At 43.7% G+C, this 288358-nt stretch overlaps 2 protein-coding genes across 3 annotated transcripts; one reads left to right on the top strand and one right to left on the bottom strand.

The window, feature by feature from the left end:
* Positions 1-58784: 58784 nt before the first annotated feature.
* LOC309556880 (solute carrier family 7 member 13-like) lies at positions 58785-97212 on the bottom strand (the record flags this gene model as incomplete). The annotated part of the gene is made up of 4 exons (XM_082259413.1): positions 96468-97212; positions 77488-77619; positions 76737-77101; positions 58785-59030 (listed from the first exon to the last, which is right to left on the bottom strand). The coding sequence occupies exons 1-4, from the start codon at positions 97189-97191 to the stop codon at positions 58785-58787; spliced, it is 1467 nt and encodes a 488-aa protein (XP_082115539.1). The 5' UTR covers positions 97192-97212.
* A 43719-nt stretch (positions 97213-140931) lies between these two features.
* LOC309556387 (b(0,+)-type amino acid transporter 1-like) lies at positions 140932-279601 on the top strand. Of its 2 annotated transcripts, none has more exons than XM_082258851.1 (4): positions 140932-141636; positions 263450-263581; positions 268531-268895; positions 279035-279601. In XM_082258851.1, the coding sequence occupies exons 1-4, from the start codon at positions 140943-140945 to the stop codon at positions 279278-279280; spliced, it is 1437 nt and encodes a 478-aa protein (XP_082114977.1). In that variant the 5' UTR covers positions 140932-140942; the 3' UTR covers positions 279281-279601. The 2 variants fall into 2 exon arrangements, with proteins under 2 accessions (XP_082114977.1, XP_082114976.1); XM_082258850.1 differs by lacking the exon at positions 140932-141636 and adding an exon at positions 235515-236262.
* The last annotated feature ends 8757 nt before the right edge of the window (positions 279602-288358 follow it).

The raw sequence follows: 288358 nt of genomic DNA, 5'->3' as shown, positions 1-288358 counted from the left end.
AAGTCCACATGCAGTCATGACTGAGCTTTGTTAAAATGCACCTTAAAGATTCCACATAAAAAAAAAGGCACTATGGTCAGATGAGACTAAAATTTAATTATTTGGCCTCAGCACCAAACAATGAGGGGGATTTACTAAGACTGTTACACACAGAATCTGGTGCAGCTGTGCATAGAATAGAATCAGCTTCTAACTTCAGCTTGTTTAATTAGGCTTTGACAATAAAACCTGGAAGCTGATTGGTTACCATGTCCAGTTGCACCACATTCTGTGTGCTCCAGCTTTAGTAAATCTCCCCCAATATGTCTGGTAGAAATCCAATACAGCTCACCATCCAAAAAACACAATTGCTACAGTAAAGCATGGAGGTGGTAATGTCCTGTTGTGGGGGTGTTCCTCTGCCACAGGGAGAGGAGCACTTGTCAGATAGAAGGAAAAATGGATGGGACAAAACTCTGTCAAATTATTGGGGAAAATCTGCTGCCCTCTGCCAGAAAGCTGCCAATGGGAAGAAGGTTTACCTTCCAACGTGACAATGACCCAAAGCACACAGCAAAAATGAACACACAGTGGTTGATGTAGAACATAGTGAATGTCCTTGCATGGCCTAGTCACAGCCCAGACTTAAACCCCATTGAAACTCTGTGGAATGACTTAAATACTGCAGCCCACCAGATGCACTTCTACAACAAAGAGTGGGCAAATAATGCAAAATCTAGATGTGCAAAGTTAGTGGGAGACACATCCCAACACACTACAGCCTGTAAGTAAAGCAAAAGGTGGTTCAACAAAATACTAACACAAGGGGGTGATCCTTTTTCCAACTCAGTGATTCTGATTTAGAATTAAAAAAAAAAAAAATTCTGACATGTTGTTGTTATATCTTTCAGTTGGATATTGCACAGTGTAAATACAGCTGGATAAAACAAAAACTGTGTCTGTCTTGTGATTATTTGTGATGATATTAAAGGGGGTGATTCTTTTCTATACCTACTGTAAGCACCAGAATAGGAATATTATGAAAGGTAAGTATTACAATACTTAATTTCCTGGTGTCTTTATAGCACCACACATATGGTAAATAATGTTGTACATGGAATGGATATAATGCAGAAAACATTCATCTATTAACCAAAAAGATTCCAAAAACTTCTTCCCGAAGTCACATAAAGTCAGCCTAGCCCCATTGATAATGAATGGGTCACAAAGGTTGAATAGGACAACCAGCTGGCTGCTTTGCATGATATTCCTGGGGAAACTCTTGCCAAAGATGCCTGAGAGGAGGAGGTACCTAGAAACATAAAAACATAGAAATGTGACGGCAAAAAAAAAGACAGAGTGATCCATTAGGTCTGCACGATTTTTGTTTTTTGTTTCTTGTTTTTGTTTGTTAACTTTTTTGTGTAGATCTACGTTTGTCCCAAGCATGTCTAAAGGCTTTACTGTTGACTGACTCACTACCTCTGCTGGAAGTCTATTCCAAGCATCAACTACCCTTTCAGTAAAATAATACTTTCTAAGATTAGTTTTAAACTTTCCTCCAGTTAGTTTGAGGTCATGTCCCCGTGTTCTTAATCTTGGTTGCATAGTGAAAATACTGCCCTCTTGAACCTTATTCACCCCTTTGATGTATTTAAAGGTTTCAACCTTGTTTCCCCTTTCCCTTTTTCCTGCAGACTGCACATATTAAGTTCCTGAAGTTGCTCTTGATATGTTTTACCCTCCCCATACCTTTCACCATTTTTATTACCCGTCTCTGGACCCGTTCTATCTTATCAATATCTATTTGTAAGGGAGGTCTCTAGAACACTCAACAACTGTTAGCCAGAAACTACACCAGGCCCACAGCTGCAAATTCTATTTTTACATTATAAAAGTTGCCACCACCCATGTTGGCTTAATAATATTCCAAAAAAGTCAATTTTGTAGGTTGAGACACAACTATACAAAAATTACAGATTACAAGGAGCAAGGTGAAATCCTGAAAAACAAGTTTCTGGATAAAGGTTACCCATTAGATCTTGTTGAGCAGACACACTCCCACTATATTATGTTACCCAACTCTGCACATAGAACCACCAGGGAGGATAATACAGACCTCAGATTCACCACACCATTTCACAATCGCTATCATCAAATGGAGCAAGTGGTATGTAAACATTGGCCCTTATTACTGCAGGATCCGCAACTCAAACCTTAGTTGCCCAGCAAACCTAGGTTTACATATAGGAGAGCGTTAAACATCAAAGCCAAAATTGCACCTAGTAAATTAAAAACTAAGAAACATCAGTCGCCTTCCCTGCAACATTTTAATATTACCAGCATGTACCAATGCCGGAAACCATTGTGTCTAACCTGCCAGTTTGTTACACATGGGCAAAATGACTTTACTGTTAAAGGAACTATGTATGGGATTAATGAATTCTACACCTGCTCCTCAGACTTTGTAGTCTATTTCTGGGAATGCCCATGTGGCCTACACTATGTGGGGAGAACCACACGTGCATTGCGGGCACATTTTGGCCAGCACAGGGTATACATCAAAGAGGGCAAATACATACACAGTGTCCTGAGACATTTTCTTCCTTATCATGCCAAATTAACCTGCGGCTTACGAGTATAGGTCATTGAGTCCATCCAGAGGGCTCTTCCTATGACGGAGAGGTTCAAACGACTCTGCCAGAGAGAGACATATTGGATTTATGCCCTGAATGTCCTCTCACCTGGAGGACTCAATGAGGAACTCAATATCAGTACCATCCTGTAAGGTCCATTCCCTATTTTCAGTTTTTTTGCTGCTTGATGTGTCATTTTTTAGAGTGTTGTCCTTTTTTTTTTTTTTTTTACGTCAGAAATGTTTTGTAATAATTCATGTTCCTTGTATTTTTTTTTATTTTATTGTGCAACTTTTGCATTTTTTTTCCAGATTTTATTTACCTTTGCTAATATTCTATCTGCCATTGTCACTATATTGTTATCATAATAGATTTGTTAAATAATTTGTAGAACTCACAAGTTTATTTGTGTCAGTAGTAGCCCTGGGGTTCCTTCCATTCCAGTGTCCCCGGTCCAGTGGTTCATGCCCGCAGGCTACTCATTCTTTCCTATTAGCTGACACTCCCGCCCAGTGCTTTTAAATGCCCCACGTCCTGTCATCTTCCTATTGGTCTGAAGAAGGAACACTTCTGCGCATGCTCCAAAATGCGTTACCGCCCCTTCATACCATCACGCTTGTGCAGTCCATCAGTGAGGCATGCATTTCACTGCTGCCTCGATCTGATCCAGTCCCCTTGATTGGTTCTTCCCACCGCGTCATCTCTCAGCTGCTTGCCAGCTTTGAGGACGAGAACTCCGCGGACCAGTAAGGGACCCCGAGCCATGAGGATATACGCTTGCCTTCATGTAAGTTTTTATGTGTGTCATTGAATAAAGTTACATCTGCTACACTGAGCGGCACCTTTCCTTCCTTTTTTGAGGTCTCCAGAACTGGTCACAGTATTCTAAATGAGGTCCTACTAAAGATCTATATAGGGGAATCAGAACTCCTTCTTCCTGCTGGTGAGCCCTCTAGAATTCTATTCGCTTTTCCCACTGCCTGGTCATATTGTTTGCTCATTTTGCAATCATCTGAAAAAAGTACGCCCAAATCTTTTTCCTCTGTAAGGCTGGCCAACACTGTACCCCAATGTTGTACTCTCTCAAGGGATTATTTTTCCTTAGGTGCATTGTTTTACATTTAGAAACATTGAACAATGCCAGATCATGTTTCATGTTACAGACACCTCCAGGGATTTCAACCCTATTACCTCTTGTAGAGTGTGTTGATACTATACACGAATAGTCCTATGAGATCTGTGAATGAATCAAATTTTCCACCTGATGTTAGTTCAAGAAAAGGCTTCCATGTCCTCTTTAATATTACTATTTTCTGTTTAACCGCTTGCCGACCTCCCACTGCAGATATACTGCGGCAGGCTGGCTCAGCTGCGTGAGGTACAGCGGTTTGCGGGAGCGCTCCTGGGGGTGCACACCCTCACCCATTAGGAAGCGGGGAAGCTGATCCACGGGACCGGTGGCAGCGATTGCCGCTGGGCACCCACGATCGCTCCCCGCTGAGAGAGAACGGTGGTCAGCTGTTGTAAACACAGCAGACCGTTGTTCTCTCTGAAATGAACACAGAGCGCCTGTTTAGGATCACAGGTCTCTGTGTTGATTCCAGAAGTACCTCCCCCATACTGTTAGAAAACAATCCCCTAGGCTCACACTTAAAGTGGAGTTCCACCCAAAAGTGGAACTTCCGCTTTAGGTATTCTAACCCCCTGACATGCCACATTTGGCATGTCATTTTTTTTTGGGGGGGGAGCGGGTACCTAGTTTTGACAGAAGTTCTCCACTCCCCCTCCCTCCCTGCAATCTTCTGGGACATGTCAGAGGTCCCAGAAGATTGCCGGCCAATCAAGACGCGCAGCACGACTCGCGCATGCGCAGTGGTACCCGGCTTTGAAGCCGCAAACTGTCACAGCCGGGTGCCCACAGCAGTGATGCCGGCGCCACCGAGACCAGAGGGAAGAGGATCGAGGCTTCGGGCGGCCGCATAGCTGGACCGTTGGACAGGTGAGTGAAAAGGCTGGAACTCCGCTTTAACTCTTTGATCACCCCTGGGTTGACCTCTTCCCTGCCACTGTTCGGCGCAATGTCACAGTTCCGCTAAAAATCACATTACTAGTAAAAAAATAAAATAAAAATGACATAAATCTTTCCCCTAGTTTCTAGACGCGATAACTTTTGAACAAACCAATCAAAATACGCTTATTGCAATTTTTTTTTACCAAAAATATGTAGCAGAATACAAATTGGCCTAAAAGGATGAAAACATTTGACTTTGAAATTTTTTTGGGGGGGGATGTTATATTGGAGAAAGTGAAAAATATTGTTTTTTTTCAAAATTGTCTTTTTTTGTTTATAGCGCAAAAAAAAAAAAAAAAGGCACAGGTGATCAAATACCACCAAAAGAAAGCTCTATTTGTGGGGAAAAAAAGGACATCAATTTTATTAGGGTACAGCGTCGCACAATTGTGCAATTGTCAGTTAAAGTAATGCAGTGCCAAATCACAAAAAATGGCCTGGTCATTAAGGGGGCAAAACCTTCCAGTCCAGAAGTGGTTGATAGTAGGGATAGGCCGATTATCGGCAAGGCCGATATATAGGGGGCCAATATGCACTTTCCCCGATATATTGGTATTGGCCCCGGAACTGGCCGTTATTGCAGATATTATTGTGACGTCATTCTGCCTTCTTAGGCCGCCTCCCTCACCTTGGACAGCCTCGTCTGGAGTTGGGACTAGACTCGCGGGAGTGTATCACAGCCATACACCCACCCACAGCAGCCCGATGCCTGCCAGCCAGCCACCTACATCCCCAGGCCCTGTACCAGCCAGCCACAGGCACTGTACCAGCCAGCCAGCCACCCACAGGCACTGTACCAGCCAGCCAGCCACCCACAGGCCCTGTGCCACCCACCCACCACAGGGTGCCAGCCAGTCACCCGCCACAGGGTGCCAGACAGTCAGCTACCCACCCACAGACAGGGAGCCAGACAGCCAGCCACCCACAGGCCCTGTACCAGCCAGCCACAGGCACTGTACCAGCCAGCCGCCCACAGGCCCTGCACCAGCCAGCCACAGGCACTGTACCAGCCAGCTGCCCACAGGCCCTGTGCTAGCCACCCACCTACCACAGGGTGCCAGCCAGCCAGCCATCCACCACAGGGTGCCAGCCAGCCATCCACCACAGGGTGCCAGCCAGCCATCCACCACAGGGTGCCAGCCAGCCAGCAAGCCAGCCATTAAGCATTAAACAAAAATTAACATGTTCAGTACCAGATTTGTGTCAAAAATTGTCTTTTTTTTCAAAACTTTAAATGTACAAAATATAGGCCCATATTGGCCTGATACGATGTGACCAAAACATTGGTATCTGCCCTGAAAAAAACATATCGGTCTATCCCTAGTTGACAGTCCTTTGGTTTATTTACTTGGTGTGTGTCTGCAATTACAAAAAAGTCACAATCAGCATTAGAGCTGCAAGACATGCAATGATTGTTATTCCATAAATTAAGTTATAAAACTTAGCCTTTCAGAGTTTTAAACTCCTTAATTATCCTTTAATTCACATACCCAGCATGTAACATCACCATTACAAAAACGAATTTGTGACAACCAAAGAAAGTAAAACTATACAAGAGCATCAACAAATTTAAAGCAAGGTATTTCCATGCTTTAAATTACAGGGCAGGTCATGCTGGGAAAAAATACAACGCATATTCATGGCAGTATCATCGTGAATAGAAAATGTAAATCGTTTACCCTGATAGCTCTTTGTTTAATGTATGAGAGCCAGAAGCTATAATTACTTCAATTTTTGATTCAGCTGTAGAGCACTTTTCATCTCTAATTTATGAATGGCAATTATTTATTTGGTACTGTTTAAACAAATGAGATTCCCCGGTGGAGAGGCTCTTTCATCTGCACATTTTCATATTAAGTGATAAATGTGTTTTGTGGTTAATTTATCAAAATATGTGTAAATATTGATACTCCAAACTCACATTAATCACTGGACTTAAGTACTGTACCCTGTTAATGGTTATTCTTGCAATCATATATAGCTAGTACTTTTGAGTGCATCATTATTATTTTCTGTATATTTTTAGATACAAATTGCATGCTAATTTGAATTCATTATTTACATTTTCACTTCAAAATTCTTGCATTTTCGTCCTTCCTCCACACTTCCTGTGTATAAGCATGGGCGGAATTGTTGGCATGCTTACACTGCTTGGCTGAAGTCCAGGTGCTGAAATATCATGGTGAGTTAATAATACCATTCAATAAGTTGTGTAAATATGCCCTTTAATTATCCAATCACCAATGACTAGTAGACTGCAGTGAGAAAAAGTGAGACTACTCTACTTTTCAAATATGGCCTAAGATGGTGTTCTAAGAATATTAGTAATAAGGGGTAGACGAGGGCTCTTCTCCATGTGCCACCAGGGATACTGAACAGCCCCATGTCTTATTCCTTGGACAACCTTGTTTTGTATCTTGTTTCTAGTGAACCTTGAACCCCTTTCTGCTCCCATGAACTTCTTGATTTAAGCCATGTCTCTGCATTTCCTGTTTGCCAGATTATTGTGCTTTCTCCAGCCAATATCTTTATTCTTGCATACCTGCTACTGTCAATATTTTTGCTACCACTCATTATCGACCCTTGGCATGTTAAAGTGATTGTAAACGATCACCTTGTAAAACAGCCAATTCAGTTTAACCACTTCCCGCAAACTGACCTACCTGTACATCGGCTTAAAGAAGTGGGTGTACTGGGGTGATGAGAAAGGAGTCGCGCTTAGTAGAACAGTCAATAAATCCCATAGAAGAAAAGCAGCAATGACTGGGAATCACATCACAGCCACATTCAGCCTTGATGGGTATACAGTTCATGAGAATGCAGGGTCATATCACCCAGGTGTATGTTGCAGACAGACGCTTGTGAAAACCTTCACCACATATAGCCTCTTACCAGAGAGAGACGGGGCATACACGGTAAGTAGTTAGAGGACTACTTCGCCTGTATCCAGCAAGTCAGCTCCGGTACGAATCCAATCATCCGGTGTTCATCAATGTAAAGGATGTGCTGGCACTTTAAGGACCCGCTCTCAGAGTGTAATGTGGAAAAAGACAAAAGCGGCCCATAGCGTGATACTGTCTAGATATTTTATTTGGTAGAAAAAGGTATTGCACTCACCCAAATACAATAGTGACCCTGCACCGTTCTACTGCCCATGATGTGGCTAGAGGCTTGATGCTATTGTATTTGGGTGAGTGCAATACCTTTTTCTACCAAATAAAATATCTAGACAGTATCACGCTATGGGCCGCTTTTGTCTTTTTCCACATTACACTCTGAGAGCGGGTCCTTAAAGTGCCAGCACATCCTTTACATTGATGAACACCGGATGATTGGATTCGTACCGGAGCTGACTTGCTGGATACAGGCGAAGTAGTCCTCTAACTACTTACCGTGTATGCCCCGTCTCTCTCTGGTAAGAGGCTATATGTGGTGAAGGTTTTCACAAGCGTCTGTCTGCAACATACACCTGGGTGATATGACCCTGCATTCTCATGAACTGTATACCCATCAAGGCTGAATGTGGCTGTGATGTGATTCCCAGTCATTGCTGCTTTTCTTCTATGGGATTTATTGACTGTTCTACTAAGCGCGACTCCTTTCTCATCAATTTTTATATACATCCAGCTGTATGAGTTCGCTGCTATAAGGGCGCGGGTTTTATATGTATATTTTATTTTGATTGGTGTACTGGGGTGATACCTGCAGTATCAATTTTTGGAGCTGGCTGTCATGGTATCAGTATCTCCCACAGCTGTTCCTAGTGAGGGAACTCCATAAAACATTACCATATTTATTACTATTATAAATATAATAGATGTGGGCTGAACTAAGTGGAGAAAATTAATAACCTCTTGAAGTACTTTAACACATAATTGCTCAGTTTATATAAGAAAATACTAACAGCTAAATCAGTTATAGCTAAACTAATTGGATGATTATAAAGCAGTGCTCAATGGTATTATTATTAATATCATGTAACAGAGGATCAAAGAAGAGGAGGAGAAGGGAAAAGAAGAAGTTGATTACCAGCAATGACACATGCCATTATGAAGACGTAAAGTGGTTGTAATTGTAAACCCTTGTACCAAGTAAAGGGGCTATCCTCAGGTGATACACAGAGTTTCCTCCTGCATAAGTTGTATCTGTTTATCAGCAGTTTTCTCTTCTGTACATCTGTTCAAAGTGCTGAATTTTTACACCTGTCTGAGATTTCAGAAAAAAAGGGAGAGGAGAGCTGAAGTTACACTCTGCAAAGCTCAGTGAGGAGAGCTCTGAGAGCTGATTGGAGGGAAGAGACATACCACCTTTCACACATACACAGAAACAGAGCCGAGGCTGTCAATCTGCTGGAGCTCCCTTTCCCGTCACCTTTTTCTCTTGGTGTCAGGAAAACTTGTCAAAAGTGATTCATCCTGATAGCAGAGGTACAATTCAGCAGACAGAAATTACACTTAGTGTTTTTATTTCAGACAAGTACTCACTATAGAGGGATATACTTTGTAAACCTCATACATGAAATGTGAACAAACACTTTAGAGGGTTAGTTCACCTTTACCAAAAACTGCCTATGCAAGAAAGGGGTGGCTAGAGACAAAAACAAAATGTGTAGATTTGCCTAAAGCTGGATAATGCCCTTATTATAGGTATAAGCCACATATATACTTTCCGAAGCCTGGCCAAAGAATTCCTAGAGTTGGCATTATCCCATCATGCCTTATTGCTAGAACATTGCTAAGAAACTCCCAGCCTTTATCGCTCACACCCATTATCACAGGAGCAAACCCCCACACATGTGTGGTCCACTACCTCCATCGCAGCATTGCTGAGCTTAGAGCTACTGTGACAAAGGAGAGAGAGCGCATGCGAGGGGTATGGAACTGGCTAGGAATGCCTTAGCAATGTCCTAGCAACAAAACAGGATAGGATGATGCCATCTCTGGGAGTTTTTAATTTAAGCTTCCATCAGTCTTTAGGAGTTATGTAAATGGACTACACCTATATCAAAGGCATTAATTGGCTTTAGTCAAAGCTGCACAGTTGGGCCCCTTTCACACGGGCTTTCTGATCGGGTCCATTTGTCAGTTTTTTAGGCAGACCCGAATGGACGCTTTATGCACCCCTATGGGGCAGCAGATGTCAGCGGTAACATGTCCGCTGACACCCCACCTGCTGCTATCCAAACCAATCCTGTCTGTGAAATTCAGACAGATGGTGACCCTATTTTCCATCCGTCTGGAGGATCAGATGAGATGAGATGAAATGAAAACAGACAGGTGGTTCCGTTTTCATCCAATCTCCCATAGAGCAGGGCTCTGACAGGTCTGTTTCTGCACAGCGAGTGAAGACGGACCTGTCATCCGCCTGGATCGGCGGATCGGCGGATCGATCCCTGCTAAGCAAAGCTGAGTCCTGCCAGGTGGAAAGCCTGTGTGAAAGGACCCTTGGTGTTTATCTACAGGTGCCCCTTACCCGCATAGGTAGTATTTTGGTAAAGGTAAACTAACCCTTCAAGATACAAATAGAAGACAGATCATACTGGAGAAACACTATTCATGTGGTTGCCAAGAGTCGACATCGACTTGGCAGCACTTTATAATAATAATATTTTTTATAACAATAACAATCCCACAATCCTGTAGTGCTAATGTGTCTTTCAACAAGTGCAAAACACAAAAATAATTATTTTGCTGGTGCAGAGTGAGACAGAAAAAGCATGTCTTCTGTATTCAGAATCATAGGCTTAGCAGCAGTTTTATTGCTGCATCACAAGGCTGCATCAATGTATCTGCCTGGTATGTCCTGCTCCATAATTAAATAAAGCTTTTGTCTGAAAACATTATCATTCAATATAGAAAATTGCTGATGGTTGGAAGCAGGTTCTATTGTAAAACAACAAAAAAAAAAAAAGTAATTCTGGTGGCATTGGTTTTTTAGGGTTTATTTATTCTTTATCTTTTTACTTTTCCACTTCTTCATAGTCTTTAATTCCTAATGCCATTGTATACTTGGGTATACAAGTGAATAAATGACAGCTATTGGTCACTCTTCCATATGTTTGGATTATATTTTAAAGTGGTTATAATGGTTTTCTTTGGTTTGTTTTTTTTAATCCCATGTTATGCTTACCTGCTCTATGCAGTGGCCCCCGAACATCTTCTTTTGGGGTCCACCACTGGTGATCTTGGCTCCTTCTCTTTGTGTCTGCTCCCCTAGAAATCCGCTTGCTAGGGGAGCAGACAAATGGGCTCAATCTTGAGCCAGACTGTGTGTGTCCACAGACTCACACAGCTTGACTTGACCCCACCCCTTGTTCCCTCCTCACATGATTTGACTGACAGCAGCAGAAGCCCAAAGCCAAGCTTGTGAAAACATGGATAGGAGAGATTGGCTATCACAGTGATCAGTCACTGTAAAAATTGCCCCCATGTTTTCTTTTTCTGTGAATGGAGGAGAGAGATACATTGTATCTCTCTCTCTCTCTCTCTCTCTCTCTCTCTCTCTGTCCATGCCCAGAAAAAATAGTGTGTGTAAAAAATAAATAAAATAATAATAATAAAAATTACATAAAACATCTAGATCAAGGTTTGATCTAGGTCAGTGCCAGAGTTAGTGTTTGTATCAAGGTCAGGGTCAAAGTTCAGGATCAATATTTTTTTTTTGGGGGGGGGGGGAGGCAGAATTATTATTCTTTTTTAATTAGTGTCAGTTAGTGTCAGTGTGTTTTAGGTAGGATTAAAAAAAAAAAGCAAATTGTTTTTGGGCTATACTACAGATACATACAACACCTAATATACACACATGTGGTATCACTGCGATTGTCAGGAGCAGGATAATTTATTTTTAATTGAGATATCCATTACCATTTACCACCAAATTAAACCCCAATTTGAGAAAAACAACATATAATCCACCTGGATGCACAAAGTAGTTGTGATGATATGTACAGTTTTACGAACACATGTCAATTTCACAAAATTGGGTTTGATTTGTTTTACCCTTAGGCGCGAAGGGGTTATTACAGAGAATATATATTTTAATGATATCTCTGTTGTCCAGTATATTTTGTCTACTTCATTTTTTCTTAAACTTTGGTTTAATTTCTCTCATTGTGGCTTTGACTTGGTAACAGTTGGTTAATTTTTGGATTTTCAAACCTTTTAAGTGCTACATAATGCAAAATATTAAGCAGTATATTATAGTAAACAATTTCCAAATTATCTAAAGAAAAACATATCTTTTAAAATATAATATAACAGCATAATATAACATAATGTTTTTCCCCTATTACATATGAGTTTACAATCTAATACAGCCTTTCTCAGCCAGGGTTCTGTGGAAGTTTCCCCAGCATTTGCTAGAGGTTCCTTGGACCATGAGCAATTTCTGCTTCTAAGAAAATTAACAACTGACTCCAATTATCTTTTTAGCTATATGTAGCACTGCCCCCTTGGGTTGCTGGTTAATGGGTGTTCTTTAGCACCACTGTGACCCTGTAAACCGTCCAGCCCACCTGACACTCTAGGTTCAGACATTGTGCGTACACCTTTAGGAACTACACTGACACAGTACCAATGAGTTTTGACTTTTACTCAACAAGTAAGCAAGTGAAATTATGTCAGTCAGCTGAAACCCTGCTTAAACCACCAGGGTTCAGCAAGACTGAAACTACTATTAAAGTACAGTAGTGAAACAACGTTCTATCTTCTAAGCATGTATAGCTACTTCCTGGAATGATGCAGCAATATCAGAATAATGGAAAACGTTAAGCTTAAATAAAAACTCTAGGCTAATTGATGCTCTCAGTATACTACTCATAGTATAACCATACTACTCACAGTATAACCATAAACTAGAACATGTCCCCTTTAAGAACTATGTGTATCAATGTCCCTCCTTTAGCAAGGCCTTGCTACATTCTTCACCGGCAGTTGGAGCTCCTAAACAGTTTCCACTGTGGTTTTGTATAGCAAAGAGAGAATTGATGTTTGCTGTAATGTCTGCAGTCAGAGTAATGATGAGATAGTATATTTGCGGTCTGAACCAGGCGAAGACACCTTCTCTCACTCTGAGATGTTAGTCCGTGAGTGGCCTGCAGGATAGGTGATACAATCTCCCACGCTCTGGTGTCTGGGAACAGGCTGTGCTCTGCCACCCCAGGATGTTCGACTGACCTCCACTCTGTCTCTTTCAGCAACACTGTGAAAGCATCCACAGTACAGAGACCAGCATCCGCTTCGCTGAGGCTGAGTTCCGTGAGCGGGTCAGGCCTCGTGCCCTAGGCGGCAGCTGCTGTCATTCACACACTCAGCAAGCTGATCTGCACTCAATGGGTCCCGGGAGCAAGAGAGTTTTCAAGCTGTAGCGCAGATGGTTATACATATTCTCCCAAGATGCTCCGCTCCCCCTTCAGCCTTCTGGGAAGATAGTTTCCTCGGGTCTCCAAACAATAATCAGCTCTCTGCCAGAAGCTACATTCCCCACAATCCCAATCTTCCACTTCCTGCCAGAGGACGATTCCATTGAAATGAACATTAAAGGGGCCCAATAACAGTTCACATAACAATGACAAATCCATGTGTTTATAATAGTAGTCCGATCCCAGCTACATCTATGTAGGGGATGGGGACATTTTCCCCACTGATCACCAGTGTAAGGAGCATTCTTGCTAGTGACCATCATGCTAATGTACCGTAAGCTGTGGATAAAGCAATTATTAGCAGGGGATCCCTGGGAGTTATTTCAGGAGTTCATCAATATTAAAAAGGTTCAGAAAGGCTGATCTAATATTTCTATTTACTATAGACTTTTCCAGATTTGATTCACTGCTTGTATCTATCTAGAAACTGAATTCAGAATTTCTCCCATCTCTGGCATGGACGGGACATTTCAACATCAGCTTTGCATTTGAACTTCTTGTCATATGCTGAAAAAAGGAAAACAGAATTTTTGTGCTTTGTGCCTTAGATTGAAATACCTCGGTTTTCGGTGCCAGATAAAGCTAGGTTCCCTCAGCTTCAATTTCATAACCACTACTTATCATCTCCAACTTTGTATCTCCCAGTGCATCTGACATGCTCACCTCATTTTCTTCTGTACCTAAAAAACGTAACCCTCATAAACCCATCCTTCACACCGAAACATCAAAACGTATTTAACCCCTTCCACCTTTTTAAACTTTTCCAAAAAGAGGTGCAGTTTATCTCCCCAGTTGCAGTGGTATTGATAGCAGATAAATCTTCTGGATTTGGCTGGGCCCCATGCTCCAAGAACTAAGACCTGGTTGTAATAGTAGTCTTCGTGACCCATATTCCAAAATCTCTGATGGTAAAATCTCTGATGGCAAAACTAAAACATATAATAAAACCTGGCTAGTCTGTCATATCCATATAAGAAATGGCATAAGGTTTTGGATTGCATCCACAGACTAATAGGTTTGCAAACTGTTCACCCTGCTAAGAGTGCACAAAACAATACCAGAGGTATATTAATACTCAGAAGAACATTTACTTCTAAACTTGGAGAAAATAATTCTGTCCATGGGAGTTCACCATATGTAATAAAAAAATATAGCTCCAAGTAATTCGGACATCCTTATTTAGGGAATGTAGTCTAATTTAAAAAGAAAAATGCTCACTCTAAGAAAGGATCCTTAAATATACCATAGTATGGCGTCCCTAGATATATATATCCCACCAGACTTTTTACTTCACTCCTATAGAACCCTGACCAACATCACAAACAAACTATAACCAGCCTCATCAGTATCCAATCAATACATTGTACCCCTGAGAACCACCCCCACCACATCCTACCTACCCCCACTTGCACCAAACTTGTTCTTTGTTCCTGCCCCCACCCTTCTTCTCTGGTATCCTCCTGTTAAAAATGTTGCAGGTACGAGCATGTGCATTAGAAAATTGTAAATCCTAAACACAGAATATACAGAATATGCAGAGATTATGTAAACAGTACACTTTACTTTGTGTACTGTTATTGCTGCATGTAATAAACTGTAACCTACCAGAGTTCCAAAATAAAAATATTAAATAAGAAAAAGGAAAATACTGCTCAGAACTGTGCTTTATTCGATGTACACCCCATTCATGCAATTTGACCTGGGCACAAACAGTATCTCATCAAAGGGAGTACACCCCTCACATTTTTGTAAATAGTTTATTATATCTTTTCATGTGACAACACTGAAGAAATTATACTGTGCTACAATGTAAAGTAGGGAGTGTAGAGCTTGTTAAACAGTGTAAATTTGTTGTCCCCTCAAAATAACTCAACACAGCCATTGATGTCTAAGCCGCTGGCAACAAAAGTGAGCACACCCCTAAGTGAAAATGTCCAAATTGGGCCCGATTAGCCATTTTTCCTCCCCGGTGTCATGTGACTCGTTAGTGTTACAAGGTCTCAGGTGTGAATTGGGAGCAGGTGTGTTAAATTTGATGTTATTGCTCTCACTCTCTCATACTGGTCACTGGAAGTTCAACATGGCACATCATGGCAAAGAACTCTCTGAGGATGTGAAAAAAAGAATTGTTGCTCTACATAAAGATGGCATAGGCTATAAGAAGTTTGCCAAGAATCTGAAACTGAGCTGCAGCACGGTGGCCAAAACCATACAGTGGTTTAACAGGATTAGGTTCCTCTCAGAACAGGCCTTGCCAATGGTTGACCAAAGAAGTTGAGTGCACGTGCTCAGCATTATATACAGAGGTTGTCTTTAGGAAATAGACGTATGAGTGCTGCCAGCATTGCTACAGAGGTTGAAAGGGTGGGGGGCCAGCCTGTCACTGCTCAGACCATATGCCGCACACAATGATGCACAAGAAAGCCACAAACAGTTTGCTGAAGACAAGTAGACTAAGGACATGGATTACTGGAACCATGTCCTGTGGTCTGATGAGACCAAGGTACATTTATTTGGTTCAGATGGTGTCAAGCGTGTGTGGCGGCAACCGGGTGAAGAGTACAAAGACAAGTGTGCCTTGCCTACAGTCAAGCATGGTGGTGGGAGTGTCATGGTCTGGGGCTGCATGAGTGCTGCCAGCACTGGGGAACTACAGTTCATTAAGGGAACCATGAATGCCAACATGCACTGTGACATGCTGAAGCAGAGCATGATTCTGTCCCTTCGAAGGCTGGGCCGCAGGCAGTATTCCAACAAGATAAAGACCCCAAACACACCTCCAAGATGACCACTGCCTTGCTAAAGCATGTCTCCAGACCTAAACCCTATTGAGCATTTGTAGGGTATCCTGAAACGGAAGGTGGAGGAAAGCAAGGTCTCTAACATCCATCAGCTCCGTGATGTCATCATGGAGGAGTGGAAAAGGACTCCAATGGCAACCTGTAAAGCTCTGGTGAACTCCATGCCCAAGAAGGTTAAGGCAGTGCTGGAAAATAATAGTGGCCACGCAAAATATTGAAACTTTGGGCCCAATTTGGATATTTTTTTGTTGCCAGCGGGTTAGACATTAATGGCTGTGTGTTGAGTTATTTTGAGGGGACAGCAAATTTACAATGTTATACACGCTGTACACTCACTACGTTACATTGTAGCCAAGTGTCATTTCTTCAGTGTTGTCACATGAAAATATATAAAATAATATTTACAAAAATGTGTGGGGTGTACTCACTTTTGTGAGATACTGTATATCTGTAGTGTTTACTTATCTCTTTCCAAAGCCCTAAGTCCCGTGTCTTTCTGCTGCTCCATTCCTCTGTTGTCAGCATGATAACTTCTGACAAGTTCTCCAACACAGGAGATAAAAGCAGCTGGAAATTTGTGTCGGGTGGGTGCATAGAGATAGATTAGCAAAGAGATGGTCTATTCACAGCACAGCTCTGCATGTTTCTTCCTTCCTATGCCTTAGATCACAATACCATTCAAAGGAGTTGATATTGGCAATAGTAGAGAATATAATGTAGTACTACAAAGATGACACATGGTTAAAATATAATCTAATGGTTGAATATTTTCCCTGGGAGCACTTCCTGTTTTTTTTTTTTTTTTTATAATGAAACATTGCTTTTCATATCCTTACAATCCAATGTAGAGAATTCTGCTCTGTAAAAACCACAGTGCAATGTCACAGGTATAACCTTGTGCAGCAGAGATCCAGGTTGGTAGAAATGTAAAAAAAAAAAGCTAACATTTTTTTGCCTGGATTAGAAACCTTGCTTAGAAAAGATCACAGTCTTATGAAGCATACAGTACATAATAAAGCTGGGGCCTTACATAAAAATAAAAGGTCTATTTTACTGACAGTCCCCCATTTCCAACATGCAAACAGCCTAAAACAACTTCTGAAAGATCGAACAACTTCAGAAGAAGAAATCTGATTGGATGAAGCGCGTCGGGAGGGACGCTGACACAAGTATGCTATGAGCCATTGCAACCCTTTTATTCGATTTATTTCTGTGAGTACCAGTTTAATAAACTTTGTGCTATTTTTACAGACCTTCACTATGTGCTGCTTTGTCATTTCTTCCTGGTATCATCACCCCTGTATGTGAGGTTACAAAACGACATATCCAGCGCAAAAGTGGGGTCTGTTTGATGGTTTTACTTGGATTGAGTCCTGCCCAGTTGAAGTGGTTGACGTGAGTCCGCACATCTGATTACTGATGCCGATCATGGTGCATTTCCTATATACCTATCATCCTCTTTGGCTCTGGTAAGGAAATATGGCTGGCACTGTGGTGTGATACATTTTCACACTGAAGCTGGTGTTGGGATCTCGTCTCTTCATTTTCTTCAATGATCATGGACTTTTATGTTTTGATCTAAAGTGCTGCATATGGACTTTTATATACTATTTGGACACCATAGTATCCCCATTCATCAGGTTAGGACCACTTTATTCTCCTGTCCACAGTTGCCTTTCTTAAGATCACTTTGCCGTGTTCTCACAGGAAGGTGGTGTGGCTCCTTTAAATTCACCTATTTATTCATATGGCCCTTCTGCAACTTTAGAAAATTCCCAAAATGTTTCACCTGTAGTAGATGGTCTACAGACCAAGGAGACCCCTGGGGGAGTGGAATCTCTTCTTATGCAGGTCATGGCTGGGAGGGATGTAGAGGAAACTTCCCCACTACAAGAGAAGGATGGGGAGAAAGGTTCCTCTAATGCCACGCATCATGACCTGGAAGTGTCAAAGGGTACATTTGCTGCCGTCCAAATTAGAGACTCCACATTAAAAAATAACAGAGAACAAGTTACATTGGTTAATGTGGTATCACAAGTACCTGAGGCAGTTTATCCCCAACTTTGCCACTATTGCTGTACTACTAATTGACTTACCAAGGGTAAGAAGTCAGTTATGGCCAAGTGGAGCAACAATGCTGAAAAATCTTTTCAGGAGCTTAAAGCAACTTTATGCCTGTATCCAGGGCTGGTTACTGTATACTTCTCTAAACAGTTTATTGTCCAAACAGATTCCTCCACTGAAGAATTAGGAGACTTTCTGTCTCAAGAGGTGAATTGGGTGGAACACACTATAGTCTTTCTTAGCCGTAGTGACAACTACCAGGAGAAATAATAATGTAGTGGAGCATGAGTGCCTCGCCATTAAGTTAACTTTGCACTCCCTAAGCTATATCTCTTTGGCAGGAAGTTTTGTCTGGTATTGGACCATGCCTCACTGACCCAGATGAGACAAAACAAACAGATGTGTTCTAGGGTAACCAGATGGTTCTTCACATTGAAAGAATTCAAATTTATGATGAAACACAGACTGGGAAAACAACGCCATAATGTTAATGACCTTTCTAGGGTATGCTGGAGGGTGTCACAGTGCCTCTGACATCCCCGTGTAAAGGCAGAGGGGGGATATATACTGGAAGATGGGGACGGGGCCTGGATGGCAGGTATGTTTCACGACCGCCCCTAATTGGTACTGTATGCCACTGGCTTAAGTGCCCCCCCTCTGCCTCAGCACCCACCCAACATCAGCCCTGCACCTAGCGCCGCCCCTGCCTGCCTGGGACAAAACTGGGGACAGACTTGCTCTGGGGACAATGTCCTCAGTCCGGGGACATCTGGTCACCCTAACCTAGAATTTGATGGCTCATAGAGTTTTTGTGTGGGAAAGAGTCTATAACCCTGATTACAGGGACTCTGGTCCTGAAACATCTAACCCACCTGCAAGGGAAGCCTGAAAAAGAGCAGGAAGGAGTCAACACCTGTCTGTGAAGTGGAGTGGAGTCATTTTCAGCTGTGAGAAAGTGTTGACTGTTTGGCGACTGAGACCGTTTGGGGATAGCCCCTTCATGTTCCAACATTGCCTTGCGCCAATGTACAAAGCAATGTCCATAAAGACATGGATGAGACAGAGTCCTGACCTCAACCGATAGAAAACCTTTGGGATGAATTATAGCAGAGACTGCGACTCAAGCCACACTCCTAAACAATGTGGACAGCCTTCCCAGAAGAGTTGAAGCTGTTATAGCTGCAAAGGATGGGCCAACTCAACACTGAACCCTACGGACTAAGACTGGGATGCAATTTAATTTCATATGCGTGTAAAGGCAGGCGTGCCAATACTTTTGACAATATAGTGTATTCCTATACACTAGTGTCCATGTGTCTCAAGTGTCTCCATAGTGTCTCAAGAAAAGGCAGGGAAAAACCTCATAGTGCAATAGTTTTTTTTTTTTTAAATCAGTAATAAACAATAAAAATGGAAGACTCACATTTAAGTGTGCCTCTAATGGCACGTGCAGACAGCAGTCAGATATAGCAAGCAGGAACCGCTGGTAGTGTTCCGCTTTGCGTTCCACAATCCGAGTTGCCGCAAACCGGAAGTGACATGTTGAATATGCTGGACCCTCAATTCATTTCGCTAGATAGCGTCATCAGGAAGTGTCCACACTTCCTGATGTCCACACCTCCACACTTCCTGATGACGCTATCAAGCAAAATGCATTGAGGGTCCAGCATATTCAACACGTCAATTCCGGTTTGCGGCAACTCGGATCGTGGAACGCAAAGCGGAACACTACCAGCGGTTTCTGCTTGCTATATCTGACTGCTGTCTGCACTTGCCATTAGAGGCACTCTTAAATGTGAGTCTTCCATTTTTATTGTTTATTACTGATTTAAAAAAAAAAAAACTATTGCACTATGAGGTTTTTCCCTGCCTTTTCTTGAGACACTATGGAGACACTTGAGACACATGGACACTAGTGTATAGGAATGGGAGCGTTTTCCCGTATACAGGTTGCCCAGATCACAGGCCGGAACTCCCCCATTTTAGATTTTCAGCCAGGCTAAGGGTAAGCAGCGACGGGCCTACAGCAAATCGTGGAGCAATAGTGGATTGTTTAGCAATAGTGGAGCTGAGTGGATCCCTCGGAATATACCTAGGCAGGAAGGCACACAGGGGACCATCCTAGGGTACATCCACACCAGGACCAGCCTGATCCTCGGCACACGCCCTCCACCCAGGGATAGGAGGATACCGCTAGGTCGCCAGACCCATAAATACACCCGCTCTATACCCCTGTGTGGGGTGGGTGTCTCTGGTTTAAATATCGGGAGTGGAGCTGAGTGGATCCCTCGGAATATACCTAGGCAGGAAGGCACACAGGGGACCATCCTAGGGTACATCCACACCAGGACCAGCCTGATCCTCGGCACACGCCCTCCACCCAGGGATAGGAGGATACCGCTAGGTCGCCAGACCCATAAATACACCCGCTCTATACCCCTGTGTGGGGTGGGTGTCTCTGGTAAGTGTGCAATTTTATCAAAGGAATCCCAGCACCTTACTACCCACCACGGGGTCACCTTTCCACCTGAGTGTCGGTTTGTTCCGAGTGTTGTCACTTTATTGCTTTTTGAAGTCACCGCACATGAAATAGACTTTTCTACTGGATCTTTCTTATTGGACATTGCAAGCTGTATTTTTTAAAATAATAACTTTTTTCTATTGTTGCTCTGTTGGCACTTTTCTATTCCCCATACCAACACGTGGTATTAGTGGAACAGCTCACTTTATATAGTATTATATTTTTTAGCACATTAATATTGCATGTTAAATATTATTTATTGCTCATACATCATTGCACCAGTCACTTTCCAATCTTTCTGCAGGCACTTTTATACCTTGCACTTGCACTTAATTGAAGTTTTTATGAAATATATTATTGTTTGAATATTACACATTATTGCTTTTAGTTTAAGGCACTTTGCATCACAGCTTTTTATTATATCTAAATTATATAGGCAGCGCCATCACCCCTATTCCTTTTATATCCAGTGCATAGTCTCCGGACTATCATCCAGGGAGGCTGCAGCCTATTTTTAGATATATCTATATATATATATATATTTTATATTTCATACACTTATTACATATTTTTTATTTATTTATTTATACACACATTTTTTTCACTTAATTATTCACTTATCTATCCACTTAATCCATAGCGCGGAAGTTCTTATTTTACTTAAAGGTACCCCTAAGGCTTCACCAAGGAGGAGGTGGTCGCCCCAAAGGAATTTGAGTTCTACAAGCACTGTAGGTGCTCAGAGGCCTGGGTGCTTCTGATAAGTGACCCTAACTCATTGGGTGGAAGACCACTTTATCCACGGTACCACAGAAAGAAGCACAAGTTCAAGCACAAAATTGCTATCACTCCATTTGTTTTTATGGACACTGGTTTATTATAATATTGTGTGGGTCATCATTTTCATAATATTTCTTGTTGGGCACCGTATCTGTATTAGTCCCACATTAGAATACCATACGGTCACTTTTATTGCACAAGCACTTTATTTTGAATATATATATTTTTTTGTAGTGCACAAGCCTCACTTTAACTCCATTTACATATATTGTTCGATATTTTTATGTAACACCAATTATTTGTGCACGTATTTATTAGTATTTTTTGTCATCATAACATGTGTTTATCAGCACTGTTATAATTGTATTTATTTATATTTGCACCTTTAGAGCCGGTTCACACTGGGGCGACTTGTCAGGCGACTTGGTCGCCTGTCAAGTCGCTGTGGGTCGCCTGCCATAGATTAGCAGAGGACCCGTTCTAATAGGAGCAACACAAGTCGCTCCGACTTAGAAAAAGGGTCCTGTACTACTTTGGGGTGACCTGGAGCAACCTGCATTGACTTCAATGATATGAAGTCCATGCATGTCGCTCCGAGGTCGCGGTGCGCGCTGTGCACCGCGACTTCACAGGTCGCCCCGGCAAGTCGGATCGCCTCAGTGTGAACCGGCTCTTACACTGCTCCACGTCACAGTTGGTGGAATTTATAACATTTATTGTGTTTATACTGGTTTATACTTTGAATAGTTTTTACTTATGTTTATGATATAGTAGTAGCGCCTCGCTTATTCACTGTATTTGCTCATTACAACCTAGGATTGTGCACAAAGTATTCATAAAATCTCCTTCCCAAATCTTTGAGCATGACCAAGCATTTCCATTTCTGTAGCATGCTTGCATTCTTCATACAACCGTAGCTAAGTTATTGACACTTGAAGAGGAATTGCCTTAGGCAGGCAGGAATAAGCAGAATGATGAAATTTGCACGCTATCTGTCTGTTTTTTATACCGGTGCATTTTTTTTTTTTTATTAACAACAATTTATTGAGAAAAAGGGTAAAGAGCATTACATGAAATGAACGCCATACAGAAACAGGAAGCGTACATCACAATCGAGAATAGCATATTTCAAAATAGAGTGAACAGTGTAAAGTAATACATAACAGCATAAAACAGTATGAGAGAAGAGAATCTCCTCGACCAGTGTAGGTAACCTGGGGTCCATAGGGAGGGGGGGAAACTACACACACACACTCAATGAATACATACCACAACACCAGGGTGGGGGGAGAGAAGAGTAATCCCAGGTAGGTCTAGTAAGATCAATACCATTAAAGGCCACCAAAAGGAAGGGCGAGTATACAATAGTCGTTCAGTCAACAGCTGAGTGCGGAAAATTCCGGGGTGCTAACAAAGTGAAGCCAGCAAGCCCATTTTTTATGGTATTTAGCGGGGGTGTCATGGGCGACATGAATGAGTTCCTCCATCTCCGCTACAGTTGACACCCTTCGGAGCCATTGTTTGACTGTCGGAGGTAGCGGCGACCGGTGCATTTTTTCCCTTCCTAACAAATATCATATTGTAATCCCGAAATATCAGGTTGTAGATCTGTTGAAACATTAAAGTGGAACTTCACTCTCCCAATCGACATTGATTATTATTATTCCTCATGCTGCCTGCATTAGTAAATAGGAAGGAAAGTATATCATATTTACTTGTTTTAAACTTTTTTTTTTTTTACATCTTATCAGTGCTTCCTGGTTTCATGCCTAGGCAAATTATGTCATACATCCCCAGGAGTCTTTAGGGGGGGAGGAGTGGTTTTTACAGCTCAGCATACTATCTTGCATGCATACTTGAGCTGAGGGCACAAAGTAAATGCTGAATGAATCATTTGCCCTTACTGAGATGGCCACGACCAGAAATGCTGGTTTTTTTTTTTTTCAAAGTAATTTTTCACCAAAATAAAGCATTTTGACAAAGATGGATGGGGGAGTCTGGTTTGTGGTGCTCAGATGCAGTGAAGATTCGCTTTAAGTAGATGCTATCATTGGTCAGCTTCATCTTCCAGGATTTCTGTGTTGGCCCACTAGTAATATAGAAAGGAGAAGGAAGCGGGCTAGATGAAACAAGGGAACGTCAATGTCATGGGGAAAAATTTAATGGGGGATCACAGGTGGAATTTAAAAGCCATACCCCCGCAATAAACTATATTATTCCTCAAGAAATACCTGAAGATTTAATTCTGTGTTCAGGCCAAGGGGAATTAAAGATTTAAGTTTGTAAATCCATCTTTTTTCTTTTCTCAGAAGGACCTTATCCAATTCACCTCTCCTAGGTGACAGCCTACAGCCATAGATACCTTTAACCGTCATGCCCTCAAACCTGTCACCATGAACTTTTTGTTGTTCATCGTATGGGTGATATAGGCATGGACTTCAGGTGCTGGTATGTGTGCATACTCTGTTTCCACAATATGACACCATGTTGATGTACATATATTTTTAATTTTCAATAGATTTGTGCACTTTTTTCATCCTTTACTGGTTAAACTTGCCTAGTTATTAACCTCTTTCTTATGCCACTGTGGGGCTTTACTCCCAGTGGTATAAACCCTTGTTTTTCACTAATTTGGTCCAAGGTTATTTGGCAAGAACCCCACAGGCAACACAGTTTATATATGATGGTAGGGTTTCCCCTTATTCAATTTTTGTCTGTTCTGAGTGGAACCTGTCTTGTTAAACCACTGTATGGTCTTGGCCACTGTGCTGCAGTTCAGTTTCAGGGTCTTGGCAATCTTCCTATAGCCTTGGCCTTCTTTATGTAGAGCAACAATTCTTTTTTTCAGATCCTCAGAGTTCTTTGTTATGAGGGGCCATGTTGAACCTCCAGTGACCAGTATGAGAGAGGGAGAGCGATAACACCAAATTTAACACACCTGTTCCCCATTCACATTTGAGACCTTGTAACACAGTTACAGCGGTCTCAACCAGTCACATGACACCGGGGAGGGAAAATGTCTAACTGGGCCCAATTTGGACATTTTCACTTAGGGGTGTACTCACCTTTGTTGCCAGAGCTTTAGACATTTTTGGTTGTGTGTTGAATTATTTTGAGGGGACAGCAAACAGCAAATTTACACTGTTATACAAGCTGCACTCTCACTACTTTAAATTGTTACAAAGTATAATTTCTTCAGTGTTGTCACATTAAAAGATATAATAAAATATTTACAAAACTGTGAGGGGTGTACTCATTTTTGTGAGATATTGTATGTTTATTGAACAATTTTTTAGATAAAAATTCAGTCATTAAATGATGGCAAAATAGTTTTCTCTCATGACAGTGTGTTTGTTTTTCGAAAAAACATTCAAAAGATTTTTTGACAGGTGTATGGCTAGCATAACTCTAACTTGCAGTTTACAAAACAGGTGCAAAGATAGAATCCATAATGCAAAAACAGTGTCAGGATATCACACACTGCAGAATATTACACAAAAGAGAATGCAAGCTGTACAATTATGGGTTCTTCATAGGAATGTCTCTGTGATTTAAGGGTAACATTTCAGGGTAACATGGTTGCATAGCATAGTCACTTTGAGACTCTACAACAAACAAGAGTCTTGCTGGGAATCACAGCTTTAGTAAAACTACTTGCAATTATATTAATAAACAGTATCCCTTACAGTAAAGTCCAGGGTTGCTCTGGTAACACAAGAGGAGGGATCCAAGACTTGAGAACAAAGTGCCACCACTTAGTATGTGCTCCCTACAGTAGCTTGGTCTTCAGGAGAAGCTGTGTGCTATTAGACTCTCACCTGATTCCTTCTATAGTGTACTGACAGTAGAGGGCTTCTCACCTGGCTACAGATTACTTGCCTAGATACTTCTGCCTTATCAAGTGTAGCCTCTCTGACCCGCTGAGGGAGGAACACTAAAGAATATATTTTCCCTTGGCATGTCCAGGAATCCAGGGAATTGTGGTAATTAGAGTTAAAGGGTTCTGTGCTAACATCTGAGAATGGTGAGTAATTGGGCACAGTGCTACAGTTCTAAGGGAATTGGTGCACACTGGGCATACTGTATTTCTCTGCACCTGTAACGCTCCGGCGTTTGTTTAGTGAACTGGATTTGCAGCTGCAGAATTTCCACTCAGTAGTCGTGCAGAGATGTGTTGAATCACCATATCCAACTCTCCAGACTCATCATTGTAGCCCAGCCTGCCTCAGCATGCAAATATACAGACACTCAGATAAGATGTTCCTGGAGTGATAGGTTGTATACGATAGTATAGAGGTGATGTGCTGAAAGGACAGGCGTGAGTAGTGATAGCAATGATAGGCACTCAATAGTAATGTTCAGGAGTGTTAGCAGATGGTGATAGATAGTATGCAGATAGGTTAGCAATCATGTACAAGTAACAGGTGGTAGGGGACAGCAGATGAAGTGTACAGGAATTGCTAACTTAGTGCAAGGATATAGATGGTAGTAGACTCAAGAGCTAGCAATCTATGTAACAGTGCAGATGATAGAAATAGTAATGCATAGATAGCAACAGTCCTTAGTATGCAAGAGTAGATAGTGTAAGTTGATAGGAAGGAATCCCCTGTGGGGTACTTATCACTAGTTGGTTTAGAGAGATGAGGGGTCCGGTAATGAGATAAAGATCAGGTAGCGAGATACAGGATCAGTAGCGAGATACAGGATCAAGTAGCGAGACTCCGGTCTATCCAGATACTGGGGAAATAGCTGGAGGCTTCGGCAGCGTCAGACAAGGCTGTATAACAAGCGGTTTGCACGAACACCTTGTGAGTGAAAGCCAGCGATTGAAATAGCCGCTCAGAGCGGCGCCTAGTGATGACGTCATGCGGCTTAAAGAGATAGGCAGGTATATGCGTTCCACCTAGCTGAAAAGGTGGGACGCAATGCGGAAGAAATGGGCTGGAAGGGTACCGAAGGTACCAGAATCTTACAGTACTCCCCCCTCAAGGCCGGCTCCGGAAGGCCTATAGCACTGGTCTCTCCGGGTATTTGGAGTGGAACCTTCGTATAAGCCTGGGAGCGTGAACGTCAGAAGTATCTAACCAGGTGTCGTCTTGGGGTCCATAGTTTTTCCATCTTATGAGATATTGGAGTTTCCCTCTGTGGATACGAGAATCCAAAATCTCCTTAATCTCAAATTCTTCTCCACCCTCAACTTGTACTGGAGGTGGAGGCGAGATGGTAGGTCTTATTCCTTGGTTGGGAACATGTGGTTTCAGTAGCGACACGTGAAAGATGGGGTGTATTTTAAGATCTGCCGGTAAGGTGAGTTGAACTGCAGCTCTCCCAATGAGCTTCTCAATTGGGAAAGGTCCTAGAAACAAAGGCCCAAGCTTTTTACTGGGGATCTTTAACCTTAAGTTTTTCGTAGATAGCCAAACGAGATCCCCAATAGAATATTGAGGAGAAGGTCTTCTACGGAGGTCGTAGTACCTTTTTTGTTGGCTATGAGCATGCGAGATGGTGGTGTTAAGTAAACCCAGAGAGTCTTTTTTTTGGGTAAGATAGTCAGAGGCTACTGGGTTACTTGATGGCAGTATGCGTGGTGGAAGAAGTGTGGGATGAAACCCATAGTTTAGGTAGAATGGACTTTGCTTAGTAGTACTGTGGGTCGCGTTATTGTAAGCAAATTCTGCCAGAGGGAGGAGGTCCACCCAATCATCCTGTAGGTATGAGGTGTAGCAACGCAAATATTGTTCAATGCACTGGTTGACTCTTTCAGTTTGTCCATTGGTCTGAGGGTGGTAGGGAGAAGTAAGTTTTCGCTCAATTCGTAGTATATGACATAGAGCTTGCCAAAACTTGGAGATGAACTGTGAACCTCGGTCAGATAAAAGAGTCTTTGGAATTCCATGTAGTTTGAACACATGTTTCACTAGTAATTCCGCTGTTTCCTTAGATCAAGGTAGTCTGCGAATAGAAATGAAATGTGCCATCTTTGTCAGATGGTCCACTGACACTAGAATGGTAGTAAATCCTTTGGAAGGTGGTAATTCTACTATAAAGTCTAAGGACACAACTTCCCATGGAACTTTGGGTATTGGTAGACTGCAAAGTAGACCAGATGGTTTTGTAGTGTAAATTTTGGACCTTGCACAGATGTCACATGAGGAAACAAATTTTTGTACGGACGTCTTCATATCAGGCCACCAAAATTGCCTGGTGAGCAAATTTAATGTTTTAGTCATACCCATATGTCCTGCCATAGGTACGTCATATGATAATTCCAAGATCTTGGTACGCATACCAGGAGGTATGTAGAGTTTGTCGTTAAAGTAGAGGAAGCCTTCTGCATCAGCACTTAGTTGTGGTGGTGGTGAATCCAGTCCTATACTGTGCAGAATCTCTTCCTTCAAGGAACGAACAACACCAATAATACGGTCATGGGGTATTATAGGAAGTGAAGGGATTTCGGCACAGTTATCTTCGGTTAGCCGTGACAGCGCATCCGCTTTTTTGTTTTTGTCTGCAGGCGTGTAGGTCACTAGGAAGTTGAATCTTAGGAAGAATAATGACCAACGTACCTGCCGGTGGGAAAGAGTCTTGTTGGTCTGAAGGTATTGGAGATTCTTATGATCTGTATATATGATTATTGGCAATCGAGTACCTTCAAGTAAATGTCGCCAATTTTCTAGTGCCAGTTTTATGGCAAGCAACTCTTTTTTACCCACTGGGTAATTCACCTCTGGGCTACTTAGTGATTTAGAGAAAAAAGCAACTGGGTGGAGTGGTGAAGTATTCCTTGGTCGTTGGGAAAGAACTGCTCCTACAGCCATATTTGACGCATCTACCTCCAGGATGTATTGGAGGGATGGGTCTGGATGGCGTAGTATGGGAGCAGAAGTGAAGCTTGATTTTAACAAGCGGAAAGCTTTATTTACTTCTTCAGACGATTTGAATGGTTTCTTTACACTTGTAAGTTGTGTGAGCGGTCTCACAATAGAAGAGAAGTTCTTGATGAACTTCCTATAGAAGTTTGAAAATCCAAGGAATCGTTGTAATGCCTTACGAGTTGTTGGTACAGGCCAATCCAGTATACACGATATCTTGCTCATATCCATCTTGATACCGTTCTTAGATATGATGTATCCTAGGAATAGTACTTCTTCCTTATGAAATAGGCATTTTTTCAATTTTACGTATAAATTGTGTGCAAGTAATCTGGACAGCACAAGTCTTACATGTCTTACATGTTCGGACAAGGACTGAGAATAAATGAGTATATCATCCAGATATACCACAACACAAACATCAAGTAAGTCTCTGAAGATGTCATTTATGAATCGCTGAAATGCTGCGGGAGCATTACACAACCCAAAAGGCATCACTAGATATTCGAATAATCCGTATCTGGTTCTGAATGCCGTCTTCCACTCATCCCCATTACGGATTCGGATGAGGTTGTATGCCCCTTTTAGGTCCAATTTTGAAAAATAGGTAGCTCCGCGCACTTGTTCAATGAGTTTGGGAATGAGAGGTAGAGGATAGCGATCCTTTATCGTAATGGTATTTAATTGCCTATAGTCAATAATAGGCCTGAGACTTAAATCCTTATTGCGGACAAAGAAAAGTCCTGCAGCTGTGGAAGAAGTAGAGGGTCTAATAAACCCTTTCGCTAAATTCTCATCCAAGTATTCCTTGAGATGAGAAAGTTCATCCTGAGAAAGAGGATAAACATGACCGAAAGGTAGTTTACTATTAGGGAGTAGATCAATAGAACAATCGTAGTCCCTATGGGGAGGCAATACTTGAGCATTTTTCTCAAGGAAGACTTCTGATAGATCCTGATAACATGGTGGTGGTGAAATTCCATCTGACACCATGGACAGGATTTTTTTATATGATTGGAGGTTACACGTGGTCTCGCAGTAGTGAGAGGGGAAGGTTAGAGTCCGTGTTTTCCAATCAATGGTTGGTTGATGTATGTGTAACCAGGGAAGTCCCAAAATAATGGGAAAATGTGGTGAAGGTAATACATCAAAAGTGGTGGTCTCAGCATGAGACTCGTTAGCAGTAGCAAGGAGTGCTTGTGTCTGATTGGTAATTGGACCAGAAGATAACGGAATACCGTTAATAAAACTAACAGAGACAGGTTTAGATTTTGAAATAATAGGTATTTTATTTAAAGCAACAAAACTAGTGTCAATGTAGTTCCCACAAGATCCTGTGTCGATCATAGCCTTGGTGGTGATCCTATATTGTGGTCCCACTGTAAGGTCAAATGAACAAAAAGATAGGGATTAGAAAAAGAAGTCGTTAATCCCCCCAGCAAGACATGTGAACACTCACCCTCTTTTTTGCGGACAAGGGGACAGACGCTTATCAAATGATCCGGGGAGGCGCAGTACATGCAGAGATTTTCAGATCTTCTCCTGGTTCGTTCAGTAGACGATAATGGTGGGCGTATGGTTCCTACCTCCATAGGAGTAGGGTCAACGGGCGAAACCCGAGAAGGATTGGATAATGGTACTCCCATTTTCTCAGCCTTTCTTTCTCGCAGTCGCCTGTCAATATTGATGCTGAGTTGTATTAAGGCATCCAAAGTGCCAGGTAAATCCGCTCGGGCGAGCTCATCTTTAACGGCTTCTGATAACCCGAGTCTGAACTGGGTTCGCAAAGATGCATCATTCCACCCTGAATCAAGGGTCCATCTTTTGAACTCTGCTACGAAGTCTTCAACAGGTCTCCTTCCTTGTTTTAAAGCCCTCAATTGGCTGTCAGCAGTACTCTGCCTATTTGGGTCTTCATATAAGCTAGCGAGTTCTGCTAAGAATAAAGGATAGGAGTTAAGAAGAGGGTCATTTTTCTCAAAGAGAGAGTCTGCCCAAGCCCGTGGATCACCCGACAAATATGAGATAGTGGTGCAGACTTTAATTTGGTCTGTAGTGTAAGTACGAGGTTTTAAATTAAAAAGCAATTGACATGCGTTTTTAAATTCACGAAATTTTTTCCGATCACCTGTAAACACTAGAGGAGGGTTTATTTTGGGCTCACGAGGTTGAGCAGCAGTGAGCTGTGAAACACGGGCTATCTGCTGTCTCAAAGTCTGATTTTCATTTTTCACTTCGGCAAGGGAAAGGATTAATGCATCTACCTTTTGTGTTAGTTGTATCACATGAGTGGCTAATTCTGCTGAATCCATTTTTTTTTTCTGGTTCGTGCAATCTGTAACGCTCCGGCGTTTGTTTAGTGAACTGGATTTGCAGCTGCAGAATTTCCACTCAGTAGTCGTGTAGAGATGTGTTGAATCACCATATCCAACTCTCCAGACTCATCATTGTAGCCCAGCCTGCCTCAGCATGCAAATATACAGACACTCAGATAAGATGTTCCTGGAGTGATAGGTTGTATACGATAGTATAGAGGTGATGTGCCGAAAGGACAGGCATGAGTAGTGATAGCAATGATAGGCACTCAATAGTAATGTTCAGGAGTGTTAGCAGATGGTGATAGATAGTATGCAGATAGGTTAGCAATCATGTACAAGTAACAGGTGGTAGGGGACAGCAGATGAAGTGTACAGGAATTGCTAACTTAGTGCAAGGATATAGATGGTAGTAGACTCAAGAGCTAGCAATCTATGTAACAGTGCAGATGATAGAAATAGTAATTCATAGATAGCAACAGTCCTTAGTATGCAAGAGTAGATAGTGTAAGTTGATAGGAAGGAATCCCCTGTGGGGTACTTATCACTAGTTGGTTTAGAGAGATGAGGGGTCCGGTAATGAGATAAAGATCAGGTAGCGAGATACAGGATCAGTAGCGAGATACAGGATCAAGTAGCGAGACTCCGGTCTATCCAGATACTGGGGAAATAGCTGGAGGCTTCGGCAGCTTCAGACAAGGCTGTATAACAAGCAGTTTGCACGAACACCTTGTGAGTGAAAGCCGGCGATTGAAATAGCCGCTCAGAGTGGCGCCTAGTGATGACGTCATGCGGCTTAAAGAGCTAGGCAGGTATATGCGTTCCACCTAGCTGAAAAGGTGGGACGCAATGCGGAAGAAATGGGCTGGAAGGGTACCGAAGGTACCAGAATCTTACAGCACCAAACTCAGAGAAAGGGGGGGGGGGGGCTCAATATAATATATGTATAAAAAAAATTGCAGTGCTCAAAAAGTGAATAATGAAAACAATATAGTGAACTACGTAATTCTAAAAGTCCAAAAATCAGTTAAATGTCTATACTGTAAGTGTTTCCAAAATAGTTGAATACTAAAACTTCCTAATGTGTAATACCCGGGTGAAGTTGCAACTCATCAGAAACAAGTGCTGTCTCAATCAAGAGTACAGTAAACAGGGTTTATGCAGTTGAATACTGGTGTGCTCATCAACATCTGGTATCAAATGGTGTCAACTCCTGGGGGTAAAGTGATGTTACATCAAATGATAACATTAAAATAAAAATGCTCTTATAGTGTGGTAGCTAGTTATCACTGTATAGAATAGTGACAGTAAACACCTGTGGTGAAAAGAGTAGTATACACTCGAGGCAGCCTTCCCTACATGCAGTGCACACTCACCAAAAAGCATGCACTGCCATACAAAATGCAGCTAACACACTTTGCGGGGATGGGTGGATGGATGTATGTATGGAAACGTATCACCACTTCCAAAAGTAAGGTATCATGGTGTAGTACGTATATTCATCTGAATGTAGCAGTTTACTAGCAATGATCAGACTCAGACAGTACTGCAGTAAAAAAATGTCCCTCTTACACTCACATCAAAAACACTGTCGCCTCGAACACTTGTGTGGTCTCATGATATCTCGTAGACAGCTCCGCCCTATGTGTTTCTCAACTAATGTGCGTCCTTCGTATATGTTGTGTTTAGGATTGTATATTTCTCCTATTACTAGCAGCTATTCCTATTTGTGTTTTATTCTGATTTGGGGAGTAGTGCTTATTTTTCTAACTTGAAAGTAAGGAATAGGAAGGGTTGGAAGGAAAAAAGAAAATTTGCTACTGCGTTTTGGGACTACCCTGCAGGGATGGTATCTTGGTGAATCCAATTGGCAAACAGATTCATTGCTACTATATTTATTACTGTTCATATATAATATCTGTAAAATATTTTAATAATTTAACCTAGAAACCTTTTCAGTATTACAGGCTGTGAAATCTTTACCACCACAGATTTGTTGTCTTCATAGAGGTACAGTGTAATGCAGTGTAGGCTAAAAAACCGTATGTTCTATTTAACTGTCTGCTTTGTAGCATCTTCTTACCTCCTTGGGGCCCGGGAACTAAACCAATAAGTCAGGATTTCAACCTCAAGACACAGAGCAGTTGCTACTTAAAATAGATTTAAGAGCCCCAGTGGGTGAAATCATGACAAATAAATACATTTTGCTCATTCAGGGAAGAAATATGATCCCTATGGCCTTTATTAGGTACACTAGCAGAAAATCCTGCGTTGTTAAGTCTAAGAATGGCTGTAAGTCTTTTTCCTTGTTTTTGAGATTGATTTATTATTCAATGCAGCTTCAACATCTCCTGAGCATGGTATGTAAGTGCAAATTATAACTGATTGGAGATGGACCTAATATCCACACATTCTGCAGACAAATATAAAGCATGAGGCTTAGATCACCATGACTATTCATTATATATACTGCATATATGTCTTTGTTTCAACAAAGAGCAACTCTAGGTCAGCATATTTTAAAGTAAAGGTTTTTTTTTTTTTGTGTCTGTCCTTAGTTCAAATTTAAGATAATTTTCTAGTTTTCCTTTATATGTCTATATATATATATATATATATATATATATATATATATATATATATATTGTAACGTTTCGGGGCGATTCAATTCAAGTGGTGCATGTGATTTGAAGAGAAGTAGTGTCAGTCCGGACTGCATTTTTAAGGGCACGGCAACCCACTTTTATTTAAAAGCATAAAGAAAGTTCACAAAACAGCAATTTTCCCTCGCAGGGGTTCCACTATTACTGTATATTTGTTAAATTCAGCCTCCTGGTCCTTTTGGGCCCTTCACAACTCTCACTCAACTGTACGGACCTTTCCTCCACAGGATCTCGAACCACGTCCACCTTGATCCAGCGTCTACTCGCACAAGGCACGTTTCCTACCCCCCCCCCATCCCCTGTTATTCCTTCTCCATTCCCCCCCCCCCTTTCACCACTATTCTGCACTTGGTACAGCATTACTTTACCTTCGCCAGGTTTTTGTTTTTTTAATGTTTGTATTGTTCTATTGTTCTTATTGTTTATATTGCTCATATGTTCTTATTCTATGGCAACATTGCCTCTGCTGAGTTTACTCAATTTATGTTCTTGCATGTTTGACTTAATTCCATGCCGTTTGTATTGCATTGTTTTTGAAACAGTTGCACCTGTCATGGTTGCTAAGGGCAATGGCACACATTTCTCAGTCCAGCTGCAGTGCTTGGCTCTGCACTGCAGCTGAAGTCTATACGTCACATCTGAGGACATACTTCCGGGTTACGGACGCGAATGTGGTGCGGCTACACAGCGGGAGCAGACCCCTACCCTGCGGAATAGGGGCCTTTCGGGAGCAGGCAGCCTGATTTACCTTGTTGAGCACTATCTGTATCTTTACCTGAGCTATAAATGGACATGAGTATGTGGAGTCGGTCGGACTCGTGGCGGCATTGAGGAGGAGAACTGGTAAGACGGTTCCTTTATTTTCCAGTTGGGAACGTTTCTATTGCTAATTAGCTATGATGAACCTACCAGTTAAATGATTGTCCTTGATATGGACAGCCCTCATTTATCAGCCTCTTTGTGAGCCCGGACTATGTGCCCTCAGGTATTCATACTACATCTAGCCTGCATGTGTTTTACCTCCCAGCCACCCACTCTTCATACCCGATGTTACAACACTCTGGATTATATGTGACATTCCAATTGGTCAGCTGCATTTCCACAAAACATTTTGGTATATGTATGAGACTGACCCATACAGGGAGTGGACTGTTGATCTCTATCCTTCTACAATAAGGGTGATTTTTATGATCCTTGATATGTGCTACCAGTTTTTATATAATTTTTTGAATGGGTGGGGGGTCAGCCTGTCAGTGCTCAGACCATACATCACACACTGCATCAAATTGGTCTGCATGGCTGTCGTCCCAGAAGAAAGCCTCTTCTAAAGATGGTGCACAAGAAAGCCAGCAAACAGTTTGCTGAAGACAAGCAGACTAAGTAGATTACTGGAACCATGTCCTGTAGTCTGAAGAGACCAAGATAAACTTATTTGGTTCAGATGGTGTCAAGCGTGTGTGGTGGCAACCAGGTGAGGAGTACAAACACAAGTGTGTCTTACCTACAGTTAAGCAAGCTGGTTTGAGTGTCATGGTCTGGGGCTGCATGAGTGCTGCCAGCACAGGGGAGCTACAGTTCATTGAGGGAACCATGAATGCCAACGTGTATTGTCACATACTGAAGCAGAGCATGATCCCCTCCCTGGGCCGCAGGGCAGTATTCCAACATGATAACGTGATAACGACCCCAAACACACCTCCATAATGACCACTGCCTTGCTAAAGAAGCTGAGGGTAAAGATGATGGACTGGCCAAGCATGTCTCCAGACCTAAACCCTATTGAGCATTTGTTGGGTATCCTCAGACAGAAGGTGGAGGAGTGCAGGGTCTCTAACATCCACCAGCTCCATGATGTCGTCATGGTGGAGTGGAAGAGGACTCCAGTGGCAACCTGTGAAGCTCTGGTGAACTCTATGCCCAAGAGGGTTAGTTCTAAAAGAACGAGAAAAAGTTTGGGACTATGTATGAGGCACTGCCTATCAACGACTAGATGTTCTCATACCTATTATTCAAAGAAAAAAAAGGGGGGGGGAGGGGTAAACATATATAGGACAATTGGCCCATAATATAATATTATATAATAGGTAAAATCACATGATGGGTGGACAACTCCGCAACATAGTAGCGATATTACAATGGCCAACTGCCTCTATCCCTAATATGGGAATACAGGGAAATGGGGAATAAAGGGGAAATTGTGAAATTCCCAACGGGGAATTTGGGGGGAATTTGTGCTGAGAAGGGGATTTGAGGTGTGAGGGGGGGGGGGAGAGGATGTGTACTAGGAGGGGTACATTTTGGTGGGGGGCATTTGAGCTGGGGGGGTTAAAGGGATGAGGGGGGGGGGCAAAGATTTGTGCTGAGAGGGGGGATTTCATCAGGGGGGCAGATTTGTACTGGGAGGAGGGGGAATGTATGCTTAGAGGGTAAGCATGTTTGCCCTGGCTCTAAATGACCTTGTCCTGGCACTGTCTATATTTTCACCAGCAACATGCATCCACAAAATCCACTATTACCACATAAACACTTCAAAACTGGGACTATAACAGAGTTTTAATCTTGCCCAAGCAATTGATGTTTAAGGGTTTGCAGGACCCCTTTTAAAGGTGCAGAAACATTGACCACCATGTTATTGCACCTTGATTAGGAGGAACTGCGAGTCCCCAAAAGATCAGTCTTGTTTTTTGTCACTACGTTCTTTTGAAAGCAAAGAACCTTCAAAGATTTGAGAGTAGTGGCTATTTGATTTGGTAAAGTTGGAAGATTGGTAATGTTGATTATGATTACAATTAAGACAATGATTTATTTTAGTTAATATTAAATCTTTTTAATATTGTAAATTTGAAATTACTTATCAAAATGTTGTTTATCTATAACAGTGGCCTTCTTGCAAATCATTTTAAATGGACATTAAAGCTAAACATTCTCTTAGGGCATACGAAAAACATATATATAATAAATATTAGTGGAGAAGTTCTAGTTTTAATTGTTCAGGAAATGTTGCCTTTTAACGGTTGTAGCATCAGAATTTCCCATTTAGGTGATCTATCAACCAAGCTAAATAGCTGGGTGTTGAGTATCTGGTCGTTTCAAGTGGGGGGAAACTCCTCATCTAAATTTTACATTTTCCCAAGGATGTTAATTATATTCAAATTATATGAAAATAGGACCCATCCTCTATAGCATACAGTACATTTTGCTCTAAATGTGTTGACTTAGCCTTTGGTCACTTAAAGGAATATTCAGTAACAGATAACTGTCTATTTTTGATAAAATAAGTTTCTAAGATCTCCCAAATATGTGCCTAATAAATGACATATTTATGTATAATATATATGAAGTATAATGAATAAACATGATTACATTATTGATATGGATTTTCTTTAAACCATATTTAAACTACACCATCACTGCTCCATTATCTGATATTGGCTGAAATCGTATGTGTTTTCCAAACAAAGCAAAAGTTTATTTGAGAAGAAGATTGGATTTTATTTTGGTCACTATTCGGGGAGTATTTAGCTCAACATCACTATCTTTATGCTAGATTCCATTCACCTCATATGATCAAGAACTTTTAGCTGTTGGAATTTTGTTGGTATCGAGTGTCATAATTGTAGCATATCATTATAGCCACTTAGGTCTGGAAAATATGTAAAATTCTGAAAATAATGCAATTGTCACTTGTTATTGTTTGTAGTTTTTTAATACCTTTTCAAACGAATCCCTGCGCTTCAAGATCCTAGTAAAATGCCTTTAATGCCTCATAACTTGTGGGGGAACTACGTAAACATCATAGCGGGTAGGTGTATTATTTTTGTTATTTGGCTTTAAGCTTATTTTAATGTGCAACAGTTTCCTTTTATTTTTAATGTAGTACAGCATTTTGTAAATTTTGGGTTGCAGATCCATTTGCCATGGGCCAGCACCCAACTTTACTGTCGTTGACAATGCAGCAAGAGCCAGACAGTTTATAGGCAACACAGTGGCACATACAGTCACATGTGCCTGGTATTAGGGAGACGGTTTCTGTAAACAGGAAAGATGTGACAGCTGGTAAAGCCTATTGCAGCTGAAAAGAAGATGACTATCCAAAGTACCATATTGATAAGGAATATTGTAAGCATGGAGTCAGCGATAGGATGCTGGTGGTGGCTAAAAATATCCAGTAGTCATATTGTAGTCCTTATGGTTCCAAAGGGCCAGTTTGTGTTCAAATTTTCTATTACCTTGTTCCATCTCCATTGCTTTGGTAAAGATTATAATGCTTTATAAAAGTTCAGAGCTGATCAGCATAAGTGATGATCAGTATAAGGAAGGTGCAGAGATAAGCAGTGTAGATGAGCAGCATAGGCAGGCAGAGGTGATGAGTGTTAAAGGAGTATGGAGGAAAAGGATGGGGCAGAAGCAAGCAGTGCAAGATAGGTTCAGAGGTGAGCAGTGTAAGAGGTTTGCTGAGATAATTGATGTAAGAGAGTTGGAGAGGTGCAGTGGTAATCAGGGTTAGAGAAGTGCAGGGGGAACAGAGGTGAGCAGTATAAGAGGGATGCCGAGATGATCAGCATAAGAGGGGTGCAGAGGTAGATATAATCAGTTTAAGAGGGGTGAGGAAGAAAGAAAGGGGTGCTGAGGTGAGTATGCAGAGGTAATTAGTGTTAGAGGGGTGCAGGGAAGTGCAGAGTTGAGCAGTGTAAGAGGGGTGCAGGGGGTTACAGAGGCGAGCAGTGTTGGAGGAATTTAGGCCTGCATCATTGTTCTCCTTGAATTGCCTCAGGTCTTTCACAACCCTTTTGGAAGGACACTCCAGAATCTATTTTTTATTTTTCATTATGTTTTATTAAATGTATGTTAGCTTTTCACCTTACTGCTTTACAAAAGAGATATACTTACATAGAAACAATTATGTTTTATTTGTTTGTCTTTACATTATTCTGGCATTGTTTTGTTAAATATAAGTTCATTATTGTTCATTACACTAACTGTCTATATCAGGCTCCGTTCACATATTGGCATCCCGGATTGCGTGCAGAATTGCTGCGATTGTGCCCATGACCTCGAATCACAGCAAATCATGGGATGCCCGCGTGATTCCTGTCACTTCCAATGGGACCCAAACGTGGCACCATTTTGCAGGGATTGTCGCCCAACAAATCACTGTATAATTGCGCAAACAGAATCGTGGGGCGCCTGTCACCCAAAAAAAGTACAAGAACTTCTTTTGGGCGACAGACATCTCACAATTCTGTTTGCATGATTTTACCGTGATTCGTTGGGAGACAATATCACCAAAATCGCGCCACGTTTGGGGTGCCATTGGAAGTGATGGGAATCACACGGGCATCCCGCGATCCGCCGAGATTAGGAATCATGGGCAAAATTCTGCGATTCTGCCTGCAATCTGGGACGCCAAGATGTGAACGGAGCCTTAAAAAAGGATAAGGTTAAATCTTTCTGTGGAACAAACCCATTGCTTTGGTGAAAAAAAAAAGTCAGTCAATCATGAAAACTTTGATTTGGAAATGAGTCAGTGATACATCCAATCTTTAGAATGATTCTAATTTTTTTTATTGTGAATCAGATTCATCTTTTGCAGCTGGCTGTTTCACTAGATGTATTCCTATAGTTGCTAGCAGTTTAACTTGGTCCCCACCAATTTTCACTGGTTTGATACTGTCTTTTCTTTAAGATGTTTGTTTTATTGCTCTACTCCCTAGCAGAAGCGAGGGGTTGAAGTCCTACTGTATGCAAGCTGTGAAGCACTTTACCTGCCACAACTTGACAGCATTGGCTCATTCACCAATCAACCAGTGTTGTCGCATAAAAGGAAGGGGAGTAAATCAAATGATCCTTCATACCCAGAAGTACCAGATATTCTCTTCGCTTGTGCCAACTGAATTTATGGTGGGGGAGTGAAGGAATGGCTTGAAAGTGCTGCTGGGGCCTATTTTTTTTTTTTAAAGCAAACCTGTTTCTTTTTCCTAAATGGGCAGGGAAAAGGTTGGCTTTAAGGATTAGGCAACCTGGGCATTTAAAAAAGAAAATTAACTGTGCTCAGGTTTAGAAAGTCTAGTAAGGAAATTTCGGCCAGCACTAGAAAGTTGGATACTAGAATTCGTGTGTAAGAAATAAAAAATAAAAGTGCAGCAATATAATATAATATAATATAATATAATATAATATAATATAATATAATATAATACATAACAATAAATTGCTAAATAACAATAATATGTAACATATGTGAAAAAAGTTCTCCAATCCAAAGTGTTATTAGGAGTCCACACATAAAGATGTGAAAGGATGAATGGAAAGAAGATCTTCACACTCTGTAGTGAAATGGCACCTTGTGAGAAATCTGTGTAAGCAATCTGGAAAGTGGTGGAAAGTGCAGCCCCAACTGTAAGTGCATTACAGCTCCTTACCAGAACTTGTTGACCTCTGTATTACAGATGAACAATTTAAGAACCATCTTAAAAAGAAACCTAGGAACACCATGTACAAAAACTATAACATTTAAAAAAAAAGACCAAATATACATTTTTTCAAACTGATAAGATATACTTTTAAGGGAAGTAGCTGACCTGTCACCAACCTGGTCGAGGCCAAGCTGGTGAGAGGGCTTCCCGTGACACCCCCTGTCCTGTTTCTCCTGGAGGTGATGACAGGATATAACAGGGCATGGAGTGGCACAGTTGTCTTGTAGGAGATCCTGACTAGAAGAACCTAGCAGCAGGTGCTGTGCAGCAGGCGGGCTGATGAGCTGGCTGATGCAAAGACACAGCAGCAGGTGCAAAACCACGGGCAGCAAGCACACTAGCCAAAATCTCTCAGCCAGGGTACCACCAGAGGGGGTGGGGTGGGTCAACAATCTCCCATTCCGACTATCCACCCCACAGCAGAAGGCGGAGGAGGGGCTGCAGAGGGGGGCGAAAAGAAAAGAAAGAGAGAAGTCTAACAGAGATTCAACCTCACTGAGATTTCTTTCACAAAGGAGGAACTTATTGTTCTCAATGAAGGTTTGAAATATGCACCTGACAAATTATTTAACAAGTTTGAGACTTCTATACAGTAGATCTGGAAAAATTTGCTAGGAAACTCAATGTAAAAAAGTTTTTTGAGGAATACCCAAGCAGGAAAAATCATGAAACTCAACCCACATATACCCATACTGGGTTATGAAATAAATCAGCCTTTACCCTAAAAGTTCCTCCCACCAATTTATAGAAGTATTTAAACACATGGTACAGGAAGACATTCCAATTAGTAGAAAGAGAAATGTTAAACAAGTCAGAGAGACTGTCAAAAAATTGGAACAAAACAAAAACATAGTGATCAGACCGGTGTATATGGGGGGGGGGGGGGCTGGTTATCCTCACACAGGGGGACTATACTGCCGAGATGCATAGAATACTACAAGACCCAGCCACCTATAAAAAGTTACCGGGGGATCCCACTTTGCAAGTTGAAATCCTCTCTAAACAAATTGATCCAAAAGGGATCTAGAATGGGAATATTGAACAAAAAAGTGGCCAGATACCTTTTACCTGAGGTTCCCACAATTCCAGTTATCTACCAGGTCCCCAAAATACATAAAAACAAGAGGGCACCCCCAGGAAGACCGATAGTGAGTGATATAGATTCCCTATACTCCAGACTAGGGGAATATGTTGACACTTTTTTACAGCCTGTATCCATGCAGGGTAAAGCTTATTTTAAAAATAGTAAACATTAAGGGCTTGGAAATACAGGATCATACGTTGCTGGCCATAGTAGGAGGTGAGCCGTGTAAGAGGGGTGGAGAAGGTTGCAGAGATGAGCCGTGTAAGAGGGGTGGAAAGGGATGCAGAGGTGAGCAGTAGCAAAAGTGTGGTTCAGAGGTAAGCACTTTTTGAAAAATGGTCCAGGTGCAGAGATGGTGGAGTCTCTAATTATTGAAGCTTCTGTTTAAGGTAGGATCCGAAAAAGTGTTGGCTTCCTGTCTATATTCCAAAAACGATTGTACCTTAAATGTGTCTCGTTTTTAATGTGCCTGTGAGACTTTAATTGTGCCACAGTAATTACAGTAAATTTTGTGGGTATTAAGGCTGTTGCATGTGTGTTGTGTATATTAGTAAGTAGGCTTTTGTTAAAGTTACTGAACCCATGACCCTACATTCACTATATCTGGTCTCCCACAGTACACAGAACATGGAAATGCAATTATTTTAGTCATATATAAACTGCTAAATACTCTTTCTCATTAGCAGTATATAGCAGTCTTGTAACTTCTTTGAGTGTTTGGTAAAGCCTGTAGGAGGAGTTTTCATTTTACACTTACTGTCATATGAGGCTGCATGACCCCTGACCCTCTGTCTGGACAGTGCTGATTGGCCCTGTGCTAATCACATGCACCCTCCCGAGAAAAAAAAGGAAAACTTTCTAGCAATACACACCCAACTGAGCATGTGCAGAGTGACTCCAAAGGCTCTGTCTTAGCATGAAATAGATTGGGGGCAGTAGAAGAAGAGAATCAGAGAAGACAGGATTTAAAAGCTTTTTAATACAATGCAGAGGATTAACCCCTTACGTTCCGCAGTGAGTATAACAAGCATGCTTTACTGCATATACAGACTGATTTTACTGTTGTGGGTTTAAGTAACACTTTAACTCCTTCTAATGTCAGCACAGTGGGGTTGATTTACTAAAACTGGGGAGTGCAAAATCTAGGGCAGCTGGGCGTGGTAGACAATTAGCTTCTAACCTCAGATTGTTCAAATAAGCTTTGATAAAAAAAAAAAAAAAATCTGGAAGCTGATTGCTTTCTATGCAGAACTGCTCCAGATTTTCACTCTCCAGTTTTAGTAAATCAAGCCCAATGTGATCATACAGGATGTTTGCATTCATGTTATGCACACAATTTCAACTGCAGGGCCTGTGGCAAAATCCCAGGCTGCCCAAATAACTAAGTTGCACAAGGGATGACCCAGGTCGAAAACCTATTGGCACAATCCTAATGGCATTGCACCCCTGCTGCTGGAAAACCACAGTGGGACAGTCTAAAATGGGCATATGTTTTAAAAAACATCTTTCTGATGTGTGGGAAGTCGAATTAGTGTAGAACTGTCCCCATAGGGCTTGCTGTGTGATGACTCCTTGGGCCTCCACTGATTACCTGTAGACAGTCGCTAAGGGACAGTTCACTCATCCATCCTTACTCCCAGTTACTCGTTACTCAATAAACAGTCCAGGGGTTTTGGTTTTTGGTATTTATTGTGGAACTTGGATGGGAGAAGGGAATAGTGGGATACTCCAACTTGAACTATTTACAGTAGGCAAAGACAACTCTCACTTGGCCTCACCAGATTATTTGTGGAAGCAGACATGCTGCTTTAACCATACTGCCACTTGTATGGAAGAATGAAGTCCTCTTACTCTCTCTAGCTGCCGACCTGATGCAACTACTTTAGCTTCAGGACACTCTCTAGCATCCCCTTGACTGACACCCGTCCACTGACTCTTCTAGCAGAAGGGATGGCCCTCTCAGGACAAGCCCCATGACATAGATCTGTACTGAGTGTTTCCCTTCCAGTCAGCTCTGCAGAGACATCTGGGTTCAGCTCCTCTCTGGTTCTCCGGCCCTCAGGTCGACCCCCTGAGGCCGCATGGCAGCTTCTACAGAGAGGGGCAGCTACTCCCTCCCTCTGGGACCCCGTTCTCCAGCTGAAAGACCCCGAGCACATGTGCCCTTGTCATTTATACAGTATACTGAGCTGCACCTAAGCACCATAAGCAGCCCTCACTTACAGATCCTGCTCACCTGGTAGGCAAAGAGAAATACAAATTTACCTGGCAATCTCTCTGGTAATGCCCTGTACACACGTGCAGATCGTCGGCCGAACGATCGGCCATCTTTTGTCCCCGGGCTGTCGTGTCTGTTGAAAAGTGCAAAAGACTGCACAAGAATTTTGTCCGCCGACTACAGCCGACTGCAGAAGTGATGTCATGTGATGGTTAACTTTCCCTGTGTTTTTTCTTTTCTGAGCATGCCCAGTCTTGCAAATCTGCTGTCTGTCGGCCGAATTCTGTATTGACTGGCAAACAATCGGCCGCTCTGGTGTCGGCATACAAAAATTTTAATGCTTGCACGACAGATTCTGTTCGGCCGAAAGTGCGCTGTCGGCTGTCGGAAGCATCATACTAACAAGCCTACAATCGGCCGATCGGTCGTCGGCCGAAGTTTTTCGGCCGACAATCTGCACGTGTGTACGGGCCTTAAGCAGAAAGTTCCAAAAAATATAATCTCTCTTTTAGCACCTACCTAGGAGGGAGCCACATTAGCCTACCCTGAAAAAAATTATATGGAAATCTCCAACCCCAATGTTATAATCTGATACTTTGAAGTTCAAGAACACCTTGCAAGAATTGGTATAAATAAAGCAGTTTATTGGAGAAAAAAACAATAATCGTACAGCAAGAGTGGAGAAGAGAGAGCAGGAACAAGCCAGAGTCAAGTCCAGGAGCCGGTAGTCATCCAATCCGGGGTTGGGTCCAGAAGTGGGTAGTATGCCGATGCCGGGTTGTCAGCCGATGCTGGGTCGAGAGCCAGGAGAGTCATCAGTCAAGCCAGGTTATACATGGGGGAACACAGAGAACAGAAGATTGCTAGCAGAGATGCACCTTGGAACACAAACACAAGGGGAAGGATTGCAACCCCAACACGTGATATATATAGTCAGGTGTACAGCATTATCAATGGGCGACGCGCAGGCAGCAGGAAGTGATGATGCAATTAGAGTCTAAAGGAGGTAGCAGTCTGCACATGTCCAAGAAGGCTGCCAACAGGAGGGAGAGGTACCCTTGACACTACCCTCCCCTGAACGGCCCCTCCTCCGCCGAGCAAAAAACGGTTTCTGAGGAAACCGAGCATGAAAGGCACGGAGAAGGGAGGGAGCATGAACATCAGCGGGGGGGAACCCAGGAGCGCTCCTAAGGACCATAACCCTTCCAGTGCACCGGGTATTGAAACTGACCTTCAAACAGACGAGAATCCAAGATGCTGCTAGCCTTATACTCCTCATGATTGCCCACAGGAATGGGATGAGGGTGGGGAAGTGAAGAAGTATAGCGACTGCAAACCAGTGGCTTCAAAAGTGACACGTGAAAGACATTGGAGATAGCCAGGGGGAAGATCAAGGACAAAGGCCATCGGGTTCACCTTATGGAGGATGTAAAAAAAAAACAACAAAACGGGGTGCCAGTTTTGGAGTGGGCACCCTGAGGTTGAGATTACTGGTTGACAACCACACCCTCTCCCCGACCTGGTACTAAGGAGCAGATAAACTTCTCTGGTCTGCCTGGGGCTTCTGCACCCAAGAGGAATGAAGGGCATGAAGATGATCCTCCACAGCCGGGATGTCCTGTGCTGAGAACTCAGGCAACACAGTGGGTTGGAACCCATAATTGTTTATGAATGGAGACATTCCAGAAGACGAGTTGATGGCAGAGATTCTGGCAAACTCCGCCCAGGTTAGCAGATCCACCCAATTGTGCTGATGGTCAGAGATATAGCAACAGAGAAATTGCTCCAGAGTTTGCTTGGAATGCTCAGCGGCACCATTGGACTGCAGATGGTAGGCCGAGGAGGAGAGTCAAATTCCCAAATGGAAGCAAAAGGCGCGCTAGAACCTGGAGACAAACTGGCTCCCACGGTCTGAGACAATCTCCTTAGGCAACCCGTGTAAAAGGAAGACCCCCCCTGGCAAACACCAAGGCAAGCTCCTGAACGGAAGGCAGCCGCCTTAATGGAACACAGTGGCACATTTTGGAGAACCGGTCAACAACCATGAGGATAACCGTGTAACCTTGAGATGCAGGAAGTTCCACAATAAAATCCATGGCCAGGGGAGACCAGGGATGCTCTCCATTGGGAGTGGGATGGAGTAGGCCCAAGGGAAGGTGCCGCGGAAATTTCTTCTGGGCACAGACCAAACAAGCAGCCACATATGCAGTAACATCAGTGCAGAGGGATGGCCACAAGAACTGATGGGAAATAGCCCAGGACATCTGGTTCTTACCAGGATGACCGGCAGTCTTGGAATTGTGGTATGTGTGCAACAGTCTGATGCACAACCCCTAAGGTACAAAACATTTGCCAGCAGGTCTCTCTGTGGGAGCATCAGGTTGGGCAGCCAAGATCTGTTCCCCAAGAAGAGAGGTTAAGTTGGTGCGATGGCATCCAGAATATGATCTGAAGGTATGATCGGTGTCGGCACGGAGTCCTCCCTGGACAACTCAGAAACATCAGCTTTAACATTTAACATCAGCTTTAACATTCTTGGAGCCAGGCAAATAGGAGACCACATAGTTAAAACGAGAAAAGAATAAGGCCCATCTGGCCTGACAGGGTGTCAGCCTCTTGGCCCCCGAGAGATATGTCAGATTCTTATGAATGGTGACAATGAGAACTAGAACCACAGAATCTTTGAGCAAGTGTCTCCATTCTTTGAGAGCCAGGATAATGGCCAAGAGCTCTCTGTCTCCAATCTCATAATTACATTCGGCTGGAGACAGCTTCTTGGAGTAGAACCCACAAGGAATTAGGGGCCATCAGGTGTCCAACACTGAGACAGGAGGGCGCCTACTGCCATCTCTGACATCTACCCCTAGGACAAAAGGGCAAACCAGGATCGGGATGGGACTGAATGGGAGCCAACGCAAAAGCAGACTTGAAGGCCTCGAAAGCTTGGATGGCAGCAGGCGTCCAATTGTGGGAATCGCTGCCCTTCTTGGTCATATCTGAGATAGGTTTGGCCAAAGAAGAAAAGTTCATGATAAATTTCCAATAGTAGTTGGCAAACCCTGAATGGAACGGAGACCACTGGGGCAAGGCCATTGTAGAACAGCCGAAAACTTCTGAGGGTCCATGGAGAACACCTCAGCTGAAATGATGTAGACCAAGAAAGCAACCTGAGACAGGTGGAATTCACATTCCAGCTTACAGAAAAGCCCATTCTCATGTAACCGTTGCAGCACCCGTCTGACATCCAGGTAGTGTGATTCAATGGAGGTCGAGTAAATCAAGATGTGGTCCAAATAGACTACCATGCATTGCTGCAACAAATCACAAAAGATATCATTGATGAACTCCTGGAAGACAGCAGGCGCATTGCACAAGCCAAAGGGCATCACCAGAGATTCGTAATGACCGGTTCTGGTATTAAACTTGGTCTTCCACTCGTCGCCCTCCTTGAACAGTCCCTTCCTTAAGGCGGTCGAACAATTCAGTAATCAACGTAATTGGGTATGCATTCTTAACCATGATGCGATTGAGGCCCTGATAATCAATGCAAGGTCTCAACTCAACCCCCTTTTTCTTTATGAAGACAAAACTGGCACCCCCTGGAGAAGTGAACTTGCAACTGTGACACCTGGCAAGCACATCTGCAACATACTCCTCCATGGACTTATTCTCCGCAACTGTGAGAGGATAAACCCTGCCACGAGGGGGAATGGCACCAGGTTGCAAGTCTATGGCACAATCGTACGGACGAGGAGGAGGAAGAGTACCAGCGTGCACCTTGTCAAAACCATCTTGATACTCACGATATTCAGTAGGCAACACAGAATCCGAGAAGGTACAAAGTACCTTAACAGGCCCATGGATACAAACAACCAAGAGAGGATCTTAACTGATTGCAAATCAAAGGTCGGATTGTGTTTCTGAAGCCAAGGGAAACCCAAAACAATGTGTAGTAGTGTGGGGACGATATAACCTGGAAACAGGTCGATTCCCTGTGATCAGCCCCTATTGCCACATAAACCGAAACAGTCTCCTGCGTAACCTGTGTCGGTTGCAGGGGTCTGCCATTCATCACCTCAATAACTAGTGGAGAAACACGAGGCTGCAAGGGTATGGAATTCGCAGCAGCAAACGTACAGTCAATAAAGTAACCACCAGCACCAGAGTCTACCAGCGCCTGAGTAACCACTGAATCCACTGCCCAGGAGAGGACAACTGGGATTAGTGGTTTATCTTTACGCGAAACCGGGGATGACAGGACCTTAGGTGCGAGTGTTTCCCAGACAGGTAGAACAAGATTTCAGGTAATTCCTGAGCAACGTCTGCAACGCCTGAGCAAACTGACCCAAAAAAAATCTTGTTGATCAAGCCTGGTAATCAGAAGTGAGCACCTGCATTGTTAGGATTCATGGCCTTGTTTACTGTCAGGGTGCCAGGAAACCAGACCACACGGGGTGCAGGTAAAATAAAGCAGTTTATTGGAGAAAACAACAATAATCACACAGCAAGAGTGAGGAAGAGAGAGCAGGAACAAGCCGGAGTCAAGTCCAGGAGTGGGTAGTCATCCAAGCTGGGCTCGGGTTCAGAAGTGGGTAGTCTGCTGATGCCGGGTCGTCAGCCGATGGCGGGTCGAGAGTCAGCAAAGTCATTAGCCAAGGCAGGTCATACACAGAGGAACAAAGAGGACAGAAGACTGCTATCAGAGATGCACCATGGAGCACAAACACAAGGGCAAGGATCGCAACCTAACAGGTGATGAATATAGTCAGGTGTGCAGCATCATCAATATGAAACGCCCAGGGAGCAGGAAGTGACGATGCAATTAGAGTCTAAAGTAGGTAGCAGTGGGCACATGTCCAAGATGGCTACCAACAGAAGGGCAAGTAAGACCTTGACAGTAACAGACTGGCGGCATCGGACATTTTGTTAAACCCAGCCAAGTGTTGAATTTTAGACTGATTATAGCAATAAAGTGAGCATATATGTGCGTGCGCGCACCCTACAGATTAACAGACATCTTGTTACACCCAGCCAAGTCTTGAATTTCAGACTCATTATAGCAATATAGCAATATTGTGAGCATATGTACTTATTTACAGTATTTTGAAACCCATGAGACTGTTTTGATGTTTAATTTTGAAAGCCAATACTTTTGGTGCTGAGCAGTGTGGGGTGTACCAAGATGGCCGTCGCCACCTTCTAACTGCATGCTTTCAAAGTTTAACATCAAAACAGTCTCACGGGTTTCAAAATACTGTAAATAAGTATATATGCTCACAATATTGCTATATTGCTATAATGAGTCTGAAATTCAAGACTTGGCTGGGTGTAACAAGATGTCTGGTAATCTGTAGGGTGCGAGCACGCACATGGGCAGTAGTGCCAACTTGTCAAAATCTGCTGCTGAAGAGTCACCCAAAGTGACATAGTTGTCCAATAGTCGGCTATTTGGACAACCCAGAAGCCATATGGACCCTGCACAGTGGGTGTGAACATAGTAGTGCACCCACCCAACAGGGGGAAGAGAGCCTCCCCCTCTAGCAAGGCACCAAAGTGTCCAACAAAATAGAACCCCACACTGGGGCAGACCTAGTATGACATTGTCTCAATTCCTTGACATGAAGAACTTAAAATATATAGTAAGGGGGCAAACAGGTATAAAAACACGCAAAGAATGTTGATTAACCCTTTACAAATGAGAGCTCCCACATAAGGCACTACATGAATATATAAGCATAACCATGATGTTGGATTATCATGCAAGCTATTTAGCATTTCTAATAACCCCATATAACTAGAGAGTTTAAATAAAGGTGGAATATTAAGACCAGAGGATTGGTGGCTTTTAAGTATATTCATCAAGCTTCCTGTCTAAGGATTTTATTATCAAAATTGTCACCTCTTGGATCCTGAAAGACCCTATCAAGAGCGAAGAATGAAATAACACCTGGATCATACCCATGCATCAAAGCCACATGTTTACTGATCGGTGTGTACAACAAGCCTGCATCAATATAATGTTCCTGTACCCATTGGCTAAAGGTTCTCTTTGTCTTTTACAACTAAAAAACACTGCAGGTACAGGTCATCAGATAGACTATACCAGTAGTCAGGCAATCAACATAGTGTCTGGATTTTCAAATACCCTGGGAAACTGTTCCTCTTAACAAATTCAGGGGCAATAGTCGCATCCTCCACATCTAAAAGTCCCAGCCTTGTGGAGGGGATGGTCCATAGTATCAGGAGATACAAAATGACTAGTGATCAAAATATCTCGGAGATTGACTTCTATGGAAAACCACCTCTGGGCGACTAAACAAATTTGAAGATGGTCTCATTCTCCGTAAGAAAATGCCAGTCATGTGTAAGAATTTGACAAAATTGGTCCTGATGGGCACTAAATCTAGTAATCACTTTAGTGGTGCTAGAGTTTGAGTGTGATATAAAGAAAAAATTAGGTCCTCTCTTTTCAGTTTTTTTGCCCTCTGATAGGATCTTTTGAGGAATTGTTTTTTGTATATCCATGGGCTAACAGCCTATCTCTAAGCATTTTCGCTTTCAATTTTTAAAATCCATTTCTTTAGCGCAATTCCTGCTAAGCCTTAGATATTGACTGCAGGGTAGGTTCCTTACAAGAGGAACAGGGTGGGCACTAGAGGTGTGTAATATTATATTGCCCATTGTATCATTACGATACAAAGTGGTGCACAATATACTGTCTGAATTAACCAAGAGGTGCACATCTAAGAATGCAATCTGCTGTTGGTTAGCCAGCATGGTGAATGTAAGATTAAACTCATTGTCTGAAAGAAAAGGCATAAAGCCTAGAAGTTCATCATAGAAGTCAGTCCATATAAGGACATCATCAATGTATCTGCTCCACAAGATAAAGTGGCGCAGGTACATCGACGAGGCCTCATCGGAAAATAAGGACCTTTCCTATTCCTCAGGAGTGTCCCCTACCTACCATATGTCAGGTGGCTTCTGTCCATGTGTCAGGTAAAACTCTATTATTTTCTCGTACTTTGGCTGTACCATGCATGGCTGTACTGTGGCCATACTGCTGCCTAAAATTGTATTAAACCCAAGACCAAAAATTTAACACATACACCCAATATTTAAAAACGGAAAAAAAAAAAAAGCTGGAAGGAGAGCCCAGTCACATGGCCTGTCAAAGTCACATGCCCAGCCCTCCTCCAACCACTAAGCTTTCTTTGCTGCATTACACAGAAAGAACTCTGAGGGGTTCTGTCAGATTTACATAAGGGCTGGCAATAATCCCTCCTCATTATAAATTGGCCGCTATATGTGCTCAGGCTATGTGTCCTCTTTCCATGTCTCAGGTTTTTCTGATTAGGTATCTGGTGCTCTCTTATCATCTGTCAGATGCTCTCTGTCTATGTGTCAGGTATCTACCTACCATGTTTCATATCTCCTCTGACTATGTCCTTTACTTACCACATGTCAGGTAGCCTTTGCCTATGTGTCAGATGTCACCCCCTGATTATGTTCTCCAATTTTGTGTCAGTCATCCTCTAACTATAGGGGACAAAAAAGCCGAGCTATGTACCGTGGCCATACCACTGCCTAAAGAAAAAAACTCAGCACATTTACAAAAGACAGTAATGTGCTTCACACATGTGCATGCTGGTTTCGAGAGCTGGTGGAGCAAAACAAAAAAAAAATGAAATAAATAAGCTGGAAGGTGATCATGATCTGTCCAAGTCACATAATCAACTCTCCTCCAATCAGTAATGCTGTGGAACACAGAGAGAAATCTGTGGGTTTCTGCCAGCTCTACACTGGGGGCCACATTTCATAAATAGTGATATTCCTCTTACCATGTCTCAGGTTTACTCTGATAATGCAGCTGGTGTCCTCTTACCATGTGTCAGGTGATCTATCTACAGTTGTGTTCAAAATTATTCAACCCCCCCAATGCTGTAAAGGGTTTTAGGGAATTTAGTGTACATTTGTAATTGTATTCAGAATGAAATCCTACAAGGACTTTTTAAAGAACCATATGCAACTAAAATGACATCAATTGGTTTTGTAATACAGTAGTAAATGTTTCTTTTGTGAATTCTTCATTGACACAATTATTCAACCCCTTAAAGACTACCACTCTGAAGAACAGAGGTTCATTGAAGTGTTTTCAATCAGGTATTGAAAACACCTGTGGATGTCAGGGAGCAGCAATAAAGCCTAATAAGCACCAATTAGGCAGCTTTAAAATGACTGTGATACTCAGCTCCTTCTAGACATTTACTGGTGTGGTTACAAACATGGTGAAGTCAAGAGAATGGTCCAGGAAGACAAGAGAAGAAGTGATTACTCTTCACAGGAAGGGCAATGGCTATAAGAAGATTGCAAAGATGTTAAACATACCAAGAGACACCATAGGAAGCATCATTCGCAAATTCAAGGCAAAGGGCACTGTTGAAACGCTACCTGGTCGTGGCAGAAAGAAGATGCTGACTTCGACTGCTGTGCACTACCTGAAGCGTAGAGTGGAGAAAAGTCCCCGTGTGATTGCTGAGGAACTGAGAAAAGATTTGTCAGATGTGGGTACTGAAGTTTCTGCTCAGACAATACAGCGCACACTGCGTAATGAAGGCCTCCATGCCAGAACTCCCAGGCACACCCCCTTGATGTCTCCAAAGAATAAGAAGAGTCAACTGCAGTATGCCAAAAGTCATGTGGACAAACCACAGAAGTTTTGGGATAGTGTTCTGTGGACTGATGAAACAAAATTAGAACTGTTTGGGCCTATGGATCAACTCTATGTTTGGAGGAGGAAGAACAAGGCCTATGAAGAAAAGAACACCTTGCCTACTGTGAAGCATGGCGGGGGGTCAATCATGCTTTGGGGCTGTTTTGCTTCTGCAGGTACAGGGAAGCTTCAGCGTGTGCAAGGTACCATGAATTCTCTTCAGTACCAGGAGATATTGGATGACAATGTGATGCAGTCCATCACAAACCTGAGGCTTGGGAGACATTAGACCTTTCAACAGGACAATGATCCCAAGCATACCTCCAAGTCCACTAGAGCATAATTGAAGATTAAAGGCTGGAACATTTTGGAGTGGCCATCACAGTCACCAGACTTAAATCCGATTGAGAACCTCTGGTGGGACTTAAAGAAAGCAGTTGCAGTGCACAAGCCTAAGAATGTGACTGAACTGGAGGCTTTTGCCCATGACGAATGGGTGAAGATACCCGTAGATCGCTGCAAAACACTTGTGTCAAGCTATGCTTCACGTTTAAAAGCTGTTATAACTGTAAAAGGATGTTGTACTAAGTACTAAGATTGAATGTCACTTGGGGGTTGAATAAAACTGATAATGATGTGAGCACAGAAAATACATTTGTGGTTATTTCATTATAAATGTTATGTTATATTTGTCTGACCTACATGTGCCTCTTTGATTTAATTGTAAGCAGGATGACTGAATGGTCAAAATCAATGTCAAACTGGCCAAAACAATCAATTTCAGTGGGGGTTGAATAATTTTGAATACAACTGTATGTTTTAGTAGTCCTCTGGCTAAACAGTATGTCAGGTGCCCTCTAACCATTTCTCAGCAGTTCTCTAACTATATGTCAGGTGTCTTCTGAATATAATTATGATTACCTGCCTTTCCTGCCGGCAGAACATAATGATCATTCAGGGGTACAGTGTTTGGCAAATTAAGCCATGTTACCTGGGGGAAGTCAGCATTCCCTAGTAAGGGTGTAAGTGGGTTGTGGAACATTAAAAAGGAGAAGGCGGTTTGAAGGGATCTTTATGAACAGTTTTCACTTAAATTGATTTTTATTCAATGTTTTATAAAGAACAATTTCAGTCAAAGAAAATATTTGCATAGGATAGAGACTCGGATCATTAATAATCCACTTGCAGGTACATTGTGCCTGTATGCAATACCTATACTTTCCCAAAATTGTTTCCTAAATCCATAAAATTGTGCTTTAGGAAACAACACGAAAGAGTGAATTCAAAAGTTGCCAGGAAATGAAAAATTAGGAGACAGGAAGAATGTGACAGGTAGAAAAAAATGGGAAAAGAAGAAGGGGGGGGGGGGGGGTTCCCACCGGTGTAGACAAAATAATACAATGGGTCCACTTGATGATCAGAAGGGACTGATAAAAGTCTGTAGGCACAGGCAGGGGTCGCACAGGCAGGGATTGCATTGGCAACTGCTATCTTGGATAAAGTATTAATATTGAATTAAGTATTACACTTCAGCTCAGCACTTCAGCGAATGCACAAAGCGAACATCCAAAGCATACAACTGCAAACCAACAAACAGACTACAGGTGACCAGAGTCTCTATACAACTTTTCCATCTCACATTCAGTCTACTTCTCAATCTCACCACCCTGTATTATGCAATCCCTAATTCTCCTTCTCATGTTTGTATCCTCTCTCCTAAAACTTTTTCTCCTTTACCCCTCTTCTCCGCCCCACAGCTTGTATATATCACCCTCACTCCTATCCTCACCTTTATACTGCACTCATCAACTCCTGCTGATTCTGAACCCACACACCAATAAAACCTCCAGGACACTGAGATGTGTCCCCTCTCATAAATAATACTCCCATATCACCTCTCTCACCCTTCTGCTTCTCCTAACCTCTGGAGATATTTCCCCAAATCCTGGACCCCCATCATTTTCCTTTGGCCAACATACCCGTCACCCCCTATCCTCTGACACCAGCCGAAATCCACACAATCTGGTTTCTATTCCTCCTCTGCCTAGAGCCAACCTTTCCTTCTCCTGCGCCCTCTGGAATGCCCGCTCTGTTTGCAACAAACTCACCTCTGTACATGATCTATTTATCACAAACTCTTTCAACCTGCTTGCAATTACTGAGACCTGGCTTCAAGAATCTAACTCTCCTTCTCCTGCTGCCCTCTCCCATTGTGGCCTCCTGTGGACTCACTCTCCCAGGCCTAGTGGACGGAAAGGAGGTGGGGTTGGAATTCTGCTTTCCCCTCAAAGCACTTTCAGGTTCTTCATCCACCCCCTTTCTGTTCCTCTCCTCATTTGAAGCTCACTGTATTCGTCTATTTTCTCCAGTTTCGTTGAGAATTGCTGTGATCTATCGGCCTCCTGGACCGGTATCAGGCTTCCTTGATGACTTCTCTGCCTGGCTACCCTACTTTCTCTCTTCTGAAATTCCAACAATCATTCTTGGAGACTTCAACATCCCTGCTACTTCTAAACTTTTGAGCTTAACCTCCTCTTTTGACCTAAAACAATGGACACATGCTTCCACTCACTCTAATGGCAACAGCCTTGACCTCATGTTCTCCTACCAATGCACTCCTCGCAACCTCTACAACATTCCAGTCCCTCTCTCGGATCACCACCTCATTAGTTTCAGTCTCTCCTTGTCCTCCTCCTTACCTTCCAACTACCGAACAATTACCCGTAGAAACCTTCGCCATCTTAACCCTTCACTTCTTTTTTCTGCTACAGATTGTCTCTTCAACACAATCTCATCCCTTTCCTGCCCCAACATGGCCACTTCTGTCTACAACAGTTCACTGTCATCTACCCTGGATGCCTTGGCCCCCCTCACTGCACACAGAATCAGGCCCCGACCGCTACAACCCTGGCAGACTGATAATACCAGAAGCCTCAAAAAATGTAGTCGCGCTCTTGAGCGTCTGTGGCGTAAGACTAAGTCACAGCAAGATTTCAGCCAATATAAATCTGCCCTTCAAAAAAACAGTTCCTGCCTCCACACTGCCAAACAGATAATTAACACCCTATCACACCCTATCACACAGTCCCCGTCAACTCTTTTCTACCTTCAGCACTCTACTTCGTCCTCCATTACTTCCACCCACTAACTTACTCACTGCTCAAGAGATTGCCAATCACTTCAAAAATAAGATTGATACAATTCGAGATCATTACACTACAGATATCTCCCTCACCTTACACACCTTGTCCTCCTGCACAATCAATACTTCCCTTGTTTAACCCAACTACTGTAGAGGAAGTCACTAAAATTTTTTCTAATGCTCACCTAACTTCCTGCCCCCTAGACCCTGTTCCTTCTCAAATACTACAGTCACCCTCTGGCTCTATCCTACACTCTTTAACTCATATCTCCAACCTCTCCCTCTCCACTGGCATCTTCCCTAACTCTCTAAAACATGCGCTAGTCACTCCCAGACCAAAGAAAGCCTCACTAGACCCCAACAATCTTAACAAATTAAGACCCATCTCCTTACTCCCTTTTGCCTCCAAACTCCTTGAACGTTTAGTCTACAACCGCCTGAGCAAGCACCTCTTTGAGAATAACCTTCTTGATCCCCTTCAGTCTGGATTTCGCCGGCAGCACTACACAGAATCTTCTCTCCTAAAACTTACAAATGACTTACTAACAGCTAAAACCAATGGTCACTACTCAGTACTCTTACTCAGTTTTCTCGGTCTCCGTGACTGTGCTCTTCACTGGTTTGAATCTTACCTATCTCACCGCACCTTCAGTGTCACTTACAATTCCACTTACTCACCTGCAACTCCTCTTACCGTTGGAGTCCCCCAAGGTTCTGTCCTAGGACCGCTACTATTCTCAATCTTTACCTCCTCCCTGGGTCACTTAATAGCCTCCCATGGCTTCCACTACCATTTCTATGCTGATGACACCCAAATCTACCTCTCTACCCCTCAGCGCACCCCATCAGTCTCTTACCGCATCACTGATCTACTAACAGACATATCAGCCTGGATGTCACACCACTTCCTCAAACTGAATCTATCTAAAACCGAGCAAATAATATTTACTCCTCCGCGTGCCTCTTCCCCTGAATTCTCTGTCAAGATTAATGGAACAACTATCAGTCCTTCCACACATGCCAGGGTGCTAGCCCTCACATCCAATCCCTGTCCAAATCATGCCGCCTTAACCTCCGCAACATCGCTAGAATACGGCCCTTTTTAACCAACGACACCACCAAGCTTTTAATTCACGCCCTGGTTATCTCTCGCCTGTAACGCTCCTGCGTTTTCTGAAACGAGATGGATTTGCAGCTGCAGAAAAACTCCACTCAGTAGTTATGTAGAGATACGTTGAAATACCAATTCCAACTCCCAAGACTCATCACTGTGGTCTGTCTGATTCAGCATACAAATATACACACTCAATAAGATGTTCCTGGAGTGATAGATGTATATAGCAGTATAGTGGTGATGAGCTGAAGAGACAGGTATGAACAGTGACAATAGGTGAACAGCACTTGAGAGAAATGTTCATGAGAGTATAGATGGTAACAGGTAGGATGCAGATAGGTTAGCAATCATGTATGGTAGTAGGTGGTAGGACAGCAGATGACATACAGGAGAGACTAACCCAGTGCAAGGATAGATGTTAGTAGGCTCAAGAGCTAGCAATCTAAACAACAGTGCAGATGATAGTAACAGTCCTTAATATGCAGAGCTAGATAGTGTAAGCTTAGTAGGAAGGTTATGGAGGATTCCCCTGCGGGGTACTTATCACTAATAGCAAGCAGTAGTAGAGAGGTTCGGTATGAGCGAGTGATCCGGTAGCGGGATACAGGGATCAGCAGCGAGGTTCCGACAGCGAGGTACGCTTGTAAGCATATGAGCTTCAAGGCAGGTTGAACGAACATGTGAGTGAGAACGCCGGCGGTTGAAATAGCCGCTCTGCGGCGCTCAGTGATGACAGCATCGGTCTTAAAGGTGTATGCGCACTCACCAGAAGAGAATGGTGGGACGCATACACTGAATTGGAAAGTGGTAGAGGTACCAGAACATTACATCGCCTTGACTAATGCAACTCCCTCCTCATTGGATTACCTTTACATAGATTATCCCCCCTTCAATCCATAATTAATGCTGCTGCAAGACTTATCCACCTTACAAGCCGTTCAGTGTCCTCCACCCCTCTCTGCCAATCCTTCACTGGCTTCCACTCACCCAACGAATACATTTCAAAGTGCTAACAATAGTTTACAATGCCATCCACAACTCTGCCCCCAGCTACATCACTAACCTGATCTCAAAATATCAACCAAGCCGCTCTCTTCGGTCCTCTCAAGACCTCCTGCTCTCTAGCTCCCTTGTCACCTCTTCCCATGCTCGCCTCCAGGATTTCTCCAGAGCTTCTCCCATTCTTTGGAACTCTCTACCCCAATCTGTCTGACTGTCCCCTAATCTATCCATCTTTATACGGTCCCTGAAAACCCTTCTCTTTAAAGGAGCCTATCCGGCTACTAACTAATACACTGTTTTCCTTTCTTCATCAGCTCATCCCCCACAGCTATTACCTTTTGTATCAATTGACCCTCCCTTTTAGATTGTAAGCTCTAACGAACAGGGCCCTCTGATTCCTCTTGTTCCAAATTGTATTGTAACTGTAATGTCTGCCTTCAATTTGTTAAGCGCTGCGCAAACTGTTGGCTATATAAATCCTGTATAATAATAATAATAGTAAATCCAAAGATTCCAGACTCATTCAAATTTTCTTTATTTTTTTGTCATTGAGAATTGCATTCAAAAAATAAACCACCTATCTCTAGCACTATAGTTTGGCAGACTTGGAAATTTCATAGAATATACAAGCGACCAGCTACACTACAATTTTTTGAGTACCCCATAGGGATGCAGTAACTCCTGGCTGAGGTCTACCGTCTATTTATTCAGATTCCACTTAGTGCACAGTTTTAGATTTTACCATGCTGTTGCCCTAGTCACCACATGCAATGCATGCCCACTGTGAGCCTGGAGATAAATCTCTATGTGACATTAGTTGGTTCTTCTCCTAAGCCCTTGTTCAGGCCCCGGAATGAGGTCAGAAGTTTCCATCTACCTGTACTGACCTGATGAAGCGAATAGATAATGTCCAGGAAATGTGTTGAGTCAAAGGTTGCCTATTAAATACTGTTTAAGTAACTGGACATTTATAATGTCTGGCTATGGCTCTGGCTTTAATTAAATTAAATTATTTAATGGGCAATAGATAAATAATCTGTTAAGGGGTCATTACAGTTTCTCCTTTTTTAAATACATTGTTTGTAAAGGTTTTTAATGTAAAAATAAAAGTTTATTTTTTTTTTTTCCTAAATCTTTGTGTGAAGTGCCTCAAAAGTCCAACTATTTTCTATTGTTATTAAGACTTGTTTTTCACCTGGGTGATGAGGGGGGTGGAAGACCACCATGCTTTGACTAAGACCTGTTTTGTAACCATAAAGAGAAAATTGAGGAGATGAAACTGGGTAATTGTACACTGTTTGGGCTTCAAGTTAAGGAGCGCTTCCTTAGGCAAAGTCCTGACGCCAAAGGGGTAAATTTTGCTAATCTCTGTCACACCATGTACCAACGAATGAGGAGCTTAAAATGAGATTCCATTGCTAAAACATTTGTGGAGCAGTGGGATGTAGTGTACAATATCTTTCTTCAATCCTCCAAATCAATACTTTCTGTTTCAACCACGGGGTGGAAGGAAAGGAAATAGCTTGATTCCTCCATCTTCACAGTCAGTGTTGATGGGGGATTCCTCCCGCAACGCTGTTGTGTTCTGCCGGCAGGGAACCATCCCTGCCGTTGGAACACAATGATTAGAACACAATGATTTCTTCTCGGGCCATGCAAAAGGTGAGAAGGATTAATGCTTTTTTGATGAAGTCTGTGAAAGTATATAAGAGAAAAAGGCACAGAAAGTTTATATCTAGGGTTCTATTTGTGGTATTTGTCCCAAACTGTTGTTTTCCTATCACTGGCAATATTCCTTCTGACCTGCATCAAGCAGTATAAAACATGTTCATCTGTCTACTGAATATTGATTTGACACGATGACCCGGCTCTTTAGTACCCTAGGAACTTGAAATGTCTTTATTCTCAGCAGTTTTATTCCGTTTTGGAATTTTCAAACATATCAGTCGGGGAAACCTCAAGCAATAACTGAAGATAACAAGTGACTTTATCGAAGTATGGGATTTTCAGTTTGAAATGGACAAAGGGAATGTAGATAATGATGCTGCTGAACATAAACAGCAAAACATAAAAATACTGCACTTTTGGATTTTGTATAATGGGAGCCAGGACCAGAAATGCCGACACTCCAACAACAATAAAGGCAAGAGGAAGGAAGACCTGAAAACAACACAAAAATATTGATTATTGTATATGTATACACTCTATTTAAAGACAAAGCCTTTATTTAATAAAAGTCAAATCAATTACAGCTCCAGTAACCATTTCTGCTCAAGACATTTTTTTTGTACCTGTGTTTTACATTAAATGTATCTGTTTGTTCTTGGCCTTTTGTTGTTGACAGAGCAGAATATGATTTTAATTGCTATTAGTAAGTGTCTTGTCCTTGTTATCAATCACAGCTTAGCATAACCAGAGTTGTGGACAGTTTAATAACAGGAAGAAACAAAATAAAATGTTTACCCTATTTTCCAAAACAACCCCTCCCTCACACTTTCCAAATTCACTTAAAGTGGACAGCGGGAGTATGAGAATTATTTAACATTTATAATGGGTATACATTTATAGAACATACATCAAAATAACTATAAATAAAAATAAAAATAAATAATTAATGTGTGCAACACAACTGATGAAAATATGAATGACTTAAGAAAATACCTAAAAAGAATACTGTATAACTAATTATAGAAAACATATAAACTGCAGAATTAAAGCATGCAGAGATTGATAATTTATAAATATGGTTATATATTGGTTTTAGCGTCTAGTTCCTCATTGAGCCCATTTGAAGCTTGGGTATTCAGTGTGAAAATCCAGAAGGTTTCACGCCTACAAAATTTCTGTAATCTCTCAGCAAAAGAAGAGGTATTGGGGATAGATTCAGTTACCCAAACCCTGAGCCTTTTGGGAGATTTGTTATGTTTAAGGGTAAAATGTCTTGAAATGCTATGGTCAAATGGTCTCCATTCTTAATTAGCTTTCTATGCTTACCCAATCTTGCTCTAACCGTACAAATAGTGCAGCCCACATAAAGGAGGCCGCATGGGCAAGATAGGCTACAGACTATGAAAGTGGTAGAACATGTCGAAAATGTTTTATTTGCGTACTCTATGCCATTTGAGTTGTTGAATGTTTTCTGGTGATGGTTAACAAATGGACACATTTACCATAATCTTTTTTTACACTGATACATGCCCTCCAAATTACAAAATGTGGCCAGGGGATAAGAGGAGGATTTTGTGATGTTCTGCAGTTCACTTGGAGCAATGATAGGTTTAATAATAGGGGCTTTCTTGTAAAGTAATTGTGGTCCCAATAGAATAACAGATCTTGGAGCAATATGTTCCAAGGAAGATTTTTTTCCATTTTTGTGAACCTGCAGTCAAAATTATTGATAAACTGAGATTCAAAATCTTAATTTTTGGTTGGCATGGAAACTGAAAGACACTCTTCATAGTTTCATAATAAGCAAAGTTGAATAAAGACAATAGTTCATCCAGTTCAACCTGTGTAAGTGTATGTGTGTCAATGTTGATAATCATTTCCCATATTCCCGTATGTTGTGATACATATCCAAGAGTTATTTAAAAATATCAATACTCCACCAATTGTGGAAGAGAGTTCCACATCCTCATCACCCTGACAGTGAAAAATCCCCTCCGCAGCTTAAGATTAAACCGCTTCTCCTCCAACCCCATTGTGTGGCCCTGTGTCTTCTTTTACTCCCTGAAACTGAAAAGTTTTCTTCCACCATTAGGTATTTGTATATCGCTATCATATCTCCTCTCAAGCATCTCTTCCTAAGGGAGAACAAATTCAGTGCTTGCAGTCGTTCCTTATAATTAAGGTCCTCCAATCTATCTACCAATTTAGTTGCCCTTCCCTGGACTCTCTCCAGCTCCACCACATCCCTCCTGAGGACTAGTAACCAAAACAGGACAAAACACTCCAGATGTGGCTGAACCAGAGATTTATAAAGTAAATTCCCTTTTTATACAACCTAATAGTCTGCTGGCTTTGTTTGCTGCAGCTTGACATTGCCTGCTATTGCTTAGTCTTTCTTCTACCAGGACTCCCAGATTCTTCTCCATCGTTGATTCCCCTAGAGGTTTTCCCCCTATTGAATAGTTTCAGTTTATATTCTTAGCCCTCAAGTTGATCACTTTACATTTTTCAACATTAAACCTCATTTGTCATGTAGTTGCCCACCCCATTGTTTTAGTTAGGTCTTAATTAGGTCTTTCTGTAAAGTTTCTGTATCTTGATGAGAAGTTATTGCCCTGCTTATTTTTGTGTTGTTTGCGAAAACTGAGATTGAGCTATCTATACTGACTTCTGTATCATTTATTAATAAAATAAACAGAATTTGTCCAAGGACAGAGCCTTGGGGTACCCCACTTACCACTCCAAACCAGTCTGAATACATGTTATTTATCACCACCATTTGGATACACCCCTGTAGCTAGTTTTCTAATCATGAAAAAACTCTATAGTCTATGCCTACAGACCTCAGTTTGTAGATTAAACCTTTATGGGGAACTGTATTGAATGCATTTGCAAAATCCAGATATTCCACATCCACAGGCCTTCCCCTATCTAGATGGCACCTCACTTCCATGCCAACAGATTGGTCTGGCAGGAATGACCCTTTATAAACCCAGGCTGATTTCTGCTGATGATACTTATTTCATCAGCAAATTCTTGGATATAGTTCCTTATCATCCCCTCCAACAGTTTATATACTATTGATGTTAGACTGACTGGCCTGTAGTTTCCCAGTATATGTCTCTGCCCTTTTTTGAATATTGGTACCACATGGACTTTTCTCCAATCAGCTGTTTCCATTCCTGTCAATATGCTGTCCATAAAGATTAGGTACAATGGTCTGGCTATAACCTGATTGAGTTCTTTGAGGACTCTCAGTTGTAAGCCATACGGTCTTGGTGATTTATTTGTGTTAGGATTTTCTATTCTTTTCAGGACAATGGCTTCTGTTAGCCACAAGGGTACATCCTGCAACGTTTCACTAACAATACATTCGTGGTCGGTATACCCCTCCTTTTCATGTGTAAAATACAGAGCAGAAGAAAGCATTTAGTACAGTTACCTTCTCTGTGTCATCTGTAATTATCCTCCCTTCATCGTCTTTATCGGGGGGCAATGTGCTCTGAACTTGCGTTTTTACTGTTAATATATCTAAAAAATGTTGATCTTAGTCTTTTTTTAGCTGCCCTGATTGCGTTCTTACACTTCATATTGCATTCCTTGTAGTGTTAAAATGTTGACGATGACCTATCCCCTTTATATTTTATAAAGGCCATTTTTTTCTGTTTAATAGGACTTTTTATGTTACGGTTTAGCCACCCAGGTTTAACCTGGCTCTTCTATATTTATTGCCCATTGGAATGCACTGTGTAATACCTTTGTTTAATACGTTCCTAAAGCATTCTCATTTTTCTTCCGTGTTCAATGCTTCTAGGATTTGGTTCCAATTATGTCTTGTAGTATTGAGCGCAGTTCAGAAAAGTTTAAACGTTTGAAATTTAATGTTTTTGTACTATCCTTGTGCCTCCTTTTCCTAGGGTTTACGCTACATGTGATCATCCTGTGGTCGCTAGATCCCAGCTTGTCTCATATTTCTACATCTGTGATCAGATTTGGATCATTCATAATTAATAGATCTAGTAATGCATTCTTTCTAGCTGGGGAATCCACCAACTGGGACATGAAGTTGGGACATCTTGTTGAGCTTTGTCAAAAAGTTCTGCATTATACCCCTTCTCAAGTGTGCAATTTCTCCTCAGGCTTCTGTAATGTAAATCCACCTGGGGTGGTGGCAGCAATTAAAAAGTAAATAAGAATTTCCTGATGAGGTCTTACAATGTTTTTTGGAGACTATTCTGCCATCAATATGACTAAGCTCAAAGTCCAAGAACACAAAGGAAGTAGAACTACAAATATAAGAAAAGAAAAGGCCCATGCTGTTGCTATTGCAATGTTGGACAATAAAAAATGAATAGTTGATGGAGAGTCATCCCATATAATTATTATAAAGTCTATATTCCGCTCATAGAAAATAATGTGGGCTCCAAAAACAGGACTCTACCACCAACCCATGTTAAGATTTGCGTAATTAGGCACAAAGGACAAGCACATAGTGGTGACCTGTATTTGGAGGTAATAATTCCCCAAAAAAGATGAAATGGTTATGTTCCAGACAGAACCACATGCTGCCTAGAATGAATTGAAATTGAGTATGATGTAGTTGGAAAATTGTAACAAAGTGAGTCAAAGCAGCTAAATAAACACCATGTGGTATGGAGGTATATAGGGACTGTAAATCCAGGAATAACCACACATAAGAATGTTCCCACCCAGGTGTAATTTCTCAAGTTGTCCTGTAGAAGTATGAAATAGGAGGGCAGGACTGCACTAAGGGTTGTAAGAAAAAGTCCAGATATGCAGACAGCCCATTGGCAAAGCTCTCCATTGAGGCTTTATAGAATGTGTCGGCAGATAAGAACCATTTGGCCCATCTAGTCTGCCCAATATATCTGAATCCTATGAATAGTCCCTGGCCCTATCTTATATGAAGGATAGCCTTATGCCTATCCCATGCATGCTTAAACTCCTTCACTGTATTTGCAGCTACCACTTCTGCAGGAAGGTTATTCCATGCATCCACTACTCTCTCAGTAAAGTAATACTTCCTCATATTACTTTTAAACCTTTGCCCCTCTAATTTAAAACTGTGTCCTCTTGTGGTAGTTTTTCTTCTTTTAAATATGCTCTCCTCCTTTACCGAGTTGATTCCCTTTATGTATTTAAAAGTTTCTATCATATCCCCTCTGTCTCTTCTTTCTTCCAAGCTATACATGTTAAGGTCCTTTAACCTTTCCTGGTAAGTTTTTTCCTGCAATCCATGTACTAGTTTAGTAGCTCTTCTCTGAACTCTCTCTAGAGTATCTATATCCTTCTGGAGATATGGCCTCCAGTACTGCGCACAATACTCCAAGTGAGGTCTCACCAGTGTTCTGTACAGCGGCATAAGCACTTCTCTCTTTCTACTGCTTATACCTCTCCCTATACATCCAAGCATTCTGCTGGCATTTCGTGCTGCTCTATTACATTGTCTTCCCACCTTTAAGTCTTCTGAAATAATTACTCCTAAATCCCTTTCCTCAGATACTGAGGTCAGGACTGTGTCAAATATTCTATATTCTGCCCTTGGGTTTTTACGTCCCAGGTGCATTATCTTGCACTTATCCACATTAAATTTCAGTTGCCAGAGTTCTGACCATTCTTCTAGTTTTCCTAAATCCTTTCCCATTTGGCGTTTCCCTCCAGGAACATCAACCCTGTTACATATCTTTGTGTCATCAGCAAAAAGACAAACCTTACCATCGAGGCCTTTTGCAATATCACTTATGAAGATATTAAACAAAATTGGTCCCAGTACAGATCCCTGAGGTACCCCACTGGTAACATGACCTTGTTCTGAATGTTCTCCATTGACCACAACCCTCTGTTGTCTGTCACTCAGCCACTGCCTAATCCACTCAACAATATGGGAGTCCATGCTCAATGACTGCAGTTTATTGATAAGTCTTCTATGTGGGACAGTGTCAAAAGCCTTACTAAAATCTAAATATGCTTTAATGGAGAGTTGATGAGATCTTTATGGATTTTGGGAATATATATAAATAGTTAGTTTTGTATAGTCCTCTGATCACAGGAAAGTCTGTGATGGTCTGTGATAGGTGACTGTAAGGAGTCTATGGGCCTTAGGAAAATAATAAGATCTGTTAAAGACTACCATCCCTCCCTCCCTATCATCTTGGTAATCACTAGCTCAGCATTTTCAGTCAGGCCCCCCAAAGCTTTTCTTTCAAGTGGACTAAGATTGTGATGTCTACTATTGGGGGAGGTGATGGAAGAGCATAGTTTAAGAATTTCGTCATATGTAAGTTGATAAAATGTATCAATAAAAGAACTCTTGACATGAATGGGATGAAAGAGAGATTTAGGTTTCAAGCCAGTGTGTACTATTTGGGGTTCACAGATGGAAAAGGTAGAGAGAGAACCTTCGTCTTCCCATTCACCAGACCAAAGATCTTTTAATGTAATAAGGGCGGCAAATTTAACAACATCCCAACAATCACCTGAATGATCTATGCAATGGGGATCCCGACACAGGTGCTGTTGTGAACATAAAGGATGCCCATGGCGTACTGAATGTTGTACCAGTGGCTCTGTGTTCCATTCACTGTGCATGACCATCTCCCTCTGCACAGCTGCACACCTCTGGTCCTTATGTAAGTGTGGATGATTTTTTTAATGCTACTGTCTATTAAACCTGCACCCTGGCAACTTTGTGTTTTCTCCCATGATTATAAAAGTAGCTGTATATATATATGTATATATATATATATATATATATATATATATATATATATACACACTATATTGTCAAAGGTATTGGGACACCTGCTAATACACGTACATAAACTTTAATGGCATCCCAATCTTAGTCTGTAGGGTTCAATACTGAGGTGGCCTACCCTTTGCAGCTATAACAGCTTCAACTCTTCTGGGAAGGCTGTCCACAAGGTTTAGGAGTGTGTCTATGGAAATGTTTAACCATTCTTCCAGAAGCGTATTTGTGTGGTCAGACACTGATGTTGGACAAGAAGGCCTGGCTCACAGTCTCCACTCTAATTCATCCCAAAGGTGTCCTATAAGGTTGAGGTCAGGTCTCTGTGCAGGCCAGTCAAATTCCTCCACCCCAAACTCCCTCATCCATGTCTTTATGCATCTTGCTTTGTGCACTGGTGCACAGTCATGTTGGAACAGTAAGGGGCCATCCCCAAATTGTTCCCACAAAGTTGGGAGCATGAAATCATCCAAAATATTTTGGTATGCTGACACCTTAAGAGTTCCCTTCACTGGAACTAAGGGGCCAAGCCCAACCCCTGAAAAACATCCCCACACCATAACCCCCCTCCATAAATTATTTGGAGCAGTGCAAACTAGCCTTTAAGTACACATTCTGATATCAAAGAGTATGGATATGATTTTCATTTTTGCAGAGACATTGTTGTCCTGAAGAAGCAGAAAAGTCCTGAAAAATATGTTGACTAGATGTCTAAACAAGTTTGTGTATTGTTGAGATCTTTGTGAGGTTGCGTAGGGTGGTTATTAGATCATATATGTTTGACTTAATGTCAAACTTCCAGGTAAGATTGCCGCGACGATCTCTGATTATGTCCCCTCCTCCTTCCCCTCGCTGCCTTCTGGTACCCACACAGGTCCCAGAAGAAGTCAAGGCCATTCAGAAAGCACAGCGTGATTCATGCATGCGCAGTAGTAAACTGGCTGTGGAGCTTGAAAACTTCACTGCCAGTTTCCCTTAGTGAAGATTTTAGCGCCTGCACACAAAGCCAATTGAAGAATCGACTCGGGGGGCTGACATCACAGGATCCCTGTACAGGTAAGTATCCCTTTATTTTTTATTTGTCCAGACTGGAGCACCTCTTTAAATATTTTAATGTGGGAGTGATAATTTTGAAAAAAAAATATTTTATTTTTGTAATAAATGTATGAGTTTATAAATATTTTTATTTCTATTCTGGTATATGTTTCTTTCACATGTATATCTAAAAAACAGAAAGGGATTAGCAATATTTAGCAAACCGCTAAATACACAGTCAAAATATGTAAACTTTAACACTTGCCAAACAATATGTACAGTAATTCTGTTTAGCCTATCTTGTGTTTCAGGTGTCTTTATGTTGGTTTTATGTGTCAGTGGCAATCTGTGGATCTCCTTCCATCTGTATGATGAACAAAGGTTCCTGGAGGGGATCGAGGATGATGGCACAGTTTTACTCTAATGTACGAGAAATGCACTTGTATTTATCTGGGTCCCTACTATATCCATATCCAAGCTGATGATTTCACTTTTCTCTATTGTAGTTAAGCAATGCAGGTTAGTCACTACAATGACAGATCACCATGTTAAGGTAATCATAACACTGCTTGCTGCTTCTACTAACAAGCTCCCAGTGTTTGATTGACAGCACTATACAACAGGGGAGAACTGGGTTGAGGAAGACTTTTAACCTCCAGGCTAGAGCTAATAAGATATGCTGAGCTGGTGACCCTGAATGGAAATACTCCACTAGTCAGACCTCAATTGGTGTAAAACCTACAGTCAGTGGTACGTCTTAAGAATTATACTGGGTATTCTATGGGTAGTATGTATATTATAATATTTTATATATCTACCTGCTCACTGTTAAGACCTGCAAATTACAGCCTTTGGCAAAGGGAAAGTCTGCCAGCACCAACTTCCTTTGCAGTTCGCTGATGCCATGTGACCAAGTGCCCAGCACTGCCTAAAGCGCTGGGCATTTGGTCACATGATGTGTTATAGCTACTGCTAATGCTGTAAGATATAAAAAAATTGTGTGTCACAATAAACCATATCCTTAACACCCCCACCAGTTATTAAGGCACCATGGCACTCTTTGTACGGATATCTGTCCCTAAAATATGTGGGCTAGTAACTAGTTTGTTGTTCTTGTGCCCTAGGTCAAAGTTTCCCAGCCCTCCCCTGCTGTGCAATGCTGTAGAGCATGGGTGTCCAAGCTTTTGGCTTCTCTGGGCCACATTGAGTGTAGAGAAATTTTCTCGGGCCGCATATAAAATATATACTATAGTTAAGGTATATAAGTAATAAAATGCTGCCGCACCCTTCCCGCACCGGCGCACCCCCCCCGCACTAATTTAACACAACTAGATGATCAAGTGAAATGGAATCCGTATACAGAGGTTTACTTCTTCTGGGAGATATTAAAGGAACATTTTAACCACCATGACCACTTCAGTGATTTAAAGTGGTCATGGTGGTAGGAGTCAGAAACACTGCACATGCTCGCCCCCCCCCCCCCTCCGAGGCAGCCTTTGCCTACCGTTAGTTGGAAGCCACTGTGGCCATGCCTCCGACCCAACTTCCTTCCTCCCAGCAAAAAAAAAAATTGTCAGAGGGCAGTGGGCTGCATTGACTGGGGTTCCGGGCCACATGTGGCCCCCGGGCCGCAGGTTGGACATGCCTGCTGTAGAGCCTGAACTGACTGCACCTACCGCACAGGCGACTGCAGAAAGCTAATATAAGGACAGAATAAGGTACTCATGCTAGGTGTGTAAAATACATTTAAAGTAATTCTGCATGCCACTACTGGCCTCTCCTTCTAAACATGCCATTCTGCCTTGCTGTTATGTTGATGCTATGAATTTGCAGGCATATAGGACATTTGAGCTATGCTGGTTGCGTATTTCAATGTTTCATAAGATATTTTTGAATGAATATGAAACTTGACTAAATGATAGTTTTGCGATTTATGCAAATGTGTGCCTCTGAACTGAGTGACTGGGTTAGAAGACCTGGCGTTTTGCCGATATCAGATATTGCAATTATAATTGGCTCCTAATTGAGTCTCAAGGATTTTTTTTACTTTATCATCATATATCATATACTCTACATATGCATTGCCGATATCAGATATTGCAATTATAATTGGCTTCTAATTGAGTCTCAAGGATTTTTTTTACTTTATCATATAACATACAGTGCCTTGCGAAAGTATTCGGCCCCCTTGAACTTTGCGACCTTTTGCCACATTTCAGACTTCAAGCATAAAGATATAAAACTGTAATTTTTTGTGAAGAATCAACAACAAGTGGGACACAATCATGAAGTGTAACGAAATTTATTGGATATTTCAAACTTTTCTAACAAACAAAAAACTGAATAATTGGGCGTGCAAAATTATTCAGCCCCCTTAAGTTAATACTTTGTAGCGCCACCTTTTGCTGCGATTACAGCTTCAAGTCGCTTGGGGTATGTCTCTATCAGTTTTGCACTTCGAGAGACTGACATTTTTGCCCATTCCTCCTTGCAAAATAGCTCGAGCTCAGTGAGGTTGAATGGAGAGTGTTTGTAAACAGCAGTTTTCAGTTCTTTCCACAGATTCTCGATTGGATTCAGGTCTGGGCTTTGACTTGGCCATTCTAAAACCTGGATAGTTTATTTGTGAACCATTCCATTGTAGATTTTGCTTTATGTTTTAGATCATTTTCTTGTTGGAAGACAAATCTCTGTCCCAGTCTCAGGTCTTTTGCAGACTCCATCAGGTTTTCTTCCAGAATGGTCCTGTATTTGGCTCCATCCATCTTCCCATCAATTTTAACCATCTTCCCTGTCCCTGCTGAAGAAAAGCAGGCCCAAACCATGATGCTGCCACCACCATGTTTGACAGTGGGGATGGTGTGTTCAGGGTGATGAGCTGTTGCTTTTACGCCAAACATAACGTTTTGCATTGTTGCCAAAAAGTTTGATTTTGGTTTCATCTGACAAGAGCACCTTCTTCCACATGTTTGGTGTGTCTTCCAGGTGGCTTGTGGCAAACTTTAAACTACACTTTTTATGGATATCTTTAAGAAATGGCTTTCTTCTTGCCACTCTTCCATAAAGGCCAGATTTGTGCAGTATACGACTGATTGTTGTCCTATGGACAGAGTCTCCCACCTCAGCTGTAGATCTCTGCAGTTCATCCAGAGTGATCATGGTCCTCTTGGCTGCATCTCTGATCAGTCTTCTCCTTGTATGAGCTGAAAGTTTAGAGGGACGGCCAGGTCTTCGTAGATTTGCAGTGGTCTGATACTCCTTCCATTTCAATATTATCGCTTGCACAGTGCTCCTTGGGATGTTTAAAGCTTGGGAAATCTTTTTGTATCCAAATCCGTCTTTAAACTTCTCCACAACCGTATCTGGGACCTGCCTGGTGTGTTCCTTGTTCTTCATGATGCTCTCTGTGCTTTAAACGGACCTTTGAGACTATCACAGTGCAGGTGCATTTATACGGAGACTTGATTATACACAGGTGGATTCTATTTATCATCATTAGTCATTTAGATCAACATTGGATCATTCAGAGATCCTCACTGAACTTCTGGAGAGAGTTTGCTGCACTGAAAGTAAAGGGGCTGAATAATTTTGCACGCCCAATTTTTCATTTTTTTATTTGTTAACAAAGTTTGAAATATCCAATAAATTTCGTTCCACTTCATGATTGTGTCCCACTTGTTGTTGATTCTTCACAAAAAATGACAGTTTTATATCTTTATGTTTGAAGCCTAAAATGTGGCAAAAGGTTGCAAAGTTCAAGGGGGCTGAATACTTTCGCAAGGCACTGTATACTCTACATAAGCATCCACGGCGGTAAAGGTTTCTCTACTGAGAGTGTGGTCATTGTCATAGACATCTCCTAGTCTCTGTTCATGATTGGCCAGTCATAGTGATATAGTGTGGGGAAGTCCATCCCATCTCCTGGCATTAAGACTAGTGATGGACGAACATCGGCCGGGGCGGTTCGCGAACGTCAGCCGTGAATTTTCTCAAAAGTCCACGAACTGCGGGTTCGCGGCGGGCCCCATTGACTTTAATGGGAGGCGAACTTTAAAAACCTTTAGGTCATATTTGCAGCCACAAAAGACTTACTAGCTGTGCACAAATAGCCTCAGCACATGGACAATTTCATAACAGAACTATTGCAATTGGAAAAGTTGCCCTAAATTATTATTTTTTTTTTACAGCAAAAAGGTTTTTTTTTTCCCATAAATCAGCCAGAACAGACAGCAGCCGGTAAATACATGTCAAATACATATAGGGTCCATTCACACATCTGTAAAATGGGTCCGCATCCATTCCACAATTTGGCGGAACGTTTACAGGCCCATTGATTTTCAATTCCAGTCTGAAAAATTTGTCATTCACAGGATAAAGAAGTAAGTGTCGGCCACTCCAGGCCCCAAAAATTAGCCCACATGCGTTTACCTGACAGCTAAGAACGTTGTATTCTGTGGCTGAAGGTACATTAGGCATTCACAGGATACAGAAGTAAGTGTCGGCCAGTATTGGCCCCAAAAATTAGCCCACATGGGTTTACCTGACAGCTAGGAATGTTGTACTCTGTGGCTGAAAGTACATTAGGCATTCACAGGATACAGAAGTAAGTGTCGACCAGTATTGGCCCCAATATTTAGACCACATGGGTTTACCTGACAGCTAAGAATGTAGTATTTGGTGGCTGGAGGGAGGTACATTAGGCATTCACAGGATACAGAAGTAAGTGTCGGCCAGTATAGGCCCCAAAAATTAGCCCACATGGGTTTACCTGACAGCTAAGAACGTAGTATTTGGTGGCTGGAGGTACATTAGGCATTCACAGGATAAAGAAGTGTTAGCCAGTATAGGCCCCAAAAATTAGCCCACATGGGTTTACCTGACAGCTAAGAACGTAGTATTTGGGGGCTGGAGGTACATTAGGCATTCACAGGATAAAGAAGTGTCGGCCAGTATAGGCCCCAATAATTAGACCACATGGGTTTACCTGACAGCTAAGAACGTAGTATTTGGTGGCTGGAGGGAGGTACATTAGGCATTCACAGGATACAGAAGTAAGTGTCGGCCAGTATAGGCCCCAAAAAGTAGCCCACATAGGTTTACCTGACAGCTAAGAACGTAGCATTTGGTGGCTGGAGGTATATTAGACATTCACAGGATAAAGAAGTATGTGTCAGCCAGTATAGGCCCCAATAATTAGACCACATGGGTTTACCTGACAGCTAAGAACGTAGTATTCTGTGGCTGAAGATTCATTAGGCATTCACAGGATACAGAAGTAAGTTTTGGCCAGTAAACGCCCCAAAAACTAGCCCACATTGGTTTACCTGACAGCTAAGAACGTAGTATTCTGTGGCTGAAGGTTCATTAGGCATTCACAGGATACAGAAGTAAGTGTCGGCCAGTATAAGCCCCAAAAATTAGACCACATGGGTTTACCTGACAGCTAAGAACATAGTATTTGGTGGCTGGAGGTACATTAGGCATTCAAAGGATACAGAAGTAATTGTCGGCCTGTATAGGCCCCAAAAAATAGCCCACATGGGTTTACCTGACAGCAAAGAAAGTTGTATTCTGTGGCTGGAGGTACATTAGGCATTCACAGAAAAAATAATTGACGGCCCTGAAAGACCGCAAAAATTTCACATTCAATGGACATGAAATGCCTTTTATGCTGCTGTATTACGCGAAGACAAGGACCAGGAATTGTTATGGGTGGATGTCGGTCTGGCGGATATTTGTGGCCTGGCTTGAGAAATTTCAATGAAACATGGTCTACTGGTCACATGTGTTGAATTCCTCAGAGATCCATGCCTCATTCATTTTTATAAATGTGAGGTAGTCTACGCTGTCATGAGCTAGGCAAGTGTGCTTAACAGTCCCGATCCCCCCTGCTAAGCTGAACGTCCTTTCGGACAGGACAATGGATGGGGGGCAAGCCAACAGTTCCATTGTAAATTGTGCAAGCTCTGGCCAGAGGTCAAGCCTGCCCACCCAGTAGTCCAGAGGTTCATCACTCCTCAGAGCATCCACATCGGCCATTAACCCGATGTAGTCAGAAATCTGTCAGTCTAGGCGTTCCCTGGTGCTGGATCCGGAGTACAGCTGTCGATGGGTCGGCTGAAAGAAGGATCTCATATCTGAAGTGACCAAGACATCTTCAAACCACCCTCTTCTTGCAGGCACTGTTGGATTGCTACCCGCAACTGTCTCGCTGTGACTGGAAATTCCTCTGCCAGCGCACGCAAAAGCAGAATGCAGCATTTCCCACAGCAAGGTCTGGAAGTGCTGCATTCTGACCACCCTCTGTGATTGTGGTAACATTTCCGTAATTTTTTGTTCGTACTGGGGGTCTAAGTACGTTGCCACCCAGTACTGGTCCTTGGCCTTTATGCAGGGGTCCCCCTTAAAACACTGGAGCATGAAGGCCCCCATTCACACTAAACTGGAAGCAGTGTAGTGGCCTGCTTCCAGCTCATCATCCAGGATAATGTCGTCCTCGTTTTCCTCCCCCCATCCACAGATAACACCAGGGATCCCAGAAAGGTTTAAAGCATTCTCCTCTTGCTCCTCCTCATCCCCCCCCCCCCGGCACCATCCTCCTCTGACTCCTCTTCAGACTCCTGTTGTTGACTTGTCTCAGATAGAGTAGCACCCACTGGGAATTCATCCAACATTGCGACATCCTCATCTTCCTGCTCCTCGACGGCTTGATCAATGACACAACACAATGCACGCTCCAGAAAGAAGGCGTAAGATACGATGTCACTGATGGCGCCCTGGCCGTGACTGCCCAGTTTGGTGATCTCATCGAATGGCCGCAGAAGTTTTCATGCGTCCCGCATTAGCAGCCACTGGCGAGGTGAAAAAAACCCAAGCTCCCCAGAACCTGTCCTGCCGCAGAGTTCATACAGGTAGTCGTTAGCTGCACGTTTCTGCTGGAGCAGCCTATCAAGCATATGCCATGTTGAGTTCCATTGCGTCAGACAGTCACAAATACGACGCCTGATGGGCAGGTTGTGTCGCCGCTGAATGTCAGCAAGGCGAGCCATGGCTGTGTAAGATCTTCTGAAATGGCCCGAGATTTTCCTGGCATGCCGCAAGACGTCCTGGACCCCAGGGTATTTGGCAACGAATCGCTGCACGACCAAGTTCAGGACGTGTGCCATGCATGGCACGTGTGTTATTTTGCCACTTTTACCAACTGTTAAATTCAGCGGTGTCAGCCACTGATCTGCCTGTGAACGCAAAGCTGAAAAGAGTGCAGGACCAGTGTGGCTCTTGGCTTCCAGGCACAACAGACACAGCACAGCATGGCAACGTCTCACTGTGGTCAGATGTATCTTGGCACCAACACTGTATGCCAGAGATATATTCACTTGCCGCTGAACATGGCCATACAGCTCTGGAATGCCCTCATGTGAGAAATATTTCCTCCCTGGGATCTTCCATTGTGGTGTTCCTATGGCCACAAATTTACGAAAGGCCTCCGAGTCCACCAGTTGATATGGCAGAAGTTGGCGGGCTATCAGTTCCGACAAGCCAGCAGTCAAACATTGGGCAAGAGGGTTATCCGGCGTCATCATTTTTTTCCGCTCCAACATTTGGGCCACAGAAGCCAGCCTTTTTCCAGAACAACGTGACAACGGCATGATGGAAGGTGGAGTGGAGGACAATTGTGAGGAGAAGGAGAAGGAGAAGAGGCTGGACGGTGAGAGCCTGGAGTGTGGCTTTGTGGGTTCTGACGGTGTTGCTCCCACTGGGCTCGGTGATGGGAGTTCAGGGGCCTTCTTAAGGCGGTTGTCCCTAGGTGAGTGTTGGGCTTACCGCGATACTTATGAGTTGACTGCAGAGGCTGCAGATGTCAGATGGCTGTTGTCAGCAACGGACACATTGAAAAAAGCCCACACTGCGGAGCCATGTGCCGGCATCCTGGGAGTGCCAGATGTGACTGTACATGGTTGATGGCTCGCTCTTGATACATTTGCAGTCTGCTTTGTATCTCTTGTGCAATGCAAGTTCTGCCTGCCTCTCCTCCCTATCTGCCGGTCCGTCTCTCCCTCTGAACTCCCCTCCTCTTCCTCTCTTGTGGCCACCCACGTGACGTCCATAGACAGTCATCATCCACGTCACCTTCCCCACCACTAACATTCGAGATCTCAGAGTAGGCAGCAACAGCGGGGACCAACCTCCTTGGGCTGATCTGGGTACTGTCGTCAGACTGCTGAGTGGCGGCTGTTGCTACCTCCTCTTCCTGATCCGATGCCAAGAATGGCTGTGCATCGCAAATGTCTTGTGATGGATCGGAAAATAATTCCAGTGACTCAAGCGGAGGGTATGTAGTGGTGGTGTTTGTGGTGGTGTCTTCTGGGGTGCACACAGCAGAGAGTGAAGAGGGTGCAGATAGAGAGGATGAGGAGGGTGCAGAAGAGGAAGGCTGAGTGAGCCACTTAACCAAGTCTGGTGCGTCCTTTCACGTAATCGAACGCACCTTCTGGAACTTCACACTTTGGCTCCGGCCTACTGCTCCTGCCCTACCCCTACCACCCCCGCGGAAGGGCCTGCCTCTTCCTCTGCCGGTCATTTTTTAAATTACCCTGCCACAAAAATCTCTAGAGAATCGCAGTATATCTGGAAAATTGTATATAACACCCCTCGTTTCAATCTGTGGTATTGGGGGGGCCACAGGTTTATCACACCAGTTCTACAAATAATTGGCCAGTAACTGTTGTCGCTGTGTGTAGCACAGTTAACACAGCAAAAGAGGCCAAATTTTTGCAGGACTAAAATCACGCTTAGAAAAGTATAATGTTAAATAACACCCCACTTCTATGTGTGGTATTGGGGGGCACTGGTTTATCACACCAGTTGTTTAAAAAATTGGCCAGTGAGTTTGGCACTGTGTGTATCAGAGTTAACACAACAAAAGAGGTAATATTGTTGCAGGACACAAATACACTTAAAAAAGTATACTCAGATAACACCCCACTTCAATATGTGGTATTGTGGGGCCACTGGTCTATCACATCAGTTGTTCAAAAAATTGGCCAGGGAGTTTGGCACTGTGTGTATCAGAGTTAACGCAGCAAAAGAGGCAATATTGTTGCAGGACACAAATACACTTAGGAAAGTATACTCAGATAACACCCCACTTCAATCTGTGGTATTGGAGGGCCACAGGTTTATTACACCAGTTCTACAAATAATTGGCCAGTAACTGTTGTCACTGTGTGTAGCAGAGTTAACACAGCAAAAGAGGCCAAATGTTTGCAGGACTAAAATACACTCTTAGAAAAGTATACTGTTAAATAACACCCCACTTCAATATGTGGTATTGGGGGGCACTGGTCTATCACAACAGTTGTTTAAAAAATTGGCCAGTGAGTTTGGCACTGTGTGTAGCAGAGTTAACACAGAAAAAGAGGCAATATTGTTGCAGGACACAAATACACTTGTAAAAGTATACTCAGATAACACCCCACTTCAATATGTGGTATTGGGGGGCCACTGGTCTATCACGCCAGTTATAATACATTAAAAATGCTTTTGTCACTGTTTGTAGTATTGCTGCAGCAACGCTCAGTCACCACACCAGTCACAATGCTGCACAGTGCACAATACAAATCCACTATAATATGCTTTCTATATTACAAAGTATATTATACCGTTGATTACACCCCTATATAGTGCACTGCACACCTATACCAAATAAATAGCAGCCCTTGAAATTACTTTTGTGGACATTAACAGAGCGATTTGTGTCACTGCTGATCTCTATCCCTGGAGCACACTGGATACCTGTCCCTAAACTGAACATAAATTGCAGCCCTTTAAATTACTTTTGTGGACATTAACAGAGCGATTTGTGTCACTGCCGATCTCTATCTGTCCCTGGAGCACAGACTGTCCCTAAACTGAAAAGAGACTGTAGTAGACCTATACCAAATACTATACCAGCCCTGAAAAGGACTTTTGTGGATCTTAACAGAGCTATTTGTGTCTGGCAATCTCTCCCTGATGAACACAGCAGACCTCTCCCTACGCTGACAAAAAGCAGAATGTGAAATGGCCGCCTGCTCTGGTCTATTTATAAGGTAGGGGGCATGTCCATGTGCTGAAATGTTTCAATTGGCTGTCCCGTTCCACCTAACGGCTGTGTCATGGGTTAAAGTTCTCCCCACTAATATGGCCGCCGTGAACAATGCCACGTGTTCGCAAAATTGGCAGGTAGCGAACAAGAAAAATTTGCCGCGAACCGACCGCCGGGCGAACCACAAGGCTATCCCTATTTAAGACCCAATTAAAGGGCAACCAGCTGGGAATGGGAAGAGAAATGTACTTTTTCCAAAGTGATAATATCATTATTACCATTATTCTTTATTGTGTTTTTGTCTCACCTTGTATGGGCGCTCCAGATCGGGCTCCTTGAAGCGAAGAACAATCAGACTAGTACAAGTTAGTCCAATTAGGAGCCTTGAACAAAAGCTGAAGTAATTAGTTAACGAGAGGAGGTCAGAAGGTATGACAAATATACATCCTATCAATGTGGAGATAATCATTGCTGGGGCTGGAGTCAGGTGGTGGACATGAAGCATGGAGATGAGTGATGGCAAATGTCCCTCTTTGCTGCCAGCATAATTTAACCTCCCCAGCATAAACATACCACCATTGAGAGAACCGAATATAGAGAGGGCCACTGAAATGGGTATAATCCAGGCCCATGATGGGATCATTCTATCAGCCCAGGTAACCGAGACGGCAGCTGCAATGACAGAATGGTACAATAACATTAGTTTAACCCAACTTATTCAGAATGTCAGTGTAAAACTTAACTGGTCCCAGAAATCAAAAAGCAAGTAATACGCTAATACATGTCTAGTTTATTTTTACTAAGGGAAAATACAGTGTTTTATGTAAATGGCCTAAATGCTCAGACCTGATCTTTTTACTGTTAATTTATCTGAATAATTTTTTTTCGGGGTTGTCCTACTCTCTTTGGCAACCTGACATTCGTTTTTCAATTTTTGTGGCCTTGATTAAGGTCACACATATCTAAGAAACATTAGATTCTATATCCTCTTACTTCTGAAAAGGTGACTAACTCTGTAACAGTAATTTTTCTTTATTATTAAATCAAAATTGATGTACCTGAGGATATAAGCTCTTTGGGTGTCAGAACAGTGAGGTATGAAATGTTCACCAGCAAGTAGAAGGCAATCACGGCACATAGGGCTACTATTACACTGCGAGGAATATTCTTGCTTGGGTTTTTTATTTCCTCTGGAAAATAGAAACGAAAAATAATCAATAAAACATAGTGCAATCTTTGTCATAGAAAATTGCTGGAAAAATTATTAATAGTAAAGATGAAAGAAACCATTCGAACATACAGGTTTTCCACGATATGCCCTTGCTGCTGTGAATGAAACTCTTCATAAACGTATTGGATAACAATACAACTTTTGAATGCACTATGAGAAGAAGAAGGCAAGCCAGCAGAGGCAGTGTGATGCTTTGGGCAATATTCTGCTGAGAAACCTTGGGCCCTGCCATATGCCTTGATGGGTCAGTGCTGTTTTAGCGGCAAAAGTAGGACATACTCAATATTAGGTGGGTGGTCATGAGAGTAATATTCTTTGCTTTCCTTACTTCCTACTCTCTAGCTCCCTAGTAACCTCCTCCTTTTGCCAACTCCAGGACTTCTCCAGAGCCTCTCTAATTCCCTGGAGCTCCCTACCCCAATCTGTTCAGCTATCTCCTACCCTAAAAACTCATGTTTTCAGGGTGGCCTATCCTGCCTCCACTGTAATTTTGCCTTCTCCATCAGCTCCTCCTTAACAGGTATTATCTTTTGTATCACTGGACCTTGCTTTTAGATTATAAGCTCTCATGTGCAGGGCCCTCTGAATCCTATTGTAACTGTACTGTCTCCCTTTATTTTGTAAAGGGATGCACAAATGGTTGGCACTAAATAAATTGTGTATAATAACTGTATATATAATAATTTTTGTGATAATGTTGTGCTATTTATATAAGTGGTTCACGCAGTGGACCTTTCAGTCTTATGTCCTTAAACAGCCTTAGTTACAATTCAAACTGAAGTGTGAGGATTTTTCAGGCAATTTTATAGCTTCTTTGTGTTTGTTTATGCATTTTTGGTTGTTTTCAGGTTGAACAATTTTGTTGTAGGCAATAGAAAGCTTAGGTTACTTTGAGAAGGAAAGGCGTTGTGTTTTCTTTTTAGGTGCTCGATGTTCCCATAGAAGACTATTGGAGCAAAAATACGTGACTGTGCAAAAGCATGTGACAGCGTCACAAAGAAGCTTACACACTCTTTTGACCTCTAAGAGAAGCTTCAAGTGACTCGACACTCATGTGTGAACTGTCATCATTGAATATGTTGGGAATCTTGATATTTAGCGCTAAAGCACTTCAGAAAATACTATTTAAATCAGTCATGTGAGAATGGAGTCTTAGAGACACACCAGGGCCAGGTTAGCAACAGTAAACATACAGTAGACAGACAAGGTCCAGGTTAAAGTTTTATCCGGAGCTCTATGTAGCATTGCTAACCATAGCAGCAATGAGCCGCTACAAAAGTATAATGATCTATTTCTTATGCACGAAGTATAGTGTATTTCTAGAAAGCACATTTTAAGTTATTTTTGCAGGTTTTACCTACTGTGCACCTAACATGTGTCTAAATTGTCAGCTAATTGGTAGACTTGCATTTGTGAGAAGTGGTACAAAGAAAAATCAGAGATTGCATGTATACATAATAAACAAAAATGGTTGCCTGCGTATACAGTAGATTGCATTTAGAGTGTACATAACCCAAACTTTTTCCAGTTTTGGATAAAGTAAAGGAAGAGATAAAGGTGCTAGTTGCACCCCTAGCACATATGACTTAGGCAGCCAGAAAATGTCATGTCCTTATTCATACATGTATGAACAAGGGCATGACATATTATGACAAAACACAACTAGGTATTAAAAAACATATTGCAACAATTTACACACTCTAATGCACATACCTTTTCTACTTTTTTTGCAGACTGCTGGTGCGGTTACTGCTGGTGCAGTTACTGCTAGTGCGGTTACTGCTTGTGGCTAATGCTTGACCCACAGGCCATGGCCAGCTCCCAGCAGGACCCCACAGGCCATGGCCAGCAGGACCCCACAGGCCATGGCCAGCTCCAACAGGACCCCATAGGCCATGGCCAGCAGGACCCCACAGGCCATGGCCAACAGGACCCACAGGCCATGGCCCACTCCCAGTAGGGCCCACAAACCATGGCCCGCTCCCACCAGGACCCACAGGCCATGGCCCTTTCCCAGCAGGACACAGAGGCCATGGCCTGCTCCTAGCATGACCCACAGGCCATGGCTCGCTCCCAGCAAGACCCACAGGCCATGGCCCGCTTCCAGCAGGACCCACAGGCCATGGCCCGCTTCCAGCAGGTCCCACAGGCCAATGTCCCACTTCCAGCAGGACCCACAGGCAATGGCCAGCAGCACCCACAGGCCATGCCCAGCAGGACCCACAGGCCATGGCCAACTCCCAGCAGGACCCACAGGCCATGGCCAGCAGGACTCACAGGCTATGGCCAGCTCCCAGCAGGACCCACAGGCCATGGCTAGCTCCCAGCAGGACCCACAGGCCGTGGCCAGCTCCCAGCAAGACCCACAGGCCATGGCCAGCAGGACCCACAGGTAACGGCCAAATCCCAGCAGTACCCACAGGCCATGGCCAGCTCCCAGCAGGACCCACAGGCCATGGCCAGCTCCCAGCAGGACCCACAGGTCATGGCCAGCTCCCAGCAGGACCCACAGGCCATGGCCAGCTCCCAGCAGGACCCACAGGCCATTGCCAGCTCCCAGCAGGACCCACAGGCAATGGCCAGCTCCCAGCAGGACCCACAGCCCATGGCCAGCAGGACCCACAGGCCATGGCCAGCTCCCAGCAGGACCCACAGCCCATGGCCAGCAGGACCCACAGGCCATGGCCAGCTCCCAGCAGGACCCACAGGCATGGCCAGCAAGACCCACAGACAATGGCCAGCAGGACCCACAGGCCATGGCCAGCACCAGAAAACCAAACAGTATGAACAAGGGCATTTCCTATTTTAAGGTTACTGTGGGGGGGGGGGGCAGGGCACTGGGGCAGGGTAAATGGGGTGTATGGGGGGGGGGAGATGGGATGTGGGGGTGTCAGGGTCTCTCACCTCAGTGATGTTGATTGCAGCTCCTTGCACGGCCTCCTAGGGGGTGATGACATCTTAAAGTTGCAGCCAGTGCCCCTTGCATCCCCTTGCAGGCTGGCAAGCCCTGCCTCTGCCTGTCTCCAGTCCAAAGACTTCTTGAGTTGTAAAAAAGTAAGCTGTTCTCATGGTTTCTTCAAGTTTCACTGCTGCAGCCATCCAGCGCCCAGCCCCAGCTGGTCACGTGCCATGCATGACCCGTCCCCTCTTGCCATGCACCCCGCCTCTGGCTGCCTCAAGACTCCATCTCCAGGAGTTGTAGTTTCCTGCTTCCTGCTGCTCAGTTCTCTCCACCACAGCCACCAGGAACTTGAGCACCGTCCGGACTACAACTCCCGGAATGCAGTGCAGTAGCAACTCCATTCGACTCCAAAAAAATTCAACAGACAGCGGACGTTAGAGCGGCCATTTTGAATATATGTTAGCGGGCGGGAGTCTGTCTGGAGTTCCGCGGCTGGTGGGCCGCATTGCCTGTGGTTCCAGGCCGCATACGGCCCGTGGGCCGCAGGTTGAACATGCCTGGCTTAAAGCATAACTTCCCCTTTTGGGTGGAACTCCACTTTAAGTAGTTAAAAAGGTACACTTTAAATTTTGGGATTGGCAGGGATTAGACACTTTGGTATAGGAACAGAAACAATGATTGTGGTCAGGAGCAGAGCTGCTGATAAGGCAGTACAGCCAGCCCTCCTGTAATGGGCCCAGGCCCCATCAGTTCAAAACAGGGGCCCAGGCACTTGCTGAGCAGGAGGGCCAGCTGTACTACCTTACTACAGACACTGATCCACTTCTGCCTTCCCCTGCAGCACTGCTAGTTTCTCTTCGGCTCCCTCCCAGGTGGATCAGTTCTAGCATCAGCGGCCCCATCCCTCTGCTTTCTGAGCCCCCCTTTGCAGTCCTTTTCCCCACAGCTTGGCCGGCTTCCCTCTTCTCCTGCCAGCAGCTGCTGTGGGTACACAAGGGGATATTTCAGAATGGAGAGTGGAGGAGGGGGGAGGGAGCAGGGCCCTGTCAGGTCAGCAGTATGGGGCCCCATGATTTCTAACAGCAGCCATGGACAGGGCCAAAGTTGATAATACTTAACAAGATGAGTAGCTGTTTAAAATCTCCTTTCTTGCTGATTTCTGATAGGCTACTGTAGAAAGTACAATCAAGCATCACACAGAATGCATAGAATGATTGCTGTAATGCTGCAGAGACGAGGGGATTGAACAGGAATCCCAATTAGAAATTTGATCATGGAAGTGCTAGTATTAGGGTGGCCATACAGTACATGTTCAATATTTTTGTACAATTTTCTGTTAGATTTACCAAAAACCATAAAATATGAGGTCAAAACTAAACAACGCTTTTAATTGTATCCAATTAGGAAGGGCTTTGTACTACATAGTTGAAGGTAAATTTAAAGAAAATTGTACAGAAAATTGAAGGAAAATTGTATAATGTATGTCCAGCCTTAGACTTAATTTCCATTAAACACACTGGTGTTAATAAAGAAGTTATCAGAGGTATCCTCCTGGGGATCTGGTGTATATTGCACTTGGACCTTTACAGATCAATGTGTGGGTGGGGCTTAACATGCCTAATGGGTACACTAGAAACCATGTTCGCTAATGTCTGTACTCACAGGCAAAGGCCGCTTTTGTGTGAAGTCAGTATTAAGGCGGCGCTCTAGATTAGAAGTGAGCATGTTCTCCTTTACACAGTTAAATCCTTGTGTACAATGTAGTGAATCACACTCTCCTAACTGTACGTAGATTTCATTCACCTGGTGCAGAACATTCGAGTGGATACCGCAGAGCCTTAATCCTGCTCCTCCAGCCTAGCTATCGGGACACCTCACTAACGGTGACCACTCGAGACTTCTCACTAGTGTTAGCAATTAACTGTCTCTACATGTCTCTGAGCTTCTGTCTTCCCAAGGATCCTCTTCTCTTCCTCTTCCCCGTGACATACAAGCTAGATCCATAGGGGCTCCATGCTGCAATGTCGGTCCCATGTATGTGGCACCGATCACTGGGGAGTGGATTAAGCACAGAAACCCCCTTACAACCAGATCTCTACGTTATCCTTGCCATTCCACCACTGGCTGGCAGCGATAGCACCCCACGCTCCTCCAGTTATTCTTGGAAACGGCAATGCCTTTTACTTTTCAGACTTCACCACTTACTAACCCTGGTAAGGGTTCTCCCCTGAAAGTCTCCTCATCCCCTGTTACAAGCCCTCTTCTTTTATACGCCTTACATGTACCCCTTTTCCCAGGAACTTCAGACCAGGTATTCTCTTGAATAAACGTGAAATTTACAGAAGTTGATGTAATTTACAGGCACATTGTCCTTTGGAACATAATCACAATTCCTGCTAGCTCAGTCTACCCAGCTCATACTTTAGTGCAAGTAGACTTCATAGAGCAAAGTGAATCCACTTCCCAGGGCCTCGTGCGAGGGGGATGCACTGTGAATCCTTTTTAAGTAGTAATGTATCCTGAGTGGACGTGACTTGATAAAGGATGCCACACCTCTGAAACGCATCAACATGGCAACTGTCTGACATCTTCTCTCCTCCTGCCTCCTCCTGTTATTGGTTTGCTGTGATGGAGTGCGGCGCCAGCTAGACCGTGCACATGCGCACTAGACTATGTATGTTGTGTTTGTGTCAAAGCTGAAGACTTTCTGTCCGTATCTGTGCAGCCAGTCCGTGAGTTTGCGGTTTTCCTCCCCATTGGGGTCTCACAGTGGTGACCCAGGAGTGCAGGCAGATAGTACATTTATGTACTGAACTTATCATCTGTTAACTGGGAATACAATAGTTGGAGTGTTTTTATTGAATTTAACATTAAAGCAGTATTACACTACAGATGTTTCCTCTCTTATATGAACAGTAAGTAAGCTATTCCAAGCTCTACTTAGACGAATAGTGCTTTGGGTATATAAAAGCAAGCTGTAAACAGCAGTCCTAAAAAGAAACATTTCTGTCTGACTTTTTGTTGAGTCATAGGTCAGGCAGGTAAAAAAAAAAGATTAGTCATAAAGCACAGTGAGATAATCAGTAATTGCAATCCTCTGAACAGATAAAACCAAAATACCTTGAGTGGTTGCTTTTTATTAAATTAAAAGCCCATGGAAAAAATAATATTTTTTACTGAACTGTCTGCTTTTATATTTCCTAGAAAATGATGGATACCATGAAACTTTACATGAATTCCTCTATGAGCAGGAGTCATTGCCTGCAGGCAGTGGTGGAACGAGCAGGGTCCCAAAGGTGGCACTTGCAACCGGGCCTTGGTGTCCTGTCACTGTGGGGGGACCCCAAGCCCCGCCATCTCCCCCTACACCTGTCAGTTCACTATGCAGGGGGGGGGGGGTTAGTGGCAGCTCTGTGGTGCCCATGGCATCTCCCTCCAGCTAGCAGTTCACTTTGCTCTATACAGTGGAGGGGGGGTTGGGCCTCTGACACAGGTAAGTATTGGCTTCAATGCACAAGCAGAGCGACTCACTTGTGTACTGGATCCCCCTCTACTCTCCACTGTATAGAGTGAAGTGAACTGCTAGCCAGAGGGAGATGCCACAGGCACCACAGAGCTGCTGATCCCCCCCCCCTCTCCCCCCCTCTACCCCCTCTACTGCATAGTGCACTGCCAGCCAGAGGTGCAGGGGGAGATGCCGCAGGCACCACAGAGAACAATGTGCAGGTTAGTGACTATGGGGTGACCTGACTGTACTGGAAGTACACTGTTGTGGGTCACCTGACTGTAAATTCCCCCCCCCTAATTAAGATACGCTCTCTGCCTACAATGGCTGGCTGAACACATTAAAAAAAAGGTATCCCTGACATTTTTGGAAAGGTTGGCAAATGCAGGAAGGGGTCAGGGGGGCCTTTATGGTTTCTGGCACTGGGGCCCTGAAGGTTCTAGTTATGCCTCTGCATGCAGGAGTTATTCAGACACTGCCACACTAGACTGGAGATTGAAATAGGGAACAGGGAGTAAAAAACAGGAATCAAGGAACAGACAAGGATCATAGCTAGGGATGACTGAACTGGGCAAAGTTCAGTTCAAAGGAGGGAGGTGGTAACCCCCTCCCCCTCATATGGGCTAACTGGTTTAGTGCGCATGGCAACTTTTAAGTACCATAGTTTGGTGCTGGTCCACGAGCGTGCACAATTTTAAAGTGTGACATGTTAGGTATCTATTTACTCAGTGTAACATCATCTTTAATATTTTACTAAACAATAGGGTATTATAACATATATACTGTATATATATATTAGGGATCGACCGATTTTGGGCTGATGTGGAGTATCGAGGGCTGATGTGGAGTTTCCCCGATATATCGGAATTGGCTTTTGATTTACCGATATTGCCGATATTTCGGGAAAGTGCATGTCTGGGGTGATACCTGCAGCTAGAGGAATCACCTCGGTACCGGTGTCCATAGCCGACGGTCGGCTGTCTTGTAATTACAACCGATGCAGCTGAGAAGCCGCTCCACTGTCATTCCAAGGAGTGGGAGGGGACGTCCCCCCTCCCGCTGCCTTCTGCGGCTCGCCCGGGTCTCCTGTCCCATCGGGAGACACATCCGGGTACTGGTGGCGGCGAATTAAAAATCTTTCAGCATTCAAAACAGCCATACTTGGCGTTTTGAATGCTTTAAGTGGAGAGGAGAGGTTTGGGGTCTTTTAGACCCCCAGATCCCTCCACCACAGTACCTGTAGACATTAAAAAAAAAAAATGTTTTAATGTCCGAAAATATCGGCAGATATCGGCCGATAGCCAAACTTGGTGATTTGAATGCTTTTCGGTGCCGAGGATGGGTTAGTGATCGACTGAAATAGTTTTTTTAATGCCGATACCAATATTTTGGTCATCGGATATCGGTATCGGCCAATATTGGCCGAAAATTTCAGACATTAAAAAAATGTTATTTTTTAATTTTTAGGTACTTCTTGTGGAAGGCCCCAAACCCCTCCTCGGCACCGAAAAGCATTCAAATCGCCAAGTTTGGCTGTTTTGAATGCTGTCAGTCTTTGAATTCATGACATCACTTCCGGGTTTTTTACATGGAGACCCGTGTCTTCTCTTCGGTGGCGGCGGTGAAGGTAGGATGCCCGGGTCTCCTACCTAGGCGAGCCACGGAAGGGGGGGACGTCTCCTCCAGCTCCTTGTAATGACAGCCGAGCGGCTTTTTAGCCGCATCGGTTGTCATTACAAGTCAGCCGATCGTCGGCTATGGACACCGGTACCGGGGTGATGCCTCTAGCTGCAGGCATCACCCCGGTACATGCACTTTCCCTAAATATCGGCAATATCGCTAACCTCAGGGGTCGATTCCGATATATCGCGGAAAGTGCATATCGACCCCCGATATATCGGTGTTGCCGATAATCGGTCGATCTCTAATATATACACACACACTGAACGAAATTATAAACGCAACACTTTTGTTTTTGCTCCTATTTTTCATGAGCTTAACTCAAAGATCTAAGACTTTTTCTATGTACACAAAAGGCCTATTTCTTTAAAATTTTGTTCGCAAATCTGCCTAAATCTGTGTTAGTGAGCACTTCTCCTTTGCCGAGATAATCCATCCACGTCACAGGTGTAGCATATCAAGATGCTGATTAGACAGCATGATTATTGCACAGGTTTGCCTTAGGCTGGCCGCAATATAGGCCATTCTAAAATGTGCAGTTTTACTCTATTGAGGGGGGGCCTGGTGTGACCACCATTTGCCTCACGCAGTACAACACATCTCCTTTGCATAGAGTTGATCACATTGGCGGATGGTGCTCCATCAGTCGGGGGGGGGGGGGGGGAGGCACACGGACCTGACCATGGTCCCTCCCCGTCACTCCAGCACGCACCATACCCACTCCCCCCGGTCGCCGGCTCATTAACCCTCTGCTGCCCCCAGGACTGACTTGTGGAGGCGGTGGCGGCTTTCCCCCTCAGTCTCCTCCATGTCCCCCATCTGTCGGTCAGACTTCACCTGCATTTCCTAGGCATTATGTTGGCTGTCTCCTCCTTCCTCCTTTCTTTGCCAATAGGATGGCTTCTTCTTTCAGCCAATCGGGAAACGGGTCTCAGAACTCACTCCATGATTGGCCAGGAGGAGAATCAGAGTGCCAATAGCCAATATTAATTCGCTATTGTTACACAACTAGGTGGGCTCAGGGTGCATTGTTGCAGCAGCTGTCTGGGTGGCTGGTCTCAGGTGACCTTGGAGGTGAAGATGCTGGATGTGGAGGTCCTGTGCTGGTGCGGTTACATGTGGTCTGCGGTTGTGAGGCTGGTTGGATGTACTGCCAAATTCTCTGAAACGGAGACAGCTTATGGTAGAGAAAGGAACATTCAACTCACAGGCAACAGCTTTGGTGGACCTTCCTGCAGTCAGCATGCCACTTCCACGCTCCTTTGTGACTTGCGACATCGTTGGCATTGTGCTGTACATTTTAGAGAAGTGCTCACTAACACAGATTTAGCCAGATATGTGAACAATATTTAAGAGAAATAGGCCTTTTGTCTTAGATCTTTGAGTTCAGCTCATGAAAAATGGGGGCAAAAACAAAAGTGTCGCGTTTATAATTTTGTTTAGTGTACTATATATATATATATATATATATACCTGTGTGTGTGTGTATGTGTGTGTGTGTGTGTGTGTGTGTGTGTGTGTGTGTGTGTATATATATATATATATATATATATATATATATATATATATATATACTATATATATATATATATATCTATATGCAGCAATGAGAGAAACATAAAAGGCAAAAACCAGAATGCATTTGGTAAACAAATATATATATATATAAATCCTGTATAATAATAATATATATATGGTATATTGTGAGGAATTAGCTCAGTAGTGGGTTGTGCGTGACTCCGTGGATGAGTCGCAGCAGGGAGAAAAAGGCACAACAACAAGACAGCAGGATCTTGGTGAAACACAAGTGTGGTTTATTTGCAAATCTTCTGTTCACAAAGTGCAGGTATCGAAAAGCAAAACTAAACAAAAACAGAATATACACCCTTGCCACATTGGGCGACTAACTACAAACACAGGAAGCTAACTACTTGTCCTGGAACAGCTTACTGCTGCCCAGACACTTGACTTTTATACAGAATTAATGAGAGCCCATAGTCACACAGACTTAATTACATCATACTAGCAAATGGCTGCTCCTCAGTCTGTCCTGCACAGAAATATGGTTCCAGGGTGGGGCTAGGGTTGCCATCCCATCCCTCTAAACTGAACACATATGAATTACAAAGGTTCTGAGGCTAATTTAATGAAGATAAGGCACCAAGTGAGTTTAATTACCATCTTAACCACTTCCATACCGCGCCATAGTAAAATGACGGCGGCAGGAATCCTTTCTCGATCCGGGCGGACGTCACATGACGGCGCCCAGATCTCCCCGCTACTGCGCGCCCCCGGCGATCGGGGGTGAGGCTCGTCCCTTGGACTGAGCCCAACCCCGATCACGGTAAACAGCCAATGAAATTGGCTGTTTACCACGTGATCGACTGTGTCAATCACAGCCGATCACATGAGCGGCTCCAGCACGAGCCGCTAGTTCCCTTCTCAATGCACGCCCCCCGGGGGCGCGCAGCGCGCCAATCGGGGACGAGGCTCGTCCCTCGGACAGAGCCCATCCCCGATCTAGGTAAAGAGCCAATCACAGCTGGTCACAAATGTCAACAGAGAACACGGTAACTAGCTGTCACTGTGTTTTCCTCCTTACACACTGATCCTGTGTGAGGAGGAGATTGTGGTAACAGCTAGTTACCAAGTACAGTGCACCCCAAACACACTGATTGCCCCCCCCCAATAAAGAGCACCTGTCACTAGCCCATCAAAGCACCTGTCACTAGCCCATCAAAGTACCCGAGTACCTGTCACTAGCCCATCAAAGTACCCGAGTACCTGTCACAGGCCCATCAGGTACTCTGATGACAGGTACTTGGGTACTCTGATGGGTAGGTGACAGGTACTCGGGTACTCTGATGGGTAGGTGACAGGTACTTGGGTACTCTGATGGGATACAGAAAGGTACTCGGGTACTCTGATGGGCTGGTGACAGGTATTCGGGTACTCTGATGACGGGTACTCGAGTACTCTGATGATGGGTATTCGGGTACTCTGATGATGGGTATTCGGGTACTCTGATGACGGGTATTCGGGTACTCTGATGATAGGTATTCGGGTACTCTGATGACGGGTATTCAGGTACTCTGATGACGGGTACTCGGGTACTTTGATGAAGGGTACTTGGGTACTCTGATGACAGGTACTCGGGTACTCTGATGACAGGTACTCGGGTACTTTGAGTACCTGTCACCGGAGTACCCGAGTACCCGTCATCGGAGTACCCGAGTACCCGTCATCGGAGTACCCGAGTACCTGTCACTTACCCAACAGAGTACCCGACTATCTGTCACCTACCCATCAGAGTACCCGAGTACCTTCCACCTGCTCATCAGAGTACCTCACACCTGAAGTACCTGAGTACTTGCCACCTGCTCATCAGTACCCATCACTACTCATCAGTACTCATCAGTACCTATCACCTATCAGTATCAGTACTGATCATCCGTACCCATCAGTACAGTATCAGTATCACCTGTCAGTATCAGTACTACTCATCAGTACCTATCACCTGCCTGTCACCTGCCCATAAGAGTACCCGAGTACCTGTCACCTGCCTATCGGAGTACTCGAGTACCTGCCACTTGCTCATCAGTACCAGAGTACCTGTCACCTGCCCAGCAAAGTACCCGAGTACTGTCACCCTTCATACAGCCACCATGTCTAAGTCCAAAAAGGTTTATATAAGTCCTCCGTTTAAACCTAAATACCGGTGTTATGGCAGATAGCTGCCATAACCCTGGTATTTTTTTAAACGGTGGATGGTTGGCTTTCCGATAAGGGTGGTCCCAGCGGCGGATTCGCCGCGGGATCACCCTTCCGGGGTGGCGGAAGAGGTGCCCCCCCCTCCCGCCGCATTCGGGTCCTATCCGGTCCCGGATCCTCACAGACAGGATGTCGAGTGAGGGCAAGCTTGCCCTCACTCGACTCTATGGTCTTATAGGACCGGAGCTACGGCAAACGTCGTTGCCTAGCAACCAGTTTAAAGGTCCCTTTTTTTTTTTTCATTTTATTAAATTTTTTTTTATTTTTTTTTTTTTATTTTTTCTATCTTTTAGTGTACTTGTGAGATCTGAGGACTTTTTGACCCCAGATCTCACAAAAAAGAGGTCCTGTCGTGCCTTTTTCTATTACAAGTAATGTTTACATTTCTTGTAATAGAAATAAAAATGATCAATTTTTTTTTTTTAAAAAACAGTGTAAAAATAAAAAATAATAAATAAAATAAATAGTAAAAAAAAAAAAAAAAAAATTAACGCGCCCTGTCCCCGTGAGCTCGCGCGCAGAAGCGAACGCATATGGAAACCCCGCCCACATATGTAAACAGTGTTCAAACTACACATGTGAGGTATCATCGCGATCGTTAGAGCAAGAGCAATAACTTGAGCCCTAGACCTCCTCTGTAACTCTAAGATAGCAACCTGTAGACATTTTTAAAGTGTTGCCTATGGGGATTTTTAAGTACCAAAGTTTGTCACCATTCTGTGAGTGTGCGCAATTTTGAAGCATGACATGTTGGGTATCTTTTTACTCGGCGTAACATTATCTTTCACATTATGGAAAACAATTGGGCTAACTTTACTGGTTTCTTATTTTTTAATTCAAAAAAGTTAATTTTTTCCAAAAAAATTGCGTTTGGAAGACCGCTGCACAAATACGGTGTGATAAAAAATATTGCAATAATCTCCATTTTATTCTCTAGGGTCTCTGCTAAAAAAAAATATATAATGTTTTGGGGTTCTAAGTAGTTTTCTTGCAAAAACAACTGATTTTAGCTTGTAAACACCAAATGTCAAAAATAGGCCTAGGCAAGTGGCTAGGATGCATGATGGTTCTCCTTGTATGTTAGGCCCCTCTATATGGCTAGGCGGTGAAAAAGTCTCACACATGTGGTATTGCCATACTCAGGAGGAGTGGCAGAATGTATTTTGGGGTGTCATTTTTGCTATGTACATGCTATGTGTTAGGAATATCCTATACATTGACAACTTTGTGTAAAAAAAAAAAAGTTTTTATTTTTTTCCCACATTTTCCAAAAACTTGTGGAAAAAAATGACATGTTCAAAGGACCCATAATGCCTCATAGAATATACGTTGGAGTGTTTGCTTTCCAAAATGGGGTCATTTTGTGGACTTTTCCATTGTATTGGTGCTCTAGGGCCTTGAAAAGTGTGATAGGTAGTAAGAAAGTTTTATGTGTATTTATGCTCCTAAAATGCCTTATGGTGCTACTTGGACGTGGAGTCTCTTTTTGTGGCCAGGCTGTGTAAAGGTCTCACACATGTGGTATCACCATACTCAGAAGGAGTAGAAGAATTAATTTTGGGGTGTCATTTTTGCTGTGTACATGCTATGTATTAGAAATAGCTTATAAATTGACAACGTTTTGGGAAAAAAAAAGAAAAAAAATGTTTTCTTCATTTTCCCAAGAATTGTGGGAAAAAATTATAACTTCAAAAAATTCACCATGCCTCTTACTAAATACATTGGACTGTCTACTTTACAAAAATTGGTCATTTGGGGGGTATTTGTACTGTCCTGACATTTCAGGGCCTCAAGAAAGGAGATAGGCCATCAGTACATCTGGTGTGATCAATTTTCAGTAATTGGTACTATAGCTTCTAGACTCAATAACTTTCACACAGACTAAATAATATACACTAATTTGGGTTAATGTTACCAGAGATATGTAGCATTATAAATTTTGGCCCAAATGTATGAAGAAAAATTAATTTTTTGCAAAATTTTATAATAGAAACTAAAAAAAAGCGTTTGTTTTTCCAAATTTTTGCTCTTTTTTTGCTTATATCACGAAAAAAAAACCTCCCAGTTGTGATCAAATACCACCAAAAGAAAGCTCTATTTGTGTGAAAAAAATGATAAAAATGTTGTTTGGTTACAGTGTAGCATGACTGAGCAATTGTCATTCAAAGTGTGAGAGTGCTGAAAGCTGAAAATTGGTCTGGACAGGAAGGGGGTTTAACTGCTCTGTATGGAAGCCGTTAATCAGCCACAGAACCTGTGTAATTAAAGAGGAAGTAAAGTCTGGGGATATCTGCTACTCCAACACTGCAGCTAACTGACTTGAAAGCAGCCTCTTACACCATGTGTGTCTTCCACCATGTCTTCTCAGTGACTACCCCTAGCCCAAGATAGTCCTTCCTTTTTCTTTCACAAGAGCCCTTGTAATGCTGAGGTCTGCAGTTCCAAGACCAATCAATAGTACAACTGCAGGCTCCCTGTGAACTACATTCCTCGCAAGTCATAGTTCCTCTCAGCAGGCTCTGTCCTTCCCACAATCCACAACAGCTTAGGTTCCTCTTTCCCTGAGAAATGGATGGGATTTCCTCAAGCTCACTCACTGGCTGCATATAGTTTTGCATACATATCAGCTCACTCAAAACGACTGGCCACTATTTTGAAAACACTCCATAGCCAAAGATTGTTCGAGCCGGTCCACACTAGCGCGACTTGTCAGCCTGACAAGTCACGCTCCCTCGCGGTCCATTGACCGCTACAGGACCCGTTCTAATAGGAGCGACACAAGTCGCTACGACTTAGAAAAAGGGTCCTGTAGGGGCGACCTCGGAGCGACTTGCATAGACTTCCATTATGTGAAGTCCATGCAAGTCGCTCCGAAGTTGTGGTGCATGGGAATACACAAGTCGCCCCCGAAGTAGTACAGAGTCGTGTCGCCCCAGTGTGAACCGACTCTAACGTCACAGGTAAGTAGCAAAGCTTCCAAACAGTGAAAACATTTGTAACTGTTTGCCAACCTAGCTACACAAATTCACAGTTTCTATAATTTACTATGGGTTTGATGAATGGCCCACAAATCGAACCCAGTCTCATTCACTCATCATTACTCAGGAAATACACATGCAATTATGTTATATTAATAGGACAAATCACAGAATAAAATCTACACTCTTTATCAACAATACCTTGAGTTAAAGCCAAAATTGATCAAACTTTTTCTCTTTTGTCTTGCTACATTTATCTTTTTGGTTTGCACAGAAAGCAAAATATTACTAGTAAAGAAAAGGTATTGTGAATCAATAGGCCTACAGCGGAAATATACTGATCCATACAGGGGGTAAAGGTGCAAAGGGATATGGTTTAGCCCCACTGGTACTGATCATATTGTTTATAAATAATTTAATTAATAAAACAATCCATAAATAAAACATAAGTCCATATGCAGGCTCCTTTAAGATGGCAGCTCAGTGTGCAAGCGAGAAGAAACTTGTGGGTAGCTGGGAAGGAAACACAAGCTCCATACTAAGTGCAGCACATGAAGTTTAATAAAATCTCTGTGCAAATGTACTCAATGTCAAGCCAAAAAGCGGGCATTGGAACAGCGCTGCAAGATGTCCCTGTCAGCAGAGCGATGTCAGGATGGCCTCAGCGGTTAAGCCTAGGGGGGATGCAGCCATTGAAGAAGAAGCGAATGCTCTGTAAACGCATCCCCTAGGAGTGACGTCAGGACCAGCCGTGTGAGTGCCCCGCAGTTCCAGGAAGTGCCAGCATCCACTGACTGCATCCCCCCGAGGCTTAGCCACTGAGGCCATCCCGACATCGCTCTGCTGACAAGGACATCTTGCAGCGCTGTTCCACTTTACATTGACATTGTGAGTACATTTTCACAGAGATTTTATTAAACTTTATCCCCCCCTGAGCAGTACAGTATCACTATGAGTGAAGCTAAACCTAGCTATATTCCCTGACCACAAGTACAGAGGTGACCATAGTAGTACATTGTACAAAATACAATATCCGGTACATACTCATGTATGTGGTATCACTATACTCGAGAGGAGTAGCGGAATGTGTTTTGGGGTGTAATTCTAAGTATGCCCTTACTGTGTGTGAGAAATATCTTATCAAAGTGACAAATTTGTGTAAAATAAATAAATAAACAATTAATTTTAATTTTCTTTCTGCATTTTACAAAAAATTGTGGCAAAAAATGAAATGCTCAAAAGACTTATCGTGCCTCTTGGAAAATACCTTGGGGCGTTTGCTTTACATAATGTGGTCATTTGGTGTTTGCACTGTTCTGGTGCTCCAGGGCCTCCAAAAAACGTAATAGGTAGTCAGGAAATTAGATGTGTTATTTATGTCTTTAAAACGTCTAAAGGTGCTCTATGGATTTTGGGCCCCTTTATGGGTCTAGGCTGTGAAAAAATCTCATATAAGTGGTATAGCCTTATTTGGGAAGCGTAGCAGAATGTGTTTTGGGGTGTAATGCCTGTGCTGCGTGTTAGAAATGTATTAATTGACAACTTTGTAAAAATTACATTTTAATTTTCTTTCCTGCATTTTCCAAAATCTTGTGCCAAATAATGATGTTTTTCAAAGACTCTATGCTTTTCAAAAAATATCTTGGGGTGTTTGCTTTCCCAATTGTGGTCATTTTGTGGGTTTCTCCTGTTCTGGCACTTTAGGAACTCAAGAAATATGATATGTACTGTAGTTAGGAAATTAGACACATAATTTATGCTCCTTGAATATGAAAAGGTGCTTCTTGGATTTTGGGCATCTCTATGTAGCTAGGCTGTGAAAAAGTCATGTAGTATCCCTTTACTTGGGAGGAGAAGCAGAATGTGTTTTGGGGTGTAACTGAAAGTATATCTACTGTATGCTGTGTGTGAGAAACAACTTGACAACAACAAAAAACATTTTATTTAATTTCTACTAAATATTCTAGACTTTCTACTTTTCAAAATGGGGTGATTTTGGGAGTATATGTACTGTCCTGCTATTTTTGTCAGAAGGACTGATTAATTTTCAAACACATATACCATCGTTTGTAGACTCTATAGCTTTCACACAGACTAAATATTATACACAGATTTGTTTTTTGTTTTTTTGTTTTTTTTCACCAAAGAAATCTAGCACATTACATTTTGGCTCAAATGTATGAAGAAAGATTATTTATTTGTAAAATTTTATAACAAAAACTAAGAAAAACATTTTATTTCAAAATGTTTTCCTTTATATATAGCAAAGAAAAAAAAGATCAGTGGTGATTAACCACTTCAGTTCCGGAAGGTTTACCCCCCTTCATGACCAGGCCATTTTTTGTGATACGGCACTGCATTAATTTATCTGACAGTACCCAAATTAAATTGATGTACTTTTTCCCCACAAATAGAGCTTTCTTTTGGTGGTATTTGATCACCTCTGTGGTTTTTATTTTTTTTTGCGCTATAAACAAAAAATGGCTTGACAAAACAATATTTTTTACTTCCTGCTATAAAACATATCCAAAAACAATGTGAAATAAAACAGCGGACAAATCGGACACTAAGTAACACTTTTTTTGATACTTTTGTGGGGACCAGTGACACTAATATAGTGATCAGTGCTAAATAATATGCACTGTCACTGTACTAATGACACTGGCTGGGAAGGTGTTAACATCAGGGGCGATCAAAGGGTTAAATGTGTGCCTAAAATGTGCTTGGTTATTTTGGGGGAGGTGCTTGTACTCAGGGCTGCTGTTAGAAATCACAGGGCCCCGTACAGGCTACCTGGCAGCCCCCCCCCCCCCAAAAAAAATTTATCAAGACAATATTGTCACTAAAAATACACTAAAATCATTATTGGCGGATGAAAACATAACAGAGAACCTGTGTGAATTAGCCCTTTTTAATTGTTTTTTACATTTTTTTTTAAGGAAAAAGGATAAAATGTATACTTTTTTTTCTCAAATGTTTAACATTTTTACCATTGTTTTATATTACAGTTTTTAAAAATTATTTATTACAATGTTTAATTATTTTTTTTACAATTCGTTATTTTTTAACAGTTTTTAAAACTCAATGTCAATTAGATGAGTTAGAAATCAGTTAAAGTGATTGTAGGGGATCAAATACATTTTTTTTAAATAACAAACATATTATACTTACCTGCATCCCCAATTCTCCTCTTTTCAGGTCCCCTGTGGATGATTCTGGCTCCCCCCCATGAGTGCCCACCATAGCAGGATGCTTGCTATGGGGGCCCTCGAGCGGACTCCTCCCTGAGCCGCTCTGTGTGTCCATAGCGTGTGTGTCTGAGTGTGGCTCTGCCCCATCCCCCGCTCCCTCCTCAGTGGCTGTGATTTACATCAACTGGAGACCATAACTCCCAGTGCTGTCTCTTAGCCAATGAGGAGAGAGAGAGAGAGCAGAGAGAGCCTACCTTTATCTTAAAGTGTTACTAAAGCCACAGCAAGTTTTTTTTTTTTTTTGGGAGGGTGCATGTGATCAGCACAGGGCCAATCAGCACTGTCCAGACAGAGTGTCTAGCAGCCTCATAGGACAGTCAGAGGAGAATGAAAACTTATCCTACATGCTTTAGCCAGACACTGATAGAAGTCACAAGACTGCTATATACTGCTGATGAGAAAAGGTATTTAGCAGTTTACAGTATATTTACTAAACTAATTGCATTTCCATGTTATTTGTACTGCGTGAGACCAGATATAGTAAATGCAGGGTCCTAGGTTTAGTAATCTTTAACTCCTAGCTGTGTACATTCATGTCTTGTGCTGGGCTGAGAGCACCAGGATCCCTAACAAACTTTCCCAGCAGAACTGAAAAGAAAAAAAAAGTCTAATGATCCAACAGCCCCAAACATTGATTGTTGGACCCAGCTAGTTCCAACCCACGTCTACCATTCTTACATAACAAATATTCAAAAAAAATATTACAGAAACAGTACATACCTGCCATGTAGTTTAGGTAGTCCCATCCCCCATAGGCAAACAGTCCTTGATAAAAGGCCTCTGCAATTTGTGCTGCATTTGGAACTTCTTGGTTAAAAGCATCTTGAAAGGGCCTTGAAGCTACTGGATTTGTCGCAAACTCATTGAAGCCATAGGCAACGATAAGTGCCAAGGCCATCGTTTTGAGGATTGTGAATATATTTTGAACCCATGTGGCCAACTTGATACTCTTACAATTTATGACTCCCAAAGCCATGAGAATTGCAATAGCTAAAGATTTCTTGAGAAGATCAGGAGCAGGACATCCTCCATAAAATGGACGACTTACATACTCTGCAAAGGTCAGGGCTCTGGCAGCATTGGATGATGGCCTTATAAACAATGTTAAAGTCCAGATGGTGACAAAAGCTGGTAACGGTCCTAATCCTCGCCTGACATGGTAATATTCTCCACCAGTGAATGGTAAAGATGAACCCAGCTCTGCGTAACAAAGAGCGCACAATATGCAGAACACCCCACAAGCTGCCCAAATGCATAGTGCCACCCCAATGTTGAGCTGTGAATATTCCAGAACAGCTTTTGGAGAGACAAATATTCCAGAGCCTATTATGCTGCCCACCAAAAAGCTCACGCTATCAAAAAAGTCAAGACGTCTTTTCAAACAAACTTTTCCATCTTTTTCATTGGTAACTTGATCTTGTGATAGTCGTTCTGGCTTCAGCATCTTGCTATTAGCCTTGCTAATGATGACAGAGGTGGGAGACCAGTGACTGTTTAGCTACACACAGGTTTTAAAGAGCAAGTCTGCTTGTTCATTAAACAGACTTCACAAAATGTATCACTCATTAAACATTCTTAAATCTTTTTAATGAACCCAGGGATACAAAGAGCAAAGTTATAGGTCAATGTATATATGAATGGCTGTTTATGAGTGAACCTATGCCAAACCAATAAGATAAATTGCTGGACTTCTGTATAGCATAATTTATAATAAAATGTAATTACCTGTAATTCTACATATGACTTATTGGGTGTCAATTCCCTCATAGTTTCTTGCAATAAAATAACTCATATTGTAATTATCTCAGAAGCCGGCAATTCACTAAATACCATGCATTAATTGTTTTTAATGCATTTTTACACCTCATTTTACCACAGACCGAAACCTCGGCTGCAGTAGGAAGTGAAACATTTAGCAGTGTTATTCCTACCACTGCTAAATGTGACAGTTCAAGCTCAGGAATGCTGGTTGTCAGGGAGCAGGCACGTGTCGGCATTCTAGCAACCAGTTCGATTCTAACTACATCCCTGTCCTGCTTATTCAGCTGTCAGCCCAATTACCCCACACATTCATTTTTTATTATGATAATTATTATTATTATTAACCCTAACCTTATTTTACCACAAAACAGAATCACAAGGGTTATGTCATTTGGTACAATGAAAGCGGCGAGATTGAACATGTTTTGTCAGGCATTAGATTGTTTTCTTGTGGATGGGTCGGCAGCTGTCATTTATCATCATTGACGTAGACCTGTATCACTGAATGATGTGATTGATGATGGATCTACATTATGGGACTTAGGACTTTTCAAACATTTTGGTGTTTTTTTTTTTCATGGTGTACACTTTTTTTGTGAATGAGTAGGGGTATTACTCATTCACGTGAAGAGTGCTGGTATCTGGTGGACCCCTTATTGTTAACCACCTCAATACTGTGCATTTTGACCCCCTTCCTTTCCAGGCCAATTTTCAGCTTTCAGCGATCTAACAATTTGAATGACAAAGCGGTCATGCAACACTGTACCCAAATTAAATTTTTATAATTTTTTTCACACAAATAGAGCTTTCTTTTGGTGGTTTTTAATCACCACTGTGGTTTTTATTTTTTTGCGCTACAAATGAAAAAAGACAGAAAACTTTGAAAAAAAAAATGCCCTTTCCTTTGTTTCTGCTATAAAATTTTGCAAAAAAGCAATTTCTCTTCATAAATTTTGACTAAAATTTATACTGCTACATTTCTTTGGGAAAAATAACCCAAATAAGGGTCTGTGTGAAAGTTATAGAGTCTAGAACCTATGGTACTAATCACTGAAAATTAATCACACCTGATGTGTTGACGACCTATCTCATTTCTTGAGGCCCTAACATGTCAAGACAGCACAAATACCCCCCTAATGAACTCTTTTGGAAAGTAGACAGCCCAGGGTATTTAGTAAGAGGTATGGCGAGTTTTTTGAAGTTGTCATTTTTTTACACATTTCTTTGGAAAATTAAAATATTATTATAGTTTTGTTTTTTTTTTTACAAAAATGTCATATTAACAAGTTATTTCTCACACACATCATTGGCATACTTGCGACTACATCCCAAAACACAGTCTGCTACTCCTCCAGAGTATAGCAATACCACATGTGTAAGACTTTTTTTTTTTTACAGCCTGGCGACATAGATAAATGCAACATCCAAATAGCACCTTCAGCCATAATCCACTTTAAGACCAGACCTTCTTCTGACCCTTTTTGTTTACACGTAAAAATCAGTAAAAATCTGTATTTTTGCTAGAAAATTACTTAGAACCCCCATATAGATAGATTAGATATTTTTGTAGCAGAGGTCCTGGAGAATAAAATGGTGGGTTTTCCAAATTTTTATGTCACACTGTGTTTTTCTAACGCAATTTTACACACTAATGCATAATTACATTTCAATAAATTGTCTCTGTGCATTGAAACCTAATACCCACATTTTTGGTAAAATATAAAATATGGTGTTGCGCCGGGTAAATAGATACCATACATATCACGTTTTAAAATTGCACACGCTTGTGAAATGGCGCCAAACTTCGGTATTTGAAAATGTCCATAGGCGATGCTTTATTAGCTTTTATTGGTTACTACTAGTTTATAGTTACACAGAAGGTCTGGTGCTAGAATTATTGCTCTCGCTCTGAAGTTAGTGGCGATACCTCACATGTGTGGTGCTATCACTCTTTATGTATGCGTATAGGACCAACGTGTGTGTTCACCTTTACACGCGAGCATAAGGCGCTTTGAATTATTTACTTTTTGGTGGGACACTGGTACACTGACAGATGTTGATCGGCCACTGGCAGATACTGACAGATGTTAATTTCACTATGGTACACTATTGCACTATTGCAGATGTTTTGTGCACTGGTACACATGTGATGGGGGACTGACAAATGTTTTGTACACTAGTGCAGATGTGATGGGGGGGACTGACAGATGTTTTGTGCATTGGTACAGATGTTATTGGGACAGGGGTGACAGTGGTGCTTGGTGTACTGTTTGTGGGGATCTGTGACAGTTCTGTGTGTAAAATCATCCTTACGCATAAAGCTGTCACAGATCTTGCAGATTCTCTGCTCCCCCCCCGCACTGAGCTCAGCGGGGAGAACTGTAACAGAGAAAGGGGTCTCTGTTTACATTGTGAAGGCTGTGATTGTACACTGCCGTCACGTGATCAGGAGGGCCAATCACAACGCCCATATCCCAATCTCGTCTTGGCTGTGTCCTTTGATCACAACCTTCATGGGATCGGGCCGCGAGCAGGCGCTCATTCTGAGGGATGTACGGGTACGTCCACTCAGAATGACGGAGCTCCCACCCACGCCATTTATATACAGTGGGAGGAGGTTAAAGGGGGGCTCCCAGATTATGATAAGCCCCCCTCCCACAGACCCCCAAATCCACCAGACTGGGTTGTGGGGAAGACGTCCTTGTCTTCCCCATATTAAAGGCAGGTGGCCTGGTATGCCCTTGTTTCTAGTCTGCCAGGCTGCATACTCAAGAGGAGTATGTCCGTCGTATAAGCTTCCCTTTCCCAGGACCAGCACGATCCAAGATTCCTTAGCTAACCCATTCACTTGTCAAGACATAGTCTAGGGCAGTGATGGTGAACCTTGGCACCCCAGATGTTTTGGAACTACATTTACCATCATGCTTATGCACTCTGCAGTGTAGTTGATCATCATGGTAAATGCAGTTCCAAAACATCTGGGGTTCCAAGGTTTGCCATCACTGGTTTAAGGTGGTGCAAAAGCATCAGCTGTTTATTAAAACTCAGGTACAAAGAGATATACACTCAGGGGACAATCCCCCCTTCTTTGCATAATGACGCAGGGCGGGGCAAACTGTACATCCCGTAACATGACACACAGGTATATTAAAACTTCTCAACAAATAATTAAATCAGTAACTGAGCACGTAGACAGCACCTAGGAAGGGCTGTTGGAGAAATCTCCCTCCCCTCTAGCAACTAATAGCTGACAGTGATTTTATTAACCCAAAAGTTAATCCACATAAACAGATACATCCCATAATAGTTTGCTCCCAAGGCACAGAAACAATGGGATACAGCCACTTAACAATAAACACTTAACAAACCCCACCCCACCTGACTATACAGCAATGGTCTATGAGACACTCCTACAATATTCCAGCAGTCTGAAAGGTGGAATTATATATCTTCATATATTTCCCGAGGGATATCGTTCATAAATATTACTGCTCCAAGTGAATAAGTCTCTCCATTCTTTCAGCATCCATTAAGTAGTTGTCTATCATTTTCTTGGTCACTCTGTGCCCCTAATAGACACAGGGTGACTTATGCATAGGAGGGGACTGGGGAGCTGAGAATGGACTTTCCCATCCTCTCTGAGGTAAACTGGATTACACGAGCCCCCCCCCCCCCCCCCCCGCCCAATGTGTCTCCCGTCACAGTTTCTAATGACATTAGCTATATGTCTGGGGCTATTTTTCTGCTGCAGAATAAATTTGGGGCCAGTCGCAGGCCTCCCTGATGGTATAGCATAATGGATAAGTATTTCTCAGCATTTAGGACACCGTTGATCCTGACCAAATCTTCAACTCCATTTGCAGAAATGCAGCCCCAAACTTGCAAGGATCCTCCACCACACTTCACTGTTGCCTGCAGACACTCATTATTGCGCCGCTTTCCAGGCCTTCCAAGAACAAACTGCCTCCTGTTACAGGAAAATATTTCAAATTTTGAATCATCAGTCCAGAGCACTTGCTGCCATTTTTGTTAGTACCCCAGTTCCTATGTTTTCATGCATTGTTGAGTTGCTTAGCCATGTTTCAACATTAGAGGTGTGGCTTTTTGGCTGCAACTCTTCTATGAAGACCACTGCTGGTCAGACTTCCCCAGGCAGTAGATGGATGTACCTGGGTCCCACTGGTTTCCTCCAGTTCTGTGCTGATTGACATCTTGTGTTATCGAAAGGAAGTAAACATGCTGTGTCTTTCATCTGCTATATTAAGTTTCCTTGGGTGACCACTGCATCTACTGTCCTCAGCGTTGCCCATTTCTTTGTACTTCTTTAAAAGAGCTCGAACAGCACATCTTGAAACTCCATTCTGCTTTGAAATCTTTGCCTGGGAGAGACCTTGCTGATGTTGTGTAAGCTATCTTTTTTCTTGTTGCTGTACTCTTGCCATGGTGTATGGACCTGTGACCTAAAACTGCCTTCCACAACCTCCTCTTAGTAACAGAGTTTGGCTATTCCTCAACCAGTTTAAAGCCTCCTACACAGCTGTTTCTGCTTCAGTTAATGACTGTGTTTCAACCTCCATATGAAATTGATGATCATTAGCACCTGCTTGTTATAATTGATTATTAATACACCTGACTACAAAATCCCAGACCTTTTGCAAGTGTAAGAATCATGTTCCATTTTTGTAATATATATATAGTTACATAGTTAGTGAGGTTGAAAAAAACACCAGTCCATCCAGTTCAACCTGTGGTGTGTGTGCATGTGTCTGTGTCAGCAGCACATTGTATATCCCTGTATGTGATACCTGCACTGCTTGTGGAAGTGAGGAAGAGAACTCCACACCACATCCTCACTGCTCTGTCAGTAAAGAACCCTCTACGTAGTTTAGGGTTAATAAAAAAAAATATAGATAGATAGATAGATAGATAGATAGATAGATAGATAGATAGATAGATAGATAGATAGATAGATAGATAGATAGATAGATAGATAGATAGATAGATAGATAGATAGATAGATAGATAGATAGATAGATAGATAGATAGATAGATCTGTTTGTAGCTAGGGTTGCCCAGTACAGGGCTCAGGAGGGGGTTGTGTGTTATTGTTTCTGCAGCATATTACTACTACCTACTGCTTAATTGTTGCAGTATAATTATCTTACTGTTTATCTGTTGGGTCTCTTTCACACTTGTGCAACTTGTCCTGCGACTTTGACCTGCAAGTCGCATGACAAGTCGTACCCCATGATTTCCAATGAGTACCATTCATATTGGTGCGACTTCAGGTATCAGCGACTTTAAAGTAGTCCCTGCACTACTTTGGTCTGACTTTGATGAGACTTTGATGAGACTTGAGGTCCATAAACCTCTAGATTACGCAGGTATTTCTTCAAGTCGCATGACTTTCAGGTTGTACAAGTATGAAAGGGGTCTTACAGTATTTTTCTTCTCTGTTTACGATATTGCAATATGATTCTTCCTATTATCTAATCAGTTGCTGTGTCGATCCTGGTGTCTATGCACCTTGAGTATTTGTGGTGTATTTACAGGTACCTGCAATAAACCTTCCCAAACCAGCTAAGTGTGTTAAAGTGTGAGATGCTGTTCATAGAGTCGTGGCCACAGGAACAGGGGCCCAATACATCAAGTGGCTCTTTTGGAGGTAAGTGCTTTTTTCTTTTTTTTGTATCTCGTCTTTTAACAGGTGGCATCAAGTGTGTAGCTAGTTCAGTACTAAGAAGTTATACGTTTCAAAAAGGAAATTTATATAAAAGAATGCATTGATTAGATTAGAATACACAACATGGTTACGTCCATAACTTTTCTTTCCTTTCAAACCTGCGCGAGACCTTTGGCCTACACCAATCTGAAGTATTTAGATATCTGCAAATTAAAAACTTTTATGTACCCAGTATCAACATAAATGCCCCACTTAATCAATACTCAGGCTTTGAGCACAAATGCAAGAGCAACCCACACACCAGAGGACTAATCTCAGAGGACCTAGGGCACACCTTCGATATTGCTGACTGGTCTAAAATCTGGTCAGCGACTAAGGCGTCTTCGCCCAATATACAAGCAGTGGAAGCTAATTACAAGGTGCTGACTTGCTGGTACCTAGTTACATCCAGAATAGCCAAATATGTCTCAAATTATTCGGCTCTTTGCTTTAGGGGCTGTTTGGAACCAGGCAAACATATGCATATATGGTAGACTTGCCCAGTAGTCCAAACTTTTTGGTGAGATATTTTTGCTGTTGCTTCTGGAATGTTTGACGTATTGATGCAGCCTGAACCGTCACCATATCTTGACTAGTAAACAATTCAAACTTTTCATTCAGCTCCTTACGGCCCTGAAGCAAACAATTGCCAAGGCATGGAAACCTCCTTCTTTAGCTGTGGTTGAGACAAAATATAGAGTAAACTGCACAATGATACACGCCAAAATGGAAGCCATTGACAGGAACCAGATTTCCAAATTTGACAAATCTGGCAACCCTTGATCCAACATTGCTTACCATCGAACTTTGACAAAATGGTCCTCCTGCCCTGGTAACTATAAACACCAACTGTACTACGCATCTCATTGGCAATTTGGTCTTCCCTGGGGATCCCCTCTCCTCCTCTTCTTCTTTCTCCCTTTCCCTTCCTGCTTTCTGTCGGACATTAACAGCCTTATTATTCAATGTCACAAAACGTACCTAAGTCGAACATGGACAGATAGCTTTGCCAAGCCCATGTCACTTTTACCCCTACTAGTCTGGTACAGTATAACTGTTTAATAGTCTCTAACGGGTCAATATCAGTAACAACAGTAAGCTTTTGGTACATAGGCGTGCGCACAGGGTGTGCCTGGTGTGCCTGGGCACACCCTAATCACCCATAGTTGCCAACTGTCTTGAATTATATGCACATTAGCGGGACAAATTTCATCCCTCTACCTCCTACCCCAGCAGTTTCAGGCAATCCCAGCTCTCAGGAGGACTGCAAAACATCACCAGGATGGACCCTGCCTCCTCCTTGCTTTCTTCTAGTATTGCAATTAGGTTTGAGTGGGTGGGTTGGGTATGTGCACGGCCCAGAGAACATATATTTATACACACACACACGTGTTTGAGCTTTGGGGTGCACACCCTAATGCAAAAGGCTGCGCACACCTATGTTTTGGTATCAAGTTTTTCAAACTAACCCTGATTGTAAAATAGATCTGTCACAGGCTCTACAGTGCCCTGATCTGTCACTATTGTTCACCTTACTTTTATGAGATCACAGCGCTACTGCTACTAGGCCTAACCCGCTTGTAATCTGATGGTCTAGTTCTTTTCATGGATATTATGTATTTTTTTTACTATGTGTATTACCAATATCTGATGTTACAGAGTCTACTGTTTGTACATGTTGCTATCTTGTTAATGTTCTCATGTATACTCTCAGTATTGTTTCTTGAAACTTCAATAAAACCATTTGAATGAGAAGAATGCATTGATGCTTATGGACTGTCATAATAACAAAATCATGACTACTAATTAAAACAGATAATGAATATAATAAAAGTTATTTGTTACAATTAGGTAAACCATTATTGTAGTGTTTCCAAAATGCTTTGGTTCTCCACAATCCGCAGCACAGGTTATAATGCCTAATAAGTCAGCCAATAGGGTCAGCACAGGTCGATTTTTTAAAGGTGTGAAAACATTGACAGCCATGCTTAACATTTAAGGCAATTATTACTTTTAGCTAATTTTAACCCTTTTTAATATCTTAATTTTGAAATTAATGATCAAAATGTTGTTTTACAGCTATAACAGTACAGCATTCTTGCAAATTATTTTAAATGAACATTAAAGCTTCGCTTTGGGCATATAAAAACAAAATAAAGTTCCTCATTGTTAGTGTTGGGGCAATTCTTCACGCAACCACCTGCTCATTTTAGTTATAATTGATCAGGAAATCCTGCCTTCTGACTGTTGCAGCATTAGAATTTCCTATTAAGGAGAATGGTCACCCAAGCTAATTATCTGTGTGCTGAGTAACCCAAGCTCTGCATGTAACACCTCCTACTGAAAGTTGAGGATTTGGGTACTGAGACGGATGTCATCTGGACTTTAGAAAGAATTTTCTACAGACAGAAATTAGGTAAGTAAAATTATTCCGAAAAAATGGAGGGATGCACTGGAGTAGGAAAGGAAATGAGACAGGTGACCGAAATGCGTTGGTTTAAACATTAGTCGTTTAAAAGAATAACTAGTAATAGCTATCTGCAACTGATAAAATATGTTTCTGGACATACTGAAATATGTGCTTAACCACTTCAACCCCGAAAGATTTTACCCCCTTCCTGACCAGGCCCTATTTTGCAATTCGCCACTGTGTTATTTTAACTGACAATTGCGCGGTCGTGCGACACTGTACCCAAATGAAATTTACGTCCTTTTTTTTCCCACAAATAGAGCTTTCTTTTGGTGGTATTTGATCACCTGTGCGATTTTTATTTTTTGCGCTATAAACAAAAAAAAAAAAAAGCAACAATTAAAAAAATAAAAAAAAACAATATTTTTCACATTCTGCTATATGACATTCCCAAAAAAAAATTTCAAAATCAACATTTTTTGACATTTTAGGCCAATTTTTTTTCTGCTACATATTTTTGGTAAAACAAATTGCAATTAGCATATTTTGATTGGTTTGCGCAAAAGTAATCACGTCTACTAACTATGGAAAAGATTTATGTCATTTTTATTATTATTTTTTTTTACTAGTAATGGCAGCGATCTGCGTTTTTTTGCGGAACTGCAGCATTGTGGCAGACAGATCAGGCCCCTAACTGGCATTTTTGACACTTTTAGGGGGACCAGTGACATTACTACAGTAATCAGTGATAAAAATATGCACTGTTACTGTAATAATGCCATTGGCAGGGAAGGGGTTAACCCTGTGGGTGATCAAGGGGTTCAATGTGACACTAGGGGAGTGATTCTAACTGTGGGGGCGTGGCGTCTGAGATGACCATAGAGACATGTGATCCTTTATAGCAGATGGGCTCTGTGATCATCCCAGTGAGAAGGACGGTCAGCTGTGTTTACAACAGCCGACCGTCCTTCTCTCTCAGCTCCGATTGCCACCTGACACACGCATCAGCTTCCCCTAGACTCCCGAGAGCGAGTGCCATACATGTACGTCGATTTGCCTGGGAGCGGCTGCCTGCCACAGTACATCTGTGGCGGGCGGTCGGAAAGGAGTTAATAAGTGACACATTTATATACAAAATATCTATGCAGTTTAATTAATAATCATGGTTACACCTTTAAATGTGATACAGCATACAGTACATTTTGCTCTAATTGTGTTGGTTAACACTTTGGTCACTTAAAAAACCTCCAATAATAAATACCTATCTGTGACAGATAAAAAATATGTTTCTGGACCTACTGAAATATTTGCTAAATAAGTGACACATTTATATACAATATATATGCAGTATGATAAATAAACATGGTAACACTTAAATGGGATATGCCTGCTCTATTTGTGTCCCCAGGACCTATGGATTCCTGTAGGAGCCTCCTCTATGTGTGCATTACCACTTTCTACTACAACTGTACAACTCTCGCTGCCTGTTTTTGCAGCACTCAGAATGCTGCATGTAATGTTGTAGTACAAAGTGGGAGTGTGCATGTTGAGGAGACTCATACAGGGCTCCATAGGTCCTGGTGGCACAGTGGGCACAAATAGAATAAGGAGTGTATCAGCATGGCTGGGGCAACAGTTTCAAAAGAAAATTTATAGAAAAGCAGCAAATTAATGTAAGTTATATTATTAAAGTAGTCTTAAAAGCTCAAGGTTTTTTACCTCCATGCATTCTATGCATGAAGGTAAAAACCTTCTGTGTGCACCGGCCCTCCTATTATTTACCCAAGCCATCTTGATCCAGCGATGTGCAGGAGAGCCTCGGCTCTCCATGGACTCTCCCTCCTTATTGGCTGAGAGTGCAATGGGCACCATTGGTGTTCACTGCTGTAAATCACAGCCAGTTAGCCAATGAGGAGAGAGAGCGGGCGGGGCTGAGCCACAGCTCTGTGTGTGAATAGACACACATGGCAGCGGCTTGGGAGCGAGCCTGCTCAGGTACCCCCATAGTAAGCTGCTTGCTTAACAGGAGGGAGGGGCCGGGAGCACCAGCGGGGAACAGAGAAGAGGATTTGGGCTGCTCTGTGCAAAACTGCTGCACAGAGAAGGTAAGTATAACATGTTTGTTAGTCAAAAAGAAAAATTCTAGCTTTAATATTGCTTTAATATCTCTTTTAAAAAAAGACTTTAATGTCACTTAAAGAACTCCTGCTGTAAAGAAAAAGTGATCAGCCTGTATGGAACTACAATTTGTAAAACTTATAGTTTCACAAATTCAATAACTTTATCCCTCTCTGTCTCCTATATTAACATGCCTTTTTGTGATGTATGAGTATGATGTTTGCTTTGGGCTCATGTGTCTTTAACCACTTCCCGACCACCCGCCGCCTATTTACTGCGGCAGGGTGGCTCTCCTGCGCAAACCGATGTAGCCCTACATAGGTCTCGCGCGGGGAAGCCTATGCATGGGTCAGGGGGTCACATGAGTCTATGGTCATTTCACAAGCCACCCCCCCCCCCACAGTTAGAATCACTCCCCTAGGCTCACATTTAACCCATTGATCACCCATAGGGTTAACCCCTTCCCTGCCAGTGTCATTATTACAGTAACAGTGCATATTTTTAGCACTGATTACTGTAGTAATGTCACTGGTACCCCCAAAAAGGTAAAAAATGTCAGTTAGGGGTCCGATCTGTCCGCCGCAATGTTGCAGTACCGCAAAAAATCGCAGATCGCCGCCATTACTAGTAAAAAAAACAAAAAAACAATAAAAATGGCATAAATCTTTCCTGTAGTTAGTAGACGCAATAACTTTTGCGCAAACCAATCAAAATATGCTTATTGCAATTTGTTTTTACCAAAAATATGTAGCAGAAAACAAATTGGCCTAAAATGTTAAAAAATTTTGATTTAAAAATTTTTTTTTTGAGAATGTCATATAGCAGAATGTGAAAAATATTGTTTTTTTTTTTGTCGTTCTTTTTTTTTTTTTTATAGCGCAAAAAATATAAATTGCACAGGTGATCACATACCATCAAAAGAAAGCTCTATTTGTGGGAAAAAAAGGAAATCAATTTTATTTGGGTACAGCATCGCACGACCGCGCAATTGTCTGTTAAAATAACGCAGTGCTGAATAGCAAAATAGGGCCTGGTCATTAAGGGGGCAAATCCTTCCGGTCTTAAAGTGGTTAAACAGCCCGATTGCAATTGCTCCCACCTTTAATGAAGCACTTTTTTGCTTAAATGTCAGGGGCCAAAATTGCAGGTGATTCCCTCTGCTCAGGAAGCTCATTGGCTGGGAGTGATATAAATCCAGTTCAGGTTTTATACTCCTGCTGCTGTTTTTCTTGAATTATGATGCCAAAAGAGTAACTTTAGCATTCACGTATTTGGTAGTATTACTTATAATTGTGATATCAATAATTTATTGTAAATATTATATTTTTAAATAACATCTCTCTATTGTGTGAGAAGTCTAGTTAGGATACCTTGGAAAGAAAATTATATTGAAGTCTCCAAACCTACTGTTATAATCTGATACTTTGACATTGAAGAGCACCACACTAATTAAAGGTCAGTTAAGTTATAGCCACTTTCTACATCTTACCAAAAGTACACCGAAACAGCAATATTTCTAAATAGTAAACTAATATTTTTGAAAAGGATTAATTGTGCAAATAGCTAAACACAGTGATTTCAAATTAAAGAAGTATTTAGAAAAATTACAATTCAATATAAAAGGGGGTTTATTGAAAAGAAAAAAAAATAAGTAATAATGTTCAACACTCTTATAGCCCATAAAATGATATTCAAAACGTTTTTCAGAAAAAATGCTGATAAAACCATGAGGGCAAATATTTTCCTCTGTCAATGGCAACAGGTTTGCCTTAACACATGGGGTATTGGGACACCTGCCTTTACACTCACATGAACTTTAATGGCATCTCAGTCTTATTCCGTAGGGTACAATATTGAGTTGGCCCATCCTTTGCAGCTAAAACAGCTTCAACTCTTCTGGGAAAGCTGCCCACAAGGTTTAGGAGTGTGTCTATGGGAATGTTTGACCATTCTTCCAGAAGCGCATTTGTCAGGTCAGGCGCTGATATTGGACGTCCTGACTCACAGTCTCGACTCAAATTCATCCCAAAGGTTCTAACAGCTTGATTTCCGAGAAATTTTGGGAAATCTCATGCTTCCAACTTTGTGGGAATAGTTTGGGGATGGTTCCTTCCTGTTCCATAATAACTGAGCACCAGTGCACTAAGCAAACTCCTTAAAGACATGGTTGAGCGAGTCTGGGTGGAGGAACTTGACTGGCCTGCACAGAGTCCTGACCTCAAGCTGTTAGAACCTTTGGGATGAATTTGAGTCGAGACTGTGAGTCAGGACGTCCAATATCAGCGCCTGACCTGACAAATGCGCTTCTGGAAGAATGGTCAAACATTCCCATAGACACACTCCTAAACCTTGTGGGCAGCTTTCCCAGAAGAGTTGAAGCTGTTTTAGCTGCAAAGGATGGGCCAACTCAATATTAAACCCTAGGGACTAAAACTCGGATGCCATTAAAGTTCATGCACATGTAAAGGCAGGTGTCCCAATACTTTTGACAATATAGTGTATTTTTGTAATGTAACAAATAATTTTACTTGAAAATCTATGAAGCTGTGATGGGCATGACCTGTATGTCATAGAAAGCATCACACATAGCGTACTTTCACTATGTCCTACTACTTCTCCAGCTATCTGTTATTTATACTTTAAGGCCCCTTTCACACTTATGCGACTCAATTTTACCATGATTTTTCGGCGCGATTTTGACGTGACTTTGCCGCGGTTTTGCCGCGATTTTGAAAGCAATGGCTATGGCTCAAAACGCAATAAAATCATCAGTAGTGCAGGAACTACTTTGAAGTCGGTGCGACTTCAAAACGCACTGATATGAATGGGGCTCATTGAAAATAATGGAAAACGACTTGTCATGCGATTTTGCGGTCCAAAATCGCGGGACAAGTCGCACTAGTGTGAAAGGGGCCTAAACAAAACATCCATGCATTATTTGGGACAGAGGTTCAGAGAAAACATTGAAAGTATTTAGGCTCCATTCACACCTGGGCATTTTTGAGCTCAAAAAAACGTTCCAAAACGCCCAACAAGTAAAACCCCATTCATTTAAATGGCCCCTGTTCACATCTGAGTGTTTTAACGCCTGAAGCAAAACGCCTGTAGCTGAAAAAAGTACATGAGCTTCTTTTTGGGCTGATTACCAGCGTTTTTGATAGATGTCAATGCCTGCCTCCAAAAATGCCTGAAAGAAACGCCTGAAAAAAACGCGCAAAAACGCTACGCTCAAGCCTTAAGGATTGATTTATTTATTATGACTAATTTGATTCTCTTGTCTCAAGAGAATCAATAGCTCAAAAGTAGATAGCTATCGCTGGGCTGTCTTATTACAAATTTCATACTGCTCTGTGAACACAATGTCATGAAGCTTCCTATAGTAAATGTTTATTTCTAAAATGACAACTTCATACACATAACAAAATCGGTATTTAAAGTCTACAGAATTGTAAAAATATATTGGTCAAACCCTGTTAGGCCTCATTTACACCTAGCCTTTTGTAAAGGCGTGATTTTGTGTGCATTTTATTTTATGTGGAATATGCATAGGGCAGCCTATTTTCAATGCGCTTCCCTACATGCGCAAATGTGCCTAATGTTTTGGAAGTTGAGCTTTGCATGTTGTTTTGACACATTTGTCAAGCATTTCTACGGGCATAAAAACAAGCATCTGCTTGCTAGGTTTGGGGTGCCTTTTACAATGAATGGCACCACATGCGTGAAATGCATTTTTTGTATGGGTTCACAAAATGCCCAAGTGTGAATAGGACCTTATAGTTTTCCTTGAAGTAGCATTTTTTTTTTTTGTTTCCTATAGAGCTGTACCTCTCTATTGCATTTTCTTTGTCTATCTAGCATTGCTTAGAGATTCAGCTCAGTAGAAACACTTTTTCCTTACAAATGCTGCCTACAGTAACAAGGCATATGCTGTAACAAACTAAAAAGCCATTGTTGATGAAGAAAAGTGACTGCAAAACAATGTCTTTTTGTAATCTTAAAAAAAAAAAAAAAAAATTATAATAGGCACTGTGTTTGAATCGTATCACTAGCACAACACAATAAACGGTTTCAAAATGTTCGCAGTCATATAACAAAGATCACTTTGTTTCAGAAACATTGGAAAAAATGGATAGTAGCGATAATGATTTGAAGGACAAGTGTTTTTCCTTTTTTCCTCTGCTTCAAAGCTTTCATGCTGAGCTCTTCTTTCATTGGCCACATAAACCAAAGCTTCTAAGAATGAATGGTTCCTTTATATTTCTTACTAAATTAATCCTAAATATGGCCTCTAAAATATATTTTGTGGTCAGTACAAATGGGTGCTAATCAAAACAGAAATAAAGCTGCACTGGCATTGCATTGCATTGTTTTCCCCCACAACTAACAATGCTAATCAGGCTTCCTGGGTGATCCAACCCTCTATCTGTATGTAAGGATCCCTTAACACAGGGCGATCAGCTGTATGCCCTGGGCAAGGCCATCTTTTAACGACATGGGAATGAACAGGTGTGCATGCATTCCCATGCCAGCAGTCCTCTAGAGGCGGCGTCATCACGTCATGACTGGGAAGTGATGTTGGAGAGTGACCCTGCGTTCCAGCTACCAGGAAGCGCTGACATCCATCGGCTGTTACCGAGCATCTGAGACCGCCGGAGCCATCCTGAATCACTGCTCCCATGGACAGACCATGGACACTACTATATGATGCTCCCTGTACATACTCGTTTGTGAGTACATTGGTGTTTGATTGCCATTTTATATTAAAGCCTTCCTACTGCACTTAGATTGGCCTTTACAGTCTCCCTCAAGTTTTCTTCTTACTTGCATCAAAGCAGCCTTCAGTGCTAAGGAATATTGCATACATATGGACTTGTGTATGGACTATTTTTCATATGTATTTTACATATGTATTTGATACCTATATCCTTTATTTAACTCTTCAGGGTGGAAACTGTTGGCCTCTTCCTGTTTTCTTGCGCCAGTATACATACATGTTGTTTGTTCCAATAGACATCTATCGGACTGCCGACACCGGGATACATGCACACCTGTGCATCCCCATGCCGGTCAAAGACAGCCGTGTATGAGGCACACAGATAATTTCCCTGTGTGAATGGGGCTTAAAGCGGAATTCCAGGCACAGAAACATTTTTTCAGTGAACATACCCCCGGGACAGTCAGGGCTAGTACATTCCACAATGGCTAGCCTCTGATCTGTCCCGGTTCGCACTTACCTGCAAGAAGAAATACTCACTTATAAAATTTCTTCCACAGCGTTGCCATCTCTGTTGTGGGCAGCTGAAGCCAGCGCAATCCTCTTCTGCGTCCTCTTCCGCGTCTTCTTCTCCCAGAATGCGCCTTCACCGGCCCCTCTCGTCACTTCTGGCGCGGCGCCGCATTCCTACACAGCTTCTGGGCATGCCCAGAAGCTGTTTATCAGGGAATGCGGCGTCGCACCGGAAGTGACGAGCGGGGCCGGTGCAGGCGCATTGATTCCTGGGAGTGATGGCGTTCAGCTCCCAGGAATCATTGCAAGCTGGAAGAGACGGCGAGGCCTGAGGCCGCAGAGGGAGGAAGTGACGAAAGCTGAGTATTTCTTTCTACAATTACAAGGTAAGTAAAAAAAAAAATCATCCTATAAAGTAATAAAAACTATCCAATTCCTTTTCAGGTGAAGCAAAGCAAGCGGATGGGCACAAAATCGATTAGGTCGATTTTGTGCCCGGAACTCCGCTTTAATACATAGTTCCACTGTACCTTACTTATTTGGAAGCAAATTCCTCTGTACTTCTTTCCTCCTCAATTTTCTTATTTTTGTTTTTCTGTAGGGATGAGCTGAACTTATCTGGGATTGGTTTGAGGTGGGTTTCAGTGAGTATTACTAAAGTTTGGGTTAAAAATTCAAATTCTATTGAAGTCAATGGTAGCTGAATGTTAAAAAACAGTAATGGGATTTTCTAGGCTGATAAACAAGGTATTGACAAATGACCGCTTCCAGCCACCTACTTCTGTTTGAAAAAATAGTGGCTGGGGATTCTGTTCATCTATACCAGAACCTAATCCTAGATGAGGGTTTGGCATTGATATTGATGGAGGGCCTCATAAAAAAACAGTGTAGGTTTCCCCCTAAAAATACATACCAGACCCTTTTCCTTTACGAGGGTGTGGGATTGATGTCAAGGGGGACCTATGCAAAAAAAAAAAAAATCATGGTGTGTCCCCCAAAATTCTGGTATGTATATCTTATGGATTTTAAGGGGAACCCCACACACAAATCATGAAAAAAAAAGTGTGGGTTCGTCTCCAAAAATTCACTCCAGACCTTTTCTGAGCATGCAACCTGGCAGGCCAGAAAAGTAGTGGGGTAAGTGTGCAATTGTTTTTCTTTTTTAAATAACAAACATGTCTATACTTACGTGCTCTGTGCAATAAAATGCATGTGATCATTGACACAGACAGTGGGACTTGGCCCCACCCCCCTCCCTCATCCCTGGAGTTGATTGATAGGAGCTGGAGCCAATGGCCCCCACTACTATCAATCTGCCCAATGAGGAGGGAGACCGCAGCGAGAGCTTATGCTCTTGTGCACATTACTGGATCAGTACAGGCAAGAATAAACGGGGGGGGGGGGTTCCTGCAGGGGTACCTTAATGCATAGAACACATTAAAAGAACCTGGAAGCTTTAGAACCACTTTAAGTATTCTTACTATATTTTCTAATATTATTACATGTGTTATCTGTATCTGTCATTGCCTAAATAAATGTTATACTTGTAAGTATTTGTGTGATCTCTTTTTGCACATTTTGAATACAATCCCAAAAATGTAAACTATCACTGAACAGTAATAAAATACATGTAACCAATACAAAATTGACAGTACAAATGTGTTTAGCTGCAATAAAGAGGTTTGTGTTATGCTCATAAAAGATTTAAAGAGTGTCTGTCACAGGACTATACACATAATTGCTGCAATTATAAAGTGCCAGAGCCTAAAGGCATTGGCGTAGCATGGGGGGGGTTGCAGCCGGTACAGTCGCCCTGGGTGGAGAAATGAATCCCACTGTCCACACCTTCCCCAGTGTGCTGGATCCGATGCAGACCAACCAATCAATTCTACTTCACAAACTCTTGAGAGGAGTGCATCTCCAGGTGTCACACACAGAGCAGACAACAGTCCCATCCTCACCGGGTGGCTGGAAGATGTGAGGCTGGGGGTGGGGAGGGGCAGGGCTGTGAGGGGGGTTAAAGGAGGAGAGCTGCAGGACTTTGTTTTTGGCAGGTTAGGAGAGATAGAGGGCTGTGAGAAGTAGGAGAGGTGGGTCAGGGGAGGAGTAAAGCTGACAAGGGTGGAGCAGAGCCCCTGGCAGAAAGTGTTCCCTGTACGACTCTCAGTGACACCATGGCAGTGTGGACTCAAATCTCCCAGTTCAGGCTCCTGGAGCTCCTCCCGCAGGATCACTGGGTGCTGGGAAACTGTAAGAGAACGTTTGCTGTACAAAGACATGTTCCTGTCAGAAACCGGACAATGGCCAATGCGTATGCGCGAACTCGCGCAACCGCGCATGCACGTTCGCGGGTACACGAACGTACGTTAGACATTGGCGCCAAAGGGACTATTTAAACCCAGCCATTGCACTGCTCCAGTGCTGCTTTGTCTTCAGCCTTGGATACCTGTTACCTGTTTACCTGCATCTTGTTCCTTAGTTCCAGACCCGGCTTGTCCTGACGATTCTCTGATCTCCCCCTGCACTGACCTTGGCTTGTCCTGTGACCTCTCTTCCTGTCTGCTCCTACTGGCTTCTACGTTACCGATTGGCTCCTGACCCGGCTTGTCTTACTACGCTTCTGTCATTTCCAGACCCATCCATCCTGCATAGGAAGCTCCTCCTGTTACCCAGGAACCCCTGCTTCCAGCACCTGCTGCCTGCTCAACACCCTGCTCATCGGACTTCTCTGGCAACCTTCACCAGTAGCCATTGTCCGCTCCAAGCAAGTCTCCAGGCGCTCGTGCTACTCTACACTCAGGTGTCCCCTGTCTGCACTATCAGGGGTCCCGAGTCGGAGGCGCAAGGGAGGCCTTCCTCACAGTGTCAGGCTCATCTCCAGGTACGTGATAGAAACTCACTGCTTCTGCCTTCAGACTGCGAGGTCTCCCTCATATACCAGCCTGAAGGAGAAGATGACACTGTCCCACTGCTAATTGGAAGGGTTGCCATGCAGCCTAGATGGATTAATAAAAAAAAAGGCTCCCTCTTTATCAATGAGAATATTTTGGGATCAAATGGGGGATTATACCAGTGCATTACTCTACACTATCATTGTCATTCAACAAGTTCAGGCTTATAGCAAAGAGTTTGCTGCAAAATACAAGTGACCCTTTCTAACCGAACAACAATTATCTTTGAAGTAATCCTTTCCTGAGAGAAATATGGGGGCTGTCACGGCTGACCTCCTTCAGAAAATGTTAATTGCCTGGCTGTCAACTTGACCCTCTAGCTTCAAGATTTTCAGATTTTCTGTCTTGCACCATGCATGCATATGAGAAAAGCCAGTGCATAGTCAGGTTATCTGAATATGTGTAGTGGTGAGGTAGTGACTCAAAGTATTGATGCAAGAGAGACAGCATGACAGCTGTGCAAATAGCATTTGCAGGAAGCCTCCATGTTTCTCTCAGGCAAAGTTACATTTCAATATGTGTTTATAAGGTTTGCATGCTCTGAAAACAAGCAGAGCCAGACTTCGAGTCCTGCTTGTTCAAAAGGCCTCCTGGTGTTCTGGCTGCTTAGGTCTATACAACTGTAATGTATATTTGTTTTTCAGATTCATCCCAGAATTTTCTGGGTCTTTGCAGCAGCAGTAGGTTAGGTTGTATTGATGTTTGTTACCTGACTTTGTGTAGAATTTACAGCTTTCCCAAGGCACATTGTGAAAGAACACTCTACCCACTTAGCAATGAGTCATTTCCATAGTACCCTTACCCAATTACCGAAAAATTATTTTAATAAGGCCTTTATTTAGAAAACAAAAATAAAAACAAATATCCCCCGCTGTAGATCCATCGTCAATCACGATGCCCGAACCACTGCCAACCCGACCCGAAAAAAGGAAATTATGTCATTGGGCGACCCCGCCTCACTGTGACATCATCAACCCAGCATACCCCTGGCCGTTGATGTTACTTAGTTATTTTATTAACTGTCAGATGGCAAAGCTGTCAAATGGAAGACTTTTTTTTTTCTTTTTTCAGGTCGGCTGTGGCGGTGGCAACACCTGTCGTAATTGACAATGGATCTACACCTGGGGACATTTTTCTTTTTTTTTTAAAGGACTTGCCAAAAACTGCCTACTGTATTTTTTTACACTAAAGTTTTTTTTTTGGTGAATGGGTAGGGTTACTATGTACCCCATATTTATTCACATGGGAGGCAGGATCTGGGGGCCCCCTTGTTAACCTTCTTAGCCGTATTCCTGAGCGTGGCTCGGGGTTAAATTTCAGAGCCAAAAGCGGTAACCCCGAGCCACACTCGGGGTACCGCCAGAAGCATCGCTGGATCCTGTAAGCAGGGTTACTTACCTTGTCACCGGGATCCAGCGATGTGTCTCTGCGGTGTCTAGCGGCGGTTCTTCCTCCCGATCGTCTCCGTGCCCCGGCTCCCGTCTCCTGCGACGTGACGTTCGCAGGGGGGGTGGAACCGGCGGCAAATTAAAATGTAAAACACACCAAACACACTGATACTATTCAAAATAAAATAAAAAATCACATTAGATTGCCCCCCAGTGCCCTTTCCTGCAGTTTTACTGTACTTTTTATGTATATATATATATATATATATATACACATACATACATACATACATACATACATACGTATATATATACATATATATATATATATATATATATATATATATATATATACAGTGGGTACGGAAAGTATTCAGACCCCCTTAAATTTTTCACTCTTTGTTATATTGCAGCCATTTGCTAAAATCATTTAAGTTCATTCTTCTTCCTCATGAATGTACACATAGCACCCCATACTGACAGAAAAACACAGAATTGTTGACATTGTTGCAGATTTATTAAAAAAGAAAAACTGAAATATCACATGGTCCTAAGTATTCAGACCCTTTGCTCAGTATTTAGTAGAAGCCCCCTTTTGATCTAATACAGCCAGGAGTCTTTTTGGGAAAGATGCAACAAGTCTTTCACACCTGGATTTGGGGATCCTCTGCCATTCCTCCTTGCAGATCCTCTCCAGTTCTGTCAGGTTGGATGGTAAACGTTGGTGGACAGCCATTTTTAGGTCTCTCCAGAGATGCTCATTTGGGTTTAAGTCAGGGCTCTGGCCGGGCCATTGAAGAACAGTCACGGAGTTGTTGTGAAGCCACTCCTTCGTTATTTTAGCTGTGTGCTTAGGGTCATTGTCTTGTTGGAAGGTAAACCTTCAGCCCAGTCTGAGGTCCAGAGCACTCTGGAGAAGGTTTTTTTCCAGGATATCCCTGTACTTGGCCGCATTCATCTTTCCCTCGATTGCAACCAGTCGTCCTGTCCCTGCAGCTGAAAAACACCCCCACAGCATGATGCTGCCACCACCATGCTTCACTGTTGGGACTGTATTGGACAGGTGATGAGCAGTGCCTGGTTTTCTCCACACATACCGCTTAGAATTAAGGCCAAAAAGTTCTATTTTGGTCTCATCAGACCAGAGAATCTTATTTCTCACCATCTTGGAGTCCTTCAGGTGTTTTTTAGCAAACTCCATGCGGGCTTTCATGTGTCTTACACTGAGGAGAGGCTTCCGTCGGGCCACTCTGCCATAAAGCCCCGACTGATGGAGGGCTGCAGTGATGGTTGACTTTCTACAACTTTCTCCCATCTCCTGACTGCATCTCTGGAGCTCAGCCACAGTGATCTTTGGGTTCTTCTTTACCTCTCTCACCAAGGCTCTTCTCCCCCGATAGCTCAGTTTGGCCGGACAGCCAGCTCTAGGAAGGGTTCTGGTCGTCCCAAACGTTTTCCATTTAAGGATTATGGAGGTCACTGTGCTCTTAGGAACCTTAAGTGCAGCAGAAATCTTTTTGTAACCTTGGCCAGATCTGTGCCTTGCCACAATTCTGTCTCTGAGCTCTTCAGGCAGTTCCTTTGACCTCATGATTCTCATTTGCTCTGACATGCATTGTGATCTGGAAGGTCTTATATAGACAGGTGTGTGGCTTTCCTAATCAAGTCCAATCAGTATAATCAAACACAGCTGGACTCAAATGAAGGTGTAGAACCATCTCAAGGATGATCAGAAGAAATGGAAAGCACCTGAGTTAAATATATGAGTGTCACAGCAAAGGGTCTGAATACTTAGGACCATGGGATATTTCAGTTTTTCTTTTTTAATAAATCTGCAACAATGTCAACAATTCTGTGTTTTTCTGTCAGTATGGGGTGCTATGTGTACATTCATGAGGAAGAAGAATGAACTTAAATGATTTTAGCAAATGGCTGCAATATAACAAAGAGTGAAACATTTAAGGGGGTCTGAATACTTTCCGTACCCACTGTATATATATATATATATATATATATATATATATATATACGTATATATGCTCCCTCACTATACTGTATCTATGGAGGATAAATGCTGTCACCCTAGGATAGGAAGTTTGTTAGGACTACAGAACACCCCTTCCTATGTAACACAGAGGGAAAGTGTTCTGAGCTCCTAACATATATAATAAAATATTTTCAAAAATATATTTAATACACCAAAATAGAGCCAATAATAGAAGATCATTTTTATGTTTTACATATACTTTCGTACAGAGGATCTCCATCTTAGATATGCCAATAGTCTTTCCAATGTTTTGCTGGTGCCCTGGCTTTCTCATAGTAACTCTTTCAAATCTGAGCATTGCCATCCTCAGCGGGATCATCTGAATTTACAATATCCTGCATCTTTGTTTTTCTTTCAGGTCTTGCTTCCAATATTGTCTTTGTAGTTGTTGGAATTTCATCCTTCCTGATTCTGATGTTACAGCCTCTGAAAACTCACATCTGTGCCTTGCTGTTTATGCTAAGCAGTGTCATTGCTTATATACCTTCTGTACAAAGCATGCTGAAAGTCCCTCGCTTCAATAAAACCACCTGCAGTCTGCAGTTATTGGTTGATATTTCCCCAAATGACATCTCTGAGAATCCCAAAACTGAATAACAAGGTCTTGCACAACTTTCAAAATAAGTAAAATAAGTATTAATGAAGAAAAGCTGAGAAAGAGACTAGAAAGAGAAAAACTCATGAAAGCTCCTAACAATACATTTTCCTTTTTTGTGACATTATTATTAGTGTACCAACCAATAATCACGTAACCACTGCTACTATGCAATGGACAATCATATAATCAAACGTTAAAATAATACAAATATTTAAAAATCTCAAAATCATACAAATAAGTCCATACAACTGTCAAAATAACTGTGTATAAATCAAAAATAAATCTTCAAAGTGATTCAATTCAGGAAAGTTTGTGATTAACAGTCAACTCTCCCTGTGAGTGAAGCCAGGAATAATACTCATTGTATCCACCACCAGTGCGAATAAATAGAGCCGTCTTCCCTACGGAAATACATTCACCAGATTGAATTGCCTTTCACTCTCATGAAAAGGCAAATAAGCTTTTAGGTCAATGTCCAGCTGGTAGTATCACTCCACAATCAGCAGGACTCATCTCATCGCATGTGTGTGAGAGAAAACAAAAAGCCTCCGATAATGCATTAATTCCATAAAAATTGTATTAAAACCCCAAAGCACCCCTCTCATGTTGGCCTGAGCTCCACATCTAAGTCCCAATGTTCGAACTTATTTTTGGTTATTCAGGGATGTATCCGAATCTCCGAGAGAAATAGTAATGAAAAGTAATGAATGTCATTGAAATCCATTAAAATTTGTTTTGTTTATTATTAATGATGGATCTACATCGGGGGGGGGGGGGGGGGGCATTCTTTTTTATCTTTTAATAAAGGAATTGTCAAAAACTTGTGTACTGTCATTATTCACTTTTTACACTTTTTTGGTGAATGGGTAGGGGTACCTCATACCTGTTCACATTCGGAGGGGGGTCCTTGTTAAAGGGGGCTTACAGATTTTAAAGCAGACCCCCCACAACCACAGCCCAGGGTTGCGGGGAAGAGGCCCTTGTCCCCATCAACATGGGGACAAGGTGCTTTGCAGTAGGGGGAGAGCCCCCCTGCCCCAAATCACCCCTCTCATGTTGGCCTGATATGCTAACTTACCCCCCCCCCCCATTTCCTGGCCTGCCAGGCTGCATGCTCAGATAAGTGTCTGGTATGGATTTGGGAGGACGGGACCCTGTGCTGTTTTTTGTTTAAATTTTGCCATGTCACTCCACACTGTTTTTTTCCTCGAAATTTTCTATTGCGGGCATTGTTTTTTTTTCATTTTAGCTGTCAGACAGCTGATGAGTCATCAGTTGTTAAGGACTCACGGCCGTGTTCCCGCCCGCTGCTTAACAACCAGCTATTCTTCACACAGAATTCAAATAGGTCGATAATTTTCCAACCATTCCGAATTTGGACCAATGCAACCATGTAAAAATATCTATATCTGGAACTCTACTTTAAGCTTCTGTCAGTAAAACCCATCCTTATCTCAGTTTCTATACATAGGTTTTACAGTATTTTATTCAAATGCATGTTAAAAACTATTTCTGCCTCCATGGGTCCCTGTGTAGCCAGCAAGAATTCGGTCTTTTCTGTTTCTAGGTATCATTGGTGTTGCATGGATAGCTATGGCTAATGTTATTCCCTTTATATAGTATTGGGTGAGCTGCCCATTGAAATACAGAATAGAAAAAGTAAGTAACACAAATGATTGCAACATAAATATCTTCTGCTCTGGTGTTTTTTTTCCAGGACAAATTCTTTAAATGAAAGTAGTAGAAGTGCTGAGCACTGATGATTGACATGTTGGTTTAAGACAGTGCTTGGATTTGTGACAAAATGGCTATTATCAGCTTGCAAACCATTTCAACAACGTCATAAATTGCTTCTGTCTCCCCAGATGAAAAAACATTGCCTTCAGCAGCAGCGGATTGTTTGATTAATTTAAAAGTGACAACTCATTTTATATGATTGATCTGTTATTTCAGGAGTTTATACCGTAACCATTTGCTGAAGACTAGGGAACAATGGATGGAGAGACAGAGATAGTATCTGTAATATAACTGTATATATTGTTTTATAGAGCCCACAGTCATAGGGCGTATAAGTTACTTCAATCAAAGTCATAGTGGTTGTCTTCAAGCAGCCATCTCCAGTAATGACTAAATGATGATTTATTGTGAAGGTGTACTTTCCGAAAGGGTACAATGGGGATTTACAGCCAAAGGCTATGATAGAATCTCTTGTTAAGTGTTTGGGCTCTGTGTTGATTATTAATTATAGATCTACTTTTATGGAGGTCAGTGCATACTAAATGTGCCAAATTAATTTATTCATCCCTTAATTTAATTATTAACCACTTAAGCCCCGGAGGATTTGGCTGCTAAAAGACCAGGGGGCATTTTGCGATTCGGCACTGCGTGACTTTAACGGACAATTGCGCGGTCGTGCGACGCTGTACCTAAATGAATTTGACGTCCTTTTTTTCCCACAAACAGAGCTTTTTTTTGGTGGTATTTGATCACCTGTGCGATTTTTTGATCATGCGCTATAAACAAAAAAAGAGCGTCAATTTTGCAAAAATAACAATATTTTCACATTTTTTTATATGAAATTCCCCAAAAAAAATGTAAAAATCAAAATTTTTTAACATTTTCGGCCAATTTGTTTTATGCTACATATGTTTGGTAAAAAAAATCGCAAAAAGCGTATTTTTATTGGTTTGCGCAAAAGTTATCGCATTTACTAACAAAGGGAAAGATTTTTGTCATCTTTGTTGTTTTTTTTTAACGCGTAATGGCGGCGATCTGCGATTTTTTTTGCGGTATTGCGACATTGCGGCGGACAGATCGGACCCTTGACTGACATTTTTGACACTTTTGGGGTTACCAGTGACATTTCTACAGTAATCAGTGCTATACATATGCACTGTTACTGTAAAAATACACTGGTAGTGAAGGGGTTAACTTTATTTGAGAGGAAGGGGCTGTGTGTGTCCCTAGGGGCATGATTCTTACTGTGATTGGCTGTGGCTTGAGCTGTAGGAACACTGATCAATGGTCCTACATAGTAGAACCGTGTGATCAGTGTTTCTACACCGGGGAGAATGACAGGTGGCTTGTTTACATAAGCCGCCTGACTTTCTCCCTCTCCCCCGACGATCGCCGAGTTACACGCACGGGGGGGGGGGGTCCGTGACCACGCGGGAGCGGGAGCGTGCCTCCAGGGGCGCGCGCTCGCTCCCCAGAGCCTCACAGGCTAGCGACGTAGACCTACGTCGCTCTGCCTGTGAGGGGCTGACTGCCGCAGTAAATATACTGTGAGCAGTCGGCAAGCGGTTAAAGCAATAGGTATGTTATGATAGTAAAACGCCAACAATAATGTATGTCAGCACTAATAGCCTTATTCAAACCTTATTCAAAAAGCAGTACAAAGCAAACAATGATGTGCAAAGTGCAGCAAATAAGGTGTCAGAATATTGATGTCAGATTTGTGGAGGGTGACTTGTGATTGTTTGGTATAGGTTACCAAAAGTACAACACGTTGCTTTTTTTTTAAAGCTTGTAAAACTGTTACAGACACATTGACTCTGATTTACACAAGGGATAGAGTATTTTCACTTTTGCAAATGAATGAAGTGAAAACTCACTTTGCAAAAAATACCATATCACATGGAAAGAATATTTCAAATAATGAATAAATTATTAGATGCTTGAAGTCAGCACAACTTCATTTACTTACCTAAGTGAAAAATGACCTTGCAAAATTAAAATTCACTTTGCTTGATAAATTCAGAAAAGTTATGCTGACTCCATTCAATCAAACATCTGCAAGCAAAAATGTTTGTATTCTTTATTTTTTTGCACAAGTTTGGAAATTCTTGAAAAAAAAAACAAAAACAAACCTTAACTTCTGTTTTACCCCATTCACTAAAAGAAGTGAAAATTCTTTTTAACCACTTAAGCCCCAGCCCTATTTCGGACACTTTTTGTTTACAAGTTAAAACCAGTATTTTTTCCTAGAAAACTACTTAGAACTCCCAAACATTATATATATTTTTTTTAGCAAAGACTCTGGAGAATAAAATGTTGGTCATTGAAATATTTTTTGTCACGCGGTATTTGCGCAGCGGTCTTTAAAACGCCATTTTTTTGGAAAAATTTTGAAAAATCACATTTCACTGCATTTAAAAAATACTAAGTAAAGTTAGCCCATTTTTTTTGTATATTATGAAAGATGATGTCACGCCAAGTAAATAGATACCCAACATGTTACGGTTTAAAATTGGGCCCCCCCCCCCCCCGTGGGATGGCGACAAACTACGGTCAATAGAGATCTCAATAGGCGACGCTTTAAATTTATTTAACGGTTACCAGTTTAGAGTTAGAGTGTAGCTCTTTTTTTAAAAATTATTGCCCACGCTCTGGCGATTGTGGCGATACCTCACATGTGTAGTGAGATGTATGTGACAGGTACTCTTTATGGAGGGATCGAGAGTCTAAAAGACCCTAGACCCCTCCACTACACTTCCATGTATGCAAAACGCCGAACACTGTGTTTTTGCATACAGCCATTTTTTAAATTTGCCGCCTTTTGCAGCACAGTAACCCGGAAGTGACGTCATGGATGCCGCCTCCGTGTTACGTCATCGGAGACCCGATCAAAGCCGTTTCCAGCTTTGATCGGGACTCCATCCAGCCGGCGGACATGCCGGCTGGGTGATCGAGGCTCCCGGTGGGACGGGAGCCCCGAGCAAAGTCACAGAAGGCGGCGGGAGGGGGACGTCCCCTCCCGCTCACCCAGGTAACGATCGAGTGGCTCTGCCGACGTAGATCTACGTTAGTATGCGGTAAGTGGTTAAAAGCATTCCACTGGTAAATCAATACCAGATTGCACCTAATATCTAAACTAACAAACAGACAAGAGACAGAAAAAAACAGTTTCAGATGTGACCTGAACAATGAACATGATACCATTGTGGTTATCTTTCATACTGTTAAGAGGTAAGTACAAAAAAACACAACTTTTGTGCAATATGTGATGACAACTATACTTTTAGAGATGAGCAGGTCTGGAAAACAAACGGAAAAATTGGGAAAAAAAAATGTCCCCATTCTTTTCAAAAAAATGCTTTTAGTTTTTTTTCTAGAAAAATTGGAAAAAAAAAGAAGTGTGGAATATGTTTTTATAATGATAAATAATATATCTATAGCATGGTATTTGAACTATATAACATGAAGACCTTAAATAAAGATTTCTGGGTCTTTTTGTAAAGTCTTAAATTATTGCAAGTTCTCTCAATTGAAGATAAGCAAATCCTAGAATACAATTCACGCAACACTGTACTCCTCAATGTAGTTCTCAAACAAGAGAAATATGCTCACTGCGTGGAAAAGGCTTAAATTTGTTTGTTTGTGGACTCCATCTTGTACCTCCTCCAGCTGGGTGATTGTTGGAATACTGCAGATAAGGGATCTCCAAACTACGGCCCTCCAGCTGTTGCGGAACTACATGCCCTATGATCCATTGAAGAACTCTGACATTCACAGACATGACTAGGCATGATGGGAAGTTTAGTTCCTGAAGAACTGGAGGGCCATAGTTTGGACACCCCTGCTGTAGATTATAGTTTTTGTCCTCCTAGGGCTTAATTGACAGGTAAGTGGGTACATTTATCTGACAAATTAGTTCATCTTATTTAACCTTTAAATGATTCATATTAATGTTCTCCACCATCACATCATAATATTTCCCTATACTCTGCTCAGTAAATAGCTTTTTCTTGTCCTCCTCTCAGTAAAATCATGAGACCAACATCTAGAGTTTGGAAACATTTCCACAGTGCAGTTTCTGCTGAGAGCAAAGCTACAATTTGCAAATATTGTGAGAAGAAATATTCTTTTCCAAATGCTACAAGGATGACAAAACACACCCCTGCATGTCAGAGTTGCCTAAAGACATTAAAAAAACACTTTACGGAATAAAATGATGAGGCCCATAATAAAGTGCGAGCAGCTATTCAGAAACACTATTTTTGCTGCTTCTGGATCATCACAAAGTGTTTCTTCACCAGCAGCATCTTCAAGTAAGGAAATGTTACAAACCACAGCCTCCCAAAAATACACAATCTCTTAATTTATAGATAAAATGACACATGGAAATCGGGAGAGTATTGATCAAGCTCTTCATATAACAATATATGCTTATGGATCAGCATTGTCAATAACTGAAAATGCATTTTGGCAGGAAGATTTTACATAATTACAAGGTAAAAGGGAGGTTATCTGTTCTCATGTATATATATATACGGTCCTTGTTCCATTTGTGATAAAAAACAACATTTTTAAATGCAAGTTTAGTTTATTTACTGAATTTTCTGTAAATAACAGGGAAACCTTTTTTTTTTCTCACGGCGTTTAAATTTTCTGAAAATTCTACATCTATATACACTTCCTAATGTAACCTAACCACAATATATGGTCAAATACACAATGCCCCCCCAACATGACCTAATCAATTATTTATTTTATTAGAGGTTCTTATATAGCGCTGTCAATTTATGCAGCAAATTACACCTTGCTTTGTGCACTTGTGCACAGTCATGTTGACTCCGGAAGGGGCCACCCCCAAACTGTTCCCACAAAGTTGGGAGCATAAAATTGTACAAAATAATTTGGTATGTTGAAGCCTTAAGAGTTCCCTTCACTGGAACTAGGGGGCCAAGCTCACACAATAATCCCCCCTCCACCAAATGATTTGGACCTGTGCATAAGGCAAGGTTCATAAAGACATGGATTAAGATTCTTACTTATTACGACTCTACCACTCTGAAAGAAAGAACTGAATAAATATAAAAATATAGTGTAATACAAAATATTCCTGCATGCTCTGTCAAAACTAAAATGTCAGTCTTAAGCTGAAAACTTTCAGGAAAGTTCCATAAACTTAGAAAATCTGGCTTTACAAATGTAAACTGAAAAGCCCTATGCCCCACTATCTACTAATTGTATTGTGTAATTATTTGATCATTACACGCACTTTGCTGAATGCTGACTTCGGCACAGTTTTCAGTTTATGTGTTCAGCAATAAACTCATAACACCTCGGACACTAAATCAGATTTATCAGGGCACACAGCCACTGCTGGCCAGTTTGTTTCATATATAGCCTGAATTAAATTTTTTTATAGACTGAACGCCATCAACAGTTGTTGTCTGCTAGACCATTGAAACCTCATTACCCTGAGTAGAAGCTTTTTATATTAAATTAAAAGCGAAACTTGATTGCATTGCTCTGTCATTTTAATTGAACTGTCTGCTTTCATTTTTCTGGGTTATTAATAGTTACTTAAACTTTCAGTGGCTAATGGCAGTGGCTTTTAATTTCCCTAGGTGAATGTAAATATAGATACAGCATCAGTTGATGCCATGCAGCTGGCTCATACACCGTTAAAAGTAGGAATGCAAATGACAAAACACATAAGTACAAAATGAAGATAAAGATTTAGCATACATCAAAATTAATATGTGCACATTCAGAATGACTATTCGAGTAACTCTACACTTACAGTCCTTTTTGTTACCATTGCTTTTTTTTCCCAGGTAGCGCAGATTTCATAGGTTTTATATTATTTAACCGCTTGCCTACTGGGCACATATACCCCCTTCCTACGCAGTCCAATTTTCAGCTTTCAGTGCTCTCACACTTTGAATGACAATTACTCAGTCATGCAACACTGTACCCAGATGACATTTTTGTCCTTTCTTCACAGAAATAGAGCTTTTTTTTGGTGGTATTTAATTACCACTGTTTTTTTTTTTTGTGTTCGTTTTTTTGCGCTATAAATGAAACAAGACCGAACATTTTGAAAAAAAAAGGTTTTTCTTTGTTTCTGTTATAAAACTTTCCTTCGTAAATTTTTGCTACAGGTTTTTACTGTTACATTGCTTTGGTAAAAATAACCAAAATCATATTATTTGGTCTGTGTGAAAGCTATAGAATCTACAAGCTATGGTTCCAATCACTGATAATTGAACACACCTGATGTAATGACAGACTTATTTCTTGGGACACTAAAATGCTAGGACAGTGCAAATGCCCACCAAATGACCCCTTTTTGGAAAGTAGACATTCCAAGGTATTTAATAAGAGTCATGGTAAGTTTTTTGAAGCTGTATTTATTTTCTCACAATTCTTTGGAAAATGAAGATTTTGTTTTCCACAAAATTGTCATATTAACAGATTATTTCTCTCACATGGCATATGCATACTTGCAACTACATCCCAAAACACATTGTGCTACTCCTCCTGAGTATGGCAATACCACATGTTTGAAACTTTTTCACAGCATGGCCACATAGAGAGGCTCAACACACTGGGAGTGCCGTTAGGTGTTCCAGGGACACAAAATACACTTATAATATCTTAACTACCTATTACACTTTTGAAAGCTCTGCAGCACCAGAACAATGGAATTACCCACAAAATGACCCCATTTTGAGAAGAAAACTCCCCAATGTATATTCTATGAGGCATAGTGAGTCTTTTGAGCATATCATTTTTTCCCACAAGTTTTCGGAAAATGTGGAAAGAAGATGAAAACGTATTTGTTTTCCACAACATTGTCCATTTTTAAGATATTTCTAACACATAGCATATACATACCAAAAATTACACCCCAAAATACATTCTGCTACTCCTTCTGAGTAGGGCCATACCACATGTGTGAGACTTTTCCACAGCCTGGCTAGGTAGATAGGCCCAAAATGCAGGGAGCACCGTCAGGTGTTCTAGGGACATAAATTGCACATCTAATTTCTTGACTACCTATAACATTTTTGAAGGCTCTGAAGCACCGGGACAATTTTGGGTTTAATACTGCTTTACAGTGTCTGTTACCCCAACATTTCATATTCCTGATATGTGACTGCTGTACCATGTACTTTTATGAAAAAGTATCTATTCTCTTTGTATTGCTTCGAGAATAGATACTAGATAGCCGATCTATCGGCTATTGCTTCGAGAATAGAGAATAGATAGCCGATTAACCACTTGCCTGCCTCCTCCCCCTACTTTGCCACATTTGGCAGCTTTTGGGGGGAGCGGGTACCTGGTTTTGACTGGTACCCCCTCACACTTCCAGATGAGTTCGCTGAGACCCCCCTCCTACTTCCCCCACATCCAGCCCAATCAGAGAGCGCAGCTTGCTTTGCGCAGTAGGGAATTGGCTGTAAAGTCACAAGGGTTCCATTTTCCATTAGTGGAGATGGTGGTGGCAGCACCCAATAGCCGATTAACCACTTTACCGCTGCTCACTAGATCTCTACTGCGGCAAAGTGGTTCGATAACGTCTGGCGACGTAGACCTACGTCGCCAGACACTCCCCTCTCTTGGCGGCGCGCGCGCCGCCGGAGGCTCGCTCCCACTATATTTAGTCACAGCGGGAGTCGGGCCAGGGGAGGAGCAGCGGCGATCGCCGCTGCTCTTCCCTGATCGTCGGGGAATCGAGTCTGGAGATCCGCCCGCTTGTGTAAACCTCCTAAGTGACAGGCAGTGTCAGATTGCAGGGTTCAGCATAGCTGAACCTGCGATCTGTCCCTGTGTCACTCAGTCACCTCCCCCCACACATGTCAGTAAGCACCAGGCATACATTAACCCCTCCCTCTCCAATAAAATTAACCCCTTCCCTGCCAGTGTCATTTTTACAGTAACAGTGCATATTTATAGCACTGATTACTGTAGTAATGTCACTGGTACCCCCAAAAGTGTCAAAAATGTCAGTCAAGGGTCCGATCTGTCCGCCGCAATGTCGCAGTCCCGCAAAAAAAATCGCAGATCGTCGCCATTACTCGTTAAAAGAAAAACACCAAAAACTACAGAAATCTTTCCCATAGTTAATAAACGCAATAACTTTTGCGCAAACCAATCAAAATACGCTTATTGCGATTTTTTTTACCAAAAATTTGTAGCAGAAAACAAATTGGCCTAAAATGATAAAAAATTTAGATTTTTACATTTTTTTTGGTGGAATTTCTTATAAAAAAATGTGGAAAATATTGTTATTTTTTCAAAATTGTCGATATTTTTTTGTTTATAGCGCAAAAAGTAAAAAACGCACAGGTTATCAAATACCACCAAAAGAAATCTCTATTTGTGGGAAAAAAAGGACGTAAATTTTGTTTGGATACGACGTTGCTTGACCGCGCAATTGTCAGTTAAATTCGCACAGTGCCGAATCGCAAAAAGTGGCCCAGACGTAAGACAGCAAAATCCTCCGGTGGTAAAGTGGTTAAGGAATCGGCTTGGGTGAAGACAGGTAACTGTGCTAATATTAAAAGGCAGCAGCTACAGTATTTGTTAACCTAGGTTTTCACTGCAGGAGCCTGGAGCTCCTCTTTAAGGTTGTGCTAGTTTCAATTTAGAAACTGTAATTTTCAAAGTCTACAGTACAAACTCCACTGTTTCTGCACTTTACAAGCAGTGAAATCGATTCTGTTAATGGGTTATTGCCACAAGTATCTTTCATCACCTGCAGGAGAGGTAAATACCAAAAATGTTATTGAAGGGTTAGGATTAGAGAGAGCATCAGTGTGAGGGGGCCTAGGGTGGGGGATCGCAAAGCTGGGTGGTTTCCAGCAAAAACTACCAATGACAATTTCCTAACCTTTAGGCCCCTTTCACACATACGGACCGCTCAGATCCACCTGTCATTTTTTTCAGGCAGATCTGAACGGATGCCCCATGCATCTCTATGGGGCATCGGATGTCAGCGGAGACCAGGGGCGGATCCAGAGTCTAGTCTCGGGAGGGGCACTGCCAGAAAAAAAGGTGTTTCTTACAGAACTGTTTTTAACTTATTATACGGTCCTAACCTAACCTTGTTTAAAACAGTGACACATTTATAATTCCAGATTAGAATATTACATTACAAACAGACAATACTGTATTATTCTTGTTGAAAATGTGAAACCAGGGTTCTTAATTCTCTCCTCAGCTCGCGCCTCACTCTTCAAATTTTTGGCAAAAAAGAATACAGTATTGTCCTGGAAGGAGTGTGTTAAAGTTTGATTGGACACAGTTACCAAAAGAAGACCCCAGGACGTCACTGGTGCCGTTTCTTCAGAGCTCCGTGCCGTGACCGTCGGCTCCCGCGTGCGTGCGCGGGAGTGACGTCACCGCGGCTCCGGCCCATCAGATGGCCGGATGCCGCGATCCCGAAAGACGGGCGACTGGACATGTCGTCCGTCATACAGGTGAGCGGGCGGCACGGCGGGGGCTTCGTTCTTAGGTAAGTATTTCATAATGAGCTAGTATGCGATGCATACTAGCTCATTATGTGTTTCTCTTTCAGGTTACAGAAAAAAAAAAAAAACGTTCATGGGTTTACAACCTCTTTAATGTTAAAGCGGAGTTCCACCCATATGAGATGAACTGACTGACTGAATCCCCTTTAAAAATGTTTTTACCAATGCAAACTATTTTTTTTTGTAAGGAAATACTGTTTTTCTTCTTTATTCGTCCGCACTTCCAGCCAGGTCCTGCTGCCTATAGGTGATTACGTCACTCGGCGATTCGCAAGGGCTCCTGGGATAGCGACTTCATGTATCCCAGCAGCCCTTGCGAATCGCCTAGTGACGAAATCTCGTGTTATTTCCAGACCGGCACCAGCTGTACTCAGGGATGTATTGCATTCAGTCCGCACTCCACCCCGCCTCCTCTCAGTGAGCGCAGACTGAAAGCATTACATCCCGTAGAGCTCACTGAGAGGAGGCGGGGTGGAGTGCGGACTGAATGCAATACATCCCTGAGTACAGCTGGTGCCGGTCTGGAAATAACACGAGATTTCGTCACTAGGCGATTCGCAAGGGCTGCTGGGATACATGAAGCCGCTATCCCAGGAGCCCTTGCGAATCGCCGAGTGACATAATCACCTATAGGCAGCAGGACCTGGCCGGAAGTGCGGATGAATAAACAAGAAAAACAGTATTTCCTTACAAAAAAAAAATAGTTTGCATTGGTAAAAACATTTTTAAAGGGGATTCAGTCAGTTCATCTCATATGGGTGGAACTCTGCTATAACATTAATGGCAAAGGGCAGCCTGGGGCTGGGCAGGGCACTTTTTTTTTTTTCTTTAATACATCTATTAAATTGTACTTACTTTTGTACTACTAGTAGTCACGTCACTCTCTGTCACAGATCACAGTCACACACTGTCACTGACTGCTCACTGCTCCTCAGATTCTTCTCCTTCGGTGCTGGCTGCCTGGCTGCTTGTAGTGAAGCTGCTGGAGCCTGGAGGGAGGAGGTGGGTGGAGCCAGCACTAAGCGCGCGAGGATTCGAGGAAGGCTCCGCTGTGGATGCTGGGGCATCGCTCGCTCTCCTCCACTCCTAAGGACCGCCGGTGAGGTGATGACGTCACTGGTTGCTTAGCTGCTAGACACCAATCGGCATCGGCGATTGGCATAGCAACCAGTCAGTGCACTCACTGCGGGCGGGCCGCGGCTGCTGTATAGGCCAGCGGCGCGGCGGCGGGACTACACTACAAGAGAAACTTTCAGCTCCGCCGCGCTGCTGGCCTGCTCGCTCCTGTGGACAGTGGAGAGTTACAGTAAGTGTGCCGTGGGTGATATTTTTTTCTCGGGGGGGGCAATTGACCCGAGACATGTCCGCTGACATCCGATCCGATCCTGTCCGTCAAATCCGGATGGATGGAAACCCTATTTTCCATCCATCTGGCGGATCGGATGGGATCGGATGAGAACGGACAGGTGGTCCGTTCTCATCCGATTCCCCCGTAGAGGAAAGCGGGGACCTGACAGCTCCGTCTCCGCACACAGAGTGGAGACGAAGCTGCCATCCGCCTGCTCAGCGTGGGATCGGCAGATCGATCCCCCATTGAGAAAAACGGAAAAAAGGGAAAAAAAGGGCCCTAAAACCAAGGCATTTACAAGAAATGTCACAATTGATGAACACGCTGTAGCAAATAAAGTCTAATGAAAAACAACCCATTGTGCAATTAATTCACTCTGCAAGGCATCCAGGATTAGAGTATTACAAAGCTGTAACAAATGAACATAATCCCAAGCCTGTTAATGCTTTTCCCACAATCAACTGGCAAAATCAAGAATATGAGATAACAATTCTCACTTCATTACATTCCCAGCTCCAACCTTTAAAATTGTCCCTTCCAGGCTGATAGCCACAAGAGCATACTCATCTTCCCCACATGATAGAAGTTGTGCCCCACACAGCTAAGATCAGCAGAAAATACATATACGTACATATACTGCGGCAGGGCAGGCCCTTTAGAGCAAAATCACGTACCTGTACGTGATTTTTTCTATGGGGTCTGGGGCACACACGCACCGTGGGCAATCCGTTATCGCTGTGATTGTACACAGAGGGAGCCAATCAGTGGATCTTTGTCTTCCTATAGTACATGCACCCCCATACAGTTAGAAAGCACCCCCTAGGGACACATTTACCCTTTGATTCCCTGCCAGTGTCATTAGTACAAAGACAGTGCATATTTTTTAGCACTGATCACTGTATTGGTGTCAAAAGCATCAAAAGTGTCACTTAGTGTCCTATTTGTCCACAGTCACACTATAAGACACAGATGGCCACGATTATTAGTAAAAAAAAAAAAAAAAAAATCAGTAAAATTCCATAAAAATATCCCATAGTTTGTAGAAGCTAAAACTTTTGAGGAAACCAATCAATATACACGTATTGGGATTTTTTTTTTACTAAAAATATGTAGCAGAATACATATTGGCCTAAATTGATGAAGAAATTAGATTTTTTACATTTTTTTGGAAATGTTTTTTAGCAGAAAGTAAAAAATATTGTTTTTTTTTTTTATTAAATTGTCTGTCTTTTTTGTTTATTGAAAAAAAAAAGCAGAGGTGTTTGAATACCATTAAAAGAAAGCTCTATTTGTGGGGAAAAAAGGACATATAAATGTTATTTTGGTACAGCATTGCACTACCACGCAATTATCAGTTGAAGTAACGCTGTGCCGTTTCGCAAAAAATGACCTGGTCATGAAGGGGGTAAAACCTTTCCGGGGCTGAAGTAATTAAACCCACATCATTAAAAAGATTGTCAAACCTCAGCACTCACTCTGTTAGGTTGGTATAGTTAACGATGCTGCTCTACTTGAAGGGGGAAAATCCAAATCACTAGAAACAGAAGAAAAGGAGGGCATAAATGTCTAGTGCATTACCTTAGACACCATAGAACCTTTTTTTTATAAAACACCAAAAGCATACTCACAAACATACGTTTTATCCTTGTATGTCACATACAACTCTAGTATTGAGAATGATACATCTCTGCGGTTGGACAGCTGACACATTTCGGGAGACAAGCTCCCTTCCTCAAAGCTAGTCCACTTTACTGAAGGCACCATATTTATACTAATCGCAAAACTGGGTCCCTCCCCTCCACAGCCTGCACGGGGCAGGACCAGATCATGACGAGGTCAAGGGAGATATGTGTCCAACAACAACAACAAAGGAAAGCAGATGTAAGTCTTAAGTCCTATTGCTGTAAGCAATGCTACAGGGATCATATAGCTCTATGATGTCATTGGATATATGCCTTGAAATAGTTACTTTCCACAGTGGTAATAATGCAAAAATGATAATTTACCTTCAGCCATTCAAGCCTTTCTTTACCTGTCCTGTTAAATGGAAGGCATTGCTGCTCACTCCTGTATTGAAGCATGCGTTTAGTATTTGGAATGCACCCTGATTACACCCTCTGTGTTCTTAGGCTGTGTGTCTGGTATTTGGAACGCACGCCAACAGTCCTAACTCACGGGGGTTGGCTGCTGGGAGCACTTCTGTCCTACCGCACTTTACATCAGGGTGTGGGGCTATGTGCCCAAATCACTCCTCAGTTGCCACGGACGCTGACGATAATCCTGCCCTGCTGAACACCCCACTAGGGAGGGACGATCGAAGGACGCCTCTCAGCAGTCACTCGTCAACCACAAAAACATACTTATCCTCTCCACATCATAGAAGTTTTGCCCCACATAGCTAAGATCATCAGAAAATATTTACACGCCAACAGATTATTGAAGTGTCATTAAACCCACATCATTAAAACTCTCAATGAATGGTGTATTATATGCTGTTCATACTCAGTCACTATGAAATTTGCTTTCTGTATTCTGCAAAAAACCTGGCTGATCCTGCTTTCTCTGTCTCCCCTTCCTGTCCATGTCCCCACTGCAGCTGTGGAGTTTTCAGCGCAGTGTTTACAGCTAATGCATATGCTCACATTTCAGTTTATTTATATGCTGAGCATTTCCTCCCTTTCACATCTGAGCAGCCTATGTGACTATAGAGTCCCACATGTGGTAAATGACAGCCCACTCCCACCTTCCTCCTCCATGTCCACTAAAGCTAAACACAAAAAGCTAAGCAAAACCTTCTTCCGGGTTTGCGGCATCCGGCCTTCTTATTGGCTGGAGCCACAATGACGTCACTCCCACGCATGCGCGCGGGAGCTGGCGGTAACGGCACGGGGTTCTGAAGGAACGGCACGAGCGGCCGTTCCATGAGAGCGCATGCACCAGTGATGTCACTGGCTGCATGCAAAGTAAATATCTCCTAAACAGTATGCTTAGGAGATATTTACAGTACCTATAGGTAAGCCTTAATATAGGCTTACCTATAGGTACAAGTTGCAGAGGAGGGTTTACTTCCTCTTTAAAAAGTGTTTCCCAGTGCTAAACCTTTTATCCAATGTCTAAGTTGCTGCATTTGTAAATGTCAAAAACCAATATAAAGGGATAGTAGTGGTAATAAAAAAGCACTTGTGGGTTTAACTAATATTTGTTTGTATTTTTTAATATAAAATAGGGGGGTGTGGCTGGGGGATGTCCTATGTCTACAACCGTCTGCTATTAGGTGTCCCTTGTTCCCATCTCAAAAAGTTGGGTGGTATTGTTGCTGCTTTTCAATGCTTTTTACAAACTTTTTTCTTTTTTTATTTTTTTTACAAATCAGTTTGATTCTCATTCATTTGCAAATGAGCAAGCTTTCTATGTAAATAATGAACTGGGTGTTGAGTGATGTGCTGATTTTTCTTCAGTAAATGGGTTCTGTAACTCACACTGTATTCTGCATTTTTGTGGGGTTTGTAGCTACGCTCTTTGTTTATCCAAGAGTAAAATCCAACAGCGTGTACTGCATTTACATCCAACATGAAAAGCTTGCTGCTTTTTGATCCACAAAATTGCTTCATCTATATACAAAACTCCAGGCTAAAATCATTGAAGTCACAGAATGACTTGTATATTATTAGTCTGGATTGAGTGGTTTGGTTTGCTGTTTAGGTAGATTGACGTTGGATGCTTTGGAGTTACATTGATCTGCACACACAGAGGTGAAAAACAATATAAAGCTTAATGAAAAATCACTAGCAGAGAAAAAAAATAGAAACTTCTTGGTGTGAGTTCTTGTATGGTAAATAATAATGGCTTTCTATAGATCTACCTATAGCCGATGATGATCATCAAAAAACGGGATTGGCAGCTTGAAGAATCTCCAAGCACTTGAGCTGTATGAATTCCAGTATGCTTTTTTTATCTGGTTGCACCTCTTTTACAAAAATGTGACACAGGCCCGTCAGATTTGGAATTAAACCCATCCATTGTGCCTCTATGGCATGTCTCTATATTATATGCAGCGCTTGAAGGAGAAGTATAGCCAAAGCTTATTTTGCTATGTTTCTCCTATGGATCACAAGATTGCAATTCCCTCTTATTGCTCAGTTCTCACTATAGAGGAAGCGGTGGACAGATGAAGCATCAGATCGATTCTGCATCCACCTAAATGAGTATAATGTTCAAGAAAAATTCCTCTATTTGGTGGGATTGTGAAGGGCAACTAAGTATACTACAAAGGCAAAAATGATAATTTATTGCTTAAAAAGTTCATATTTTTTATAAGCTATAGAGTCTAAAAAGCCCCCCAGTATGGGGTGTACATAAAAAAAAACATATAAAAGCAAAATCATAGTGAAAAAAACAAAGACTAAAAAAAACATTCATAACATGTGTCAATGCACGTATGACAACAGGCCCATTGTGGTAGTTCCAGCTATTTGTTGTTGACCTTCATCATAATTGCTCATCCAGGTACAATAGATGTTATTGAAAGCTGGAGATTCTAACACGTTTCAAACATTCAATTTTTCCTTCGTCTGGGAATATTTACCACTCTGTAAACATAAATGGCCATTACTAATATGTATGCATTGACTGTTATTTTAAATGCTTTGCAATCATATCACACAAAACTAACATCATAAGAGTAGTTTGGTCACACCCCTAACCCACAACTACCATCTAAGCAAGTGCATCAATTCTCCTCTTAGTACACAAGGACCCTCTGGGCACTATTCAATCACCAAGTTTAGAAATCTATTTTTTGCGTGTATGGAACTAAAAGCCCTTATAAAGGGGAGCACTGCAAATAAGCAAAAAGCACAGATATTTATAGATATATCATGTCATGCCAGGGGAAAGAAAAAAAAAAACAGTGTAAAAATAGCCAGTGTATAGGTATACAAAGTGGTCCCAGTTTAGGAGAAAGTGTCCCAAATAAGCTCCCTGGGGGGAAAGGGGGGGGTGACGAAGCCCTTCCTTGGGTGGCAAATCCTTCCTCTTTCTCTGTCTGAGCAGGGCAGAGAAGGAGGGCGTCTTCTTGAGGTTTCCCGAGCGTTCTCCTCAAGCACGGCACATGCGTCAATTGGCGCAAAGCGCGTTTGCATCACAGCTGGTCCTCCGGGTCCACCCCCAACTGATCGCGCATGCACGGGCAGCGCACATCGCGATCACCTAGATCCTACTTTGGAGCCGCCTCCTGAGGACCAGGCTGCATCAAAATGGAGGGGCTGCCGCTGAAACAGGAAAAGGCACATATTCGATATATGATCCAAATAGATAGGTAGGATAAGAATGTTAAAACCTTCCTCTATTGCCTAATAGAGGCCCGCAGTATCTAGACCGGGGCCTTCCTGTGCCGGGTGTAGCTATATGGTGGAGTATATTGATGGCCTACATAGACTGTCTGTGGAGTTATTTTGTCGACCACTACAAAGTATTACTGAATATAGAAAATTATGTCATACAATTTCACAAAACTATGTACTTGGGCTACAAATGGAATAAATGTGCAAAAAGTACAACAAAATATACAAACAGATAAAGATAAATGGGAAAAATTGCAAAAGATGCAAAATTTTAAATTACAACTCAGCAAGTACTATCTACCTTTTTATACCCCTAGGGGCAGATTTCTCTCAGGAGAAATTGCAGAAAGAAAGGACTATGTACAAATTAACCAGTCAGTAAGACCCAAGACTGTAGAGAGGAAATCTCACTTCATGCTCACTATACAATTATCTTATTCTCAATTTCCCATTCTTTCTAGTCATTCTTCCCAGAGGAAAAACCCTCTAGGAAGGGTCTGAAACTTTTGGCCTCATTAGGTCCTGCGGGGGATGTTGCATTTAAGCATCTGATCCAGCACATTTCACGCTGGTGCAGGGTCTTGTTCCAGTCTCCACCCCTCAAAGGAATGTAAAGTCTGTCTAGTGCCATAAAAGTAACCCCTGGCATCCTATACTTATGTGTTTTCGCTATGTGTCTTCCCAATGGTAAATACAAATTGCCTATTTTCATACTCTGCATATGTTTGCCTACACGTTTCCCAAACTCTTGTCACGTTTTGCCCACATAAAAAGAGCCGCATTCACAACGCAACAAGGGAATAGAACCATATGTAGTGAGAACAATGGGGAAGGGGGATTGACCATGATTAATCTCTCCTCCCAACAATTTACAGAGGATGAAAGACAGGTGTTATCATTGGGATTATCTCTTTGCCCAAGCAAAGGTATAGATAAATTTGAGACAGTAAAAGATATAAATCTCTTTACTTTAAACAAACTAAGGAGGAGGATGAAATTGAACTGAACCTGACACGGCGGAATTTTGAGCAATTTGGGATTTAAATTTGCTGCTGCAGGAAAACGGTATCAATGACTCCACCGACACTTGGGATGTAGAAAATTTAGAGGAAGATAGCGAAGAGGAAACACAGAAATTTCCAGTACAGTACATTTCCAGTTTCACAAGAAATCTCACAGATTTCCACCACTTAGTCAAAGTCCAACCATAGCATTATTTGTTAAACAAATAACAAGAGAAATAGAGTCACTACAAAGTAAATCTAGGGCCGATAATTGAAATCCAAAACAGTGGTTAGCCCTCAAATCCCTTAAGAACGACACAAAAACAACCATCAAACTTTCCGATAAGGTAAGGGGGGGGGGGGGGCGACATTGTCCTAATGGACAATGAAATGTATGTCAATATGTGTCAAAAATTCTAAAAAACGATAAGTGCCATTGAAAAATATCGGCAGCCCTGATTGACATGTACAATCAGGAATACTATGAACTGGTAGAAACTGCAGTAAAGGAGGGGATCATTTCCAGAAAATTGTGGGAATACATATACACCAAACATACATCCTCATACACCCACATTCTACACATTCCCAAAGGTCCACAAAGACATGGCCAACCCCCCAGGAGGCCATTGTCTCCAGAAAGGGCTGTATTTCTGAGGGGATGAGTCAAGTTGATGATGCACACGTAAAGCCTCGTACACACGCACCGATTGTTGGCCGACCGATCGGCCGTCTTTTGTCCAGTGTTGTTGTGTTGGTTGAAATGTGCTCTAGACTGCACACGAATTTTCTCGGCCAACAACAACCAACTTCAGAAGTGATGTCATGTGCTGGTTAACTTTCCGTGTGTTTTTTATTCTCTGAGCATGCCCAGTCTTGCTCATCTGACTTTTGTCGGCCGAAATCTGTACTGACTGACGAACAATCGGCCGTTCTGGTGACGGCCAACAAAAATTTTATAGCATGCACACCAGATTTTGTTCGGCCGAAAAGTCGCAGTCGGTTGTCGGAATCATCATACTAACAAGCCGACAATCGGCCGATCGGACGTTGGACGAAAATTCACGGCCAACAATCGTTGCGTGTGTATGAGGCTTAAGACCACATGTTAAAAGCCTGGCGTCTTATACTGAGGACTCTTTACACCTCTTACAGATATGCTTCTCTTCTCTTTATATCCTGCTAATCGGAAAGGATTATATTACCATACAACATTTCAAATTACCCATAGAAAGAATACGAACATGTGGAAATAGAATAATAATAGAGGTGTTTTCTGACCAGACTAATAGGATTAGGCACACGGAGTAACCAATTGGCAACCTTTCACTAGTTTGATTGCCTGAAGCAATGAAAGAACTGAAATCTGGATGCTTGCTATGAATTACTGCACTTTATTTTCTTTCTTTGTAATAATTTATTAAATATGTCCAGCAGTTGTACAAATTCCTGAGTTAAAAATAGTAAGGCTCGAACACAGGAGTAAAAAACATCAAGTTTTTTTACTGATCTGGATATAGATGCATTGTAGTCAATGGAACCATACACACAGCTGCATAAAGATGAGTAATAAAGCAATTAGTACAGAGCTATAAAACAAGTAATTTAGGTGCGTACGCACGTTTATGAGCCTCTATGCATGTTTATGCACGTATATACATGTAAACTGCAATACTGGCAATGAAGAAAAAATTTACTCTTACGCACATTTACGCTACTCACACACGTTTACGCAGGGTCTTTATGAAACATTTTACTCAGGATCTTTTTGTCAACGGGTATAAACATCAGTAAATTCTTATATTCTTGTGCAACTGGATTAATACAGTAAATGACACAAGACTAGTATGTTACATTGATAAAATATTCATACCTGATCACAGTATGCGATGTGCAAAGTACAGGGTAAATGTTATTGTTTAAACACTTGCATTGCAAAACTAGATGTGCCGTGCCAATATAAACACAGCGGACGCTGTTATATTGAGAGTGACAGAAGGATGTAATGGACAATGGAGGAGCAGCTGAACACCATGGAGGAGAAGGTTGTCCTGAAAAGAACTATTGGATTCTTCAGTGCCGTTAATTTCATCTTTGCGGTCATCTTGGGCACTGGAATTTTCGTCTCACCGGGGGCCGTCTTGCTCCTCTCACAGCTAAATGTTGGGGTTTCACTGGTGATATGGACAGCATGTGGGATAATATCAATGATTGGAGCACTGTGCTATGCTGAATTGGGAACTACCTTTCCATCATCTGGTGGGGAATATTATTATATAAAAAGAAGCCTGGGCCCCATTCCTGCATACATTTTCCTATGGACCGCCGTTATTTTCCTCAGGCCAGCAGTAATAACTGTCCAAGCATTGATGTTCGCGGAATACACTACGCAACCATTTTTCCCAGGATGCTCTTCACCAGAAGCCATAAAAAAAGTCACAGCTATCGCAGTGATTTTAATTGTAGGGATCATTAACTGTATGAGCACAAAATGGATTATTGTAGCGCAGAATGTTTTCACAGTGCTGAAGATGGTCGCTCTCAGTGCCATTGCCTTATGTGGAATTGTCCAGTTGGGAATGGGCAAGACACAAAACTTTCACAGGGCATTTGAGGGAAATGTCCCTAACATATCACAAATTGGAGAAGCCTTTTACCAGGGCATGTTTGCATTTGGAGGCTGGAATGTTCTTAATTATGTTGTGGGTACGTATTTGCTGTATAACATCATTTACTTACACCATCATTTGTCTGGGTCATTTGAGTTTAATCTGTTCTGAGAGAAAAACAGAAGTTCATTGTTGGCTGACTGGCTCTGGTCTCAATAATTGCTGAATCACTGACCTAGAACAAGAGTGCAACAAATAAAACCAAAGGAAAATCAGAACTCTTCATCTACATACTTGTTCCAATTCAGTGACTCAAAATAGAGAGGCTTCTGCATCAATGTAACTATCAGGAAACTAGTATTTCTAAAAGCCGAGCTCAGCAATGGCATCCTATTTTTTTCCCTTAACCACTTCAGCCCTGGAAGTTTTTACCCCCTTAATTGACCAGGCCATTTTTTCAGATTCGGCATTGCGTTACTTTAATTAACAATTGCACGCTGTACCCAAATAAAATTCATGTCCTTTTCCCCACAAATAAGGCTTTCTTTTGGTGATATTTGATCACCTGTACGATTTTTATTTATTGCGCTATAAACAAAATAATATCGACAATTCAGAAATAAAAATATATATATTTTTCACATTCAGCTATATAACATTACCAAAAAAAAAAATATTAAAAATCTAATTTAGGTTTAGGCCAATTTGTATTCTGCTACATATGTTTTGTAAAAAAAATCCCAAAAAGCATATTTTGATTGGATTGTGCAAAAGTTATCACATCTACAACTTACAGTAGGTGAAATATTTGTCTTTTTTTTTTTTTAACTAGTAATGGCAGCGATCTGCGATTTTTAGCGGGACTGCGACATTGTGGCGGACAGATAGGACCCCTAACTGACATTTCTGACTCTTCTGGGGGGACCGGTGACATTACTGCAGTAATCAGTGCTAAAAATATGCACTGTTACTGTAATAATGACACTGGCAGGAAAGGGGTTAATTTAGGGGCGATCAAAGGGTTAAGTGTGAGCCTAGGGGGAGTTTTCTAACTGTATTTGGGAGGGACTTGTGGAATCAACACAGAGACATGAGATACTAAATAGGAGGATCACAGGCACTCTGTGTTCATTCCAGAGAGAACAACGGTCTGCTGTGTTTACAACAGCAGACCGTTGTTCTCTCTCCACGGGGAGCAATCACGGGTGCCCAGCGGCAATCGTGGATCGGTTTCCCTGTTGCCTAATGGGGGCGGGCGCATGCCTCTAGAGGCGCGCATGTGTGCTCCCAGGAGTGCTCCCGCAAACCGCCATACAGGTACGGCAGTTCGGGCAGCCGAGCCAGTCAGCCGCAGTATATCTGCGGCGAGCGGTCGACAAGTGGTTAATACAGGGTGCCTTTAAAGGGTAACTCCACTTTTTAAGGGAAAAAAAACATCAGAAAAAGAAAAAATAAGTTAGCGTTTATAATTGTGACACAAGTCATATTGTAATTGAATGTTAATAAAAATTACCTTTCCTTTTCAATCTGCAGCTGTTGGAATTTTCTGAAAATGCAATGCAATATGGCTACCTGGAGCTGTTCTGCACACAGAATGCGTACTGACCACACCCCAGAAACCTTTCCTGCTTGTGTGATTGGCTCACCAATTTTCCCAGAAGTCTGCCTAAGATATAAGTCAGATTTCAGGCGTCCCCTGCAACAAGAATGTCATTTTTAGTGAGATACTCCCTACAGGAACATGTCTAAAGGGATGCAGGCCCAGCAGACAGGGCCGGACTTGCCTGCCGGGATAGCGGGAAATTTCCCGGCAGGCTGGCTGCCTTGGGGCTGCTGTCGGCTATGAGCTGCTCTGGGATGTTTTTTTTTTTTTTACAAGAGCAGCGGACGGGTGCCTCCCACTCCATTAAAACTGGTGCCTGGTGGAGTGATATGCATGGAGTGCAGCCACGCCTCTTTTTGTCAGCTGGCTGAGTCGGGGCTTTCACAGTAATGGGCCATACACACTATAAGATTTTCTGAAGACTTTTTCCTTTAGATTTACCAAAACCATATAATATGAGGTCAAACCTAAAGACTTTCAATTTGTATGCAATCTGGCAGGCCCTTGCACTACATAGAAAAGGTAAATCTGAAGGAAAAAGTCTTCAGAAAATCTTATAGTGTGTATGGCCCTTAACCACTTGCCGACCAGTCACGTTGACTGTACTGCGGCATAGTGGTTTGTTATCGTCTGGCGACGTAGACCTACGTCACCAGACATTCCCCTCTCTCATGCGGCACGCGCGCGCCGCCGGAGGCTCGCTCCCGCTGTATTCAGTTACAGCGGGAGTCGGGCCAGGAGAGGAGCGGTGGTGATCGTCGGGGAATCGAGTGTGGAGATCTGCCCTTTTGTGTTAACAAAGCGGGTGGATCTCCTAAGTGACAGACAGGGTCAGATTGCAGGGTTCAGCATAGCTGAACCTGCGATCTGTCCCTGTGTCACTCAGTCACCTCCCCCCACACACGTTAGTAAGCACCATATTAACCCCTTGATCAGCAATAAAAGTTAACCCCTTCCCTGCCAGAGTCATTTTTACAGTAACAGTGCATATGTATAGCACTGATTACTGTAGTAATGTCACTGGTACCCCCAAAAGTGTCAAAAATGTCAGTCAAGGGTCCGATCTGTCTGCCGCAATGTCGCAGTCCTGCAAAAAAAAAATCGCAGATCGCCGCCATTACTCGTTAAAAAAAACACACCAAAAATGACAGAAATCTTTCCCTTAGTTAGTAAACGCAATAACTTTTGCGCAAACCAATCAAAATACGCTTATTGCGATTTTTTTTACCAAAAATTTATAGCAGAAAACAAATTGGCCTAAAATGATAAAAAATTTTGATTTTTACATTTTTTTGGGGGGAATTTCATATAAAAAAAAATGTGAAAAATATTGTTATTTTTTCAAAATTGTCGCTCTTTTTTTGTTTATAGCGCAAAAAGTAAAAATCGCACAGGTGATCAAATACCACCAAAAGAAAGCTCTGTTTGTGGGGAAAAAAAAGTAAATTTTGTTTGGGTACGGCGTTGCATGACCCCGCAATTGTCAGTTAAAGTCGCACAGTGCCGAATTCGCAAAAAGTGGCCTGGACGTAAGACAGCAAAATCCTCCAGTGGTAAAGTGGTTAAGGCCCCTTTCACACATACAGTCCGTTCAGTTCATCAGTTCAGTCACGTCAAATGTATCAGTTTTTCATCCGTTTTTCATCAGTTTTTCATCCGTTTTTCGTCAGTTGTCATCAGTTTTTCATCCGTTTTTCGTCAGTTGTTATCCGTTTTTCATCCGTTTTTCATCAGTTGTTATCAGTTTTTCATCCGTTGTCGTCCGTTTTTCATCCGTTGACATCAGTTTTTCATCCGTTGTCATCAGTTGATATCCGTTTTTCATCCGTTGTCATCCGTTTTTCGTCCGATCCGTTTTTTTGACGGATGAAAAATAGGGCATTCATCCGTTCAAAAAAACGGACATTGACGGAAGTGGATGAAAACGGATGTTAACTGATGATCATCAGTTGTCATCCGTTTTTACATAGAGATGCATTGATGTCCGTTTTTCATCCGTCAACGGATGGATGAAAAACGGACAAACGGACAGCATGTGTGAAAGAGGCCTAAGAGCTGCAGTACAGGTGGGCGGAGCTAGAAGAGGTTACACAGCAGCCCCAATTACTGCAGATTTCCTCTTTAGTGCTCTCCAGGTGCACACCTGACTGATAATTATGAATCCACTCCCATTAGATCCACTCAGCACAGAGGAACAAACAATGATTTCTTCAGAATAACAAAAGGTAGGAATCTGCAACAAAGGTTGGTATAACCCTTGCAATGTACACAGATCACCCAGAGGGGAATGTTTTTTTCTAAACAAAAGTGAAGTTATGCTTTAAATAAATGTTTTTTTTTAAGGCTATGATTTTATCTACACAATATAATGATAGCGTTGGTGTGCTCTTGTAAGTTTATAATATCTTTTATGACAGTGTTTTTCACAGATATTTATATTACATTGCTATTGCCAGGTTATATTTATATCCTAAGTATATTGTGTTGGGATCAGGGGAAAAACAAACCTGCGCAGCACAGTTCTAAAAACTTAAAATCTGCTTTATTTTTTTAGCAAACACAAAAACAGTTGAGTAATATCAAGGAAAACCAACATGCTTCTATTCTGTGATTGTGCTAAATAAAAATTCCAATACTAATTTCATTTACTGCTGAAAACTGCTATGTGTTCCCACACCACCAGTAGTAATATAAACAAATAAAGTGCGGAACAACACAATATAAGTGAACATTGCATATACCCTAAGCAGTGTTGGGGGTAAAGAGTTACAAAGTAACGGATTACAGTAACTACATTACTTTTTTGGGTAACGATGTAATGTAACGCATTACAATAATAATATTGGTAACTACACTACTTTACTAGGCTATAGGAACGCACTTTCCTGCATTACCCAAGCCGTGCGTTGCGTGCATGGGTGCGTGTATCGCCACCCGTTGCCATAGAGATCGACATCTCCTCTGAGCGTGGGGGATCGGGTAGGCGGCGCCACCGCACATCGTCGCCACGCGCTGCACAGGCGTTTGACGTCATTTTGGCGCCAACACTCCGTCTAGCCGCATTTCCACCCAGTGCATTTGAGGCTGGCTTGAGGATGGTCTTTCCCAGATGACAACTGGCATGCCTGGTGCTATTGTACAGGTAAATACATATTGAATATTTATGAGGCTGTAAAAGCTGTTAATTGAACTGTATATGTTTGTCTAATAAAGCCTACTATTTCATATCACAGGCAATCAAAGACAGATTTGCATCTGTCTTGGACAGAAAGGATGCTCTGATGGCTGCTGCCACAATGCCCAAATTAAAGGTCCGCTGGCTCAAAGATGAGAAGAGATGCTGTTAAAACCATGCTAATTGCTGAGTGTCATGCCCGGATTCCTGAAGAGCCACTGATGAAACCAGCAGTTCAGAGGCCTGCCACCTCCAGTCACAATAACTTTTTTGAATTTGAAGAGGCGTTTTTCTACACCGCAGAGACTGAAGTCATGGAGTACTTAAAAATGCCTGGATCTGTCTGGGAGGTTCTCTCCAGGTTCCCCAGGATTAAGGAAATTGCAAAGCAGTACAACACTCCAATACCTTCAAGTGCACCGGTGGAAAGGCTTTTCAGCCTGGGCAGTATTGTTCTGACCCCAAGGAGGAACAGGCTGTCGGATGAAAGATTTCAAAGGCTTTTACTTATGCGATACAATCGTTATTTCGAAGAATAGAGAGGGATGAAGTTTATGACTTTTTGTTGCACTTTATGTTTTATTCTGTTTTTTCATGTTTTGTTTTCATGTTTCCCAAAGCCTGTGTTTTGAAATGTGTGTGTTGACGTCATTTGAACCTTCTTTATCCTGTTGTTACTGGATTTTACAGTGAGGCATATTTCTTTTTGCAGAAGGGGATATTGTTCTTTCATATGGTTCAATATTTATACAATATTTATGCAATAAACTCTATGCAGAAAGAGTAAATGTTTGTCCATGTATCTTCTTCTACACGGTCAATTAAGAAAGAGGAAAGTAAAGTAATAAGTAGTGAAGTTACTTTTCAAATGCAGTAACTAGTAAAGTAATCTCCTTACAATTTACAGAAGTAACTAGTAACTAATTACATTTTTTGAGTAACTACCCCAACACTGGATGTATGTTTGGTGTATATGTATTCCCACAATTTTCTGGAAATGATCCCCTCCTTTACTGCAGTTTCTACCAGTTCATAGTATTCCTGATTAGGGTTGAGCGGACACCTAGATGTCCGTGTTCGACGGGTTCGGCCGAACTTTAAAAAAAAGTCCGGGTCCGTGTCCCGGACTTTTACCGAACTTTTCCCGGACACCGAACCCCATTGAAGTCAATGGGGACCCGAACTTTAAGGCACTAAAATGGCTCTAAAACACCAAAGGAAAGGGCTAGAGTGCTGCAAATGGCAGCAAAACGTAATTAAGAGCATGGCAAGTGCTCTACAAACAAATGTGGATAGGGAAATAACTTAAAACAAAAAAAAAAACAGAAAAATAAAACAATGTTCTTCTTCATCTCTGAAGGACGAGGCCCATATGGAGTAGTAGGGAGGTTGAGGTGGTGGTGGATGTGGCGGTGACATAGGCATGCGCACAGGGTGTGCCGGGTGTGCCTGGGCACACCCTAATCACCTAGGGCACATAGCATTGCCAGTGAGGAGATGGGAAAGATCTCCCTCGGACCTGCTCTGCTCTATTTCTCTTTGCCTACAGGTACATGGCCCCGATACATTACTCTCCCTGCTGGCAAACACATGCATGTGTATTTCAACTTTGGGGTGCACACCTTAATGCAATAGGCTGCCCACACCTATGGGTGGTGTAGGTGGAAGCGGCTGTGGAGGAGGACCAGGGCCGGATTAAGAGCATCATGGGCTTGGTGCTGAGGATTTTGAAGGGCCTTAAGGGCCGTGCCTTGCCATGCACCCAGAGGAGGAAGGGTGCAGCCATGCATGCCTAAAGGCCCGTACACACGTACCGATCGTCGGCATACAAACGTCGGTGGACGAAGGATCTGCCGATTGTACGCGTGTTAGTATGGTGCCTCCGACAGATGTCTGCGCACAATCCGCGGACAAAAGTCTTTCGTGCAAACATGAAAATATTTGTATGCCAACACCAGAACGGACGATTGTTCGCCTGTCAGTACACAATTCGGCCGACAGACCGCAGATTTGCAAGACTGGGCATGCTCAGAAAATAGAAAACACAGGGAAAGTTAACCATTACATGACATCACTTCTGCAGTCGGCGGACAAAATTCTTGTGCTGTCCTTGTGCTGTCTTTGCACTTTTCAGCAGACACCGACATCCCGGGGAGAAAAGAGGAACATTTGTAAGCCGACCATCGGTACGTGTGTACGGGGCTTTATTCAACATGGAATGCTGTCTCTGAAGCCCATAAACACATCCATGCATCGGCAACTGTCCCTCCTTGTCCGGCCTTCGCGCTGTGTGGGGAGGTTCTGAGGGTGCTGCCTGGGGAAGCGAGCATAGAAGCCAGACTTCTGTGTTTACAAGTGACAGAAGAGCGGTAACAGTGAATATGGCCAACCCGGGGCCTATATAAAAGGTAGGGGCCTGGAGCTGCAGCTCCAATAGCCCCTACGTTAATCTGGCCCTGAGGAGGAGGACGAGGTAGCCAACACTGCTTCTTTTCACAAATTTTAAATGAGGGTACACCCCAAAAGAGTGAGAAAGAGCAAAAATGGAACAATGGGTGGGTAAGGTCGGTATCCATTGCTATTCTGCACAAGGTACGGAAAAGTCCCGTGGGATCCATGCCTGGTTCATTTTAATGAACGTGAGCTTGTCCACATTGTCTCTGGACAGGCGGCTGCGCTTGTCTGTTATAACGCCCCCAGCCGTGCTAAATACCCGTTCAGATAATACACTGGCTGCAGGGCACGCCAGCACCTCCAAGGCGTAAAGGGCAAGCTCAGGCCATGTGCCCAATTTGGAGACCCAGAAGTTGAAGGGGGCAGACCCCTCATTCACTACATGTAGGCGTGTGCACACATACTGCTCCACCATGTTGGTAAAATGCTGCCTCCTGCTAAGACGTTCCATCTGAGCTGCTGGTGCTGCTGTTTGTTGTGGCGTGCTGACAAAGCTTTTCCACATTTCGGCCATGCTAACCCTGCCTTCTGAGGTGCTGGCGGTGCCCTGGTTGCGTTGGCGACCTCCTCCTCCTCCTCCTCCTCTGCCTTGTGCTTCCACTGCGGCCCCGCTGTCAGATGGGAATGCCAGCAGCATGGCGTCTACCAGCGTGCGCTTGTACTCGCGCATCTTGCGATCGCGCTCCAGTGAGTGAATTAAGGACGGTACGTTGTCCTTGTAACGGGGATCCAGCAGCGTGGCCACCCAGTAATCAGCACAAGTTAGAATGTGGGCAACTCGGCGGTCGTTGTGGAGACACTGCAGCATGTAATCGCTCATGTGTGCCAGGCTGCCCAGAGGCAACGAAAGGCTGTCCTCTGTGGGAGGTGTATCGTCCGTGTCCTCTGTATCCCCCCCAGCCACGCACCAGTGATGGCCATGAGCTGGCCTGGGTGCCACCCTGCTGTGAACATGGTTCCATCTCCTCCTCCAGCTCCTCCTCCTCCTCCTCCTCCTCCTCCTCCTCCTCATCCTCCAGAACTGTGCCCCTGCTGGACAATTGTGTCCCTGGGGTTTGTGTGTGCAGGAACCCACCCTCGGAGCCCCTTGCGAATGACTGCCCTGAAAGCCTTGGAAATGTTACCTCCTTATCCTCCTCCTCCTCCTCCTCATCCTGTGCCACATCCTCTTCCATCATCGCCCGAATTGTTTTTTCAAGGAGGCATAGAAGTGGGATAGTTAAGCTGAGAACGGCGTCATTGCCACTGGCCATGTTGGTGGAGTACTCAAAACAGCGCAACAAGGCACACAGGTCTCGCATGGAGGCCCAGTTATTGGTGGTGAAGTGGTGCTGTTCCGCAGAGCGACTCACGCGTGCGTGCTGCAGCTGAAACTCCACTATGGCCTGCTGCTGCTCGCACAGTCTTTCCAGCATGTGCAAGGTGGAGTTCCACCTTGTGGGCACGTCACATATGAGGCGGTGAGCGGGAAGGCCGAAGTTACGCTGCAGCGCTGCCAGGCGAGCAGCAGCAGGGTGAGAACGCCGAAAGTGCGCACAAACGGCCCGCACTTTCTGCAGCAGCTCTGACATATCGGGGTAGTTTTTAAGGAACCTCTGCACCACCAAATTCAGCACATGCGCCAGGCAAGGGATGTGCGTCAAACCGGCTAGGCCCAGAGCTGCTATGAGATTTCTCCCGTTATCGCACACCACCAGGCCGGGCTTGAGGCTCGCTGGCAGCAACCACTCATTTGTCTGCTGTTCCATGCTCCTCCACAACTCCTGCGCGGTGTGTGGTTTGTCCCCCAAACAGGCAAGTTGTAAAACTGCCTGCTGTCGTTTACCCCTGGCCGTGCTGAAGTTGGTGGTGAAGGTGTTACGCTGTCCGGATGAGGAGGCGGTAGAGGATGAGGAAGCGGAGTAGGAGGAGTTAGGAACAGGAGGCAAACTGAAGCGCCCTGCAATCCTCGGTGGTGGAAGGACATGCGCCAAATTGCTATCCGCCTCAGGCCCATCCGCCACTGCATTTACCCAGTGTGCCGTTAGGGAGATATAACGCCCCTGACCGTGCTTACTGGTCCACGTATCGGTAGTTAGGTGGACCTTGGCACAGATGGCGTTGCGCAGTGCACACCTGATTTTTTCCCCCACTTGGTTGTGCAGGGAAGGGATGGCTTGCCTGGAAAAGTAGTGGCGGCTGGGCACGACGTACTGTGGGACAGCCACGGACATAAGGTTTTTAAAACTGTGCGTCTCCACCAGACGGAATGACAGCATTTCAAAGGCCAATAATTTTGAAATGCTGGCATTCAGGGCCAGGGATCGCGGGTGGGTAGGGGGGTACTTCCTCTTCCTCTCAAGTGTTTGGGAGATGGAAAGCTGAACGCTTCCACGGGACATTGTGGAGATGGTTGTTGGTGACCCAGGTGGTGGTGTTGCTGACAGATCGTCTGTTTGCGGGGTGGCAGGTGCCGGTATCACTACAGATGTGGCTGGAGCGGCCGAGACTGCAGCAGAAGAGGAAGCAGGATGAGCCAGAGACGTTTCTTGGTTTTGAAGGTGTGTACTCCACTGCAGCTCGTGCTTTGCACTTAGATGCCTGATCATGCAGGTTGTGCTCAGGTTGAGAAGGTTTATGCCTCGCTTCAAGCTCTGATTGCACAGGGTGCAAACCACTCGTGTCCTGTCATCAGCACATTTTCTAAAGAACTTCCACGCTAGAGAACTCCTTTGAGCTGACTTTGGTGTGCTCGTTCCCTTGCTGCGATGGGCAGTAGCGGGCGTAGTGTCTAGGGCACGGCTGCTCTGCTTCTGCACCCTGCTCCCTCTTCTGCTGTGCTGGTGGCTCTGTGCGACCACCGCCTCTTCCTCCAAACTACTCAGGTCACCTGCATGACGTTCATTCCATGTGGGGTCGAGGACCTCATCGTCCTCCACATCATCTTCCACCCAGTCTTCACCCCTGCCCTCCTTGTCGGTCTCCACAATGCTGAACGCCGCAGCAGTTGGCACCTGCGTTTCGTCATCATCGGAGACGTGCTGCGATGATCCTTGCATGTACTCATCTTGAGAAATAAGTGGTTGGGCATCGCTGCACTCAATCTCTTCCACTTCTGGGGCAGGGCTAGGTGGATGGCCCTGGGAAACCCTGCTGACAGAGTCATCAAAAAGAAGAAGAGACTGCTGTATGGCTTGGGGCTCAGACTGCTTGCCTGATTTGCAAGGGGGTGAGGTGAAAGACGGTTGGACATCGGCTGCAGGTGCCAACTGTGACCTTTCTGCAGTAGACTGGGTGGGAGACAATGTGAAGGAACTGGAGGCACTGTCAGCAGCAAACCAATCTACTATCGCCTCAACTTGTTCTGGCCTCATCACTTCTAGGGGCGTATGATGCCCTACCAAATACTGATGCAGGTTCTGTCGCCTACTCACACTTGAGGAAGGTGTTTAACTTGTGCGTGTAGCTGGCACAGATCGACCACGTCCTCTCCTTGCAACAGGAGCTCTACCAGCAGCACCACGACCCAGGCCACGGCCCTTATTTGACGGTCTCCTCATATTTCTGTAATTTAAGATCTTGCCCTAGAAAGGTTTTTATTGAATAGCGGAATAGGAAATATGATCCAAAAAAGTGTATGTATCTCGCACGTACAAAACCACACTAGGCCCCAATTACTATTGTTTCTACCCCTAAAAGGATGGATGAGGAGTAGGAGGAGGAGTATGGAACAGGCAGCACCCTCAAATCTTCAGAAGTATGAGATGAACCCCAAAAACTTGGAAAGGTGGATCTCACACATACCGACACAGACTATCACACAATTTAATTGATCCCCAAAGGTTTTAATTGAATAGCGGAATAGAAAATATGATCAAAAAGAAAGTGTATGTATCTCACACGTACACCACCACACTAGGCCCCAATTACTATTGTTTGTACCCCTAAAAGGATGGTTGAGCAGTAGGAGGAGGAGTATGGAACAGGCAGCACCCTCAAATCTTCAGAAGTATGAGATTGTGTTCACTGTACCCCACAAAGATTGTGTTCACTGTACCCCACAAAGATTGTGTTCACTGCACCCCACAAAGATTGTGTTCACTGCACCTCAAAAAGGATTTTGTTCACTGCACCCCACAAAGATTGTGTTCACTGCACCCTAAAAGGATTGTGTTCACTGCACCCCAAAAAGATTGTGTTCACTGTACCCCCCAAAGATTGTGTTCACTGCACCCCACAAAGATTCTGTTCCCTGTACCCCACAAAGATTCTGTTCACTGCACCCCACAAAGGATTTTGTTCACTGCACCCCAAAAAGATTGTGTTCACTGCACTCCAAAAAGGATGTTGTTCACTGCACCCCAAAAAGGATTTTGTGGGGTGCAGTGAACAAAAAGATTGTGTTCACCGCACCCCACAAAGATTGTGTTCACTGCACCCCACAAAGGATTTTGTTCACTGCACCCCAAAAAGATTGTGTTCACTGTACCCCCCAAAGATTGTGTTCACTGCACCCCACAAAGATTGTGTTTACTGCACCCCACAAAGATTGTGTTCACTGCACCCCAAAAAGATTGTGTTCACTGCACCCCAAAAAGGACGTTCACTGCACCCCAAAAAGATTGTGTTCACTGCAGCCCAAAAAGATTGTGTTCACTGCAGCTCACACACAGAAAAATGGATGTGGATCACTGACACCTGCCTATCTCCTATCCCACACCACACAACAATATCGATTGTAGTTTGTAGAACACAGTTTCCCTAAAATTCAGCAGCAGCCTCTCCCTAACAGGATTGAGAAGAGATCGTAGATCGGGACTAAGTGCAGACCCCACACAGCAATATCGATTGTAGTTTGTAGAACACTCTGACCCTAAAATTCAGCAGCAGCCTCTCCCTAACAGGATTGAAAAGAGATCGTAGATCAGGATTGAGTGCAGACCCCACCCCCCACACAGCAATATCGATTGTAGTTTGTAGAAGACACTGACCCTATAATTCAGCAGACTCTATCCCTAAAATGCCTACAACTCGCCCTGCCTAAACACTCCGACCTGTCCCTCAATTCTATCCGGACACAAATGTTTTTTTCCTGCCTGTCTTTCCCTAATCAGCAGCCAGCACGTTGATGTGTGCTCTGTCCCTGATCTAAGCAGCAGAATGAAGACGCTGCGGCTGCCTGGAACTTATAAAGACTTGGTCACATGCTTCAGACGGCCAATCACAGCTACTGAGACATTTGCAGGCATGGCTGGGATGGCTTAAGGCACACCAGTTAAACGATTGTTGATTGGCTGTTGAAAGCCCGCCATGAAAAGAGCGCCAAAGCATGCAAAACCCGGAAATAAAACGACCGAACACGGATTTTTACCCGAACATACAGTAAAGTGTCCGTGTTCGGGTACAAAAAATCCAATTATTCGGTACGAACACGAATAATACAGTCCGTGTTCGCTCAACACTATTCCTGATTGTACAGGTCAATCAGGGCTACAGGGATTTTTCAATAGCACTTATAGTTTTTTAGATCCTCAAACTACGGCCCTCCAGCTGTTGCGGAACTACACATCCCATCAGGCTTTGTAAAATTCTGACATTAACAGACATGATGGGAATTGTAGTTCCTGAACAACTGGAGGGCCATAGTTTCAAGACTCCTGCCCTACGTGGATAAAATGAATAACTAACAAATGCATTATTAAACCATCTCAAAGTTTATGAGTGATGGTGGAGCCCTCCAGCTACAACCTCTATACCTTTGTGAGAAATAAACAGCTGCAAAGAATAAACAATATGGTAAATAATGTAGGTAAAACCTCATTTAAAAAGCTTAAGTGAATAGTGGTGAAAACTTCCAACCAAAAATGGATAATTATATTTTATCAATATGTGAACCAAAAAAGTTGTATAGTGTAATGTATTAACAGATCAATATAAGTGCAGTCCGTGCTCCTCTTCAATCCAGTGACACCACCTGGACTCCGCCACCTGTCATGCTAAATGCTAGTGATCAACCGATATCGGTTTTTCGTTGCCGATACCGATATTTTGGCCATTGAACATCGGTATATTTTCGTACGTTTAAAAAAAAATATTTTTTATTTTTAGCACTTGACAGGTACTGTTGTGGAGGAATTTGGGGGTCTAAAAGACCCCAAACCCCTCCTCTGCACTAAAGCATTTAAAACGCCAAGTTTGGCTGTTTTGAATGCTGTCATTTTCTTTGAATCTAGCGTCGAGTACCCGGAAGTGATGTCATGATCACTTCCAGGTTTTTACATGGAGACCCAATCAGAGTCGAATGCGGCTTTGATCGGGTCTTCAGGACGTCCCCTCCTGCTCCTTGTAATGACAGCCGAGCGGCTTTTCAGCCGCATCAGTTGTCATTACAAGACAGCCGACCATTGGCTATGGACGCCGGTACCGTTAGCTATGGACGGGGAAAGTGCATATTGGCCCCCGATATATCGGCTTTGCCGATAATCGGTCGATCCCTACTAAATGCTCACCTTACAGTATCGACCAATAGGTCCCAACATGCCTTCCCCATGAGGTTTCTAATCCTCAGATTCACCAGATTTACCAACAGCTTTTGATCCAATCACCATTATCCACAGACAGAATATCTGTCTTTGCTTACCAAAGCACCCTCAAAATAAACCATACAGGCCATCATTGTACTTATATCTTAAGAACCATTCAATTTTATCTAAAAATATAAAAAAATACACCAACATTTAAAAGTGCACTTAATATGCTGAACATCAATACATAGTAGAAGAATTAAGTGCACTGTCCCCTTAAGGAGCTTCAGAAAATTCAATACAAGGCAAAAAATTCACCTCAATACAAGGCAAACCGCTTTACTTCCGGTCCTGGTGCGATGACATCACTGTGCTGTATTCACCTTATTATTTAAAGCGATAGTAAACCGCTAAAAAAAAAACAAAAAAACCTGCAAGACCATAGCACATTATGAAATACTAACCTTAGAATGAAGCCCTCACAGCGGTGCCCGGTCTCCGCTGAGGGAGCTGGCATGTTCCCCCAGCGTTTCTTCTGGGTTTGCAGGCTCCAGGGCTGTGAGTGGCCAGAGCAGCGATGAAATCACTCCTGCCGCGCATGCGCGCGGGAGCCCTTTGTTCCGGCAAGGAGCTCCGGCACGATACGCCGGACCTTCAGAGCCCATGCGCCGCTGATGTCAGCGGCTGCATGCAGAGTGACTATCTCCTAAACCATGCAGGTTTAGGAGATATTCATTTTACCTACAGGTATGCATCATTATAGGCTTACCTGTGGGTAAAAAAATCACCAAGTGGGGCATACAACCACTTTAACCACTGTACCTCCGCCCACAGTAATATTACTGCAGCAGAGTGGCTCGTTATCGTCTGACGACGTAGTACTACGTCGTCAGACACTCCCCCCTTCTGGGCAGCGCTTGCGCGCCCCCGGAGGCTCGCTCCCGCTGTTTTCGGTCACAGCGGGAGTCGGGCCAGGGGAAGAGCAGCGGCGATCGCCGCCGCTCATCCCCGATCGTCGGGGATCTAGTGTGGAGATCCGCCCGCCTGTGTAAACACAAGCGGGCGGATCTCCCAAGTGACAGGGAGTGACAGATCGGAGTGCTCAGCATAGCTGGACATCCGATCTGTCCTTCTGTCACATAGTCACCTCCCCCCCCCCACACGTCCGTAAGCACCAGGCATACATAAACCCCTCCCTCTCCAATAAAATTAACCCCTTCCCTGCCAGTGTCATTTTTACAGTAACAGTGCATATTTATAGCACTGATTACTGCAGTAATGTCACTGGTACCCCCAAAAGTGTCAAAAATGTCAGTCAAGGGTCCGATCTGTCCGCCGCAATGTCGCAGTACCGCAAAAAAATTCGCAGATCGCCGCCATTACGCGTTAAAAAAAAAACGAAAATGACAAATCTTTCCCTTTGTTAGTAAACTCAATAACTTTTGCGCAAACCAATCAAAATACGCTTATTGTGATTTTTTTTTTTTACCAAACATGAGTAGCAGAAAACAAATTAGCCAAAAATGTAAAAAAAATTGGTTTTTACATCTTTTTTGGGGGGAATTTCATATAAAAAAATGTTAAAAATATTGTTATTTTTTCAAAATAAACGCTCTTTTTTTGTTTATAGCGCAAAAAGTAAAAATCGCACAGGTGATCAAATACCACCAAAAGAAAGCTCTGTTTGTGAGAAAAAAAGGACGTAAATTTTGTTTGGGTACGGCGTCGCACGACCGCGCAATTGTCAGTTAAATTCGCACAGCGCCGAATCGCAAAAAGTGGCCTGGACGTAAGACAGCAAAATCCTCCGGTGGTAAAGAGGTTAAAGAGTGAGTTCACCTTTACAGAAAAAATGTAAGGGTGTGTAAAGGTAAACCAACTTCGGACACCCCCCGATTGCTGCTATATTTACCTCTGATGTTGTGGACCAAAGTCACTCCAGGGATTTGAAATCCCAGCTTTTCTCCCTCCTCTCTTGTCAGCGCTTTCAGATCAGACTTTGTTTTTCCATGAATGGACAAAAGAAAGGGTTACATTAAGTCATACCGACATGTGAAAGAAACAGGATTCATCTAAAAAATTCAACCCTTGATTTTCAAATGCTTTAATACGTACAGAACATAGGCATTTATTGCTTTACTATGTGTAATTGTATACAATAAGTTAATAAATAACATAATTCTTGGCATTGTAAGTTCTTAAAGCCCTTTAATAATTTAATGTATGCATCATTTAAATCAATATACCAACTGTGCAAAAAAATCATAAAATAGGATAAAAAAGGGGGGGGGGGTGTCCTGGACTTGGCGGAGTGAGGTCGTGCTTTGCCTGAACTTCGGCTATCTCCCCTGGATAATATCTCTCAAATTCAAATAGTTAAAGTGAAGGCGCCTGGCTTTTGGGTTAACACTATGAGATGATCTGCTGCCCCTTTTTAAAGGAGTATAACACAAATAATCTAAATAAAAATGAATAAAGTAGGCGCTGATGCTAGTGTTATATAATAGTTCAACAACAATAACATTTTAGTAATAGTGCTCAGATGAAAACCAGTGTTAGGAAACATATCATTGGGTGCACCAAAAAATGAATAGGATTCGTGATAAATGGTGTGCTGGTGTTAATCCTTAAATTATATATAATGTGATATAAATACCCAAATACATAGAAAGAATAAGGATAAAATAGTATAATAATGATGCAATAAGAACAAGTGCTGTCAAAAGTGAGTTATTGACTCAAAAAAAGTGCAGCTGCTTACTGCATATATGGTGAATATAGAAGAGTCCATAAACTTGAGTTGTATACTCAAAAAAGTGCAAAAGTACAGCTGTTCACTGCAGCAGAGTGGATAAACAAAGAGTCTGTGCTGTATATCCAGAAGGAAGTGTTCAAATCCAGGTGTTCCACCTTGTGAGCTTGTGAACAGATGAGATATATATATATATATATATATATATATATATATATATATATATATATATATATATATATATATATATATATATATATATATATATATATATATATATATATATTTTTTTTTTTTTTAAACAAGATTTTTATTAGAGTTCACCAAACATAACAAAGATATAACTTGATCGTGAAAACAAAGCATGACATCAAATGATAAGCAGCTTACACGATGAGTCACGGAACATATCAAATAAAACAGGTGAATACTCATATATAGCAGGGGGGGGGGGGGGGTGAGAAAGTGAGAGGCGAAGAAGAGGTAAGGACGTGGAAAGAGCAGGGGAGGGACGAGAGAGCGGAGGAAAAGGAAAGGTGAAAGAGGGGGGGGGGGAGAAGGGGGGAGGACAAGGTGCAGGAGTAACATCCTAAGAGAGAGTGTCATAAAATCAACAAACAGGTATACTTGCTGAGTCAAAATGGACAAGACTTATGCATAGTTGTAGGATACTTATCGTAGTAACTTATTAGGAGGAACACTAAGGGAAGGAGACGTGAAAAGGTCAAATAAAAGGAAAGTGTATAGTGAGTAGAAAACTCACGTCGGTAGCGCAAGGTTGTAATCCATTAAAGCAGCGGGGTTCTTCCATTTGAGATGAAAGGACTTGGGATTCGAGTGAGGAGACACTGCCGGGCCCAGGAGTTCTGTGTTGCGCAGAGCAAGAAGATCAGATAGCAATTCCGCAGTTGAGGGGGGGTGTATCCACCCAGTGTCTGAGTATCGCTCTACGGGCGACCATGAAGCATGTGACCAGCCATCATTGGTTTTGGGTGAAAAGAAGACACTGCTCTCATGATAGCGAGGATTTTAGGGAGTCCAAATGTCCAAAAAGCTGGCCAAAGACATTTTTATGGGGAGCATGAGGCCCAGCGTACGTGAGATGTGGCGAAGAAGACGGTCCCAGAAGGTAGAGATGGATGGGCACAGCCACATCTTGTGGAGAAGAGAAGGATGAGAAGCCTTGCAGAGAGTACAAAGGTGGTGCTGTGCATCCTGGGACCACCTGAGATGAGGAATGTATGCCCTATGAAGAATCTTAAATTGCTGTTCTCTCCAGAATGCGTTGGCTATATGACGACAGGTGGTCCGGTAGCCTGACAGGATAAGACTGTTTGCTAGGTCCGAGTTGAGAATTTTATTCCAAGGTCTAGCTACAGACTGTGAGACACTGGCATGAAGGTCCTCTAGCAGCGGTTTGTATAGATGCGAGATTTGTGCCTGCCTTGTAATATCCAAGTGTCCAAAGTGGATCCCCTGAAGCGTTGAGTTGGAGAGTTGCAGAGGGAGTCCACAAAACCCACACATTGACTAAGGTACAGGTGATGAGCTGAAGGAATACCATATCTGTGAGAAATATCAGCGATAGGAAGGGGTTTCCCGGTAACATTATCAAATAGTTGGTAGAACAGTGTGACTCCCAGCCCCGACCATGTCTGGAAGGCCGCGAATTGCTGTGCCTGTGGAAACAGAGGATGACATCAGATGGGCATGTAGCGAGAGAGGTTCTGGGGGACCCCCATCCATTTCCTCACCTCCCTCCAAGCAAGAACCGTGTCCCTGATAAGAATATTGTGCTTCAGAGAGGGAGGGAGGTCCCTGTGTCCACAGTGCTGCAAGGCGACCAAGTTATGAGGGGAGGCCATTTGGGCCTCTAAAGCAAGGTTGGTATATCTCGATTTGGCGTCAATCCAGTCCAAACACCCACGCAGGAGACAAGCAGTGTTATATAATCTAGTATTTGGTTGGCCTTTCCACAGAAAAGTATTCAAGGATTTATCAAGCCTTTTGACATCCGTGTGTTTGAGGAAGAGGGGGATGGTCTGCAATGGGTAGAGTAATTTCAGGAAGCTAGACATCTTATACAAGTGGCACCTACCAAATAGTGATAAGGGGAGATTAGCCCAATTGTGTAGTTCTGCTACAATTTTATCTATCACTGGGGTGAAGTTGAGGCGATACAAGGAAGAGGGGTGGTGATCCCCAGGTAGGTAATATGTGTATCCGTGACTTTTAAAGGAGAGGAGTTGGCCCAGGAGGGCATACGCGTAGTGTTGAGTGGCAAGATTTCACTTTTTGAAAAATGTATGCAGAGTCGGAGTTTGTAAAAAAAATAGATTGGATAATTGGGAGGTCGTGTCGGGGGTCAGAGGGGAAGATTAGTATGTCGTCGGCAAATAAAGCTAGACGCAGTTCTTGCGACCCCACCTGAATGCCCCTGAGGTCAAGGTGGTGTAGCAAGTACCGAGAGCGGCTCAACCACCAAATTAAATAAAAGGGGGGGAGAGGGGGCAGCCTTGCCTCGTCCCTTTGTATAAATAAAGGGCGAGAGATGTTGCCCGCCGCCACTACCTGTGCAGAAGAGGAAGTGTACATGGCACGGATCAAATGCAGGAAGGGACCCGTAAACCTAATTTTGTTAAGAACCAGATCAATCCACTGAAAGCTGACGTTATCGAATGCCTTTTCGGCGTCAAGCGTGATAATTGCAGCGTCAGAGGTGGGATCTGATTTGGAGAATTCCATCGCAACGAGAACCTTTCTTATATTGGAGGTGGCAGATCTGCCCTGGGTAAAACCGGCTTGGGCTGGGTGTATAAGTGAAGGTAGGATAGAGGCTAGCCTATTCGCCATGATTTTGGACAACATCTTGGAATCAACGTTAAGTAGCGAGATGGGGCGGTATGAGCCTGGATCAGTAGGGTCTTTGCCCTTTTTTGGTATGAGTTTCATATGTGCTTGGAAACCCCTGGGCAAGTAGGGATGTCCAGACAGAATGTGATTAAAGACCTCAAGCTGTGTAGGGGTCACCGACTCCGAGGCCAATTTATAAAATTCGGGGGTGAACCCATCCAGTCCAGGTGATTTCCCTGATGCTAGCATTTTAATAGTACTGGACACTTCCTCCAGGGAGATAGGGGCATTGAGAAGGGATATATGGTCTGCAGAAATCGTAGGAAGCGGGACAGAGGATAAAAGCGATGCTACCGCCGTTGTGTCAATCTGATCAGGGCTATACAGGGACTGGTAGAATTGCTCAAAAAGGTCAACAATAAGCTTAGGTTCTTCAACTAGCTTCCCTTGGGGGTCTTTGAGTGCCGTGATGTGTGTTGGAGGATTGGAAGTTTTGCTCAGGGAAGCCAGTAGCTTACCAAGTTTATTGCCATAAGTGTGAAACTGCCAAACTTGGTGGGATCTGTACAAGGATTCTCTGGCCTCTGCCCACTCGTCAAAGCTGGCCTTAGCCAGGTGCCATTGCTCCCTATTGGCGGGAGTATTAGTGTGGTTCAAGGCAGCCTGTGCAGCCCGCAGGGCTAGCTACCTTATTCTTGTAGGCCGAAGCGTAAAAAATAAGTCGGCCTCTCAGGACTGCTTTCCCCGCCTCCCAAAGTAGCGTAGGGGAGCAGTCCGGAGAGGTGTTATAAGCGAGAAAATCGGCCCATGTGTCCTTGACGAGTGTGCGTACTCCAGGGTCCTTAGCAAGAAAGGATGGGAAACGCCAGGTCCCCTTCGAGGGGGAAGCGGACAGGTAGGTGATGTCTATGGAAACAGGAGCGTGGTCGGATATAGCGATGTCATGTATTGTGGGGTGAGCTGTGTAGGGGAGCATCTTGTCATTAGAAAATATGTAGTCTATCCTTGTGAGGGTATTGTGAGGGTGCGAGAAAAAAAGAGTATTCCCGTGCATCAGGGTGCGTCTGACGCCACACATCAGTGAGACGAGCACCCTCAGTAAAGGTAGGAAGGAGTTGGGAATTGTGAACCATGTGATCAGCAGGATGGACTCTGCCTGAAGATCTGTCTTCCTTTGGGTGCATAAGCTGATTAAAATCGTCCGCCATCAACAGAGGAAGATGGATATAGTCGGCCAGTCGAGTCGTAAGTTGTTGGAAAAATGTTTTTGAAGGCAAGTTGGGTGCATAGACACCTGCTATCACTCAGTCTCGATTCAGAGTTTTAAGATGAAAAACGGATATGCGTCCCTCCTCATCGAGACTCGAGGACAGCAGGTCGCTGGGCAACCGTTTATGGATTAAAACCATATCACCCACCTTACCTTTAACAGCGGAAGTGCCGAAAATTTGTCCCACCCACAACTTTTGCATGCGGAAAAAGTCCCGCTCAACCAAGTGGGTCTCCTGGAGGTTGGCAATGTCTGCCTTCAGCCGCTTCAAGTGTTTGAGGAGAGCCATGCGCTTGTTAGGAGACCTTAGGCCTCTCACATTCCACATAACGATTTTCATGTGGGTAGAAGGATCTGGAGGGGACGCAAAAGCAGATATATATCAACCATAGTAGTATCCTAATAGTAGTCTGAAGACACAGCAAGAAGTAAGCAAGCATTACAAAACATAGTATCAGTGTAAGGGCACCCAGGGAAAGACTGAGGGGGCAGCAAGGGTAACAGGGCCCAACCGGGGTCCAGGAAGGGGAAAGAGAGGTATATAACAGTTAAAGCCTCGACTTCACTTTTTTCCTCATGTAACCCATACATACGTAGGGAACAGCGTTACCGTTAGTTGGAGTATGTCGTCCACAAAGCAGATCATAGAGCATGCTGATCCGCCCAGCAGAGCAGGACATATCTGCTAGGAGAGAGGGAGGGAGAAGCAGGAATCCATGCAGGGTAAGGCTGCGAACTGAGGAAAAGCAGTAAATCTCAAGTAAAAGTAAAAACATAAACAGCAAACATGCATGCATGGGTATCACAGCAGAGGAGGCCGGTGAAGGCAACCAGTAACATACATATCACAGGGTAATAGTAAAATAAAAAGGCAAAAATAAAGCACCCTTGCTCAATAGGACGGGAACTGGCCGAAACACTAGCCTGGTAGGTTGCGGCAAGGAAGCAGGAGCACAGATAAAGCTCTCTTCGTAGCGGCAGCCACTAAATTGACAAACCATACAGAGGAAAGTTAAGAAATTTCAACGGTGTCTGGAACGAAATGCAGGGCCTGACACTCGCTGCTTTTTGGCCGGGTCTTTCCTGGGGCTCCTTTGCTCACTCGCACCTTGAGGACGAGTAGGCGATGGGTTAGGCAAGGTATCCAGAGAGATATTATAGTGGGTTTGGAGAAAATGGTAGGCATCATCCGGGTGTGAAAAGGACTTTTGGTCTCCTGATGTGTCTGTAAGGCGAATAGAGTGGCCGGGTAGGCGAGAGTAAATTTTATGGCCTTGTGGTATACAGTAGGGCCTGGCAAATGGGCTGAAACGCCTTTCTACGTCTCAACACTTCCTGGGAGTAATCTGCGAAAACAAGCAGTTTGTGGCCGTCAATCTGCAGGGATTTGGAATTACGAAAGGATTTGAGAATGTTTTGTCTGTCCATGTAGTTCAGGTACCGGACTATTACTGGGCGAGGAGAGCGTCTTTCATTAGACGGTGCCCCCAGGCGGTGCGCACGTTCTACAGTGCATATCGATGTAATCCCCAGGGCTGAGGGGAGACGAGACATCGTAAATTCAGTCAGAGTGTCCGCCCCATAGGTTTCTGGTAATCCTATAATCCGAAGATTATTTCTCCTGGAGCGGTTTTCTAGCAAATATCTCTGGGTTTGTCTGGCCTGTTGGTCCATATAGAAAGAGCTCTGCAGCTCATCCTGCAGGTCAGACGTCCTATGCTCCAGCTCTGACAGTCTGTGGGAGTGTTCCCCCAGCTCCTTTCTCAGCTGCACTATGGCCTGTGCGATGGCTTTATCCACCCCCCACACCCCTGAGGCCTGTTATTCCTCTGGTGGGTGTCTTGCTTTTCCCCTGTGCTTAGACTTCCTATCACCCTCTTTCCTCCCTGACACTGTCTTCCCTACCTCTTCCTCCCCTTTTTAGGTTCGCAGATAGTCAGTGGAGGCCTTTTAATCCCTGTCCCTCACCCCCCTATCTCCCCCTTTTCTCTCCTCCTCCTCCTCTCTCGCCCTCTCCTCTCTTCCCCCCCCCCCCCATCACCCCTTTTGTACAGTGGCGGCTGTTGAAGTTTTAAGATGGGGGGGCGCAAGACCCGCCCTTCCATTTTGACCCCCTCCCATTTCTCAGAAGCCCCATCCCTTATAGACTCCACCCATTTTGTCCCCTGTATTTTGCTTGCGTGAACAAATTCTTCCAATATATCACATATTAAGGGGTCCATCAGTACTAGTATATCCCATAATAGGGAGCAGGGGCCCTATTATGGGATATACTGTGAGAGACACCCTATTATGGGATACACTGACTGGGAGTGGCACAAACCCCACAGTACAGACCCCCCCAGCACAAACCCCTCAAGCACAAACCCCACAGTACAGGCCCCCTAGCACAAACCCCACAGTACAGGCCCCCTAGCACAAACCCCACAGTACAGACCCCCTAGCACTCATCCAACAGTACAGGCCCCCTAGCACAAACTCCACAGTACAGGCCCCCTAGCACAAACTCCACAGTACAGGCCCCCTAGCACAAACTCCACAGTACAGGCCCCCTAGCACAAACCCCACAGTACAGGCCCCCTAGCACAAACCCCACAGTACAGACCCTTAGCACAAACCCCACAGTACAGGCCCCCTAGCACAAACCCCACAGTACAGGCCCCCTAGCACAAACCCCACAGTACAGGCCCCCTAGCACAAACCCCACAGTACAGGCCCCCTAGCACAAACCCCACAGTACAGGCCCCCTAGCACAAACCCCACAGTACAGGCCCCCTAGCACAAACCCCACAGTACAGGCCCCCTAGCACAAACCCCACAGTACAGACCTCCTAGCACAAACCCCACAGTACAGGCCACCTAACACAAACCCCACAGTACAGACCCCCTAGCACAAACCCCACAGTACAGACCCCCTAGCACTAATCCAACAGTACAGACCCCCTAGCACTAATCCCACAGTACAGACCTCCTAGCACTAATCCCACAGTACAGACCCCCTAGCACTAATCCAACAGTACAGGCCCCCTAGCACTAATCCAGCAGTACAGACCCCCTAGCACAAACTCCACAGTACAGGCCCCCTAGCACAAACCCCACAGTACAGGCCCCCTAACACAAACCCCACAGTACAGGCCCCCTAGCACAAACCCCACAGTACAGGCCCCCATAACACAAACCCCACAGTACAGGCCCCCATAACACAAACCCCACAGTACAGGCCCCCTAGCACAAACCCCACAGTACAGGCCCCCTAGCACAAACCCCACAGTACAGGCCCCCTAGCACAAACCCCACAGTACAGGCCCCCTAGCACAAACCCCACAGTACAGGCCCCCTAGCACAAACCCCACAGTAGAGGCCCCCTAGCACAAACCCCACAGTAGAGGCCCCCTAGCACAAACCCCACAGTACAGGCCCCCTAGCACAAACCCCACATTACAGGCCCCCTAGCACAAACCCCACATTACAGGCCCCCTAGCACAAACCCCACAGTAGAGGCCCCCTAGCACAAACCCCACATTACAGGCCCCCTAGCACAAACCCCACATTACAGGCCCCCTAGCACAAACCCCACAGTAGAGGCCCCCTAGCACAAACCCCACAGTACAGACCCCTAGCACTAATCCCACAGTACAGGCCCCCTAGCACAAACCCCACAGTACAGACCCCCTTTCAATGCAGTGACCAGCGTACATGGTGCCCCCAATGCAGAGATCAGCGTGCGTGCGTGCCCCCAATGTTTTGACCAGCTCATTGCCCCCAATGCAGAGATCAGCATGCGTGCGTGCCCCTATTGTTTTGACCAGCTCATTGCCCTCAATGCAGAGATCAGCATGTGTGCGTGCCCCCAATGTAGTGACCAGCATACATGATGCCCCCAATGCAGAGATCAGCGTGCATGCGTGCCCCCAATGTTTTGACCAGATCATTGCCCCCAATGCAGAGATCAGCGTGCGTGCCCCCTTCAAAGCTGCCTGTCAGTGACTTGTGTTGGCCGGGCGGGCCCCCCCTGAGGCATCACGAACTTACCTCGAGTCACTCACTGACACAGACGGACCGAACGGACGGCTGCAGCGCTTCTTCTCTCCTGTTCTTCCGAGTCCCGACGGCGACCACACTCTCTGACTCCTCGCACGGGCGGGCGCGGCGGCTCTCCTCTCTCAGGCGGGCGGGAAGGTGATCACGTGATGCCGGGGCGGTGCACCGCCCCCAGGCGTCACGTCACCAGGTCCCGGGGATGTCCTCCTGTGATTGGTCCAGACTCCAGCCTGGACCAATCACAGCCAGGAGTCCAGTAAAGTGGGGAGTGTCGGGTCACAATGCTCTGCGCCCCGACACTCCCCCAGAAGGCCGCCAATCGGCACCGCACGCGGGGTCGAAAACCCCCCCCCCCCATACCCACCACTAGGTCCGGCGCCCCTAGGGGGCTGAAAATTAACCATTTTTTTTTTAATCTTTCTTCCTTCCTATCGGCCGGCCGCCACTGCTTTTGTACCCCATTTTTTTAAATCGTGGACCCAGTGAGGGTGACCTCCCTCAACGCCAAGGGGCTTAATGTCCCTGAGAAGAGGCAGATGCTCCTAGCTCACCTCAAAGGCTCTCATACGGACATTGCCTTTGTCAAAGTAACCCATTTTAAGTCTGGGGGACTTCCACTTGTTCAAAACATATTCTTCCCCTGTGTTTACCACGCTACCAACCCTGGCGCAAAATCTTGGGGAGTATCCATCCTGCTCTCGAATAATGTACCATGTAATCTCCTTGATAAACATGTTGATCCGAACGTCCGGTTTCTATTACTCAAGGGCTGCATTGGCAGTGTTAGGGTTACATTGGCTACCCTGTACGTGCTCAATGTTCACCAAGAAGCCTTCCTACAGAAAACCCTTACATCTCTTGTGGAGTTTTTCTAAGGGCCGTCTCCTCCTCGGGGGAGACTGTAACCTTGCCTTGGACCCGGCTTTGGATACTTCTACGGGCCACTCTTCTGTCCCTAGAGGCACGCGGAAACAGATCCTTAATCTCCTCCACGAGCTGCAACTGGTAGATGCATGGCGCACATTGCATGCTAACGAGCACGACTTCACCTTTTTCTCCCATCCTCACCAGGCCTACTCTCACATCGACCTGTTCCTGGTCCCCCATTTGCTCCTTTCCTCAATAGTAGACATTTCAATTGGGACCATAACATGGTCAGACCACGCTCCAGTCACTATGATGGTACGGTTAGGGGGGCCCGACCGGGCAGCGTACTGGAGATGGTGGCTTAACGAGAGCCTTTTGCAGGGCCCGAAGATCATGGCAGGTGTCTCCCGGAACATTCAGATGTATTTTCAGCTGAATGACGTCCTGGGGGTTGTCTGGGAGGCGCACAAAGCGGTGATTCGGGGGGTCCTGATTCAGCACGATGCGCGGATTAAACGAGACAGGGAGAAACTGCTTTCCAAGCTCCTATCCGACATTGCAGACCTGGAAAGGCATCATAAGTGCTCCATGGACCCCATAGTCGGGACTGAGCTTACCCGACTCTGAAAACAGGTTTCGGATCTCTTGCGATACCGAGCTAAAGCGTCTCTTCAACGCTGCAGGAAGCTTACTTATGAGTCGGGGGACAAATGTGGGAGGTTGCTGGACAGGGCCCTTAGAGACCAGCGGGCGGCCTCTTACATCCCTCACATCATAGGGAAGGGAGGCCGTAAACTCTCCCTCCCTAAGGAGATCTCCCAACATTTTGGAGACTTTTATTCCCGCCTCTACCGTCTTCCCCCAGGAGCCGTCCCATGCGGCTGCAGTCTCAGACTATCTTACCTCTGTCCCCTTATCGAGGCTCCCTTCACCGGCACGAGAAGCTCTGGAGGCGCCCTTCACATCTGACGAACTCCTGTCTGCCCTTAAATCGGTAAAGAAGGGCAAGGCCCCGCGCCCTGACGGCTTTGCCGTCCTGTACTATCAAACTATGCAGACTTGACTATTGCCCTTCATGCTGAAGCTGTTCAATGGCCTTGGTCACTCCTCGTCTTTTCATAAGGATTCCCTCCTGGCCCACATCTCTGTCATCCCTAAAGAGGGGGAAGGACCCCTTGGCGTGCGGCAACTACCGCCAGATATCACTACTGAATGTGGACCTAAAGCTCCTAACCAAGCTTATCGCGTCCAGACTGCAGCCTCTTCTCCCTGATTTGGTCCACTTAGACTAGGTGGGCTTTATCTCCACCAAGGAAGCCATGGACAACACCGCCAAGACCCTTAACCCACACCTGGCTAAGTGTGCCAATAAGCCGAGGATCTTACTGAGCACCGATGCTGAAAAGGCGTTTGATCGGGTGAGTTGGGAATACATGTTTGCAAGGGGGAGTTTATGTACCACCTTCCTGCAAATAGTTGGCTGCCCCTTATCTTTCAGCAGTCCTTTGGACCCAAAACGACTTTGCTGTGTGGGTGGGTATACAGTTGTGCTCATAAGTTTACACACCCTGGCAGAATTTAGGATTTCTTGGCCATTTTGTAGTGCATATGAATGATAACACAAAAACTTTTCTTTCGCTTATGGTTAGTGTTTGGCTTAAGCCATTTATTATCAATCAACTGTGTTTACTCTTTTTAAATCATAATGACAACAAAAACTACCGAAATATCCCTGATGAAAAGTTTACATACCCTGGTGATTTTGGCCTGATAACATGCTCACAAGTTGACACAAAGGGGTTTGAATGGCTATTAACCACTTCAATACAGGGCACTTTCACCCCCTTCCTGCCCAGATCAATTTTCAGGTTTCAGAGCTGTCACACTTTGAGTGACAATTGAGCAGTCATGCAGCGCTATGCCCAAATTACATTTTTAACATTTTTTTCCCCCACAAATAGAGCTTTCTTTTGGTGGAATTTAATCACCACTGGGTTTTTTATTTTTTTGCTAAACAAATTAAAAAAGACCAACATTTTTTTTTGTTTCCATTATAAAATTTTGTTTTCTCCTTCACCTACGGGCACTGATGAGGTGACACTGATGGGCACTGATGAGGTGACACTGATGGGCACTGATGAGGTGGAACTGATAAGGAGGCACTAAAATGAAGCACTAATAGGTGGAGCTGATATGCAGCACTCATAGGAGGCACTGATGGGCAGCACTGTTAGGTGGCACTGATGGTCACTGATAGGTGGCACTGATAGGCGGCAATTATGGGCACTGATAGGTGGCAATTATGGGCACTGATGGGCAGCACTGATATGTAATGGAACCACGGCCCACACTGTGTGTGTGGGCTTCCGTCAGTATATGGCTTCCTTCAGTCTTGAACATAGATATCAAATATTCCAGCCACCCCCATACAAAGCTAGCCCACAACCTAACTTGTTCTGGAACCTTTTCTTTTATTGAACAATCACACAGTTTATATACAACATGGACATCCCCCTCCTGATCAAATTACCCCATCAGGTCAGGGGTTGCCCGATTACATTATCATATGCAGATGAAATTGTATACTGAAATATAATTAACATCTCTAAATAACAACCAACACAAACAGTATACTATTTCCACTCAGCAACTAACAGATGACAATGATTCAATCCACCCGAGACAATTAACCACTTAAGCCCCGGAAGATTTTACCCCCTTCCTGACCAGGGCCTATTTTGCGATTTGGCACTGTGTGACTTTAATGGACAATTGCGCGGTCGTGCAACACTGTACCTAAACGAATTTGACGTACTTTTTTCCCCACAAACAGAGCTTTCTTTTGGTGGTATTTGATCACCTGTGCGATTTTTACTTTTTGCGCTATAAACAAAAAAAGAGCGTCAATTTTGCAAAAATAACAAAGTTTTTCACATTTTTTTTTATATGAAATTCCCAAAAAAAAAAATGAAAAATCAAAATTTTTTAACATTTTCGGCCAATTTGTTTTATGCTACATATGTTTGGTAAAAAAAATCGCAAAAAGCGTATTTTGATTGGTTTGCGCAAAAGTTATTGCGTTAACTAACTAAGGGAAAGATTTTTGTCATTTTTGTTGTTTTTTTTTTTTAACGCGTAATGGCGGCGATCTGCGATTTTTTTTTTTTTTTTTTTTTTTTTTTTTTTGCGGTACTGCGACATTGCGGCGGACAGATCGGACCCTTGATTGACATTTTTGACACTTTTGGGGTTACCAGTGACATTACTACATAGGCACTGTTACTGTAAAAGGACACTGGCAGTGAAGGGGTTAACTTTTTTTGAGAGGGAGGGGTTATGTGTGTCCCTAGGGGCATGATTCTAACTGTGATTGGCTGTGGCTTGAGGTGTATGAACAGTGATTAACGGTCCTACATAGTAGAACCATATGATCACTATTCATACACAGGGGAGAATGACATTGGGTCCGCTGGTCACAATCGCGGGGGGGGCGTGACCGCACGCTCGCTTGCCTCCGGCGGCGCGCGCTCGCTCCCTAGCCCTACGTTGCTTTGCCTGTGAGGGGCTGACTGCCGATGTAAATCGTTGTGCGGCGGTCGGCAAGCGGTTAACTAGCAGACAGCCATCCCCGAGCTCCTGAAATACAATACACGTTATCATAAATGCAAACACAGAACCCATTGTAGATAACAGGTGGGTAAATCAGAATATTTAACAATGTGTGGAAGACAGGTGGTTGAGCTGATGATATTAGCATCTGTTAACAGACTGACTGTGTGGAGCAGTCTTCATAGGTTTCTTGAGATAAATATTACTGTCCCATTTGAAGTAATCCAAACCACTTTCCCAGTGTCCACCAAGCACCTGTCCCTCACTCCCAATGATGGTGAGTACCTTCACATGATAGATGGCACTAATAGATGGCACTGATAAGCAGAATTGATAAGGAGGCACTGACAGGCATTACTGATGGGCACTGATTGGCATCTGTGATGGGCACTGACAGACATCACTGATGGGCACTGATTGACATTTTTGTTGGGCACTGATTGGCATTTTTGATAGGCACTGATTGACATCTGATGGGAATCTAATCGATTGCTGTGATTGGCACCTCTGATGGGGGCTGCGCTGATAATCAATGTGCTGATTATCAGAGCAGGCCCCCCCCCCCCAGTTGGGAGAGCCGCTGATCACTCTCCTCTGCTTACGCGAACTGAGGAAAGCCGATTACCGGCACTTCCTGGTTACCATTGCGATCAGCTGTGATTGGTCACAGCTGATCACATGGTAAAAAGCCTACGTCATCGCCTCTTTACCACTGATCGCCTCTCTGCGTGCCCCCGTGGGCGTGCACTAACGGGTTATCCTGCTGGACGTCATATGACTCCCAGTCAGATAACTGAGTCACCTTGCGGACATCATTCCGCAATAGGCCGGTAGGGAAGTGGTTAAAGGTAACCATCCTCACCTGTGATCTGTTTGCTTGTAATTAGTGTGTGTTTATAAAAGGTTAATGAGTCTCTGGACTCCTGACAGACCCTTGCGTCTTCCATACAATGCTGCACTGACGTTTCTGGATTCTGAGTTATGAGGAAAGCAAAATAATTGTCAAAGGATCTGCGGGAAAAGGTAGTTGTACTGTATAAAACAGGAAAGGGATATAAAAAATGATCTAAGGAACTGAGAATGCCAATCAGCAATGTTCAAACTCTATTTAAGAAGTGGAAAATGAGGGGTTCTCTTGAAACCAAACCACGATCAGGTAGACCAACTAAAATTTGAGCCACAACTGCCAGGAAAATTGTTTGGGATGCAAAGAAAAACCCACAAATAACTTCAGGTAAAATATAGGACTCTCTGAAAACATGTTGTGTGGCTGTTTCAAGATGCACAATAAGGAGGCACTTGAAGAAAGATGGGCTGCATGGTCGCCAGAAGAAATCCATTACTAACTGCCACAAAGTATCCCGCTTACAATATGCCAAACAGCACAGAGACAAGCCTCAAACCTTCTGGCACAAAGTCATTTGGAATGATGAGACCAAAATTTGGCTTTTTGTCCACAACCATAAACGCTACATTTGGAGAGGAGTCAACAAGGCCTATGATGAAAGGTACACCATTCCTACTGTAAAACACGGAGGTGGATCGCTGATGTTTTGGGGATGTGTGAGCATTCATCAGCCTGGAAGTTGTGCATGGGACATACTTGGATATTTCAAAACGACCATGATCCTAAACACAAGGCAAAGTCGACCTGTCATTGGCTACAGCAGAATAAAGTGAAGGTTCTGGAGTGGCCATCTCAGTCTCCTGACCTCAATATCATTGGGCCACTCTGGGGAGATCTTAAACGTGCAGTTCATGCAAGACAGCCCAAGAATTTACAGGAACTGGAGGCTTTTTGCCAGGAAGAATGGGCAGCTTTACCATCTGAGAAGATTAAGAGCCTCATCCACAAATACCACAAAAGACTTCAAGCTGTCATTAATGTTAAAGGGGGCAATACAGGGTATTAAGAACTGGGGTATGTAAACTTTTGATCATGGTCATTTGGGTAGTTTCTGTTGTCATTATGATTTAAAAAGAGTAAACACAGTTGATTGATAATAAATTGCTTCAGCCAAACCCTAACCATGAAAGAAAAGTTTTTGTATTATCATTTATATTCTCTGAAAAATGGCCAAGAAATCATAAATTCTGCCAGGGTATGTAAACTTATGAGCACATCTGTATACCCGTAACCAAAAAAAAAAAAAGATGTGCCCAGTGGCTAAGCACACAGGGTGCTGTCTTCTGTAAAGCAACATAGGGGAAGGCAATGTCAGAGAGAATTTTATCTATAGTTTTATGGGGAATGCTATCACTAAGGAAATTCCAGAAGAATTTATGTTACAATAACATTGCATTATATAGTATGTCTCCTGTAACCTCAGGTACCACTGATTTTTTTTTTTTTTCTTTTGAATTTTATTTTGCATAGAAGATTATACATGGGGAATCTTGGCACGCGAAGAGGCTGATTACTTAGCACTTTGGTCCTTACGGACACTTAAACCAGTGTTAATCATTCTTGGAGTGCTTTTATGCCTTTCTTATCTTTCACCAGTTAGTAGTATATTTTGTTACATATAATGCTTGCCTATGTTATGTTAATGAGATGCAAATGAAAAGTGCAATAATCATTTCCTTCACACCGCTCCAGTAATGTTAACACCGGCTAATAATGTGGCATGCCAGCATGATGCTTTTTATTTCAGCCAAATGCATTTACATCATTCTGCAGACCATTAAATACTAACTCACATAAATAGAATAGCTTACAATACAAGGTGTAGTGAGCAAAGAGTGCCAAATGACTCAGTCGCTTTGTAATCAGACTTGCGAGAAGCATTTATAGAAGTAAAACTAGAAGAGATATTCATTGTACCCAGAGCTTCATGTTCCTTTTCCAAACTGAACTTCAAAAATTGCATTTCTATGAATAAGTTATCAGGTTAATAAAAGCCACAAGTTACAGCTTTCTTAAAATGGTTGTAAACCCTCACATAGATGAAGCATATTCTCCTACATAGGTTTTACTTGTATATCTGCAGTCTTCTCTTCCCAGCATACCTTCAAAAGAGCAGATTGTGATATAAATATTTCTTTATCTGTCAGGAGCACAGAGAAGGGGGCAGAGAGGCTTTAGTTACAGTGTGTGAGGGCTGATTGGAGGAAAGGAACACACCCCCCTGCACACAGCAGAAGAACCGTGTTGGGAATAGACAAGCTCCGTTCTGAGCTCTCCCCCTCTTGCCCGACTTAAATTTATCTCATGTATCGGAAAAACTTCTCAGAAGTGACTCATGCTGATAAAAGAGGAATGGAGCACCAGAGAGAAACGATACATAGGCCTGCCATACATGATTTGAATCATCGTTAATGGGCAGGATGAATGTACCAAGTTGATCGATCAACTTGGGTACAACCAGCCTGCTGGATTCTCTTGCGATTATCGCTAGCAGCTGCTATAGCTGCTAGCGATAATCACTGTCTTTTCCCAGCAGGAAGGTCTTCCCCTGCCCTCCCTCGTCCCCCCAGCCAAAGGAAGACAATGGCCCGGCAGGTGGGATTCCCGCATCAACACTGTCTGTGTTGATGAAATTTGCTTGATTCCCTCCTTTCTGGTAACCAGTGGTTGCGGGAAAGAAATTCACTCTGTGTATAACCAGCCTTACAGCTTTGGAGAGAGATAAGCAAACATTACAGATATATGTGCTTTGCTCAGATTCCATGACTGAGATTAACAACCACTTTAAGTGATAATTTTGCCATGTTTATGGTTCTTGGGGTGTGGGGGATCTGAACACAAAAGCCACCAAGGATAATCCTCTAGCATTGAGTCCCTAAGTGACCTGCCCTTAACTGGACCTGACTGTTTACTTACACACCACAGTGATAATGCATTTTATTTAGGCAGGAATAAGCCCTGTAAGGGAAATGCTGAGTTAACAGTTTTAACAATGATAGGGTGAATCCATTAGCAACCACAGAAACAAAGTTACAGCAAGGTATTTGACACTCGCTCTATGGCCTTGCTAGAATGCACTAGGTAAATGAAGAATGTATTGTTGAAAAGGGGAAGGTAACTGGGCACTGCCAAACATTTTTTTCATAATGCAACCTGTATAGCTAAGAATGGGAGGGGAGTGAGCGCACATGCCCCCCTTCTTGAACCAGACCAGGCCTCATAACCCCCCTTTTTGTGTGGAACCTTGTCCTAATGTTGAAAGGAAAGGACCTCTTACTTGCATCTGGTCCCCCTAAAATTCCTCCCAGGAGAATGACTACAGGGGTGCATCATATCAGGGATGAAGGGCACGTTAATCATCAGATGGGGTTCTGCCACAATCAGGAAATGTGGGAAAGAGGTTGTTACTCAGCACCTCCTCAAAGTGGCACATTTTGTGCTCCATCTGGGATGGTAGCAGAAGATCAGCCTTGTATCTGGGATCTAATAGGGTGGCTATCCGACAGTGTTCCCAGTTTTTGATGATCCAATCCTAAAATTTGGGAGTCCTTCTTGACCAGTCTAGTTTTCCTGCAAAAAGTCAGTTTTATATCTCATGTCAGTTTACCCAGCAATACTTTAGCCAGTTTAAGGCACATTTGACTTAAAGCAGAGACACTAAATAAAATATAGATACATTATTAATGATATTTAAAGTGGTATTAACCAGTTCTGGACTGGAAGGATTTGGCCCCTTAATGACCAGGCAATTTTTTGCGATTCGGCACTGCGTTACTTTAACAAAAAACTGCGCGGTCGTGTGACGCTGTATCAAAATAAAATTGATGTCCTTTTTTTTGGGGGGTATTTGACCAACCTGTCCAATTTTTTTATTTTTTGCGTTCTAAACAAAAAAAGAGCGACAATTCTGAAAAAAAAAACAATATTTTTCATTTTGCTATATAACAATCCCCCCCCCCCCCCCCAAAAATAAATAAATAAATAAATAAATATCAAGTGTTTTCATCCTTTTAAGCAAATTTGTATTCTGCTACATATTTTTGGTCAAAAAATCGCAATAAGCGTATTTTTATTGGTTTGCGCAAAAGTTATCCAGTCTCCAAACTAGGGGAAAGATTTATGTAATTTTTATTTATTTCTTTTTTACTAGTAATGGCAGCGATCTGCAATTTTTAGCGGGACTGCGACATTGCGGCGGACAGATCGGAACCCTAATAGACCTTTTTGACACTTTTTTTTTTTGACAACTAGGAGGGTGTCGTGGACCAAAACAAAACCGGTTCCCCATCCGGAGAGGGTGTTCGTTTTCCTCACAGGAGCATATGCATGTGCCTATCATCCAAATTGGATCTCCAGCCTTTATGTGCTTCCTCTATCTACCCTGTTGTTGCTGGCTGATGTCAGCTAAGCATCTATTAACCTTTTAGATGCGATCTTCCATGTGGAGAAGTTCTTATATTGGTGCATAGCCTACTCACTCCTGTTTTGGTCCACGACACCCTCCTCGTTAGCACTATCCTGCGCTACTGCGCCATTTTCTTCTACAATTCCATACAGAATACCTTATTATAAGCTCCAGATGAAGCTAAATGTTAGCGAAACATGTCGAGCAATGTGAATACAAACAATGTGAATATTTTGAATACTGCATCAACCGATTTTGATGGACGGCAGTCTCCTCTTCTGTCAACCCTCACCAGATCTCCTTGATGTGATGTATCTACATATACTCTGTTACTAGGAGTTGTTTTGTATAGTCTGTTATTCTGTACTAAAAATCAATCAATTCTACTGTTATAGTGATTTATCTGTGCCTTTATTAAGGCTTAATGTCTACATTTTACTATACAAAAACCCCCCCTTTTCTCTTTAAAAATGTATTAATAAAAACTGAATTTTTTAATACTTCTGTGCCATTAAAGTCCTTGCCTTACCAACCATTTCATAACTAGTGGATGTGGCCAAATTTCACTAACCAGAGGGAGGGTCTCAAAGGAGCATTTAATACCAGGAGTGCATTATGTACAGAGTGTAGAGTTTGGGGGAGCTTACACGCAGAGTTTGGGGGTGTTCTGCATACAGAGTGCAGAGTTCAGATGAACTACACAGAGTGTAGAGTTTTTAGTCTTCTTCTACAGCTGCTTACCTCTGCATTTCCCATCCACATCTCACTTTCACCCCTCTTCAGCTCTGACCTTTGCATGCAACCCCTGTCCACTGCCTCCATCTTCTCCTCACCTCCTTAAAGGCTCCACCATCTTCTACATGTCAAACGTTTGTTGCTGTATTAAGCTGAAACACTCAGTCTCTTGTACCTCCTCCCACACTGTAGTTGGCTCTGTCTCTTTCATTTTTAGGGAGATCATCCAGTGGGGGTGTTGGCATCTGGCACTGCACCCCAGGAACCTGCATCTCTCTTGTCCCCATCCTGCACTCAACTGTTGGGGAGACAAGCTGTCCTTTATAAACATAGAAGCCTTCTGTGTTTACAAGTGATAGTGGTGAGTAGGGAGCAGAGGGCCTGAACCAAAGGCAAGGCTGCTGTTAGAAATCACGGGGGCCCATACAGACTACCTGGCAGGGCCCCCCAAGAAAATATTAAAGATATATGTAGCTAAAATTACAACAAAATCACTATTATGAGACACAAATTTAACATAACTCGCATAATTCCTGCTAAATCTAAAAAAAAAAAAAAAGAAACTATGTTAAATAAAAAAGATGAGAAAAATATACAGGCTGGGCAGTTGGAGCTCAGTGATCAGAGAGACAGAGAGAGAGAAACAAAGTTACAATTTACAAATATACTCCTGAGCAGAGATAAGTGTTGGGAGGGGGGCCCACACAAGGGAGGGGGATTAGTGAGGCACAACTGTCTCTTTCTCAACAGATAAAAGCTGATAGCAGGGAGAGGGACAGATCAGATTCAGGTGCTGGAGGAAGATTTCTGCATTTGTTGTCCATCACTAATCCCCCTCTCTGTGTGGGCCCCCTTGTGTGCTCGGGCCCCCTAAAAGAGGGCTGGTGGCCCCCCTATCAGCTGCCCTGACCAAAGGTAGTGGAACTGAGTTCCACCAAGTTCCAGCTGAAAAAAAGCCCTTATATATATATACCGTGTTTCCCCGAAAATAAGACCGGGTCTTATATTAATTTTGGCTACAAAAAACACACTGGGGCTTATTTTCAGGGGATGTCTTATTTATTTATGGTATGTAAAAAGACGTTCTTAAAGGGATTGTAACCCTAAAATAAATAAATATCCTGATCCTTTAAAGCATGGTAGACAGCACAATGCTTGTGTTGTGTCATTTAGCCCTCTTTAAGTTCTAAAAAATCAGAAATAAAATGATAAAATGTTAGAAAAAATGTTCTCTCCCCCTTTCTCCCTGGCAGCTCAGCATTATGACATTCTGTAATCCCGAAAATAAACCTTGGATAAAGTCATTGTAAAAATATGTAATCGATTTTGTAAAAAGATTATGTAATGTGCAGTGTGTCTCCTTTTGTAACTTTATTGTGGAAAATACCTTATTTACAGCGCCGCTGGGCACTCACGTGACCCTCCAGAGCTCTACTTTCCCTCTCCGAATACTGCAGATGTAGGGGCTGAGATCAAGGATTTTACTAGGGCTTATTTTTGGGGTAGGGCTTATATTGCAGCCAGTGTTGGGGTAGTTACTCAAAAAATGTAACTAGTTACTAGTTACTTCTGTAAATTGTAATGAGATTACTTTACTAGTTACTGCATTTGAAAAGTAACTTCACTACTTATTACTTTACTTTCCTCTTTCTTAATTGACCGTGTAGAAGAAGATACATGACACTCTTTCTGCATAGAGTTTATTGTATAAACACAGGCTTTGGGAAACATGAGAACAAAACCTGAAAAAACAGAATAAAACATAAAGTGCAACAAAAAGTCATAAACTTCATCTCTCTCTATTCTTCTAAATAACGATTGTATTGCACGGCTTGGGTAACGCAGGAAAGCGCGTTCCTATAGCCTAGTAAAGTAGTGTAGTTACTTCTTATAGCCTAGTAAAGTAGTGTAGTTACCATTATTAGTATTGTAACTAGTTACTTTACTTAGTTACCAAAATAAGTAATTTAGTTACTGTAATTAGTTACTTTGTAACTAGTTACCCCCAACACTGATTGCAGCCATCCCTGAAGATCATGCTAGGTCTTATTTTCGGGGTAGGGCTTATTTTCAGAGAAACAGGGTATATACAGTGGGTACGGAAAGTATTCAGACCCCCTTAAATTTTTCACTCTTTGTTATATTGCAGCCAATTGCTAAAATCATTTAAGTTCATTCTTCTTCCTCATGAATGTACACATAGCACCCCATACTGACAGAAAAACACAGAATTATTGACATTGTTGCAGATTTATTAAAAAAGAAAAACTGAAATATCACATGGTCCTAAGTATTCAGACCCTTTGCTCAGTATTTAGTAGAAGCCCCCTTTTGATCTAATACAGCCAGGAGTCTTTTTGGGAAAGATGCAACAAGTCTTTCACACCTGGATTTGGGGATCCTCTGCCATTCCTCCTTGCAGATCCTCTCCAGTTCTGTCAGGTTGGATGGTAAACGTTGATGGACAGCCATTTTTAGGTCTCTCCAGAGATGCTCAATTGGGTTTAAGTCAGGGCTCTGGCTGGGCCATTCAAGAACAGTCAGGGAGTTGTTGTGAAGCCACTCCTTCGTTATTTTAGCTATGTGCTTAGGGTCATTGTCTTGTTGGAAGGTAAACCTTCGGCCCAGTCTGAGGTCCAGAGCACTCTGGAGAAGGTTTTTGTCCAGGATATCCCTGTACTTGGCCGCATTCATCTTTCCCTTGATTGCAACCAGTCGTCCTGTCCCTGCAGCTGAAAAACACCCCCACAGCATGATGCTGCCACCACCATGCTTCACTGTTGGGACTGTATTGGACAGGTGATGAGCAGTGCCTGGTTTTCTCCACACATACCGCTTAGAATTAAGGCCAAAAAGTTCTATTTTGGTCTCATCAGACCAGAGAATCTTATTTCTCACCATCTTGGAGTCCTTCAGGTGTTTTTTTAGCAAACTCCATGCGGGCTTTCATGTGTCTTACACTGAGGAGAGGCTTCCGTTGGGCCACTCTGCCATAAAGCACCGACTGGTGGAGGGCTGCAGTGATGGTTGACTTTCTACAACTTTCTCCCATCTCCTGACTGCATCTCTGGAGCTCGGCCACAGTGATCTTTGGGTTCTTCTTCACCTCTCTCACCAAGGCTCTTCTCCCCCGATAGCTCAGTTTGGCCGGACGACCAGCTATAGGAAGGGTTCTGGTCGTCCCAAACGTCTTCCATTTGAGGATTATGGAGGCCACTGTGCTCTTAGGAACCTTAAGTTCAGCAGAAATCTTTTTGTAACCTTGGCCAGATCTGTGCCTTGCCACAATTCTGTCTCTGAGCTCTTCAGGCAGTTCCTTTGACCTCATGATTCTCATTTGCTCTGACATGCATTGTGATCTGGAAGGTCTTATATAGACAGGTGTGTGGCTTTCCTAATCAAGTCCAATCAGTATAATCAAACACAGCTGGACTCAAATGAAGGTGTAGAACCATCTCAAAGATGATCAGAAGAAATGGAAAGCACCTGAGTTAAATATATGAGTGTCACAGCAAAGGGTCTGAATACTTAGGACCATGTGATATTTCAGTTTTTCTTTTTTAATAAATCTGCAACAATGTCAATAATTCTGTGTTTTTCTGTCAGTATGGGGTGCTATGTGTACATTCATGAGGAAGAAGAATGAACTTAAATGATTTTAGCAAATGGCTGCAATATAACAAAGAGTGAAAAATTTAAGGGGGTCTGAATACTTTCCGTACCCACTGTATCTTACAGAATAACTGGACCGGATCCTACATTGCACAGTGCTTTCATGTTACAACTTACACTCTACTGTGACTGGCTGCAACCCAAGGCTCAGTGTCTTTACCCACACAGAACAGCACAATAACCAATATGAATTATGTCATAGTGAGTTTGTATAAAACTGAGGGTAGATGGAGAAGGTCTAGTAGCAGCAATATGTAATGCCTGTATTTGGTAGGTAGAGAAAAGGAGCTGGCATTAGGCTTCAGCTACGTGGTTGGAAGTAAACTGACAAATTTACTTTGCTCTATTTAGAAATCCGTCTGGGATTATGCAGAGGTCATAAGCTCGGGGAGGAATTTTAATGTTCTAATTTTTGATTACATGAAAGCAAGGTCACAAAAGCTGCTCATATACTGTATGTGCCGCTGCTGCTGTTAGACAAAAGGACCTACTCCCAATGCACACTACGTGCAGTGCACTGATAACAAAAGGGCTGATCTTGGTATTTGTGGTTAAAGAGAAAGTAAGTATATTTTTAGTGAGTTTATATTTTACCACTTAAAGCAGAGTTCCACCCAAAAGTGGAACTTCTGCTCGTTTGCTTTCTGCCCCCCTCTGGTGTCACATTTGGCACCTTTCAGGGGGAAGGGGGGAACTGGTACCTGTTTCTGACAGGTACCCTTCCCCACTTTTGGAAGACTGCACCGCGGTGCTGTCCCTCAGAAGTTTGGCCCCCTCCTCCTTCTCCCGCTGGCGAGCCAATCCGATTGTGCAGCGCGCTTCGCACATGCGCATTAGGGACCCACCCGTGAAGCCGTAAGGCTTCACTGCCGGATTCTCTCACCGGCAATGGCGGCAGCGGTAGCACTCTGACAGCCGATGGAAACATCGGCTGCGTTGCTGACATCACTGGACTACAGGACAGGTAAGTGTCCCAATATTAAAAGTTAGCAGCTACAGTATGTGTAGCTGCTGACTTTTAATTTTTGAAGGGGGAGGCTGGAGGCTGGAACACCACTTTAAGGACCAGGCCTGTATCTGACACTTGCTGTTTACAAGTTAAAATCAGTATTTTTTGCTAGAAAATTACTTAAACCCCCCAAATATTATATATATTTTTTTTAGCAGAGACCCACCCTGGAGAATAAAATAGAGATTGTTGCAATACTTTACGTCACACCGTATTTGCGCAGCGGTCTTACAAACGCAATTTATTCACTTTTTTAAAATAAAAAAAAATAGGAAAACGGTAAAGTGAACCCAATTTTTCTATATTGTGAAAGATAATGTAACGCCGAGTAGATAGATACCCAACATGCCATGCTACAAAATTGCGCACGCTCGTGGAATGGGGACAAACATTGGTATTTAAAAATGTCCGTAGGTGATGATTTAAACAGTTCTACAGGTTACTAGTTTAAAGTTACAAAGGAGGTATTGGGCTAGAATGATTGCTCGAACGATCGCAGCAATACCTCACATGTGTGGTTTGAACCAGGTTTACATATGTGGGCGTAACTTGCGTATGCGTTCGCTTCTGCGCACGAGCTCGGAGGGACGGGGCGCTTAAAATATTTAATTTTTTTTACTTATTTATTTTACCTTTTTATTTTTTATCTTTACACTGTCCCTTTAAAAAAAAAAAAAAAAAAAGATCACTTTTATTCCTATTACAAGGAATGTAAACATCCTTTGTAATAGAAATAAGCAGGAAAGGTCATCTTTAACCACTTCAGCTCTGGAAGGTTTTACTCTCTTAATGACTAGGTCATTTTTTGTGATTTGGCACTGCGTTACTTTAACAATTGCGCGGTCATGCGATGCTGTACCCAAATACAATTGATGTCCTTTGTTCCCACAAAAAGAACTATGTTTTGGTTGTATTTGATCTTTGCAGTTTTTAGATTTTGCGCTATAAACAAAAAAAGAGCGACAATTTTGAAAAAAGCACAATATTTTTTACTTTCTGCTACTTTCTCAAATTTTTTATCAGTTTAGGCTAATTTGTATTCTGCTACATATTTTTGGTAAAAAAAATTCCAAAAAGTGTATTTTAATTGGTTTGCGCAAAAGTTATCGCGTTTACAAACTATCAGAAACATTTTTGGATTTTTTTTGTTTTAATTAGTAATGACGGCGGTCAGCGATTTTTAGCAGGACTGTGACATTGCAGCGGAAAGATTGGACCCCTAACTGACATGTTTGACACTTTTTGGGGACCAGTGACTACAGTAATCAGTGGTAATTAATATGTACTGTTACAGTATAAATGACACAGGCAGGGAAGGGGTTAATACTGGGGGTGATCAAAGGGTTAAATGTATGCCTAAATGTGCTTGTTAACTGTGAGGGGCTCTGTGACAGGAACACAGAGATCGGTGTTTCAGCTTAGCAGAAACACATGATCTCAGTGTGCCTGTCTGACAGAAGTAAACAAAGCAGGCGGCTCTCCTGTCAGTTTATGTGAAGATTGTGGGAGGCCGCGGTGATCGTGCCCGCTCCTCCCATGGTCTGGCTCCCATTGTGTCTAACCACAGCGGGAGCGTGGCTCCAGGGACACGCGCCGCCGAGGCCGCTAGCACATAATCACGTAGATCTATGTGATTATGCGCTGCCCTGCCACAATAAATCTGCGAGGGGCGGTCGGCAAGTGGATAATGTGAGAACTGGGGTCAAAATACCTCAGGCCTCACATCTATCCTTAAAAGCAAAAAAAAAAAAATTTTATTTTATTTCAGCAAGAAAAAAAATGGGCCCTTTAAGGCCGTTGGGAGGAAGCGACGTATGATGTCGCTTCGGTCCTCCAAGGCCATAGTCGAGTGGGGGCCATCTTGCCTTCCTACCTGGGACATGGTTGGACCAGGAAGCGGCTGGGGGGGGTTCTACCTCTCCCGCCGCCCATAAAAGTCATCCCGCCGCTGGCACCACTTTTATGTGAAAGAGGACCGCCCGCCCTGTAAGAAAATACCAGGGTTATGGCAGCTATCTGCTGCCATAACCCTGGTATTTGACGTCACATTACTGACATAAAACTGCAGCGGGCAGTCCAGAAGTGGTTAAGCTAATATTGTAGCATTTACCTTATAATTGTTATATGTTTCTGTTCCTTATTTTTGAAATTGCATTGACGATTGAGATTTGTAGGTTCACCACTTGAGGGAGTTCTTTGTGGCTCAGTACAATTACACTCTTTCTCCTAGCCCCGTTCACACCAGAGCGACAGGTCAAGTAGCATAAGTTTCACCGTATTGTCTGCAATGGCACTGTTCAAATCGGTGCAACACCTGCACTACTTTTGGCGATTTCGGGTGCGATTTGCATAGACATTTGTGCAGGAAGCCACATAGATGTCTTCCAAGTCGCACCTGAAGTCGCAATGACATGCAGCTTTGAAATTGTGCAATTTCAGATGAAATCGCATGATTTCAAAGACGCATTCATGCGTGCACGAAGGCTTATTAACTGTTGAGATAACTGTCACACAGGGAGTGGTAAACGATTGTGCAGCACTGCTTAGCTGAATATAGAGGATGTGTATGTAATGAGCAAATGTGGCTGCTACCATCTTATTCCAAACTATACACAGCAATATTGACACACATTAAAAATAATATATATGTAGCCCTGCTCCCAGGGGAGTGGCTTAATGCAGGTATATCCTCTTCACTTCGGTTGCCCTGAACCTGCTCCAACCCAACTGACACTATTAGTTTGGTCATGTTAAATGATCAAGACCACAAAATATTGCAATAAAAGATCAAGTTTACTGCTCTTTGATTTGAATTTAGAGAATGTACAAAACGAATCAATGATAATTAATGCAAGAATGTCAATAGTAATGTAGATCCTAAATCCCCAACCAATAACTTGAGTAGGGTTCCGCACTCAGGATCTGGAATACAAACCACACATAAACAATGTATATACATACATATATATGCTAGAGGATTCTATTCTGTAACAAAATAAACACACTGAATTTTTAAGTAGATGGAGAGTGACCACAAATTAAGGTTAACCCTACTTAGAGAATAACTGTAGAATAAACAGTATAACAATACTAACTTAATATCAGAGTGCCCTCTGTGTATTAACTAACAGGGCCCCCTTTACACTAGATTGCAAGAGTCTCCTGGAGAGTGAGGCCTCACTAGTCTTCACCGGCAAGGAATCCTCAGGCAATCCAAGGAAAGTAATTGTAATTCAAGTAAAGGTGATCAATAACTAATCCCCAAGGTAGTTAGTAATTGTAATCCACAAGGATGAACGAGAAACAGATCTTGATGCTTTCCAATAGGCAAACAACCTGGTACTGTAAAAGGGCTTAAGGCCTTGTTTGCTCACCCCGCACTATGTATAACTGCAGTGTCCAGTGGATATTTCAGAACTCAATATGGCCTGCTACTCAAATAGTTTGACAATTCTGCCCTGACTCAGTGTAGAGATGTGATAAATGCAGATGTAGATGCTGGATGTCTCTCACCCAATACCGGGAGCTCTGCTCTGCACTGCAATTAGGCCCCGCTCTGCTCAGCGACTCTCTCTCTCGGCCTGTCAGGTGTCCTTCCGTTCAGTCACACTACCGAGCCTCTTCCACACACACCGCTCGTCTCAGCTCCGGTGTCCACTAATAGGCCTCCGGCCTACTCCTCTGCGATCCACAGCAGCTCTTTCCCTTCTTCACAGCACACTGTTCTCGAGGCAAGAGAGCGAAAGTTGATCCCGCCTCCCTTTATAAAGACACTCCCAGCAGGCTCTGCGAGTCACATATCTCCCTGGTAGAAGAGTCCTTTCGCATAGCAGTCTATGGTCCTGGCTCCTCCCGGAACTAAATCTCCCATAATTCAAAGGTCACTGTCTTTGCAGAACTTTAATAACAAACAACAATCTGAACAATACTAGCCGTGCGACCAGGCTACATATACATCAAGTTGACATTTATCCAGCAAACTGCTGAGACTCCAATATTATCCAACGGTGTGCAGGGCATATCATGAGCTTAGTTGTAACTTCTGAATATGTGTTGATTGTTTGCTGTGTGTGTGTATGGTCTTGTAGATGATCTTATACAGTAGATGGCACACACTGAACCACGTCTGCTACTATAGTTAGCCTTACTGGCTGTTCATGACAGGCTTTACAGGAACTCTGGAGCATTTGGATTCTAGATAGCAGGAGTGTTGCTTGGCTTCCAAAAGAACTGTGGAACCATGGGCACCAACATTAAACTGTAAGGCATGCATAATAACTTAATGAGAGAGAATGTTTCTGGTCCCTCAGGCAGTGGCGTAGCATGGGTTGTCAGCGCCCGGGGCCAGGCAAGTAATTTGCGCCCCCTAACCTGTGCACTTTTAACCACTTGCCGACCGCCGCACGACTATCTACGGCGGCGGTCAGCCCCTCACAGGCAAAGTGACGTAGGTCTACGTCGCTCGCCTGTGAGGGTTTAGGGAGCGAGCGCGCGCCGCCGGAGGCGCGCTCCCGCGTGGTCACGGACCCCCCCGCGCGTGTGACCGGCGGACCCGATCGCCGCCGGCCACTCTGCGATCGGCGGGGGAGAGGGAGAAAGTCAGGCAGCTTGTGTAAACAAGCTGCCTGTCATTCTCCTCTCTGTATGAGAGCTGATCACATGGATCTACTACATACAGTTGAAGCCACAGCCAATCACAGTTAGAATCACGCCCCTAGGGACACACACAGCCCCTCCCTCTCAAATAAAGTTAATCCCTTCACTACCAGTGTATTTTTACAGTAACAGTGCATATATATAGCACTGATTACTGTAGAAATGTCACTGGTAACCCCAAAAGTGTCACAAATGTCAGTCAAGGGTCCGATCTGTCCGCCGCAATGTCGCAGTACCGCAAAAAAAAAATCGCAGATCGCCGCCATTATGCGTTAAAAAAAAAACAACAAAAATGACAAAAATCTTTCCCTTTGTTAGTAAACGCAATAACTTTTGCGCAAACCAATCAAAATACGCTTTTTGCGATTTTTTTTACCAAACATAGGTAGCATAAAACAAATTGGCCGAAAATATTAAAAAATTTTGATTTTTACATTTTTTTTTGGGGGAATTTCATATAAAAAAAAAGGGAAAAATATTGCTATTTTTGCAAAATTTACGCTCTTTTTTTGTTTATAGCGCGTGATCAAAAAATCGCACAGGTGATCAAATACCGCCAAAAGAAAGCTCTGTTTGTGGGGAAAAAAAGGATGCCAAATTAGTTTAGGTACAGCGTCGCACGACCGCGCAATTGTCCGTTAAAGTCACGCAGTGCCGAATCGCAAAATACCCTCTGGTCGTTTAGCAGCCAAATCCTCCGGGGCTTAAGTGGTTAAGCGCCATGCACTGCAGCAGCTGCATAACCGCAAGAAAAAAATGCTGTATAAAAAAACGCTAATATTCGCATTTTTTGCTGGTATTTAGGAGCATTTTCAAAAAAGTGTTTTTGGAGCGCTAGCGTTTATAAGGAGCAGCCGCCTCCTTAATAACAGATAAGTCATCAGCTGTCATCAGGATTCCCATCTGACAGCTTAATGTAAACAAAACAATTGCAAGCAATGAAACTTCAGAAAAAAAAACAGTGTGGGGGTCCCCCCAATCCATACCAGGCCCTTCGTATCTGGTATAGATTTTGGGGAGAATCCCATGGCAAAAATGCATAAGGCCCCCCCCCCCAAAACATACCAAACCCTCAGGTCTGGTGTGGATTTTGAGAGGAACCCCATGCCAAAAAAAAAAAGGCGCTCTCCCCCCAAAATCCACCCCAGCCAATTTTTCAATCAGCTCTCCGATGCCGCCGCCTCCTTTCCTTGTAAGGGAAAGTGAATATCTTTTTAATATTCAGTTTATATCTGACTCCCTATGGATGGCCCGGCGGCGGGTGTAGGAGGAGGGGGGGGGGCGAATTTCTGGGGAACCTTGCCGCGGCTAGGTACCTGTCAAAAACAGGTACCCACTCCCCTCTACCCCCCAAAAGGTGCCAAATGTGGTGGTGGGGGGAGCAAACAAGCAGAGCTTCCCCTTTTGGGTGGAGCTCCACTTTCACTTCCTGTTTTTGCAGGAGAAACTGAGGGCAGCAGAGCAATAAGTTGCTGTCAGTCAAACTCCTGTGAGGAGAGGGGCAGGGGCATGGTTTAACTGCTCTCTTAGTGTCTATGGATACACACAGCCCCACTCAGGAGTATGCATGCACAGGTGCCTCCTTTGCGCTTGGCTTCCTAAGGAGGCACCCGATGCAGAGAAAAGCCAAAATCACTACTGGGGAACTGCTAGGTCAATATCATTGCACAGCACAAGTATGTATATCCTATTTTTTATATATGAAAAATAGACTTTAATTTTACTCTAAACAATCCTAAAATACTCTAACTATTGGACATATATGAAATGAAACATCGCCATTGCTGAAATAAATTATCCTCATTTATTATATATATATAAAAAAAAAAAAAACATTGCATATTACTCTAAACCAACAGAAACTACATAATGTTTCAAATGTATACACTTTATAATCTCATTGTTACGTATTATATAGGCTCAAAAAGAAATATGCATTGTAAAGTACAGATAAGATAAGCATTCCAGTAATTCAAATAAAAAACAAAATGCCAATTTGCATAATTCACTAAATGATCTAAAGAAGTGTGAATGAAAATACAGTTACTAGTGGAGTTGTGCGAATGCATATGCAAGATCCTAATAAAAAAAAAACAATTTCACAATTAAACTTTGGCAAAGTGCAACTTCCTTTGCACCATGAGCAGACTGTTTACCTTTAGTAAATCAACCAAATTATCTCCAAGATCCATCCTCAACTTTCACTAACACAGAAATGTTGTTAGGTGCTAAACTGCACTGTAGAGGAACCAACTACTCCATATGTGAGGTTAAATAGTTACATAGTTAATCTGGTTTAAAAAAAGTCAATCCAGTTGAACCAATACAGAACAAAAACAAACACACACATACACACAAATAGAAAACCTCCATATACACAATCCTATACACATGGTTGATCTAGTGGAAGGCAAAAAAAAAAACAAAGCATGAATTTATTTTCTCCATAGGGGGGAAATATTCCTTCCTGATCCTCCAACTGGCAATTGAATATTCCCTGGATCAACGTTACCCATAAATGTTAGTATCCAGTTATATTATGTGCATTTAGGAAAAAATCCAGGTCTTTTTTAAAGCAATCTACTGAGCTGGCCAAAACCAGCTCTTGAGGAAATATATTCCACATTTCCAAAGTTTTCACTGTGAAGATGCCTTTCTGTATTTGGAGATGAAATCTCTTTTTCTCCAGACGTAAAGGGTGCCCCCTTGTCCTCCATGAACAAGCAGGATAGGAGTTGGCGCATCACACATACCTATATAGCATCAAGGGGTATGCATTTTATGTATAGTCATTAGTCTGTTGTAGTTGATGGCTGAAATAGATGACACTCAGGGCCAGCTCAGCTGGAGAGACTAGTCAGCTCGGAAAGTGGAAATAACACTTAGAGGCGCTCTGCTTTTTGTTTTTATCAGTTTAATTAAAAGGGTAAGGCAGGTACAGCAAAACTGCTCACATTTAAAACAGTATAAAATAGCTCATCTGTTAGGTGGTCTGCAGGAACACAGGGGTCCACAGCTGGATGTTTGTGGCTCCAAGAGGTGGTGCAGGGGATGGTGAAAGAGGGAGATGTCTGGAGGGCCAAGAGACCAGATAGTAGGGTGGCCAGCGGCTTCAGGAAGGTGTTCTGTTCCTCAGGGAGACACCTGGTGAGCCGAGAGACCGTTAGGTAGGATGGCTGGCGGCTTTAGAAGGGCGCCCTGCTCCTCAGTACATCCGGCACCGACTGATAGGGGAGCCCAGCGTGACAGATCCAGCAGCCAATCGCACAACGCGTTTCTGAGCGTGCGCAGTAGCCTCACAAGGGCGTGCGCGCTCCTTTCTCAAGTGCAGTCCACGATGACCTTAAGGTTAATAACTGTACACCGAGTTCACTATATGGACCACCTATGTATTTATTAGGGATGATCGAACGGTTCGGGTCAACCATCGGTTTGAAATGAACATTGGGTGTTTGAAATTCGGCCGAATTCCGAACTTTTTGCTGAAAAAGTTCGGAATTCGGCAACCAGAACCGACCAAAATGCAATGGGACAGGAAATGGGCTTTAAAAGCCGTGATTGGACCAGAACCATTAGTAAAAGCCAATTGAGGGGGCAGGAGCATGCTAGGAATGTGATTGGAGTGACTAGGGGGTCCAGAGGCCAATCATTAGTGAATACGCCCCCCAGTATATAAGATAGCCCCGCCAAATTCCTAGCATTGTAATACAGGGACGTGGAAGAGAGTGGAAGCAGTTCTGTTACTTCTGCTTCAAAAGTGTCATTTAGCAATTATTAGTGTGAGGAAAGGGATATCTAGTGTAGTTAGGGTGCTATTTTCCCCTTTCGTTTTTTATTTAATATGTTTTTTATTGAGTTTTATATGGATTATACAAGCATGAAAAAAAGAAAAGAAAAAGGGGATCTCCCCAGATTATATACAGTTAGGCAATCCCTGCTCGTCATAACTAGAACCAATGCAGAAAACATACGGTTTAATATACCTACAAAAATCAATATTTCTGGGATTGTTAAGCATTTTAGTCCAGTTGTTTAAGCGGGGGCTCTCCACTAAAGAGAGGAGGAAAAGAAAAGAGAGAGAAAAAAGATGAAAAAAAGAAAGCTGGGGAGGGGAGAAAGGGGGAAAAAAAAAAAAAAAAAAAGGAAGGGGGTCCCTTGGTGTTTCACCAGTCTTGACGTTCTAACCTAGAGAGGCCTCAGCCATATATGAAGCGTATATGTTAGTGTGGGTAAATGTTAACCAACATGACCAAATCTTACGTGCCAGAGATGCCTGACCACGAAGATCTAATGTCATGTCTTCCAGGTAGTAAGTACGGTCGACTGCCCGCAACCATTGAGGTATCGAGGGGACTGTAGACTGTTTCCAATATTTTGGGATTAATGCTTTGGCTGCATTTAAAAGGTGAGGGGTAATAGACTTTCGATACTGGGCCGGAGGAAGTTTAGTGTCATGGAATAAGACAGACAACGGATCCCTAGCAATAGGTAAACCCTGAATCTCTTCAATTAAAGATAGTACGCTAGTCCAAAAGGGTCGGATTGCTGGGCAGAACCACCATATATGTGCGTGCGTAGCTCTAAGCCCACTCTAGTTAGCTTCAAAAATCTAGTTTCTGTAGGGAAAGTGTTAAGTGCCAGGGTGACCGTAGTGTAGTGTAGGGTGAACTGACTCTGACTGCTATGGCAGAGTGACCAAACCCTTCCATTTCAGGGTGACATGTTTGGAGTCAGGCATGACATCTGAACTTCTGTATAGGGGTATATATACACACACACATGTATGTATATATACATCTACACATATAGGTGTGAAACTAGCAGAACACTATGCTTGCGCTAATGAAATAATTAACAGGCATATGGCTCCACTCCTATCACACCTATATGTGTGTATGTGTATAATACATATAAGTGTGTGTGTGTGTATATATATACCCCTATACTGAAGTTCAGATGTTTTGCCTGCCTCCAAAGACCCCCAAAAAATACCCAAAAAAACACCTGCGCCAAAAAAAAAAAACGCCCAGGTGTGTTATTGCAGGCGTTTTTTTTGGGGGTCTTTGGAGGCAGGCAAAACATCTGAACTTCTGTATAGGGGTATATACACACACATGTATGTATATATACACATACACATATATAGGTGTGAAAGTAGCAGAACACTATGCTTGCGCTAATGAAATAATTAACAGGCATATGGCTCCGCTCCTTTCACACCTATATATGTGTATAAATACATATAAGTGTGTGTGTGTATATATACCCCTACACAGAAGTTCTGATGTTATGCCTGCCTCCAATAACCCCAAAAAAATGCCCAAAAAAACGCCAGCTACTAAACCGGCAAGGTGTGAAAATAGCGGAGCCTGTTCTATAAGTGACCTAAGAGAAACAATCTTTTTTTTTTTTTTTTTTTCTGGTTCTGGACATGCTACAGAGCTGAAACTTCACAGGTACACTTTTTAGACCCCCCAGACACTAAATCCAAAGATCTCATTTTTTTTCAATAATTTTTTCAATAATTGGCTCTCTATCAAAAATTACAATTTTTAAGAAGTTTTTTTTGTGTGATTAATAGTCTCTGGGGCATGACCCAGAACCCTAGGCACTTTTTATGGACATTTATTGGGTTTTAGGGCTTCAAAATGTTTTTTTTTTGATTACCAAAGTTCGGGTCCCATTGATTTCAATGGGGTTCTGAAATCCGGGCCGAACTTTCTGGAAGTTCTGGTGTTCTGGTCAAACCGAACTTTTGAAAAGTTCGATCATCCCTAGTATTTATACATGTTAATCTTATCCCCACTTAATCTCCTCTTCTCATGAGAAAATAAACTAAGTTCCTCTAATCTTTCCTCATAGCTGAGCTTCTCCATGCCTCTTATCAGTTTGGTTTCCTTTCTCTGCACTTTCTCCAGTTCCCTGATATTATTTTTGCGAACTGGTGCCTAACACTAAACTGCATATTCCAGATGAAGTCTTACCAATGATTTGTATAGGCAAAAAATTATATCTTTCTTTGCAGTCCATACCTCTTTTAATGTAAGAAAGGATTTTGCTCGCTTTGGAGACTGCAGTTTGGCATTGCATGATATTATTAAGCTTATGATCTACCAGAACACCCAGATCCTTCTCCGCCATTTTTCCCCCCAGTTGTACTCCCCCCTAGTATATGTGATGTATGCATATTTTTAGCCCCCAAGTGCATAACTTTACATTTATCAACATTAAACCTCATCTGCCACATTGTTGCCCAATTAAACAGGGCATTGAGGTCAGCTTGTAAGTTGGAGACATCCTGAACGGACGTTATACCACTGCATAGCCTGATGTCATCTGCAAAGATTGAAATTATACTTTTAATCCCAGACCCTATATCACTTATAATTTTATTAAAAACGAAGGGTCACAACACTAAACCTTAGGGTACACCACTAATCACCTTAGTCCATTCAGAGTAAGAATCATTAAAACGCTGTTTTAACCGTACTTGCCATGTGCCCTTGGCATTTATACAGTATCCCAGCATGTGCCAAGGCACTTTCCTCTGCCAATCATCAGGGCTGTACTAAATGCCTATGCACTAATTTTTCAGGTTTCCTCCCACTGTCCAATATACCTCCCTATAGGACCAGTGTGAAACACTTTAGACAAACTGAGCTGCACCTGAGCACCATGAGCAGACCTCACTAGCAGATCCTGCTCTCTGGTAGACAGAGAATCATTTAGATTTACCTGGCAAACTTTTTGGTAAGCAGAAAAGATCCAAAACTAAACTCCCAATCTCTCTCTCTCTCTCTCTCTCTCTAGCACCTACCTAGGAGGGTGCTACAGCAACATAACAAAAGGTTTATACCTGGAAATGCAATACTCTACAGAACCTAGTGACCTCTCATTATAATATCATGATGAGGATGCAGTTAAGTAATATAGTTAAGAAGATAACAGATGTCAAGAAAACAAATCATGTTTTATTGGAGGATTTTTCTACTTGACCTTTTGAACCTTTGATAACTAAAATAAGATAGTGGTTGATTTAGTAAAAATGGAGAGTGCAAAATCTGGTGCAGCTCTGCATAGAAACCAATCATCTTCCTTGTTTTTTGTCAAAGCTTAATTGAACAAGCTGAAGTTAGAAGCTAATTGGTTACAATACACAGCTGCACCAAATTTTGCACTCCCAAGTTTTAGTAAATCAATCCCATAACGTTTATTGATGTATCTTTGCTGTTTACATCTTTCTTGCATGTGAATACATTATCCTTTTAACTATCTTTTGCAAAACATTTTAATAATTTGTGCATCCTAGATATGATGAGGTCCTAAACCAAGTGTCATTTGCAGCAGGTGTTTTTTTTTTTTTTTTTTTTACCCTTAAGGCAGTGCAACGACACATGATAGGATGAGGGGGTAAAGAAACAGATACAAAAGTCAGGATCACTTAAACTGGAGAAAGAATGATAGAGACAACTTACTTAAAGAAGAAATCCCCACCCCCGCCCCCACCCCTGCTTCGAGCATCAGTCCGTGGTGCAGGCTAGCATAGCCTGGCTAGTGGTGCACTTTAGGGAGCTGCACAGCTCAATAATCTTTGCAGCTGTTCTCCAGTTTCTTCTTCAACCCAGCAAAGGGTTTGACAGTCAGCTGGCAGAGTGGAAAGGAAGACTCTGATTGGCAGTATCAGTGGCCAGGTGAGCTTTGCCCACCAAGCCTGGCAGACCCAGAACAGGCAGACCCATCAGAAAAGCCCTATATTGAACCCCCACAGCCTCTGTTGTTCATCAGAGACAACAAGGAGGAAGAATTTGGGATCTTTGGTCCACCTTGCTGACCCCTTTTACCTTTTTTTGTATTACAACTTGCTTGGTCACATAGTGGTCACATGATTAAGTGTCAGTTTGCTGGATCCCAATCCAAAACTGTGACACAGAGCTATCAGAGACATCATGGTAAGTGTGCATGGAGTGTACAGTGAGTGCACGCTCAGCACACAACCTCAGCCTGCCATGGATGCAAATGTGCATAGGCTGGACATAAAAGCCCACATATCCTGCTGCTGCGTATACGTTTTGCACAGTCAGGGAGAGGTTAATGAAAATAAATAATTGCATGTTACCCACTTCTGGACCGGAAGATTTTTCCCCTTAACCACTTGCCTAACGCCGATCTACGTCGGCAGTCAGCCCCTCACAGGCAAAGTGATGTAGGGCTACGTCACTAGCTTGTGAGGGTCTAGGGAGCGAGCGCGCCCCCGGAGGCGTGCTCCCGCGTGGTCACGGACCCCCCCCCGCGCGTGTGACCAGCGGACCCGATGTCCGCCGGTCCACCGGTCACTCGGCGATCGGCGGGGGAGAGGGAGAATGTCAGGCAGCTTGTGTAAACAAGCTGCCTGTCATTCTCCTTGCTGTAAAGACACTGATAAAACGGATCTAGTATGTAGATCCGTTGATCAGTGTCCTTACAGCTCAAGCCACAGCCAATCACAGTAGAAAACACGCCCCTAGGGATACACACAGCCCCTCCCTTCCAAATAAAGTTAACCCCTTCACAACCAGTGTATTTTTACAGTAACAGTGCATATGTATAGCACTGATTACTGTAGAAATGTCACTGGTAACCCCAAAAGTGTCACAAATGTCAGTCAAGGGTCCGATCTGTCCGCCCCAATGTCGCAGTACCGCAAAAAAAATCGCAGATCGTCGCCATTACGCGTTAAAAAAAAAAACAACAAAAATGACAAAAATCTTTCCCTTTGTTAGTAAACGCGATAACTTTTGTGCAAACCAATCAAAATACGCTTTTTGCGATTTTTTTTTTTTTTTTTTTTTTTTTTTTTTTTAACAAACATATGTAGCATAAAACAAATTGGCCGAAAATTTTAAAAAATTTTGATTTTTACTTTTTTTTTGGCGGGAATTTCATATAAAAAAATGTGAAAAATATTGTTATTTTTGCAAAATTGATGCTCTTTTTTTGTTTATAGCGCGTGATCAAAAAATCGCACAGGTGATCAAATACCACCAAAAGAAAGCTCTGTTTGTGGGAAAAAAAGGACGTCAAATTCGTTTAGGTACAGCGTCGCACGACCGCGCAATTGTCCGTTAAAGTCACGCAGTGCCGAATCGCAAAATACCCCCTGGTCAGGAAGGGGGTAAAATCTTCCGGGGCTTAAGTGGTTAATGACCAGGCCATATTTTGTGATTCGACACTGTTACTTTAACGGACAATTGCGCGGTCGTGCGATGCTGTACTTGGTATTTGTATTTGGTATTTGATCACGTCTGCGATTTTTATTTTTTGCGCTATAAACAAAAAGAGCGATAATTCTGGAAAAAAAAATCTTTTTCACATTCTGCTATATAACATTCCCAAAAAAAAATTTTTAAATCAAAATGTTTTAACATTTTAGGCCAATTTGTTTTCTGCTACAAAAATTTCAATAAGCGTATTTTGATTGGTTTGCACAAAAGTTATTGCGTCTACTAACTACGGGAAAGATTTATGTCATTTTTATTGTTATTTTTTTTTTTTTTTACTATGTAGTAATGGCGGCGATCTGCAATTTTTAGCGGGACTGCGACATTGCGGCGGACAGCACATTAATCAGTGCTAAAAATATGCACCGTTACTGTATTAATGATACTGTCAGGGAAGGGGTTAAATGTGTACCTAGGGGCGTGTTTCTAACTGTGGGGGGCGTGGCTTGTGGAATGACCATAGAGACCTGTGATCCTATATAGAAGGATCAGAGGGGCTCTGTGATCATTCCAGGGAGAAGAACGGTCAGCTGTGTTTACAACAGCTGCCCGTCCTTCTCTTTCAGCGGGGAACGATCGCGGGTGTCAGGCGGCAATTGGAGCCACCTGACCCGTGCATTGGCTTCCCCGCTAACGAGCAGGGGTGGGATTGCGCCGTCAGCGGGGCACCCTCGCCCCCTAGGTGCAGGTGCGTGACCAATGTAGCCCTACGTCGGTTTGCCTGGGAGAGCCCCACTAGCGCAGTAAATAGACGGTGTTTGGTCGGCAACCGGTAATTCAAAAGTATAAAAGAGACATAATGTTTCAAATGCATAAAATGTATAATACCATTGTTACTTATTCTATCAGGCTCCTTTCACATGGGGGGGGGGGGGGGGGGGGGACTCTGATGAGATCAACAGGAGATCTGACCAACTCATCTGAGCAGAGTGGGTGGATGACAGGTCTGTGTCTACTCTGACTAAGCCCACTCTGCTTTATAGACCCAGGGGTGTAAATGGACGGTGTCTGTTCACACCTGACTGCCCTCCGATTCGCCTTGCCCAGATGGAGGGGGACAGAACCCCTTAGGTCCGCCTGAAAATAGAACAGGAGAACCTAATCGGAGCCTTCATGTGAAAGGGGTCTAACTCAAAAAGAAATATGCATTATAAAATAAGATGAGAAACCTAGTAAATCATATAAAAACAAAATGCCAGATTGTTTAATTTGCTAAATGATCCAAAGAAGTGTGACTGAAAATACAATTTCTAGTGGAGGTATGAATGGATGTACAAGATGCATAAAAATCTCACGATTAAACATCAGCAATTATCAAAGTAGATTTTTTTGACTGGAATACCAAGCAACAATTACAACAAAGCAGAACCACTGCAACTAAAGGAAGACCATAGCATGTGCTCTGGGTACCATCCTCTAGCAACAATATCTGTTATTTGGGGCAAAAAGAGAGCTGGAAACTTGTTTTTTTTTTTTTTTTTTTTTTCAAATAATTTTTATTGAATTTTTTTCAAAACAATACAAAACAAGTAGCGTGCAAGCTACCACCTTCGTACCTATAGTACATCAATGTAAATAAAGTAATAGAAGTTACAAAAGCACCAACAGTCATAACAATTGTAACAGCAATAGAACTATGTGCAAGTCAGTAGCAGTGAATGAACTTACTCTAAAATTAGCAAATGGAACTAGGCAGAGACAGCACGAAATAGCAACCATAGTCTGAAGCAACTAGATAATGCATAGACAATATATAGGGTTCCGCGCCTTTCTGAACACCGTAGAAATGTTAAACATTTGTCATAAACGTTATATTAGAGCCTTGGAGGACATACCACTTGAACACTCAAAGGGATCACCATTATACCAGATAGAGCTTAGCTCCCCGCCCCCGAGCACCCCTAACGGGATCCAAACTGTGCCCAGGTGCGAGGAGTGTGAATGGGTAGTCGCTCCCATCCTCTCAGAGTACTGTAGGGAACATGTCAAGGTAGGCATTTGTAATAAACCAGAACTTGGTGTCAAATGCTCCATCCAGTCACACCACGGTTTCCATTGGGCTACTACAGCGGCCATAGCATGGTTCTTGAGGGAAAGTGAGCTTTCAAATGTGTGATGAGTATTAATAAGGTCAATGACTCCCTTAATATTTGGTGGCTCAAGTTGTTTCCAAGCACATGTTACAGTAAGTCTGGCTGCCAATAGAATGTGAGTCGCAACATTTCTGCAGGGGGTAGGAATCTGCTCGATCTCAAGATTTAGCAATGCTAGACCAGGTTTAATTGTGATTGGACAGTGTAAGACTTCCGCCAGTAACTCAAAGACCTGGGCCCAGTAGCGGGCAAGTTTTGGACAACGCCATAGGACATGGAAAAGTGTACCATCGTGTCCACACATACGCCAACATTTACCGTCGTTCTGGGGGTCGAACTTGCATATTCTGGAAGGCGTGAGGTACCATCTGAGGGAGAACTTTATGTGTAACTCCCATAGTTTGACACAACTGGTAGCTAAATAGATGGAACGGATAGCCCTGCTCCATTGTTTGTCAGTAAATTCTTGACCAATATCCCTTTCCCATTGAATGTGGGGAACGGACTTGGTGAAGAATGTCTTACCTTGGAGAAGATTGTAAAAGACCGTTATTCCTTTCTGGTTAGAGTGTCCTGAATCTGACAGGAACCGCCAAGCCTGGGTAGGAACAGTCGCGGGCCCTGAGTGGACGGAATCAAGGAAATGTGACACCCGAAGATGCGTGATCTGAGAAGGTCGAATTTTGCTTGTAGTGTGCTAAACGGAATCAGTTTGGGGCCTTCGTATAAGTCCCCAAGATGGGTAATGCCTTTAATTAGCCAGACGGAAACGTCAATGTGGGGTATAAGCGAGTGTAATGTTGACAAGGGAATATTGAGTGGGGTACCTGTAGAAGCTGAAGTATCTTGTGCTACAAGGGTTCTCCACGCCCTAGCTGCTGCAGTCATGAACGGAGGGAGGAAGGAGGGCAACTTGGTGCCTAGGGTAGTCGCCAGCAACCAATCAGACAACTTCTGTCTGGTGCAATATGTGGCCTCCATTGCGCTCCACAATGTATTGGGGGTTTCCCTGAACCAATCTTGCAGTGGAGACAATACTGATGCCAGGTAATAGTCAGAGATGTCCACGTATCCCGCCCCACCCGCTAAACGATTTTTAATCAGTTTAGCGTGAGCACATCTAGGTTTTTTGTTTTGCCATATGTATTTGGACAGTAGGGACTGAAGGGATCTAAGATAAGTCTTTGGGAGGGGGATCGGAAGGGCACGAAAAAGGTACAGTAATTGGGGAAAATACATCATTTTAAACGCGGCTAAACGACCCAGCCAGGAGAATTCAAAGGAAGCCACATGCTTGAGGTTGTCCTGCAATTTAGTGCGAGCAAAAAGGAAATTGTGGTGAAACAGCTTTTTCGTAGATGCAGTTAATTGCACGCCAAGATAAGAAATGCTTAGGTCTGTCCACGCATACGGGAATTGGTGTTGCAACAAGTTACACACTGTGGCATTAATGCCAATACCCAATATGTTGGACTTGGACTCGTTTACTTTGTAAAAGGAGACTTTTCCAAACCACTGAAGAATCCTTTGAATTTCCAGGAGGGACGTAGTTGGTTCTGATACCATAAGTATCACATCATCCGCGAAGAGACTAATTTTATGGTGTTGATCTCCCATATGTATACCAGATATTTTGGTATTAGAGCGGATGTGTGTGGCTAAAGTTTCCATAATCATGTTAAATATCAGGGGGGAAAGTGGACACCCCTGTCGAGTGCCATTAGTGATATCAAACGGAGTATAAGGCCATAATGGCATCGTGAATAAATCCGCGAAAAATCGAATTTTTGAAGGACGGCTGATAGGAACCCCCAGTGGACCCTATCGAACGCCTTCTCCGCATCCAAAGAAAGAAGGCGTCCCATTGAGGCCCACATGGTGAATAGCATTAATCACACGCCTTGTAGCGTCTGACGTTTGACGCCCTTTAGTGAATCCAGACTGATCCTTATGTATAATTTGGGGAAGAAGGTCCACTAATCTGGCGGCTATAACTTTGGCATAAATTTTTACATCCATGTTTAACAAGGGTTACAATGGGTTACAAGGGTTACAATCAATGCACTCAACATTTCCTTCGGGAAGGATGAGGAGGAGGCAGCAGAATTAAATACAGTTCGTAGAAGGGGGGTCAAGGTGTCACTGAATTTCTTATAATATTCCGCAGAATATCCGTCCGGTCCAGGTGATTTCATGTTGGGAAGTGAAGCTATAGCAGTCTTGATTTCCAAGTCGGAAAAGGGTCTGTTTAAAGAGTCTATATCTTGGGGCATCAGGGAAGGGAGTTCAATTTGTGCGAGAAAGTCGTCAATGTCCGCAGGGGTCGGTTGAAAAGTCGAGTGATCCGTCGTAAGATTATAAAGGGATTTATAGTAAGAACTAAAGGCATTGGCTATAAGTGTAGGTTTAAGCAATTTCTCTTTTGTCTTGGGATGAGTCATGTAAGGGATTTTGGATTTGATCTGCTGACCCTTAATTCGAAGGGCGATAGCTTTGGTGGCTTTATCGCTAGTAGCGTATGTGTTGGCTTTCCATTTCTTGAGGGAGAAACTGTATTTCTCCAGCAAGAAAGTCCGAAGTTCCTGTCTAGTCGCAAAGATTTGAGCTTGAAGGACTGGGGAAGGGTCTGTCTTATTTTGTGCATCCAGGGACGCTAGTTTGTTGGTAAGAGTATCCAAATGCTGCGTTCTCCTTTTCCGTTCCCTTGCGCCCAATTGTAAGAACAAACCGCGTAACACAGCCTTATGAGCATTCCACACTACCACCGGGTCAGTATCGGGCAAGGCATTTTCATTAATAAAGCATTCCAGTTGATTCTGGATCTCCGCTACGTAACCCGGGTTGGTTAAAAGGTAGCTAGGTAGTTTCCACACAAACGTGGACATCCTAGGAGCACCTAAGGCAATCGAGATGCTTAAGGGGGAATGATCCGACCAGGTGGCAGTGTGTAGCTCGATAGATGAGATATGATCCAAAAGATGCTTGTCAGTAATGCACAGGTCAATACGCGAGTAGGTGCCGGAACGAGGGGAAAGGTAAGAATAGTCCCTCTCCCCTGCATGACAGCACCTCCACGCGTCATACAAATCAGATTCCCACAAAAACTTGGACAGGGAAGAATTGTGCTTCTTAGGAGAAGCAGATGAATCCATAGCACTGTCAGGAGCCAAATTAAAGTCACCGCATAGTAGTAAATGTCCCCATTGGAGGGATTTAGCTTTGTCCACAGTCGATCGGATAAAGGCCATCTGGTGAGCATTAGGCGCATAGAGATTAACCAGCGTGAAATTGCGATTGTCGATAATGCACCGGAGGATGATGTAACGACCTTTTGGGTCAATAATAGAGTCATGAAGTTGGTATGACAGGGACTGGTTGATGGCTATCAGAACCCCTTTGCGCTTTTTCTTGCGTGACGCCAGATATATGTGGGGAAATTGAGCATGAGAGCACTTGGGGGTTGCGGATTGGGAAAAATGCGTTTCCTGCACACACACTATGTCACTCTGAAAGGAGAGAGCTGATTTCCACAATGAGGACCTTTTTGCAGGGTGGTTGAGGCCTCTGGCATTCAGAGAGAGAACATTGAGAGACATGCCTGGAAGAAGTGAGTGTTTGAAGGAAGGAATATGTCAAAGGAGGTGAAGTCCTACCTGAAGTCTCGATAACAGGTGGCTTATAGCAGATCTTGCTCCACTAGTGAAGACTCCTGGTGTAGGAGGATGTCCAGAAAGGCAGAAGAGTCTAGTTGCTGTCGCTAGTTCCGAGATTCACTGCCGATGATGTGTGAAGGCACTAAATGTAAAGCACACCAAAAATAGAAGCAAACAACAAAAAGAACAATAAGTATGAAATACTTCTCTGGTGGGCAACCAACCGAGGTTGCTCGAACTATGCTTGGTGAGTGGTTGAATCACTAATTTGCTCTGGGAAGCAGTAGGAGTATCCTGTGAAGAGGCCTACTGACCGAGAGATAGGGGACTTCCACCAGGGTGGATAAACCAGTCACTGGAACAAAGCAAAGAAAGAACTGTAGCCCGGCCGGGCTAGTAAACGAGGAGGCAAGGAAGCACAGCTTGTCATGGACGATGATTTTGGCGTCCTTGTCCTTGATGAGCTCTTGAGCGGGATGAGGAAGAATGTTGAGAGCCATCATGGAAGTTCCTCGGGGGATCCGGGATGATACCCCAGGAGTGAAGGAGGCGCATCCCTCCCTCTATGGTGGATATGGTATGCGGGATCCCATTGTGAGTGACAAGCAATGTCGCCGGATGGCGCCACTTATACAGAATTTTATGATTGAAAAGAGCTTTTGTAAGGGTTTTCAGTTGCCTCCGTTGTTGCAGTGTATGCTGAGACAAGTCAGCGTAGAGCTGCACTTCTGCATACGGGTCAGGTAGCGTTCCCAGCTGCCTGGATACTTTGAGGATTTTTTCCTTGGCGGGATAAAAATGCATGCGCAAAAGCACTTCTCTGGGCACAGAATCTTCCAGGTGGCGGGGTTTAGGGATTCTGTGTATCCTGTCAATAGTTAATTCGATGGGAGCCAAATCCGGGACCAAGGTAGTGAAAAGGGTGGATGCATGTTGGAGAAGATCGATCGGCTGAACTGATTCGGGGATGCCGCGCAGCTTGATGTTATTGCGGCGCGAACGATCTTCCAAATCCGCTATTTTGGATTTAATCCAGTCTGTGTCCTCCCTTTGCTCCTGATAAGCATCAACAAGGTCATTCACTGTTTCAGCACACTCCTGCATACCATGCTCAATATGTGACACCCTGCTGCCCGTATGCCTCATTTCACATGCGAATCCATCCATTATGGTGGTGAGATTATCCATGAGAGAAGATTGGAAAGTCATTAACATATTCTTCATTGTAGTGTCCAGGACAGGCTGGCCAGTAGTGGGGAACGCAGCAATAGAAGATTGAAGTGCAGTCATAGAATGCATAGAGGCAAAAGAGGTACTCACAGCAATCCCGGGAGGGTTATTAGGGTCCATGCGCATCGTTGATTTCGCTGGGCTACCCGTTACCGGCGTTGCAGGAGATGAGTCCGGCATAGGAGGCAGCGATGGGGAGTCCTCAGGCGATACCGATGGGACCGCATCAGGGAGATCTGTGTAGGCTGCAGGACTCCCGCCGTCAGATCGCGCTGCGGCGCCATCTTGGATCCTCTCAGGGAGAAGCGGCTGGGGAAAGAAGGCCGTGAGCTTTTTTGGGCCCCGCTCATCCTTCCTTTTACAGCTGTTCATCATCCTGAGGTGTTCAGCCAGATAATCCAGTAGGTATCGAGTGTCAGGAGCCGCTGTGCTTCGGATATGCTGGGGAAAGAGTCGGCCGGGTACAGAGAGCTCTCAGCTCAAGCGTCCATTCAGCACGCGCGCAAGCCACGCCCCCCCCCCCTGGAAACTTATTTAAATTTTCTTTTACAAAAGGAAAGTTTATGATGTAGCCAGGTTTCCTGCCAGCTGTGTGATTCCTCACCCACTTGCCCCCCACACAACTGTGAGCAGGGACAGAAAGACTGTATAGTACAGGCTGCATGATCTGTGCCCACTCCCCTTCTCTCTCCTGCTGTATTGCTGGAGTGGCTGTGTGAGCACAGTTGGCTGTGTGCCATCAACAACTTGCTCCTTCTTCCCTCTTCCCTCCTGGCAGCAGTGACTCTGGTCCTTTCAGCAGCAGAGAAAACTTTCTATGCAGACATGAATGGGGACAATGGGAACTGTGATTCTGGAGAGCAGCTGCAATGTGGAGGCTATGGGGCAGCAAACTACAAGGTTCCTTTTAAATTTTGAGGAGGAAATTGGGGTCTTTTGCAGGGAGAAGTTGAGGTGCACTGACCTGTTGCCTTGGCTGAGCCTGTGCAGAGACCGGGTGCTATATCAGAGCAGTGAGGGCACCAGACAGTGCAGACCTGTTGCCTTTGCTGAGCCTTTGCAGAGATATAGTGCCCTTATTGTGGCCACAGTGCCTGAATGAGGTGCAGAAAGATCTTTTGGTGTGCTCGGACCAAAACTGGAGAGATATGTGAGTGCCTACACTAGCAAGAACAGAGCTTTGTGGGTACATGATAATGAGGAATGAGCCATTTCTCCATTGCATACAGTTTAAAGAGACGATAACATGAACACTACCATACAAAAGGGCCCCAATGCTAGCTGGCTTAAATTTTGGTAATTGGATGCCAAGTACTTTACAGCTATCCCCAGTAGTACCCCTCTTAGGAACACATACTCACCCATTATTAGGGATGCATGCGCAGAGTGCAATCTGGGACACCTTTTACCTGGTCATTGCCAAGAGTTACATTGGGACTTTTCTTGTGATGTTTATACTTTTTATTGTTACACTTCCTAATTGACACTGTGTGCACTAGATTTAATTAGGCTAGCCTTATTGTGGCCCATCCTAATTGCCATATCATAGACTAATGTTCATCCTATTTAGTTTAATGCATTCAAATGGCTCAGTTGCCTATTTCTTGTTTTGGTAACTGAATTTACTTGCCTTGCCACAAAATATTCACTTTATCTACTGTCATGTAGCTTGTGGCTTATTTTCTGTGTACTAATACAGTGTGTAGTATACACATACTTATGTAGCAAGGTTTCCAGGCCTGTGGCCTGATGTGGGTCTGCCATTAGTTCCAGTAGTCTCTCCAGCCCATGTGAGCTGTGACCCCGGGTGCCCACTAATGCTGAGAATACTTTGTAGAACACAGAAGTGCTGAATCCTCGACTTTTAATCTAGAAGTAAAACAGGACAACACAGCGCTTGCAAAATAAGTGTCTCAAATAACCAAACATATAATAAAATTCATAAAGATAAGTGCAAATATTCAGTGCATAAAGTGCAAGGTGTAACCATAAACATAAGTTTAAATTTACTATTAATTAATAAATTGTCCAATAAACTGATGGTAAAGTCCACAAAATTAGAAAAGTTCAAATTTCATGTGCACAAAGGTGCAATATATAACCAAAATTGCTAATAAATAAATACAAGATACAATAAAGATGCTTCAGTGCAGGTGTTAAGGTGCTCTTAAGATGATCACTAGTGCCAGGTGACTTGGACCCCTTCAGGAACCCCACTCACCAGAAAGGGTGGACCCTTGTTAGGGGTCAAAGACCGCTTGTGTTATGAGGGATCGTCCAATCTGTTTTCATAGCGAATTGGAGATTAAAGCATGCCAAATCTTCTCCTTAATGAAAGATACAATGGACTGGATAGTATGCTTTCAATTTGATGGCCCTGGACAGCTCCTCCTCCTCATTGGGCATACACTCTCCAGCTTTACACTCTCTCCAGATGGATTTTAACACTGCTGGAAATCCTCAGCCTCCACTGGGCTACAACAAAATGGCTGCCGTTCCTCAGATCAAAAGCTGAAAAAAACGCAGCTCCTCCCTCTCTCCAATCTTCACTCCCTCCTGGATGAGCCCCCAAATGTAGCAAGGTTTCCAGGGCTGTGGCCTGATGTGGGTCTGCCATTAGTACCAGTAGTCTCTCCAGCCCATGTTAGCTGTGACCCTGGGTGTGTTAACTGAAGCAGCGACAACTACAAGGGTGACCTTTCCATTCCCTCCCTGACTGCCTCTGTCAACCAGTGCCTTGACACGCCGGGGTCCTACTTTAATTTGGAAGAGCTGATCCCCTCACACTAGCTGTCTAACAGAGTCCTCTTTGTTGAAGTGAAACGCAGCGCCCTCTGCTGTCCCTTTCAGCACTTCAGTGAGGAAAGAGGGCAGGTCACAGTCTCTGATGACCCACAGTCCTGCTGAGTCAGGGAAACATCACGGGGTCCAGCAGGGCACCCCACACCAAAGTTCTTGGACACTCACAAACTTTGTAGCTTGTTACAGCATCTTCATCTGTACAGACTGTGGATGAAGTCCCACACAGCCATTTGTAATCCACAACAGATCCCGGGCCGATGGCCCAAAGCATCTGTTTTCCTTTAACAGATGCAACAAAAGATTTCCTTGGTCAGTTGTGGTAGCCAGCCGGCCACACAAATTTTCTTTGTTTTAGTTTGTTCCTGAACTCCTCCTGCTTTCGGTGAGACATTAAAGAGTCTTACTTTCAAATGTAGTACTCTGGATGAGGTACTTGAACATATTCTCCATTTTAAATTTTGACCCGGATGGACCAAGCATGTCTGAAACCATCCGGATGGTGGACCTCCACCCTATCTATGTACAGTAGATGGAGCGCCCATAATACCACTGAGCTTTGACTTTGCTAAAATTTTCCTTCAATCCCTTCGCTGGGAAGTCCCGATACGGCTTGGGGACAAAGAGATAGTCCCAAATAAGATCATCACACCACCAGTCCCTGAATTTCTCCACTAGCAGCATGACCTCCCTTGGATCATAGGGGTAGTCATAACCATACTCCATGGCAACCTTTTTTTGCATCCAGCGCTGCATTCCAGATAACTTAGGAAGGGTTCTCCGGTTTCCTCTCCCTGGTGGAGAAAACGGGGTATGTACCCCCTGGATCATCTCCTCATAGGCAATGTTCTGATCCCGGGCGATGGCAATATTCCCTGGTGGGGTGAGGTCTGGGACCCTTGTAACATAGGCCTCACAGAATCCTAATTTCTTAGCCAATTCTCCTCTTTCAACAACCTCCTTGGCTTCCTGGTAAAAATGCACCCCAATTTCGGGCCTGGGGAGCTGCGGTCAGTCTCTGATCCCCATTCCCACTCTGTTTCCTTGATGGATCCCCAATCTTCCATATCTTCCTCCAAGGACCCATATTTTGCATAGAAAGCTGGGGAATTCACTCTGACAGGGCACCTCTCACCCTCACTACTGGTGTTGGAAGAAGACACTTGGGTAATTTCTGCCTGCACAGGCTGGGGAAAACTTATAGGGGCTGATTCCATTATGGCCCTGGCCAGCGGTACTTCTGGCCAGGTCCCTACTGTTTGGGTGGTTATGGATCCCCTCTTTATGGAGCTCTGAGACCAAACTCCCTCCGGCCTGAATACCCCTCTTCTTGCACCATGGAGGAACTTGGATTCGTTCCCCGTCACTTCCTGAGTGAGGCCTGTATCCCACATCACTTTAAGCTTCTTGGGACGGCCCTCGCTCTTCTCTGCCCTGAGCAGCAAATCACCACATTGCCCACATTGAACACACGCCTGCACACTCAGAGTAACAGTGGCAAACTGAGGACATACCACTCCAAGGAACTCCTGGCCTCCTCCGGTGCACAACGTGAGTCCGCCGTCCGGTACCATCCAGATACTGGTATCCCAAACTAATGGGGGATCGGGCTGGTAGATCTGCTCTCAGCTCGGCTCCGCCGGGTTTTCGCCCATGGTGGCAGCAATAGCGGGAACACCCTTCGCTCCTCTGGTGAACGACATGCCTCCTTCTCCTACACGTGTCTCCTGCACGGCCGCGCCCGGATGAGGGGATATTAATAGGGTCCCCTGGGCCTCTCCGGATTGGCCAGGTGATCCAGCTGCCTCCTTCCCTTCGCCATGTTGGGCAGTCACTCCTCCCCTTGGGCAGTCCTGCTCTTGGCGCGCTTTCCTGCATGGTACTGTAACTCTTCCCCCGCCATGCTGCTGCACTGCAAACACTTGGGAAGTAGCTGCAAAGAAGAGTATGCCACTTGCTAGATATACATCCGCCCACCTTAATTGCACTAGGGCCCTCACTGCACTTTTCCTTGCTAAAGCCAGCCGTCCCTTCTTGCTCAGCAAGAGTAGCATCCCGCCGTCGACTGCACAGTCAATACTCCTCTTCCTTCACACACACGTGCAATTAATGTCATCCATACTGGCTCCGGGACAAGCTCCACAGGCCTCTTCGGTGTGGCCGACTACAATCCCCACAGTATGCATGCAACCACCATAAAGAATAAATGTCCCGCTATCAAATGCACGGTCAACATTCTTCCAAATAGCTTACACCACCACCCGGTCCAGGCAACTCTCTTCCCGTGCCCCTGGACTCCATTTTCACTGTTCACACTAGGACCTCCGGCGTCCACTTCTCTGTCCTTTCCTGAACCCTTGATTCCACTTTCACTGTTCACACTAGGACTCCTTGCTATCAGGCAGTTGCTGCATTCACGCATCCTGACATACTTGTCTCCGGCCTTCCAATCCCTGACAGCAGAATACATCTCATAATCCACATGGAAAGTCTTAGTCACTTAACAGTCCCTCCTGGAACATTTGCATCGCCACAAGCATCCCTCTCTGTGGGCTTCCAGTCTCAACCCACTCTCCCTGCCTTCCGCAGTTGCAGTCTCACACCCGGCCTGATGCTGATGTAGCAGTTCCGGACACAAAAATGGATTTTTTTGGACTTTTTCTTGTTCCATTGCCAAGGGCAACTGGCCCAGTAGCTAATGGCAAAATCCCAGATGAGCCCCCGAATGTAGCAAGGTTTCCAGGGCTGTGGCCTGATGTGGGTCTGCCATTAGTACCGGTAGTTAGTGTTGAGCGAACACGGACTGTATTATTCGTGTTCGTACCGAATAATTGGAATTTTTGTTACCCGAACACGGACCCGAAAACTTTACTGTATGTTCGGGTTTAAAATCCGTCTTCGGTCATTTTATTTCCGTGTTTGTATGTATTGGCGCGCTTTTAATGGCGGGCTTTCAACAGCCAATCAACAAGCGTTTAACTGGTGTGCCTTAAGCCATCCCAGCCATGCCTACAAATGTATTAGTAGCTGTGATTGGCCATCTGAAGCATGTGACCAAGTGTTTATAAGTTCGAGACCGAGCGCCGCTGCGTCATTCTGCTGTAGTACAGGGACAGAGCACACATCATACGTGCTGGCTGCTGATTAGGGACAGACAGTCATAAATTATATTGTAATAAAAATGGGAGTTGCGCTGTATATAAGAACAGTCAATGAACCACATAAGATGGCTAAACAACAAAAACTGAAAGTCCCATCTCAGCTATAGTTCAGCCTCAATGTGTACACAGTTCATGATGGTATATAGGATAGTGAACTTCCACCCTGGTGCATAATATAGACGGACAGTTGTGAAGCCCTCCACCACATACAGCCTCTTACCAGAGAGGGATGGAAAATGCACAATAAGTATTTTGAGGACTACTTTGCCTGTATCCAGCACATCAGCTCCAATACGAGTCCAATCATATGATAGCCACCAATGGGATGGATGAACTGCCAATTTCACTGGAACCACTCTCAGAGTGTGATAGTATGAAAAAGAAGGCAAATGCGGCCCATAGCGTGATACAGTCTTGTAAAGTTTTTATTGTAAAAACGCATTACACTCACCAAAAATTCAATAGGTTAGAGCCTGTAGCCACAGCATGGGCAGCAAAGCGGAGCAGGGCACTTCCGGGTTCCGGGTATGACGAAAGACGCTAGTTCGGCTCCTCCCCGAAGCTTTTCGTCAATTGGACGTTCTCAAGGGACGTTCTCAAGGGACGTTCTCAAGGGGGTTCTCACGCCCCTTGAGAACGTCCAATTGACGAAAAGCTTCAGGGAGGAGCTGAACGAGCGTCTTTCGTCATACCCGGAACCCGGAAGTGCCCTGCTCCGCTTTGCTGCCCATGCTGTGGCTACAGGCTGTAACCTATTGAATTTTTGGTGAGTGTAATGCGTTTTTACAATAAAAACTTTACAAGACTGTATCACGCTATGGGCCGCATTTGCCTTCTTTTTCATACTATCACACTCTGAGAGTGGTTCCAGTGAAATTGGCAGTTCATCCATCCCATTGGTGGCTATCATATGATTGGACTCGTATTGGAGCTGATGTGCTGGGTACAGGCAAAGTAGTCCTCAAACTACTTATTGTGCATTTTCCATCCCTCTCTGGTAAGAGGCTGTATGTGGTGGAGGGCTTCACAAGTGTCCGTCTATATCATGCACCAGAGTGGAAGTTCACTATCCTATATACCATCATGAACTGTGTACACATTGAGGCTGAACTATAGCTGAGATGGGACTTTGTTTTTGTTGTTTAGCCATCTTATGTGGTTCATTGACTGTTCTTGTATACAGCGCGACTCCCATTTTTATTATAGTTACTATACATCCAGCTGTATGAGTTCGCTGCTCATAAGGGCGCGGGTTTTATTTATATTTCATAAATTATATTGTGTCCGAAAATAATTCAGAATCAGGGACAGGTCGGAGTGCTGCAGGTAGGGCGAGTTGTTAGGGCATTTTAGGGCAAGGCTGGAGATAGGCAGGGTCAGTGTTCTACAATCGATTTTGCTGTGTGGGGGGGTTTGCAGTCCCGGCAGTGACCGATCTTATTGATCATTTTAGGGCCAGGCTGGAGATAGGCAGGGTCAGTGTTCTACAATCGATTTTGCTGTGTGGGGGGTTTGCAGTGCCGGCAGTGACTGATCTTATTGATCATTTTAGGGCGAGGCTGGAGAATAGGCAGGGTCAGTGGTCCACATCGATTTTGCTGTGTGTAGGGTGGTGTGAACACAATCTTTTTGGCCGCTGAGGAGGAGGGAGAAAAAAATCTTTATCAGTCAGTTGTGTGCAGCGTTTTTCCTTCAGTGCTGCTGACTGTGATAATACACTGCTGTGTTCACATGTGCTATTATTGAGTGATTTCAAAATTTATACACTTTTTTCTATTCCACTATTCAATATACACCCTTTTGGGTTAAAAAAAATTAAATTCTGGCATAGTCTGTACTAATCTATTTAAAAATTACAAAAATTACAAACTATTGAAAAATCACCAATTTTATATCATATTTTCTATTCCGCTATTCAATCTACACCCTAGGGGTAAAAACAATTAAATTGCGGGATAGTCTGTATCGGTATGTGTGAGATACACCTTTCCAATTTTTGGGGCGCATCTCATACTGCCGAGGATTGCAGGGTGCTTCAGTGTGCCTCCTGCTTGTTCCGAACTCCTCCTACTCCTCATCCTGCCTTTTCCTCAAGTGTGAGTAGGCGACAGAACCTGCAGCAGTGTTTGGTAGGGCATCATACGCCTCTAGAAGTGATGAGGCCAGATGAAGTAGAGGCGATAGTAGATTGGGTTGCTGACAGTGCCTCCAGTTCCTTCACTTTGTCTCCCACCCAGTCTACTGCAGAAAGGTCAGAGTTGGCACCTGCAGCCAATGTCCAACCATCTTTCACCTCACCCCCTTGCAAATCAGGCAAGCAGTCTGAGTCCCAAGTCATGCAGCAGTCTCTTCTTCTTTTTGATGACTCTGTCAGCAGGGTTTCCCAGGGCCATCCACCTAGCCCTGCGCCAGAAGTGGAAGAGATTGAGTGCAGCGATGCCCAACCACTTATTTCTCAAGATGAGTACATGGAAGGACCATCGCAGCACGTCTCCGATGATGACGAAACGCAGGTGCCAACTGCTGCGGCATTCAGAATTGTGGAGACCGACAAGGAGGGCAGGGGTGAAGACTGGGTGGAAGATGATGTGGAGGACGATGAGGTCATCGACCCCACATGGAATGAAGGTCATGCAGGTGACCTGAGTAGTTTGGAGGAAGAGGCGGTGGTCGCACAGAGCCACCAGCACAGCAGAAGAGGGTGCAGAAGCGGAGCGGCCGTGCCCTAGACACTACGCCTGCTACTGCCCAACGCAGCAAGGGAACGAGCGCACCAAAGCGAGCTCAAAGGAGTTCTCTAGCGTGGAAGTTCTTCAGAAAATGTGCTGATGACAGGACACGAGTGGTTTGCACTCTATGCAATCAGAGCCTGAAGCGAGGCATAAACCTTCTCAACCTGAGCACATAGAAACATAGAATGTGTCGGCAGATAAGAACCATTTGGCCCATCTAGTCTGCCCAATATATCTGAATCCTATAAATAGTCCCTGGCCCTATCTTATATGAAGGATAGCCTTATGCCTATCCCATGCATGCTTAAACTCCTTCACTGTATTTGCAGCTACCACTTCTGCAGGAAGGTTATTCCATGCATCCACTACTCTCTCAGTAAAGTAATACTTCCTCATATTACTTTTAAACCTTTGCCCCTCTAATTTAAAACTGTGTCCTCTTGTGGTAGTTTTTCTTCTTTTAAATATGCTCTCTTCCTTTACCGAGTTGATTCCCTTTATGTATTTAAAAGTTTCTATCATATCCCCTCTCTCTTCTTTCTTCCAAGCTATACATGTTAAGGTCCTTTAACCTTTCCTGGTAAGTTTTTTCCTGCAATCCATGTACTAGTTTAGTAGATCTTCTCTGAACTCTCTAGAGTATCTATAACCTTCTGGAGATATGGCCTCCAGTACTGCGCACAATACTCCAAGTGAGGTCTCACCAGTGTTCTGTACAGCGGCATAAGCACTTCTCTCTTTCTACTTCTTATACCTCTCCCTATACATCCAAGCATTCTGCTGGCATTTCGTGCTGCTCTATTACATTGTCTTCCCACCTTTAAGTCTTCTGAAATAATTACTCCTAAATCCCTTTCCTCAGATACGGAGGTCAGGACTGTGTCAAATATTCTATATTCTGCCCTTGGGTTTTTACGCCCCAGGTGCATTATCTTGCACTTATCCACATTAAATTTCATTTGCCAGAGTTCTGACCATTCTTCTAGTTTTCCTAAATCCTTTTCCATTTGGCGTTTCCCTCCAGGAACATCAACCCTGTTACATAGCTTTGTGTCATCAGCAAAAAGACAAACCTTACCATCGAGGCCTTTTGCAATATCACTTATGAAGATATTAAACAAAATTGGTCCCAGTACAGATCCCTGAGGTACCCCGCTGGTAACATGACCTTGTTCTGAATGTTCTCCATTGACTACAACCCTCTGTTCTCTGTCACTCAGCCACTGCCTAATCCACTCAACAATATGGGAGTCCATGCTCAATGACTGCAGTTTATTGATAAGTCTTCTATGTGGGACAGTGTCAAAAGCCTTACTAAAATCTAGATATGCAATGTCTACTGCACCTCCGCCGTCTATTATTTTAGTCACCCAGTCAAAAAAATCTATAAGATTTGTTTGACATGATCTCCCTGAAGTAAACCCATGTTGTTTTTCATCTTGCAATCCATGGGATTTAAGATGTTCCACAATCCTATCCTTTAATAGGGTTTCCATTAATTTGCCTACTATTGATGTCAGACTAACTGGTCTATAGTTGCTCGATTCCTCCCTACTACCTTTCTTGTGAATGGGCACGACATTTGCCAATTTCCAATCTTCTGGGACGACTCCTGTTACTAATGATTGGTTAAATAAATCTGTTAATGGTTTTGCCAGCTCTCCACTAAGCTGCATGATCAGGCATCTAAGTGCAAAGCACGAGCTGCAGTGGAGTAGACACCTTCAAAACCAAGAAAGGTCTCTGGCTCCTCCTGCTTCCTCTTCTGCTGCAGTCTCGGCCTCTCCATCCACATCTGTAGTGATACCGGCACCTGCCACCCCGCAAACAGATGATCTGTCAGCAACACCACCACCACCTGGGTCACCAACCATCTCCACAATGTCCCGTGGAAGCGTTCAGCTTTCCATCTCCCAAACACTTCAGAGGAATAGGAAGTACCCCCCTACCCACCCGCGATCCCTGGCCCTGAATGCCAGCATTTTAAAATTCTTGGCCTTTGAAATGCTGTCATTCCGTCTGGTGGAGACGCACAGTTTTAAAAGCCTTATGTCGGTGTCTGTCCCAAAGTATGTCATGCCCAGCCGCCACTACTTTTCCAGGCAAGCCATCCCTTCCCTGCACAACCAAGTGGGGGAAAAGTTCAGGTGTGCACCGCGCAACGCCATCTGTCCCAAGGTCCACCTAACTACCGATACGTGGACCAGTAAGCACGGTCAGGGGCGTTATATCTCCCTGACGGCACACTGGGTAAATGCAGTGGCGGATGGGCCTGAGGCGGATAGCAATTTGGCGCACGTCCTTCCACCACCGAGGATTGCAGGGCGCTCCAGTTTGCCTCCTGTTCCTAACTCCTCCTACTCCGCTTCCTCCTCCTCTACCGCCTCCTCATCCGGTCAGCGTAACACCTTCACCACCAACTTCAGCACAGCCAGGGGTAAACGACAGCAGGCAGTTTTAAAACTTGCCTGTTTGGGGGAAAACCACACACCGCGCAGGAGTTGTGGAGGAGCATGGAACAGCAGACAAATGAGTGGTTGCTGCCAGCGAGCCTCAAGCCCGGCCTGGTGGTGTGCGATAACGGGCGAAATCTCATAGCAGCTCTGGGCCTAGCCGGTTTGACGCACATCCCTTGCCTGGCGCATGTGCTGAATTTGGTGGTGCAGAGGTTCCTTAATAATTACCCCGATATGTCAGAGCTGCTGCAGAAAGTGCGGGCCGTCTGTGCGCACTTTCGGCGTTCACACCCTGCTGCTGCTTGCCTGTCAGCGCTGCAGCGTAACTTCGGCCTTCCCGCTCACCGCCTCATATGTGACGTGCCCACAAGGTGGAACTCCACGTTGCACATGCTGGAAAGACTGTGCGAGCAGCAGCAGGCCATAGTGGAGTTTCAGCTGCAGCACGCACACGTGAGTCGCTCTGCGGAACAGCACCACTTCACCACCAATAACTGGGCCTCCATGCGAGACCTGTGTGCCTTGTTGCGCTGTTTTGAGTACTCCACCAACATGGCCAGTGCCGATGACGCCGTTGTCAGCTTAACTATCCCACTTCTATGCCTCCTTCAAAAAATGATTCGGGCGATGATGGAAGAGGATGTGGCACAGGATGAGGAGGAGGAGGATGAAGAGGTAACATTTCCAAGGCTTTCAGGGCAGTCATTCGCAAGGGGCTCCGAGGGTGGGTTCCTGCACACACAAACGCCAGGGACACAATTGTCCAGCAGGGGCACAGTTCTGGAGGATGAGGAGGATGAGGAGGAGGAGATGGAGGAGGAGATGGAACCATGTTCACAGCAGGGTGGCACCCAGGCCAGCTCATGGCCATCACTGGTGCGTGGCTGGGGGGATACAGAGGACACAGACGATACACCTCCCATAGAGGACAGCCTTTCGTTGCCTCTGGGCAGCCTGGCACACATGAGCGATTACATGCTGCAGACTCTCCACAACGACCGCCTTGTTGCCCACATTCTAACTTGTGCTGATTACTGGGTGGCCACGCTGCTGGATTCCCGTTACAAGGACAACGTACCATCCTTAATTCACTCACTGGAGCGCGATCGCAAGATGCGCGAGTACAAGCGCACGCTGGTAGACGCGATGCTGCTGGCATTCCCACCTGACAGCGGGGCCACAGTGGAAGCACAAGGCCAAGGCAGAGGAGGAGGAGGAAGAGGTCGCCAACGCAACCAGGGCACCGCCAGCACCTCAGAAGGCAGGGTTAGCATGGCCGAAATGTGGAAAAGCTTTGTCAGCACGCCACAACAAACAGCAGCACCAGCAGCTCATATGGAACGTCTTAGCGGGAGGCAGCATTTCACCAACATGGTGGAGCAGTATGTGTGCTCACGCTTACATGTAGTGAATGACGGGTCTGCCCCTTCAACTTCTGGGTCTTCAAATTGGGCACATGGCCTGAGCTTGCCCTTTACGCCTTGGAGGTGCTGGCGTGCCCTGCAGCCAGTGTATTATCTGAACGTGTATTTAGCACGGCTGGGGGAGTTATCACAAACAAGTGCAGCCGCCTGTCCAGAGACAATGTGGACAAGCTCACGTTCATTAAAATGAACCAGGCATGGATCCCAGAGGACTTTTCCGTACCTTGTGCAGAATAGAGATGGATACCGACCTTACCCAGCCATTGTTCTATTTTTGATCTTTCTCACTCTTTTGGGGTGTACCCTCATTTAAAATGACTGAAAAAAAGCAGTGTTGGCTACCTCGTCCTCCTCAACCGCCGCTTCTACCTACACCGCCCATAGGTGTGCGCAGCCTATTGCATTAGGGTGTGCACCCCAAAGTTTAAATACACATGCATGTGTTTGCCTACATGTATATGGCCCCGGTACATTACTCTCCCTGCTGGTAAAGTGAAATAGAAGTGTGTGGCACTTCTCTTATGGCAGAGCAGGTCCGAGGGAGATCTTTCCCATCTCCTCACTGGCAAACAGAGCGATAATGCTAATGTGCCCTAGGTGATTAGGGTGTGCCCAGGCACACCCGGCACGCCTATGACACCGCCACATCCACCACCACCTCAACCTCCCTCCTACTCCATATGGGCCTCGTCCTTCACAGATGAAGAACATTGTTTTATTTTTCTGTTTTTTTTTTTGTTGTTTTTTAAGTTATTTCCCTATCCACATTTGTTTGCAGAGCACTCGCCATGCTCTAACTACGTTTTGCTGCCATTTGCAGCACTCTAGCCCTTTCCATTGGTGTTTTAGAGCCATTTTAGTGCCTGAAAGTTCGGGTCCCCATTGACTTCAATGGGGTTCGGTGTCCGGGTAAAGTTCGGAAAAAGTCCGGGACACGGACCCGGACATTTTTTTCAAGTTCGGCCGAACCCACTCAACTCTACCGGTAGTCTCTCCAGCCCATGTGAGCTGTGACCTTGAGTGTGATAACTGAAGCAGCGGCAACTCTGGCATCTTTGTTTGTGGTTTTTATTTGATTTAAAGGGGATGGGAGAAGCAAATGAGTGGGATACTCCTTGAGGCTTGATCTAATTACACATGGGACTTTAGTCCTGAAAATGCCTGTTGGCGCTTCCTTGCTGCCAGCCGGTGCTCACTAACGCCTAGAATACTTTGTAGAACACAGAAGTGCTGAATCCTCGACTTTTAATCCAGAAGACTCAGGACTGAGAACTGTAGAACTCCTGACACTGTAGTGCTGTATAAATCACTGAATACTGTCCCCCCGCTTTGGCCAGCTTGAGGTAGTATGAAGTAGAACTCTGTAGAGCTGTACTTGCAACTGACACACTCTATACAATTCAGGGCCCAGCTGCAGGTGCCCCCCTTTGACTTTAACTCTTCAGGGTCCACTGACTATGTACCCCCTTTGTAATTTCAGGGTCCTCAACCTAGGTACCCCCTTTGCAGCTAGCTGACACTGGATCCCAGAACCTCTTCTGGAGTGGTCCCCTTTAACTTTTTTTTTTTCCATAACCTCTAACTTTAGGCAGACCCCCAGGGGCAATCCTCAGTACTCATGACCTGTGTAGGCTTTCCTGGGACTGGACCCCTCTCTCTATTTCCGCAGTCTCTTGGCACACCGGATCCCTTCAGCTCAACTCAGCACTCCCTGGACACTCAGGCGACACCCTGAGACATCCACCTTCCTCAGATTGGAGGAGAGACACCCGCACGCTCCCTCCTGGGACTCTGCTCCCGCCAAAGACATTGTGCCACGCACTTCCCCCAAACTTATACCCACTCCTAGAATCCTTTGCAGCATAATCTGCCTTCTGGGGTAGTTACAAGCTGGGATGTGTCAAATGATTGGGCTTCCCATGCTGCCCTATGAGAAGCCTCTCACAGGAGCCAGTGGGAATACTTCTCCCCTCAGCAGGCACATCTGGAAGCCCTGACACCCTGGCTAAATAAATCACAGCCCTGCTGTTAGACAGACAAGGCCCACTATACATTTACCTAGCACCTACATGTAGGGTGCTACACCTAAAGAAGTTGTTAAGGCAGAAGGTTTTTTATCCTAATGCATTCTTTGCAATAAGATAAAAAAAATCTGTGTGAAGCAGCCTCCCCAGCACCCCCTAATACTTACCTAAGCCCCATCTCTACAGTATCCAGTGATATATACAAGTCACTTGGCCGTCCGGGACTCTCCCTCCTGATTGGCTGAGACACAGCCATGGTGCCCTTGGCTCCCGTGGCTGTCAATCAAAAGTCAGTTAGCCAATCGGGAGAGAAAGAGAATGGGGCTGAACCGCAGCTCCGTGTCTGAATGGACACACGGAGCTGCTTGCTGTGGGGGCACTCGACAGGAGGGAGAGGCTAGGAGGAGCAAAGAGGGACCTGAGAAGAGGAGGATCTGAGCTGCTCTGTGCAAAACCACTGCACAGAGCAGGTAAGTATAACATGTTTGTTATTTTCCTATAAAAAAAAAAAACGAGACTTAACAATCACTTTAAGCTAAAACTAGGTGTATCAGAGGGAAGGAGGGATTTACAGAGTCATGGCAGAACAGAGAACTCATCATATTAAGGGGGTAAGTGCTACAAGCTGAACAGAGAACATCACGTGCAACTGCATAACTCTTAGTAGTCTGCTACAATGTACAATACAACCTGGATTGGACAGAGAATCCCACCAAGCTGGACCAGTTTCCGCATCATGTTTCCTCCAAATAGGATACACAAATACCAGATTTAATGAGGGACTCCACCATATTGTGTCACAGATAGTGTACCTGACAGCTAAGAATGTTGTATTCTGTGGCTGAAGGTACATTAGGCATTGACAGGATACAGAAGTAAGTGTCGGCCAGTATAAGCCCCAAAAATTAGCCCACATGGGTTTAACTGACCGCTAAGAACGTTGTATTCTGTGGCTGAAGGTACATTAGGAATTCATAGGATACAGAAGTAAGTGTCGGCCATTCCAGGCCCCAAAAATGAGCCCACATGGGTTTACCTGACAGCTAAGAATGTTGTATTCTGTGGCTGGAGGTACATTAGGCATTGACAGGATACAGCAGTAAGTGTCGGCAAGTATAGGCCCCAAAAATTAGCCCACATGAGTTTAACTGACAGCTAAGAACGTAGTATTGTGTGGCTGGAGGTACATTAGGCATTGACAGAAAAAATAGTCGGCCATGAAAGGCCCCAAAAATTAGGCATTCCATGGACATATAATGCCTTTTATGCCGCTGTATTTACCGAAGACAAGGACCATGAATTGTTGTGGGTGGATGGCGGTCTGGCGGATATTTGTGGCCTGTCATGAGGAATTGTAATCAAACATGGTCTACTGGTCACATGTGTTGAATTCCTCAGAGATCCATGCCAAACTCATTTTTATAAATGTGAGGTAGTCAACACTGTCATGAGCTAGGCGAGTGCCCTTATCGGTCACGAATCCCCCCCCCCCTGCTGCGCTGAAAGTCCTTTTGGACAGGACACTGGATGGGGGGCAAGCCAACAGTTCCATTGCAAATTGTGCAAGCTCTGGCCAGAGGTCAAGCCTGCCCACCCAGTAGTCCAGGGGTTCATCACTCCTCAGAGCATCCACATCGGCCGTTAACCCGATGTAGTCGGACACCTGTCAGTCTAGGCGTTCCCTGATGCTGGATCCGGAGTACAGCTGTCGATGGGTCGGCTGAAAGAAGGATCTCCTATCTGAAGTGACCAACACATCTTCAAACCGCCCTCTTCTTGCAGGCGCTGTTGGATTGCTACCCGCAACTGTTTCTCTCTGAGTAGAAATACCTCTGCCAGCACACGCAAAAGCAGAATGCAGCATTTTTTGCAGCAAGGCCTGGAAGTGCTGCATTCTGACTGCCCTCTGTGATGGTGGTACCATTTCCGCCATTTTTTGCTTGTACCGGGGGTCTAAGTATGTTGCCACCCAATACTGGTCCTTGCCCTTTATGCTTTTTATACGGGGGTCCCCCTTAAAACACTGGAGCATGAACGCCCCCATTCGCACTAAACTGGACGCGGTGTAGTGGCCTGGCTCCAGCTCATCATCCAGGAAAATCTCGTCCTCGTTCTCCTCCCCCCATCCACGGACAACACCAGGGATCCCAGACATGTTTAAAGCATGCTCTTCTTGCTCCTCCTCATCCGCCCCGGCACCATCCTCCTCTGACTCCTCTTCAGACTCCTGTTGTTGACTTGTCTCAGATGGAGTAGCACCCCCTGGGAATTCATCCAACGTTGCGACTTCCTCATCTTCCTGCTCCTGCTCCTCGACGGCTTGATCAATGACACGACGCAATGCATGCTCCAGAAAGAAGGAGTAAGGTACAATGTCACTGATGGTGCCCTGGCCGTGACTGACCAGTTTGGTGATCTCATCAAATGGCCGCAGAAGTCTGCATGCGTCGCGCATGAGCATCCACTGGCGAGGTGAAAAAAACCCAAGCTCCCCATAACCTGTCCTGCCGCAAAGTTCGTACAGATAAACATTAACCGCACATTTCTGCTGGAGCAGCCTATCAAGCATATGCAACGTTGAGTTCCATCGCGTCGGACAGTCACAAATAAGACGCCTGACGGGCAGGTTGTGTCGCCGCTGAATGTCAGCAAAGCGAGCCATGGCTGTGTAAGATCTTCTGAAATGGCCCGAGATTTTCCTGGCCTGCGCAAGACGTCCTGGACCCCAGGGTATTTGGCAACGAATCGCTGCATGACCAAGTTCAGGACATGTGCCATGCATGGCACGTGTGTAATTTTGCCCTATTTCAGTGCCCAACAGATTGGCACCGTTGTTGCACACCACTTTACCAACTGTCAAATTGTGCGGTGTCAGCCACCGATCTGCCTGTGAACGCAAAGCTAAAAGGAGTGCAGGACCAGTGTGGCTCTTGGCTTCAAGGCACAACAGACGCAGCACAGCATGGCAATGTCTCACCTGACATGTGGAATAGGTTCTAGGGATCTTGGGTGGCGCAGTGGAAGAGACGGTAGCAGCGGACATGTGGACCTTAACAGAGAGATTTGTGTCACTGACAGTCTGTCCCTGCTGCACACAGCAAACCTCTCCCTACACTGACAAAAAGCAGAATGTGAAATGGCCGCCAGGTCAGGTCTATTTATAAAGGTAGGGGGTATGTCCATGTGCTGCAATGTTTCAATTGGCTGTCCCGTTCCACCTGATGGCTGTGTCATGGGTCAAAGTTCTCCCCAATGTAAACTAATATGGCCACCACGAACAACGCCATATGTTCGCAAAATCGGCGGGCTGCGAACAAGCAAAATTTGCTGCGATCCGACCGCCTGGCGAACTGCAAAGCCATCCCTAGTCACAGATCCTCCAGACTTGAGGTGTACTTCATTCCAGAATACTTACATTTTATCAGCCTGATGCCCAACTTCTTGAATAAAGAATGTCCACGCAGAGTGCTTTTTAATGATTTAATGAAGAATTCAGCACAACAGTTTCACAACTTCTTCCCATTCTCAGTTGCTGTGCGGAACACTTTAGTGCCATTAACACAAACCCATTAAGTACAGCTATGTTCTCCTTTGCTATTTCATGAGTACCCAGCAGTGGGTCCTTACACAGAGTTTCCCTCTGGGCCTACTACTCTCCAGGCTACAAATCTACATGCAGTAGATCAGGGCTTGCCAGTTCCCATCCACTTTCTGGCCAGGGCTCAACCCACATCAGAATATAAAGGACACAGTACTCCACCTACTAACATCACCAGGGGAGTGGTCTCTATAAAAAGGGCACTGCCACCTGCCTATAACCATGTAGTTAATGTGGCCCAGCTATGATAAACTGCCACTGTTGCCAACTAGACCCTGCATGGTTCTAGCACATACATTTTTTAGTATTAAAACTATCTTTTTGAAAATTGGAGTGCCATAAACACTCCCCCCACATCTCATTCTGCTAGGTAATGTGCATATTCAAGTGATTTTAAGAGAGGTGTGCATGCATTGCTTAATTAGTTGTCTCCAGATTCCACTTACACAGACGTATTGTTTATATAACATGGGTGCTAAACTGCGGTGTAGAGGAACCAACTTCTCCACATGTGAGACAACCTGCAAAACATGCATGAAGCAGTTCTTAGATGCAATGTTTAATTAATGCAATCTTTTTAAATGTTTGAACTGATATAAAAAACAGTATATGAATTCACACAAAGCAATATTTAGATGTAATTAGGGTTAATGCAGTTGGATATTTGCACTGATATAAATTATCTTTATATTGAGATGGGAAATAGTAATGCTGCATTTGAGGTTGAATATAAACCTACAAAATAGGCACTTTTAGTTGACATGAAGACAGATTTCAGAAACATATTGAGATGTTGCAGTAGCAGTGGTGCTTGCTTTCAAGGTTTGACTTCCCTTGGTGTTGGTTTTAGCATGCAGCATATGCCAGGAAGGGGGAGGGGGCTTCAAAGAATTGCTGGAGGATGACTTTGCTGTAAAAAGGAATGCCTAGCATGTTTCGGTGCCTGCACTTGGGCAGTAGTCAGAGTTTATGATAGGCAACATAGTAACAAGTTTACACCTGGAAACACAAAATAATACAGAACTACATGACCTTTTATCACGATATCATAATGAGGATGCAGTTAAGTAATATAGTTAGGTATTCGGGGTTAGGGAATGTAAATCATACACTATTGGAGGATTTTCTATCTAAACGTTTAACCTTTTGATAACTCAAATGCAATAAAAGTTTCACATCCTACAAGATATAACTTTTTATGGTATATCCTTGCATATTTTTCTTGCATTTGAATTCACCTTCATTTTAAATAAACCAAGTACCAGGGGCTGCAGGGGGATGTTAGTCATATGTGAGTGTGTTTTTTTTTTTTTTTTTTGGCTGCAAAAGCAGTGATTTACACACAAAGAAGGAAGAGAAAAAGATACAGGTAGAGAAGCCAGAATCAGTAAAACCAGAGACAGGGTGATACATATGACACAGGTAGATTCAGCAGGAAGAAGGCATGCTTAAGAGTGGAATTCCTCTCACTCGGGTATAGATAAGGGGGTTGGGGGGGGGGGGGTATAGGGGTGTTAAGAAAGGTATAGAATAGAGAGATGTGTCCAAAGAAACAGCGCTGTAAACAAGTGTGTGTATCTTTTCCATAAATAAGCACAGTTTATTGCATTAGGGTGTGCCCCCCAGAGCTCAAACACACATGCACGTGTGTATATTGTCAGTAGGGCAGTGGACTTTGTCAGTAGGGCAGAGGGCGGTGTCGGTATATTTTTATTTTTATTATTTAATTATTTTTTCAATTTTTACAGTTTATTTTTTCATTATTTTTTTTTACAATTTTTTTTATTAAACAGTTGGGGGGCTTTCGTGAAATATCAAGAGTCTAAACAGACCCCTGATATCTCATAGATTCCTCAATCCCTTTCTCTGCAGCCTCAGCTGCACTGGACAGTTAATGAATGTGAAGTGCTCTATGCCAAGCTGCTTACTGTACCTCACAAATTGAAGAATAGTGATGGACGAACATCGGCCGGGGCGGTTCGCGATTGTTAGCCGCAAACTTTCTCAAATGTACGCGAACCGCAAGTACGTGGCAGGCCCCATTGACTTTAATGGGAGGCGAACCTTAAAAACCTTTAGGTCATATTTGCAGCCATAAAATACTTACTAGCTGTGCACAAATAGTCCCACCACATGGATAATGTCATAACAGAAGTATTGCAATTGGAAAAGTTGCCCTAAAATTTTTTTTTTTTTCCTAAATCAGCCAGAACTGACAGCAGCCGGTAAATACATGTCAAATACATATAGGGTCCATTCACACATCTGTAAAATGGGTCCGCCATCCATTCCACAATTTGGCGGAACGTTTACAGACCCATTGATTTTCAATTCCAGTCAGAAAAATTAGGCATTCACAGGATAAAGAAGTAAGTATCGGCCATTCCAGGCCCCAAAAATTAGCCCACATGGGTTTATCTGACAGCTAAGAACGTTGTATTCTGTGGCTAAAGGTACATTAGGCATTCACAGGATACAGATGTAAGTGTCTGCCAGTATAGGCCCCAAAAATTAGCCCACATGGATTTACCTGACAGCTAAGAACGTTGTATTCTGTGGCTGGAGGTACATTAGGCATTCACAGGATACAGAAGTAAGTGCCGGCCATAAAAGGCTCTAAAGATTAGGCATTCAATAGACATGAAATGCCCATTCTGCCGCTGTATTTAACGGAGACAAGGACCATGAATTGCTGTGGGTGGATGGCAGTCTGGCAAGTATTTGTGGCCTGTCATGAGGAATTGTAATCAGACATGGTCTACTGGTCACATGTGTTGAATTCCTCAGAGATCCATGCCTCATTCATTTTTATAAATGTGAGGTCAACTGTCATGAGCTAGGCGAGTGCACTTATCGGTCACGCTGCGCTGAACGTCCTTTCGGACAGGACACTGGACAGGGGGCAAGCCAACAGTTCCATTGCAAATAGTGCAAGCTCTGGCCAGAGGTCAAGCCTGCCCACCCAGTAGTCCAGGGGTTCATTACTCCTCAGAGCATCCACACCGGTCGTTAACCCGATGTAGTCGGACACCTGTCGTTCTAGGTGTTCCCTGATGCTGGATCTGGAGTACAGCTGTCGATGGGTCGGCTGAAAGAAGGATCTCCTATCTGAAGTGACCAACACATCTTCAAACCGTCCTCTTTCAGGCACTGTGGGAGTGCTACCTGCAACTGTTTCTCTGTAAGTTGAAATTCCTCTGCCAGCGCACGCAAAGGCAGAATGCAGCATTTCTTGCAGCAAGTCCTGTAAGTGCTGCATTCTAACCGCCCTCTGTGATGGTGGTAACATTTCTGCCAATTTTTGTTTGTACCGGGGGTCTAAGTACGTTGCCACCCAATACTGGTCCTTGCCCTTTATGCTTTTTATACGGGGGTCCCCCTTAAAACACTGGAGCATGAACACCCCCATTCGCACTAAACTGGACGCATTGTAGTGGCCTGGCTCCAGCTCATCATCCAGGATAATCTTGTTTTCGTTCTCCTCCTCCCATCCACGGACAACACCAGGGATCCCAGGCAGGTTTAAAGCATGCTCTTCTTGCTCCTCCTCATCCGCCCCGACACTATCCTCCTCTGACTCCTCTTCAGACTCCTGTTGTTGACTTGCCTCAGATGGAGTAGCACCCCCTAGGAATTTATCCAACATTGCGACTTCCTCATCTTCCTGTTCCTGCTCCTCGATGGCTTGATCAATGACACAACGCAATGCACGCTCCAGAAAGAAGGCGTAAGGTACGATGTCACTGATGGTGCCCTGGCCGTGACTGACCAGTTTGGTGATCTCATCAAATGGCCGCAGAAGTCTGCATGCGTCGCGCATGAGCAGCCACTGGCAAGGTGAAAAAAACCCAAGCTCCCCAGGACCTGTCCTGCCGCAGAGTTCGTACAGGTAGTCGTTAACTGCACGTTTCTGCTGGAGCAGCCTATCAAGCATATGCAACGTTTGAGTTCCATCGCATCAGGCAGTCACAAATAAGACGCCTGACGGGCAGGTTGTGTCACCGCTGAATGTCAGCAAGGCGAGCCATGGCTGTGTAAGATCTTATGAAATGGCTCGAGAGTTTCCTGGCCTGCCGCAAGACATTCAGGACCCCAAGGTATTTGGCAACGAATCACTGCACGACCAAGTTCAGGACGTGTGCCATGCATGGCACGTGTGTTATTTTGCCCTGTTTCGGTTCGCTCAGCAGATTGGCACCGTTGTCGCACACCACTTGTCAAATTGAGCGGTGTAAGCCACTGATCTGCCTGTGAACGCAAAGCTGAAAGGAGTGCAGGACCAGTGTGGCTCTTGGCTTCAAGGCACAACAGACACAGCACAGCATGGCAACGTCTCACCTGGCATGTGGAATAGGTTCTGGGGATCTTGGGCGGTGCAGTGGAAGAGACGGTAGCAGCGGAAAAGGAGGAGTCAGCCGAGGAGGAAAGGGAGGATGGAAGAGGAGGAGGAGGAGGAGAAGATGATGTACATCTATGGAAACGAGATGCACTAGATTCCTATTTGAAATACACAGCGTGTTTGTCCCCTTGTAATTAAGGGGTCCAGTGGATCTGGTAAGCGGTATATACTTATATCTCACTGGGTGATCGTGTGGAGGTGAAGGCTTTGCTAAAGAACCACCCCATCAAGTCTGTGTCTTCTACATTGGTCAGATTATTTATCCAATTGCTTTGGACACCAGAGACTTTATTGCACGATTTATTTGCACGTTATTGATTTATTTATATTCTGTTGAGCGCTACTATTTCCTTTCTTTTCACCAATCATCACGTTTTCACGTTTATGTAGCAGCTGACAGTGTGGGAGAAATTCCACCTTATCACTTCATATTTATTTATTTATTTACATATTTATTTACCTATATACACTATTTGCGCAGTTTTGGTAGTAATACCCCCCTTTTTTCACAGCACAGCATGGCAAAGTCTCACCTGGCATGTGGAATAGGTTCTGGGGATCTTGGGTGGCACAGCGGAAGAGACGGTAGCAGCAGAAAAGGAGGAGTGAGCCGAGGAGGAGAGGGAGGATGGAGTAGGAGGAGGAGAAGAAGAGGCAGTCCTGCATGCAATTCATGGTGGTAAAACCAAATCTACACGGGTGCCATGGTTTACATGCTTGACAGCCGTCAGAAGGTTCACCCAGTGGGCAGTAAAAGTGATATACATTCCCTGCCCGTGTTTGCTAGACCATGTGTCTGTGGTCAGATGTATCTTGGCACCGACAGTGTGTGCCAGAGATACATTCACTTGCGGCTGAGCATGGCCATACAGCTCTGGAATGCCCTTCTGTGAGAAATATTTCCTGCCTGGGACCTTCCATTGTGGTGTTCTAAGGGCCACAAATTTCCAAAAGGCCTCCGAGTCCACCAGTTGATATGGCAGTAGTTGGCGAGTTATTAGTTCCGACAAGCCAGCAGTCAACCGTTGGGCAAGAGGATTATCCGGCGTCATCATTTTTTTACGCTCCAACATTTGGGCCACGGAAGCCTGCCTTTTTCCAGAACAACGTGAGGACGGCATGATGGAGGGTGGAGGACAATTGTGAGGGGAGAGGAGAAGGAGAAGAGGCTGGACAGTGAGAGCCTGGAGTGTGGCTCTGTGGGTTCTGACGGCATTGCTCCCACTGGGCTCGGTGATGGGAGTCCAGGTGCCTTCTTAAGGCGGTCGTCTCTAGGTGAGTGCTGGGCTTACCGCGACTTATGCGATGACTGCGAAGGCTGCAGATGGCAACACTGTTGTCAGCAGTGGACACATTACAAAAAGCCCACACTGCAGAGCCATTTGCCGGCGTCCTTGGAGCGCCAGATGTGACTGTACATGGTTAATGGCTCGCTCCTGATACATTTGCAGTCTGCTTTGTCGCTCCTGTGCAATGCAAGTTCCACCTGCTTCGCCTCCCTATCTGCTGGTCCGTCTCTCCCTCTGAACTCCCCTCCTCTTCCTCTCTTGTGGCCACCTATGTGATGTCCATAGACAGGTCATCATCCACGTCACCTTCCCCACCACTAACATTCGAGATCTCGGAGTTGGCAGCAACAGCGGGGACCAACCTCCTTGGGCTGATCTGGGTACTGTCGTCAGACTGCTGAGTGGTGGCTGTTGCTACCTCCTCTTCCTGATCCGATGCCAACAATGGCTGTGCATCGCAAATGTCTTGTGATGGATCGGAAAATAATTCCAGTGACTCAAGCGGAGGGTATATGGTGGTGGTGGTAGTGTTGGTGGTGGTGTCTTTGGGGGTGCACCCAGCAGAAAGTGAAGAGGGTGCATATAGAGAGGATAAGGAGGGTGCAGAAGAGGAAGGCTGAGTGAGCCACTCAACCAAGTCTGGTGCATCCTTTGACGTAATCCAACGCACCTTCTGAAACTTCACACTTTGGCTCCGGCCTACTGCTCCTGCCCTACCCCTACCACCCCTGCGTAAGGGCCTGCCTCTTCCTCTGTCTGTCATTTTTTAAATTACCCTGTGACAAAAGTCTCAACAGAAGCGCAGTATATGTGGAACAAGGTATATAACAGCCTGCTTCAATCTATGGTATTGAGGGGCCACTGGTTTTTCACAGCAGTTCTACAAATAATTGGCCAGTAACTGTTGTCACTGTGTGTAGCACAGTTAACGCAGCAAAAGAGGCCAAATTTTTGCATGACTAAAATACAATCTTAGAAAAGTATACTGTTAAATAACACCCCACTTCAATATGTGGTATTGGGGGGCCACTGGTTTATCACACCAGTTGAGCAAAAAATTGGCCAGTGAGTTTGGCACTGTGTGTATCAGACTTCACTCAGCAAAAGAGATAATATTGTTGCAGGACACAAATACACTTGTAAAAGTATACTCAGATAGGCTCCAAAAACAGCAAAGAACGTAGTATATGATGGCTAGAGGTACAGTAGGCGTTCACAGTATACACAAGTTGGTGGCAGGCTGTATAGGCCACAAAAATGAGCTCACATGGGTTGGAACTGTCAGTAAAGAATGTAGTATATGATGGCTAGAGGCACAGTAGGCATTCACAATATACACAAGTTGGTGGCGGGCTATTTAGGCCGCAAGCATGAGCTCACATGGGTTGAACTGACAGCAAAGAACATAGTATATGATTGCTAGAGGTACAGTAGGCGTTCACTGTATACACAAGTTGGTGAGCTCACATGGGTTGAACTGACAGCAAAGAACGTAGTATATGATTGTTAGAGGTACAGTAGGCGTTCACTGTGTACACAAGTTGGTGGCGGGCTGTTTAGGCCGCAAACATGAGCTCACATGGGTTGAACTGACAGCAAAGAATGTAGTATATGATGGCTAGAGATACAGTAGGCGTTCGCAGTATACACAAGTTGGTGGCGGGCTGTTTAGGCCGCAAACATGAGCTCACATGGGTTGAACTGACAGTAAAGAACGTAGTATATGATGGCTAGAGGTACAATAGGCGTTCACAGTATACACAAGTAGGTGGCGGGCTTTTTAGGCCGCAAAAATTAGCTCACATGGGTTGAACTGACAGCAAAGAACATAGTATATGATTGCTAGAGGTACAGTAGGCGTTCACTGTATACACAAGTTGGTGAGCTCACATGGGTTGAACTGACAGCAAGGAACGTAGTATATGATGGCTAGAGGTACAGTAGGCGTTCACAGTATACACAAGTTGGTGGCGGGCTGTTTAGGGCGCATACATGAGCTCACATGGGTTGAACTGACAGCAAAGAACGTAGAATATGATTGCTAGAGGTACAGTAGGCGTTCACTGTGTACACAAGTTGGTGGCGGGCTGTTTAGGCCGCAAACATGAGCTCACATGGGTTGAACTGACAGCAAAGAATGTAGTATATGATGGCTAGAGGTACAGTAGGCGTTCGCAGTATACACAAGTTGGTGGCGGGCTGTTTAGGCCGCAAACATGAGCTCACATGGGTTGAACTGACAGTAAAGAACGTAGTATATGATGGCTAGAGGTACAGTAGGCTTTCACAGTATACACAAGTAGGTGGCAGGCTGTTTAGGCTGCAAAAATGAGCTCACATGGTTTGAACTGACAGCAAAGAACGTAGTATGTGATTGCTAGAGGTACAGTAGGCGTTCACAGTATACACAAGTTGGTGGCGGGCTATTTAGGCCGCAAGCATGAGCTCACATGGGTTGAACTGACAGTAAAGAACGTAGTATATGATGGCTAGAGGCACAATAGGCGTTCACAGTATACACAAGTAGGTGGCGGGCTTTTTAGGCCGCAAAAATTAGCTCACATGGGTTGAACTGACAGCAAAGAACATAGTATATGATTGCTAGAGGTACAGTAGGCGTTCACTGTATACACAAGTTGGTGAGCTCACATGGGTTGAACTGACAGCAAAGAACGTAGTATATGATGGCTAGAGGTACAGTAGGCGTTCACAGTATACACAAGTTGGTGGCGGGCTGTTTAGGGCGCATACATGAGCTCACATGGGTTGAACTGACAGCAAAGAATGTAGAATATGATTGCTAGAGGTACAGTAGGCGTTCACTGTGTACACAAGTTGGTGGCAGGCTGTTTAGGCCGCAAACATGAGCTCACATGGGTTGAACTGACAGCAAAGAATGTAGTATATGATGGCTAGAGGTACAGTAGGCGTTCGCAGTATACACAAGTTGGTGGCGGGCTGTTTAGGCCGCAAACATGAGCTCACATGGGTTGAACTGACAGTAAAGAACGTAGTATATGATGGCTAGAGGTACAGTAGGCGTTCACAGTATACACAAGTAGGTGGCAGGCTTTTTAGGCTGCAAAAATTAGCTCACATGGGTTGAACTGACAGCAAAGAACATAGTATATGATTGCTAGAGGTACAGTAGGCGTTCACTGTATACACAAGTTGGTGAGCTCACATGGGTTGAACTGACAGCAAAGAACATAGTATATGATGGCTAGAGGTACAGTAGGCGTTCACAGTATACACAAGTTGGTGGCGGGCTGTTTAGGGCGCATACATGAGCTCACATGGGTTGAACTGACAGCAAAGAACGTAGAATATGATTGCTAGAGGTACAGTAGGCGTTCACAGTATACACAAGTTGGTGGCGGGCTGTTTAGGCCGCAAACATGAGCTCACATGAGTTGAACTGACAGTAAAGAACGTAGTATATGATGGCTAGAGGTACAGTAGGCGTTCACAGTATACACAAGTAGGTGGCAGGCTGTTTAGGCTGCAAAAATGAGCTCACATGGTTTGAACTGACAGCAAAGAACGTAGTATGTGATTGCTAGAGGTACAGTAGGAGTTCACAGTATACACAAGTTGGTGGCGGGCTATTTAGGCCACAAGCATGAGCTCACATGGGTTGAACTGACAGTAAAGAACGTAGTATATGATGGCTAGAGGCACAATAGGCGTTCACAGTATACACAAGTAGGTGGCGGGCTTTTTAGGCCGCAAAAATTAGCTCACATGGGTTGAACTGACAGCAAAGAACATAGTATATGATTGCTAGAGGTACAGTAGGCGTTCACTGTATACACAAGTTGGTGAGCTCACATGGGTTGAACTGACAGCAAAGAACGTAGTATATGATGGCTAGAGGTACAATAGGCGTTCACAGTATACACAAGTTGGTGGCGGGCTGTTTAGGGCGCATACATGAGCTCACATGGGTTGAACTGACAGCAAAGAACATAGAATATGATTGCTAGAGGTACAGTAGGCGTTCACTGTGTACACAAGTTGGTGGCGGGCTGTTTAGGCCGCAAACATGAGCTCACATGGGTTGAACTGACAGCAAAGAATGTAGTATATGATGGCTAGAGGTACAGTAGGCGTTCACTGTATACACAAGTTGGTGGCGGGCTGTTTAGGCCGCAAAAATTAGCTCACATGGGTTGAACTGACAGTAAAGAACGTAGTATATGATAGCTAGAGGTACAGTAGGCATTCACAGTACACAGAACAGTAAGTGTCGGCCTGTATAGGCTGAAAAATTAGCCATTCAATGGACATGAAATGCCTTTTATACTGCTGTATTTAGCAAAGCCAAGGACCAGGAATTGTTGTGGGTGGATGGCAGTCTTTCGGATATTTGTGGCCTGGCATGAGGAATTTCGATGAAACCTGGTCTATTGGTCACATGTGTTGAATTCCTCAGAGATCCATGCCTCATTAATTTTTATAAATGTGAGGTAGTATTAGTCTACACTGTCATGAGCTAGGCGAGTGCACTTATCGGTCACGATCCCCCCTGTTGCGCTGAACGTCCTTTCGGACAGGACACTGGACGGGGGGCAAGCAAACAGTTCAATTGCAAATTGTTCAAGCTCTGGCCAGAGGTCAAGCCTGCCCACCCAGTAGTCCAGGGGTTCATCACTCCTCAGAGCGTCCACATCGGCCGTTAACCCGATGTAGTCGGACACCTGTCGGACACCTTTTTTTACACTCCAACATTTGAGCCACAGAAGCCTGTCTTTTTCCAGAAAAACATGACAACGGCATCATGGAAGGTGGAGTGTTGGATAACTGTGAGGAGACAGGGGAAGGAGAAGGAGAAGAGGCTGGACGGTGAGAGCATGGAGTGTGGCTTTGTGGGTTCTGACAGTTTTGCTCCCACTGGGCTTGGTGATGGGATTTCAGGTGCCTTCTTAAGGTGGTTGTTCATAGGTGAGTCTTGGGCTTACTGCGACTTATGTGTTGAATGCAAAGGCTGCAGATGGCAACACTTCAGCAACGAACACGTTAATAAAAGCCCACACTGCGGAGCCATGTGTCGGCGTCCTGGGAGCGCCAGATGTGACTGTACATGGTTGATGGCTCGCTCCTGATACATTTGCAGTCTGCTTTCTACCTCTTCTGCAATGCAAGTTCTGCCTGCCTCTCCTCCCTATCTGCCGGTCCGTCAGTCCGCCATTTCTACAAATAATTGGCCAGTAACTGTTGTCACTGTGTGTTGCAGAGTTAACACAGCAAAAGAGGCCAAATGTTTGCAGGACTAAAATACAATCTTAGAAAAGTATACTGTTAAATAACACCCCACTTTAATATGTGGCATTGGGGGGAGCATTGGTGTAGCACACCAGTTCAAAAAATTGGCCAGTGAGTTAGGCGCTGTGTGTACCAGACTTCACTCAGCAAACTAGGCAATATTGCTGCATGACACAAATACACTTGAAAAAGATTCCTCAGATAACACCCCACTTCAATATGTGGCTTTGGGGGGGGGGGGCACAGGTTTATTACACCAGTTCTACAAATAATTGGCCAGTAACTGTTGTCACTGTGTGTAGCACTGTTTACACTGCAAGAGGCCAAATTTTTGCAGGACTAAAATACACTCTTAGAAATGTATACTGTTAAATAACACCCCAATTCAATATGTGGCATTGGTGTAGCACACCAGTTCAAAAAATTGGCCAGTGAGTTTGGAGCTGTGTGTACCAGACTTCACTCAGCAAACTAGGCAATATTGTTGCATGACACAAATACACTTTAAAAAGTTTACTCAGATAACACCCCACTTCAATATGTGACATTGGGGGGGGGGGGGCAATTGGTCTATCACACCAGTTATAATACATTATAAGTGCTTTTGTCACTGTGTGTAGTGTTGCTGCAGAAACGCTCAGTCTCACCACCACACCTGTCACAATGCTGCACAGTGGACAAGAATAGTACTAATCCACTATAATATGCTTTCTACAAAGTATATTATACTGTGGATTACCCCCCTCCCCCACCCCCCTTTTTAGTGCAATGCACAGCAATACCAAAAAATTTGCAGCCCTTTACATTACTTTTGTGGACATTAACGGAGCAATTTATGTGTGACTGCAGCCGATCTCTAAATGCCCCTAAAGCAACCACAGGATACCTGGCCCTATAGTAAAGAGACTGTAATAGACCCTAAAACGACATTGGAGCATTTTGAATGACTTTTGTGGACATTGACAAAGCGATTTCTGTGTGACTGCAGCCGATCTCTTAACTACCCCTAAAGCAACCACAGGATACCTGGCCCTATAGTAAAGAGACTGTAATAGACCCTAAAACGACATTGGAGCATTTTAAATGACTTTGGTGGACATTGACAAAGCGATTTGTGTGTGACTGCAGCCGATCTCTAACTGCCCCTAAAGCAACCACAGGATACCTCTCCCTAAGCTCAAAAGATACTAGACCTATACCGAAATACCAGCCCTCAAAAGGAATTTTGTGGACATTGACAGAGCGATTTGTGACTGCATCTGATCTCTTAACTGCCCCTAAAGCAACCACTGGATACCTCTCCCTAAGCTCAAAAGATACTAGTAGACCTATACCGAAAAATACCAGCCCTGGAAAGGACTTTTGTGGATCTTCACAACGCTGTATGTGTCTAGCAAACTCTCGCTGACGAGCACAGCAGACCTCTCCCTACACTGGCAGAAAGCGGAATGTGAAATGGCCGCCAGATCGGGTCTATTCATAGGGTAGGGGGACTGTCCATGTGCTGGAATATTTCAATTGGCTGTCCCGTTCCACCTGACGGCTGTGTCACGGGTCAAAGTTCTCCCCAATGTAAACAAATATGGCCGCCGTGAACGACGCCATGTGTACGCAGAATTCGCTGCGAACCGACCGCCGAGGCGAACCTCAAGGCCATCTCTAGTCAGGAACCTTGGAAGTTCAAGAGGTGCTACATGGGGAACACGGCAATCTTATACAAAGCTAATGATGCCCCTCTCCTCTAGTTTACCGAATCTCTCTGATGGCAGTGGTCTCCAACAGAATGCAGCAGCACAATCCCGCTCTGACACCACTGCAAATTTTGGCTAAATTGGCGTCTCAAACTCAGCAGCTCTCCAACCTTCTCCTTTCACTGCTCACATGAAACTGCCCCAGTCCAGGTTTCACCTTTCTTTTCCTCCTCTCTGCCTCAAACAGTCCTTCTGGGATTGTTGTCCCATACAGTACTTTGCTTAATGGAGGCCGTCTCCTGGGGACTACATCACCATAGTTTTTAATATGGGTTCTTCTACTGCTGTGACTGAAAAAGCAGACTGTCACAGCCCCTGGCCATCATTCTCTCTCCTCGATGTGATGCAAATGTGACACTAATATTTTGTACTTAATTCTGCACTGTCTCACTCACTGATATATAATCCTTATTTTGCATCACCATATTCCATATGCCATACTGTAAATTTCCTTTTCCACACTATCTCATTCCATACGCTATGCTGTACATTTCCTATTCCTTAACGTCTTACTTCATATGCAATGGTATACATTGCCTATTCTGAACCACTTACTCCATATGCTATGCTGTACATGTCCTACTCCTTCCCAGCATACTCCGTATATCAGAGGTTGGGGACTCGAGTCACATGACTTGACTTGAGTCAGACTTAAGTCACCAGTTTGAGGACCTGAGACTTGCTTGACTAAAATTATTAAAAGACTTCACTTGACTTTGACTTGGTATTCATGACTTGAGACTTGACTTTGACTTGAGACATATGACTCGAAAGGACTTTACTTTTTTAGGTTATTAAATATTTGCATTTTCTCAAGATGTGTTAAAGCAAAATTAATGTGCCTGTTATGTTTCTGACACCACAGTTACTTAAAACACCTCAGTGTGTTCTGATTTTTAGGACACTGGCTGTTAAACAATGGAAATAGTTAACATGTTTTTAGTGACTGTGGTGTTGAAACATGACTGGACAAAGGATTTTGAGCTGTTTGGGCATTCAAAGTGTTTCTTTCATATGCCAAGAAAAAAGCACTAAGCCGTTTTGTTAATGTTGAAAATAAAACAAAACATTTCCTGACCACTGACTTTTAACTGATTTAAAGGTGACAATTGGGGTAGATCAGTATTTTGACTTGATTTGTGACTTGACCAAAATAAATGACTTGACTTGCTTGACTTCTAGCAGGGACTCGACTTGGTTTGCTTGTTTTTCGCCACAGTAACTTGGGACTTTCTTGAGACTTGAAGGTTAAGACTTGAGACTTGCTTGTGACTTTCACATGTGTGACTTACTCCCATGTCTGCCGTATACCATACTATATGCCCTCTTCCACACTGCCTCATGCGTTGTTATTCTATACATTCCCTATTGCACATCCCCTCATTCCAGTACATTTTTCATTCTGCACTGCCTCATTTCCTATGCCCATATTTGTGTTCCCTTTTACACACTGGCTGATTATTGTACATGCACATTTTATACCATTTCATTCTTTATGCTTTTCTGTATTATACTTTCAAACACACATTCTCCATCTCAACTTGGGAAATTGGCAAAATCTATGTGATGGAGAAAATTTCCTGGGCCTGATTATGTCTATTTCTCAGTACGAGGAACAGTTGCCAACTTTCTATATGTTCCATCCTGCCGAGTTCAAAACTTGCAGCATTTCAAGAAGGACCAGGGCAGATAAAGCTTGAACAAAGAGGATGAGTTTTCTTTTCTAAAGAAAAGCTTTAGTGAGGAAATATGGAAGATTCTCTTTTGAATACATACATTCACTGGCTGTCTTGCTGATCCATTGGCCTTGGTAATTTCAATGTCCCGGATTTAGAACACATATGTATATCAGGCATTCTGATGTTCCTGGTCGGCAAAATTGGATCTGTGTCCCCCAGTACTGAAGCCAGGGATGGCTAGATCATCAGTATTTTCAGAAGCAGGTCAGAAATAGAAGCCATAATATTGTACCTTGTAGAACGTATAAAAGTCATAAAGTTATACGCAGAACTCCGGTAATTAATTTTATGATGGGAAATGCTAAAGAGAAGTGCAGGCAATTTATTTTATTGCTCCAGTATAAGTTTACTCATAAACAGCCATTCACCTATACATTCATCTGTAATTGGTTTGGAAAACCTTTGCTCTTATGCTCTTAGACGCAATGACCTGTGTACCTATGTATTCTGGAAGAAATGTATCCCTGAATTCATGAAAAAAATATAATAATGTTTAATGAGTAATACATTTTATGAAGTCTGTTTAATGAACAAGCAGACTTGCTCTTTTAAACCTGTGTGTAGCTAAACAGTCACTGATCTGCCACCTCTGTCATTAATAGCAAGACTAATAGCAAGATGCTGAAGCCCGAGCAACTATCACAAGATCAAGACACCAATGAAACAGATGGAAAAGTTTATTTGAAAAGACGTCTGGGCTTTTTTGACAGTGTGAGCTTTATGGTGGGCAGCATAATAGGCGCTGGGATATTTGTCTCTCCTAAAGCTGTTCTGGAATATTCACAGCTCAATATTGGCGTGGCACTATGCATTTGGGCAGCTTGTGGTGTACTGAGTATATTGTGCACGCTTTGTTATGCAGAGCTAGGTGCATCTTTGCCATTCGCTGGTGGAGAATATTACCATGTCAGACGAGGATTAGGACCTTTACCAGCTTTTGTCACCATCTGGACTTTAACATTGTTTATAAGGCCATCATCCAATGCTGCCAGAGCCCTGACCTTTGCCGAGTATGTAAGTCGTCCATTTTATGGAGGATGTCCTGCTCCTGATCTTCTCAAGAAATCTTTAGCTATTGGAATTCTCCTGGTCTTGGGAGTCATTAATTCCAAGAGTATCAAGTTGGCCACGTGGGTTCAGAATATATTCACAATCCTCAAAATGATGGCCTTGGCCCTTATTATAGTATATGGCTTCATTGAGTTTGCAACTAATCCAGAATCTTCAAAGCCCTTTCAAGATGCTTTTAATGGAGAAGTTCCAAATGCAGCACAAACTGCAGAGGCCTTTTATCAAGGACTGTATGCCTATGGGGGATGGAACTACCTAAACTACATGGCAGGTATGTACTGTAACTGTATTTTCTTTTATAAATATTTCTAAGTAAGTCGACTGGTAAAGGTAGGTTGGGACCAGCTGGATCCAACAGGTAATTTTGCAGTTTTTGGATCATTAGACACGACTTTCATTGCTTTTAGTGCTGCTGGGAAAGTTTTTCAGGGACCTTGGTGCTCTCAGCCCAGCACAGGACGTGAATGTACACAACTAGGAGAAAGTTAATTTTAAATGTATTTAGTGTTAGGGTAAGAGTTAGGATTTTGAAAGTGTTTAATTTTTGCGTGTCTTTAGAGCATAGAATTGTTCTTCTCCTCTCCTCCACTAAAACTCTTTGTCCCCCAATGATGGGACAAAGTTCTTTAAACCCGCAGGGGTTGATTTTACTACCACTGGAGAGTGCAAAATCTGGTGCAGCTGTGCATGGTAGATTTACTAAAACTAGACAGTAGAGTTGAGCGAAGACCTGGATGTCCGTGTTCGGCGGGTTCGGCCGAACTTGAAAAAAAAGTCCGGGTCCGTGTCCCGGACTTTTTCCGAACTTTACCCGGACACCGAACCCCATTGAAGTCAATGGGGATCCGAACTTTCAGGCACTAAAATGGCTCTAAAACACCAATGGAAAGGGCTAGAGTGCTGCAAATGGCAGCAAAACGTAGTTAAGAGCATGGGGAGTGCTCTGCAAACAAATGTGGATAGGGAAATAACTTAAAACAACAACAAAAAAAACAGAAAAATAAAACAATGTTCTTCATCTGTGAAGGACGAGGCCCATATGGAGTAGGAGGGAGGTTGAGGTGGTGGTGGATGTGGCGGTGTCATAGGCGTGCACACAGGGTGTGCCGGGTGTGCCTGGGCACACCCTAATCACCTAGGGCACATTAGCATTATCGCTCTGTTTGCCAGTGAGGAGATGGGAAAGATCTCCCTCGGACCTGCTCTGCCATAAGAGAAGTGCCACACACTTCTATTTCACTTTGCCAGCAGGGAGAGTAATGTATCGGGGCCATGTACATGTAGGCAAACACATGCATGTGTATTTAAACTTTGGGGTGCACACCTTAATGCAATAGGCTGCGCACACCTATGGGCGGTGTAGGTGGAAGTGGCGGTGGAGGAGGACGAGGTAGCCAACACTGCTTTTTTTCAGTCATTTTAAATGAGGGTACACCCCAAAAGAGTGAGAGCGCAAAAATAGAACAATGGCTGGGTAAGGTCGGTATCCATCTCTATTCTGCACAAGGTACGGAAAAGTCCCGTGGGATCCATGCCTGGTTCATTTTAATGAACGTGAGCTTGTCCACATTGTCTCTGGACAGGCGGCTGCGCTTGTCTGTGATAACGCCCCCAGCCGTGCAAAATACACGTTCAGATAATACACTGGCTGAAGGGCACGCCAGCACCTCCAAGGCATAAAGGGCAAACTCAGGCCATGTGCCCAACTTGGAGACCCAGAAGTTGAAGGGGGCAGACCCGTCATTCAGTACATCTAGGCGTGTGCACACATACTGCTCCACCATGTTGGTGAAATGCTGCCTCCTGCTAAGACGTTCCATATGAGCTGCTGGTGCTGCTGTTTGTTGTGGCGTGCTGACAAAGCTTTTCCACATTTCGGCCATGCTAACCCTGCCTTCTGAGGTGCTGGCGGTGCCCTGGTTGCGTTGGCGACCTCTTCCTCCTCCTCCTCCTCCTCTGCCTTCGCCTTGTGCTTCCACTGTGGCCCCGCTGTCAGGTGGGAATGCCAGCAGCATCGCGTCTACCAGCGTGCGCTTGTACTCGCGCATCTTGCGATCGCGCTCCAGTGAGTGAATTAAGGACGGTACGTTGTCCTTGTAACGGGGATCCAGCAGCGTGGCCACCCAGTAATCAGCACAAGTTAGAATGTGGGCAACTAGGCGGTCATTGTGGAGACACTGCAGCATGTAATCGCTCATGTGTGCCAGGCTGCCCAGAGGCAACGGAAGGCTGTCCTCTGTGGGAGGTGTATCGTCTGTGTCCTCTGTATCCCCCCAGCCACGCACCAGTGATGGCCATGAGCTGGCCTGGGTGCCACCCTGCTGTGAACATGGTTCCATCTCCTCCTCCATCTCCTCCTCCTCATCCTCCAGAACTGTGCCCCTGCTGGACAATTGTGTCCCTGGCGTTTGTGTGTGCAGGAACCCACCCTCTGAGCCCCTTGCGAATGACTGCCCTGAAAGCCTTGGAAATGTTACCTCTTCATCCTCCTCCTCCTCCTCATCCTGTGCCACATCCTCTTCCATCATCGCCCGAATTGTTTTTTGAAAGAGGCATAGAAGTGGGATAGTTAAGCTGACAACGGCGTCATCGGCACTGGCCATGTTGGTGGAGTACTCAAAACAGCGCAACAAGGCACACAGGTCTCGCATGGAGGCCCAGTTATTGGTGGTGAAGTGGTGCTGTTCCGCAGAGCGACTCACGTGTGCGTGCTGCAGCTGAAACTCCACTATGGCCTGCTGCTGCTCGCACAGTCTTTCCAGCATGTGCAAGGTGGAGTTCCACCTTGTGGGCACGTCACATATGAGGCGGTGAGCGGGAAGGCCGAAGTTATGCTGCAGCGCTGACAGGCGAGCAGCAGCAGGGTGAGAACGCCGAAAGTGCGCACAGACGGCCCGCACTTTCTGCAGCAGCTCTGACATATCAGGGTAATTTTTAAGGAACCTCTGCACCACCAAATTCAGCACATGCGCCAGGCAAGGGATGTGCATCAAACCGGCTAGGCCCAGAGCTGCTATGAGATTTCGCCCGTTATCGCACACCGCCAGGCCGGGCTTGAGGCTCGCTGGCAGCAGCCACTCATTTGTCTGCTGTTCCATGCTCCTCCACAACTCCTGCGCGGTGTGTGGCTTTTCCCCCAAACAGGCAAGTTTTAAAACTGCCTGCTGTCGTTTACCCCTGGCCGTGCTGAAGTCGGTGGTGAAGATGTTACGCTGACCGGATGAGGAGGCGGTAGAGGATGAGGAAGCGGAGTAGGAGGAGTTAGGAACAGGAGGCAAACTGAAGCGCCCTGCAATCCTCGGTGGTGGAAGGACATGCGCCAAACAAATTTAAAAGGTGTATCTCACACGTACCGATACAGACTATGCCGTAATTTAATTTTTTACACTCCAAAAGGGTGTATATTGAATAGCGGAATAGGAAAAATTTTATAATACGGCGTATCTCACACGTACAAACACAGACTAGGCCCCCGATTACAATTTTTTGTACCCTAAAGGCAGGATGAGGAAGAGGAGTAGGAGGAGTTGGGAACAGGAGGCAAACTGAAGCGCCCTGCAATCCTCGGCGGTGGAAGGAGATGCACCAAACAAATTTAAAAAGGTGTATCTCACATGTACCAATACAGACTATGCCGTAATTTAATTTTTTACACTCAAACAGGGTGTATATTGAATAGCGGAATAGGAAAAATTTTACAAAACTGTGGTGTATCTCACACGTACAAACCCAGACTAGGCCCCGATTTACTATTTTTTGTAGCCCCAAAGGCAGGATGAGGAGTAGGAGGAGTTCGGAACAGGCAGGAGGCACACTGAAGCACCCTCAAATCCTCGGCATTATGAGATGCGCCCCAAAAATTGGAAAGGTGTATCTCACACATACCGATACAGACTATCCCGCAATTTAATTGTTTTTACCCAAAGGTGTAGATTGAATAGCGGAATAGAAAATATGATATCAAAAGGTGTATGTATCTCACACGTAGAGACCCAGACTAGGCCCAAATTACTATTTTTTGTACCCCCAAAGGCAGGATGAGGTGTAGGAGTTCGGAACAGGCAGGAGGCACACTGAAGCACCCTCAAATCCTCGGCAGTATGAGATGCGCCCCAAAAATTGGAAAGGTGTATCTCACACGTACCGATACAGACTATCCCGCAATTTAATTGTTTTTACCCAAAGGTGTAAATTGAATAGCGGAATAGAAAATATGATATAAAATTGCTGATTTATCAATAGCACATGTGAACAGCAGTGTCTTATATCAGTCAGCTCTGCTGCAGGCTATGGAGGGGAAAAAAAAAGAAAATTCCCCTTTTAAGTTTGTAATTTTTAACTAGATTAGTACAGACTATGCCACAATTTAATTTTTTTAACCCAAGGGTGTATATTGAATAGTGGAATAGAAAAAAGTGTATAACTTTTGAAATCACTCAATAATAGCACATGTGAACACAGCAGTGTATTATCACAGTCAGCACAGCAGCACTGAAGGAAAAACGCTGCACACAACTGACTGATAAAAAAGACTTTTTTCTCCCTCCTCCTCAGCGGGCAAAAAGATTGTGTTCACACCACCCCACACACAGCAAAATCGATGTGGACCACTGACCCTGCCTATCTTCAGCCTCTCCCTAAAAGGATCGATAAGATCGGTCACTGCCGGCACTGCAAACCCCCCCCCCCACACAGCAAAATCGATTTTAGAACACTGACCCTAAATATCTCCAGCCTCTCCCTAAAATGCCCTAATATCTCACCCTGCCTGCAGCACTCCGACCTGTCCCTCAATTCTTTTCGGACACAATATGATTTTTGCCTGTCTGTCCCTAATCAGCAGCCAGCACGTATGATGTGTGCTCTCTCCCTAATCTACAGCAGAATGACGCAGCAGCGCTCCGTCTCAAACTTATAAAGACTTGGTCACATGCTTCAGATGGCCAATCACAGCTACTAATACATTTGTAGGCATGGCTGGGATGGCTTAAGGCACACCAGTTAAACGCTTGTGGATTGGCTGTTGAAAGCCCGCCATTAAAAGCGCGCCAATACATACAAACCCGGAAATAAAATGACCGAACACGGATTTTTACCCGAACATACAGTAAAGTTTTCGGGTCCGTGTTCGGGTAACAAAAATCCAATTATTCGGTAAGAACACGAATAATACAGTCCGTGTTCGCTCAACACTACTGGACAGTGCTGTTTCTAACTTCAGTTTGTTCAATTAAGCTTTGACAAAAAAAAAAAAAGTGGAAAACTCAGGTTTTAATAATCAACCCCATGGTGTCCATGACATAAACTTAATTGGAACAAGTAACTTAAGAGAAACATCACTTGGCATGTACACACATAGACCAAAATAATTCTAATTGACACCTGAGATCAACAAAGGAACCCCCACCAATTGTCGGGGGGGGGGGGGGGTGAGCGAGGTTACCTTGTTAACCAAGATGTAGGAATGACCCATCCGGGTGTGTCAGTGGTGAGTGCAGATCGTCCCCTACCAAATTTGTGGTAAGGAGGATTGGCTTATTATTAGGCCATTTTGTCGTGTAAATGACTTCTGAGCTTTCTGCCATGGTGTCACCTGTCAGTCTCTTTGGGGGCCAAATGGCTCACTTAGTTTGTGGTTCCTGCAGTATAGTACTTTAGGCATCATCTATTTATGTCGTTACCTGTATGTGGTCTTCAACAATTTCTTTATCTTCTGCTGCTGGTGATGATATAGGGTCCTCTGGAGCCTTTACCAGTTGCCTTAGAGACATGATCTCTGGCATTTCAGATCTGGGGACCACCAGGTCTGTTTCTTTGGTTAGAGCAGATATAATAGTTTCTTCCAGTGGAGAGGGCCAGTGATAGTCTATGCCCAATTCTTCTTCCTCACTGTACTCTTTATCTGTGTTTAGAATGGTGTCTTGGTTAGTGAGCAGGGCTTGTGGGAAATTGCCAACATGGAACGAACATCAGTTTGTGAGGACATCTAACCTGCTTTTGCTATGGGAAGGAGATGATGTTGGTGCCATATTTTTAATGGGCCTGTCTTCCCTTCTCGGTGCATCTGACAGGCTAGCAGCCTGGGAAGTTGGTAGACTATAAAAGAGAATTCCAGTGGTCAGCTAGTTTGTTTCCCTGGAGCACCTAGATTTCTCAGCAATACTCTGTCCCCAGGCTGCAAGTCTTATATTCTTACTTTAAGGTAAACATTCTTTTTGTTCCACTGACCTGGGGCAATGGAGGACCCCAGAGCTATTTCATACACTGTTGTCAAAGTCTTTCTTAAGCAATCTACATATCCTTGGTTAGATGTTATTGATGTCTGATCTAAGTTGAGGCTTGTTGGTCTTTGGTTAGGAACGCCTAGGCCTACAAGTTAAAGTGATTGGTTACTACTGGACAATTCATTGCCCACTCGAATGAGGCTCCAGACACATGAAATCAATGCACATCAGTTTCATTGGTCTATGACTTTGGAGATGGCCCATTGGTGTGGTTTTGATTGGTAAAGTATTTCGCCGAATACAACTTAGGCAAGAGTTACAGCAGCCCACAAATTCAGTTTGCAAACAAGGAGCAATAGAAGCAGTCTCTGACTAGCATGAAAGCCCAACATGGGGACAAGGTACCCTGCAAGGATGGGGGCTTTACCATTTTCCACTTTTGAACTAAACTCTGATTCCTGTCTGTCCCTTAATTCCTGTTTTTTTTACTCTCTGTTACTGGTCTCCATCTCCAGCCTGTTATGGTTCTGCCTGGGTGACTCCTGACTTGATCTTTTTATGACTTCTTATGACTAGAGTTGAGCGGACACCTGGATATCCGTGTTCGGCGGGTTCGGCCGAACTTTAAAAAAACCGGGTCCGTGTCCCGGACTTTTGCCGAACTTTTCCCGGACACCGAACCCCATTGAAGTCAATGTGGACCCGAACTTTCAGGCACTAAAATGGCTCTAAAACACCAATGGAAAGGGCTAGAGTGCTGCAAATGGCAGCAAAACGTAGTTAAGAGCATGGCGAGTGCTCTGCAAACAAATGTGGATAGGGAAATAACTTAAAACAACAAAAAAAAAAAACAGAAAAATAAAACAATGTTCTTCATCTCTGAAGGACGAGGCCCATATGGAGTAGGAGGGAGGTTGAGGTGGTGGTGGATGTGGCGGTGTCATAGGCGTGCGCACAGGGTGTGCCGGGTGTACCTGGGCACACCCTAATCACCTAGGGCACATAGCATTATCGCTCTGTTTGCCAGTGAGGAGATGGGAAAGATCTCCCTCGGACCTGCTCTGCTCTATTTCTCTTTGCCAGCAGGGAGAGTAATGTATCGGGGCCAGGTACATGTAGGCAAACACATGCATGTGTATTTAAACTTGGGGTGCACACCCTAATGCAATAGGCTGCGCTTACCTATGGGCGGTGTAGGTGGAAGCAGCGGTGGAGGAGGACCAGGGCCGGATTAAGAGCATCATGGGCTTGGTGCTGAGGATTTTGAAGGGCCTTAAGGGCCGTGCCTTGTCATGCACCCAGAGGAGGAAGGGTGCAGCCATGCATGCCTAATTCAACATGGGATGCTGTCTCTGAAGCCCATAAACACATCCATGCATCGGCAACTGTCCCTCCTTGTCTGGCCTTCGTGCTGTGTGGGGAGGTTCTGAGGGAGCTGCCTGGGGAAGCGTGCATAGAAGCCAGACTTCTGTGTTTACAAGTGACAGAAGAGCGGTAACAGTGAATATGGCCAACCCGAGGCCTATATAAAGGTAGGGGCCTGGAGCTGCAGCTCCAATAGCCCCTACTTTAATCTGGCCCTGAGGAGGATAAGGTAGCCAACACTGCTTCTTTTCAGAAATTTTAAATGAGGGTACACCCCAAAAGAGTGAGAGCAAAAATAGAACAATGGCTGGGTAAGGTCGGTATCCATCGCTATTCTGCACAAGGTACGGAAAAGTCCCGTGGGATCCATGCCTGGTTCATTTTAATGAACGTGAGCTTGTCCACATTGTCTCTGGACAGGCGGCTGCGCTTGTCTGTGATAACGCCCCCAGCCGTGCTAAATACCCGTTCAGATAATACACTGGCTGCAGGGCACGCCAGCACCTCCAAGGCGTAAAGGGCAAGCTCAGGCCATGTGCCCAATTTGGAGACCCAGAAGTTGAAGGGGGCAGACCGGTCATTCACTACATGTAGGCGTGTGCACACATACTTCTCCACCATGTTGGTAAAATGCTGCCTCCTGCTAAGACGTTCCATATGAGCTGCTGGTGCTGCTGTTTGTTGTGGCGTGCTGACAAAGCTTTTCCACATTTCGGCCATGCTAACCCTGCCTTCTGAGGTGCTGGCGGTGCCCTGGTTGCGTTGGCGACCTCTTCCTCCTCCTCCTCCTCTGCCTTGTGCTTCCACTGTGGCCCCGCTGTCAGGTGGGAATGCCAGCAGCATCGCGTCTACCAGCGTGCGCTTGTACTCGCGTATCTTGCGATCGCGCTCCAGTGAGTGAATTAAGGACGGTACGTTGTCCTTGTAATGGGAATCCAGCAGCGTGGCCACCCAGTAATCAGCACAAGTTAGAATGTGGGCAACTCGGCGGTCGTTGTGGAGACACTGCAGCATGTAATCGCTCATGTGTGCCAGGCTGCCCAGAGGCAACGAAAGGCTGTCCTCTGTGGGAGGTGTATCGTCCGTGTCCTCTGTATCCCCCCCCCAGCCACGCACCAGTGATGGCCATGAGCTGGCCTGGGTGCCACCCTGCTGTGAACATGGTTCCATCTCCTCCAGCTCCTCCTCCTCATCCTCCTCATCCTACAGAACTGTGCCCCTGCTGGACAATTGTGTCCCTGGCGTTTGTGTGTGCAGGAACCCACCCTCGGAGCCCCTTGTGAATGACTGCCCTGAAAGCCTTGGAAATGTTACCTCTTCATCCTCCTCCTCCTCATCCTCCTGTGCCACATCCTCTTCCATCATCGCCCGAATTGTTTTTTCAAGGAGGCATAGAAGTGGGATAGTTAAGCTGAGAACGGCGTCATCAGCACTGGCCATGTTGGTCGAGTACTCAAAACAGCGCAACAAGGCACACAGGTCTCGCATGGAGGCCCAGTTATTGGTGGCGAAGTGGTGCTGTTCCGCAGAGCGACTCACGCGTGCGTGCTGCAGCTGAAACTCCACTATGGCCTGCTGCTGCTCGCACAGTCTTTCCAGCATGTGCAAGGTGGAGTTCCACCTTGTGGGCACGTCACATATGAGGCGGTGAGCGGGAAGGCCGAAGTTGCGCTGCAGCGCTGACAGGCGAGCAGCAGCAGGGTGAGAACGCCGAAAGTGCGCACAGACGGCCCGCACTTTCTGCAGCAGCTCTGACATATCGGGGTAGTTTTTATGGAACCTCTGCTCCACCAAATTCAGCACATGCGCCAGGCAAGGGATGTGCGTCAAACCGACTAGGCCCAGAGCTGCTATGAGATTTCGCCCGTTATCGCACACCACCAGGCCGGGCTTGAGGCTCGCTGGCAGAAACCACTCATTTGTCTGCTGTTCCATGCTCCTCCACAACTCCTGCGCGGTGTGTGGTTTTCCCCCCAAACAGGCAAGTTTTAAAAGTGCCTGCTGTCGTTTACCCCTGGCCGTGCTGAAGTTGGTGGTGAAGGTGTTACGCTGTCCGGATGAGGAGGCGGTAGAGGATGAGGAAGCGGAGTAGGAGGAGTTAGGAACAGGAGGCAAACTGAAGCGCCCTGCAATCCTCGGTGGTGAAAGGACATGCGCCAAATTGCTATCCGCCTCAGGCCCATCCGCCACTGCATTTACCCAGTGTGCCGTTAGGGAGATATAACACCCCTGACCATGCTTACTGGTCCACGTATCGGTAGTTAGGTTAACCTTGCCACAGATGGCGTTGCGCAGTGCACACCTGATTTTTTCCCCCACTTGGTTGTGCAGGGAAGGGATGGCTTGCCTGGAAAAGTAGTGGCGGCTGGGCACGACGTACTGTGGGACAGCCACCGACATAAGGTTTTTAAAACTGTGCGTCTCCACCAGACGGAATGACAGCATTTCAAAGGCCAAGAATTTTGAAATGCTGGCATTCAGGGCCAGGGATCGCGGGTGGGTAGGGGGGTACTTCCTCTTCCTCTCAAGTGTTTGGGAGATGGAAAGCTGAACGCTTCCACGGGACATTGTGGAGATGGTTGGTGATCCAGGTGGTGGTGTTGCTGACAGATCGTCTGTTTGCGGGGTGGCAGGTGCCGGTATCACTACAGATGTGGCTGGAGCGGCCGAGACTGCAGCAGAAGAGGAAGCAGGATGAGCCAGAGACGTTTCTTGGTTTTGAAGGTGTCTACTCCACTGCAGCTCGAGCTTTGCTCTTAGATGTCTGATCATGCAGGTTGTGCTCAGGTTGAGTAGGTTTATGCCTCGCTTCAGGCTCTGATTGCACAGGGTGCAAACCACTCGTGTCCTGTCATCAGCACATTTTCTAAAGAACTTCCACGCTAGAGAACTCCTTTGAGCTGGCTTTGGTGTGCTCGATCCCTTGCTGCGTTGGGCAGTAGCAGGCATAGTGTCTAGGGCACGGCCGCTCCGCTTGTGCACCCTGCTCCCTCTTCTGCTGTGCTGTTGGCTCTGTGCGACCACCGCCTCTTCCTCCAAACTACTCAGGTCAACTGCATGACCTTCATTCCATGTGTGGTCAGGGACCTGATCGTCCTCCACATCATCTTCCACCCAGTCTTCACTCCTGCCCTCCTTGTCGGTCTCCACAATTCTGAATGCTGCAGCAGTTGGCACCTGCGTTTCGTCATCATCGGAGACGTGCTGCGATGGTCCTTGCATGTACTCATCTTGAGAAATAAGTGGTTGGGCATCGCTGCACTCAATCTCTTCCACTTCTGGGGCAGGGCTAGGTGGATGGCCCTGGGAAACCCTGCTGACAGAGTCATCAAAAAGAAGAGACTACTGTATGGCTTGGGGCTCAGACTGCTTGCCTGATTTGCAAGGGGGTGAGGTGAAAAACTCTGACCTTTCTGCAGTAGACTGGGTGGGAGACAATGTGAAGGAACTGGAGGCACTGTCAGCAGCAAACCAATCTACTATCGCCTCTACGTGTTCTGGTATCATCACTTCTAGAGGCGTATGATGCCCTACCAAATACTGATGCAGGTTCTGTCGCCTACTCACACTTGAGGAAGGTGTTTCACTTGTGCGTGTAGCTGGCACAGATCGACCACGTCCTCTCCTTGCAACAGGAGCTCTACCAGAAGCACCACGACCCAGGCCACGGCCCCTATTTGACGGTCTCCTCATATTTCTGTAATTTAAGATCTTGCCCTAGAAAGGTGTTTATTGAATAGCGGAACAAAACAACAACAGTATCGCACGGGTGTATCTCACAGTCATATATGCAAACTATGCCGCAATTTAATATTTTTTACCCCAAAAGGGTGTATATTGAATAGCGGAATAGGATAAAAAATGGTGTATCTCACACCTACAAACACAGACTAGGCCCTGATTAAAATTTTTTGTACCCTAAAGGGAGGATGAGGAAGAGGAGTAGGAGGAGTTAGGAACAGGAGGCAAACTGAAGCGCCCTGCAATCCTTGGCGGTGGAAGGAGATGTGCCAAACCAATTTAAAAGGTGTATCTCACAAGTACCGATACAGACTATGCCGTAATTAAATTTTTTACACTCCAAAAGGGTGTATATTGAATAGCGGAATAGGAAAAATTTTATAATACGGTGTATCTCACATGTACAAACACAGACTAGGCCCCGATTACAATTTTTTGTACCCTAAAGGCAGGATGAGGAGTAGGAGGAGTTCGGAACAGGCAGGAGGCAGACTGAAGCACCCTCAAATCCTCGGCTGTATGAGATGCGCCCCAAAAATTGGAAAGGTGTATCTCACACGTACCGACACAGACTATTCCGCAATTTAATTGTTTATACCCAAAGGTTTTGATTAAATAGCGGAATAGAAAATATGATATCAAAAGGTGTATGTATCTCACACGTACAGAACCTGACTAGGCCACAATTACTATTTTTTGTACCCCTAAAGGCAGGATGAGGAGTATGAGGAGTACGGAACAGGCAGCACCCTCAAATCTTCAGAAGTATGAGATGAGCCCCATGAATTGGAAAGGTGTCTCTCACACTTACCGACACAGACTATCCCGCAATTTAATTGTTTATACCCATACCCAAAGGTTTTTATTGAATAGCGGAATAGAAAATATGATCAAAACAAGTGTATGTATCTCACACGTACAGAACCACACTAGGCCCCAATTACTATTTTTTGTACCCCTAAAGGCAGGATGAGGAGTAGGAGGAGTTTGGAACAGGCAGCACCCTCAAATCTTCAGAAGTATGAGATGCACCCCAAAAATTGGAAAGGTGTATCTCACACGTACCAACACAGACTCTCCCGCAATTTAATTGTTTATACCCAAAGGTTTTTATTGAATAGCGGAATAGAAAATATGATATAAAATTGGTGTGATTTATCAATAGCCACGTGAACAGCAGTGTCTTATATCATTCAGCTCTGCTGCAGGCCACAATTTAATTTTTTTAACCCAAGGCTGTATATTGAATAGTGGAATAGAAAAAAGTGTATGATTTTTGAAACCACTCAATAATAGCACATGTGAACACTGAACACAGCAGTGTATGATCAGAGTCAGCTCAGCACAGCTGAAGGAAAAACGCTGCACACAGTGATTGACAGAAAAAGACTTTTCTCCCTCCTCCTCAGTGGGCAAAAAAGATTGTGTTCACTGCACCCCACACACAGCAAAATCGATGTGGACCACTGACACCTGCCTATCTCCAGCCTCTCCCTAAAAGGATTGATAAGATCGGTCACTGCAAACCCCCCCCCCCCCCACACAGCAATATCGATTGTAGAACACACTGTCTGACCCTAAAAATCAGCAGCCTCTCCCTAAAAGGATTGATAAGATCGGTCACTGCAAACCCCACCCCACACAGCAATATCGATTGTAGAACACACTGTCTGACCCTAAAAATCAGCAGCCTCTCCCTAAAAGGATTGATAAGATCGGTCACTGCAAACCCCACCCCACACAGCAATATCGATTGTAGAACACACTGTCTGACCCTAAAAATCAGCAGCCTCTCCCTAAAAGGATTGATAAGATCGGCAAAATCGATTGTAGAAAACTGACCCTAAAAATCAGCAGCCTCTCCCTAAAATGCCCTACAACTCGCCCTGCCTAACACACTCCGACCTGTCCCTCAATTCTATGCGGACACAAATGAGTTTTGCCTGTCTGTCCCTAAACAGCAGCCAGCACGTATGATGTGTGCTCTGTCCCTGAACTAACACAGCAGAATGATGCAGCGGCGCTGTCTCGAACTTATAAAGACTTGGTCACATGCTTCAGATGGCCAATCACAGCTACTAATACATTTGTAGGCATGGCTGGGATGGCTTAAGGCACACCAGTTAAACGCTTGTTGATTGGCTGTCGAAAGCCCGCCATGAAAAGCGCGCCAATGCATACAAAACCCAGAAATAAAACGACCGAACACAGATTTTTACCCGAATATACAGTAATGTTTTCGGGTCCGTGTTCGGGTAACAAAAATCCAATTATTCGGTACGAACACGAATAATACAGTCCGTGTTCGCTCAACCCTACTTATGACTTGTGTTGCCTGAATTCTGGCTGCTGTTACTTTTTTGTGTCTACTGGTTTCACTTTTGCCTGATGGTATAATACTTTGCTTCAATTATCTGCCAGTTCATTATCTGTTGCCATGGCCATGATCACCTAGCCCAGCCTTGCATGTGGGTGTCCCTGGTGAAACCTTCTCAGTCAGGAGACTCTAGGTAGTGCCCATGCCTGCCACTGACTACTCTTTTTTTTATCTCACTGTAGATCTATAGACAAACCTGAAAATAGGTTTTCTCTGAAAACAACATACTCTTTAGGTTAGGGGATCATGCACACTGGACATCCCTAGACGCTTTTGCCCTGGCAGCAGAAAAAAAATGGTAAACATGTGTACCCCCTCCTGTCATGCTGCCCCCTCTTGTCATACTGCACCCCCCTCCTCTCACACTGTCTCTCTCCTGGTATACTGTCCCCCTTCCTGTCACACTGCCCCACTTCCTGTCACACTTCCCCCCCCTTCTGTCATACTGCCCCTCTCCTGTCACACAGCCCCCCTTCTGTCACACTGCCCCCCTTCCTGTCATACTGCCCCCCACCTGTCACACTGCCCTCCCTGCTGTCATACAGCCCCTCTCTTGTCACACAGCCCCCCTCCTGTCATACTGCCCCCCTCCTGTCATACTGTTCCCCTCCTGTCACACTGCTCCCCCCCCAGTTTACTGCCCCGCTTCCTGTCACACAGCCCTCTCCTGTCATACTGTCCCCCCTCCTGTCACAGTGCTGCTTCTCCTGTCATACGGTCCCTCTCCTGTCACACAGCCCCCTCCTGTCAGGGGGCCTTCATGGTTTCTTGCACTAGGGCCTGGAAGGTTCTAGTTATGCCTCTCTCAATGTTAATATAGAGGGAGCCACTAGGATGGGATCCTACAAATCTGTTAAAAGCTATGCAAACACAGCAGAGCAGACCATTAACAATATGAAAACCCAATAAATGTTGCTGCCAGGTAACACTGACTGAAAATATGATAGTTTTACTAACCCTGCTAGGAGATAAAACAGGTAAGTCATAATCTAAAATGAGCTGTTAGTTCTGTAACTAGAACCATGCAAAGATTGAAGGAAAAACAAATCAACTTTTGTATTTAATATTAGTGTTTTCCATTATTTATAAATAAACTAACCTGAAGGAAATCGTGTAAAGGTTCAGGGTATTCATTAAGAATTACTAAAAAAAGCAGGTAGCCCAATTAAAATGATCAATCTTTGCATGGGCTTGTGCTTTTAATTTAATGAAAAGCAACCACTCAAGGTAATTTGGCTTTATTTGTTCAGAAGATTAACATCACTGATTATCTCACTGTGCTTTATGATTTATCTTTCTTTACCTGACTTATGACTCAACAAACAGGTCAGACAGAAATGTTCTCAAGTATGACTGCCGTTTAAAGCTTCGATGCATACTCCCAAAGCCCTATGTTTCTAAGTGGAGTTTGGAAGCGCCTACTTACTGTGTATGCTGTTTGTTTTTCACATTTGGTTAAAGAACATGTGTCACCAGAAGTTTAAAACCCTTAAAGTGGTTGTAAACCTCATTCATACAATTTGACCTAAAGTGGGGTACACACTAGTAGAAAATCTGCCGAAAATTCCCATCCAAGGTAAAATCATACCATTTTCGGCTAGTGTGTACACAACTTTCAGCAGCTGATGCCGACATTTTCTATGAAAAAAAAATGGAGGGACAAACACCAAAATTTTTATCGTCCATCCCCAGACGACCAATTTTCGTTTAATGTGTATGCAGTACGTCCGTGAACAGTTGGATACGAAAGACCGCACATGGTCTGAAGTTGCTGACAACCCGGAAGTCTAGGAACAAATGTCCCAAAAAAAAAATATGACGAGAAATTTTGTGAACATTTATTCACTGTCAACTAAAAACGGTTATGAACGCTGAGCAAGAGAGAGAAAAATCGGAGGATATTTCGTCAGATTTCCGTCAAGTGTGTACGGGCCTTAAGCGCATACAGCATATCTGTAGTGTTTGCTTATCTCTCTCCAAAGCTCTAAGTGCCCTGTCTTTCTGCTGCTTTTTCTTCTGTTATCAGCATAATCACTTCAGATAAGTTCTCCTACACATGAGATAATAGTAGCTGTAAATTTGGGTCAGGGAGAGAACTTAGAGGGAGATAAGCAGAGAGCTTGTCTGTTCAGATAACAGCTCTGCATGTTCCTTCGTTCCTCTGCCTACATGGAGTTTGGATGTGTCCCTTTCCTCCAATCAGTGCTCACACAGTGTAAGCCCAGACTCCTACCCCTATGTGCTCCTGAAACAGGAAAAAAGATGTATAACATGATCTGCATTTTCTAAAGAGTGTACAAAGGGAAGGACAGCACATATACATGTAAAACCTATGTAGGGAGATTTTTTTCATCTCTGTAAATAATCTGAGGCTGTTCACTTCACTGGGTATAGTGGAGGGTTCACAACCACTTTAATAAACCCCTCAGTGGAACCAGTGCATATCACACTTGGTTCCACCCAAATTAGTGCAGTCATTGATGAGCAGCGTGGTCGGACAGCTCACCCCCTCCCGTCCCCATTGTGTGACTACATTTGACAAAGTAGACAAAATATATAATTAGATCTGTTCTGACTGACACCATAGGAGGGTACACATAGAGCCTGTACAACCCCTGCCCCCTGCTCCTCCTAAGTTGCTCAGACTTTCTTTTCAATCCAAAGAAGTGTTTTCAGTACACAGAAATGTTTTCAGTAGATGATAGATGGCAAAGGAGACAAGAAGATGCAAAGGGTTGCACAGCAGTGCTGCGGAATGAAGAGGGGGCGTTGGCTACAGTGCTCACTGTAACCTCCCCATGGGATTGGTCAAAATTTGGGCTTCAAGCAGTATTCAACCCATAAGAAAGCCATAGGTGTGCGCAGCCTATTGCATTAAGGTATGCACCTCAAAGCCTAAACACCCATGCACGTGTGTGTGTGTGTGTCTACATACACCAATCAGCCATAACATTATAACCACTGACAGGTAAAGGGAATACTGTATCTCATTACAATGGCATCTGAAAATTGGTGGGATATATTAGGCAGCAAGTGAACCATTAAATTGATGTGGTAAAAGCAGAAAGAAAATGGGCATCACAGTTTGTTGTGTATGGAGCTGTGAATCCAATGGTGACCCATGTCCACAGCCAAAAGCTTCTACAATGGTCACATCAACATCAGAACTGGACTACAGAGCAATGGAAGAAGGTGGCCTGGTCTGATGAATCACGTCTTCTTTTACATCATGTGGATGGCCGGGTTCGTGTGCGTCACTTACCTGGGGAAGAGATTGCACCAGGATGTGGTATAAGAAGGCAGGTCGGCAGAGGCAGTGTGATGCTTTGGGCAATGTTCTGCTGAGAAACCTTGGGTCCTTCTTTTCATGTGGATGTTACATTGGTGACTCAATGGGTTAGCGAAAGGGGAGCCATACTCATTATTAGGTGGGTGGTCATAATGTTATGGCCGATCGGTGTATGTATGGCCCCAGCAAATTGATCTCCCTGCCAGCACAGTGAAGGAGAAATGCGTAAACTCCTCTTAAGGCAGATCCAATTAGAGGAAGATCTCTCCCATCTGTCCACCTGCACACAGTGATAATGCTAATGCGCATTAGGTGATTAGGGTGTGCCCAGACACACCCCGTGCGCACGCCTATGAAGCAAACATTTTTATTATATTGCAGCTTACCAATTCTTAGATGTGATGGCTGCATTCATTTTCCTTTTTAGGCTTTCTTTCTTTTATTTGCATCTTGTGACCCAAACAGAAAGTCTGATGATTTTCAACAGACCACAATCTCTTGCAGGTACAGGGATGAGACAAACCATTTAAAACTGACAGGGGTGCTTAAAATGATCAGCTCTTATTTATGTACAACCTTAACCCCCCTCCCCCCACCTCCAAAAGCAAAAACACAACTGTTTGCTGTAGCTGCTTATAAAGTAATAGCTATAGTTCAGTTTGTCTGTGTATTTAAATCTGCTAGTCCATCTAAAACTACTCTCCCCACAGACTGATAATACATTTGTCCATATCTGCCCCCAATGCTCTTTCACCCAGAGTGTAGGCTCTCTAGTACATGAGGTGTGGTACTGGACAAATCACCAGGTGAAACTGAGGGAAAAAGGCTTAAAAAAAGAAAAATAATGCAGCCACCACATCTATTGGCTGGTAAGCTTCAGTATATTACATTTTTGGTTTTAGGTTTAATACCACTTTCAGTCAGGGGTGGAGCTATAGCTAGCTCAAACAGAAAAATTTAATTTAATTTTCCACTGCACAGATCTGAAAAGGACCACATGCAATATAAAGGTAATACCCTGGGGGATTCAATAATGAGTTTTCTCTTCTTAAGATACTACTTTAACCACTTCCATACCGAGTCATGTAAAATGACGTCGGCAAAGTGGTTGTCTAGATCCGGGCCGCCGCCATATGACGTCTGCCCGTTCTAGCTGCTACTGCGCGCCCCCGGCGGCGCGCAGCGGCGCGATCAGGGATGAGGCTCGTCCCTCGGACATAGCCCATCCCTGATCAAGGTAAACAGCCAATAGAAATTGGCTGTTTACCACGTGATCAGCTGTGTCAATCACAGCCGATCACATGAGCGGCTCCAGCACGAGCCGCTCGTTCTCTCTGCAATGCGCGCCCCCGGGGGCGCGCAGAGCAGCGATCGGGGACGAGGCTCGTCCCTCGGACAGAGTCGATCCCCGATCTAGGTAAAGAGCCAATGAAATTGGCTCTTTACCACGTGACCGGCTGTGTCCAATCACAGCCAGGCACAAATGTCAACAGAGAACACGGTAACTAGCTGTCACCGTGTTCTCCTCCTCACACACTGATCCTGTGTGAGGAGGAGATTGTGGTAACAGCTAGTTACCAACTACAGTGCACCCCAAACACACTGATTGCCCCCCCCCAATAAAGAGCACCTGTCACTAGCCCATCAAAGTACCCGAGTACCTGTCACCAGCCCATCAGGTACTCAGATGACAGGTACTTGGGTACTCTGATGGGCTGGTGACAGGTATTCGGGTACTCTGATGACAGGTACTCAGGTACTCTGATGACGGATACTCTGATGACAGGTACTCGGGTACTCTGATGACAGTTTCTCGGGTACTCTGACGGGTACTCGGGTACTCTGATGACGGGTACTCGGGTACTCTGATGACGGGTACTCGGGTACTCTGATGACGGGTACTCGGGTACTCTGATGACAGGTACTCGGGTACTCTGATGACGGGTACTCGGGTACTCTGATGACGGGTACTCAGGTACTCTGATGACGGGTACTCGGGTACTCTGATGACAGGTACTCGAGTACTCTGATGACGGGTACTCGGGTACTCTGATGACGGGTACTCGGGTACTCTGACAGGTACTTGGGTACTCTGATGACAGGTACTTGGGTACTCGGGTACTCTGATGACAGGTACTCGGGTACTCTGATGACAGGTACTCGGGTACTTTGAGTACCTGTCAACGGAGTACCCGTCATCAGAGTACCTGAGTACCTGTCACCTACCCATCAGAGTACCCGAGTACCTTCCACCTGCTCATCAGAGTACCTGACGCCTGAAGTACCCAAGTACTTGCCGCCTGCTCATCAGTACCCATCACTACTCATCAGTACTCATCAGTACCTATCACGTATCAGTACTGATCATCAGTACCCATCAGTACAGTATCACCTATCACCTATCAGTCAGTGAGTACTACTCATCAGTACCTATCACCTGCCTGTCACCTGCCCATCAGAGTACCCGAGTACCTGTCACCTGCCTATCGGAGTACCCGAGTACCTGCCACCTGCTCATCAGTACCAGAGTACCTGTCACCTGCCCAACAAAGTACCCGAGTACCTGTCACCCTTCATACAGCCACCATGTCCAAGTCCAAAAAGGTTTATATACGTCCTCCGTTTAAACCTAAATACCGGTGTTATGGCAGCAGATAGCTGCCATAACCCTGGTATTTTTTTAAACGGTGGACGGTTGGCTTTCCGAGAAGGGTGGTCCCAGCGGCGGATTCGCCGTGGGATCACCCTTCCGGGATGGCGGAAGAGGCGCCCCCCCCCTCCCGACGCGTTCCGGTCCTTTTCCCCGCTTACCGGACCCGCCGGCAGCGGGGAAAACGATCCGGTCCCGAATCCTCACAGACAGGATGTCGAGTGAGGGCAAGCTTGCCCTCACTTGACTCTATGGTCTTGGAGGACCGGAGCTACGGAAAATGTTGTTGCCTAGCAACCGGTTTAAAGGTCCATTTTTTTTTTTTTCATTTTATATTATAATTTTTTTTTTTTTTCTATCTTTTAGTGTACTTGTGAGATCTGAGGACTTTTTGACCCCAGATCTCACAAAAAAGAGGTCCTGTCGTGCCTATTTCTATTACGAGGAATATTTACATTTCTTTTAATAGAAATAAAAATGATCAATTTTTTTTTTTTTTTAAACGGTGTAAAAATAAAAAATAATAAATAAAATAAATAGTAAAAAAAAAAAATTAAAGCGCCCTGTCCCCGTTAGCTCGTGCGCAGAAGCGAATGCATACAGAAACCCCGCCCACATATGTAAACGGTGTTCAAACCACACATGTGAGGTATCGCCGCGATCGTTAGAGCAAGGGGAATAATTTGAGCCCTAGACCTCCTCTGTAACTCAAAGATGGCAACCTGTAGAAATTTTTAAATTGTCGCCTATGGGGATTTTTAAGTACCAAAGTTTGTCACCATTCCGTGAGCGTGCGCAATTTTGAAACATGACATGTTGGGTATCCATTTACTCGGCGTAACATTATCTTTCACATTATGGAAAAACATTGGGCTAACTTTACTGGTTTCTTATTTTTTAATTTAAAAAAGTGAATTTTTTCCAAAAAAATTGCGTTTGGAAGACCGCTACGCAAATACAGTGTGATAAAAAAATATTGCAATAATCTCCATTTTATTCTCTAGGGTCTCTGCTAAAAAAAAATATATAATGTTTGGGGGTTCTAAGCAGTTTTCTAGCAAAACAACTGATTTTAGCTTGTAAACACCAAATGTCAAAAATAGGCCTAGGCAAGTGGCTAGGATGCATGATGATGCTCCTTGGATGTTAGGCCCCTCTATATGGCTAGGCTGTGAAAAAGTCTCACACATGTGGTATTGCCATACTCAGGAGGAGTGGCAGAATGTATTTTGGGGTGTCATTTTTGCTGTGTACATGCTATGTGTTAGGAATATCCTATAAATTGACAACTTTGTGTAAAAAAAAAAAAGTTTTCATTTTTTTCCCCACATTTTCCAAAAACCTGTGGAAAAAAATGACACGTTCAAACGACCCATAATGCCTCATAGAATATACGTTGGAGTGTTTGCTTTCCAAAATGGGGTCATTTTGTGGACTTTTCCATTGTATTGGTGCTCTAGGGCCTTGAAAAGTGTGATAGGTAGTAAGAAAGTTTTATGTGTATTTATGCTCCTAGAACGCCTGAATGTGCTTCTTGGACGTGGAGTCTCTTTTTGTGGCCAGGCTGTGTAAAAGTCTCACACATGTGGTATCGCCATACTCGGAAGGAGTAGCAAAATGTATTTTTGGGTGTAATTTTTGCTGTGTACATGCTATGTGTTAGAAATAGCTTATAAATTGACAACTTTGTGGGAAAAAAAAGAAAAAAAAATTTTTCTTCATTTTCCCAAGAATTGTGAGAAAAAATTACAACTTCAAAAAACTCACCATGCCTCTTACTAAATACCTTGGACTGTCTACTTTACAAAAAGGGGTCATTTGGTCGGTATTTGTACTGTCCTGACATTTCAGGGCCTCAAGAAAGGAGATAGGCAGTCAGTACATCTGGTGTGATCAATTTTCAGTAATTGGTACCATAGCTTCTAGACTCAATAACTTTCACACAGACTAAATAATATACACTAATTTGGGTTAATTTTACCAGAGACATGTAGCAGTATACATTTTGGCCCAAATGTATGAAGAAAAATTTATTTTTTGCAAAATTTCATAATTGAAACTAAAAAAAAGTGTTTTTTTTTTTCAAAATTTTTGCTCTTTTTTTGCATATATCACGAAAAAAAAAAACCCCAGTTGTGATCAAATACCACCAAAAGAAAGCTCTATTTGTGTGAAAAAATTGATAAAAATTTTGTTTGGTTACAGTGTAGCATGACTGAGCAATTGTCATTCAAAGTGTGAGAGTGCTGAAAGCTGAAAATTGGTCTGGGCAGGAAGGGTGTCTAACTGCTCTGTATGGAAGCGGTTAAAAACTCTAGTTTTCTCTTCTCACAAATGCAAGTCTATGAATTAGCTGACAATTTAGATACAAACTGCATGTTATTAGCACTGTAGGTAAACCCTGCAATAATAACTTAAAATAGAAATACACGTTAAAGCAGAGTTCCGGCCTCGGAAACGTTTTTTTAGATAGAAATACCCCCGGGACAGTCAGGGCTAGTGCATTTCATAATGGATAGCCTTTAAACTATCCCAGGTTGCACTTACCTTTTAGAAGAAATACTTACCTATAAAATGTCTTGTCCAGCGCTGCCATCTCAGGTGTGGGCAGCTGAAGCCAGAGCATCCTCTTCGGTGTCCTCTTCTGTGTCCTCTTCGGTCCCAGAATGCCCTGCACCTGCCCCGCTCATCACTTCCGGTGCAGACGCGTCATCCCTGCACAGCTTCTGGGCATGCCCAGAAGCTGTTTAACAGGGAATGATGTGCCTGCACCGGAACTGACGAGCGGGGCCGGTGCAGGCGCATTGATTCCTGGGAGCGATGACGTTCGGCTCACAGGAGTCAATGCAAATAGGAAGAGACGGCGTGGGCCGCGACCGCAGAGGGAGGAAGTGAAACAAAAGTAAGTATATTTTCTTCAATAACAAGGTAGGTAAGCAAAAAAAATAAAAATAAAAATCGTGAATATCCATTTCTTTTTTTCAGGTGATTGTCAGCAAGTGGATGGCCCAAAGTGGTTTTTGAGGCCGGAACTCCGCTTTAAGCATAAATGACTTACCTTTTTGGCTCTCGTGCCATCCATTATCAAAATGCTCACATTGAAGAATGAATAGTCACCAAGACTGTTTAACCACTTCCATAAAGGGCAGTTACATCCCCAGACCAATTTTCAGCTTTCAGCGTTATCACACTTTGAATGATAATTACTCAGTCATGCAACTCTATACCCAATCATATTTTTTATAATTTTTTTCACACAAATAGAGCTTTCTTTTGGTAGTATTTAATCACCACTGGGTTTTTTATTTTTTTATAATATACGTGAAAAAGTCCATCCACAGCTTACACCCCCAGTCCACAACTTCGCTTTTAATCTCTGTCAACGTGTCACCTCTGCACCCCCCCCCCCCATCTGCAGCTTACACCCCCAGTCCACAATCACCTCTGCCCCCCCATCCACAGATTATCTTTCCCCCTCCACATTTCACTTCTGGATCCCTGTCTACAGCTCACCCCAATCCACAGCTCTAAACCACCACATCCCCCTACCTTTAACCTCTGCAATCCCAAACCCCGCTTTCTTAACCCTGTACAAATCCCCCTGCCCACAGATCTCACTTTTCACAATCTAACCACCACCCTTTACAGCTCTGACTTCTGCAGAACATCCACAACTTCACAGAAGTCTCTACTTTCTATGCACACAAGCAGAACCCCCCCCCCCTCCCTCTTTCCCTCTGCAGTTCTCTTACCTGCATTGGTATTAGAGCAGTGCAGCAGACTCCAGTCTATTAGGCACATCAGGCTTTTTATTTTCTCTCCTTAGCCTACTGTGCAGTTTCCTTCTTGTGGCTCCGCCCATCAGATCAGTGTAGCACAGAACCGAGGAGGAGTTTCAGTGAGCTTCACTCGTTTCTGTGCTACACTGATCTGACAGGCATCGGGTGGGGATAGCTGCCTCTGAAATCCCCCAATAATGCCAACAGTTGCGGTGTGTGGACCCAGGGCACACATCAATTACATGTAGGGCCCATATGCCGTGGATGCCTGTGCTAGCATACAGAAGCCGGTGGAGAAAGTGAATGGTATGGAAAACTTTCTCTACCCACTTCTGTACAATGCAGAGGGCTGCCAGAGGTGGCGGAACTGCCTTCCGCCACGTCCTGGCAGAAAAATAGCCCTGTATATACTGTATATATACTGTCATCTGTAGAGTTTTGGTCTCCACTGAATTTTACACACATGGAAGTTTCCCATCTCATAGCATAAAAGTGCTATCCTAAACTTTTCCAATCACTTATTTCTGCCAAATGTAATTTATTAAGACAATGCTCCGCTACATGGTTTGATGTATTTAACCAGGAAGCTATTTCCAGCATATATTCACAGATGGGAAATTCTCTAATGATATTGTAAATGAGACTCATTGCTTTTAAGTGCATTTTATTGCAAACTAAAATATGCTGCACTTTAATTGCACAATCGACAACACAGGCTGTTTACCCCCTAGGTGGAAAAGGAATTAGCTTTCCAGCTGAGTGCTTTCTTACTAAGTGTACATATGTTCAACTATAACATTGTATACATGCCAATAATTGCTTGGTGTAACAACGCTGCGTATTGTAAAGCTATAATTAGATGTAATCAGGCCCACTAAAACGTTCTTGGATTTTTGTGTTGTTTTGTACTTTGTGTACATGTCTGTTTAACTTAAGCTTTCAGACAAACAAAGGCTATGCCATGATAAAATGACATAGTTCAGAATTAGTCACAGTTGATTTCTGATGTATTTATTTTAACTTCAATGTTGTGCTCTGGGGTATCTGGATCTTTTCATTTTATTCTGCAAAGTGTAGTTATACTTTAAACAAGTTTAATTTACTTTTCTATATTTAGAAGTGATGGGGGTCATCCCCACTGCCTCTGCATGTGCAGGGATATGTAAAAAGAAAGTATACAGAGATATTGGGACCGAAAGAACAATGACGTGAACATTTATTCTATGAATAACCCGAAATAGAAAGTTTACCAAATGAATAAACCTGACTCTATGTATAAATATGTTAAACTAAGGCCAAAGGCTTAACTTGTATCCATGTCTGGTTTTATGTATTTCTAACCCTACTGTACAGTATGTCTATTTAAAGGAGTTCTTACTTTCATTTGATTTAGCCTTAGTGCCGACTCTTTGGATATCACTGTTAGAAGTTTGCTCACAGAAAGAGAAGTCTGAGTTCCAGCATATCGTATCCATCCAGAATGGGACCAGGGTTTGAGCACATTGAGCTTTTCTGTTTCTAGAAAGCGTAGCAGGGTGAACCCATGCTACTGTTTGAAATTGAGGTTTACACCATTTGTTCTTGATAGCAAGCACACTAATGGCTCAGGGGTGTGCTACATTCGTATGAGAGCCAGAGATAAAGCTCAGAGCCCTAGCCCTTCGAGGAAGTCAGTGTGTGAAGGGAGCCGTGTGAGGGGCTTTTGTGCACCATGGTGTCCCAGTCAGGACAGAGGAAGGTCCAAGCCTAAGAGAAAGTCCATGAGGGAAAGAACATCTAGGAAGCTGTAGGGAAGACCTAGAGCTTAGGTGCAGCGTCTGTGCATAAACACTGGGACAAGTTTCATGGTCAAGAGGACTGAACAAAGGTACTAAAGTTCAGGAAGGACCCTGAAGAGATACTTGGAGCAGTAAAGCTGCCACAATAGAGCCAGGAGGCTGAATGTTATGTTTTTGCAGTTATGGTTATAACCACCTGCATGAGAAGATATACCTGTATGAACTTTTTTAAGTTTCTTTAAAAAAAAGTGGGCAGGAAAGCCCTGAAAACTATATCTGGTATGGAATAAACTCACTGTTTTTGCACTACCATTGAGCTAAGAAACCCAGATGTGTCACAATAGTAAACTAATTTCTTTTCCACAAAGTGGGAGTACATTTTACCTCTGACAGTGCTCACTGTAAATGGTGTCCCCATTCAAAGCTTTCCTTTCATAGGGACAGTGGTTGTTACCTATTTTCAAAAAAAAAAAAAAAAGAGCATGAATCTCTTCAACCAAGACACAGACAGCAATAAAATCTTGACAGAGATCCAAACCCTTCCCCATGTACTTAATACTAGTAAACAAAAGCTTCAGCTGACAACTACCTACAAGATTTGCCATGTTATTAACAAGACTATCATCATGAAACCGTTTGTTAATCAGGAAGTGGCTTATTTTCTTTCCTCACAAAACTACAGCCCGGGGGCCAGATGTGGCCCTTTGTTTGATTTTATCATGCCCTTGGGACATTATTCCTCCCACTGATATCAAGCACTATTCCTTCCACTGACACCGACAATGAGGCACTATTCCTCCCACTGACACCGACAATGAGGCACTATTCCTCCCACTGACACCGACAATGAGGCACTATTCCTCCCACTGACACCGACAATGAGGCACTATTCCTCCCACTGACACCGACAATGAGGCACTATTCCTCCCACTGACACACGACGATGGGGCACTGTTCCTTCCACTGAAACTAATCATGGGGCATATTCCTCCCACTGACACAAACGATGGGGCACTATTTCTTCTCTTGATACCAACAATGGGGCAAAATTATTCCCACCAATGTAGGGGCATTCTTTACTCCTATTGAGTCCAGAGGGTTTTCTACTCCCAGTAGCCACAGTCCGGTCCCCTCAAAGAAGGACAGTAAATTGTCCCTTTGTTCAGAAAGCTTGGAGACTCCTGCTCTAGTTCATAGACTGATACATTTCTGCTAGTACTGGACATATGTACGACCTTGCTCTCAGGCTGGCTGATTTTGTTGTCAGCGACAAGACTCTACTCAAAGCCGAAGAGAGCAAAGAAGAGCAGAAGCCATCTGCCCAAAGCCTACTTACTAATAAAGCATGTCTCCTGATGGTGAGGCATGTAGCAACAAATATCTGGGACTACTCTGAAGCGGTACATCTAATCTCTCACTCCATGTTTGTGCAGTAGACAGAAGTAGACAAGCAAGCAGGCCAAGATGCAGCAGATGGGTGAGTTAAAGTAAACTGTTGGAGGGTTGAGTAGAGGAGGGGGGCATCAACATTTTGCTGCAGAGCATTATGCTGTGCAGTTAAGTCCCTTCTAAGAAAAACAAAAACAAGGAATGTGCAATAAAATTCTTTATTAGATATATAAAAAAGCACAGTAAATATTATATTCATATGTTCTCAAGTTGTATGATCATGAAATATCCAACAGGAGCCATCTGATGTGAAGCAATTGTCTCCAAAATCCCCTCTGTCCAAAGGTCAGCTGGAATCCTGCATGCAGCGTTAGATCCTCAACCTGTCCTTGTGTGTGTGTGTGTGCATCAGGAGAAGAGAGCATGCAGCCAGCCAACAAGCAGCCAGTTACACTTGAGGCTTGTGTCTGACAGGTGCCAAAGGGACACACGGGTACAGGTGTTGTTTTGGTTTTTGTGTACAGATTAGTGTCTTTAGTCCTTGTTTTGACAATTAGGGGATGGCTGCACAGACCCTGGCACTTCTGGAATATAACACTGCTGGCTATTTGGAGTCCTCTTTGAGCTGGAACACCTGAGCATCAAAGTGGGCTTCTAAGCAATACCAGAGATATTAAGGATTCAAACGTTTGATTTGTTATCCTCTTGTGGCTGTTATTCCATAGATTTTATTTCACGACAGTAAGATCATTTGATAAAAGGTCTGAGCATTCCAATGGTTTTTGCCATGGATCACTTTTTCTGCATTTTCCAATGACAAAGGTTGCACTACATTTTATTGATTATTTTTTGTTTCTATTTTCCAGAGGAAATAAAAAACCCAAGCAAGAACATCCCTCGCAGTGTGGTAGCAGCCATGTGTGCTGTGATTGCCTTCTACTTGCTGGTGAACATCTCATACCTCACCGTTCTGACACCCAAAGAGCTTATATCCTCAGGTACATTCACTTAAGTTTAATAATAAAGAAAAAATACTGTTACAGAGTTAGTACATTTTTCAAAAATAAGCAGAGAATTTAGACTCATATGTTTCTTACATATTTGCGACTTTAAAGTAAAACTCCTTCTAAAACATATACAGTAGTTTAAAGCAGAACTCCAGGTATGGATTTTATTGCATAGTTTTATTGGCCCAGTAGTGTAAGTATACACATGCCATACCTGTGGCGTAGGACCAGTGTGAAGTGGAGAATCACTGCAGTAGTCGCCTTTGCTACAGTGATCACCACTGTTTTTCGAGTTGCGCGCAAAGCGGATGCCCAGCTGCATAGTAATTAGAGAGATTTGCTCACTCTGGATGGTTTTCAGTAACAGAAAATTGCTGTTCCAGCAGGACCAATGTAACTATGCAATAAAGTCTACACTTCGAGTTCAACTTTAGAGTGGTAGATAATGGTATACTTATTTTTTCACAACCCCACTCTAAATATCCACCATGTCAGGGCTCAGCTGCTTGTTTTAAACTCATAGTACTGTATATCTAATAGTATCAGAAGACTTGCTACTAAAATAAGTTGGTCTTGCATTATACATACATAGACTCAAATCAAAATGAAGGGAAAACTGGTCAGGGAAACTTTATTGTGGTAGATCTTTATAGCCAGGCTGTGGTAGAAGTAGAACTATGGGCAAAACTTTTTTTTTCTTTCATTCTGGATAGAATAAGTGAGGGTTAGAACCTCTGTCAGTTTTTCCCGCCACCTATGTCCCATTGCAGAGATTTCACTTCGCTTCCTGTTGTCATCGGGTCTGTGTTAGTGAGCCCTTATAGATCCCCAGCTCAGGATTCCCCAGGGCGCGGAGTCTAAGCCCCAGCCTGCTTCTTCACCAGGGCCCCTGATGGTGGGGATGGACTTGCAGCAGACTGGAACCAGGTCGCGGCTCCCAGGTAGGCCCAGCTGAGAATGTGGAGACCGCTGGCGTGTGCAGGGTAAACAGGAGACTATAAGGAGATCCAAGAGACAAGCCGAGGTCAGGACAGGCAGCAGACAAACGTATACGGAGAAACAAAGCCGGGTCGGTACACAGGAGATCAGATACAATAGCCAAGGGATACACAGATAGGAGCTCAGAGAACAGGGATGTTGCTCAAGCAAGGAACAGTGCACTGAGCCTGTGTATATATAGGGAAGCAAACAGGGAGGTGACCCAGGAAGTAATTGACAGGAACAGGATATATAACCCACAGTGGAGCAGGCGACGCCCATAGGATACAGAGAAGCCCAAACACCACATGAGAAGGGAGGAAAAACAGAAGCACTGCAGCAAGGAGGTAAGAATATACAGACAAAACTATAGGCTAACTTGTGACACCTGTCCCATAGCCAAACAGGAAGTTAGAGGAAATCCCTGCAAATTACAGGAATTCCTTGGGGACCCCCAGACCACCAGAACTAGTGTACCCATGGTAAGTGTCCCACGCTATTACTTTTTCAGGGAAAACCCAAAATGTGTGATTTTTTTTTTCTTTCATTTTCAATGATATTCGTAAACAGGACCAATAGAGAGGGTGAATCTCCCTAATGGGGACACAGGCAGCAATAAAATATGACGGGTGTTCTAACCCCTCTCCACTTTTTCCAAAACTAAAAAAAAGTTTTGCCTTTAGTTATACTTTAATTACCTTTTGCATAAAAGGTCCATTAGTTGGCCCCCACCTGTATGTCACGTATTCATCCAAGCAGAGTTCTTTTTGAACTACTTTCCAATAGGCATTCACTGGTGTTAGTCTAGGGCCTAAAATAACATACAAGACTTAGGACTATATAGGTAATGTTTCTCTGATATCCAGACATTACATTTGTAAAGTTTTAATGCTTTTCCTGTCCTCACTGGAGAGGTTTATTCTCTCTTTATTATTCTCTTTGTTTGCCTGTCCTGGAGGCACCTGTACCCACTTATTGATTGTCTTGGTGTCACTGGGACAGGATAGGGAGGGGAGGTCTCCCTAATGATGAAAAAATTAACAAGGTATACTCCAGCCAAAACTGACTGGGAACAAAGCATGCTTGCTTCTGTTGATCCAGGGATTACTGGCTGGACATTTGCTTTTGTCTTTTCCTGCAAGGTAAAGTCATAATGTACATGCATACTTAGCTCATAATTCAAATATCTCCTAATCTTATAATTTAAATATCTCCTAAACGGGCACACTAACTATAGGTAAGCCTTATTATAGGCTTACACATAGGTAAAAGGCAGTACAGGAAGTCTACTTCCTCTATAAAAAAATCACTGTCAATCTGGTATTCTGGGAAATCCAGATCATGTACCAATCAAAGTGTGTCTACACCTATTTTGCCTCTCAAACTGAGAGAGAGAAGGAGGGTAAGGAAGAGAGATAGAGAAGGAGGAATAGAGAGAGAGGGAGAGAGAGAGATGGAGAGAAAGGAAGATAAAGAGAGGGAGGGAAAGAGAGAGGGAGATGGAGAGAAAGGAAGATAGAGAAAGAGAGAGAGAAAGATAGAGAGAGAGATAGAGAGATTGTGAGGGAAAGAGAGAGAGAGATAAAGAGAGGGAGGGAGATAGAGGGAGGGGAAGAAAGAGAGGGTGCGGGAGGAAGAACTGGGAAGAGAAAGATGAAGATGAAGAGAAAAGGAAAGAGAGACAGGGAGAACAAGAGAGAGCAAGGGAGAGCGAGGAAGAGGGAGGACCAGAGAGAGGGAAGAAGAGAGAGAGAGGAGAGTGAGGGAGAGAGAGTGGTTGAGCAAAGAAGTAGGTGAGGGAGGGAGAGTGAGGAAGAGATACAGGGAGAGTGAGGAAGACAAATTGGGAGAGCTGGGAAGAGTTGAAAAGGGAAAGGGAAAGCGAGGAAGAGGGGAAATGAGGGAAAGGTAGAGAGGGAGAGAGGGAGGGAGAGAGAGAGAATAATAAAGATGGAGAGAGAGGAAAAGAGAAAGGGAGAAAGAGGCAGAATGAGAAAGAGAGACAGAGGAAAAAGAGAGAGAGAGGTGGGTGAGGGAGGGGACACACTGGACACCTTTGCTTTCATTGTGCTATATGCTGGTGCTATGTGCCTTTAAGGAGGGGTGGGCTCCCCCCAGCACACCTGCCCTCTGCCTATCTATTTGTATGCATGTGCTTATATGGAGGTTCTCAAAATTTAGAGTTAGGACTGCAGATAATGGGATGTTGTGAAGTGGCTCTGCAGTTAATGTATGTATTTGCAAATGTGTGCAATCTAAACCCCTGTTTTTAATGCATACTGTTAGACAGGATAACTTGGTTGGTTGCAGGCTGGCCAGTAAATTAAGCTGGGAATTCACTTTGGTTTTGTTTACATGCTCTGGTAAGTTACATTCTTTGCTGTTCAGCAATATTGCACAGCTGCAGCAGACAAACTTTTGGCAGGTAAAACAATTACTGTGTAGAGTGTAAAGAGAAAGGGGACACTTGATGCCTTAGAAACAGATTCATATAAATGCAAAACCATTCTAGATGGTAAAACAAATAAATGCTAGAAAAATAATTGGTGAGCTCGAACAGTCTCGAAATCCTCAGCGAGTCGAAAAATCCATAGACCTGCAGGACCAAATCCAGAAATTAGCTTCAAACAATCTTATCAATCCACCATCCACTGGAGGGTTCTGTACAATGTACAAAAGCCTAGCTGCCTGATTTGATACCAGGAAAAGTTGAACAACACTGAGAAATAAAATCAGCCACAGGCGGCCTAGTGTGCATAATTTATTTATTCTTCCAATAAAAATAAAATTGAACATAAGGGACTTTAGGCAATATGTAATAAACAATGAGAAGCCGCAACACAGTTAGAGTTCACGTAACAGCTCCGGTTTGGGGCCTGCAGCAGGGCTGAAGATGCTATGATTTTGCAGCGTCCAGGATATGGACCACCAGAGGAAGTTGCAAACATTGAGAGGAAAGCAGAATGAGGAAGTGTCAGCTGGTTCACATTCTAAGATGCTGTATGTATACATCTGGGGCTGGGTTTCTTCTATCTGCTGCCCCCTTTTTTAGTTGTTGTTTCAGTTGAACTGTAGATTTCATCTTGTTTCATCACCACATTTCAGCCTCTTCAGTATTTTGGTCACCAGGGCATAGGGATATTTGGATTTTTTATGGTAGGCCCCCTGTGCCATTTTTATAGCCTCTGTGCCAGCATTAAAATCTGGGCAGTGCACATCAAGGTAAAAGAACTGGCTGTCAAAACTGAAGTGTGCAATACACTTTAAAGCTAAACTCCAGATGTGGGTTTTAGTTAAATTGGTCCAGCTTGGGCCAATGTAAGCATACATATTCCATACCTGTGTGACCATTGTGAACGTGAAAAATCACTGTGGTAGTTGCTGCTACAACAGTGATCGCAGAGGTTTTCCAGGTCTTGTATACGGTTGCAATTCATAGAACGCTTTGTATTTTCCAGCACAGGACCTGGAAGACTGAGATGATCACTGCCAACTAATTCAATGAATCTCTGCTTCCACAGTGGTCCCTCAGGTATGGGATGAATATACTTACATTTGTCCAAGCTGGACCAATGTAATTATGCAAAAAAAAAAAAAAAAAAATATATATATATATATATATATATATATATATATATATATATATATATATATATATATATATATATAAAATATACATACTTGGAGTTAAGCTTGAAGAGAAAGGAAAATATAAGCAGAATACATTTCAGCTTTAAACCTAAGAATAACTCAATATACAGTATATACTCACAGAAAATACTCTATACTTTCCCCTTAGTTATAAGTTTGCTAGACAGACATGTATTAGGGTATAGAGTACTGTGTAGAAAATACTTGGTAATACTTGATTTTTGATTTCTGGGGCCAGTTAACCATTTTTTCACTGACATTCTGAACAAGTTGGGTTAAACTAATAATTCTTTACAAATCTGTCATTGCAGCTGCCGTCTCGGTTACCTGGGCTGATAGAATGATTCCAACATGGGCCTGGATTATACCTGTCTCAGTGGCCCTCTCTATTTTTGGTTCTCTCAATGGTGGCATGTTTATGCTGGGGAGGCTAAATTATGCCGGCAGCAAAGAAGGACATTTACCGTCACTTATCTCCATGCTCCATGTCCGTCACTTGACTCCAGCCCCAGCGATGATTATCTCCACATTGATAGGATGCATATTTGTCATACCTTCTGACCTCCTCTCCTTAACTAATTACTTCAGCTTTTGTTCATGGCTCCTAGTTGGACTTACTTGTATTAGCCTGATTGTTCTTCGCTTCAGGGAGCCCAATCTGGAGCGCCCATACAAGGTGAGACAAAAACCCAAATATGAATAATGGTAATAATGAGAGTATCACTTTGGAAAAAGTATATTTTTCTTTAAACCTAAACCCTTTCCCGCCCCCTCCCAACTACCCTTTAACTGGGTCTTTTGACAGGAGGTGGAATGGACTTCCTGACCACGAGATCACTGTAATTGGCCAATCATGGGCAGAGAATAAGAGCTGTCTTTGACAGCTAGGTTACTGTGCTGGGAACACTCAGTGAGCGCACTCTCAGCACAGAAACCTTGGCATCCATGAACTCATATGTGCAACAATAATCTATAAAAAGGTAATTTCAACATACAGCCTAGAGACTCAATTATAAGTGCAGTATCTGATATCAAAAACATAATAGCCTTTATCTGTGAAAGTGCCAGGTCTGCTAACCCAATCACTCAGTACAGATGGCACACAGACACATTAACATAATTTCCTAAGACCATAATTTAGTCTAGGTACAGTACATATCCTTAAAATTATTACTGATAATTGAAATACACAACCAGCATACCTTCAACACCCAATCTTTATACTTTTTCCATGACAATAAGAAAGTATTGGATCCAAGGCATTAACATGACAACTAGGCAGAATAAAACATGTTTAGAAAGTGAGGTATCTATGATCAAACACAACAAACTAGCCCTATTACTTTAGGGAGAAATATCTGTGCAAAGAGTACAATGGTGCCTCATTGACTGTGGGGGTGTCCCTAAAAGACATTGTTTATTGGGACACACTTTTTTTACACACTTTTTTTACTTTTTTTTTACATCTTACAGCATCAGCTCTGAGAGGTCACGTGACCAAATGAGCAGACCAACTTGCATATGGCCACAGTGGAAGCCAAATTACATACAATTGTATGTACGTATTGCATTTTTTGTATGATATTTTAAATCTGTGCTGTCATCCTGTATCCTCTGCAGGAACCTCTGTTCATCATAAAGATGAAAGGAGATCCAGAGACAAACACTAACATGTAAAAGCAATATAAAGACTCTTGAAACACAAGACAGGCTAAACAAAATTACTGTACTTATCTTTTACAAAGTATAGAGAAAATTATAGTATCACCCCTGTTTGTTCTTTTTTAGATATATACAGTATATAAAAGAAACATACAAGAAAAGAGGGAGAAATACCTTAAATCATAAATTCATTACAAAAATATAATCTATTATTTTACAAATTGTAAGCGGAGTTCCGGGCACAAAAACATTTTTTCAATGAACATACCCCCGGGACAGTCAGGGCTAGTACATTCCACAATGGCTAGCCTCTGATCTGTCCCGGTTCGCACTTACCTGCAAGAAGAAATGCTCACTTATAAAATTTCTTCTACAGCGTTGCCATCTCTGTTGTGGGCAGCTGAAGCCAGCGCGATCCTCTTCTGCGTCCTCTCCCGTGTCTTCTTCTCCCAGAATGCACCTGCCCCGGCCTCTCTTGTCACTTCCGGTGCGGCGCCGCATTCCTACACAGCTTCTGGGCATGCCCAGAAGCTGTTTAGCAGGGAATGCGGCGTCGCACCGGAAGTGACGAGCGGGGCCGGTGCCATCGCATTGATTCCTGGGAGCGATGACGTTCAGCTCCCAGGAATCATTGCAAACCGGAAGTGACGGCGCGGGCCGCGGCCACAGAGGGAGGAAGTAAAAAATAGGTGAGTATTTCTTTCTACAATTACAAGGTAAGTAAAAAAAAATAATAATCCTAACTATCCAATTCCTTTTCAGGTGAACAAGAGCAAGCGGATGGCAACAAAATCGATTAGGTCGATTTTGTGCCCGGAACTCCGCTTTAATCCCACATTAAACTAAATGAGACCAAACAATTTACACCCTTAATGTCATAAAATCAAACATATATGATCTTATATCCACCCTACACAATCTCATAAAGATCTTAACAATACATGAACTTGTTCAGCAATCTACAAGATAAACATGGTTCGTGGAGCTTGTCTGCTTCTTCAGGACACAATGTTTCTTCAACAGAGAAAATCCTATCAACCTATTTTTAAAAGTCAGGGTGTGCTAGTTTGCAAGAGCGAAGTCCTAAAATAGTTAAACAGAAATTAACAAAACATGAACTATTGTATATAATTATTACCATATATAGACCATAATACTGTATGAATTTTCACTAGTATATAGCTGCCTCAATGTTGCCCAGAGTATCATAATACTGTATGAGTTTTCACTGGTATATAGCTGCCTCAATGTTGCCCAGAGTATTGCAATGACCAGACTTTGCACTTGCAACAGTACAAACAAAGAGCACAAATGCCCACACCACAAGAACCCCCATTCCTCCTGAACAAAGGCCAATGTAATACCTGAAGTGGTTTAAAAAAATGGTGTGCACATTGCCCACCACCATCTACCCAACTGTTCATGTGGCAGGGACCACTATTACTTGTCGCACTGTACCTCCCCTGTTCAGCTTCTGGAATTACGTCACTTCTGGGGATGGGCGGCTTCCCACCAAATGCAGCTTGAGCTCCAAACTGGATAATATCACTTCTGGATTATTCCACCACCAAGCTCCCTGCAGCAACATCATGAACAACTTGTGCTCCAGACTGGAGCGCACCAGAAACTAGTGCCGCAAGATCAAACTGCTGTCAGAAATGCCCCGCCCACTGGTTTCTCCAGCTGCATCGTAGGAAGACAAACGCCATCACCTCCCTACAAGGGGGACATGAAGCACACTCAGAGAATTTCAAGCATCAACATATAATACCATTATACAACCACTATACCTCCAATGACTAAATTGCTCTAAATATATATAAAAATACACAAATTAAACACAACACCTACCCTTACTTTTCAAAACATAAAATATACAAATGCAAACCTAGTGCCCTACCAATACACTATTTACAATAAACACATGTAATCTCCAAACCTCTGTGATATTAAATCATTACATTATCTACGTGCATAAGTATCAACGTAAAGCATGAATGAAATAAACAACATAAATCTTCTTTCAATACAATGATTAATACTTATTCCAGACCGAGGATTAATTGTTTGTATACAATAGTCCACCTTTATGTGCCAATCCTTCTTATTCTATGCACAGTGACTCCCACCATTATTTACATATGCACTCACCTCCAACAACGATCTGTCTTTACCAGGTCAGACCAGGCTGTCCCCCACTGGGGGTACAAAATCAGGCTCCTTTCCAATTCTCATCCTTGTTTCTTTTATTGCTTTCTGTGGTTATACACTTCTCCAAGTATTTGGTGTATGGCCCTTTATATCTGCGTGTGGCTCTCTGTAGACAAGCTCAAACAGCACGGGATACCCTCATGGTGTAGTAAAAATTCCTGTTTATTGAAAAAATTTTCACTTACATGTTTATTAAAATAATTTTATATTTTATGTTTTTATATACAAGCATTTTGTAACTTACTACACCATTGAGGGTATCCTGTGTTGTATGAGCTTGTCTGCAGAGACCCCCCACCCTGCAATTTTATTCTCCCCCTGCCCTGAAAGATATAAAAAATAGCACCTAGACTCAAAATCAGTTAACTGCAGGAGATCAGGCAGTGATTGCGATTGGTTGCCAGAGGCTACAGCATATCATTATCGCTCACTGACTGGTTTCTAGAGGTTGCAGCACACATTACAGCTCACTGATTAGTTGCTAGAGGTTATAGCACATCATTACTGCTAACAGGTTGCTAGAGGTTACAGCATATCAGTACCACTCACTGCCCGATTGCTAGAGGTTGCAGCACACATTACAGCTCAGAGCTAGAGGTTACAGCACATCATTACTACTAACAGGTTGCTAGAGGTTACAGCATATTAATACCGCTCACTATCTGGTTACTAGAGATTACAGCACATCATTTCTGCTTGCTGATTGGTTGCTAGAGGTTAGAGCACGTCATTACTGCTCACCTATTGGTTTCTAGTGGTTACAGCCCATCATTACTGATCACTGATTGGTTGCTAGAGGTTACAGAAAATCATTACCACTCATTGATTGATTGCTAAAGGTTATAGCACATCATTACTACTAACTGATTAATTGCTAGATATATTATGCTACAAACTTACACAGCAGTCCCCTTGCCAGACAAAAAGTGTTGTCTTGCATCACAGCAGAATTTAACATGTGGCAGAAAAAATGGGGTTAATGAAGCTGACCGGGATTACCTTCAAAACAGTACTGGCAATGATCATAGCAAGCAGAGAGACAGAGATGAGTGATAGTTTAGTGGCTAAGGTGTCCTTTTATGAACGGGTGAATTTTTTTCTCCATTGGCTTCTCTACAGTTCTCCGGGGAAAATGATCACATCTGGCACCCCTTTTATGAATGGGAGAACTTCAGTTCGCCCAGGGTGATCAGAGGAGAACGGTTTTCTCGGAGATCTGTGTAGAAGTCAATGGAGCGTCTGTAATCTCGTGAGACAAAGCGAGATTACAGTAGTATGAAAATCCCTCGCGCGCTTTAACAAGCAGAGATAAATTATCACTGCTGAGTACACGAGGTTATAAATAATAGTCCCCTTACATAAATATGTATATATATACACTGAATACACACACACATACATTGTATATATATATACACATTAAATATATATCTACATGTATGTGTGTATATATATACATGTGTATATATATACATAAATATGGCAGGGGGACATGATTACTGTGTTGGGGGGTCTGAACGAGGAAGAAGGAAGTCCATAATCTTCCTTTTTCCCCCTCAGTTCTCCCCCGATTCTGTCTTCACTCCCCGCTTCACAAGCTCCAGGCTGGTGAACCCAGGAGTGTGAATTCTGGCACAGATCGCCAGTGAAGTGCGGAGATCGCAGCTTCATAGCCTGGCTGTTTCTGTGTCTGTCAATGACAGATTCCCGTGTGAAGAGATGATCAGCGGAGAACATGTTCTCCCCCGATCATTTCTGTTTCATAAACTGAGAATGATCGGAAATGAGCTGTGATCAGCAGGATCACTGCTCATCTCCATTTCATAAAAGGACACCTAAAGCAGTTAAAGGTTCAACTGAGCAGGGCAAATGAGGGAATTCAGGTTGTTAATCACAGTAAATAGTGCAGAGAGAGGCAGAGAAGGGTGATAATAGATAAGCGGCTGAATCCGTGGAAAGGTTCAGCTCAACCAAGCACACATGCTCATTCAAAATCTAACTCTCACCACCTGCTGGCTTTCTGCTAATCAATGCCGCCTTAGGCTTCATGTACACTTGGACTTGATTTAAAGTGGCCACGGGAAAAACGCAGCAAAATTGCGCCACAATTTTCCCACGATTTTGTTCCGTTTTGTGGTTTCCAGTCAAATTGTTCCTATCCTAAGGCGATTCTTCTGCATTCAGGAGATGGAGGTTGAGGAAGGTTGAACCTCACATAACCGAAACAGCTCCTAAACTCTGCTAAAAGCCTATGTATACTTCAACACATAGGTTTTTATGGAGTTGGGTTTAGAAGCTTTGGCAAAAAAACACCAAAAGCTTCTAAACTTAGGTTTTGGAGCTGCTAGTGTACATGAAGCCTTAGGAATATCATTGCCTTCTCTCTGCCATCCTCTCTTAGTCCTCCAGCCCCTGTAGCTCCTTGTCAATGTGTCTCTCTACTCGGCCAACTCCGCTGTCAGTCTGGTGCTGCTTACTGTTTGCCTTTTCCTATAGATACAGCTGCACTATGTGAGGATGTTGGGCTCTACTACAATGACTGGGCCCGGGGCAGCTGCCCGTTTTGCCCCGCCTTAACAAAGGATGGCCACATAAGGGTAGACTATTGTAAATTAACTATTAATCATCAGTGTGGAAGAAGTATTAATCATTGTATTTAAAGAAGATGTATGTAGTTTGTTTGATTCATGCTTTATGTTGATAGTTATGCACATAGATACTGAAATGATTTAATATCACAGAGGTTTGGAGAATACATGTGTTGTAAAAAGCATACATATATATTGGTAGTGCACTAGGTTTGCATTCATTTTTATATTTTATGTTTTGAAAAGTAGGGGTAGGTGAAACAATTTGATTTTTTTGTAATTTAGAAGTTGTGGAAACAAGATTTTTTATTTACAGCCACCTGGCACCAATTATATTATAAACCGACACATTGATATTCATCGAGTATAGGATTTTTTCATAACCAGGGAGCTTGGGGAACCACATACACACTCAATATCTAAATCTATACAGCTGTTTTAAAATCAACCCAGGGACATTATGGGCCTCATATAATATTCTTATAATCAATGGCTTAAAACAAATTTGCTCGTTCAGGCCTGGAAGAATGTTGCCCTTTAAATTAAGGTCCTATTGGTTTGCTTTGGTAAAGTAATTTTATTGTAGTCTCCCCCCCTAGAATTTGGAAGCTGATTACACAGTGAGACCTTTATTGTAGTAGCTCATCTAACCTGCTTCTAGTGTCCTCTATAAATCTCTGCATTTAATACAATAATAAGAGACATGACTGAGTGATCAAGCATGTAAAAATTTGAACGTCGTAAAAACGACTCTGCAATAATAACTCAAATTATGTGCTCACAGAAAATACACTAACTTTTTTTCCTTTATATCATCTTTTTTGTTTTATTATTATTGTTGAAGAACAGCCGAGCAATGAGCGTGTCCAATGACATTCTTGCCCATAATGCCCCATACACACGTGCAGATTATCTGCAGACTTTTGTCTGCAGACTTACCAAAACCATATAATATGAGGTCAAACCTAAACACTTTCAATTTGTATGCAATCCGGCAGGCCCTTGCACTACATAGAAAAGGTAAGTCTGCAGACAAAAGTCTGCAGATAATCTGCACGTGTGTATGGGGCATAAGTCACAGGTGAAATGGTGAGGGCTTCCAATTCAATTTAATTTTGTTTATCAATGTTCCTCTTTGAAGCAGGTCTAATTATTCAAACTAAACACTTCTTTTTTCTAGCTAATATACAAACCATAAAAAAATAAAAAAGAGAAAACACAACTGTACTTAAATCATATCAGGGGCCGCTGTTAGAAATCATGGGGTTCCGTATAGCTTACCTTATCAGGCCCCCAAAAGTCCGTTCCTTAGCCTACCTCTGACTCCGCCCACCTGCCTTAAAAAAAATGCAGCTTTGTCTTCCAGGGATAGTTATCTTCTATATAAAGTCTGAAGCTGCCGGCCAGGCCCCCCTGATAAGTAACCCTACAGGAGGCCCGATGGTAGCCCCTTATCGGCGACCCTGGGCAGACCCAATCAGACCCTCTATTCACCTCTATGAAGCGGCGGATGTAAACCGACGTGTCTGTTTACATCCAGCTACCTCTGATTTGGTCTGATAAAAAAACCGAAGGGATCTGTCCTTCTCTGTCTAGGTGGATCAGATCAGAGGGCAGTTGGGTGTAAATAGACAATGGAGTTCATTCACACCCAACTGCCCATAGAGCAGAGCTGGGTCTGTCTACGTCTGCTCTGCAAAAACTGAGCAGACATGGTCCTGTCATCTGCCTGCTCAGCTCTGATCAGTGGAGAGATGCCCTGCTGAACAAAGCAGAGTACATCCCATGTGCTAGGGGCCTAAGGCAGGCCATAGATGATGCGATTTTCTTCAGGAGAACACAATGATTTTGCCGCCCGGTCCCCATTAGGAGAACAGAATGATTACTGCTAGCGCCTATAATAGCTGCTAGCAATAATTGCATGTAAAATCTAACAGGCTGGTTTTACCCAAGTCTATTATGTGGATCAACTTGGGTACAATCAATCTGCCCATAGATGGTTGGACCCTCGGCCAGTTCCTGCTGAACCTCTTGGATATTTGAACCATTTATGGCCAGCTTGACCATTTTGGTATTTCATTAACCACTTCCAGCCCAACTGCAACTGCAGACATCATTCAGATATCATCTTTTGCAGCCGGAAATTTCCTTCACCATAAGAACAATCATAGCAGCAGTTCAGCCGCTTGATGGTCCTTACAGGCAGCAGGATGGGTTGACCCCTCCTCCCGTTGTCCTCCAGTGCTTCTACAGACTTGACCATGCGATCGGCGAGCCGGAGAAGGAATCCGCCGGCGGCGGAAGTTCACCATAGAGAATACAAAGGAGCAGATGTTCCCTGGCAGTCTCTATGACTCTTGGAGGACCTGGCAGTTGTAAATACTGCCGAGATCTCGGCTGGAAAGGCTGAGATGGTTTTTTTTTTTGTTTTTTTTTTTTATCTCAGCCTTTCCAGCCTAGAGGAGAGATGTGGGGATTTCTTAGACCCCACATCTCTCCATAAAGAGGGTCTGTCATGCCCTATTCTTATTACAAGGGATGTTTACATTCCTTGTAATAATAATACAAGTAATCAAAAAAAAAAAAAGAAAAATGTAAAAGGAAAGTGTGAAAATAAAAATAAAATAAGCAATAAAAAAAATCGCCTATGGAGATTTTTTTAGGTACCGAAGTTTGGCGTCATTCTATGTGTGTGCGCAATTTTAAAGCCTGACATGTTAGGTATCCATTTACTTGGTGTAACATCATCTTTCACATTATATAGAACAATTGGGCTAATTTTAGTGTTTTGTTTTTACCTATTCATAAAGCATTTTTTTTCCCTGAAAAGAACACGTTTGAAAAATTGCTGTGCAAATACTGTTGACAAAAAAAGTTGCAATGATCGCCATTTTATTCCCTAGGGTCTCTGCTAAAAAAAAGATGATATATAATGTTTGGGGGTTCTGAGTAATTTTCTAGCAAACAAATGATGATTTTTACATGTAGGAGAGGTGTCCCAAAATAGGCTCGGTATGGAAGTGGTTAAGCATTGTAATCATGAATAAATGGATCTCTCTTCTTTCTTTATTTTGTTTGCACTGCCCTGTTTGTCAAACTTTGTTTTACCACGACTAAGCTTTAGTTGTTGCTGTAATGTATACAAAAAAACTTCTATGGCTTGCTGACTTTCTGGGCTTGCATTTCACTGTCCTTCCTTCAATGGTCATCATCATTATAATCACACAGAACAGGTGCTGTGGCTAAAAAGTCTTAAGCCGCATGCCAGGCCCCCCTTAAAAAGTGAAGGGGCTTGGGCCACCTACAGACGGACTGGTGGAACAATACCTCAAAGGACTGCACTCCCCTTAATAATTATTCTGCTAGCCCCCTTTGTTTCCCTGCCCTGTCTGCTACCAACCTCCTTTTCTTTTGGACAGGGCATACTCAGTTGGTCTAGGACTAGCATCGCTGATATAAATAGTATAGTTCCAGCACTCAGTAGAATAAACTTTATTACTGCTCACTGCTGCACTTGAGGTGTCTGTGCTACTGTTTATGCTGATCTGGATAGCAAATATCATCCTATGCCTAGTCCTTACTGTTAATCACTGCGTGTGCTAAATTGTGTTATAACCATTGTTAATCCATTTTATGATTGCCTAGTTGTCAGCCTGGTTGGGTGACCGTATATTATTATGCCTTTACTACCTAGTTTGGTCCTTTTGTTCTTTGATATAGCACTACTATTGGGTACGAAGTATTAGTATTTTAGTGATTTCCTGTGATATTGTATGTTTGTACACTTAACCTGGTGTGTCACAGTTGCTGAGATTCTTGAGAAGCTCAAGACAAAGAATAGAGGACCCATCCTATCCAGTGGCTCCTATGGGGGGTAGTGCTACGTTTAGTTTCAAATTGTCTCTGATGTCTGAGTTCTCTACCAAACACCTAAATACAGAAATACCACCTACCAGAAGGCACAATCATTAATCAGATGATCAGGATCCTTAAGTAAATTTGGAAAGTGTGAGGCAGGGGGTGGTTTTGTAAAATAGGGTGAAGATTTTATTTTGTTTCCGGCTGTTTTTAAAGCTGTCCACAACTCTGGTTATGCTGATCAGTGATTGACAACAAGGACCAGACACTTGCAAATAGCAATTAAAATCATATTCTGCTCTGTCTACACCACAAGACCAGGAACAAACATACCAGAAACAAACAGCTACATAAAAATAACAGTAACGAAAAACTATCTGGAGCATAAGTGGTTACAGGAGCTTTTTATGATGTGACTTTTATTATATAAAGACTTTGATGACTCTAAATAGAGGGTATACTTATATAATAATCAATATTTTTGTATTATTTTTAGGTCTTTCTTCCTCTTGCCTTTATTGTTGTTGGAGTGTCGGCATTTCTGGTCCTGGCTCCCATTATACAGAATCCAAAAGTGCAGTATTTTTATGCTCTGCTGTTTATGTTCAGCAGCATCATTATCTACATTCCCTTTATCCATTTCAAACTGAAAATACCACACTTCGATAAAGTCACTTGTTATCTACAGTTACTGCTTGAGGTTTCTCCGACTGATATGTTTGAAGATTCCAAAACAGAATAATGATGTTTCTGTTTAGATTTACGAACAAAATTGTATCTGTTGAGAACCGCTGTGAATAAATAAAGACTTTTAAAGTTCTTAGAGTACTAAAGAACCAGGGAATCATGTCAAATAAATATTCAGTGGATGGATAAATATGTTCTATACTGCTTGATGCAGGTCAGAAGGAATAACACCCTCAAGAGGAAAACAGCAACCTTGGACACCTACCACAAATAGAACCGAAATAGAACTCTAGAGATAAACTTTGTGCCTTTCTCTCTTACTTACTTCCACGGGTGCTCATGAAAAAAATATTCATCCTTCTCACGTCTGAGAGCCAGAGAGGAGAGAGCGTGAGGAACCACAGACATGTGGGGGTATACACTACTGTGCAAATGTTTTAAGTAGGTGTGAAAAATGCTGTATATTAAGAAGAATGCTTTCAGAAATTGAAGTGTTAACAGTTTATTTGTATCAATTAACAAAATGGAAATTAAATAAACAGAAGAGAAAATCAAATCAATATTTGGTGTGATCACCCTTTGCCTTCAAAACAGCATCAATTCTTTTAGATACACTTGCACAGTTTTTGAAAAAACTTGACAGGTAGGTTGGTCCAAACATCCAACTTACTACAGATGTTCTGTGGATGTAGGCTGCCTCAAATCCTTCTGCCTCCTCATGTAATCTCAGACAGACTCGATGATGTTGAAATCAGGGCTCTGTTAGGGAAAAAGTATCACATCCAGAACTCTTTCTTCTTTACGCTGAAGATCATTTTTAATGACATTGGCTGTATGTTAAGAGCCGTTGGCCTGCTGCAGAATAAATTTGCGGCCAATCGCAAGCCTCTCTGATGGTATGACATGATGGATAAATATCTGCCCGTAAATCCCAGCATTGAGGATACCATTGATCCTGACCACATTTCCAACTCCATTTTCAGAAATGCAGCACCAAACTTGCAAGGAACCTCCACCATGCTTCATTGTTGCCTGCAGACACTCAATATTGTACCAATCTCCAGCTCTGCTGCTATTTTTCTGCACCCCTGTTCCTATGTTTTCATGCATAGTTGAGATTCTTAGCCTTTTGGCTGCAGTTTTCCATGAAGACAACGTCTGTCCAGACTTCACTGGACAGTGGATGGGTATACCTGGGTCCCACTGGTTTCCGCCAGTTCTGTGCTTATGAAGGGAAGTAAGCATGATGTGTCTTTCATCCGCTGCATTAAGTTTCCCTGGCTCCTACGTCTATAGTCCTCAATGTTGCCCTTTTCTTTGTGCTTCAAAAGAGCTTAAGCAGTACATCTTGAAACCCCAGTGAAAGTCTCTCTATCTACCTTCACCTCTGTTACTAATGAACACCTTTCTATTTACTACAATACTGACCTTATAAGCCGGCACGTCTCTGTTCTCCCCACCTCAAACACACATCTGTGGGAATGACGTATTAAGTCAGACAAATGCTAATACGCCACATGTGCTGGTTCAGTATCTTAAATACAATATATTATCAGGATATGACTGAGAAAATGTTTACAACATTACATCAATAGAAAGTGTCCTCCCTTAACCTATAACCATAGAAAGACAAACCCACTTTAAGGAAATTGTTTATGGATATTAGGGATGAGCGTGAGCATGAGTACGGGCTGAACACTTGGATGAACACCCAAATTATCGAGACGGTCGACCCTTTGTTTGGCCCGCTGAATAACCACAATGCACTGTGCGGCTGCACAATGCATTGGAAGCCCTGATTGGCTGAAGCAATGAAAACTTTGCCCAATCAGGGCACAGAGCACTGTCAGAGCCATGATTGGAGAAAGTAATGATGACTCTATCCAATCATGGCTCATTGCTCTTAGTCCCAGCCCACACTATAAAAGTATTCTTTCAATAGTGGCCATTTGTAGTGTGATATAAACATATCGGCAGATGTGGACCGATATTTTGAACATTTAAACTGTTGCAAAATAATCACAATTTTGACACAAATCTGTTACTGAACATGTTAATGTTTGTTTATTAACATTTTTAACACTGCAGTCAGTGCAAAATAAACTGCTAGAAAAAAAGCTAGACAACAACAAACAGCTAGACAGTGAGTGGATTGGAGGAGTCAGTGGACTACTGCTGCAGTAGTGCACTCACTGCAATGATTTTAAATCACTAACTGCAGTCAGTATTAAACTGCTAGAAAAAAAGCTAGACAGTGGGGCGTCAGTGGAATACTGCTGCAGTAGTACCCTCACTCACTGCAATAATTTTAAATCACTACTGCAGTCACTGCAGTAACTGCACTATTGCAGTGACTGCAGAAGTGATTTAAAATTATTGCAGCAGTGAGTGGCGCACTACTGCAGCAGTAGTTTACTGACTCCAATCCACTATCTAGCTTTTTTCTAGCAGTTTTGCACTGACTGCAATGCAGCACAGTCAGTGCAAAACTGCTAGAAAAAAAGCTAGACAAAAGCTAGACAGTGGAATAGATTGGAGTGGAGTGGACACTAGTACTATAATACTACACTTTCAATACTCCCAGTTAAGTAGAACAATATTATAGTGCATGTTAAATGCAGTATTTTTCAGTGCATTACTGCACATTTAATGCAGCATATTTCTGTGTGTTAGTGCAGTTTTACTGCAGTATATTGTATTGTGTAGGCCGAAGTGTGTCTGTGTAGTGAGTACTCAGGTTAAAGTGCACCAAACACCACTTTCCATTGATTAAAATGCAACATGTAACATGTACATATTTCCACATCTTTATTACATTTTGTTAAAAAGCTCCTTCTCATCATGTCTGTGAGGCCAACAAGAAGAGGCAGACATTCCCATGGCACTGTGAGGGGGCCAGCAGCGTATGTGTCCACAGGCAAAGGTGGATGTGGTCAGTCTTCAGGCAGGGCATCTTTTCCTCTGTTTAGTGATGTTGCCCATGCTATCCAGCCACAGCATGTAGAGGAGATGGTGGACTGGTTTACTAAACCGTCCTCATCCTCCGTCACCCAAGCAAAGACTAGTGTGCAGTCCAGGAGTGGCTAAATCTGTCTCCTTGTCCAAAGCTATTCCTGCCATAGCCCCAACATCAGGCATAGAGTAGTCAGCTGAGTTATTTGAACACAGCATCAGTCACTTGCTCCTTGAGGATGCACAGCCATTACTTGATTCAAATGTTGGTTCTGAGGTTGAGGAAGGTAGGAACATGAGCCTACAGAAAGGGGAGAACACTGGTACACAAATTGATGTTGAAGTACACATGTTCTCCCACCTGCAGCATATTGCCAAGTTGTCTCCAGTGGTAATGAGGATGGAGGAGATGATCATGATGGTCGATGATTAGTGTTGAGCGAACACGGACTGTATTATTCGGGTTCATACTGAATAATTAGATTTTTGTTACCCGAACACGGACCCGAAAACTTTACTGTATGTTCGGGTTTAAAATCCGTGTTCGGTAATTTTACTTCCTGTTTTGTATGTAATGGCGCGCTTTTAATGGCGGGCTTTCAACAGCCAATCAACAAGCGTTTATCTGGTGTGCCTTAAGCCATCCCAGCCATGCCTACTAATGTATTAGTAGCTGTGATTGGCCATCTGAAGCATGTGACCCATGTCTTTATAAGTTCGAGAGCCACAGCGCGGCACGTCATTCTGCTGTAGTTTAGGGAGAGAGCACACATCATACGTGCTGGCTGCTGATTAGGGAAAGACAGTGAAAAATTGTGCCCGAAAAGAATGCAGGGACAGGTCGGAGTGTAGGCAGGGACAGTTATTTGAGCATTTTAGGGACAGGCTGGAGAGATTAGGCAGGGACAGTCTACATCGATTTTGCGGTGTGGGGGTGGTGCAGTGAACAATCTTTTTGAGCATTTTAGGGACAGGCTGGAGAGATTAGACAGGGACAGTCTACATCGATTTTGCTTTGTGGGGGATGCAGTGAACAATCTTTTTGCCCTCACTTGAGCCCACTGAGAAGGAGGAGGAGGGGGGAGAAAAAAATCTATTTTTATCAGTCTGTTGTGTGCAGCGTTCAGCTATATTTCAATACAGATTGCTGTTCTAATCTGCTATTAAAAAATCAAGTTAAAGGGGAATTTTATTTTTTTTCCCCTTCATAGCCTGCTTGCTGCTGAGCTGAGCTGACCGTGACATAAGACACTGCTGTGTTCACATGTGCTAATGAGTGATTTTCAATTTTATACACTTTTTTCTATTCCACTATTCAATATACACCCTTTTGGGTTAAAAAAAATTAAATTGCGGCATATTCTGTACTAATCTGCTATTTAAAAATTACAAACTTAAAGGGGAATTTTTTTTTTCCCTTCATAGCCTGCTGCAGAGCTGACCGTGACATAAAACATAAGACACTGCTGTGTTCACATGTGCTATTGAAAAATCACCAATTTTATATCATATTTTCTATTCCGCTATTCAATCTACACCCTTTGGGGTAAAGAGAATTAAATTACAGCATAGTCTGTATCGGTACGTGTGAGATACACCTTCCAAATTTTTGGGGCGCATCTTCCACCGCCGAGGATTGCAGGGTGCTTCAGTTTGCCTCCTGTTCCGAAACTCCTCCTACTCCTCATCCTGCCTTTAGGGTACAAAAAATTGTAATCGGGGCCTAGTCTATATTTGTACGTGTGAGATACACCGTTTTATAATTTTTTTTCTATTCCGCTATTCAATCTACACCCTTTGGGGTAAAAAGAATTAAATTGCGGCATAGTCTGTATCGGTACGTGTGAGATACACCTTCCAAATTTTTGGGGCGCATCTTCCACCGCCGAGGATTGCAGGGTGCTTCAGTTTGCCTCCTGTTCCGAACTCCTCCTACTCCTCATCCTGCCTTTAGGGTACAAAAAATTGTAATCGGGGCCTAGTCTGGGTCTGTACGTGTGAGATAGATACACCTTTTGAGATCATATTTTCTATTCCGCTATTCAATCTACACCCTTTTGGGGTAAAAAAAATTAAATTGCGGCATAGTCTGTATCGGTATGTGTGAGATACACCTTCCAAATTTTTGGGGCGCATCTTCCACCGCCGAGGATTGCAGGGTGCTTCAGTTTGTCTCCTGTTCCGAACTCCTCCTACTCCTCATCCTGCCTTTAGGGTACAAAAAATTGTAATCGGGGCCTAGTCTAGGTTTGTACGTGTGAGATACACCGTTTTATACATTTTTTTCTATTCCGCTATTCAATATATACCCTTTTGGAGTGTAAAAAATTTAATTATGGCATAGTCTGTATCGGTACGTGTGAGATACACCTTTTAAATTTGTTTGGCGCATCTCCTTCCACCGCCGAGGATTGCAGGGCGCTTCAGTTTGCCTCCTGTTCCGAACTCCTCCTACTCCTCTTCCTCATCCTCCCTTTAGGGTACAAAAAATTGTAATCGGGGCCTAGTCTGTGTTTGTACGTGTGAGATACACCGTTTTATATCGTTTTTTTCTATTCCGCTATTCAATATACACCCTTTTGGGGTGAAAAAAATTTAATTGCGGCATACTTTACATATTTGACTGTGAGATACACCTGTTGTATTTGTATACTGTTTTTCTATTCCGCTATTTAATAAACACCCTTTTGGGGTAAAAAAAATTAAATTGTGGCATAGTTTGCATTTTTGACTGTGAGATACACCCGTGCGATACTGTTGTTGTTTTGTTCCGCTATTCAATAAACACCTTTCTAGGGCAAGATCATAAATTACAGAAATATGAGGAAACCGTCAAATAGGGGCCGTGGTGCTGCTGGTAGAGCTCCTGTTGCAAGTAGAGGATGTGGTCGATCTGTGCCAGCTACACGCACAAGTGAAACACCTTCCTCAAGTGTGAGTAGGGGACAGAACCTTCAGCACTATTTGGTAGGGCATCATGCGCCTCTACAAGTGTTGAGGCCAGAACAAGTAGAGGCGATAGTAGATTGGTTTGCTGCTGACAGTGCCTCTAGTTCCTTTACATTGTCTCCCACCCAGTCTACTGCAGAAAGGTCAGAGTTGGCACCTGCAGCCGATGTCCAACCGTCTTTCACCTCACCCCATTGCAAATCAGGCAAGCAGTCTGAGCCCCAAGTCATGCAGCAGTCTCTTCTTCTTTTTGATGACTCTGTCAGCAGGGTTTCCCAGGGCCATCCACCTAGCCCTGCCCCGGAAGTGGAAGAGATTGAGTGCAGCGATGCCCAACCACTTATTTCTCAAGATGTGTACATGGAAGGACCATCGCAGCACGTCTCCGATGATGAGGAAACGCAGGTGCCAACTGCTGCGGCACTCAGAATTGTGGAGACCGACAAGGAGGGCAGGGGTGAAGACTGGGTGGAAGATGATGTGGAGGACAATGAGGTCCTCGACCCCACATGGAATGAAGGTCATGCAGGTGACCTGAGTAGTTGTAAGAGACGCTCAGTGCGCGTGCCCAGGCACACGGGAAGCAATGTGCGAATGCGCATGCGCCAATGCGCGAACACGCCAATGCGCCAATGCGCGGACGCGCGAACGTGCGTACGCAACGTGCGCACGCAATTGGCGCCAAACGGCCTATTTATACTAGGCGGTGACAGGAGCACATTGCTGAGTGGTCTTTCAGCTTGTGTTCCTGTTTACCTGTGCCCTGACCTGCTTGTGGATTTCCCGTTACACCGACCCGGCTTGCCTTTTGACTCTCCTTGGATTCCTGCCTGCCTTGTGACCTCAGCCTGTCTTTGACCCTGCCTTGCCTTATGCCTTTGTACCTTGCTGCCAGACTGTGTACCGACTTCGGCTTGTATCCTGACTCCGCTTCTGCCTCACGTTCCTGTACCCGTGCTGTCCGGCTGTTGACAACCCCTTGGCTTGTGTTCCGATTACGCTCCTGCCTTCTCATCCAGCATCACCGAGTTCCAGTTTCAGGTGTTCATCCGGTGATCCACAGCCATCAGTCTTCTGCCAAGACATCACCTGCTATACCGGCCCTCGTGCCACTCTGTGTCTTACACCGCCTGTCATCTCTATCAGGGGTGTTGGACAGGAGGTGCAAGAGAAGCCCCCTCTACAGCTTGGTCTCCACCAGGTACGTGATAGTACCACTCAGCCAGATGTCGGAGACCGAGAGAGGGGCTTCACCTCTAGAGGCAGTATGCCAGCAACTTGCTTCGCTTACCCAAGCAGTCAAATCCTTGCAAGAGGGTTACTTCCAATTAGAGGGTCGCATCCAATCCATGGCTTCTACCCCGGCAACCCCGGCACCTGGGACCTCCATGCCCGAACGGGCTCTATCCACACCTTCAGTGGTTTTGCCACCACCGGAACCTCGGGTACCTGCTCCAGAACGATTTTCGGGTGACCGACACAAATTCCGGGCTTTCAGGAATTCTTGTGAGCTATACTTTGCCCTGCAGCCACGGACTTTCTCACTTGAATCCACCAAGGTGGGGTTCGTAATCTCTCTACTTCTCGGAGAGCCGCAATCCTGGGCCCACCGTCTCCTGGAACAAAATGATATAGCCTTGAACACCATCTCATCATTTTTCGAAGCGATGGCGCAGCTTTATGACGACCCCCAGCGATCTGTTACAGCCGAAGCAACCCTACATACATTACAACAAGGCCGCCGCCCTGCTGAGGACTATGTCGCCGAATTCCGCAGATGGGCTTCCGATACAGGCTGGAATGATGCAGCCTTACGGCATCAATTCCGTCTCGGCCTATCAGAGGGCCTTAAGGATGAACTTGCCAGAGTGGGTACGCCTGATTCTCTTGATGACCTTATTAGTCTTACTATCCAGCTTGACCGCAGGCTCAGGGAGCGGAGAGTGGAAAGAGCTGGAAGTTCCAGACCTACCTGGATGTTGCCTCAAGTGCCGTCACCTCCGGCTTTTCGTCCACCTGTCGCTTTCCCCACAACCTCCAGTGTGGAGCCCATGCAACTCGGACTTTTACGTTCTCCACTAACCACTGAGGAGAGATTGCGAAGACGCCGAAACAACTTATGCCTCTATTGTGGGGAAGCCGGACATTACCTTCAGACCTGCCCGGTGCGGCCTAGTAAGTCTCAGTTTGCTTTTCCTTCTTACCTTGCAAACAGTTCTGGGAAGGATCTGTCCACTCACATTACTCTACCTCTCTCACTACAGATTCTCGGAAAGACCATCCAAGTCCCAGTCATTATTGACTCCGGCGCTTGCAGCTGCTTCATGGACAGTGACTTTGCTCAGCGTCATCAGATCCCTCTGCAAGCGAAAACCCGTCAGTTATCTATCCATCTAGCTGACGGATCCCATCTCAAGTCCGGGCCTATAACCCAAGAAACCTGCCCATTACTGGCTATCTCTAATAAAGGCCACCGAGAATACTTGTGCTTGGATATTATCCCATCTCCTCTGTTCCCTATCATTCTCGGTATCCCATGGCTACAAGCACACAATCCTCAGATAAACTGGAAGTCAGGAGAAGTGGCATTTCCATCCACCTATTGTCAACAAAACTGCTTCCAGCCCAGTCCAGGGAAACCTGCATCACTTTTGGGCCTGCAACCTGATCCCTCTGCATCCCAACTTGTGCCTGCAGCTTACCATGAGTTCTTGGAAGTCTTTGATAAACAGAAAGCAGACATCCTACCACCTCACCGGTCGTATGACTGCCCAATTGAACTTTTACCAGGTGCTGAGATACCGTTTGGGCGTATCTTCCCCCTCTCTAAACTAGAACTTGAGGCATTACGCCTTTACATCGACGAAAACCTGAAAAAAGGCTTCATCCGGCCCTCTACGTCCCCCGCAGGGGCTGGTATTTTCTTCGTTGAAAAGAAGGATCATTCTCTACGCCCCTGTGTTGATTATCGGGAGTTGAACAAGGTTACTGTCAAAAACAGATACCCCCTGCCCTTAGTTCCTGAACTTTTCCAACGTTTCAGGGCAGCCACGGTATTCACAAAACTTGACCTACGTGGAGCATACAACCTAGTACGGATCCGTGAGGGCGACGAGTGGAAGACCGCCTTTCGCACAAGATTCGGCCACTTCGAGTACCTTGTCATGCCCTTTGGATTGTGCAATGCTCCAGCTACTTTTCAGCATTTCGTGAACAATATTTTCAGAGACTT

The sequence above is a fragment of the Pelophylax lessonae genome (assembly GCF_965119305.1).
Source record: "Pelophylax lessonae genome assembly, chromosome: 5".
NCBI classification, from domain to species: Eukaryota; Metazoa; Chordata; class Amphibia; order Anura; family Ranidae; genus Pelophylax; species Pelophylax lessonae.
The sequence above is the reverse complement of the archived record's forward strand: the minus strand, read 5'-3'. Positions and strand labels throughout refer to the sequence as shown.

Excerpts from the sequence above, each read along its gene's own strand:
- LOC309556387 (XM_082258850.1), top strand. The coding sequence starts at position 235,539 with ATGCTGAAGCCCGAGCAACTATCACAAGATCAAGACACCAATGAAACA. Across the intron at positions 236,263-263,449 it reads CTACCTAAACTACATGGCAG|AGGAAATAAAAAACCCAAGC; the intron begins GTATGTACTGTA and ends TCTATTTTCCAG. Across the intron at positions 268,896-279,034 it reads ATCTGGAGCGCCCATACAAG|GTCTTTCTTCCTCTTGCCTT; the intron begins GTGAGACAAAAA and ends TATTATTTTTAG.